Genomic DNA, 204,850 nt, shown 5'->3' with positions numbered 1-204,850 from the left:
TTGCAATTGAATCATTAAGAATTAATATATTCAGGTTAAATTAATGAAAAAAAAGAGAGAAAGGAAATATATATACATAAGTTGTGTATTTATACATAGCATATAATAATTTGGTTTTGATATTTATATTATAAATTTAAATGGTGAAAACACACACAAAACAGAGATTCATAACATTTTACCTATATTTATTATGTTTACAGTTTGATAGTTACAATTTTATATTCCCAGCTTTACATTTTCTCTACATCTACCGATCGCTTCAATGGCAGCTATATGATATAATTGTTCGATTTTCATTATATTTATACCAAAATTCTAAAATAATAACAAAAGCTCATATCTCAAAGTAGAAAGTAGTGAAAATACATTGAAAAACAAGAAAGGAAGCTAACTTCGGCACGCCGAAGTTTGTATACCCTTGCAGATATTATTTCATTGCATTCTACCTATACTTATTATGTTGAGAGTTTGACAGTTACAGTTTACATTCCCAGTTTTACATTTTCCCTACACCTACCGATCGGTTTATATGGCAGCTATATGATATAGTTGTCCGATTTTCATAAAATTTATACCAAAATTCTGAACTAATAAAATAAGCTTATATCTCAGAGTAGATAAAAATAGTTTGAAAAACAACGAAGTTATAATTTTTTTTCTATTAATTTCCTGCTCGTTCCTATGGCAGCTATATGATATAGTCGTCCGATTTTCATAAAATTTTTAACAAAATTCAGAAATAATATAAAATGGTCATATGTAAAAAATAGTGCACATATGTTGGAAAACAGCTAACTTATAATTTTTTTTCTAAAAATGTATCGAACATTTGTATGGCAGCTATATGATATAGTCGTCCGATCCGGCCCGTTCCGACAAATATAGCAGTGAGAGCATATAGAAGACTATATGCAAAGTTTCATTCAGATAGCTTTAAAACTGAGGGACTAGTTTGCGTAGAAACAGACAGACGGACAGACAGACAGACGGACAGACAGACAGACGGACAGACGGACATGGCTAGATCGACTCGGCTGTTGATGCTGATCAAGAATACATATACTTTATAGGGTCGGAAACGTCTCCTTCACTGCGTTGCAAACTTCTGACTGAAATTATAATACCCTGCAAGGGTATAACAACGAAGTAATAATTTTTTTTTATTGATTTCCCGATCGTTCCTATGACAGCTTTAGATATAGTCGTCCCATTTTCATAAAATGTATACCAAAATTCTGAAATATTAAAAAAAAATATATGCGCAGTTTCATTCAAATAGCTTTAAAACTGAGGGACTGGTTTGCGTAGAAAAGGACAGATGGATATGGCTAGATCGACTCGGCTGTTGATGCTGATCAACAATATATATACTTTCTAGGGTTGGAAAAGTCTCCTTCACTGCGTTGCAAACTTCTGACTGAAATTATAATACCCTCTGCAATGGTATAAATATAATCGTGGTAAGCGCTGTTTATTCGCGTCTTAACATGTTGTGTCGAAAATCATTGAAATATTATTAAAAACAGTAAAATTATATTGATAACATTGAAATTTATTGAAATCTTCCGAATTATATAAAAATCAGTTAATATGTATAGTTGGTATAGGCTTCCAAAATCTATAAAATGAGGTAGTGGGAGGCGGTTTATATTAAATAGTAGCAATTGGAGACACTTTGGGGCGAGAATATACAAAAAAAAAAAAAAAAAAAAAACACCAACAACTATTTTGGGCATGTTTGTAGCTATGGCGCAACATTTTAAATTTCAGTTTTTAATTGTTCCTCGCCAACTTTGTTTACATTTTTGTAGTGAATGGTCAAATTTTCACTGTTAAGAAGAAGATATCAGAGTTGCACTGAAAAACTATCGCCAACAAACTGTGGTTTGTTTTAGATTTTAGATGCGTTCTAACGGCGCACAGTAGCGCCTCTCGAACAAAAGCCGTTGCAAAAATCGAAAAAGTCATAATCGCAAAATCGATTTGAACTATAAGAAATCGACAGAGAATTTCCCAAGGATTCCGAATCTGTAACCAAAAAAATTTTCAGAATTTTTTTGAGGAAGATATGAGCATTCAAAGTCGAAATTGTTTTCCGTGTATGCGTCATACAACAAAAAATAGGTAAATTAGTCGACTTTCAGGTAATATTACACAAAAACTACATAACCAATGGTCTTGATTTTTTTTTAAATGATAGGTATATTCATTACCTTTTATTCAAATTAAAAAAAGGTAGTTTTGTGTGGGCTTGTACAGGTAAATCGCTACCTGCCAGGTGTCCATTATTTTCACATTTTTCTAGCTAAAGTAGTCTATAACTTCTGAAGCTGCCAAGAGCCGGCGACTACACTATGACTGCGTGTATCTTTCCTGAATCAGAATCCGTTTAGAAAGTCTGCGTCCAGCTGCGACTCTGGCATTGCGAAGCAAAACACTGAAACAACTCAGGGTAAAATATACCAAAATACTGACACAATTTCATACAAACCAACAAAAAATACTAACTGTATATATGTATATATGTATATATGTATATATGTATATATGTATATATGTATATATGTCTATATGTATGTATGTATATATGTATATATGTATATATGTATATATGTATATATGTATATATGTATATATGTATATATGTATATATGTATATATGTATATATGTATATATGTATATATGTATATATGTATATATGTATATATGTATATATGTATATATGTATATATGTATATATGTATATATGTATATATGTATATATGTATATATGAATATATGTATATATGTATATATGTATATATGTATATATGTATATATGTATATATGTATATATGTATATATGTAGATATGTATATATGTATATATGTATATATGTATATATGTCTATATGTATATATGTATATATGTATATATGTATATATGTATATATGTATATATGTATATATGTATATATGTATATATGTATATATGTATATATGTATATATGTATATATGTATATATGTATCTATGTATATATGTATATATGTATATATGTATATATGTATATATGTATATATGTATATATGTATATATGTATATATGTATATATGTACACTGCGTTTCACTTGAATAGCACATTTTTTTATGCAATTTCAAATCTTGAAATCTTTTAACCAAAAAGAAAACTCTCTGATGTTTAGGTTTCTATTTATAGTGTAATCAATTTTAAATATAAGAAAAGTAACAAAACTTAAATTAAATTAACAATTAATAAATGTTAACAAAAAAACATAAAAACTTAAAAAATTGCACAACAATTTTGTTTCACATGAATAGCACTTTTTTGTTTTAAAGTATATTTAACGAACTTAAATATTAGGAAATGTGTTTTTATTCAATAGTGATTAATAATACATATATATTTGTTAATTTAGTAATGGGTTGAGCCTCCTTTATTCAATATAAACTCGTAGATCCTGTTGGGCATCGAATCATATAGACTTTTAATGTAGTCTAAGGATATTGTAGCCCAGGCCCTCTGAATGGCGTCAATTAGTTCTTCTTTTGTTGAAAATTGTTTGCCAGACTCATAAACCTTTCTGGCCAGCCATCCCCAAACATTTTCAATTATATTCAGATCCGGCGAGTATGGTGGCCAGTTCAGAGTTTCAACATTTTTATCTTTTAAAAAAGGTTTTACAATACCTGCAGTATGTATTGGCGCATTTTCGTGCTGGAATGTCCAAGGCAAATTATTGAAAAAATTTTCCAATGGTGGAAAAGCGTTTTCAAGGACGTTTAGATACGCTTTTGCGTTCATGTTTGAGGATAAGAATTGGAGCTCACAAGTCACATGGTAAGATATGGCTCCCCAAACCATAACTCCGCCTACTCGACTATAAAAACGCTCCAATTGATGCGTCTCTTTCCTCAGATCATGAAAATAATAATTGCAGCCATCTGGCCCCTCCAAATTGAACTTTTTTCATCAGAAAACACTACGCGCTCCCGCTCGTTACACCATGACATATTGACGCGGCAAAAGGTCAACCGTGCTTCCTTTCGTTTGGGGTTAAGCGGTGTTTTTTTTTTAAGTTTCAAACGTTTTAGATGTTTAGCTTTCGAAATAACTCGCCAAACAGTAGTTTTGCTCGCGTCAACACCTGCTTTTCCCTTATTTTGCTCACAGAGTCATAGGAATTTGAGGCTTTCCGCAGAATCGCACGCTTATCTGAGTCGCTAAGAACACAACTTTTGCGACCTTTCATATTTTTTCCATAGTTTTGTTTGTTTTTTATAAAATTATATACGACTTTTCTGCTTCTTCCAATTTTTTTCGCTATATTAGCTACAGAAAGGTCACAATCAATATAGCTTTGTATTTAGATCTGTTCTTTGTGACTTAGTGACGTTCCAAGATCCATAATTGCACAAAATGATTAAACTATGTTTAACATTCATAAATTAATCAAAAAAAGTGTTTGATTCAATCTCCTTGGCTGCTGAAATGACACGTAATCTAAAATGTGCTATTCAAGTGAAACAAAAAGGTGCAAGTTATTGAAGCAATTTGAAAAGAAAATTACGGTACATTTTAACGGTACATTTTCAGACTTCCAATTTTTGCTGGAAGAGAGTATATAATATGACGAAAATAAAACACCAACAATCATTTCATTAGATCAAGCAGTTGCTAAGATATAAACAAGTAATTATGAAAATGTTTTTGTGCTATTCAAGTGAAACGGAGTGTATATATGTATATATGTATATATGTATATATGTATATATGTATATATGTATATATGTATATATGTATATATGTAGATATGTATATATGTATATATGTATATATGTATATATGTATATATGTATATATGTATATATGTATATATGTATATATGTATATATGTATATATGTATATATGTATATATGTATATATGTATATATGTGTCGGAGATTACTTTGAAATGTCAGATGTAATTACTATTTATAAGACTCTAAGTGTATCGAATATAGAAATAAATGAAGAGTAAAATAAGTAACGAGAGAAAAGGAAGAGAACTTATTAAGAAAGAGCGTGGTGGGGATGAAAGAGAGTATTCCCTACCGAGTGTGGCGCAATGACGAGTAGAGAAGGACGAGGAAAGTAGAGAAAGGGAAAAGTGCAAGTCAGTTCCAGCGAGACTGTCAGGGAAAGCGGACGGACTACTCAGTCATTGCGACTCACTGCGCTTAGTACAAATTTAAGGAAACGACCATGGCTGACAATATTGACCCCCCATCCCCGACATCAGAAGTGGGATCACCACCCCTACAAGACAACCCGGATAATGGCTGGCGCACACTTCTGGAAGCGCAAAGCAAAGTGATTGCAGAACTTTTGAAAGCTGCACAGTCCACGTCGACGCCTGGCACACGTGCCGTTTCTGCAGTGCTACCATCTTTCGACCCTGAAGCTGCCGACGCAGACGCAGCAGCATGGTGCAAAACGGCGAACATGATTTTATCTGAACATCCGCAAGAAGGTGCATCCTTGGTAATGGCGCTCAGTAAGTCGCTTCACGGTAGCGCATCGCAGTGGCTGTCGCAAATTTGCTACCCTGGGATGAGCTGGACACAGTTCAAGGAATTGTTCATGGAACGCTACGAAGGCAACGAGACGCCTGCAGCATTGTTGCTAGACATGTTGAAGGGACGCCCAAATCCTGAAGAATGCCTCTCCGTGTACTCCAGCCGGTTGGTTACATCACTCTTGACCAAGTGGAAAGGAATGACGCACGAAGAAATTGCTGTATCGTTCGTCCTGGCTCATACATCCCAAATTGATTCCAGACTGCAGAGATTAGTGTTTACAACAAATCTAAAAACACGTGCGGAGCTGCAACAACAACTGAAAGCTCATACGTTCGCAAAACAATCTGAATACTCTGGAATGGAGCAAGGCCCGGAAAAGAAGAGGTTCAAGACGCAAACGCCGATAAAATGCCATAGTTGTGGAAAACTTGGACACAAAGCAATGGAGTGCCGCAAGAGAAAAGCAGAGGAAAGAAATGAGACGAGAACAGCCCTTAGCAACAGCAGACAAGCCGTGAGATGTTATAGGTGTGGCAACATTGGTCATATTGCATCAGTGTGTACTAAGGGGACAGCAACAGCGAATATAAACATCGAGAAGAGAGTGGACATGTGTGCGGTACTTCAGCCTAAGGGAACTGCAATACAATCTGGTGAGCGGTTTCCATTTTTCTTCGATTCGGGTTCCGAATGCTCGTTGGTGAAAGAAAGCATCAGCGAGAATCTTGCCGGAAAGAGATGCCATAATCTGGTAGTGTTGAGAGGCATAGGTGACAATGTTGTCAAAAGCAATAAGCAAATTCTGTCCACCGTACAAATTTCAGGATTTAAATTTGAATTGTTGTTTCACGTAGTTGATGAAAATTGCCTTAAATATGACATGATAATTGGACAAGATATTTTTTCAACGTGGTTTTGGAGTTATTTTAGAAAGTAGCAAATTCGATATTTATAGAACTCAAACTGTAAATAAATAAAACATAAATGAAACGGTTCAGAGACGATGTATCGCTTTAGTGAGAACGAGAAGCAAATAGTAAGGGAGAAAATTCAGCAAATGTTGGAAGCAAAATTAATAAGTCCTAGTTGTTCTCCTTTCGCTAGCCCAATGTTAATGGTTAAAAAAAAAATAAATAAATAAATGGATGGTAGTGATAGATTGTGCATTGATTATAAAGAACTACACACAAATACAGTATCTGATAGATGTCCCTTGCCATTGATTTCAGATTCGATAGAAAGAACTGTGTTTGTGACCACGGAGGGTCAATATGAATCTTTAGCAGTGCAGCTTGAACTGAAGAATGCGTCTCCTATATTTATGATGAAATTGTTAAAGCTTTTGGGGTTTAGCATAATTGTTTGCGATGGTTTGCATGGATGACGTGTTGGTCATGGCAGACTCGGAAGATTAGGCTTCCCGAGGACTGAAAATTGTATTATATGTTGACTGTACCAGGGTTTTCATTTAACGTTGCCAAATGTGGGTTTCTCGAACCTACTACGCAGTGTCTGGGCTATGAGGTGCGCGGTAGAGAAATCAGACCCAATTCCTAGAAAGTTCTTACGTTAAAAATTCGTCCTTTCAATCGGTGTAATTAGGCGTAAGACCATTTATTGAATTGGCGTCTTATTTTTAAAAATTTGTGTCTCGATTTTCTCAAATTGGGAAACCGATTCTTTAACTTCAAGTACCTTTACGTGAAATTACGATTTTCAGAAATTACAACGAACGTCTTTTAGTGCTATTACAAGTGAGCCTGTAATCGTTATTTAGTTGACAGGTGTAAGCTCTTGTGGATATGTTTCAATACTAATAATTAATTAATTAATGGAGACCCTTATGTTGGTGAAGTATATTGGTAGAACTATGTGTCTTGTGGAGTCCAAGTAGCCTTCATATGAATTGGAAACATTGGTTGGCGTACTATTATTCTAACATTTTTGGCATTATTTGCTCAGATGAGAGTTCGTAGTCTATACTGACTGCAAATGTAATCATTGCGGAAATAATTGAAATTAAGTGCATCATCGGTGGCCATACTTAAAATCATATGATTTTAAAATATAGTATGTGGATTTATTTTTGTGTCCAGAATTCGCGTGACTGATTTCAGGATTTATTGATATAGTTTATAAACAACTAAAGATAATTGAAATTAAATTGAGTTACAAAGAGGGGTTTTAAAAAAAATACAGAGAGGTGTGAGGTAGTGTTGTCTGCCAGTAGTGTCCCTTAAATTTTGTTGGTTGATTATTAATCAAAGTTATAAATTCGTTATGTATTTGGGTTGAAAAAAAATAGACTCAGTAAGATTTATCAATGTTGTTGGAAATGACTAAGTTTAAAGATTGTTGAATGTTGTATAATGTGTAAAGCTCTAAAGTAGTCATCTGGCTGGATACCAGGACATCAGAGGTAATGGCAAGATGCTCTTGGCAGGGTGCAACTTGCGGCGAACTGCACAGTTAGTAGTGCAACCAATGCAAGCCCTTACGAGATGCCAATTGGACCCATCCTCTGGGCTTGATACCACCACTTGACACAGAGAAAAGTATAGACAAAGAAAAGTTTAAAGTTGTGTTATGCTGAGCTGTCGGTAAAATGGTGCAAAAGGAAGAGCACTAAGATTGAAGGCAAGATCAATTTAAAATGGAAGAGTTGTTAAGAATGAGAAAGGAAAGAAAAAAAAGGATAAAGGAATGAAGATGGAAAATTAAGATGAAGAACGGCACCAAACAGAGCTGGATCCGAAGAGGACCCTTTGTCATTATAGAAAAGCTTGATGGTGGCCGATATGTTTTGAGATATTTGTCGAGTAAGCGAAATTTTAAGTAGTTGCCTGCGATGCCTGTTGAGGTTTATGCAGATGAATGCGAGAGATCGCCGACTGAGGCACTCGTAGGTATCATAAAATCAAAGCAAGAGATCTCTATTTTAAGATGGTTGAGGTGGTGCCATACACAGGGACTAAATTTGAATGATTGTGTGAAGCGTCGCTAAGGTGCGGCAAGAGTCCGGTACTGTGGTATGTGTGTGTGGTAGCCAGACGATTGAACTTGAGCAGAAGAGAGCGTGTACTCTAATTGATGTGTTAAGGAATAGCCTGCTAAGTTAATGTCTGATGGATATCCAAACTGTTGGGTTTGTGCAGAAGAGAGCATGTACTCTATGGTCGTGAAAGATTATCCTGCCAAACTAACATTTGAAGACACTGGAAGTGTAAGCGAGAGATCGCCGATTGAGGCACTCGTTGGTGGAATATAAGGCTATGAGGGTCCAGAGAGACCGTGACACAAAAGGTGCGTGTGAGCGTTGCAAAGTGTGCAGCAAGAGCCTGGCAAGAGTTTGGTACAGTGGTAGCCAGACGATTGAACTTGAGCAGAAGAGAGCGCGTACTCTAAACGGTGTGTTAAGGAATATCCTGCTAAGTTAATGTCTGATGGAATGCAAAATTGATATCCAAACTGTTGGGTTTGTGCGGAAGAGAGCGTGTACTCTATGGTCGTGAAAGATTATCCCGCCAAACCAAGGTTTGAAGACACTAGAAGTGTAAGATGATTGGTTTTGAAGAGTTACTTAGAGCAGTTATGACTATTGTAAAGATATAGCAATGAAGTTTGAAGGCCAATTTTATGTAGCACTAAGCAACACGAGGTCGTGTTATAGTCAGGAAGGCCGTGTCGGAGATTACTTTGAAATGTCAGATGTAATTACTATTTATAAGACTCTAAGTGTATCGAATATAGAAATAAATGAAGAGTAAAATAAGTAACGAGAGAAAAGGAAGAGAACTTATTAAGAAAGAGCGTGGTGGGGATGAAAGAGAGTATTCCCTACCGAGTGTGGCGCAATGACGAGTAGAGAAGGACGAGGAAAGTAGAGAAAGGGAAAAGTGCAAGTCAGTTCCAGCGAGACTGTCAGGGAAAGCGGACGGACTACTCAGTCATTGCGACTCACTGCGCTTAGTACAAATTTAAGGAAACGACCATGGCTGACAATATTGACCCCCCATCCCCGACATATGTATATATGTATATATGTATATATGTATATATGTATATATGTATATATGTATATATGTATATATGTATATATGTATATATGTATATATGTATATATGTATATATGTATATATGTATATATGTATATATGTATATATGTATATATGTATATATGTATATATGTATATATGTATATATGTATATATGTATATATGTATATATGTATATATGTATATATGTATATATGTATATATGTATATATGTATATATGTATATATGTATATATGTATATATGTATATATGTATATATGTATATATGTATATATGTATATATGTATATATGTATATATGTATATATGTATATATGTATATATGTATATATGTATATATGTATATATGTATATATGTATATATGTATATATGTATATATGTATATAAGTATATATGTATATATGTATATATGTATATATGTATATATGTATATATGTATATATGTATATATGTATATATGTATATATGTATATATGTATATATGTATATATTAGAGGTTTACGCCGATGGTTAAAGGCATCGGCGGCGGCGTAGAGGTCAAAATGACTCGGCGGCGGCGGCGTAGTAGTCAGAAAGAACCGGCGGCGGCGGCGCGTCAAATAAGGCAAAAAGGCCATTTTAATGAGTTATTTTTTTTTTTTTAAGTTTTATAAAGAACAATGACACTGAAGGCCGCGCTGAAGCTGCGCCGATGCCGCACCAGCGGCGCGCCGCGGCGCGCCGTTATTTTCATAATTTGGCGGCGGCGCGTCAAATAAGGCAAAAATCGGCGGCGGCGGCGGCGTGGCGCGGCGGCGTATATGTCTAGTATATATGTATATATGTATATATGTATATATGTATATATGTATATATGTATATATGTATATATGTATATATGTATATATGTATATATGTATATATGTATATATGTATATATGTATATATGTATATATGTATATATGTATATATGTATATATGTATATATGTATATATGTATATATGTATATATGTATATATGTATATATGTATATATGTATATATGTATATATGTATATATGTATATATGTATATATGTATATATGTATATATGTATATATGTATATATGTATATATGTATATATGTATATATGTATATATGTATATATGTATATATGTATATATGTATATATGTATATATGTATATATGTATATATGTATATATGTATATATGTATATATGTATATATGTATATATGTATATATGTATATATGTATATATGTATATATATATATGTATATAATTTAATTTTATCAGTAGTTTGTATGGAATGTCATCGATGATTCATCAACAACACCGACCCAGCGGTTTCGCTGGGAAGTTAACAGAGACGTAAAAGAGGGAAATACGAATCCGAAGGATATTTCGGAAGTGAAAACTATAACAGGTCAGGGAAATCCAAATCCGAGTAGATCTTGCGGAAGTGTAAACTAAAACAGGTTCGAATAGTTTTTTTTATCTTTTAATATATTAATAAATTGAACAATTATTTAGTGGTTTCATTAAAGCTTTTGCAGCATCATTGGGTTTAAACTCAGTTACCCATAACTACTAATACATACAAGCCATATCACTTCTTGCTCGCCCTATGAATCTGTTAAATCATGAAATCTCTAATTAATGCGGTAGGGTCATAATAATTTAGTGCAGAAAATCGATGGAAAATCGATGGAGTACAAAAAAATACCAGATGCCAATTAGGCGATAGCAAGTACTGTTCTAATGAACAAAATTTGTAATGAAACATGAAAGGAAGCTAACTTCGGCATGCCTTGAACTTGACCGTTGCCTTGATCACTAAAGAACGGTTATCCGAGATTATCGGAAGATGGAACTCGGGGAAACGAGGTGTAGGCAGGTGCGGAATGTTAGTAGGAGAAATAACCACGTGTAGTGGAGTTAGACGGAGTAAAAATGTTGATTTATAGGGTTAGTGAAACTTCCCAGTAAAATAGCCTCCTCTTCCTATAACTTAAGTCTATCGTCAACTTACTTGTGTCTTCTTTCCCGTTTTACCTTGCCAATTTATATTTATACCCTTGCAGGGTATTATAATTTCAGTCAGAAGTTTGCAACGCAGTGAAGGAGAAGTTTCCGACCGTATAAAGTATATATATTCTTGATCAGCATCAACAGCCGAGTCGATATAGCCATGTCCGTCTGTCTGTCTGTCCATCTGTCCGTCTGTCCATCTGTCCGTCTGTCTGTTTCTACGCAAACTAGTCCCCCAGTTTTGAAGCTATCTGAATGAAACATTGCATATAGTCTTCTATATACTCTCACTGCTATATATGTCGGAACGGGCCGGATCGGACGACTATATCATATAGCTCCCATACAAATGTTCGATAAATTTTTAGACAAAAAATTATAACTTTGCTGTGTTTCAACATTTTTGCACCATTTTTTAGATATAGTCATATTATATTATTTCTGAATTTTGGTAAAAATTTTATGAAAATCGGACGACTACATCTTATAGCTGCCATAGGAACGATCAGGATATTAATAGGAGAAAAATTATAACTTTTTCAACGTATTATTATCTACTCTGAGATATAAGCTTTTTTATACCCTTGCAGGGTATTATAATTTCAGTCAGAAGTTTGCAACGCAGTGAAGGAGACGTTTCCGACCCTATAAAGTATATATATTCTTGATCAGCATCAACAGCCGAGTCGATCTAGCCATGTCCGTCTGTCCGTCTGTCTGTCTGTCCGTCTGTCTGTCTGTCCGTCTGTCTGTTTCTACGCAAACTAGTCCCTCAGTTTTAAAGCTATCTGAATGAAACTTTGCATATAGTCTTCTATATGCTCTCACTGCTATATATGTCGGAACGGGCCGGATCGGACGACTATATCATATAGCTGCCATACAAATGTTCGATACATTTTTAGAAAAAAAATTATAAGTTAGCTGTTTTCCAACATATGTGCACTATTTTTTACATATGACCATTTTATATTATTTCTGAATTTTGTTAAAAATTTTATGAAAATCGGACGACTATATCATATAGCAGCCATAGGAACGAGCAGGAAATTAATAGAAAAAAAATTATAACTTCGTTGTTTTTCAAACTATTTTTATCTACTCTGAGATATAAGCTTATTTTATTAGTTCAGAATTTTGGTATAAATTTTATGAAAATCGGACAACTATATCATATAGCTGCCATATAAACCGATCGGTAGGTGTAGGGAAAATGTAAAACTGGGAATGTAAACTGTAACTGTCAAACTCTCAACATAATAAGTATAGGTAGAATGCAATGAAATAATATCTGCAAGGGTATACAAACTTCGGCGTGCCGAAGTTAGCTTCCTTTCTTGTTTATTATTCCAGAATTTTGGTATAAATTTCATAAAATCGGACAACTATATCTTATAGCTGCCATAGAAGCGATAAGTAAATGTATATGTTTACGCCAGGAGGCCCCTGTTCCCCCTCTGCCCACCGAGCGTCTGAGCGTCCAAAAGCTCAAGCGCTCCCAGCGTAGCAACGCTCGCCCGCTCTCGCCCTCTTGATCTCCCGCGCTCGCTCTCCCGCAGCGCTAAGCGCTTTCGCACTCTCGAGCGCGGGCCTCGGGCTTCGTTGCCGAACACTCGGATCGGCCGCTGCCGCTCTCTCGCTCTCGCTTAGCGGAGTAAGCGGGCCGTTTGCTTAAGCTTAGAGTTAGTACCATGTATGCAGCGAAATAAAGCTGATCGACTACGCTGAGATTACCCACGACGCCCCCGCTGTTTTTTTTTCTTCTCCACCGTACGCTTGCGCCGTGGGAAATTTCCATCAACTTCCATCCGCTACACCTCCACTTATCCAGAAGGAAGCGCCGCCCCCAACATTTTGGTCCTTCGAGCCGGATTTGGATTCCGGATTATTTTCAACTCCGCCCCACCAGCAGTCATCGGCGTTTTTTTCCAAAGATAAGTACGAGCATTCCGTCTCCCCCCTCTCTGCCGATCTTCAGCAGTGGTCCGAACATTGAATTTCGTTCACTCTGCTGCAAGATTTTCCGTGTCGACTCCAAGTCCGAGTTTTCCTGACACAACGGCAGTTGAGAAATTTCCATTCCTCCATTCTCGTCGTTTCGTGGAAATTTTCTATCCGCCTCCGCTTTGTGTGTGTCGCCATATTCCTGGCTTTTTTCGATTCTCCGTTCCTCCGTTGCTCCGGTGTACATACACACATACTCGCGCGCCAAATATCGGCAGCTCCGCGAAAATCAAAAGGCAAAGTGAAATTGTGTGGTGAAGAAAAAAAAGGCATAATTAATATTAGGCAGCCGGAAAGTAATTGTTTCGGGAGTTCCCTGTTCGCCGAACAGTTCGCCGCTGCCGCGATATTTTTTTTTGTGTGCAATTTTTTTTCTCCACATAATTTGTGCTATTCCGCCAATCCAAATACAGTCCACTTCTCGAAGCTCCACTGTGAAACACAAGCCTTACACATACACATATATTTCCATATGCATGCATGCCCATACAATATATTTTCCGCCTCCTACACAGGAACGACCAATAAATAAACATTTCAAAATTCAAATAAAATAAATTAAAATAAAATATAAAATATATTAAAATATATATATAAACCGCGACAAAACAACAAACGTTTAGGACAAAATGGCAAATCAATTCACGGGTGCGATTACGACTGTGTTTTTTTTCCGCCTTTTCCAAATTAACCTGTGTTTTTTATTGGGGTTGTTTTTGCCGGCGGCAGAACCCAGTGCCCGTGTTCTTCCAAACAAAAGCCAAGGTTTTAATTCCACCTTTCCGGCTCCGTAATAATTTTCCGAATTATTAATTAGTTATTTGCGGCCAATAATTTTTCGAATTCTTAGTGGAGTTTTTGCGGCCAATAATTTTCCGAATTATTAACTAATTATTTGCGGCCAATAATTTTTTTTTCGAATTATTGGTGGAATAATTCATTTATTGCGGGAAGAAACCAAACATTCGTGGGTCGCTGTTTAGTCCTGTTCTGAGCCGACCAAAGCCGGATACAACTTTCTCATCCGAGACACCTAAATACAGAATTTTTGTTCCTCGACATTCCGGTCGACGTTCGTTGTTTTATTTATTTCTGGTCCAAGTCGGCGCCCGACGCCCTTACTCGAGTGATTTCCGCCTTCCCGAGTTTTCGTCAATTCTTTTCTCGGTGGTGCCCGAGGCTCTCAGAACCTGAGCCCGGCATTTAATTCGTGAATTCACCCGCAGCATCCACTGGCAGTGTGACCGTAAGCGAGCACATTGTCCTCCTCTCCGAGTGCGGAGAATTTTCTGGGATATTTTGTACTGCATAAGTTATACAATTCCGCGGCTTCTGGCAGTTCCTATTGCGCCCCTTTGCCAAAGTGACCCCAAGTCCCATTCCAAAACTTGTTTTCCGTCACGTTTTCGAACCATTGAGTTCGGGACTTTTCCGTTTCCTGCGGCGACCAACTGATTCGCGACCTTTCGACGTCAAGGATGCCCACGGGAGACGAGGAACAGACTCCCCTGATTCCGGCAATTACTCTGGAGGGGTCCCAGTCCGTATCTCCTCGGCCTGATCAAGTAAAGCCAAAGGCGACCACTGCCACTCCAAGGGCAAAAGGTCAAGAGGCACTCGACACTGCCCCCAGTACCTCATCCAGATCCACTCGGTCGGTAGCCAAGATGGCTCAATCCGCACTCGATATCGCCCTCCGCAAGTTCATTTCCACAACGGACCGTGTGAGCCATTTCGAGGCTGACATCAACACTCCGAGCGCCCCTGAGACCGATCGATTTTCCCCCGCCATGTGCAAGGTTCATCGGGATCAGATTCGGGCCCTGTGGGATAAGGTGGAGCAGAGCTATGAAAACTGCTCCGACCTACTTTCCGTGTCCGCTGACAGCGCTGCCACCTCAGATGTGCTTGAATCCAAGTACAGTTACTGCTATTCAGTTTATTCGAGGTGTGTGGTCCTGTTACAAGAAATAATCGAAAAGGCCGCCGCCCAGTCCACTCCGGCTTCCGCCCCTATGCCCACACCCCCGTCCATGGGTTGTCGATTGCCACCAGTGGACACAGAAATTTTCGCTGGCGATTATCTGCGGTGGCCCACCTTCAGAGACCTTTTCACCGCGATATATATTCACAACTCGCGCCTCACACCGGTGGAAAAGTTGTTCCACTTGTTATCCAAAACAAGTGGCGATGCGCACGCCATCGTATCCAAAGCCCCTCTGACAAATGATGGCTTCATCTCCGCGTGGCAAAGCCTCACCGACCGCTTCGAGAATCGGCGGTTACTTGTCAACAGCCAGTTGAAAATCCTTTTCAACATTCAGGCTGTCCCCCAAGAGTCCGGAGCAGCTCTAAAAGAACTGCAAAGCACCGTCCAAAGTTGTCTGACAGCCTTAGAGATGTCCTCCATTCAAATCGAGGCGTGGGATTGTCTCTTAGTGTATATGGTTTCCTTAAAGCTTCCCAAAATCACACTTTCGATGTGGGAGCAATCCATACACAACAAGGCTGAAATTCAGGGCAAATTCCGCCAAGACCGACGGCTGCGAGCGCCCCAGTGCGCAGGCTGAATTCCTACGAGGCCAGAGTGGCTCCGGCCCCAAGAGGGTGCGATCTCTGTTCGAGGGGGAGCCATCCGATTTGCGTGTGCCCACGGTTCCTCGAGATGGACGTAAATAGTCGCTCCGACTATATCAGAAGAAAGCAGTTTTGCCTGAATTGCTTTGCAAGAGGGCACCAGCAGCGGGATTGCACTAGTGCCCATAGCTGCTTTACGTGCCGCAGTCGTCATCACACCCTTCTGCACCGCGATAATCCCTCCGCGACCGCACCAAGTCCGACGGCGCCACCCAGGCCTCGATCGGCGCCTACTCCACAGGGCACGAGCGCCGCTCAAGATCACACTGATGTGCAAGTGTGCTTCGCTTCCGGCTCAAGAGCCGTTCTACTGGGCACAGCCCTCATTAACATTTGCCATTTAGGCCGCGATTTCCAAACGCGAGCCTTAATCGACTCTGGTTCCGAGGCAACCTTCATCACGGAGAGGTTGTTCCGTCAAATTAGCCCACCATTTACGCCAGTTCAGACCAGAGTGTCTGGGCTCAACGAGACAGTTGCCGCCCAATCCACCAAGCTCTGCACTCTCGCCATCCGAGCGCCTTCCAGACCCGGGCTGCAGCTGGAAACTGCAGCTTATGTTCTTCCGCAGTTAGCCGGGAAGCTCCCCTCGTATCCGATTCCACGAGACCTACTGAAGGAACTTCCTGACGTCCCGCTGGCTGATCCAACGTTCTCCGAGAGCTCCGAAATCGACGTCCTGATTGGAGCTGACATTCTTCCGTCCGTGCTTCTAGGCGGCTCCAAGAATAACATTTTCGGCTCTCTCCTGGCGCAAGAGACGATTTTCGGATGGGTGCTCTCAGGCCCAGTGTCTTCAGAGGCCACGAGCGGCGTCTGTGTTCTCGACACGAATTTCCGTCCAGTCAAACCGCTCGGTGGACAAATTCCGTCCCATTCGCAGTGCCGCTGTCTTGGAAAGCAGGCGTACCCAAAGCGCGCAGTCCTACCGTTGCCGAATCTGCAACGGGTTCCACCCGCTCAGGAAATGCCAACAGTTCCTGAAGCTCAGCGCTCATAAGAGGCTCCGTGCGGTTCTCGACAACCGCTATTGTTCAAACTGCTTGGCCCACGAACATTCTGAGGGAACCTGCCGCAGTGATGACCAATGCAAGACGTGCAATCAGCACCACCACACACTCCTGCATAAGCATGACCATCCAGGGCATGCACCCCGTTCGCAGCAGCGGGCACCTTCATATGTCAAATTCGCACACCAACGACCATAGCGAAGGTCGTCCCTTTCCCGATGGAAGCGCCCGTCTGCCCGCAATAACCAGTCGCCTGTCACTCCGATGTTATATGTAACTGTGGTGTTGTAGCTCTATTCCGTGTTCCAAATCGCAAGGGTTCTATTATTAATTCCGATTTTTATCTCCGTCCTATTCCGCCAGTAATAGCCAACCGCATGTCTCCACATCCACGCAGCGCCATAGCGCTGGAGCGCAGATGTACTCGAGGTTCCAGTTCCTACCGATGCCGAGTCTGCAACAAGATCCATCCGCTCAAGATCCGTCGCCGATTTCTCCGACCAGCGAGGTGATTGCTGCACCTATCCGAACAGCCAATGGATCCGCGCCAGTCGCGTCAGGAGGCGCGACGGTCCCGGAGCGCCGGTGCCCGGCCTCGGAAGTCTACTGCTGCTCCTCGGACCTTGTCTCCACGGCAATCTTCAGCCGCTCCTCGGCCCTCGTCCGGCACTCCGCGGCGTTCTGCAGCCGCTCCTCTACCATCGTCCAATCACATACGAGGGCTTCATTTCCATACACCGCGATCGCTCTGGAAGGCAGACGTACCCGAGGTACTTAATCCTACCGTAGCCGAGTCTGCCAACGTTCATCCGCTACGGAAAGTTCAACGTCTTCTAGCGCACAGTGATGCGTCCTGTTCGCGGCACTCGACGCCTCCGCCTTGTTCAGCAAGCTCCTTACGACAAGTTTTCGCCTCTCCATGGCAATCATCCGCCTCTCCTTGGCACTCATCCGTCCTTCATCGCTACTCGTCGCTCCAGCATCAACGATCTACGCAGCGCTCTGACGCCCCTCCATACCATCGTCCTGTACGGGTTTATTGCAACCCGAGTGATTGCAAGGGGGGGAGAATGTTTACGCCAGGAGGCCCCTGTTCCCCCTCTGCCCACCGAGCGTCTGAGCGTCCAAAAGCTCAAGCGCTCCCAGCGTAGCAACGCTCGCCCGCTCTCGCACTCTTGATCTCCCGCGCTCGCTCTCCCGCAGCGCTAAGCGCTTTCGCACTCTCGAGCGCGGGCCTCGGGCTTCGTTGCCGAACACTCGGATCGGCCGCTGCCGCTCTCTCGCTCTCGCTTAGCGGTGTAAGCGGGCCGTTTGCTTAAGCTTAGAGTTAGTACCATGTATGCAGCGAAATAAAGCTGATCGACTACGCTGAGATTACCCACGACGCCCCCGCTGTTTTTTTTCTTCTCCACCGTACGCTTGCGCCGTGGGAAATTTCCATCAACTTCCATCCGCTACACCTCCACTTATCCAGAAGGAAGCGCCGCCCCCAACAGTATAAAATATGTAAAGCTGGGAATGTAAAACTGTAACTGTCAAACTGTAAACATAATCAGGCCTGCTCCGGTAATCGTAAAATTTTTTCGATTTCGTTTTGGGCGAAAACGAACCGTTTTCGTTTTTAGCTGCTCCGGTTTTCGGCAAATTTCTGCTATCGGATGTTTCGTTTTCTCATCGTTTCTCACTGCTCAAGCAGCTAACTTGTGTTGTTGGTAATAAGCAAACAACGTAAAGTACTGCCTATTATATTTACAATTGCCCTTTATCTAAGCCAGAAAAAGGCAAAAAATGGTAGAGTTAAGCAAATCCAGGCACCTAAGATGCTGCCACACTTTTCACAGTTCTAATTCCGGTGGTCTCCAAAAATTATTTGGTTAATCTGGACCATTTAAGTAATCACATTAAATAGTATTATTTATAAACAACCATTTTGGCGGTCCTTTAAAGTTATTAATGTATTCATTTATATTTTATAAGTATTTTTAACTGGATGTTTCGTTCCATCAACAATATAGCAACCTTGGCGATAACTTTTTGCGGTGAACTTATCGACCTATCGCCAAAACGAGAAAACTGGTTAAACACGGCAAAAATTTTGTTGTCAAATCTGACGTAGGGTCAGAAATAAATTTTTTTTAAAATAACTACCTGCCAGAATGATCTTGTGGTGGTGTGGTATAAACATCAATAGACCACTGAGTAAACTATTTTTTTCCTTTTGTAAATAAGATCTGATTTCATATAAAAAAAGCCATTTACTTTTCATTCCGGCCAGAAAAAGGTGCCCGTTTTTCAAATCAAAAAAAATCTTTCGTTTTCGATTACCGGAGCACCAATTTCTCGTTTTCAAAAACGAAAACGAAAAAATCTTGCCGTTTTCGATTACCGAAGCAGGCCTGAATAAGTATAGGTAAAATGTAATGAAACTCTGTTTTTTGAGTGTTTTCAGCATTTAAATCTATATTATAAACATCAAAACCATTCTGCAAGGGTATACAAACTTCGGCGTGCCGAAGTTAGCTTCCTTTCTTGTTTTAACTGAAAACAGCTGTTCCAGTACAAAGTGCTAATAATATTGGCTAACGATCGCAATACTTTGACGATATTTTCAGTAATTCAGTCAATCAGAATACCCTGAATATTTTTTCTCAAAACCTTCCAATCGTTCCTATGGTTTCGATTTATACATATAGTAGTGATATTATGACTATAAATGACTCCTGCAATGCGTTGCAATTTCTGACTAAAATAAGAATGCCCTGCAAGGGTATAAAAATATCTAAGAAAAAAATTGATAAAAATAAAAGCCATAAAATAATGCTAGCTAGTAGCCACAAAAATGGCTAGATAGTAAACTCAAAATGACAGTTCACATCAACTTCTGTGTTTCTCTCGCAATGCAATGCGCATGCTCTGCGCTTGTTGGAATTCTTGGAATTCGGAATTATACAATACAAAATAAGCTATTTTCATTCTTGCTGTATAAAATAATCAAAAAAGAATACTTTCCGAGGTATTCATTTAAATGTTTTCAAATGTTTCCGTTATCTTTATCTTGAGTGAAATTTCCGCGTTAATAAATTGTATTTAACGAATGTGGAAGTCAGAATCAAGTATGTTTAATAATTACATTGTAAAAACTGAAGCTTCAGTATAACTCGAGTTCGGAAATTTTAATAAATAACACAAAGATTAAAAAATTACAAAATTGCAGACCTTTATAAAACTTGAGGCCTAAAAGTATGCTAATAAGTGGACTGTTTTAGAGCTATTTTTCGATATACATATGTATATATGCATATGTACACATACATATGTATATACAAAGGCACATATGGGATGCACGCATATAGAACATACATACTTATAAAAATGTTTTGTTCAGATAAGTGTGTATTGCATAAAATTTACAAAACTAAAAATAAATAATTGTTTAGCAAATTATCAAAATGTTTATTATAGATTAATAAGGTTAAATTTTGAAAAAAGAAAGAAAAAAAATTAGACAAATTAAAAATACACATGTATTTTTGTTCATATGCATAGATGAACATATATAAATTGTATACATATATAAATACTCCAGGTAAAATAATTAAATGTACCGTGCAGTTCCTGTCGTCAGTAATTCATCAACCTACATGTCGTTGTTATTGATGAACCATCGATGACAGTTCATACAAATTACTAATGAAATTGTCATCAGTTGTTTCTTGCATTGTTTTCACACGATAATTAATAATTATTATTATCTGAAGTTTACGCCGCAGTGAAGAACACATTTTCGACCCTCTAACGTACATATGTATGTACATATATCCCTGATTAGCATCAACAGCCGAGTCGATCTAGCCATGTCCGTCTGTCCACTTGTCCGTTTCTACGCAAACTAGTCCCTCAGTTTTGAAGCTATCTGAATGAAACTTAGCATATAGTCTTTTGACTAATCTTACTGCTGTAAGAACGCGGAACGCGCCGGATCGAACGACTATATCATATAGCTGTAGTAAACTATAAGTTCGTTGTTCTTCAACGCATTTTCATCTTCCTTGAAATATGATAGTATTTTGTTATTTCAAATTATTTATTTATTTATTTATTATTAAGAAATGGCAATCATCTCACATTATAAAACTATATCCTTACCTCTGACCGGATAAGGAGTGCTTTTTAATGATATTCTCACATCCGGTGGCCAGAGCCAAGGATAGGCTTCTTAGGATATTGTTTTTATTAAAGTCTAAGGACATTTCGTGAAACATAAAACGTGAAAAGGATCATGTGCCTCAAAATTTGTTTTACAAAAATCCAAAGCTGGCTGAAAGTAACTTGATGGCTTTGAAGGAACTGAGAAACGTATTTGACTCTGAAGCTGACTGGATAAAATATGTCATTTGATTAGTTTATGAAGGAACATCACGCCGTGGCAGGTTCGACGATCCTTAAGAGAGGGCAGGTCCAAAAGATGTAGTCCGGCATAAGAAGGGAGGCGGCGAAATGGGTCCCAGTCTAAACCCCGAAGAACGAACAAATGAAATTATTTCTGTACCGATTAAATAAGGTCTTGATACTATTTATATTGAGGGGACCATAAACACGAACAATATTCGAGAATAGGCCGAACCAGAGATATATAAAGAAGTTTTGTAGTGTATTGATCATCAAATTCCTTAGACCATCTTTTCACAAATGCAAAAACCCCCTAGCTTTACATGCAATTATACCGATGAGATCGGTGAAGCTCTAGTTATGGGTAAATAGAACTCAAAGATCCGTTATAGAATGGATACGTTCTAGAACGTATGTCCCTGTCCCTATGGAACAGTTGGCATGGAAACAACTTCTGCGGTAAAACGACATGTATTTACATTTAGAGTTGTTAAGAAGCAACAAATTAAGAGTGTACCAGGACAACATGTTGTTCAAATCAGCTGGTAAAAGCTTAGGAGAGTCAGGATTCGCAGGAGGTAAACATACTTTAAAATTATCAGCGTACATCATGACGTAAGAGTCGAGAATAACTTGGGGCAGATCATTTATAAAAATGCCAAATAGAAGAGGACTGAGGTGGCTCCCTTGAGGAACACCAGAAGTCTAGATTTGAGAATGAACCCTTGAATGCAACTCTTGGAGTACGGTTCGACAAATAAGTGACAACGTGACCGCAAAAACCAAAAGACAAAATTTCATCAGCAGTAACTGATGATTCACCGAATCGAAGGCTTTGCTGAAATCTGTAAAGATAACATCGGTTTAGGTGTTATTTTTAAACGCGATTCTAATGACAGCAACAAACTCAAGGAGATTTGTAGACGTTGATTTGCGATTTATAAAGCCATGCTGTAAGGGGGACATAATTAAGCTACATTGGTGCTGAAGCTGAGTAGTAATTAAAAATTCGAATAATTTGGGAATCGCACTAAGTTTTGCTATACCTCTATAGTGTTCAATATAAGATTTACTGCCCTTTTTATGAAGCGGAATGATAAAAGATTCTTTTCAAACTTCGAGGAAAAACGAATGCTGAAAAAACGAATAACTGAAAAAGTCTAACAGTGGTCTACATAATGAGCTGAGCACAATTTCTCAGAACACAGCTAGGTCCAAGATCTGGACCAGAGGAGGAAAGTTTGATTGTTCTGAGACTATGAAGAACAACATCTTCGCTGATTACAGGCATAAAAATGCACTTGGAGTGCGGTTTCCACAGAATAATTTCGGTATTAAATTTAGATGTTGAGAAAAATGTAAAGGTTAGGTTAGGCTAGGTTTATCCAGACGACCCTCATGGGGCCACGCATAGGCCAATATGGCAATTAGCTATCCGGGGAAACTCCTGGATGGACCTAGAGACTATTTATGCGGGTTTTGAGATCCGTGAAGATCAAGGTGTTGTTCGCAAAGGCAAGGAGTTCGCCTGGCTTTCTCCTGGAGGCATCTTCTAGCTATGCTAGAACCGGAGAGCCTAGGTATTTCATCCTTGCCTTCGTTAGGACCGGACATTTGTAAATGAGATGCTCCAAGGTTTCGGTTGCCGCGGATTCATCACATTTCCGACATTTGGCGTTGTCGGTAATACCCAGATTGACTGCATGTGCAGCAGACAGGCAGTGACCTGTTAGAAATCCCACTAACATTCTGCAGTCCTTCCGCGGAAGATGCAGCACGTAGTGAGTGAGTTTCTCGTAGTGCTCTTTGCACATGATTTTTGATATTCTGCAGGTTGCGGAATTACTCCTCCACCTGCTTTATGCGCTTGGGTCAGCCCAAGTCTCTAGCTCGCTTTGGAGCGTTCTTAGGGATACAGGAACGCTTTCTGATCTTTTATGCGCCAGTCCGATGCCTTCCTTTGCAAGTTCGTCCGCGGTCTCGTTACCGTCTATGCCTTGGTGTCTGGGAACCCGGTAGATCCTCACTGACTTAGTCGTGCTCAGGCTATCTAGTCACTCCGTGCTTGCCAGTACAGTTTTAAAACTGATCGATCCGATAGGATTGCACATTGGCCCTCTTCTTGGGTGATGGGGTCGCAACCTGCAGAACCTTCCTTCAAACATTCCCTTATGGTGTATTTTTCGGAGGAACCACCCACGTGCGTTTTATGCCTGCCGTGAGGCACGTCCTGCCATGGCTAATGGTTCATATCTTTCGGCTTTTTGGGCAGAAGGAATTGAACCGTAGCCATTGCTAGAGACTGTACGGACGGAGCAACCCGTATCGGGGCTAATACAGTGCCCAGCCTGCGCCCTTGAGGAGGGTTCAGAAGGAGGATTTTTGCCAGCCTGTAAATATAATTAGTATAATTTTTTTTTTTTTTTTTTTAGGCTTTGCTTTTATTTATTGAATCTTCTCATTTATGAGACTAACAATAAGTGTATCAAATCTTACAATACTACCTAACTAGCAGTCATGAGACTGGTACAGAGAAAATGGCCCTGACTAATTATGGCTGGGTTGGATGGTCGTTACGTAGTAGGCGGCTTCTTCTGGAAACTCGTATCAAGTCCCTTGCTAAAGGATTTGGATGGGTGGAGAGTTTTTCCTTGTAGGACGCTTTTTGTTTTTCTATTTCGTTCTTAACTGCAGGAATGCCGAGATCCCTGTGGATGTGTTCGTTGCGAATATACCATGGTGCCCCAGTGATAGTTCTCAGGATTTTTGATTGGGCACGCTGTATGATGTCTAGATTGGTACTGCACGCGTTCCCCCAGAGCTGGGAGCCATATTGGCTTCAGTGTAGAGTTGTAGAGTCAGTGGAGGCTGCTGGCTTTTAGTTTTAGATGAAGTTTCTTGCATTCAATATGTCTTCGCCATGTTAGGCGTCTGTCCAGGTGGACGCCCAGGTACGTTACCACGTTGACTTCGAGGATCAGTGTGCTGTTCAGGTAGAGCGGGGGGCATGTTTGTCTGTTGAGAGTGAACGTTATGTGCTTACACTTTTGTTCATTTATTTTGATACGCCAGTCAGATAGCCACTTCTCGACTACCTTGAGGTGGTTGGCGAGCTGGGCTGTTGCACGGACTGGGCATCTGGAACGGCTGAGGATCGCAGTGTCATCAGCGAAAGTGGATAATGTTAGCTGGTCGCTTGTGGGGATATCCGCTGTGTATAGAACAAATAGGGTAGGCCCGAGTGCGCTTCCTTGTTGGACTCCAGCTTCGATTGAATCGGTGCCGGATGTTGTTGCGTTGCACCTCACTGCGAAGACTCTGTTGTAGAGATACGACTCAAGTAATTTGTGTGTGTATACCGGCAAAGGTGTTTTTATTTTGTGCATAAGGCCGTTGAGCCAGACGCGGTCGAATGCTTGAGAAACGTCGAGAAATATCGCGCTGCAATATTCTCGATGCTCGAAGGCTGTGCGAATTTCTGATGTTATTCTGTTAACTTGCTCGATAGTTCCATGTTTTTCTCTGAAGCCAAATTGATGAGCTGGGATGATGTTGTGAGCTCCCAGATAAGGAATTATGCGCTTTAGTAGGCATTTTTCAAATAACTTGGACAAGCATGATAGTAGACTTATTGGTCGGTAAGATGACGGCATCGTGTGGTCTTTTCCGGGCTTCGGTATCATTATAATTATAGATTTTTTCCATTTTGTTGGGTAATGGCCGAGACTTATGATCCCATTGAAGATTTTACAGATGACCTCAATAGCACAATTCGGAAGTTCAATTATCATTTTTTTAGGTATTAGGTCATCGCCGGGAGCCTTTTTCGGCTTCAGTTCCCTGATGACCTTCGTTATTTCGTTCGGACGAAATGATGCTGGAGTAGATTCCGTTTCAGTGTGGATTTGCGGTAGTTCAAATGGATTTGCAGCAGGGTTGGGCTGGAAAACGCCCTGGAGATGTGAGGCAAAAGTTTCGGCTCTGTCTTTGTCGCTGCGGGCCCAGCAACCAGATGACTTTCTTATCGGGGTTAAGGGGTCAGCCGGTGAGCTTAAATTTGGGTGAGCTCTCCATAAGGAATGCTTTGTGCTGGTTGGCGAGAGTTTTTCAATATATCTTAATTGTGCTTTTTCGGCATTTTGCTTCAGGGCCCGGCTTAGTTTGCGTGTGGCTTCATTTAGACGTTGCTTTGAGCATGGCGATCTATTGGTTTGCCACGCCCGTCGCAGACGCCTCTTTTCTTGGATAAGCTGTTCAATTTGCTGGTTCGTTTTGAATTTGATTTTTTGCACATCCGTCTGTTGTGGTGTTGAGTTTCTGGCTGCAGTCACAAGTACCTTTTCCAGTGCGGAGGTGGAGGAGTCGATGTCGGTTTCAGTATTGAGCTGGGGGGCTAGCTCAATGTGGGAACTCACATACTTTTTGTATTTCATCCAATTGGTTCTGTGCGACGTCAGCCTATCGGGGCGATCCGTAGTTTCTGGGCTTTGAAGGAGGTTTATCAACAGCGGCGAGTGATCTGAAGAAAGGTCTGGAAGGGCCTTGGCGTTTATTAAATTGCGTGGGATGTTTTTTGTCACCGCGAAGTCAATTAGATCGGGTATCTTTCTGGGGTCTGCTGGCCAATATGTGAAGCTACCAGGGGAAACGTAGTCCAGCTTATTTCTCACATTGATGAGAGCGTTATACAGTTGTCTTCCCTTGGGGGTCACGAGGCGGGATCCCCAATGCGTATGCTTGGCGTTGTAATTAGTATAATTAAATGTAATGAAACTGGATAGTACTTTGTTTTTTTTCAGTTTTTATACTTATATTTATAATTCTATCAGGTAATTGTACCTTGCAGGGTATTATAATTTTAGTCAGAAGTTTGCCACGCAGTGAAGGAGACCTTCCGACCCTATAAAGTATATATATTCTTGATCAGCATCAACAGCCAAGTCCATCTAGCCATGTCTGTCTGTCCGTCTGTCCTTTTCTACGCAAAATAGTCCCTCAGTTTTAAAGCTATCTGAATGAAACTTTACATATAGTCTTCAGAATACTATCACTGCTATATATGTCGGAACACGCGGGATCGGACGACTTTATCGTATAGCTGCCATACAAATGTCCATTTTATATTATTTCAGAATTTCGGTTTTAATTTTATGAAAACCGGGCGACTATATCTTATAGCTGCCATAGGTACGATCAGGAAATTAACTGGAAAAAAATATGACTTCGTTGTTTTTCAACGTATTTTCATATACTCTGAGATATGAGCTTTTGTTAATATTTAAGAATTTTGGTATAAATTTCATAAAAATCGGACAACTATATTATATAGCTGCCATAGAAGCGATCGGTAGATGTAGAGAAAATGTAAAGCTGGAAATGTAAATCTGTAACTGCCAAACTTTAAACTTAATAAGTATAGGTAAAATGTAATGAAACTCAGTTTTGTGTGTATTCAGAATATAATTAATTTTGTTTTTTTTTTTTATTATCAAAATTTCACAAGGAAATCATCAATTTTTTTATTAAAGAAAAAATGACAGCTCGAGAGATTTGGTGTGGACACGATTGTCGAAATCTGCGATCTGCTTGCAGCCTCAAAGACTAAAAGAGTCCCTAAAATTTCAGACTAAAAACAAAAAATTGAAGAATGTTGGAAATTTGTAAGAATATTATTAGTTGCAGGTACCTCTGCCCAGCGCTACCATGTCATCGCATCAGTTGAGTCATAGGCGAGAACAATTCGAAGCAATAATTGGTTCCAGATAACAGTGCAAGCAATTAGTTATTCTTTTCACAACAATGACGGTAAGTCAAAAATCACAACAACATAATTTTCGTAAGGAAAACATTTTCGTTTGCTTTTAGCACTACGCAAGACATGATGACTACTTTATGAATAAACATAACGGTGCCTTAACCTCTGACACCGGTCATAGATCTTATGGGAATCCAAATAGTAGCGGTAACATATATTACAGTAATACCACACTCCAACCAGAACCAGAACAAGTATATAATGACACCACACCCACAACGGCTGACACAAATCACAGCAATGAATATTATGAGTGTTATGAAACAAAAACGGAAGATTACCAGCAGGAATTGGATGTACACTCTTCGGTTGAAAATTGGTTTCACAGCGGGGTAGCCAATGAATACTATTATGGTGAAGGGGTGTTTGAGTTCGCAACGGCTCCAAACTATAAGGGTACTTCAGCGAAACTATTGCCAATATTGCCAGTTAAAGAAAATATCAATGGATCTGGATCAGATATGGAGCTAAATAGCAGTTGTCAAGTGTTGCCATCTACAGGTATTGACTACGAATACGAAAATATCCCTGCAACTAATTTCAATAGTTATTATTCAAATAATTTCTCAAATTTCAATCTATCATTATTAGGATTTGGTGCTGAGGATTGGTCTGAAATCAACCCTGTTCAAAATACAGTCGCGCCACGACCGTACACTTCAATGTTGCCATTAGATTACAGTGCGTACCACGAGTGTAACTACCATGCTGACAATCTATCAACATTTAGCGATACACCGCCGATAAGTAATGCCCAACAGAAGCTGCAGAATCAACGAAAAATCTCTTTGATGATGGCAATGACAACGGCTTCTGTAATAGCATCTGGTGAAACCAGAGTGCCTGTTCACTCGATGCATTCAAAGAAACTGATGCCAACTTATTATGATTCTGATAGATATTTGGCGAAAGAATGCAGTGACACTGACACTCTAGTTGCTTTAAGTGCTATGACAACGACGACGGCGACCACGACGATTCCACCAAAAACTAGAAAATTGCCAAAACTTCTACCAACAACACCGCATAACAAATCATCGTTTCATATTTCAAGCATCACAACTGTATCCGATGCGACACTTCCTTCTTCACCGTTATTATATTGCACAGCCGGGAAAACTCATCGGCCTAAGCAACTGCCAAAGTTGCCAACAACAACATTTTCAGTTCAGTCTAAGAATTCGAATTATCCAAAGTCTTCATTACCTTCAGTTGCACTATCATTGGAAAAAACATCTCCGGTTGAAACAAAAGCGTTTAACGAAGATAATCAAGTACATTCATTCCCCGATCAATGCTCACCAGTAAAGCTTCCATTAAATAGTAGCCAGAATGTAGTAGTAGTATCTGATGATAATGAGAAACTCCATTCATCAGATCTAGATATTGACAGCAAAGTTTATTTAGAAATTAAGGAGTCAGCCCAGTCTCCTCCGCCAGAGCCCTCATATATGAAGCCTGAAGCGGAAGCCTTATTTAACTTATCGGATTATCTTCAGCCTTATACATTTTTCGACACAAATGAAAAAAATCCTATTGTTACCAATACGACTGCCAAAACTTCGATCATTAAAGAAACGTGCTCAGATAAAGAAGAGCTGATTAGTAGTATAGGCGATACTACACAATTAAAGGAGTTTACAACATGGAATTACCAAACAGCAGACTTCAAACCAACGAACACAGTTGAAGCTGAATCATCAAGGCTGTCATTTAGTAGTTCCTTCATTAATCCAGACTTTGGTATTTCAACAATAAAAGGTACTCCTCATGATGTTGACACAACTGATTGTAATAGCTCTAACAACACGTTCACACCAGCAATTTCGACAGAGTTGACAACTATCAATAATGAGACAATTTCTGAATCCATAAGTAATCAGACGGAAACAGTTCCACCATCTATGAATAATCAGACGGAGACAGTGTTGTCATCGATAAATAATCAGACAACCATTGTGTTGCCAAGCCGCGATGCCTCCCCTTCACCATCAACGTTGACATTAACATCACCAATTTCATCTATAACAGGACCTCATATCGTCTCTTATACCGATTATATGAAACAATTTGATTTACCAGATTTACCACAGCCATTTGTTGAACTGGAAACATGTGCAAATGATATCGCTAACTCTGTTGCCTTAATCACTGATACCGATAACAAAAGAAACAATGTTTTTAAAAAAGAGTTAGATCAAAATAATGAGATGGTACCAGTGCCTTCGTATTTAGCCGAATTTTCTGCATATGATTTTCCCAGTTTTCCAACGACCATCAATGATATCGCACCAATTGACACCATAGTATGTTCAGTAGAGTCTCCAACAAATCTTACCAAATTTGTTTCAACAACCGAGGAAACTTCAGCTAGCGAACTTCAATCTACAGCATTTGATGATACCTTCTATGACACTTTTAATGTTGATATTAAAGAACTGACTGCCTCTGTTGCGAATATTCAAGAAGAAACAGATATTGTTATTGCAAACGTGGATAATAACAGTTTATCATTGGTAGATCATAGCATTAGTAAGGCAAACATTGACCTGAATCAGAACCTCAGCAGCTCAGGTCTTGGTGGTTATTACAAGCCTTCCTCCCAGACGCAACAAACAGGCAAAGGATTGACCTCAACCAGTGTTCTCGGAGGCTTTTCTAAAGGTCTCAAAGGTGGCTTAGATGGCGTATTCAGCGGTGTCAGTTCAGCAACAGTTGAAGTAAACAGAACTCAACAACAGCACGCCAACAATTCCAAAAAAGGTTTTAGCTTTAATTTGGCATCGAAACTAGTGCCCAGTGTTGGTGGATTGCTTTCAAGTTCGGGTTCCAAAGTAGCCACAAAAGCTGAAACGGAAACCGAATCGAATTTTCTTGCTGAAAATGTTACTTATCTAGGCACCAGCTCTTCTCCTTTAAATCTTGATGAGAATAAAAAACCAGGAAGCTCGTATGGACCGACTCCAGAGGCGTCTTTTTCCAACGATCAAGGATCATCCATTGTGCCAATAAAAATGCAGATCTGTGAAAATTATAATGAAAAGTACGATGATGATATGAATTTAAATAATGAAATGATAATGCATATGGGAATTTACGATCATGAAAGTGACAATGTTTTAAAGGAAGAGCAACCTCCTACTTTAATCGAAGTATCGAACAGAGATAATGGTTATCATACAGTCCAAAGAGATATTACAAATGAAACAAGTTTGGTTTTAGAAACAGCTGTAAACCCGGAATCTACGCAAAAAAGAGGAGGTATCAAATCTGGTGGAATGTTCGGTTCAATTTTGACTAAGGCCGCTGCAGCCGTACAATCAGCAACTCAAGCTGTCAATCAAGGTGCATCCTCTGTTGCATCAGCTGTAACGCAAAAACCGCCGACAACAACAACCACATTGGTTACGCCAATCAACAATTCAACTTGTCTGGCCTTGTCTACCTCCTCTAATCCAAATCCTGAAGGCAAAATTGAAAATTTCGATTACATTTATCAGCAAAACAATCAAGATACAACCCTGTCGAGCTGTCACTATTCAACCACTGGCGATGATTATGAGAATAGTAATGTGAAAATGCAGGAATATGGTTATAATAGTACATTCAGTACAGAACTCAATGAACCGGTCTCAATGTCCTACCATGCCAATGGTAATCAGAGCACAAAAATCCTTCCAACGGTGCCGTTAGCGGGAGCCACTGGCAAAAAACTGCCCACTATCAATGGTAAATCGGGACTTATGCTAATTAAACAAATGCCAACGGAGATCTATGACGATGAGTCCGAGATTGATGATGAACTATTAGATCGGGTTGCAGTTCAATCAATGAATTCGGAACCGAATTATCATATTGATAGTGTGCAGAATGATTACTATATGGATCTTCGGCAGACGACACCGTCTTCGAACCAGAGTCAGCGCACGAACGGATACTATGAGCATGTCAACAATGGTTATGACTATCGTGAGGACTACTTTAATGAAGAGGACGAGTACAAGTACCTCGAACAAGAGGAGCAACAACAAAAGCCAAAGAACAAAAATAATCAAGCACAACAACAGAAGCAATCATCATTAGATTTCATTGACGAAGAACATCAAAGGGACAATGACGACGATGACTTCATTTACGATAACGAAACCTATCATAGCGAAGAAGATAGCGGCAATTATCTAGACGAAAGCTCTAGTGGTAGCGTGGGTCCTATTCAAAACCGGCAACTATTAAAAATGGAAGTTCACCATGACTCTAATGTACAGTCGCCCATGTCTAATTCCACCAGTATCCCTGCTGCCACAAATATATCTCTCCACAAACAAGACAGTATTATTATTGATCATGATCATGATGAGCAAGCAAGCTTAATGAATGACTCTGACCTGATAGGTCGAGATGATGAATTAAATGACCAGTTGACCGATCTCGCTGATCTAAATAAGATAATATCGCAAAAGAAGAAACCTCTACTGCTGCGCGGTGAAACCGAAGAAGTTGTGAGCGGGCACATGCAGATTATTAGGCAATCGGAAATTACAGCGAAGCAACGATGGCACTGGGCTTATAATAAAATAATCATACAACTAAATGTGAGTACAAAATCTTTCTTACTTCTTTCTAACATCTTAGTACATTTCTTCCTTAAAATACGCCCCAAATAATCTATAGATTTATCGGTGTTACAATAATTAACAGGAAAGAATGATTATCTTCTCTGTACCCATCTTGCATTCGAAATCATATTTTTTAAAATATTAAATACTTATAAAATAAAAACGATCATATTGTTAGAAAAGGTTAATATAATGTTTTTATACCCTTGCAGGGTATTATAATTTCAGTCAGAAGTTTGCAACGCAGTGAAGGAGACGTTTCCGACCCTATAAAGTATATATATTCTTGATCAGCATCAACAGCCGAGTCGATCTAGCCATGTCCGTCTGTCCGTCTGTCTGTCTGTCCGTCTGTCCGTCTGTCTGTTTCTACGCAAACTAGTCCCTCAGTTTTAAAGCTATCTAAATGAAACTTTGCATATAGGCTTCTATATACTCTCACTGCTATATATGTCGGAACGGGCCGGATCGGACGACTATATCATATAGCTGCCATATAAATGTTCGATAAATTTTTACAAAAATAATTATAACTTCGCTGTTTTTAAATATTTTTGCATAATTTTTTAGATATGGCCATTTTATATAATTTCAAAATTTTGGTAAAAATTTTATGAAAATCGGACGACTATATGATATAGCTGCCATAGGAACGATCGGGAAATTAATAGAAATAAAATTATAGCTTCGTTGTTTTTCAACGTAATTTTATCTACTCTGAGATATAAGCTTTTTAATTATTCTAGAATTTTGGTATAAATTTCATAAAAATCGGACAACTATATCACATAGCTGCCATAGAAGCGATGTATACAATATATAATACTGGGAATGTAAAACTGTAACTGTCAAACTGTAAACATAATAAGTATAGGTAAAATGTAATAAAATAATATCTGCAAGGGTATACAAACTTCGGCGTGCCGAAGTTAGCTTCCTTTCTTGTTATACATAAAATTGTTTAATTTTGTTCATAAATAGTAAATATAATACCCTTGCAAGGTATTATAATTTCAGTCAGAAGTTTGCAACGTCGTGAAGGAGACCTTTCCGACCCTATAAAGTATATATATTCTTGATCAGCATCAACAGCCGAGTCAATCTAGCCATGTCCGTCTGTCCGCAAACTAGTCCCTCAGTTTTAAAGTTATCTGAATGAAACTTTGCATATAGTCTTCTATATACTCTCACTGCTATATATGTCGGAACAGGCCGGATCGGACGACTATATCATATAGCTCCCATACAAATGATCGATACATTTTTAGAAAAAAAATTATAACCTGGCTGTTTTTCAACATTTTTGCACCATATCTAAATATGGCCATTTTATATTATTTCAGAATTTCGATAAAAATGTCATGAAAATCGGACGACTATATCTTATAGCTGCCATAGGAACGATCGGGAAATTAATAGAAAAAAAATTAAAACTTCGTTGTTTTTCAACGTATTTACATCTACTCTGAGATATGAGCTTTTTTTATTTTTATAGAATTATGGAATAAATTTCATAAAAATCGGACAACTATATCATATAGCTGCCATAGAAGCGATCGGTAGATGTAGAGCAAATGTAAAGGTGTGAATGTAAAACTGTAACTGTCAAACTGTAAACATAATAAGTATAGGTAAAATGTAATGAAATAATATCTGCAAGGGTATACAAACATCGGCGTGCCGAAGTTAGCTTCCTTTCTTGTTTTGTCTCCTGTCTAGTTGAAAGTAGTTACAAATTCAAGTTAAAAACTTCCAATGTTTCTTGAGATCAGTTTTCTTGGAGATTACCTATTATATTATCTAACAATGGTATGTAAATTACCTTCCTGTAGGTCTCTTTAGCATTCGATGCAGGAAAACTTGTCCGAAAATTCGGTTGGTTAGCTAGGCGGGGAATAGAAATGTTGAAATCCAATTTGCTGCCATATTAGTTTAAGGGCATTTTTATACCCTTGCAGGGTATTATAATTTTAGTCAGAAGTTTGCAACGCAGTGAACGAGACGTTTCCGATACGGTGTCAAAAACCAAGTCACCTAAAAACGGAAATTCAAGTTATCGTCAAAAATGCGATAAAGTAAGGGACACCTGAAGAACTGCCGTAGATTTCTAAAGAACTATAAATAAGCTTATTGTTATTCAGTTCATTTTCTGTTAATCGTATGTTTATATATACGGGTACCTACATAAATTAACACAATGTCATTCTCTGTGGTAACCAGCATTAAGTAGTTAAATAACGAGCTCTGAATAATTACTATAAATATGGTAACGAGCACATTTTTATACTTCTTTGATATTGGAATATCATGTTTTAATACCATTTGTTGAAAATGTATAATCAAATACCGGATTTAATTTTTTTTAATTGTAAAATGGTTGTAAAGTTTCTTTAACAAATTCGTAAAATCTATGGCTATTATTATTAGCTAAAAGGGTATTTGAAGTTCGGTCTTACTAAAATAAAAATAAAGGGATTTTTTCCATTTGCGGAAGAGGCCTAATTTTAGTGGTTTCTTGAGCTTCGGTAAACGTACTTGACTTAACCTTTCTGAAACGGCGAATTGTAATGAATTTTCTATGTACAAAATTGACCCATAATACATGGAACTATGTATATACCCAAGATATACCAAATGACGGTCTCATTAATAATTTAGAAAGTGGCAAATCTATCGCTGAACGCACCCGTAAGCTTAGCCTTATTCTCAAATATAACAAACAAAATGTAAGTAAGGTAGTTTGCTAAAAAATTTTTCAATAAATAATTGAAAATAAAAGCTGACTGAACTTGGAGTCTGAAAAACATTGCAAATTCTTATCAGATAAAAGGAATAAGTCACCGTATGTATTTAGCTTTAAGCTTGGCGTCTGACTGTAATATGAAGTTTGCTTTTGCTCTCGCATCGACGCTTAGAATTCCTAACGGGTTTTAGTTCAAATGCAGGGCAAAGTACCAAGAAAATTGGTGATAGTTAGCCGTAGTCTAATGATTTGCATAGAACCAATGAAACGATCGTAACCACAGTTGCTACTTGTCTGTTGAAGTTCATTTTGTTGGTTTATGCTAGTGTCGAACCTCGAAGCCGTCTTGACGTCGAATCTGAAGAACTTTGCATATTCAGGTATAGGTCGCTGCTAAGAAACACTATAATTAATTTTTTAATTTTATTTCCAACTGTAAGGGTATATAAATTTTGGTTCCCACAATGTGTTCTCCCACCCACAGTTGGGTATTCATTTGTTTCTCTACTAGTATTGCTAGCAAAGTTCTGGACATGCGCAGAAGCTTTAAGCTTTTGCACACACTCAAGTTGTTCTCTCAGTAAAAGGTGTTTCTCGTCTGTATTCAGAAAGCTTTTTGTACTAAAAGGAAACTTTAGTTTTTAGTATGTAAACGTTCACAACTAAGGAGCACTCTTATTTTCCGTGTGACTTCATAAAAACCAATCTAGGACGCAGCAACACAGAACTATTACTTATTACTTAGTTTGTAGCGTTTCTCAAAAACCATCTTAGCTAGTATTATTATTTTAGCATACGCAATATATGTAAAATTATTAAGTCAAAATGAAAGGCATTTGAATATAAAGTTTCACATAGTTAACAGTTGTTACAAGTGTCGTTTATGTACATACATATATGTACAAATTCCGTGTACAAATAAAATTGTGATGATTTACATAAAATTTAAAGAACTTTTGTGATTTCGTCTTCGAAAAGTTTGCAACAAAAGACATCTCCCAAGGAACACCAAGCCTTTTTTTTAAAGAACTATTAAAAATTAGTACTGCATTTTAAACGTCTCTTTAAAAATGCATATTCAAGCTAAACTTTTAAAAATGTAATGGATATATGAGTAATTTTTTGTAAAATTAAAAATAAATTTTGAAGCCTTTAGAAATTAATATATTGTATATTTATTATAGAATTTTTATTTGCCAAATATTTCTTCTAAAAAACATCGTTATAGCCTTTGTATTATTTATTAATACAATGAAAGTATTTCTTTATAGGTAAATTTTAGGTACATTTATTATAGGCATGTACAATATTGCAGCTAATTAAACACAGATTTTTTTGGACTTGACCGTATGTATATTCGGCTATAGCTATCAAGCAAGTAATATTTCATTTTCGAACTACCTAATAGGTAAAACTAAAAAAGGAAAAAAAAAAAAACTATGAACGCATCACAGCAGCAGCCAACGCCGTCGCGGCCACTAAATCAATTTTCACATCAAGAAAATAACAAAAATAATCTTGAACATCAACATCAACTAGCATTCGCGGAAAGTGCGCTTAAAAGTCAAATAAAAATAAAGCAACAATTGCGACTACACCAACAGCAAGAACAACAACCAGAATCGACGATGTATAACGCCGCCGAGATGGCGGTATCTTACCTAAAAACCCAAAATTATTCCGCAGATGAGAGGCCCTTACATCAGCTAGAGTATAGAACATCACCTGTTCATCATCATCATATAGCTACATCCTCTCAACCAAAGCAACAACCTCTAGCAAATAAAAAAGCATTAATAAACCTCGATAATACCACGCAAAGCACTTCGATTAACTCTTTGGTTAACACATCGATCAGCCCTTCGATAAACAATACAAATTATTATCCCAAAGGCAGCATGTTATCGATAAGAAGTGAACAACAATCGCAGCAGCACTCGGATTATATTATATCCGATTATATGGATAAAATAGCAACTAGAATAAGTTTGCTTGAAACCGAATTAAAGTTTGCCTGGCGTGCTTTGGACTTGCTCTCCAATGAGTATGGCAAGATTTGGATTCGGTTGGAGAAGTTGGAGAACATATCGCTAGAACAACAATCGGTGGTTAGTAATCTAATGGGACTTATTCAAAATCAGACGCAGAATCAAAGTAATATCGACGCTCTACAGGAATTCCAGGAGACATTTCATAGCTTTGAAGATGAAAATCATCAATTGTTAATGGATGAAGATACACTAGATATTGACATCAAACCGTTACAAACTCAAGAATATAACGATGATCAGGATCTCACCGTAATAAGGGATGCTGATGTTTTTCAGAGTGCTGGCTTAGAATCGTCTAAAATGGTTAATTATCCATATTTGAGTTACGAAACATTGCATGAAAGTAATATTATAAATGGCTTAGATATGGGTGAAACATTACTCAAAGAATCAAGGAAAAAACTCTATTCCGATTCTGATCTAATGTTATATGAACAGCAACAAATTCAAGCAAATAATGCTCGTTGCGAGCTAATGAAGGAATTTATAAATGGGAGACGTGTCTTAAACGAGATAGCGTCAGGAACCCCACAAGCTCAAACTCAAAGTGCCCGAAAATGTACGAATTTCGGACAATCAAAGGAGGACTTGGATAAAATGAGACAGTCTTCCAATAGCGAGTTAGATAATCTAATGGATGATATCAATTTTTTTCGCTTAGCAGCCTCTAAAACGGACGTCGGCTCGGACCAAGTATTGCCCATAGAAGATACTGGAGGAACGACGATCATACAGATTCCTCAAAAATGTAATAATGAAGTTAATGAATCCTTTTACAAGCAACTCAATGAAGCTTGTAGGGACAATGAATTGAGTTCCGAAATATTGAAAGTTGATGCCTTGTTACATAATTCAGCAGGAGATTCCAGTCATGGTCAATGCCAAGCCTCATTTATTTTAAGAAATCAGTCGGAGAAGGGCAATACTTTGCTAGATTCTGCAAAGATATCGACAAAGGAGTCGATAAAGGAGTCCAAGAAGCATCGAAAAAAGAAGCATCATACTAGTGAAATGGATATGATAAATAAATTAAAATCTATACTAGCACAAGCTTCAACTGGTCATAATAACGACGATGGCGAATTCGATAATGAAAGATCGCTTATCGAGATAACGGAGAACCAAAATGCAGTTAACAAGTTTGGCGATGATGCATCGATAATTTTAAACAATATCACAAAGAGTTTAATGGAGGAAATTAACAAAATTCCAGGACTTCAAACATTAAGTGCAACGCAAATAAATAAACTTCGTGAGACCGTTTGGAAAGAATATTCGTTTTTTCAAAAGGTCAGGCAAGTTGATAAGAATTTAACATTGCTTCTGCTTAATCCGATAACAGTAAGTGAAGAATTACGCTCACTCGGAATAACGAATATCGATGAAAAGTTTGTTTTGGTTATAAAGAAGTTTAGTAAAAATATTCTTACACTAAAAAAACTTGTGGGAAGCTCCTTGGACGAAATGAAATCGAGGGACGAGTCATCCCTTCTATTAAACTCACAGTCACAAAGTCAGAGTTCTTGTATTCCAACCTTATTACGCAATAACTCCGATTTGGATGAACAATTAAAAGTTCTCGAAACCCAAGAGATTGAGATAAATCGAAAAAAGAAAATTGAACAAATTGTAAGTGACAAAGAAAACCTGCAGGATCTTAATTTCTTAACCATGTCCTCTAAAAACATTTACAGCGAAGATGAGTATATAAAGTCCTTGAAGAGAAGCTTGGAACGTCACAATAGTATGATGTTTTTGTTGCATTTTCAAAATCCTGAGAAGCTCAAAAATGACATGATCAACGATGATGTTCTTCTAATGGATTCAATTCGAGGCAGTCCTAGTCCTCCGCCACCTGCTCCATTCGATAATCCTTCTCTCTATGTGGAATCAGTAGAAGCTCAAAATTATCAAAAATATACAAAATCCGATTCGGGATTATCTTCAATGAGCGGTTGGTCACCCATTATATCGCCGGTAGTAACAGTTGGTAAACAAAATAGTAATTATTTTATAGAATCAAGAAATAATGAAATATATTCATTGGAATTGTCATTAGATAAGCAAAGATCCAAGTCAACAATCACTAATGATTATATAATAACGGAGGAGAACTTAAACTACATTCATGAGCTTTCAAAAAATTTACCTATATGTTCTGCCTATGAGAACAAGTCAATATTTAATGGAAAAGAACAGTTTTCAACAGTTGATGAAATGCTGGAATGGGATCAGTTAAATCAAAGAGATAAAAATGTTGGTAATTCCGCGGGAATGCCTGATTTATTGACAAATCAAACACCTAAACGCTTCCTGAACGAAGAAGTAGATCAACATGCAAACATATCACTATATAATACTGATTTAAATGAAACTCGGGAACAACTAAGACGACCTTATTTGACCGATAGACTTGTTTATTATCCCTCATCAAACTACATCACCAATTATAATAGCAGCAATAATTTGGATTACTTAGGTCAAGGCAGAATTAGAGAATCCTACAAATCCAAAACTATACCAATTCCTTCTGAGGACCAGCCATCTGTTCATATTATGGAATATTCTGGTGTTGTGGATCTTGCAACATCAAGACGATCAGAGCTCAATTCTGCTGATCATTCCCACCAAAGACTTCCAGCAGATGTACCAACTGCGGGCAAGCCAGTTAAAGTTTGGAACAAGTTAAACACTATTTTATCTGACAATCTTAAGTTAAAGAAAATAGCCAAACTAAATCGATCACTATCATTACCCGCTGAAGTTCAAAGTCAAGGTAAAAATCAGAATCAAAAAAAGAAACAGACACGTGGCCAGGCGGGCTCATTTCCGTTTATTTCACACATTCGCTCTGAAAGCGGAAGTGGTAGTCAAAAGCATTTATCGAAGAGGCTGCAAAAGCTACCAATGCGTATTATAAGAACAGCAACAACAGGAGCCACGTTCATAAGGCGCCTGTCCCATCCCGAAGAATCTATTGGCGCATCAGATATTGATACTGCTGTTGGTAATACCCCTAAAAAATCGCTTAAATCAAAAATGAATCATATAATGCGCAAGGCAAAGACATATAAACGGCATAACTTGCGCCTGAGCCGCGGCTGTAGCATATCGGATACTGAATTAGATAAACCTAATGACGGTTATGACTGTATTTCACTGGATAATGATAATGATGAGGGGTGTTCCTTATATGGAATTGATATTATTGATAGCAATGATGATGAGGCTTGTGGTATAGATGAAAGCCAAGAGGTTAGAGACCTTTTTGCTGTTGTTGGTGACCTCAAAAAAATTGCAAATACTACTGCTGAGGTTCCACCGATTGCTGTAAACGAAATTAATGACATGTGCTATAATGTTGAAAATAAGACTATAAAAATGCCAGAGATTCACTTGGAAGCAACTCCATCATCGCAACATGCGACGTGTGTTCATAGAGTGAGCTCAGTTTATGTTGAGGAGGTTGTCGACGATGACACAAGTCGCGCTCTACAAGAGAACTCTTTTAGTGCTGAAGTAAATGTCATTCCCACATTCAAAATACAAACCACAGAAGGAGGCGGAGAAGGAAACACCCTTATTACCACATTCCCATCACAGCAGCAATGGACTTTAGATCTACCCAACAGTAATATTCGAGAGGATGATGACAATCGCAGTCAGCATTCCACGAGAACTCTGTCATCGTCGCGTCGTCAAAGCACTGAAGATAGTATCGACACGGATGACGAATATTTTCATTATGAGCTTCGTCAGTTGGAACAGGAACAGGAAATGCAACGGTTAGCACAACATTCAGAAAACGTAAATGAACCTATTGCGAATGACAATGAAGTTTTATTTTCGCAAATTGGCCAACTGCTTCAAAATTCCGACGCTTTTCAGCCACCCGAACCTGAAAAGGGATCAAAAGAAAGTTGTGTTAATTATTCTCCCGATGAACAGGTTAAATTGCTTATGGGTGAGGTATTTAGTGAATTGAAAAGAATTGTTCGGTTAGAGGAAGGTATAGTTAAAGATGATACAACAACATCCGCATTCATCGATGCATTTCCGAAAGTAAAACCACATCGTGAGAAAATCTCGACTGTCCTTGATATGCATAGCGCCTGGCAGGATGTCAATGGCTGTGAATTGCCATTTGTAGCATCTGACATGGACTCTCACGAGGAAGAAGTTGAGAGGAAGAACCAAAGACCCAAGATAAAAAAGAAGAGAAAGCGTGATAGCCAAAAATATAGTAATGCCAGTTCAAGTTCATCGTGCCATTCCCAAAATAAAAGTAATCAGCGTTCAACCGAATCCGAATCAGAAAAAATCGATAAATCAATCAATATATCGTCAGGCTCTAGCGAAACATCTGGTCCCGATTCGCCGGCAGAAGAGCTGAGCGATGTTAATGATGAGATGAGTAAAACTGGCATTCCGGGTAAAGAAAAAGAAGATGGTGCAGAAAAAAAAGGAATAACTCCAAATACCGTAGAATTACATGATATAAATAGAACCACAATTACTACTTCGTCGTATCCTGCGCAATGCTTAAGTCCAACAAAATCAGTTCATAATCAGTTGTCAGAGGTAGAAAGTTCCCTTGCGCTAGATAATGGTGGTGCCAGTAAATGGAAACTATTGAAAACATTAAAAGAGCGAAAAATTGAAGAGAAAAATAATCAGGAAAAGGTTAAAGATGATGACAAAGACAAAGAAAAGGTAATCATATGATTAATGGAAACATTTGTATTATATATTATATCTGTAATTTGTTGTCAGCCAATAAGTTAGCACTTTTAGTTCCTGGGATATATGATGTCTAACAGACTAACGACAAGATGGACATTGGCAAAGATGGATCGCATTTTCAAACTATATACACTAAGTCTAATAGATACATATATTACTCCCGCTTTAACAATATTTCATGTTCAGCATTTATAAAGTTTATTAATGTAAACAATATATAATTTTTTCAGAATGGTGTCGGAAGTGGAGATGTGGGTATACGTACCAATGGCCATCCCGGGGATAATCCTTTTTATAGCAACATTGACAGTATGCCAGATATACGGCCTAGACGTAAATCTATACCTCTTGTTTCGGAGCTGGTAAGTCCTTTTAAGCCCCGTTCCTTCCTTCTTAAGGCAATAAATATAAATATAGATAGGTTTTCTGATGATGCCGTCGTTTTTCCCATAAAAAACGTTCGTATTGAATCCAAAATAAATTATCCTTCACTTTACTTTTGCATATATTCTTGTTAAAAATGGTGGACGTTCTCAGGTTCTGAAGGTATAAATATACTCTACAGACATCCGATTCAAAAAGTCTCATTTATTTGTCTTAGTCATTTGTTTTTCTTAAATTTTAAATAGTAATTTTATACTTGCAGTTTAAATTTTCACTTTTACATTTTAAGTCAATGCAAATTTGTGTCTTTTTTTTTAATTTATGTAGTTTTTGCACTGTAGTGGAATCCATGAAAGAAAACTAGGTTCGGCAAGCCGACGTTTATATAAATTTGCAGTTAACAATTTTCCGTTTATTTCTTGACAGCCAGAACTCTTATCAGGCCTGTTCCGATATTTATACTAACAACATAATCATATACCACTACCTGAAAAGTTATATTCACATAGCTCTAAGACTTAGAGACTAGTGTTCGAATTTTATACTCATAAAGAATACATATACATACATACTTTATATGTTTCTTTTACTGCGTTGCAAAATAAGTTAAATATATATAATTTCCCTTGCACAAGTATGCAAACAAATAAAAAGGTAGGTTGGCTGATTATTTTATAGATTGCCCAGAAGTACTTACTAAGTAGCTTTACAAGTCATAAATGATTTTTTGAATAACGTTCACAATATACTAAAAATCTTGTGCGGTGTAAAAAATAAATCAATAAACAGTATTTACGATCGAATAAATAATAATTGTAGTTTTAAAAACAAAACCAAATAATACAAAAATAATAATACTAATAATTAATTAAACCTTTTATTTTTTTTGGAGATACACCGAAATCTTTTGAGAAGTTTAAATACAGCAGAAGTGAAGAAATATAAATTTTGTGTTAGGATTTTAAACTGTACCTTAGCCGTAGGAAAAAAAACGATTTTAATAGTATATTGTAAAAAATACTTCGCTTAAGTTGTATTTTTTCGATTTCGTTTTGGGCGATATCGTACGAATTAGTGTTTAGTTGCTCCGGTTTTCGACAAATTTTTGGTATCGGAATGTTTCGTTTTCTTACTGCTCAACCAGCTGACTGAGGAGGTACAAATAGCTGGAGTTGAGAAAATCTAGGCATCTAGATGCTGCCACATTTTTCACAGTTTTAATTCCGGTGACCTCAATTACTTTTTGGTCAATTTTGACCATTTAAGTAATTAAATTAAATAGCATTTAAAACAACATTTTTGGACCTACTTTAAAGTTATTAATGTATTCTTTTTTATTTGATAAGTATTTTTACCCGGCTGTTTCGTTTCGCCAACAACAAAACAAAATTATCGACCCCTCGTGTTGAACACGCCACAAATTTATTTTGTAAAATCTGAGGTGGGTTCATAAATAAATTGTTAATAATAAAAAAAGTCAAAATGATCTTGTGGTGAAGTATAATAAACATCAATAAACAACTGAATAAATTATTTTTTCGATTAGTAAATAAGATCTGATTTTATATAAAAAAAGCAGGGACCGTAAATAATGATTATTGTCGCTAATTTTAAATGAATAAATCAATCACTTCCAATCAACATAGAACAAGCTTGACTAGCACGTTTTTATCCTTTAAGGATACACTATGAATATCCTTGATGATTTTTAATTTTTAATTGTTATATTTATTCTTCAATAGTTAAACATTATTTTTGATTCAAAAAAATAAAAATCACAAATAATCATTATGCTTGAGCAAAAAAAATAAACTCAAAAATAATGATTATTCGTGATTTTTATTTTTTTGTTCGAAATAAAACTCACCTAATATTAAATAATTGCAACAAACACAGGTTTTGTTTTTGTTGTTGTCAATTGTTGCTCTAGGGTCCCTTTATAAGGACATAGGACAATATTGGCAATATCCTTAAAGGATTAAAAGTTCTTGCTTGGTGAGTTTTATTTTGAACAAAAAAATAAAAATCACGAATAATCATTATTTTTGTGTTTTATTTTTTTGCTCAAGCATAATGATTATTTGTGATTTTTATTTTTTTTGCTCAAAAATAATTATTAGTCTTGATTTAAAAAATTAAAAATCGATAAGTAATCATTACAAAGTAATTTTTAAAATATTACTTATAATGATTACGGTCCCTGAAAAAAAGGCCATTTACTTATTATTCCGGACAGACAAAGATGCCCATTTTACAAATCGAAAAAAATCTTACGATTTCGAAAACCGAAGCACCGATTTTTCGATTAAAAAAAAACAAAAAAATGTTTTGATTACTGGAGCAGGCCTGTTTGAGAAAATCGCAACCCAAGAGAGCAGATTTTTTTTTAATATGGTACGCATAATTGAACATGTTAGTGCGACTATTTTAATCCCCATGGAAATTTATGATTCTCAGGGTGTATACCGAACCAAATTATCGCTCATTGTCTTATTCTTATATCTTATCTTATTCACATACCGATTAAATAAATATTTTGAACTCCCAAAGGGCTAGGTTGATAATTTTTGATTCTTTTAACTAATTTTAAATACGGCTAACAGCCAGAGCAACAACTTGCGGAGGATCGATGTAATCTGTTGCGTTTGCATGAAAATAAACAGTTGACGGTTGGTAGATCAAAAAAAAAAAAGAAAAAAAAGCTTGCCATGCGTATATAAAACAAATCTTAAACTCAAAAGGAAATATCCCATTCGGAAATATTCCTTTCCATAAAATAATATCATCAAAGCTAGTTGTTAGGAAAGGAAACTAAAACAGATTCTTGCACTTTTTGCTTAATTTAATCTACATTTTATATTCTGTTAATAGTTTTTTAATTCGTATTTGCATAATGCTTGTTGAAGTTTTGAAGCATAATACAATTTGATAATAATTGTAATTGCAGTAGAGAGTTGAGATTCTTAATCTTCCATTTGTTTTGAATGTTTTGTTAAGCAAGCGCTTTTCATAGCTCTAAAAATACCAGTATAATAAATAAATTTACAATAAAACTCTTTGAGAGCTCATATTTTTACTGCTTCTTAGACGATGGCAGCTACGAAGCGAAATGCAGGACTCACATCAGCTGTTCCCCGCGCCACGCTCAATGACGAAGAATTGGTAAGCTATTGCATATATTGATACCAAAAATAATAATTTAAGCCTAAGCCAGGGTACAAAATACTTCTCATGCTAATATGACACTTGTGCCCCATGGGACTTTACATTGCATTGCATTGGTAATACATTAGCTGAGAAGAGCTCTAGATCTAGAAAATCTACAAGACGCCAGCTTAGGGCGATAGCTAATATATATATAAAAAGTATATTTATTAGAGGCTAATTAAACTTAAATATAATTAATTTGTTGGGTGTAAATTATAAAAATTGTATGCATTAGTAAGTTTTAAAATAACTATTTAAGAGTTTCCACATACATAAATGCATGAATACTTCAAGAGAGACTCCAGAAATAAGCTATAAATTGCGACTTTGTTATTGTTTATACTAATCCTACTATGATACTGGCGCATTAATCAAGGATTTAATTAAAGATTTGACAGCTTCAAGTGCGAGCAAGACGAGTATATGGCTCTTCTAATGCTTATTGTAACGCTTTGTTGTACTAGATACCAATTTCGACCCATTACAGAATAGTGCTCTAATGAAGCAAAATTTTAATTGAAAAGTATTATTAACAGTCTATTGGAGGTCGGAATTCAAAATGGTCTCCCAATGGGAATTTCTTTTTGTATTCGTATACATTTACCAACGAGAAGTAAGATATTTATGACCGAAATTTTTTAAATATTTATTACAATAGAAAATGCACGTCTACAAAAAGGCATTACAGGCCCTCATTTATCCCATATCCTCGACGACGCCACACAACTTTCTATTATGGACTGCCACGTCGCCAACGTATTGCTACGAGTGCGAAGGTCTATTATGGGGAATAGCACGACAAGGTGTCCGATGCACCGAATGCGGTGTGAAATGTCATGAAAAGTGCAAGGACCTGCTAAATGCCGATTGCCTGCAGCGTGAGTATTACGAACATACTACTGGAGCTCGGAACATGAAACAAGAAACAAGACCTTTGCTATAATACGAGATTTGCTACATATATAGGTATTGAATTCGCTCAAATATAAATTAAATTTTACAGGTGCTGCTGAAAAGAGCTCGAAGCATGGTGCTGAAGACAAGGCCAATTCTATAATTACAGCAATGAAGGATCGCATGAAGCAGCGAGAACGAGAGAAACCCGAGATATTCGAACTGATTAGGTAATATTTAAAAAATTTATTTGATTTTGACCCTTCCATTATTAAATGATGATAAAAATTAGACAAATTCAGTCAATCCCAATATTATTTAAAATCAAAGTCAGTTAGTTAGTTATTATTCAAAGAGGATATCGCTTAAGAGAGTCTATTATATATGGAGGCACAATGTTTTGCTGATCATCGTCATCTAATGAATTTTATTGCTATGTGTATAGTAACATTTTTTACAAACTCTTCAATATATAGGTTTGAAACAAAAATAAAATATCGCAATAAAATATAACGCCCTAAGACTGGGGAAACACGAAAGGGTTAAGTATATATCCTTGCAGTTAAAACATTTAAGGTCGGTTACTGTTATTATAGTTAAAAACAATATAAATGTAAGATTGATGGAATCAATAATAACGAAATGCCACAGTTAGGGATTCTTTTCCGACGCCAATAAGTTTATATATATTTTTGATAAGCATCAACTTGTTCGGCTGTCTTTCCGTTACTAGTCTCTCAGCTTTTTAGCTATTGTAGAAATTCCGTAATTTTGAAAAATAGAACGGCTATATTATATAGCTGACATAGGAACTATTAAAAAATAAAAGTATTGCGAGCTTCGTTATTTTTCAACATATTTGCATACCTGAGATATACTTTATAAAATTGTATAATGTTTTTAATAATAGGATGACTATATTTTGTTGCTGCCTTAGAAACGATCGGTAAATGTATAGGAAAATGTAAGATAAATATAAAGTAAATAATGTATGTATAAATATCTTGATTGATGTGTAACCTAACCACCGAAATGGATGAATATTGAAAACTGCAAGGGTGTACAAGCTTTAGTGTTCCGAAAATAGTTCCCTTTCTTGACATACTTTATGTTTATTTCGGGGATTCGCCCCAAAATTAATTCAATAACATTTAAATTTATAAACGTGTTCCTTACAATGGAAATAAATGAAATACTTGAAATATTTCTTAAATTCAATAAAAAAATGTCCTAAAACTGAGAACATTACTTTTCTAACGTTAAGAAAAAATCTAAACATTTTCTAATTATATGTATGGACGTATGAGTTCAAAACATTCAGGGGGTTGACCTATGTGACGGCCGATTGTGGACCGTTTATTTTGAAAATTTTTCCTAAAGAGCGCTTATGACAGCAATTTAAATTATTTACCTGTTATTTAGAATTAAGTATTGTTTTTAACGTTTTGTTACTTTAAATATTATAAATTTTTGAGATACAAGGTGCCGCTGTACTATACTAGTATCATGATTGATTTTCTGGCGCCCTGGGTGGGCCAATTATAAAAATCTAAATATAATTATGATCTCGCCGGACTCGAAATTAGCATGAACTAGGGTATTTTAAAAATATTTAAAAATACCAATTTGGCGCCACTTAATTGTTATTGTTTGTTCGAAAAACTCCTTTTTTTTGTCTGTGCAGTGTTAAAAAAACTACTTGACCTATCCAAAAGAACCTAGTCCATACGGTGTCCTTATGCATGCTGAACATATTCTAAATATTCCAGCACAATCGATTAAGTCGTTTTCGAGATTTCGTGTTGACCAGTTGAAAAAACGTGGTTTTGAGAGAAGCGCATTGCAGGAGTAACCTGCCTCCATCCAGCTGGAAATCGAGCGACTCCTAGTCTAGGTTCCATCTGAGCTTTAAGTGAAAAGTACATAGTTAGGAAAGCAATTTATGAAACAAAAAATCTATTGTTTGAAACGTTCACATGGGTCAACAGCCTTAAACGAAAACGAATTCATAGTGCCTCCATTTAAATAATATATATTTGAAATTAAGGAAATAGTCCAAATTTTCTATGGCATCATAATATCCATCATCCTCAAATAGAGCCGTATTCAGCGTAGAGGAGAAGAGTCATACCGGTCATATGAAGGCGGTTAAGCAAAGCGTTTTGGATGGCACGAGCAAATGGTCTGCCAAGATAGCAATCACAGGTTTGGAAATAATTAAATAAACACGAAATTAATTTAAATTAAGTAACAAACTAATCGTGGTATTTTTCTGTTGTCGGTTTGAAATAAATGTGAATGTGAATGTATATTTGCAATTTGAATGACGACACACGGCTGTATTACTTATTAATCAATTAGGAATATATGCGTGATTTAATGTGTTTGGATGTTAATTAATTTTATACAAACTGATATAATATGTATGTGCTATGCATGTATGTAACAATGAAATTCACATATATATGAAAACAACAGCTTCTCAGTTTAATAACAGAACGTTACTGTTACAGCATGATAAGTCTTTAGCTTAAACTTGTCGGTTCCAATTTATATGTGAGTTTCATTTATAAATATAAATAATATACAAAAATACGACACAAAATACTTACTAAGCGATAGGGGGTTTTTTTTAATAGAAATTAAATTTTTCTAGAGAAAAAATAGGGTTTTAGATCAAGTTAAAGAACAACAAAATAAACGCCACTGTCGTTGGGTAATCAATCATTTAATTTGATATTTTACAAAATGAACATAAATACGTGTATATATATATATATATACATATATACATATATCAAATTTAATTTAAGGATGACATTCGGTGTGGATCCCGACACACACATAGATTCATTAGAACAGGCTGAGCACGCTACTGTTGAGGGAACATCTAAATGGTCATGCAAACTAACAATCACAGGTACACACAAATACTAAAAGTCCTTGAAATTTACTTTTATTTAAAATTGTCTTTTTTTAATTAACTTTTTTTATTTGGCATACTTAGTTTGCCGAAAATGTAATGCTGAAGTATAAGATCCACCTTAATACTGTTCTTTATATGCAGGATGACTGAATCAGTAGATTTATTAATTTACTATACCTACACCAACTACTGTTACTAGTTATTATAGCTAATATATCTATCGTTTTCTGCAGGTTAAGAAACCTGTATGTTATTTAGAGGCACAACGATTATTGTTCTAAGTGTTTTATATTTTATTTTTTATATTTACCACATATTTTACACTGCAATATATTAACATGTAAATTATAGCTGTGATAAATCGATAGTAGTATTGAATTAATGCTAGCTTTTCGTGTTGTATAAAATTTCTTATTTTTGCCAAAAAGCTTATCTAAGATTATATCTTACTAATGGTTTTCTAAATTAACAAATATTACTATATAAGTTGTAGATTTGATGCGTCCTTTAATAGGTTAGGTTAGGTTAATCCGGACGGCCCTCGAGGGGCCACACATAGGCCAATATGGGCCATAGCTATCCGGGGAAACTCCTGGATGGACCTAGAGACTATTTATGCAGGTTTCGAGATCCTTGAAGATCAAGGTGTTTTTCGCAAAGGCAAGGAGTTCGCCTGTCTTCCTCCTGGAGGCATCTTCTAGCGATGCCAGAACTGAAGAGCCTAGGTATCTCATTCTTGCCCTCGTTAGGGCCTGACATTTGCAAATGAGATGCTCCAAGGTTTCGGTTGCCTCGGATTCATCACATTTCCGACATTTGGCGTTGTCGGTAATACCCAGATTGACTGCATGTGCCGTTTGGGTCAGCCCAACTCACTAGCTCACTTTCGATCGCTCTTAGGCATACAGGAACGCTTTCCGATCTTTTACTCGCCAGTCCGATGCCTTCCTTTGCAAGTTCGTCCGCGGTCTCGTTACCGTCTATGCCTTAGTGGCTGGGAACCCTGTAGATCCTTACTTAGTCGTGCTCTGCCTATCTAGTGACTCCGTGCTAGCCAGTACATTTTTGGAACTGACCTCTGATGATTGCATGGATCTTACCGCCGCTTGACTGTTTACGAACAAATTGACCGCCTCATGTGGACGGTTTATGCTTTGCGCAAACTCTGCTGCCTTCTTGATGGCGAATACTTCCGCCTGGAATATACTGCATTAACTTGGTAGCTTATACGACAGCCTCATTTTAGGGGCTGAACAGTATATGCCCGCTCAAACTCCTCCATCCATCTTGGAGCCGTCGGTGTATATATTGAGGTATTGAGCATGGTTGTGGCCTGACTTTCAGTCATTTGGTCCCATGAATACTGTTGTGTTTACAACCGGGTACGTTCTGAGTATCATGAAGTCAGATGTACTGCTCATGTCTCGACCAATTGAACTGTGCCCGAATCCTTGTAGCGACCAGTTTCCTGATGCAACCAGACGTTGTGCCGCCGTTCCTGCTGTCAGTTGCGCTTGGATATCTAGGGGATATATACCGATTATGGTTTCGAGTGCTTTGGTGGGGGTTGACTTCAGCGCCCATGATATGCAGAGCAGTGCCTGCCGCTGGGTTCTCTCCATAAGCTTATTATATACGTTTTCTTCTCCATGGCTTGCCACCACATTAAGACTCCATACAGAAGGGTCGGACGCACCACCGATATGTAGACCCAATGCATTAAAACGGATGAGAGGCCCCATGTGCTGCTGAGTATCTTCTTTGATGCATTGGCCTTCCACGTCAGCTTGCTGTCAAGTACAATGCCGAGGTATTTGACTTGTGTTTTCGGGGTCAGCTTGGTTTTGTTAATTTTCGGGGGGATCCTTTGTATCTCTTGGTGAAGAGAATGAGGTCCGTCTTATCCGCATTGATATTGAGTCCTACCTCCTCCGCCCACTCACATATCTCCCTGAGTGCTGTTTCCATAATCGAGCTGAGGGTCGATGCCCAGAATCCCGTGATAATAATCCCCCCCAATCTGATTGTACCCGCCGGTAACTTAGAATATTTCTTATCCACAAGTTGATAGCGGGGGACGTGTTGGTCGCTTCCAGGCGATCCATTATAGCGTCCGTGATAATGTTGTTGGAAGCGCCGGATATGTCCATGAACACTCCGAGTGCATATTCCTTATTGTGGAGGGCTCTCTCAATGCTGGCTACTAACGAATGCAGTGCCGTCTCCACTGATTTCCCCTTCATGTAGGCATCTGGTTGGTCGACTGTAGTGTTCCTACATCGTTCCTGATGTATAAGTTCAGCAGCTTTTCCAGCGTTTTAAGTAGAAATGAGGTGAAGCGTATTGGTCTGTAATCCTTGGGGCTCACTTGGCTGCACTTTCCCGCTTTGGGCAGGAAGACAATCCGAGAGGTCCTCCATTGGATAGGGATATAGCCCGTGCTTAAACAAGCTGTATATATTGCATAGAGCCATTGGGTAATCTATTCCTTGGTCACCTGCAGCATGCTTGGGAATATTCCATATAGTCCTGGTGCTTTTGTCCTCGCAAAGGAGTCTATATGGTCCCGATAGTCTTCTTGAACTTTTCCCAGTTAGTATTCCGGGGGTTCCTGAACACTGATTGCTTCGGAGAGTTTTCGAATGCGTATTGAACCGTATGTTATTATGATCTGAGAAGGATGGTATCTCAAGAACTCTCCATTCTGATACCAAAGTACCTTATCCCCTTCAAGTGTAAGATATAGCATGTTTGAGGAGGTGGGACCTACAAAGGTCTGTTCCCCCCCACGTTTCCTATACCTATGTTGGTTGAGAGTATAAAGTCTAAGAGTGCCTCACCTCTATCGTTTATGTCGGGGCTCTCCCATACGCAGTGGTGCCGCGCATGCACCATCTTCCACCGCGCCTGGGCATTTTGCGGCTTCATCGCTTCTGTCAATAAGTGCCACAATCAAATGTCGTTTGGTCACCTCACTGACTTTTGCGGTTTTTTTTTTTGGGCTTTTTCGCCATTTGGGGACGGCCTTCCTCCTTAGGCCGCTTGCTTTCCGGTGTGTCCATACAGGCGCTCTCGGCTGATCGTTGCCTTTTGTTGGCAAGCGTGTCCTCCACCTTCTTGGCGAATCCGCCAGTCGATCTCTTGTTGGAGAGTTTGGCGAAGTGAAGCCTCCCCTCAGCGATCTTCTCCTCAGCCCAGGTAAGCTTTTTCTTCTCCTCTTGGGATAGGGCGCGGGGTTCTGATCGAGGATTTTTGCCGTCCTTTAATAAATTCTAACGAATTATTTTTACAACTTTATTTACTTGTAAGCTATAGCTGTGAAAAATCGAAACAAATAACATTTTAATGAATTTATGCTAGTTTTTCGTGATATCATATTTTCTTATATTATATTATCTTTATAGTATTTTTTTAAATTTACAAATATTTCTAGATAAGTTGTTTATTTTTAAAAATTTTTCACCAAATATGACAGATCTCATAGTATACATATATGTACATATGTACCAGAGATCGGCACTAGTGCCTGTTTTGAGCACTACAAGTTTACTCGCTTAAAAAACATTACTTTAAATATTTGTTACTCAGTATACATTTGTGTATGCGGTGACCGCTTTCGGGACTCATGAATCGTGAGTAAGAATTCTACCAAGCATTAGGTGTTGCTCATATTTGGCATCGCATATAACGTTCGCAGAAAAGTAACAAGTTAAAACACCACTTTCAGACAGGTGTGTTAAAAATACGTTGTATGTATGCGGTATACTTGTAGTTGCGCTGCACTAATGCAGATCTCTGGTAGTTACTTACATATATTATAATACTTTTTGGGCTCACCGATTGTGATTGTTTTTGAATAGGATTTTTGTGTTTATTTTACTAATAATTAAGTAAATAAAATACAGGGCTGAAAAAGTTGTAAAGTTTTCGCTTTAATTTTTAATTTTAATAGATCGATTATTTTTCTAATAGTTTAATTTAATTAAAAATGTATAATTCTTTTACTTAATGTTAAGAATAATTTACATGAACTATTTTTCAGACTAAATAGGCAAGTTTATATGTTACCATATATAAACTATGATTATTAATTTTTTTGTTTTATTTCCCGTCACAAAATAATTGTAAATTATACAGAATTAAATAAGTGTTTATTATTCTTTGTCTAACACTGGGTCCCATGTTCACAAAAACACTTACTGTTGTGTCACACCTGCATCTCTCTTACTAACTGACGCAAATTCATATGTACATATCTGTATATACTTATGTATATATTAAACTGTTATTTGTGTGTATGTATGTGCATACATATATGTACATATGATGTATGATAATGTCAGGCAGCACTGCACTGTTTTTGCGCTGAAACCTGATATTGTGTAAAGATCCAAATACTTAAAAGACATCCGTTTTTTCTCTTCTTCTTTCTCCCTTGAAAATCAATTGTAAACACTGAAAAAATTGAAACAAAATACATAAATAACAATATCAAAAATATTACAACGAGTGTTATTCGTTTCAAACTCCACAAAAACCTATGAATAAAATTAAACAAAAATAAAAACCATAACTGCAAATTTATCTAAACAAAACTTACGGAACATTCATATTAATCGGTTTTGGTTAAACACGTTTAAATTGGTGCTTTTTCGGATGGATTATGGTGTTGGAAACGAAACAAAATTGATCAACTTTTGATGAACTCTATTTGACGTGATTTGAATACAGTGATTTGTGCTCAAGGCCTGATAGCGAAGGATAAAAGCGGTACCAGTGATCCATATGTGACGGTGCAGGTTAGCAAGGTGAAAAAAAGAACGCGAACTATGCCGCAGGAACTTAATCCTGTGTGGAACGAGAAGTTTCACTTGTGAGTACTCGACATGTCCCAAAAAAAAATCTATAAATTCTCCTATTCAGTTTTATAGCCGCCCAAAAACACTCAGTCTAAATATCGTTAATGAATTTTTTGTAATTCTTGTTGTTTAATACACACCTTAAGTATAGAAGAAACGATGATACTTTTCTCTATGTAAATCTATAAACATTTATCTGATTATACATTTTTTTACTTGACCGAAATGGATCGATTTTTCATGATTCTTTTATTCGTATAAGTTGTGAATTTTACATTACTTGCTCATCCGATTCTTTTTCCTTTCTCAAGTAAGAAAATATACTTTACGCGGTTTTTTTTTCATTTTCGGTCCTCAGCCAATCGTTTTGAAAAAACAAACGATCGTTCTCAATGGGCGCAAACCCATTCGTTTCAGCACACATAGTGCATTTAATTATAGAATAATTGCACCAAGACAGAAATATAGATTTACTTAGTTTTGTGAAATCTGATTTAACATTATTTCAATAAAATGTGGGTTACTGGATACACAGCGAATGCCACAACTCTTCCGATCGCATTAAAGTGCGCGTTTGGGACGAAGACAACGATCTAAAATCAAAGCTACGTCAGAAATTAACACGCGAGTCTGATGATTTTTTGGGTCAAACTATAATTGAAGTACGGACATTATCCGGTGAAATGGATGTATGGTATAATCTGGAAAAGCGTACTGATAAGTCTGCAGTATCCGGGGCGATACGACTTCACATATCGGTTGAAATCAAGGGCGAGGAAAAGGTTGCTCCATATCACGTTCAATATACCTGCCTACATGAGAACCTCTTCCATTATCTTTGTGAGGAAAACACGGGAATGGTAAGTTCAGACGTCTAATACAAGAAATATAAACAGTTTTTCAACAACAATGATTTAAGGTTAAGTTGCCGACGCAAAAGGGAGACGAAGCCTGGAAGCTATATTTTGATGAAATTCCCGAAGAAATCGTAGACGAGTTCTCGATGCGCTACGGCATTGAGAATATTTATCAAGCAATGACCCATTTTCATTGTCTGTCTGCGAAATATCTGTGCCCTGGAGTTCCTGCTGTGATGAGCACTTTGTTGGCCAACATTAATGCATATTATGCTCATACGACTGCTTCTTCAGCGGTTTCTGCCAGTGATCGATTTGCAGCTAGCAATTTCGGGGTAATACTTTCTATAGGATTACAGGCGGAAAAACATCTTCGGAAGCGATAGGTTTTCAATTAGGTTTTTAAAACTTGGACCGAAGGTCCAACATAACAAAATAGAAAACAAATTATTTTATTTTTTTATTTATTTAACTTATACCGTTATTATATTTATTATTTATTCCCAGAAGTTTTCATCGCAGTTATTCTCATTAGGTATTATTATTCCTGATCAGCATCACAAGCCGTGTCGATCTAGCCACGTTATTTGCAATTTTACAATAATGATTTTCAACAGTAGATTAATTGGAACGATCAGTTTACATTAGAAAAGACAGCTGGTTTTGTTTTTAATTCGCAGAAATGGGTCGTTAAAAAAATCTAAACTGCATGGTGTACACAGTCTTTGATGTCGCAAAGTATACTTTTTATGCCCTTGCAGGGTATTATAACTTTAGTCAGAATAAAAGTATAAAGTATATATATTCTTGTCCGTCTGTTCGTTTCTAAGCAAACTAGTCCCTCTTCTAGATAATCTCAATGGTATATGAGTCGGAGAAAATAGAACTTTGTTGTTTTTCAATATATTTTCATCTAATTAAAAATGTTTTTATTTCAGAATTCTGGTTTTAGTTTTACGAAAAATATCATATAGCTGCCATAGAAAAAATATGTTGATGTAAAGAAAAATGCAGAGCTGTGAATATTAAATTGTAAACTGTCAGTAAAATAAGTAATAAGTTAGGTAATAGAAGTTAACATTACTTTGTATTTGTTCAGTTTGTTTGTGTATTTGTTTATGATGCGTTTGCGCGACAATGCATTCGAATATTTCAAAATTCGTTTTAAAAATTAGATCAATTTGAATATTTCCTAATGTAACAAAGTTGTGAAAAGAATCTTTCGAAAAGCTCTAATTTCTTGGCCGCGGAAGACCTTTCTGTCGAATTCTCCTTATAAAGTTAACAATATTATCTATATATTTATATGCGATTCATATTGTTATACCCTTGCAGGGTATTATAATTTCAGTCAGAAGTTTGCAACTCAGTGAAGGAGACGTTTCCGACCCTATAAAGTATATATATTCTTGATCAGCATCAATAGCCGAGTCGATCTAGCCATGTCCGTCTGTCCGTCTGTCCGTCTGTCCGTCCGTCTGTCCGTCTGTCCGTCTGTCCGTCCGTCTGTCCGTTTCTACGCAAACTAGTCCCTCAGTTTTAAAGCTATCTGAATGAAACTTTGCATATAGTCTTCTATATGCTCTCACTGCTACATATGTCGGAACGGGCCGGATCGGACGACTATATCATATAGCTGCCATACAAATGTTCGATAAATTTTTGGAAAAAAAATTATAACTTGGCTGTTTTTCGATATTATTCCATCATTTTTGAGATATAGCCATTTTATATTATTCCAGAATTTTGGTAAAAATTTTATGAAAATCGGACCACTATATCTTATAGCTGCCATAGGAACGATCGGGAAATTAATCGAAAAAATTATAACTTCGTTGTTTTTCAACGTATTTTAATCTACTTTGACACATGAGCTTTTGGTATTATTTCAAAATTTTGGTTTAAATTTTATGAAAATCGGACGACTATATCTTATAGCTGCCATAGGAACGATAGGAAAAGTAATAGAAAAAATTATAACTTCGTTGTTTTTCAACGTATTTTTATTTACTCTGAGATATAAGCTTTTTTTTATTATTCTAGAATTTTTGTATAAATTTCATAAAAATCGGACAACTATATCTTATAGCTGCCATAGAAGCGATCGGTAAATGTATAAAATATGTAAAGCTGGTAATGTAAAACTGTAACTGTCAAACTGTAAACATAATAAGTATAGATAAAATGTAATGAAACTTTGTTTTGTGAGTGTTTTCAGCATTTAAATCTATAATATAAACCAATCTGCAAGGGTATACAAACTTCGTGCCGAAGTTAGCTTCCTTTCTTGTTTTTTATATCATATCGGATTTGTCCTTTCATTATACATCCTTTCTTATTTTTACATATTAAACTTACAAAAACAGATGTTTTTCCCCCTTTAATTCGAAATCAGTCAAATTGTTATATTACGAACTTAAAGACCCACATATATTAATCAATATTTTACGGCTTTTTTACAACGCTACTATTTTTTAGAAGGAGAAATTTGTCAAGTTATTGGATCAATTGCACAATTCTCTTCGCATAGACTTATCCATGTACAGAAATAACTTTCCCGCATCGAGTCCTGAGAAATTAATGGACCTGAAGTCTACAGTTGATCTATTAACCAGCATTACATTTTTCCGTATGAAGGTAAATTAATTAATGTGAATAATAGTAAACATTTGCAATATACGTGAACAATATCTTAGGTACAAGAACTATCTAGCCCCCCAAGAGCCAGTACAGTGGTTAAAGACTGCGTTAAAGCCTGCTTAAGATCTACATATCAATTCCTATTTGAGAACTGCTATGAATTATACAACAGAGAGTTTCAGGTAAGACTAGTAGTGTAATACGATTCTACTTCTACATTTAATCACATTCTCGTGTATGCCCCATATTTATTGTCTTCTCTAACCTTTCTCTAATTGTTAAAAGGTTTTGAAATATTTTTTATTTTTTATGTAAATATGAATGAAAATAAGCTCAAAGACAGCATTTCAATGTCGTCAATAAATAATTCAATGCTCCGTGGTATGTGGCATAAAAAAGTATTATTATTAGTGTATTAGTGGAATTATCTAGGGACCAAATAGCCGCTGGGATGTTAAAATCACCAAGAACTACCAAGTGGTTCCTATCCGAAAGTCTTTTGGAGACCAACTGAATAGCGGAAAGATGGTTCCAATAAATAGAAAGTTCCGACAATGGAGGAGTGAAGGAACACGTAACAAAAATGGAACTACCAATAACTAATAGCTTCACGCAAAGGAATTCAACATTGTTGCATTCCTCGAAAGTTCTTAATTCGGACGTGTGAGTGGAGTCGACCGCCTCTCTGATAGGCCGATTTAGCCCGTATACTGTGAACACAGCTGGAAAAACTTCGGAGCTTAGAATCTCCGGCTTTAACCAGGTTTCTGTCAGGGTTTTGGCAAGGCAGGCTGATTATCCGCCTTGCCAAGTTCGGCAGGGAACTGGACTGGGGCTCTGTGAGGACAACTGTTGGGACCCCCAGGGGACAAAATGGATATGGGCAACACCGGAGGGCACGGTCTCACTCGCGACACCTTCAAATACCGAATCTTTTCGATCTCAGGATTCTTTGAATTTGTCTTGAGGTCGAGGGCTGTGTCGAGCGAGGCTGCTGTTGAGAGCCTGCCACGCTGCACTATGGTCCAGTCGACCACTTTATTTGGCCAAAACCCATTTTTTGAAAGTTTACCAAATAAAGTTATTTTGGTCTCTATTAATTAGAAATAGAGTGACCATCAACGTGCCATTCTCGAAATCTTCCCAGGTGGCGCCACTCTCGCACAAGAGTCTTCCAAAGTCAGCTGATTGCACACGAGCGAACGGCAAGACTATAAGTGCGAAAATTAATACAATTCTTAAACTAGGAAAAGTCATGGAAAAAACAATAATTGTTAAATTTTTTAACTTGAATTTGAATCAGTGGGATTTGTACTACATGTTTTATATAGTCAAATGTTTTAAGTCGTTGTGATGTCTTTTTAATTTGGTGTTAAAGTCTATCATCTAAAATATTAAAATTTTATTTTAAATGTAATTTTCAAAAAGGTTTTTTAAAGTGAGTCCAGCCTAGTCCAACCTTGAAACCTATTATGTGTTGTAGAGTAATTAATTCTTGTTTATTTGCATATAGTGAGTAATGCCACATTTGACCACATTTCTTTAAATTTGCAATAAAAGATGCCTATATTTTGTATGAAAATGTCAATTAAAACGCTGAAGTAACGTCTTTATACTCATGCAAACTAATAAATATCCAACAAAATGTATCAAATATAGTTATTCTAATAAAATACAATGTAAAAAAAAAATATAGAATCGTAGAAAGATTTTATAACCCACTTTTCATGCAATTATAAGGAAAAACAGGACTATTTTCCGATTCTTTCTATGTAAAATATAGGAATTCGTCATCCGATTCCTATAAAATTTTTAAAATGTAGTTAAAATGACTTAATCTTGAAGTAACCGAAGTTTTGTGAATTTATCTTAAAAATTTCTAAGTCGTTCCTATGAAAGCTATAGGATATAGTTTCCTGATCCGGATAATTTTGATCCAGTATCATCCTATAAGTATAATTTTACGATTGGTAAAGTTTCAAGTTGATATCTCTTAAATTGACGAAGTTATTAATTTTGGCCAAAAAAAGTGGTCGGCTGGACCATAGTGCGCTGGTTGGGATCCGTCTAGATGCTGCACACCAGTTGATCTTCGTGTGCTCATGCGTTGTCTTAATCGGGCATTTTCCTTTACATTTCGTCTTTCCTCGCTTAAGTTCTGTGAATACCCTTGTTGCTGGCTTGCATGCCTTGTGCGGAGACCGATGTTCAAACGTCGTGCTCTAGGCATTTTTGACTATAGGCAGAGCGGTTAATTTAACCTTAAATCCACATAATTTACACAGTTCAACTTAACCCCTTTTTTTGTTGCAATTTTTCTTGAAAAAAACCGCTGAAATATATGAGGTTAAGTCCGAAGAAGAGGATACTAAGCTTGCCTCAAATGCTACAAATTCCCAAGGCTCAGATGCACCATTTGTTTTACTAAACCATTCGAAAGTGCCCAATATTAAATTAAATAAAATCGGGGATGAAGACAGGCTGGCAATAGCTGAGAATATTCCCATCGCTGCAGCGGTGGTCCCGAATGGATGGTAGTGCACAGTGGTTGCGCCCAAAGGCCAAAAATAAAAAAAATTATTACAACAAAAATGTACGAAAAGTAAAAAAATTGTCTCTTAAATATCCAAACTTCTTTGTAGCATACCAAATTTTTTTTGGAAATCTAACAGGACTTTCTAAAAATTGAATTGAAGATTTGAACACGAGTTCATTTGCAAAGCGTAGCTACGCGCATCGCGAATATTTCACAACCAAACCTAACTTTAAAGTGGTCCGATCGTCTATTACGTGTCCAAATTAATATTTTTTGTAATGGATTTTGAAGTTCAAGGTATTTTCTATAAAATGAGATATAATTTTATATATTTACTAGTAAGCCAGGCGAACTCCGTTACGCCACCTTCGGCAAATTATCCGTTTAATTGAAGTGTTCTTTGGTAAACCACATTTTTTGTGATGTATTGTGGTTAATGGAATTATCTAGGGACCAAATAGCCCCTGGGATGTTAAAATCACCAAGAACTACTAACTAAGTGGTCCCTATCCGAAAGTCTTTTAGAGACCAACTGAATAGCGGAAAGATGGTTTCAATAAATAGGAAGTTCCGACAATGGAGGAAAGATGAAACTGTCTCGTTGGTGGTATTGCCATAAGGGGTTTTTTCAAGGTAAGCTGATTATCCGCCTTACCAATTTCGGTCGGTAGTCCGGGCCTGACACCCTGGTAGGGAACTGGGGCTCTGAGAGGACAACTGTTGGGACCCTCCAGTGGACAAAACGGATATGGGCAACACCGGGGGCACGGTCTCACCCGCGACACCTTCGGATAACGAATATTTTCTAGCACTCTATCTCAGGATTCTTGAAATTTGTCCTGAGGTCGATGGCTATGTCGAGGAAGGCTGCTGTTAGGAGCCTGCCACGCTGGTTGGGATCCGCTTAGATGCTGCACACCAGTTGAAATTCGTGTGCCCACGCGTTGTCTCAATCGGGCATTTTCCCTTACTACATTTCGTCTCTCCTCGCTTAAGTTCTGTGAATACACTTGTTGCTGGATTGCATGCCTTGTGCGGAGACCGATGTTCACACGTCGTGCTATAGGCATTTTCGACTATAGGCAGAGCGGTTAATTTAACCTCTAATCCACATAATTTACACAGTTCAACTTACCACCCTAAATACAAATGCTGGTTTCCAATTGCACTGATATGAAACGAATAACTTATTTTACTCAAAATTGAACACAATTTCGATTAGTCATAAAATAAACTGAGTAGAGAATTATGGCATGCTATGTGTCAGTGTTGGCGCTTTATGCAAAAATGATTTTCCCGCTTTCTGTTGCAATTTTTCCTGAATTTTCTTTACTGCAAAAAATCACAAATTCCGAGACCTTTCCAACGAATGCAAAACCGTGGAAATCGGTTCGTGCGTTCTGGAGTTATTTGATCCCCGCAGAAAACTCGACTTAGTTTTATATAATAGACTAGCAGACCCGACCCGCTTTGCTGGGCCCGTACTAATTATAGTTGACCCGGCAAACACTGTTTTGTCATGCATATTATTTGTAGGAAACAATACGGAAACAATGAGCATATTACAGAGTTGTCAGTAAATAAAATATTAAACCTTCAACAGTAATCTTAATATATAAAAATCTCCTGTCACTATGTTTGTTCGCTATAGACTCCTAAACCGCTTCCTCTGCTTGTTCAATAAAATGATACTGGCATCGGGTCGTTACGCGCTCTTCACAATTGCCCATAAAATAAATTTGAAGAAATTTCGGATTATCATCAGGCATCAATAATCCAATTTTGTGGTACATCTGGCCTTGTATTTTGAATGTAGTTTCAAAATTACGTCCATCGGATGCAAGATCACAAATTTTAGTGGCCCCAAATGACGTCATTTGGAAGCAACTATTAAATTTGCGTATTTTACGCAAAAATAATTTTGAGTCATTTGAATTTCCAGCAAGAAGGGATAATAAAGGTTCTGGCGGAGCAAGTAGAGGTTGCAAAACGACTTTTCCTGCTGCGCAGCACATACCGGCAGTTTCATTCCGAAATTTAAACGCCTGACAATATTGACATACTTTGTCCATTCCACCGATAGCAATTTTTGAATGCGCAAAGTAGTTAATATCTGGTGCATATTCAAAAGCAAGACGAACGAATGATGTACGAACTAATGAGCGACTGTTCCGCTGCCTTTGTCGTACTTGTGCTCGTACTATACATATCTATGTTTCTATCTCGAGCCGCCCTGATTCTCGTAATATTCTGCTGCAGACGTTCGCTACGCTGTTCCTGGGATTCTTGTGCACGACCTTCTGCTGTCCTAATTCTTTGAGCTCTATTTCTTGTATTGACTTGTTCTGGCAACTGATGAGCTCTTTCGAAACGTCTGCGTCGTGCCACTCTGCTGCTTACGTTGTTGAGATTCGATCTTTTCGGTGGCATTTTGCTGAAAATATTATCTTACCTTCTTAATGTATTTCAAATGATAATTTAGAGACTCACCACTTATAAACACAAAACAATAATTATGAATGACAAATGACAATAAAAGAAAAGACATTCTGACGAAATGCGATTTATTGAAATAATATATTACAAAATATGTAATACGTGAAGAACCGCTCAACCAATTTGGTGCAAACTCATCAACAAAATAGCCCGAGCAAAGCATAAAGATTTGGTTAAATAAGCACACTAAATTCCATAAGAATCGGTAAAGCCGTTTCGGAGGAGTGCATAAAAAAAGAAGATTCCTCCTTGTTCTGCCGAAACTGCCATGATGTAAAAGATCTTAGCTATCCTATCTCTCAAGTTGAACCAAACTGCATAAGCACACTAAATTTCATGAGAATCGGTAAAAACGTTTCGGAGGAGTGCATAAAAAAATAAGATTCCTCCTTGTCCTGCCGAAACTGCCATGATGTAAAAGATCTTAGCTATCCTATCTCTCAAGTTGAACCAAACTGCATAAGCACACTAAATTTCATGAGAAACGGTAAAACCGTTTCGGAGGAGTGCATAAAAAAATAAGATTCCTCCTTGTCCTGCCGAAACTGCCATGATGTAAAAAATCTTAGCTATCCTATCTATCAAGTTGAACCAAACTGCATAAGCACACTAAATTTCATGAGAATCGGTAAAGCCGTTTCGAAGGAGTGCATAAAAAAGAAGATTCCTCCTTGTCCTGCCGAAACTGCCATGATTAGCTATCCTAACTCTCAAGTTGAACCAAACTGCATAAGCGCACTAAATTTCATGAGAATTGGTAAAGCCGTTTCGGAGGAGTGCATAAAAAAATAAGATTCCTCCTTGTCCTGCCGAAACTGCCATGATGTTAAAGATCTTAGCTATCCTATCTCTCAAGTTGAACCAAACTGCATAAGCACACTAAATTTCATGAGAATCAGTAAAGCCGTTTCGGAGGAGTGCATAAAAAAGAAGATTCCTCCTTGTCCTGCCGAAACTGCCATGATGTTAAAGATCTTAGCTATCCTATCTCTCAAGTTGAACCAAACTGCATAAGCACACTAAATTTCATGAGAATCAGTAAAGCCGTTTCGGAGGAGTGCATAAAAAAGAAGATTCCTCCTTGTCCTGCCGAAACTGCCATTCTGACTGAAAAGCGACAGACAGGATGGATTGACATATTAGTTGGTTGTCAAATCTAATGTCAAATATTATGATTGCGTTCAGAAATTTAACTTAAGATTTATAATTTAACGTTTGTGACAAAACTTAAGATTTATCTTTCGATTTCTATATAGTCTTATTAAAAACAAAAGACAGATTAACAACTGAAGTTAGCTAAAATTAATTTTCTCGAAGCTATATGAAGCTGTGAGACTATGCAATTTTGTCGCGTTCGCGATTCACTTTCACTTTTGTTGAGTTTCGGAACGCGATATTAGATCCTCCAACGCGCATGCGAATTTGAACTTTATACAGCGGTAATAAATTACAAATTGACTCTCCATTTTATTTAGAAAACGTTTGTATGGGAAATAGAAAAATACTGTTTTGAGGATTTTCCCGGCAATTATTCGAATTTTTCTCACCTTTTAAACCTTCCCTAGACCTCCACGAATAATTCAAGACCAAGATAAGATAAATCCGTTCAGCCATTCTCGAGTTTTAGCGAGACTAATGAACAGCAATTGATTTTTATATATATAGATATAAAGCTGGGAATGTAAAACTGTAATTGTCAAACTGTAAACATAATAAGTATAGGTAAAATGTAATGAAACTCTGTTTTGTGTCTGTTTTCGGCATTATAATTTATAATATAAATCTAAAAACCAATCTGCAAGGGTATACAAACTTCGGCGTGCCGAAGTTAGCTTCCTTTCTTGTTTTTCGTACTTTTTTTTTTTTTTGTTAAATAAAGGTTTAATATCTTAAAAATATTGCGTGAAAGTTTTACATCGATTATTAGAAAATTGACGAAGTTATGGGTAGTTGAACGGAGGTCGTTTGGTGTTCGATGTATGAGTATCACAAAGTTTAAAGCGCTCTCCTGAAAAATGCCATTTTGAAAATCGGTCTACTTGATAACTCAAAAACTACTTAACCAATCGGTTTGAAATTTGGAACATAACTTTTTAATTTAATTGTTCAGGTACTCATGTAGAGCTTTTTTTAATTTTATATTTTATTATATTTTTTTTTAACAAATTAACTTAATTTTTTAATCAACAATCCGGCTTTTGACTTCCAATTTCGATACAAAGTCGGGAAAATAAAAGCATCACCTGAGTACCACGGGGCACTTATTTTTTAACGAATGCAATAAATTTTTTTGATATCGGATGTTTTTTTGGACAGTTAGGATGTACACCGAAAATCAACTTTTTTTTTGTGGGGACTCAGGAGATTCGCAATATCTCGTAGGCCTGTAAATATTTTTTAATACAAAAATTAAAAAAAAATTGAACAAATGTTTTGATAATTTATGGTATTTAATTCATTAAGCTAACTTTAGCCGTTTCGCCAAAATATTTTTTGATAAGTGTGCAGTTTTGCACCAAATTAACCATACCCCCCCTTAAGCTGTGTGCATTTGTTGCTAGACAAATAAAATACACAATATATAAGTTAATAATTCATTGTTACTTTTGGGCACTTATATTTCACCAACATTCTCATTAAGAGATCAAAAATTAATTTTAGGTCTTGAAAAAAAAAAATAATTTTATTAAAATTTTGTATGGGAGCTATATGATGTAGAGATCCGATTTTAACCAAATTTTGTAAGAATGTATAAACCTGTACCGAACATATAATCTGTGAAATTGGTTAAGATATTTTGAAAAACAAAAAAGTTTTCCATACTAAATGTTGATTTTTAACAGATTGCTCCTATGGCAGCTATATGTGGTAGACGTGCTATATGGTCAATTTTTTGTAGATATACTTAATCCTCTAGTGCCCAAATTTTTTTTTTCGAAAAAAAAAATTATTTTTGGATTCAGTATGTATCAAAAGTGAATGTTTGTTTTGGAAAAAATTTTACTTTTGCTCGGATCGAGTTTTATATGACTAAAACCTTGGACCGCATGAAGGCAGTTCTGGGAAGATAGGCCAACAAAAAATTAGGTAAAAAATTTTTTTTGTTTAAATGTTTATTATAAATGTAATTGAGACTGTCAGCAACACAGTACAATTTTTTGTTCTAATTTTTTTCCAATTTTTAAAAAAAGTATTTACATGTTGTATTTCCTACAAAATAATTATTTTGTCCGATTTGCACAAATTTTCAGCTTCAAATGAATACAGCAGCTTGCGCTAGCTCTAGTATGTATTCCAAACGCAACGAACTTAATTTTTGGACTTTCCTGAATTAGAAAAAACGGAAAACCGTGTGAAAAGGAATGAAAATAATAAAATAACGGTGTTTTTAGCATTGCCCGTCTAGAGGCGGTCTTGGGCACTAGAGGGTTAAAACATTTTTTTTGATTTTTGGTGTAAATTTCGTAACGATTAATCAACTAGAAGTATTTTTGGCCGCGTCTCCATACAAGCCCAGCCACTGTGTAGTGTCGGCTGACTTCAGAAATACTTAGATCAAAGTGTGGGTGAACTATCCTGGGAATTCTGGATTGGTCTTGATCAAGGACTACGGGCAGAGTTCAACTTACCACCTTAAACACAAATGCTGGATTCCAATTGAAATGTTAGGAAACGAATAACTTATTTTTTTTTAAATTTTTTTTTACAATTTCACAAAATTTATCACAATTTCGGTTTGTCTAATGAAATGAACTGATCACAGAATAATGGCATGCTATGTATCAGCGATGGCGATAAATGCAAAACTGACTTTCCCGCTTTTCTGTTGCAATTTTTTTGAATTTGAATTTTCTTTGCTGCATATATCACGAAGCCCGAGACCATTCCAACGAATGCAAAACCGTGAAAATTGGTTCGTACGTTCTGGAGTTATAGGATCAGGAAAGAAAACCCGACTTATTTTTATATAATAGATTTTATTCTTAAATCAGTTGATTCATTTTTATGAGAACACGGGATAAACATCGTCCTAGAATCCGAAGAGAAAGCTCTTTATGACTGCTTTAGACGCCGCTGTAATGAAAGTCGTCCACATTAAAATGTAAACCATCCTCATTCCACAGTCGTCTACATTCTATAATATGTAGCAATAACAATGGAATGAAACTATAAAAATATGCACTAGGGGTGGAGCTTCTTATGTCCATCCATATGTCTTTCGCAAGATACTTGTGGATCACTCGAAGCGTCTCTGAACACCATGGTTATGTTCAGCAAAACAACACCGATCCTTGATCACTGAAAGATTTCTTTCGATAGATCTTCTGAACCCTTATGATCACCGATCATATTGCAAGATTTCTTACATCATGATCAACAAACAAGGTGCGTAAAAATAGTATGACGTATTTTGATTGTGTAAATATCGATACAAATAATTCAAAAAACAAGTTACGAAGCTAACTTTGGCACGCCGAAGTTTGTATACCCATGCAGATATTATTTCATTAAATTTTACCTATACTTATTATGTTTAGAGTTTGACAGTTACAGTTTTACATTCCCAGTTTTACATTTTCTCTACAACTACCGATCGATCGGTTTATATGGCAGCTATATGATATAGTTGTCCGATTTTCATAAAATTTATACCAAAACTCTGAACTAATAAGAATAAGCTCATATATTAGAGTAGATAACAAGAAAGGAAGCTAACTTCGGCACGCCGATGTTTGTATACCCTTGCAGATTGGTTTTGATGTTTATTTTATAGATTTAAATGCTGAAAACACTCACAAAACAGAGTTTCATTACATTTTACCTATACTTATTATGTTTACAGTTTGACAGTTACAGTTTTACATTCCCTTATATATATATTTTTACATTTACCGATCGCTTCTATGGCAGCTATAAGATATAGTTGTCCGATTTTTATGAAATTTATACCAAAATTCTAGAATAATAAAAAAAACTTATATCTCAGAGTAAATAAAAATGCGTTGAAAAACAACGAAGCTATAATTTTATTTCTATTAATTTCCCGATCGTTCCTATGGCAGCTATAAGATATAGTCGTCCGATTTTCATAAAATTTTTACCAAAATTCAGAAATAATATAAAATAGCCATATCTAAAATATGGTGCAAAAATATTAAAAAACAGCAAAGTTATAATTTTTTTTCTAAAAATCGATCGAACATTTGTATGGCAGCTATATGATATAGTCGTCCGATCCGGCCCGTTCCGACATATATAGCAGTGAGAGTATATAGAAGACTATATGCAAAGTTTCATTCAGATAGCTTTGAAACTGAGGGACTAGTTTGCGTAGAAACGGACAGGTGGACAGACGGACAGACGGACAGACGGACAGACGGACATGGCTATATCGACTCGGCTGTTGATGCTGATCAAGAATATATATACTTTATAGGGTCGGAAACGTCTCCTTCACTGCGTTGCAAACTTCTGACTGAAATTATAATACCCTGCAAGGGTATAATAAAAATATCTAAAAAATGGTGCAGAAATGTTGATAAACAGGCAAGTTATAATTTTGTTTCTAAAAAATTATCGCACATTTGTATGGCAGCTATATGATATAGTCGTCCGATCCGGCCCGTTTCGACATATATAGTGAGAGTATATAGAAGACTATATGCAAAGTTTCATTCAGATAGCTTTAAAACTGAGGGACTAGTTTGCGTAGAAACAGACAGACGGACAGACGGACAGACGGACAGACAGACAGACGGACAGACGGACATGGCTAGATCGACTCGGCTGTTGATGCTGATCCAGAATATATATACTTATTATTATTTCAGAATATCGGTATACATTTTATGAAAATCGGACAATGTAGAGAGTCGGAAAATGTAGAGAAAATGTGAAGCTAGGAGCTGCCATAGGAACGATCGGAAAATGAATAGGAAAAAAATTATAACTTCGTTGTTTGTCAACATATTCTTATCTACTTTTAGATAGAAGCTTCTTTTATTATTTCAGAATTTTGGTAAAAATTTTATAAAAATCGGACAACTATATCATATAGCTGCCATACCGATCGTTTGGTAAATGTAGAGAAAATGTAAAGCTGGGAATGTAAAACTGTAACTGTCAAACTGTAAACATAATAAGTATAGGTAAAATGTAATGAAACTCTGTTTTGTGAGTGTTTTCAGCATTTAAATTTATAATATAAACATCAAAACCAATCTGCAAGGGTATACAAACTTCGGTGTGCCGAAGTTAGCTTCCTTTCTTGTTAGTTATAATATAGAAAATGTATATGAGGTAAGTCTGTTACTTAACAAAGATGGCTATTAAAAAAAGAAATACATGTTTTTAATAAAATATATGGAGATATACTACCGAAAAATATTGATTTTGATGTTTTTCAAGCTCTACAAAATAGTTAATTTTAAATGATTAGGTTAAATTTATGTTTTATGAATTCCCACCTTTCAACCACCAACAGGTTGATCCCAACGAAGCAAAACGTGCTCCGGATGATCATGAGCCTAAGCTGGATAGCGTTGACTTTTGGCACAAGTTAATAGCTTTGATCGTGTCGGTAATTGACGAAGATAAAAACAGCTATGGCACTGTCTTAAATCAATTTCCACAAGAACTAAATATTGGACAGGTGAGTTTTTGTCTTATTTACATTATGTTTAAATTGTTAAGATATTTGTGTGATTGAATAGGTATATGGGTATTTCCACAGAAACGTCTACCGCTGCCAAAAAAACAAAAGCTCTTTAATACATATGTAGTTTTAAATAGTTACAATAAGATGTTTTACAATTGATCAAATTTAGCAAATTTTAAGACAGATCTTACAAATATTGGAATGCAATGTAGCGCAAACTTCATTTTCCATTATTTTGATGAAAACCATTTTAAATAAGTGCATGTTTTCTTTTGATATTAACTTCTAAAACAGAGCCATTGTGCTTTAAATTTTGCTTTCTAACATCACTAAAAGAATGCAAAGATAAAGGAAATAAAAATATATATTAAATTAATATATATAATAATAGTTCCTCAGACTCGAGGTCTTGTCGGCTTCGATTATTTAAAAATCAAAGGAGCAACTTTAGCTAAACACAACAAAAAGATCTTGTCAATAGACAAGTAGCAGAGCGCAATTTTGGAAATGCCCATATGTATTTATCCGCTTGCTTTTTTATAAAAATAATAATATGGAAACCTAAAGTACTGAACATACATAAGTTTATTGAGTACGCTTCTTATCACCTAATAACAATAGTTATCAGCATCTTCCATGTGGCATCTATTTGCCGTGGACATGAAGTATGCCTTGGAGGAGCACGAACAGCATCGTTTGTGCAAATCATCGGCATATATGAATCTGCATTTTCGGGTTAAATGGCTCTACAGCAACTATGTTAAGGAAGTGCCACCCTATAAGGGGGCTGTACCTGACTATCCCGCCTGGTTTGAGCCATTTGTAATGCAATGGCTTAACGAGAACGACGATGTATCGTTGGAATATCTTCACGGCGCCTTCAAGCGAGACAAAAAAGACGGGGTGAGAGAGCTTACAAAAATATAAGAATACTAGAGTATAGATATTTATAGGAAGTTTTGCAATTCGAATTCCTTATATATTTTCTCTATATTTGCAGTTTCAAAAGAGCAGCGAGCACGCACTTTTTTCAAATTCGGTTGTCGACGTTTTTACACAATTGACGCAATGTTTCGATGTTGTTAGCAAGCTCGAGTGTCCTGATCCAGAAATATGGAAACGTTACATGAGGCGTTTTGCTAAAACAATCGTAAAAGTGCTAATAGCATATGCTGATATTGTTAAAGTCGAATTTCCCGATCATATGAAGGATGAGAGAATCGTAAGTACATTACAATACCTAACTGCTGAAAATTATTATTATATATATACATATAAACGAAAAAATGTGTATTATTATTATAATTATATTATATACGGGCATTTCCAGAAAAGGTCTACTACGATCATAAAATTAAAAGTCTATAAGCATATGTTCATTTAATTTATATTGCTAAATTTGTAATATGGAATATTTTAACCGAATCTCAGAGGTATGCTTTTTGCTCTGTTCGCGACATTGCTTTTTGTTCCTATTTATTACATATTCGTTTTCGTCTTAAGATTTTTGTATCAACAATAAACAATTAAGAAAATAGTAGATGAGATAAAATGTCGATGATTACCTATTTTTTCAGTTTCCTGCACCTATTGTAACGTTATTCTTAAATAAAGTCCATTGTTGTTAAATGCGTTCTATTAAGAAAAAAAAAAAAAACAATAAAAAAAAGATCACGTCGCAATTCTGAAATCATAAATTTCAGTCAGAAGTTTGTAACGCAGTGAAGGAGTCATATTTGACCTTATAAATTATGTATATTCTTGATCAGCATCAACAGCCGAGTCGATCTAGCCATGTCAGTCAGTCCGTCCGTTTGTCCGTTTCTACGCAAACTAGTCCCTCAGTTTTAATGCTAATTGAATTTAACTTTGCATATACGTATTTTCATCTACTTTGAGATATGAGATATTCCAGAATTTTGGTATAAATATTATGAAAATCGGTCAACTATATCATATAGCTGACTTAGAAGCGATCGGTAAATGGAGAGAAAATGTAAAGCTAGAAATGTAAAACTGTAACTGTAAGTATACATATACATATGAAACTATGTTTTGTGTGTGTTTTCAGCATTTTATTTATGCTAATTTAAATATTGTCTTTTAACCAGAGTGGCTCTGCAAGGGTATACAAACTTCGGCGTGCCGAAGTTAGCTTCCTTTCTTGTTAATAATAATTTAATAAATAAGGACGAAATGCAAAAACTGCACTTATAGTTGCGAAAGAGGAAAAATTATACCTTTTACCTTTAGGATCAAATTTTTCAAAACAAAAATAGGCGGTGAATTAATAGTATTCTTGAAATTTGCATATTAATAAAACAATTTTAGTTAAATGAACATATGTTTTTAGACTTTTAATTTTAGCATCGCCGTAGACACTTTTCTAGAAATGCCCATATATATTTTTAATATTTTTACATTAGAATATGTAAATTCTAGTCCTATCTTTTCCATTATTATTGCGTCAGCAACAACAACAACAAAAATTAATTAATTATTTTTCCATATATATTGACCAATTCGCAATTCATAAATATATAAAAAATACATATATAATTTTAAAAGTCAAAATTCCAGAGACCTTTTTTCAACTTTTAAGTTACAATTTTTTGAAAACCTGACAAAAGATCACATCGGAATCCCATAGGTGTAGCTGGGGGAATAGCCGGAAAGTCCTATAGAAAGTCCAAAAGAAATCGCCGAAAAACCCATAATATTAATAAAATTTCAAGAATTTAATTTAATATATGAAAAAAAAAACATCAACAATTCATCGATGAATCATCAACATTTCATAAACATTTCATCATCATTTAATCGATGAATTGTTGATGAAATACTGATGAAATGTTGATGAATTATAGATGAAATGTTGATGAATTCGTCATGGAGATTCATCGATGAATCATCAACAAAACGCTTCGGCTATTGAGAAAACGTTGATGAAATGTTGATGCAGGGTGTGGATGAATTTAACATGGGCTTTCATCAACAACAACAATTTATGTTGAAATGTTCCCTCCATCACCATGTCTCTCTAATTTGCGAATACCAGCCACCGCAGCAGATTGACAACAACAACCATTTTAAAGTTTGAACTACGCGAGACACTCGGGAGTAACCGATCGTACATAGGTAGAATTTTCTTCGGCTATTTTATTTCGGACTTCTCTGAACGAGACCTATGCAAGTTATCCAACCCGATATCCCGGCCGCCTTACCCATTTAATAAACAATTTTGTTTATCAACAATTCTTAGCTGGGAACCTTTCAACCAGCCTTCCCATGAGAACTCATTATCTTCCACACTTCGGTGGACAATTGCACCGCAGTCCTTCTTACATAAACAGAAGCTCACAGAAGCTCTTTTTATTAACAGGCCGCCTTACCCATTTCATATACAATTTTGTTTATAAACAATTCTTAGCTGGGAACCGTTCAACCAGCCTTCCTTCTTGCATAAACAGAAGCTCATAGAAGCTCTTTTTAATTAACGCCGCGCGGTCCTTCCACGATAAACAAAGCTGAGTCCAGCTTATGATAAGGTCCGCCGACCTAAGATATTGAAGATTAATCGGTTTAATTAAATTTCGTAAATCAAGATGACAAATTGCATCACCCAATTGTCCGATTCTCTTGAATCGAACTCTTTAAACAGATCCCTAATTCTCTTAAGCAGAGGTTAGCTTACAGACAAATTACACTGGCTCAGTCAGTCGGTTTTTGGCACAGTATTCGATCGGTTCCAAAAGAAGTTAATCAGTAGAATAAAAATAAAAATTAAGGATTAATGTAACAATTGAAGCTTAAATAAAAATAAAATTATTTTTTTAAATAATTCACAACGAACATATTTAATTGGCGCCCAACGTGGGGCCGCCATAAAGCAGTTCAAATAAAAAGCTTTAAAATAAATAACAAACAGTTTTAAAGTGAAAAAGAACAAGTGCGGTCTAGTAAAAACCCAAAGGAGGAAATTAATAAATGAAATAATCCCCCTATAAGTTACAACAATCCGCTAATTAATTATTTATATAATAAACCTGCTGTTTAACTTAAAAATTTAAACGGAATACCGAATACTATTTGTGCAACTAAAATTAAAACGGAAGTGCCAAATACAATGTGTTAAGCAACAATTAAAACTGTCGTGCTGAATAAAATTGGTTTAACAAAAGTTAAAGCTAAAGTTTCAAAAATATCCTGTTTGATAAAATTTTAACGGGAGTGCCAAATACAACAACAACTATACTACGACAAACATTAATAATAAATGAACTGAGTACAACCCAGTACATTCACAACCATCATAAAATCTGAAGGAAGAGCTGAGGGCATTCCCTCGCTAAATACTATAAAGAAGAACGACATCAAGAAGGACGACAACAAGAAGAACTACATCAAGAAGGACGACAACAAGAAGGAAGATTTCAATAAGGCAATCAGTGAGCTGTTTCTAATATATTTAATAATAATTTTAAACATAAATAAATACAAGGTGGAAGTGGAAGATTTAATAAACGAATTTAATAGAGTTCTCACCATGTCACAACCACCTCCCGCAACGGCTTCTAGCAGCCAAGGTAATATCAAAGTTAGTGATTTAATTACAAAAATTGTAAACAATGAATTAAATCCACTGAAGGATGAGATCGTTAGATTGAAATCCCAATTGAATCATAATGTAAAAAAGGTTGAAGATTATCAGATAGAACCACATGAACCAAGTACTAAATGTGAAACCTCCTTTGAAATTATAAAATCAGTGAGAGAATTCAAGGGTGAAGAAGATAAGTATGTAAGTTGGAGGGAGTCAGCAGAAATAGCCATGGGGCAATATGTTAGGGGAACCGAACGATATTTTTCATCATTATCTATTCTAAGGAATAAAATAACCGGAACAGCAAACGATGCCCTAACTCATAATGGAACAGTTCTAAATTTCGATGCCATAATGGCAAGACTAGACTTTATCTTTAGTGACAAACGTCCAATCCATATTATTGAACAAGACTAAGTACTAAGTCAAGGCAAACTTTCCATAATGGAATATTATGGATTAATAAATAGAAAGTTAACTCTTCTAATCAATAAAACCATTATGACTTATGGCAGGAATAAACCTATAACTGCTGAAATGAACGAAAAACATAGAAAGACGGCATTAAGGGTGGCACATTTCAGATGTAATATTCTCAATTAATCCACTCGATTTACCCAATGCCATGGTTATAGTTCAAGAATTAGAGAGCAATAATTTGAGAGCACAATTCGCAAATAATTACTCAACTTCACAGCGAAAGACTAGTGAGACAAATCTGTTTAGTCATCAAAATCCTAATTATAAACCCAAGCAAAACTATAATAACAATCATAATACAAAATTAAGGAATAATAACAACTTACGATTTTACCAACAAGATATCCCAAATAAAAATAACTATAATCAAAATAAAAATCACAATTGGAATCAGGGTAGACAGAATCATTTCCATAATAATAATCAATATCAATGGAACTCGTATAAACCTCAACAACCTAAACCGGAACCAATGGAGGTTGACGAATCTCTACAGGTCCAAAACAATCCAAGATACCAGGGTTATAATAATTACAACAATAATAATTATTACCATAACAAAAAGGCACCTCAGCCAAAACAACCACAAAATAAAAGGGAACCTACAGGTACGGTTAACCAACCGTCTAATAAAATCATGCTACTAAATAACATTCAAGAGGACCATTTTTTAGGCCAGAAACCGGAGTAGGATTACCCTACTTAATACGGTATGATGCTAAACTAAATAAAGAACTCAAAATATTAATTGACACAGGTGCAACCTCGTGCTATATCAGAACGGGGATTTATAATAACAAAAACGAACTTCCAATCTATAAAAGAGTATCTACGGTTAATGGATATTCAATAATTAAATTTTACCACATGGTAACTATATTTAATACGCGTTACACATTTTATGAAATTGATGGGTTAAATTCTGACTTATTGATAGGCTACAATTTATTGAAATGGGGATAAAGAAGAGAGACTGAATTATGATAAGGACAGTTCAGTTAACCAACTTTCCTTAACTGAGGAAAAACACATTCTTCCACTGAAAGAATTTATTATACAAAAATACTTTGATGAAAAAGCCCAAATCAGAACTGAGTCTGTGGAGGCAAATCAAAGCATAAAAAGTTTGGGATTCAAAACTCCTGAACACGCCGTCGTAGAATTATCCGAGAATCAAGAATTAAACAATTTGAGTGAACCTATTTCAAATCAAAGGAAAGATTTGGAAAACGAGATAATAAATATTATCAATAAAGAGCACTCTAAAATAAACATGCAAATTCCTTTCAGGACAGACATTCGCGGTGAAATAAATACCGAAAACGATAGAGCTATTTATAGCAAGCAGTATCCCTATGCCTTATCGGCTTCAGACTTTGTAAACTCTGAAGTTAATCGCATGTTAAAAGAAGAAATTATAAGACCAAGTAAAAGTCCTTATAATTCACCAGTTTTAGTGGTACCAAAAAAGGGTTTAAATGAAGATGGTACTCCAAAACTCAGATTAGTCATAGACTATAAAAAACTTAATGAAAACACTATTCCGGATAGATACCCAATGCAAGATCCTTCGGTGATCTTGTCAAACCTTGGAAAAGCTAAATACTTTTCCACAATCGACTTGGAATCTGGATTTCACCAGATTCTCATGAAAGAAACTGACATTGAGAAAACTTCATTTTCTATAAATAATGGAAAATATGAATTCCTCAGAATGTCATTTGGGTTAACTAACGCCCCAAGAATATTCCAACGTGCAATGGACGATATTTTGAGAGAACAAGTAAGTAAAACTTGTCATGTTTATATGGATGACATTATTGTATTTTCTAAATCAATTGAACAACATTATAGAGACATAATCGTCGTAATTAAAATATTGCTGAACGCAAACATGAAAATTTCAATTGAAAAATCAAAGTTCTTCAAACTAGAAACCACATTTCTAGGATACGTTGTATCACATAATGTAATAAAAACTGATCCCGAAAAAATATCTATAATTGTAAAATATCCAATCCCTAAAAACATTCGGGAACTTAGGAGCTTCTTAGGCCTTACTGGATATTACAGAAAGTTCGTACAAAACTACGCAAAAATAGCCAAACCCTTAACAAAATATTTGGAAGGTCAAAATGGAAAAGTATCCAAGAACATGTTCCGTAAAACTTTAATACAGTTGGACGATTCAGCTGTAAGAGCTTTTAACGAGCTCAAAGATAATTTAATTGCACAAATTGAATTGATACAACCAGATTACAATAAAAAATTTACTTTAACCACCGATGCGTCAGACTTAGCTATTGGTGCGGTTCTTTCACAGGAAGGGAAACCTATTACCTTCATTTCCAAAACTCTTACAAAAGCCGAGCAAATATATGCTACTAATAAAAAAGAACTCTTAGCAATAGTTTGGGTTTTTAAAAATTTGCGAAATTACTTATACGGTGTTAACAACATCGAAATTTATACGGATCACCAACCACTTTCTTTTTCCATCTCTCAAAAAAATCCAAATCCAATGAAAAGATGGTATTCATTTATTGAAAGTTATTCATCAAAAATAATTTACAAACCAGGTTCTACAAATGTAGTCGCAGACGCGTTATCGAGGATTCAAATTAATAACTTAACAGATAGCAATGATTCGGTCTCAGATCAAAACACTCAGCATTCAGCAGAGACTAGTTTTGAGAATGCTATACAAGAAACCCGAAAACCCTTAAACCAGTCTAAGCAACAACTGTTATTAACAACGGGGAGGTATACAATACATGAGTCGGTCAAAATATTCGAAAACACCAGGCATATTATTGAATTCGATACCACGGAAAATTTGGTATCACTCTTACAAGAATACATTCCTCCAAATGTAACAGTTGGTGTCCACTGTACTTTAGAGGACTTCTATAAAATTCAAAATCCTCTTAAGGAAAAATTCACTAATAAATTCTTGTACACTAAAGTATTCGTTCAAGATGTCGAAAACCCTGAAGACAGAGCCATTATAATTGAGGAAACTCATTGTAGAGCACACAGGGGATTAGACGAAAATTACAAGGAAATCAGCAGATTATACTATTGGCCAAATCTAAATAAAAAACTCCAAGAATATATAAAGAACTGTTCTATTTGCAATAGTAACAAATATAATAGGCACCCTGTTTTAGTTCCTATTGGTCAGGCACCTATCCCAACCAAAGAAGGAAAAAATCTGCATATTGACATTTATTACGCTCAAGGTTTAATATTCATAACTTGTATCGATTCATATTCTAAATACTTAGTTGTAAAAGAAATTCAAAACAAACTCAACCTAGAAACCAAAATTTCGGAAATTCTGCAACAATTTCCACTTGCAAAAACTTTGATGATAGATAATGAACCTAGTTTCACATCATCACAATTTAAATCTTTCGCACAAAGATGCGGTATTAATTTACATTTCGCGGATCCCCGCCATAGTACGTCCAATGGACAAATCGAAAGAGCTCATTCAACTCTTACAGAGATTGCTCGTTGCATTAAGGATAAACTCAATTTGCTTGATTATTCTGAAATCATAATCAGAGCGGCTCAGAAATACAACTTGACTATACATTCAGTCGCTAACCAACGTCCGTTTGATATTTTATATAATAAAATCGAACATGATAAAATTCCGCAGATATTAAAACAGACACAAGAGAAAATGCTAGATTCTCACAATAAAGGCAGAAAGGAGAAAGACTATCTCGTAGGAGAAGTCATTTATGAGAAAAAACACGGGGAAAGGAACACACTTAAAGCAAGATATAAAAAACATGTCGTTAAAGAGAATTTACAAAATAAAGTTATCATAAATAATAGAAATCGTACGATTCACAAAGATAACATCAAATTTTAATTACAGAAAATGCATTCAATAATATACGTATTGTTGATGATATCCGCCACCAATTCCGAAATAATGGACTATAATGACCATGATTTTTTTCTCTACAAGGATACTAAGGATATTCTTATTTATGAATCTTACGCCGATCTTTTTCATATAACTAATTTAAGTTTATATAAGAACATAATTAATCTTGAATCTAAACACTTAAACATAAACAATCGGATTTCACAATGGGAAATTTCCTATGATTTAGATATGATACAAATTTTGCTTTCACAAATTTCACCCAGTAGAGCAAAAAGAGGAATCAATGAATTAGGAACAATTTGGAAATGGACACCCGATCACGATGATTTTATAACAGTCCAAAATAAAATTAATGATTTAATTCAAAATAATAACAATCAATTTGTTATTAATTCAAAATTATTTAAAGAAATAAAAACTCTATCTGAAAATCTTCAAACAGTATTTTCAAACCAAGAATTTCCACTTAGAAGGCATCGACTTCGTTTGCTTACCTACGATCTAACGAATTTAGTGGATACAATTACATAGGCAAAAATAGACGTTTTCAACACTAAAATTTTAAATGCTGAAGATATACAAGAAATTTTTAAACACGAACATAAACCTGTTGTGATCACTGATATATTGGATATATCCGAATTTAAAATTGCACTACACTTAGAGTTAATTATTATATATATTAAATACCCGGTTATAATTAACCGTTGCCAAGTATACAACGCCAGATCCATCACACACGATGACGGAAAACTATTAATTGATAATCGGGTCGCTAAGTGTAACAATAAGTATTATGTAATCTCCAATTTTAAATCAGAACTATTTAATAATTATGGCACTTTAAGTCCACAGAGTACTTGTTTTACAAAACTACTAAATGGAGAAAAATCTCTATGTAATAAAATCAGAGAACATAAAAAAAAATTTTAGATCATCCAAGAAGGAGCCATTTTTATAAATGGTCATAATATTGTAAATGATACTCATTTGTATGGATAATTTTTAATAACGTTTAACAGTACTACTGTAATTATTAATCAGGCCTGCTCTGGTAATCGTAAAATTTTTTCGATTTCGTTTTGGGCGAAAACGAACCGTTTTCGTTTTTAGCTGCTCCGGTTTTCGGCAAATTTCTGCTATCGGATGTTTCGTTTTCTCATCGTTTCTCACTGCTCAAGCAGCTTACTTGTGTTGTTGGTAACAAGCAAACAACGTAAAGTACTGCCTATTATATTTAAAATTGCCCTTTTTCTAAGCCACAAATAGGCAAAAAATGGTAGAATTAAGCAAATTCAGGCACCTAAGATGCTGCCACACTTTTCACAGTTTTAATTCCGGTGGTCTCAAATAATTATTTGGTTAATTTCGACCATTTAAGTAATCACATTAAATAGCATTATTTATAAACAACCATTTTGGCGGTCCTTTAATGTTATTAATGTATTCATTTATATTTTATAAGTATTTTTAACTGGATGTTTCGTTCCACCAACAATATGGCAACCTTGGCGATAACTTTTTGCGGTGAACTTATCGGCCTATCGCCAAAACGAGAAAACTGGTTGAACACGGCAAAAATTTTGTTGTCAAATCTGAGGAGGGGTCAGAAATAAATTTTTTATAAAATAACTACCTGCCAGAATGATCTTGTGGTGGTGTGGAATAAACATCAATAGACCACCGAGTAAACTATTTTTTTCCTTTTGTAAATAAGATCTGATTTCATATAAAAAAAGCCATTTACTTTTCATTCCGGCCAGAAAAAGGTGCCCGTTTTTCAAATCGAGAAAATCTTTCGTTTTCGATTACCGGAGCACCAATTTCTCGGTTTCAAAAACGAAAACGAAAAAATCTTGCCGTTTTCGATTACCGGAGCAGGCCTGAATATATCCTACACTAATCTGGACCGAAAGATACTGGAATATGTAACTGCCAAACAATACAATGATTTTTTAGTATCCGAATATCTTATGTCAAATGATTCGGAACTTAAATTTGATAACATTAATATGATAAACCCTTTGATTCAAATTAAACAAACTCAGATCCCAGTAACCTTAATACTGATCATATTAACTTTGTTATATTTAATTATCTCGCTATTAATTAAATTCAGAAAATATCTAATATGCAAACCACGAAAAGGTCATTTTGAAGTAAACCAAGAAAACAATTTGTCCGACAATACAAATACAATGGAAGATGAAATTATAGTCGAATTGACCAATCATCTTCATTCAACTTATCCATCAGTTCCAACGAATCGGGACGATCCAATTTAGGATGGGGGGAGTTATCCAACCCGATATCCCGGCCGCCTTACCCATTTAATAAACAATTTTGTTTATCAACAATTCTTAGCTGGGAACCTTTCAACCAGCTTTCCCATGAGAACTCATTATCTTCCACACTTCGGTGGACAATTGCACCGCAGTCCTTCTTACATAAACAGAAGCTCACAGAAGCTCTTTTTATTAACAGGCCGCCTTACCCTTTCATATACAATTTTGTTTATAAACAATTCTTAGCTGGGAACCGTTCAACCAGCCTTCCTTCTTGCATAAACAGAAGCTCACAGAAGCTCTTTTTAATTAACGCCGCGCGGTCCTTACACGATAAACAAAGCTGAGTCCAGCTTATGATAACACAAATATCCGCCGAACTAAGATATTGAAGATTAATCGGTTTAATTAAATTTCGTAAATCAAGATGACAAATTGCATCACCCAATTGTCCGATTCTCTTGAATCGAACTCTTTAAACAGATCCCTAATTCTCTTAAGCAGAGGTTAGCTTACAGACAAATTACACTGGCTCAGTCAGTCGGTTTTTGGTTATCATCTTGTTTAATAAAATAAAAGTAGTTTTAGGACTCTAAAAAAATATATAAACGATAAGTAAGCATTTCCAAATATCTTAATTATATGGCCTTCCGTCCACAATGATTTATGTATATAATTAAATATATCTATATTTACCTCGTGACTACCTAGGCCTGCATCCTAATGAACAATATTCAACAACTAAGAGTGCAGTTGGAAAAAATGTTCGAGTCGATGGGTGGAGATAAGCTTGAAGAGGATGCAGCCAACATTCTGAAAGAATTGCAACAGAATCTCAATTCAGCACTGGATGATTTGGCTTCACAATTCGCCATCAGGTAGGTCTAAAAATTTTAATATCAGTATTCCTAAATCGCCAAAAATATTGATGTATGGTTTCTTCCGAGTATTCTCAGTTGAGGTATTCCTTCCATGTTGCGCTTTCCATGTCAATAAAAAAAGAAATCGAAGAGCAGATGCTATTTATACAGCTCAGCTGAGATTCATCCGAAAAAAAATTGAAATATATATCTTAATACATGAACTTTCTAGTTTGGAGCCCCGCATTACGCAATCTGTTCGAGAACTTGGAGATATGTTACTCTCTATCAAGGGAGGCAGTTCTTTGACACCTGGCAATCAAGCGGCTCAACGTAACGCCGTCGCCGTGGAAGCTGATGAGGTGTTAAGGCCGCTTATGGATCTACTGGATGGCTCCCTAACTCTCTATGCACAATCGTGTGAGAAAACCGTACTAAAGCGATTACTCAAGGAGCTCTGGAAGATTGTGATGCGAATTTTGGAGAAGACTATTGTTCTGCCACCGATGACTGATAAAACGGTTACTATTTTATTTTTTTTGATTATTAGTATAATCTTATTATTTTAATCAGAAGCTTGCAACGCATTGAAGAATACATATGCGACCTTATAAAGTATATATGTATGTATAATCTTGGTCAGCATCAACACCCGATTCTAGCCGTGCTGAAATATCCTTATACATTTAACATATTTTAATATACTCTGGGATATGGCCATTTTCAATGATTTTTGGATTTATTTTTTGAATTAGTTAATTTTCCAACAAGGTCCTAAAAAAGATATTTAAAAAAATGGAAACATATATTCTTGATCAGCGTTAAGTCAATTCCGTCTAGCCATGTCCGTACTATGTATGTCGGAACGGAACTGATCGTACCGTTATTTTTAATCATATTTTCATATACTCCGGGTTATAACAATTTTTTTTTTTATTTCTGAATTATGTATTTTCCAACGTGATACTTAATAAGCTAATTATAAATAAGAGAAACGGAAAAATTTTAAACTGATTATTTTCGTTTCTCCTTTAATAATAGTTTCATTGTTATAACTATGAGGGTAAAAAAGTTTAGCTAACTTCCTCGTTTTTATAAAATAATTTCCTCAGATGATGTTTAAGCACCTTACGGACAATGCTAAGAATCTGGCATCTAATGCCAAAATCGAGGACATGGGCCGCTTATTCAAGTCTCATATGGCGGGTAAACAGGATGTTAAAAGTGCGCTTAGCGGTGTTATGGACATATCAAAAGAAGTGGAAAAAAACTTATCGCCAAAACAGTGTGCCGTGCTAGATGTTGCCTTAGATACAATTAAACAATACTTTCACGCCGGTGGCAATGGACTGAAAAAGACATTTCTTGAAAAATCATCCGAACTGCAGAGCCTACGTTACGCACTGAGCTTGTACACGCAGATGACCGATACTTTGATAAAGACCTTTATATCCAGCCAAGTTCATGAAGGTAAGTGAAAGTATACAATTACTGTTGACAATAAGAAAAAAAACGTTATAAATGTGGGATTGGTTTCCTTTTAAAATAAGAACTCCTACTAGTTTTAAGTTTTATTATAGTATTTAATGATATTTTATAGTAGATAGTTTAGTTTAGTATGAAGTGATCGTTTACACGTTTTTTAGAATAGTTTGTAATAGGTTTTAATCGTTTTAACTTCTTTTTCGTCGTCGTCGTAAGCTCGCGCGTATTTCCGTCGTCGTCTCTCGCTGCGAACTCCCCGCTTTTCACCTTCCGTCTTCCCTCTGTCTGCTGTGTGGTGGGTTAGATGCCAGACCCATTCCCACATTAACGTTATTTATTCAATTTTTTTAGATTCCAAAAGTAGACCAATGTCGAAAATACATACAATAAATAAAATTGAAATTTTGTGTAGTTAACTGCATTTTAATTATCCAAAAAATATGAAAGCCATTTATTTAAAACAATCGTGTAATAAGATAATTAAGATGGGAGGCCAAAATTATTTTGACAAAAGACAATTTGTTAGAAAATCAATATAAATAGGTAACATTTTTATACCCTTACAGGGTATTATAATTTCAGTTAGAAGTTTGCAACGCAGTGAAGGAGACGTTTCCGATCCTATAAAGTATATATATTCTTGATCAGCATCAACAGCCGAGTCGATCTAGCCATGTACGTCTGAAAATCGGACGACTATATCTTATAGCTGCCATAGGAACGTTCGGGAATTTAATAGGAAAAAAAATGTTAACATCGTTGTTTTTCAAAGTATTTTCATCTATGAGCTTTTTTTTATTATTTTTGAATTTTGGTATAAATTTCATAAAAATCGGACAACGATATCATATAGCTGTCATAGAAGCGATCGGTAGATAAAGAGAAAATGTAAAGCTGTGAATGTAAAACTGTAACTGTCAAACTTTAAACATAATAAGTATAGGTAAAATATTATGAAACTCTGTTTTGTGTATGTTTTCAGCACTTAAATTTATAATATACATATCAATTTGCAAGGGTATACAAACTTCGGCGTGCCGAAGTTAGCTTCCTTTCTTGTTAAGAATAAAAAAGATATAAATAAAAAAAAATAAATAAATTCTCGTTTTGCATCTATTGCGTTTTGCACACGTGCAGGGACAGATTTTACTAAGTTTAAAAGTTGTCCTTCCACTTCAGCAATTGTCTTCGCATGAGTTCTTGTTGAATTTCTACTCCTCTTGCGTTTTATGTAAGCCCTTACATTCTCTATGAAGCTGAGATCCGGACTGCTGTGGCCAATCTAATGATTTTACTATTGTTTTCTATTATAATCTAAGGACATTTCAAAAGACAACAAAAAGTACAGGTCATCGTAAAGCAAACATAAAACGCGAAAAGGATCATATGCCCCAATATTTGTTTTACAAATATCCAAGACTTATGCCGAAAGAAACGTATTTGACTCAGAAGCTGACCTTAACAAACTTCGTAATCATTATTAGTTCAGAAATTCGAGTTTAAATGTAAAGCTGAGAATGTAAAACTGTATCTGTAATCCTGTAACAAAAATAAATATACAATTATGAATTAATTGAAATCTGCAAGGGTATACAAACTTTGGCATGCCGTAATTAGCTTCCTTTTTTTGTCACTTGATTTTTCTACTAAATAAAATATTGTTATATATTTTACTCTTTGCATACGTAGTCTTGCGTGGTTTTTCTAATTTGGGAGTAAATTGTTTTCCGTGGGACTGTATACAATTTTTTGATGTTTTTAACCGAAATACCTGCGTTTTACTTTGCTACCACATCTTTTTGCTGGATTTGGCTTAAATTAAAAAAAATTGTAATAAAGATGGTAAATAATTTATTATAAGCTGGATTAACAAATGTCAAAGAGCTATATAATGCTTACGCAACAGTTAAGCTCTTAAGGGGGGATATACATGTAAGCGGTCAAAATTTGTCCATTTTTCGTGAATTTTTTATACCCTTGCAGGGTATTATAATTTCAGTCAGAAGTTTGCAACGCAGTGAAGGAGACGTTTCCGACCCTATAAAGTATATATATTCTTGATCAGCATCAACAGCCGAGTCGATCTAGCCATGTCCGTCTGTCCGTCTGTCCGTCTGTCTGTCTGTCCGTCTGTCCGTCTGTCCGTCTGTCTGTCTGTTTCTACGCAAACTAGTCCCTCAGTTTTAAAGCTATCTGAATGAAACTTTGCATATAGTCTTCTATATGCTCTCACTGCTATATATGTCGGAACGGGCCGGATCGGACGACTATATCATATAGCTGCCATACAAATGTTCGATATATTTGACTAAAAAAAATTATAACTTTGCTGTTTTTCAACATTTTTGCACCATTTTTTAGATATGGCCATTTTATATTATTTCAGAATTTTGGTAAAAATTTTATGAAAATCGGACGACTATATGATATAGCTGCCATAGGAACGGTCGAGAAATAAATAGGAAAAAAAATTATAGTTTCGTTGTTTTTCAACGTATGTTTATCTACTCTGAGATATAAGCTTTTTTTATTATTCTAGAATTATGGTATAAATTTCATAAAAATGGGACAACTATATCATATAGCTGCCATATAAACCGATCGGCAGATGTAGAGAAAATGTAAAACTGGGAATGTAAAACTGTAACTGTCAAACTGTAAACATAATAAGTATAGGTAACATGTAATGAAACTCTGTTTTGTGAGTGTTTTCAGCATTTAAATCTATAATATAAACCTCAAAACCAATCTGCAAGGGTATACAAACTTCGGCGTGCCGAAGTTAGCTTCCTTTCTTGTTTTTATAAGAAATAGTCAAGCAATCGTCGCACAGTAGCGCCTCTCGAACAATTAGCGTTGCAAAAATCAAAAAAGTCATGTTCGCAAAAACGATTTTAACCATACTTATTCGACAGGAAATTTAACAAGGATTCAGAATCTGCAATAAAATCAATTTTAAGATTTTTTTTGTAGAAGTTATGAGCATTTAAAGTTGAACTTTGTTTCGTTTTTTGCATCATACAAAAAAAAATGTGTAAATTGGTCGACTTTCAGGTAATATTACAAAAAAACCATAAAACCAATGGTCATGGTTTTTACTTTAAATGATAGATACATTCATAAACTATTAAAGAACTTAAAAAAAACGACACTTTGGTTTGGGCTTCTACAGGTAAATCGCTACCTGCCAGGTGTCAATTTTTTTCACCTTTTTCTGCCTAAAGTAGTCTATATCTTTTGACGCCAATGCCGGCCACTGACTACACTATGACTACAAGTTCCGTGGATCTTTCCTGGATCAGAATTAACTTTCATCGGCTGCGTCGAGCTGCGTCTGCGGAAATGCAACGCAAAAAACCAAAACAACTCAGGGTAAAATATACCAAAATACCGACACAATTTCATACATTTCAAGAAATATACTAACTGTAGCGCGTGGCGGTTACACTTCGAATTAAAAAAAAAAAATTTTTTTTTCAGTTTTCAAATTATTTTTATTTGAGCAAATACATAAAAATAAACATAAAAAATTAAATAAAAATTTTTGTTTAAAAATTGTTTTCATTGAAAAAAAATTATTTTTTCACTTTGATACCCTTTAAAAAGGCGTATTTGTGGGCGTGGTACTTCATGCAGTACATATATATATTTTACAAGAATTACCTGTCCAATGCCGTTTAAATTATTCGATTACCTTATTTGGTTCAAAAGATATGATTTTTGCAACGCTAAATGAGAAAAGGCGCTACTGTGCGTCGTGAAACTTTGGATATAGTTAAAATTAGAATCAGAGATGATAAAAAAAATTAGTTATAAAAAATATTTTATAAAAAGGCGGACTTATGGAACATATGCCGTAGCGCCTCGAGCTTTGAGTTGCCGTGCTATGGACACGATAGAGCTCGTAATTCCTGTCCGAAATCCGTAAACTAAATTTTTTTGTATTCATTACACCTTTATCTTCTATTTGAACCTAAAAAACCAAAAAGAAATCAAGACAAAAAAAATAAATTTTGATTTGAAGGAAAAAATGCCATTTTCAGGTGATCAGTTTTCACTTCCCACCCTCTTAAAAAATAGTAATACTCAGTTTTATAACAACCATGTAGGTTCAAATAGAAGATAATTTCATGCTGATCATAATAATTTTTGATTCACTCCGATATGTTACATAGTTTTTTGTGAATCGTGTCCATAGCATAGGTAGAAATGCAAAAATTAGAAGCTGAGAAAAAGACGTTTAAAGTTTTTGATGCGCCCACGTTAACACTTATTAAAAATATTTTGCCGACGTTGTTTAGTACATGTTTCTGGGTACTTATTAAAATTTTTTCATAAAAAATATTAAATAATTAAAAAGTTATAGCCGAATTTCAAGATCGTCTTTTTTCGATGGTGACTTGCGGTGGACATCATCAGAAATCAAAAACTCAAAAAAATCTCGTAATGCCCATATGATACACTAATGCAGTTTTCATTAATTAGCTACTTCATTAGAACCTTGAAAGAGACCACTATATGTGTAATTTTGTGTAATTTGGCTTGAATTTTGCTTGGATTATTTTGGTAATACGACTACGGTCACATCGTCCGTAAAAGGTAAACAAAAAAAACGGCCGCCATTCGCGGCGTATTATTATGAATTTCTGAATTCCTCGTCGAAGTATTCTTGCATAAATAAATGCAGAATCCTTTAAATTTATGTTTTTAACCTATGATGCTTAAAATTTTTTTAATTATTACCAAAAAAAAATTTTAAATTAAATTTACAGCGCAAGAACCTTGCCACCGCAAAACATATTATTTTTCCTAATTTTCTAATATTTTTTCAGTTAAAAAACCCAGCGAAATTATATAAAAATAAATATCTCATTGTGAGACCGTACTGTCAATGAGCTGGCTAATACATTTTTCAATTACAATTTTCTTCATTAAACCCGTATTTTGTTATCGAGTATCTAGTATATAATATGTAGATCTATCGATTATCGCTCCAATGAAGTAGCTAATGCATTATTCTAATGCATTAGAGCGCCATATAGTCGTCTTGCTCGCACTTGTGTAAAACGCTATAGCGCTGTCAAATCTTTAATGAAGTCTCTAATTAATGCGGCTGTGTCATATCAGCATTAGTATATTGTATTGCTTAGTCCCTGAACGAAGGATTTGTAAAAATTTTCTTTTAAAAAAAAATGGCGACGGTTTTAACAAAAAATTTACTTTTTCAAGGTATAAGATTTTCGATTTTTATGCTCAAAAAAAAAGTAAAAAAAAAAAAATTCTTCGTTAGAGGACTAGCTATTATTATAATAAATAAGTGGTAAAAATTTGGTGTTGATCGGATTAATAGTTTTTTAGTAATCATGTCCACCGCAAAGGTAATTTCGAAAAAACAAGATTCTGAAATAATCGCGTTTAAAGTTTTAAGTTTGTTCCGACCGATGCACTATGGGGCGAACGACCACCTTATCTGGCATAAACCCATTTTTTAAAAGTTGTTAAAATACTATTTTTTTTAACCGGAAAGTATTCTTATAACATTAATTTAACATGTTACATACCCAAAAAATTAGCATTGACGCGCTCTGTGAAGTTATTCGCTGTTAAAGCTAGCTGTTTATGCAACGAGAAGCGAGCGCTGTTAAATCGCGTTTTTATTCTAGAGATTTTAAATGCTAAAAAAATGTAAAAAATCTAAATAAAATTTTTTTGATGCTGTCTCATTCATGGTGCTTCGTAATATATGTTAGCGGAATTTAACTCCAGAAATGTAATATGGTGCTCCCGTAATCTTGTATAATTTGTAACCCTTATAAATTATATAAAATTTAAGTGTAGTCCAATATTAAAATTGAGTTATAAAGTGAGTCCAGCAGAGTCCACATCTAAAATTGGAAATATATTGTAGATTTGGTAATTCTTGTTATATTCTGTGAGTATCAAGGTGCACTTTTGCGCACTTTCTCTGAAATTTAAATTTAAAGGTGATAACCTTACATCTGAAAAATATCGAGTTTTTTATAATCTATATATAAAAAATGTTACTAATGGCATCACAAGAGAACGGCTGGGCCGATTTGGCTCAAAGTTTTTTCAGTTGTTTGTAATTGCCAGAAGAAGGTTATTAAATAAAAAATTTTGGGAAGTCCTTCCGGAAAGGTCGCTAGCGGCTCAACAGGTGGACACACTGTTGTATGTAAAATTCTGAAACACCCTACAAAGATCATAGCTGCGTTGAAATTATGTATCAATGAACTCGGTAAAAAAATATTTTAAAAAAAAATCGAGCTAACGAAGCATTACCAATTGGAAGTAATGACTGCTGTTAGACGATCAAGACTTGGACGGCGTTCACGCAATGCAATAAGTATTCAGAATTCCCGTAATAGTCGGACGCAAGAGGAACGTACAGAAATAAATGCATCGATACGTGCCCAGATGGCAAAGCTTCGCCCTGCACAAAGACCACCTACAAAGATCATACCTGCGTTGTTATTGGTTCATTGTCTGTTGTATGTCAGCATTGCAATGCACCGAAGTTTCGGTTGGAAACTCCCGGCTTATGCTGTGCAGGTGGCAAAATTAAATTGCCCGTTTTGGCTCACCCACCAGGGCCATTGTATTCGCTCTTATATGGAAATTCAGCCCAATCAAACAGTTTCCTAAAGCTTGCACAAAAATATAACGGATGCTTTCCAATTACGTCATTTGGAGTCGAGGTTTTTCATCAATCAGGCTACAATCCAAGTTATAAGGTAATGGCGTCTCTTTATTATTAAAATGAACAACTCACATTTTTTTGAAATTGCATCCCAACATTCAGATTCAAGGGCAAATTCACCAACGAGCGGGCGCTTTGTTACCACCACAAAACAAAGATCATAAATTCCTTCAGTTCTATTTCATTGGTGATTCGGCAGTTGAACTAAATCACCGCTGTGCAATTTTTACTGCAACTAAACGTGAAATTATCGAACAATTGCAAAATCTTCTCCATGACCATGAACTGCATTGAATATAATGCATTATGACGAACACAAAATTATTATCAGCGCTGACAAAAAATACCCACTGGTAGCCATGCAAGACAATTTAATGCTCCCACCATCAATGAAGTCGCAGTGGTGATTTTTGGTGAGAATGTGGAATGACGCGATATTGTTTTGAAGCGTCGGGATAATGGCCAATTGCAGCGAGTTTATGAGACTCATCGGTCATATAATGCTCTTCAATACCCGTTGATGTTCTGTCGTGGAAAAGATGGGTATCACTTCAACATAAAGATGGTCAATCCAACATCAGGTTTGTTTACAAGTCATCAATTCTCTTTGATTCTACAACTAAGTTTGAATTCAAATTCTAGGAGAAGAAACGAATAAGAAGGTCAACTCTATAAATTTTTATGCGTATCGGTTGATGATTTGACTAGATGTTGACAATCATCTGTTAAGATACCGCCGTTTGTTTCAACAGTACTGCGTCGACATGTACGTCAAAGTAGAAACGGAACGTCTCAATTTAATTTGTTTTAATCAGTCTAAGTTGGGGCGAGATAAAGTTCGCCGGGTCCGCTAGTGTTATAATAAATCTGTATACATTCAAGTCATATTACAGAAAACTAGGTTGTTTCATTTAAGTTTTTTTGAATAAGAGGCTGCAGAATCTTAGAGCACTGCATATGCTTGGTCGCCTGCCCAAGCAAAAGAAATATTATACGATTTGACCTAAAAAAAATATTTAGAAGACAATTTTTACATATTTGTTTTATTATGCAATTTTTATTTATTATACATACAAAATAGCAAAAAAAAAATTTTTAGCATTGGAAAAATATTTTTAATCCTTAAAAAAAGGCGAGACCAAGCCCATTTTTAGTAAAATATTTTCCTTTTTTTATATTAAACTTGATTCAAAAAACAGAACTTAAAAATTTTAACTCGTCTTAAAGTTATTAATTAATGCCACAAAAAGTGGTCGTTCGCCCCATAGTGCGATGTGCAGGTAGTGCGCTATAAATAGCTAAAACCTCGGTTCTAATGCTCCGATCGTTATGAATTTTTGTGAGAGTATTCTCAACAGTATATGGGCATTTTCACAGAAATGTCAACCGCGGCAAAAAAAACTAAAACTTCTCTAAAATGTTTTTTTCAATATAGTAACATTAGGAAAACGTCAATTGATTAAATTTGAAGGGCTTTATCATATTCAAACAAGATTTTTCATTATTTTGATGAAAAACATCATAAAAATGGGCCTGTTTTCTTTTGATAATTACATCCAAACCGAGGCATTATGCTTTGACTGTTGTTTACTAACATCACAAGAAGAATGCAAAAAGTCGAAATAAAATGGATATATGCTCTTCTTATTTACTTAAAGAGTAAAAAATTACATGCAAAGTACGATGGTAAAAACTGTCGCGTGCGACACCTTACTAAAATTCAATAAAAAATAAACTACGCTAAATTTCTGATTGTAAATCAAAGCATATGAAAATGACATTATCGCATAACATTTTAAAATTTGTTTCATTAAAATATTCCCAGCCGTTTCGCTTAAATCAGTGTTTAAACAGCTCGCCGCGTAAAGTGACTTCTGTTTTTGTCGCGTGCGAACCCTTCAATTTTTTTTTTAATTTCTTAAATTTGAGCATACTCTCAAAATCAACAATAACACCAATTATAGCCCTAGGCAAGAGCTATAAGTTAATATTTTTAAAAGAAATAAAAATAAAATGTACCATACTTTTTTTTTGCTTTGAATGCGTACGAATGTCGCGTGCGACACCATGGAAATGCCCATATACTTAAAGAATATGTAATAAAAAAAATCGAGTTTTCCATCAATCACAACTGTATATAACCCATTAATGCAATGTCAAAAAGTTTTTCTTCACCCAAAATTGCATGATCTCGCATCTCGTGGCTTAGCATGAAATGAATTGACTTACAAGTGATATTATTTCTCAAGATGTTAAAAAAATCTCTTAAAGGAAAGTATAATCATCCCGTAACATTTACGACTACAGAGAGACACGCGCTAAAATAATTTTCTACCATTTAACGTTGCTAAAATCATATCTTTTGAACCAAATAATATAATCGAATAATTTAAACGGCCTTGGACAAGTAATTTTTGTAAAATGTATATACCATATGTACTGCGCCCACAAATTCGGCTTTTTAAAGGGTATCAAAGTAAAAAAATAATTTATTTTCAATGAAAAAATTGTTTTCATATTTTTTGTTTAGGTTTTGAGCTATATTTCGATGTTTTTGCTCAAATAAAAACAATTTGAAAACTTAAAAACAATTTTTATCCAGTGTGATTTTTGGAATGTATGGAATTGTATTTTCGGTAATTCTGGCTCAGGAAAGACTTATAGACATAGTGTAGTCGGTGGCATTCATCGGCTTCAGAAGTTAAAGACTACTTTAAGCAGAAAAGGGTGAAAAAATCTGGCAGGTAGCGATTTACCAAAGTGCCGTTTTTAGGTTCTTTAAGAGTTTATTAATGTATCTATCATTTAAAGTAAAAACCATGACCATTGGTTTTATGTTTCTTATACCCTTGCAGGGAATTATAATTTCAGTCAGAAGTTTGCAACGCAGTGAAGGAGACGTTTCCGACCCTCTAAAGTATATATATTCTTGATCAGCATAAACAGCCGAGTCGATATAGCCATGTCCGTCTGTCCGTCTGTCCATCTGTCCATCTGTCCGTCTGTCCGTCTGTCTGTTAATCGATTATTAATAGAAATAAAATTATAGCTTCGTTGTTTTTCAACGTATTTTTATCTACTCTGAGATATAATTATTTTTATTATTTATTTATTATTTTATTATTCTAGAATTTTGGTATAAATTTCATGAAAATCGGACAACTATATCATATAGCGGCCATAGGAGCGATCGGTAGATGTAGAGAAAATGTAAAGGTGTGAATGTAAAACTGTAACTGTCAAACTGTAAACATAATAAGTATAGGTGAAATGTAATGAAATAATATACAAACTTCGGCATGCCGAAGTTAGCTTCCTTTCTTGTTTTTGTGTAATATTACCTGAAAGTCGACCAATATACCTTTTTTTTTGTATGATGCAAAAGCGAAAGAAAGTTCAACTTTGAATGCTCATATCAACTACATAAAGAATTTTATTGCAGATTGTGTATCCTTGGGACATTTTTTTTCGAATAAGTATGGTTAAAATCTTTTTTGCGAACATGACTTTTGATTTTTGCAACGCTAATTGTTTCATTGGCGATACCCAAATCATCAAGTATTGACAAGTTCTTTGTATTGTTTTTGGCCAGAGTCTCGTTTTTAATTTTTATAAAGTCGAAGCCGACTAGACCTCGAGTCTGAAGAACTTTGCAGTTCTATACAGCATGGGTCGTTGCTAACCAAACAATATTGTATTTATTTACATCCTTGCTGCTTATTATAATTTAGAACCGAAGTTTGTAACGCACCAAAGGATTAATTTCCGATACCATAGGTGAATATGTATAAGGCTTTGGGTCCCAGTATTTCAATAAAAGCTTAAAGATTTTTACTGCAAGGGTGTACAAGCATCGACGCACAGTAGCGCCTTTTCTCATTTTACGTTGCAAAAATCATAACTTTTGAACAAAACATGATTACTAAATAATTTAAATGCCATTTGACAGGTAATTGTTGTAAAATTAACATATGTATTGGAAAATCTGCCACGCCCACTAATTCGCCTTTTTAAAGGGTATCAAAGTGAAGAAATATTTTTTTCTCAATGAAGACAATTTTTTAAAAATATTTTTTATTTAATTTTTTATCTTTATTTTAATATATTTGCTTAAATAAAAATAATTTGAAAACTGAAAAAAAAAAAAATTTTTTTTGTTCTATGTTTAACCGCCACAGAACCGTGAGCGCTACAGTTAGTATTTTTTGTTGGTTTGTATGAAATTGTGTCGGTATTTTGGTATATTTTACCCTGAGTTGTTTCAGTGTTTTGCTTCGCAATGCCAGAGTCGCAGCTGGACGCAGACTTTCTAAACGGATTCTGATTCAGGAAAGATACACGCAGTGCGTAGTCATAGTGTAGTCGCCGGCTCTGGGCAGCTTCAGAAGTTATAGACTACTTTAGCCAGAAAAAGGTGAAAATAATGGACACCTGGCAGGTAGCGATTTACCTGTACAAGCCCACACAAAACTACCTTTTTTTTAATATGAATAAGAGGTAATGAATATACCTATCATTTAAAAAAAATTCAAGACCATTGGTTATGTAGTTTTTGTGTAATATTACCTGAAAGTCGACTAATTTACCTATTTTTTGTTGTATGACGCATACACGGAAAACAATTTCGACTTTGAATGCTCATATCTTCCTCAAAAAAATTCTGAAAATTTTTTTGGTTACAGATTCGGAATCCTTGGGAAATTCTCTGTCGATTTCTTATAGTTCAAATCGATTTTGCGATTATGACTTTTTCGATTTTTGCAACGGCTTTTGTTCGAGAGGCGCTACTGTGCGACGTTCCGAAGCTATTTTCCTTTCTTGTTTTTTTTATACCCTTGCAGGGTATTATAATTTCAGTCAGAAGTTTGCAACGCAGTGAAGGAGACGTTTCCGACCTTATAAAGTATATATATTCTTGATCATCATCAACAGCCGAGTCGATCTAGCCATGTCCGTCTGTCCGTCTGTCTGTCTGTCTGTCCGTCTGTCCGTCTGTCCGTCTGTCCGTCTGTCCGTCTGTCCGTCTGTCCGTCTGTCTGTCTGTCTGTTTCTACGCAAACTAGTCCCTCAGTTTTAAAGCTATCTGAATGAAACTTTGCATATAGTCTTCTATATGCTCTCACTGCTATATATGTCGGAACGGGCCGGATCGGACGACTATATTAAATAACTGACATACAAATGTTCGATAAATTCGATAAATAGCTGTTTTTCAACATATGTGCACTATTTTTTACATATGACCATTTTATATTATTTGGTAAAAATTTTATGAAAATCGGACGACTATATCATATAGCTGCCATAGGAACGATCTGGAAATTAATAGAAAAAAAATGATAACTTCGTTATTTTTCAAACTATTTTTATCTACTCTGAGATATAAGCTTATTTTATTAGTTCAGAATTTTGGTATAAATTTTATGAAAATCGGACAACTATATCATATAGCTGCCATATAAACCGATCGGTAGGTGTAGGGAAAATGTAAAACTGGGAATGTAAAACTGTAACTGTCAAACTCTCAACATAATAAGTATAGGTAAAATGTAATGAAATAATATCTGCAAGGGTATACAAACTTCGGCGTGCCGAAGTTAGCTTCCTTCCTGCTCCACTAAAACAGACCGATAAAATCACAGATGTCGAAATCCAAAGCTCCTCTGGTTATTTATAGCTTGTAGTTATTTTTATAACAATTTCAGTAAAGAAAGTTTTTCTCACAGTATGTATGTTCTTTTTTACCTAATACAGTTGATCCCGAAAACGCCGAGGAAAGTGTCGGCGAAATTTCCGTTCAAATCGATCTATTCTCGCATCCAGGCACCGGGGAGCACAAAGTAAACGTTAAAGGTCAGTTTAAGGCAAAGCCACAGTTAAAGAAACTTTCATAATATTACTTTTATGTTTTTTATTCAAGTGGTGGCTGCTAACGATCTAAAGTGGCAGATACCGTCGGGCATGTTCAGGCCGTTTGTGGAAATAAATCTCATTGGGCCGCATCTACAGGAGAAAAAGAGGAAATTTGCCACCAAGTCAAAGTCAAATAATTGGTCGCCAAAATACAACGAGTCATTTAGCTTGTAATTATATTTCGTGTTATGATAATATTGTTTTATTATAAGCATTATAATAATAATTATTTGATTTAATACATAGCACCATTGGCAATGAGGAGCAGTTGGATTTCTTTGAATTGCACATATGTGTGAAGGACTATTGCTTTGCTCGTGATGATCGACTTGTGGGCGTTGCTGTTATTCCACTAAAAGATATTTCGGAAAAGGTATGTAAAAATAGGGATTTAACATTAGAAGTCATTCTATATATATATATATTTAACAATGACAGGGTTCGGTTGCTTGCTGGTTGCCCTTAATGCGACGCATTGAAATGGATGAAACAGGCTGGACAATTTTAAGGATATTGTCACAACGCAATAATGACGAAGTGGCCAAAGAATTCGTTAAACTTAAATCGGAAATACGACAAGAGCCAACAATGGGCACATAAATAAGTCTGTCTGAAATGTTTTTTTTTTTCTGTAAACTTCTTATATACATTTTTTCCTAATTCTATTGGACTTTAGTTTTCATTTAATATTCTGATAACAAGTATTAACTTAACTAAAGCCATATGTATCCATACACATATGTATAACCAAAACACACCAAATATATATTCACATCCACAACCTTTTTGGGGCTAGAGCTGGCAAAACATCAATAGCTGTGATGGTTTGGTCCGTTATATTAAAACGGGTAAAAAATCCATTTCATGATTCTCTTGATTTTTCATACATATTCTAATATATTTAAAACATTTTACCTTTAGTGTATAAATCTCAAAATAAAGCTTAGACTAACATAGGATAAATGTGGCGGACGAAAAATGTTGCAGACAAACTAAATGTTCTGAGCATCATAACTAAACAGCTGTAATTTTGCTTTCAAAATAAATGAATTTAATTATTTTTAAATCCAATATGAATGGTAATTAAAAAAAACATTCGCATTGAGCGCTATTTTAGCCGTTAGAAAAGGATTTATTTAATAAATGCCGTAATGACAGGGTCCATTTTATGATATTTAGTTCACAAAGACATTTTAAATGAGGAATGTTTCAGTTATTTGGCGCCGTTTGTGCTTCAAGATGTTATCCTTTAGAAATATAACGCCTAATACATCCATTAATAACATTCCAACATCCCATTCGTTGAAATATATATTTTTTTTTTGCTTTAAAAAGTTCGAATTTGCTAAGTTCTGCTGAATTATTATTATTTTTTTTAATTATTTGACATAAGTGGCAATGTGATCCTTTTTCGCATTTTCTCTATATTATTCGATCAAACTGCTTCCCGATCAAAATATATATCAAATTTCGCTCGGAACTTTTCGAAAGCAAATTTATCTGATGTTAGTACTAAGCTTTGAAAAACAAATTGACCTTACCGCTTCTGCGAAAACATTGGTATCACAGTCAATAGCAAAGATTAATTTATAAATATATATATATATTTATTTTAACGTCAAAATATAAAAAAAAAAATATAGTTAATAGGGACCCAAAAGAATTTATTCCTTTTTCTTGACTTATTTTTTGTCTAAAACTTATTAAGGGTCGACCAAAATGTTATTGCGGATATTAATGTTTTGTATCCTCTAGCAAACTAGTTATAAAAAAATATAGTCAGCGATTGTGGTTGAAATTACAATTTATTTTGCTCACTCATATAGACGCAAAATACAAAAATTAATACAAAACAACATTAAAATATTAATACAAGAGTGATCCATCCGTATAAATTCGTACATATGTACATAACATAACAAAAAAAATAAAACATTTAATTCAAAATAAAAACACTGTTCATCTGTACATTCTAAGCGACACCTCCATTGCACACATTCCTATTCATGTAAATAAAGTACCTGTATAAATAAATAAATAAATATAAATTATATAATTCTTCGTGAACATTTGTTAACGATATTATATCTGGATAATATTGTAAAATGAATGAAATCTTTCTTTTTATTGCAATAATAACATTACAGGCTAAACTTTGGAAAATAAATAATTCGCATAGAAAATCCTGTTCGCTGGCTTTGTTTCTTTTCTTTTCGGGTTTTAACAACGGAGCTTTATAATTTAAGATAAGGTGAGGGTAGGAGCAACCTGATCCCAGGATGTGCTGAGATTAGAATATAGAAAAGCGTTAAAGTTTTTCATGATTAATATACTTGCTTTCATTGTATTTTACTCTGCTGCCTTATCCCAGTTGGCAAATTAGCGGATGGATTCGAAAAAGAGATTAAAACACGATTAAAGAAGCGGACTTTACGTATAACAAATTCTCATGAAACGTTCATAAGTCTCGAAAACTCTACATACAAAAGAATCTAGGTCCGTTGTTACTAACTATCGTGGAATCGCTAAGCCCTCTGCCCTAGCTCTGTCATTGGGTAGTGGGCTGCCTAACCCTTGCCCGTCACACACATACAAATGAACATCGATAATCGACGTTAAACAACCCAAACAATATTTCAACTTTTGCTAACTTGACTGCAGTTTATTAAATAAAAAATATTTATGCGATTATTTACAGCAAACTAGTATGATCCTAACAACCCAGTTCACTAAACTGGAAACTGGAACTTATCCCACCAGCTCAGCCAGAAGAAGTCATTTCCGACTCTACAAAGTCCAGTCGATCTGCTCATGTCCGTCTGTCTATTCCTGCGCAAAATAGTCCCTCATTTTTGTAATAAGTTAGTTAATGAAAGTTAACATTACTTTGAATTTGTTCACCATATATATTTAAAATATCAAACCGCAAAGGTATACAAAATATGGCGCGTCGAAATTAGCTTTCTTTCTTGTTTTAATTAATTTTGTATTTATTTTACTAATTATCTACATAAAATAAAAATTTTATTCAACAAATAAAAAAAAATATTTATATACTTTTGTCTCCCGTTAATTAATTAAAGTAATTGTAGTGGACGCCCCCGGCATTCGGCGTACTGCTCAAATTACTCGGAACATAGGTGGTTCCGGCAGAGCATTTCAAACAATTCCTTTTCTTCGGCCTATGCTTCGACTTTGATCCATGGCAGTGTATTGCGAATCTGAGCTCTTGCGCCATTTCCGAGCACAACGATTGATTTTCCGTATTCAGATTTTTCCTTGAATTCCAACAGAACTCAAAAATGGCCACAACAACTGCCAAGGCAAGGCCACAAAGAAGAACTACGAACACGCCGCCTAAAATATGGAAAAGATTTATGTATTTATATATGTATGTATGGATGTACTGAAACTGAAACTAACCAATATTTTCGACACCAAGTGCGTTTGCTTTCGACTCCTTGCTCTTGTCATCTCGGTTGCAAACATCGCCAGTATTTTTCCACCATTTATCGTATAATATCTGAATTATACCCTTTTCCTGTAACTCCAAAATGGCCAGAGAGATTTTATCTCGCCAAGGGGAGCCTTTTGGTGTGGCAATACCATAACCCTTTGAATCCAGCAAACCCCCGATTTGCGTAAGATTGCAATCCCGTTGTACAGCGTAGTCTAGCATCGTTGATTCCATTAGAAAGGCATAGCTGCCCTCCATCACACGTGTTATGCCGTCTTCGTAGGTTTTAACAAATACAGCTGCCTTTCGATTTTCCATATAACGCCACATCTTTTGGTAAATACCGATTTTGGAGTCCTATAAAATTATATATATGTAGGTATACATACTATGTCAAACAAAAACATCTTCAAATTAGGTTATATAAATGTAACAATATCCCCATTAACTCCAAAAATTGTTAATATAAAATGTTGGGACGATTTTTGACGACTTCCCTAGAAAAACTACGGAAATTAATTTCTTTCCTTACAACCTTTCAAAAATTTCAAAAAATTTAAATCGATCCATAATCTATCTAAGGTATTTATTTTTTTATACCCTTGCAGGGTATTATAATTTCAGTCAGAAGTTTGCAACGCAGTGAAGGAGACGTTTCCGACCCTATAAAGTATAGATATTCTTGATCAGCATCAACAGCCGAGTCGATCTAGCCATGTCTGTCTGTCTGTCTGTCTGTTTCTACGCAAACTAGTCCCTCAGTTTTAAAGCTATCTGAATGAAACTTTGCATATAGTCTTCTATATGCTCTCACTGCTATATATGTCGGAACTGGCCGGATCGGACGACTATATTATATAGCTGCCATACAAATGTTCGATAAATTTTTAGAAAAATAATTATAACTTTGCTGTTTTTAAACATTTATATGTAGCAGTGAGAGTATATAGAAGACTATATGCAAAGTTTCATTCAGATAGCTTTAAAACTGAGGGACTAGTTTGCGTAGAAACAGACAGACGGACAGACGGACAGACGGACAGACGGACAGACGGACAGACGGACAGACGGACGGACAGACAGACAGACAGACAGACAGACAGACAGACAGACAGACAGACAGACAGACAGACAGACAGACAGACAGACAGACAGACAGACAGACAGACAGACAGACAGACAGACAGACAGACAGACAGACAGACAGACAGACAGACAGACAGACAGACAGACAGACAGACAGACAGACAGACAGACAGACAGACAGACAGACAGACAGACAGACAGACAGACAGACAGACAGACAGACAGACAGACAGACAGACAGACAGACAGACAGACAGACAGACAGACAGACAGACAGACAGACAGACAGACAGACAGACAGACAGACAGACAGACAGACAGACAGACAGACAGACAGACAGACAGACAGACAGACAGACAGACAGACAGACAGACAGACAGACAGACAGACAGACAGACAGACAGACAGACAGACAGACAGACAGACAGACAGACAGACAGACAGACAGACAGACAGACAGACAGACAGACAGACAGACAGACAGACAGACAGACAGACAGACAGACAGACAGACAGACAGACAGACAGGCAGACAGACAGACAGACAGACAGACAGACAGACAGACAGACAGACAGACAGACAGACAGACAGACAGACAGACAGACAGACAGACAGACAGACAGGCAGACAGACAGACAGACAGACAGACAGACAGACAGACAGACAGACAGACAGACAGACAGACAGACAGACAGACAGACAGACAGACAGACAGACAGACAGACAGACAGACAGACAGACAGACAGACAGACAGACAGACAGACAGACAGACAGACAGACAGACAGACAGACAGACAGACAGACAGACAGACAGACAGACAGACAGACAGACAGACAGACAGACAGACAGACAGACAGACAGACAGACAGACAGACAGACAGACAGACAGACAGACAGACAGACAGACAGACAGACAGACAGACAGACAGACAGACAGACAGACAGACAGACAGACAGACAGACAGACAGACAGACAGACAGACAGACAGACAGACAGACAGACAGACAGACAGACAGACATGGCTAGATCGACTCGGCTGTTCATGCTGATCAAGAATATATATACTTTATAGGGTCGGAAACGTCTCCTTCACTGCGTTGCAAACTTCTGACCGAAATTATAATACCCTGCAAGGGTATAAAAATGATAACTTCGTTGTTTTTCAAACTATTTTTATCTACTCTGAGATATAAGCTTATTTTATTTGTTCAGAATTTTGGTATAAATTTTATGAAAATCGGACAACTATATCATACAGCTGCCAAATAAACGATAGAAGATAGAAAGAAGATAAGAATATGTTGAAAAACAACGAAGTTATAATTTTTTTCCTATTCATTTTCCGATCTTTCCTTTGGCAGCTATAATATATAGTCGTCCGATTTTTATAAAATTTTTAACCAAAATTCTGGAATAATATAAAATGGCCATATCCCAAAAATGATTGAAAATCAGCCCAGTTTTATTTTTTTTTCTAAAAATTTATCGAACATCTGTATGGCAGCTATATGATATAGTCGTCCGATCCGGCCCGTTCCGACATATATAGCAGTGAGAGTATAAAGAAGACTATATGCAAAGTTTCATTCAGATAGCTTTAAAACTGATGGACTAGTTTGCGTAGAAACAGACAGACGGACAGACGGACAGATGGACAGACGGACAGATGGACAGATGGACAGACGGACAGCCGGACATGACTAGATCGACTCGGCTGTTGATGCTGATCAAGAATATATATACTTTATAGGGTCGGAAACGTCTCCTTCACTGCGTTGCAAACTTCTGACTGAAATTATAATACCCTGCAAGGGTATAAAAAGATCCTTTTATAAGGTCAATCAATCCACCATGTGGATGGTGGATGGTACCCATATACCCAGTGGTTCGTCGTTCGTCGTCAAGGGACTTATTTAAAGTGGTTGAACGTCCGTTTAGGGTAATTGTACCGGTGGTTTGGCGTTCGTTTACTATAGGACCAGTCTAACGCAGGCATGGCCAATCAATACTTTCAGTGATGCAGGGGAAACTAATCACAATACGCGTTTGTAACCTTTTCTGTACACCAAAGACCAAAGCTACAAGAAGCACCTAAAGAAAGCGATAACATAAAAATAAAGTATAAATTTTAAGCAAAATTGGCAACTAACAAAAAAAAACATCATAAAAACAAAAGAACAGAAGAAGACTGTGTCGAAAATTTGACCTCAAAACCAGTAAGGCAGTTGAGTTTATTAATGATAATTTAAAACATTGAAAAATACACCTATACTCGTAATACCCATACAGGAGGATCGGGGTGTAACATATTTAAAAGTATGTTTAAACATCCAAAATTTCATTCACACACAAAAAGTTAAATCAATTTAAATACACCAAAAATAATAAAGCAATCTAATTAATTTTACAGAGACTGAATTAAAGTAAATACCATTATAAATTTTTAAAATCGGACCTACCTAACGAACGCTTGACCGCTTTGAAATGCAATTTTCGTGTGACGAAAAGCAACTAAAACTCCGTGATCTTGCTTTTCAGTCTATTTTTAAAATGTTCGGTATTCAATGGAATGCGTGTGACGGAGATTATCGATGAAGCCTCCATCCTCGACAAAATCGACTTATCTCTCCCGGGAAAATTACAAGCCAGCAAAGTCATTATTGTCTTCGGTTAATATGACCACTACGCACATCTTACGAGAACAATTGTTTCTTAAACAAGCAGAAATGGCTTTGAGGGAATAATTGTACCAAGTTGCTCAGAGTATGCATCACCTGTAGAACTTGTCTCTAAAAAGGATGGATCGAATATATTTGGTTGCAACTACCGAAAACTTAACAAAAAAAATCAAGAAACACAATTTTCCTGAGCCTGATTGACAATATTCTGGAAAGTTTGCAATGGTTGAAAATCTTTACCACTCCCGACATGATGAATGAATTTTTTCATGTGCCAATTCATAAAGACTCAAGAAAATGTACAGCTTTTGTGGGCCATAACGAACACTATGAATTTACACATGTTCTATTTGGTATCTCAAATTCACCGGTTATGTTTTGCCGTTATTTTATAAAAAATTTATTTCTGAACCCATCTCAAATTTGACAAAAAAACAATTTCGGTTTGGCGAGGGGTTGGTAATTCCATCGTAAAAAGTTTCGCCAAGGTTGCCATATTATTGGTGAAACGAAACATCCGGGTAAAATTACTTATCAAATATAAAAGAATACATTAATAACTTTAAAGGAGGGCCAAAAATGTTGTTTATATATATATTTAATTTTATTACTTATATTTATTATTATATTTAATTTTATTACTTAAATGGACAAATTGACCAAAAATGTAATTGGGACCACCGGAATTAAAGCTGTAAAAAATGTAGCAGCATCTTAGACGCCTGGATTTTCTCAACTTCAGATATTTCTGAGAACTATCACTGGGGCAGCATTGTTTTCTCGCAATGAAAGCTTCTACAGGAATCTCGGCATTCTTGCAGTTAAGGGGGTCTTCTTATTCAAAAGCCGTTTTTTGGACCCTTTTTAAAAAAATTCTTATTTGAAAACGCAAAGAATAATTGAAAACTTTTTTTATTTATTGTATTCAAAAATGTTCAAAGTAACTAAAAAAGTTGTTCTTGCCTCGATACGAGGGTTGCTCAAAGAGTAATAAGACTTCAAACTTGGTGGTCGAAAAAAAAGGTGTCGTCCTGGCGGCCACGATTCAGGGTCTCCAGAGCGTCCGAAATGAAAAATAAAAACGGGGTTATAATCAGAATAGATGTCATTTTCGGCTGACGGAACAGATTTTTTTTTTAAATTTTTAAAACAAAATGGCGGCCATTAAAAAAAGAAATTCGATTTCAGGCGTTTTTTTTGTAGTTTAGTGTAAAAAAAAATAGAAAAAATTTTTTTTTTTAAATGGTGACAATTCTGCGTCGATTCCACTTTGTTTCATGAAAATCGGTTCAGTTGAACTGGAGATATCATGGCCGCCAGTTCGAAAACCGTGGTTTCGAGATAAACGCGTTTGAAGTTTGAAAAAAGCTCATTTTGCATAGATCTTGCTTCACAAAAAAGGCTGTATCTTCTAAAGTATTTCGAATTTCTAAAAATCTAAAAAATCGAAAAAAAAAAAGTTGCCCAATGAGAAGACCCCCTTAAGAACGAAATAGAAAAACAAAAAGCGTTTTACAAGGAAAAACTCTCTGCCCATCCAAATCCTCGAGCAAGGGTCTTGATTCGGGTTTCCAGAAGAAGCCGTCTACTACGTAACGACCTTCTAACCCAGCCATAATTAGTCAGGGCCATTTACTATGTACCAGTGTACATGACTGCTAGTTAGGTAGTATTGAAAGATTTGATACACTAATTGTTAGTCTCATACATGAGAAGATTCAATAAATAAAAGCAAAGCATAAAAAAAAGATATTTCTGACTCCTTCTGGCTTTAGAACAATAAAAAAACATCCCGACGCACGTCGCGTAAAACCCCGAACAGTCTACGTGTTCTTATTTCGAGTGCATTTCAAGTTAAAGCCGCCCCCCTCTAAACAATATCAAAGACAGTTCTTCACGTTGTTTGCTTTTTACCAAAACAACAAGTCGAGTGTTTGAGCAGTAAGAAACGTTGAGAAAACGAAACATTCCGATAGCAAAAATTTGTCGAAAACCTGAGCAGTTAAAAAAAATATAATCCGTTTTCCATTTTGACATGATTGAATATTAAAATTAAAATTAAATACATTAGGGAACTGCTTAAACATTTAAAAATGGAACAAGTGAACGAAGCTTTTACCGATTGTGGTACTTGCGACTGCCTATATTTGAAGTTCACACACTGTTTTATAATTCACCATAACCGTCAAGTATTTTATCAGCAAGATTGGTATAGTATTGTTCTCCCGTTCGCAACTCCTAAACCTTCATTTGAAGAGTCCAAGTTAGTCGTTGCAGAAAACTGAACAAGGCCACTCAAGTGTTTACATAGTTTGAAAGTCGAATTTTTCATTGAAATATTACAACTTAAATATCGTGTAAACTTAACCTAAATCAATAAATACTTAATTATTAGTATCCCTACATATATTTACCCTAAAAAATGTCATTGTTGATCCACCCTCCAAAGTTCCATAAGATATTTCCGTTTGTTCTGCCAGATCAGAAGCGCTTTCTATGGGTGATATCATCCGCTCGACGGTTAAAAAAGCAGCCAAATTGGCAGTGTATGAGGATATAATTATTAAACAAAAAAAGAACCAACAGCCACCAACAATTCGCGTTGAAGTTGCCTAAAATGAAAAATAAAGGCCTCAGACAATTTGTCATTTGAAAGAATTACTTAAAGTTTATGATTTACATATTTATATATGTATGTAATCAACCAATGACCTAGCCCAGCTTATTTATACCCTGGTAACTTAAAAATCAAATGTTTGATTACAAAACCAAAGAAATGTGGGAAAAATAAAATTGTGAAAAGTAAAAAAAAGAGGAATATTATAAATTTACCCAGTGGACCAAAAGACAATAGTAAAACGATAGGAGCGAAATAAATACGCGAGTGTTAGCTGCAGTCCCGCTTAATGTTTACAAACGGAATCAGAAACTAATTCTGAGCGATGTTTTTTTTTTTAGTACACGGTACATATGGGTACAGGAATATTATCGCTTAGTGGACTGGCATTACTTCGCTGTTTTCAAACATTGTATACCTAGTAAGTACTAAATTTAATAATAGTCTAAATGATCGATTCTCATTGATATAATTAAAAACTGTTTTTTTTTAGTCGATTAAACTTTTTTTTTTAATTTTATCAAAACCAAATTACTATATGCTATGTATAAATATACAACTTGTATATATTTCCTTATATATTTTTCTATTAAATTGACCAGAATGGATCGTTTCTTAATGAAAGTGCAAGGGTATACAAACGGCGTGCTTCCTTTCTTGTTTTTTCTCGATGTGTACTTAATTTATTTAAAGCACAACGGTTTTGGTACCGGGTCCTTTACAGTGATACTTGGGCTGCATTTTTTACTTAATTTGGTTTGCGATATCGCTTACAATGCTTTGGTCCATTGGGAAATATGCATATTGCTTATAGAATATATAGAGAACATGCATAAAAAGTGATCCAATTATATCTGATCCCAATTTAACAATATTTAATTTTTAGTAAGAATTTTTCGGTATTTTATTCATTTATGCTTGTTAGCCTTTTAGGCGCTTCAATACAGAGCCGCAGCAACCAAGGGGGCAAGGGTGTGGCTGGACACCACGCGTTTTCCTCCGCATCACGCATTTTTCTCATATATGAAATCGATAGGAAGAAAGGAAAAATATTGAAGAACCATTAAATAAAAAGCAATGAAGAGATCTATTTGTATATTTGATACTGCATTCACGTTGACCTTTCTTTTATAATTTTGAAATTATTCCAAAAAAGTTACACCTGCCCCCACGCAAAACAGGATTGCTACGGCTCTGCTTCAATATGGTAAGAAAATATTGTTGATCCTACCCTAGGATATAGGTCAGAACCTTGTTGCATAAGAGCGCCAATTGCAAACCAAAAACTATTTTTTAATGTAAAATTGTTTTGTATTCGAATTAAGTCCACAGTATTATCATCATCCGAAGCATCATATTCATCGACCTTCGCTTCTTGGTGATCATGAAATTTGTTATCTGAATTTAAACATAACTCCGAATTTTCGGACATTTTTCTTGTTCTCTCCGCCATTTCCAACTGTTCATCATCGAAGCAATTGTTTTCTTTTTGAATTTCACGCAGAATATGATCACAAGCCCTGGAACATGGGGGTTTGGCATTAACCCATTCAATGGGTGAAAGTCGAGCTACGATCCAAATGCAGATCGATACAAATATGTATCCAAATGCTATATAAAACCATATGTCAATCGCAAGTGGATTCATGAATGAGAAAAACTTGGTCTGCGCTCGATCTGAAATCTGAAATAATATATTAATAATACAAAATGATATAAAATATATATATTTAGAGTGCCCACTAAAATGCATCTTGCCTTATAAAATGTAAAAATCTTGCAAGTTAAAAAATTACCATTAATAGATACATTTATTTAATTATAGCTTACATATAACAAAAAAGTTCCAGTTTTTGTCGTATACCTTTGGATTAAGGCCCGATCCTTGCCGTAGAAACGTTCCTGTTATAAACCAGAAACTGTTCGATATGGAAAACTGATTCTCCACTATATCCGTTTCCTTGAAGCAGGGATGAGGATTTTTCCATTCGTAAGGCGAAAAACGTGCCATCACAAAGAGAGCGAAGGATACTAATATATAAGCAGCTAGCACATAAAGCCATATCTCGATTGCCAATGGGTTCATAAAGGAGAACAGTCGTGTGGGCTGACTTGTCGGCACCTATATTAAATTTTTATTCTACGATTTACTGAAATTGCAATCATCTATAAATTGTATCTACAGCAAAGGGAGTTTCTATAGAGAGCCCCAATTTAAAGATAATTCTTGATTGTGAGATTTTTCTTTAAGTACTCCTCTTTATAGTGACTCCCTCTGCCTCTAAAACTATTAAATAATTAAATATGTGTATAATTTAGAGCCGAGTTGTGTTTTTCTAGATATATACAGGCCTGCTCCGGTAATCGAAAACGGCAAGAATTTTTCGTTTTCGTTTTTGAAAACGAGAAATTGGTGCTCCGGTAATCGAAATCGAAAGATTTTTTCGATTTGAAAAACGGGCACCTTTTTCTGGCCGGAATGAAAAGTAAATGGCTTTTTCTATATGAAATCAGACCTTATTTACAAAAGGAAAAAAATAGTTTACTCAGTGGTCTATTGATGTTTATTCCACAACACCATAAGATCATTCTGGCAGGTAGTTATTTTATAAAAAATTTATTTCTGACCCCACCTCAGATTTGACAGCAAAATTTTTGCCGTGTTCACCCAGTTTTCTCGTTTTGGCGATAGGTCGATAAGTTCACCGCAAAAAGTTATCGCTAAGGTTGCCATACTGTTGGTGGAACGAAACAGCCAGTTAAAAATACTTATAAAATATAAATAAATTCATTAATAAATTTAAAGGACCGCCAAAATGGTTGTTTATAATTAATGCTATTTAATGTGATTACTTAAATGGTCCAAATTAACCAAATAATTATTAGAGACCACCGGAATTTAAACTGTGAAAAGTGTGGCAGCATCTTAGGTGCCTGGATTGGCTTAACTCTACCATTTTTTGCCTTTTTCTGGCTTAGATAAAGGGCAATTGTAAATATAATAGGCAGTACTTTACGTTTTTTTGCTTATTACCAACAACACAAGTTAGCTGCTTGAGCAGTGAGAAACGATGAGAAAACGAAACATCCGATAGCAGAAATTTGCCGAAAACCGGAGCAGCTAAAAACGAAAACGGTTCGTTTTCGCCCAAAACGAAATCGAAAAAATTTTACGATTACCGGAGCAGGCCTGATAGTAACTAATCGGTTTTACCTTGAACAAAATGCCAATGCCCAAGTTCATAAATGGTTTTGTAAAATCAATAACACTCTCCCGGGCATAGTTGATGGTCATTGATGCCACAGCAAGGTCTGCACGCTGTAAGAAAGAAATATATTTATATACAAATTTACGTTGCTTATGCGGTTATGATACTGTTTAAAAGTTTTCATTAGGTAGAAGTTTTATATTTAATTAATTTAATTAAGTGACTTTGAGTTGGAAGTACTTAGGTAAAGTCCTATATACATACATACTTTCACAAGTATGCCGTAAATCCTTTATTAAAAACTTTTATTAATAAACCAGTTCATAACCGCTGTAGGAATAGAAATGCAAGCACTTGCCCTTTCCATTAACTCTTGGACAATGCCATTCCAGGAATTCGTCTCTGGGATGTAAACCCCATACATATTATCGGGGACCAATTCGATTTTGTATTGAAATCCAACTTGTTGAGCGATCGCTTTTAAGAGATCAATACAAAATCCCTCAAAGCGTATATTTCCCGTTAAATTTGTATCCTCTTTAACCATTACATATGGGCGTTCCTAAAATGGTACACATTTTCATTAATTTAGAATCCCTAATCCAAACACTTAGGTAAATAAATAATTATAAAAATAGATTAATAATGACCCTCAGCTTTCTAACAACTAAACCATGTTGACCTGTGTTTTTATACCCTTAAGGGAATTTTAATTTTAGTCAGCAGTAATTTTAGACCCAATTAGGTATATATATTCTTGATCAGCATCAACAGCCGAGTCGATCTAGCCATATCCGTCTGTCCGTTTATTCGCAAAACAGTGCGACTGCCTTGGAGTTATCTGAATGAACTTTCCAAATAGTCTTCTGAATATTCTGACTAGTATAACATACAATTCGTTAAAATACATTTTCATTTTGTTTTATAAAGTTAGTTTACAAAAAACAGCTGGAAATACGTGTCAGTGTGACTCTTTTCATGCATTTTATTTAATTTCTTTGGTCACACTAGTTTCCGATCGAAAAATATGATACACAAATGGAAATTTTATAGTTATATTGATAAACTAAGAATGACAACCTCATTAAATAAGCATTTTCGTCTACATTTAACAATCGTTTCTATGACAGCTACATATATGATATATTCATCCGATATGCAAACTTAAAAATAAATAAAAACAAGAAAGGAAGCTAACTTCGGCACGCCGAAGTTTGTATACCCTTGCAGATCGGTTTTTAGATTTATATTATAAATTATAATGCCGAAAACAGACACAAAACAGAGTTTCATTACATTTTACCTATACTTATTATGTTTACAATTTGACAATTACAGTTTTACATTCCCAGCTTTATATATTTTATAAATTTACCGATCGCTTCTATGGCAGCTATAAGATATAGTTGTCCGATTCTAATGAAATTTATACCAAAATTCTAGAATAATAACAAAAGCTTATATCTCAGAGTAGATAAAAATACGTTGAAAAACAACGAAGCTAAAATTTTATTCCTATTAATTTCCCGATCGTTCCTATGGCAGCTATATCATATAGTCGTGATAGCAGTGAGAGTATATAGAAGACTATATGCAAAGTTTCATTCAGATAGCTTTAAAACTGAGGGACTAGTTTGCGTAGAAACAGACAGACGGACAGACAGACAGACGGACAGACAGACACACGGACAGACGGACATGGCTAGATCGACTCGGCTGTTGATGCTGATCAAGAATATATATACTTTATAGGGTCGGAAACGTCTCCTTCACTGCGTTGCAAACTTCTGACTGAAATTATAATACCCTGCAAGGGTATAAAAAGTAACAATCTGTCAATTTATTATTATTTTTTTTATTAATTTAATTAAAATTTATTAGTCTGTGAGATATCGACCATTGAAGTTTTTTATGCCTTAATTATGCATGATTAATGCATACGTCGCGGACGAAGAATTTATGAAGAATTTATTTATATTATTTTAAACTACTAGACCTTTCATTTATGGCCTTATGATACAGTAAGGCACTTTTCATTCATAAGCCACTTCGTAAGAGTCTTGAAAGAGACAACTAACTATATATATATATGGTATTTTGCTCAGATTATTTTAGTAGTCCGACTACGGTCATACCGATCGACAAAGGTAAACAATAATAAGACTGCAATTCGTAGCAAATAACTATGAATTTCTGAATTTGCTGCCGAAATAATCACGCAATAATGTATGCGGAAACCTTTAAATCTATGTTTTTATAATTATTATGATTATTAGTCATTCAGTCGAGGAAATTCTCTGAGAATAAAGCCGTGTGATTTTATGTCGAGTTGAGTTTGGCGGACTTATGTAGGTTTCTATGCTGTTTCGTTGTAAAGATGACAATGTATTACGTTAGTTTTATAAGTAGTTAAATACACAAACCTCTCTCGTCATAACCACTAAGGTAATATTCGCAATATTCGAATCATAAAAAGCAGTTGGATCGGAAATGTTTACACCAGTATCGGGTTGCCAATATCCAACCTTTTGGATTCTTTCTTGTTTCAATTTTAAGATGTCAAGTTTAAATTTACTCCGACGACCTTCCAAAAAATTAACATCACCAGTCAAGCCGTCTGTTATACCCTGAAATGTATATATTAATAGTTATTATTCAATTTGTTGGATTATGGCCTTATGATACTCTATAAAGTTTTCATTAATTTCTGAACTGAAAGAGTAAAACAGTTTTGAAGTGTGACCGCTATTTACCCGAAGGGCCTTGATTAGGTACGCGGCCCATTGCTCCACCGCTGCCGGCTGAGCTTTCCGCTCTCGCCTCTCTTGCTCTCCCGCGCTCGCTCTCCCGCAGCGCTGCGCGCTTTCGCACTCTCGAGCGCGGGCCAAACACTTGGATCGAGAGCTGCCGCTCTCTCGCTCTCGCTTAGCGGAGTAAGCGGGCGGGAGCTGGCCGCTTGCTTAAGTTTTAGTTTTTAGTCTTATGTATGCAGCGAAATAAAGCTGATCGACTGCGTGTGAATTTCCTTACGACGCCCCCGTTTTTTTCTTATTTCGACTTCGCACTACTTTGCTTGCGCCGCGGGAAATTTTCATCTTCCACAACTCCCCTTGCCTTGAAGGAAGGAAGCGCTGCCCCAACATTTTGGTCCTTCGAGCCGGATTCTTTTTTGGATTTTCAACTTCGCCCCCAGCAGTTCTCGGCGTTTCTCTCCACCAAGATAAGTACGAACATTCCGTCTCCCCCCCTCTCTGCCGATCTTCAGCAGTGGTCCGAACATAAAATTCGTTCACTCTGCTGCAAGTTTTCCGTGTCGACTCAAAGTCCGAGTTTTTCCTGACACACCGGCAGTTGAGAAATTTCCAGTCCTCTGTTCTCGTCGTTTCGTGGAAATTTTCTATCCGCCTCCGCTTTGTGTGTGTCGCCATATTCCTGGTTTTTTTTCGATTCTCGGTTCCTCCGTTGCTCCGGTACACACACACACACTCGCGCGCCATATATCGGCATCTCCGCAAAAGTCAAAAGGCAAGTGAAATTGTGTGGTGAAGAAAAATAAAGGCATAATTAATATTCGGCATCCGAAAAGTAATTGTTTCGGGAGTTCCCTGTTCGCCGAACAGTTCGCCGCTGCCGCGATATTTTTTGTTGTGTGCAATTTTTTTTCTCCACATAATTTGTGCTATTCCGCCAATCCAAATACAGTCCACTTCTCGAAGCTCCACTGTGAAGCACAAGGCTTACACATACACATATATTTCCATATGCATGCATGCCCATACAATATACATATATTTTCTGCCTCCTACACAGGAACGACCAATAAATAAACTATAAAAAATTCAAATAAAATAAATTAAAATAAAATATATATATAAACCGCGACAAAACAACAAACGTTTAGGACAAAACGGCAAATCAATTCACGGGTGCGATTACGACTGTGTTTTTTTTTCCGCCTTTTCCAAATTAACCGCCAGCGCCTGTGTTTTTATTGGGGTTGTTTTTTGCCGGCGGCAGAACCCAGTGCCCGTGTTCTTCCAAACAAAAGCCAAGGTTTTAATTCCACCTTTTCGGCTCCGTAATAATTTTCCGAATTATTAATTAGTTATTTGCGGCCAATAATTTTTCGAATTCTTAGTGGATTATTTGCGGCCAATAATTTTCCGAATTATTAACTAATTACACAGGTACACAGCCAAAAATTTCCACGAACCATTTCAAGTTTTCCATGATATTTGGGTGCTCCTGAGTAAAAGTCCCATACAAAATTATTTTCCATCACCTACAGGTTCCGCGGTATACCTAAGAATACAAAAAACCTATGTTTGCCGACATTTTGAATTACGTGGCCTATATAATTGGACTTACCTTTATTATTTTTGGTAGAACCCACTCTCAATACATCACGGCACTACTAAAAAATAGTCCCAATCGTGGACCATTGTCCATGTCTTTGGAATTCGACGCCAAAGTTGAAACTCCCAAAATTTTCAACATTTCTGTTATGAAAAAACAATTCTGAGAATTAAATCTTCTATGGGACTAATTTTAAATTTTCATTGAATCTATTGATCATTGTATTCTTTAATTTCGGTTTAAAGCGTTTTCATGAGGACATTTTATTGGATTTATTAAACGAATAAAACCGATTTTTTGGTTTTATTATCTACTACTATTTGCTGACAAATTTCAAATAAGTCAAGGCAACCTATAAAATAGTAGTAGATTTGTTTCTTTTTATATATAATATAAATTTAGTTTTATATTAAATAAAAAGGTCTTCCGAACATAACATTTTTAAGACAGCTTAGTAGCCAGCGATAATCCTTACATATTTAAGTTTAGTCAAAAAGAAAAAATGTATATTATATATAAAAAGAAACAAATCTACTACTAATTTATAGGTTGCCTTGACTTATTTGAAATTTGTCAGCAAATAGTAGTAGATAATAAAACCAAAAAATCGGTTTTATTCGTTTAATAAATCCAATAAAATGTCCTCATGAAAACGCTTTAAACCGAAATTAAAGAATACAATGAGCAATAGATTCAATGAAAATTTAAAATTAGTCCCATGGAAGATTTAATTCTCAGAATTGTTTTTTCATAACAGAAATGTTGAAAATTTTGGGAGTTTCAACTTTGGCGTCGAATTCCAAAGACATGGACAATGGTCCACGATTGGGACTATTTTTTAGTAGTGCCGTGATGTATTGAGAGTAGGTTCTACCAAAAATAATAAAGGTAAGTCCAATTATATAGGCCACGTAATTCAAAATGTCGGCAAACATAGGTTTTTTGTATTCTTAGGTATACCGCGAAACCTGTAGGTGATGGAAAATAATTTTGTATGGGACTTTTACTCAGGAGCACCCAAATATCATGGAAAACTTGTAATGGTTCGTGGAAATTTCACAAAGTTTAATTTTGTGTTCCTGTGTTATTTGCGGCCAATAATTTTTTTTCGAATTATTGGTGGATTAATTCATTTATTGCGGGAAGAAACCAAACATTCGTGGGTCTCTGTTTAGTCCTGTTCTGAGCCGACCAAAGCCGGATACAACCTTCTCATCCGAGACATCTAAATACAGAAATTTTGTTCCTCGACATTCCGGTCGACGTTCGTTGTTTTATTTATTTTTGGTCTAAGTCGGCGCCCGACGCCCTTACTCGAGTGATTTCCTCCTTCACGAGTTTTCGTCAATTCTTTTCTCGGTGGTGCCCGAGGCTCTCAGAACCTGAGCCCGGCATTTAATTCTTGCATTCACCCGCAGCATCCACTAGCAGTGTGACCGTAAGCGAGCACATTGTCCTCCTCTCCGAGTACGGAGTTTTTTTCTGGGATATTTTGTACTGCAGATCCTGCAGTTCCGCGGCTTCTGGCAGTTCCTAGTGCGCCCCGTTGCCAAAGTGATCCTAAGTTCCATTCCAAAACTTGTGTTCCGTCACGGTTTCGAACCATTGATTTCGGGACTTGTACGTGGCCTGAGGCGACCAACTGATTCGCGACCCATTCGACGGCAAGTATGCCCACGGGAGACGAGGAACAGACTCCTCTGATTCCGTCAATTACTCTGGAAAGGTCCCAGTCCGTATCTCCACGGCCTGATAAATTGAAGCCAAAGGCTGCCACTGCCATTCCAAAGGCAAAAAGTCAAGAGGCCGTCGACACTTCCCCCGGTACCTCATCCAGATTTACTCGGTCGGTACCCAAGATGGCTCAATCCGCACTCGATATCGCCCTCCGCAAATTCATTTCCACAACGGACCGTGTGAGCCATTTCGAGGCTGACATCAACACTCCGAGCGCCCCTGAAACCGATAGTTTTTCCCCCGCCATGTGCCAGGTTCATCGGGATCAGATTCGGGCCCTGTGGGATAAGGTGGAGAAGAGCTATGAAAACTGCTCCGACCTACTGTCCGTGTCCGCCGACAGCGCTGCCACCTCAGCTGTGCTTGAATCCAAGTACAGTTATTGCTACTCCGTCTATTCGAGGTGTGTGGTCCTGTTACAAGGAATAATCGACAAGGCCGCCGCCCAGTCCACTCCGGCTTCCGCCCCTATGCCCACACCCCCGTCCATGGGTTGTCGATTGCCACCAGTGGACACAGAAGTTTTCGCTGGCGATTATCTTCGGTGGCCCACCTTCAGGGACCTTTTCACCGCGATATATATTCACAACTCGCGCCTCACACCGGTAGAAAAGTTGTTCCACTTGTTGTCCAAAACAAGTGGCGATGCGCACGCCATCGTATCCAAGGCCCCTCTGACAAATGATGGCTTCGTCTCCGCGTGGCAAAGCCTCACCGACCGCTTCGAGAATCGGCGGTTACTTGTCAACAGCCAGTTGAAAATCCTTTTCAACATTCAGGCTGTCCCCCAAGAGTCCGGAGCAGCTTTAAAAGAACTGCAAAGCACCGTACAAAGTTGTCTGACAGCCTTAGCGATGTCCTCCATTCAAATCGAGGCGTGGGATTGTCTCTTAGTGTATATGGTTTCCTTAAAGCTTCCCAAAATCACACTTTCGATGTGGGAGCAATCCATACACAACAAGGCTGAAATTCCGACCTGGAACGAGTTAGATTCGTTTCTGACAGAGCGGCATCGCACTCTGGAAGCGATCGACGACATCAGGCCTAGCAATTCAGGGCAAATTCCGCAAAGACCGACGGCTGCGAGCGCCCCAGCACGCAGGCTCAACTCCTACGAGGCCAGAGTGGCTCCGGCCCCAAGAGGATGTGATCTTTGTTCCAGGGAGAACCATCCGATTCGCGTGTGTCCACGGTTCCTCGAGATGGACGTAAATAGTCGCTCCGACTATATTAAGAAAAAACAGTTATGCCTTAACTGTTTTGCGCGAGGGCACCAACAGCGGGACTGTAATAGTGCCCATAATTGCTTCACTTGCCACAGTCGCCATCATACCCTCCTGCACCGCGGTAATCCATTCGCGACCGCTCCAAGTCCACCTGCGCCTGGCAGGCCTCGACCCGCGGCCACTCCTGAGGATCATCCTGATGTGCAGGTGTGTTTCGCTTCGGGCTCAAGGGTCGTTTTACTGGGCACAGCCCTCATTGATATTTGCCATTTAGGGTGCAATTTCCAGGCGCGAGCCTTAATCGACTCGGGTTCCGAGGCGACATTCATCACGGAGAGGCTGTTCAACCTCGTCAAACTTCCGTTCACGACTATCCAAGCCCAAGTCTCGGGCCTGAATCACACCGTGGCCGCTCAGTCCACGAAGCTCTGTCAGTTTTCCATGCGATCGCCCTCCAGACCCGGGCTGCAGTTAGAGACTGCAGCGTACGTTCTTCCGCAGCTGGCCGGGAGTCTGCCCTCGCATCCAGTCCCACGAGATCTTCTTAAGGGGCTTCCCGACATCCCACTTGCGGATCCCAAGTTCTTTGAGAGCTCCCAAATCGATGTCCTAATAGGAGCCGACATTCTTCCGTCTATTCTCCTCGGCAACTCCAAGGCTAACATTTGCGGCTCCCTTCTTGGCCAGGAGACCATTTTTGGATGGGTATTGACAGGCCCAGTATCTCCAGCAGCCCCCCGCAGTGTTTCCGCCTTCGCCACCCGAGTTACCTGCGCCCTCGACGACTCCCTGGACCAGCTCCTTACCAAATTCTGGGAGGTGGAGGAAGTGTCCAAACAGATTGTCCCAGAGTCTGATTCCGTCTGTGAGGAAAATTTCGTCCAAACTACACGAAGAGACAACTGCGGCAAGTACGTGGTAACGCTTCCCTTACGCGACCCCGCGCACAAGGGGTCCGAGCTCGCATCTTCGCGATCCTTTGCTCTGGCTCAGTTCCTGCGTAACGAGCAGCGCCTAAAGAGGGATCCTCCCCTCAAGGCCCGGTATGATGCTGTCATCCAAGAGTACCTCGAATTAGGTCACATGGCGGAGGTTCCGTCGACTAGCAGTTCCGCCACCTACTACCTTCCTCATCATGCGGTTCTGAAGCCCGAAAGCACCACCACTAAGGTCCGTGTGGTTTTTAATGCGTCGAGCCCCTCCGCAAACGGAACCAGCCTAAATGACATTCTATATGCGGGCCCGGTCTTACAATCCGACCTCACGATTCAAATCCTAAAGTGGAGGTACTTTAGGTTCGTCTTCAATGCCGACATCGAAAAGATGTATCGCCAAATTTGGGTAGATCCCCAGCATACTCCTTTCCAGCGCATCCTGTTCCGCAATTCCAATGGGGAACTCCGCGACTACGAGCTGAAGACGGTTACCTTCGGAGTCAATTGTGCCCCGTTCTTAGCGATCCGTGTCCTCCAGAAACTCGCCGACGACGAGGAGTCAAGGTATCCTCAGGCGAGTCATATTATCCGTCATTTTATGTACGTCGACGACGTTCTCGCAGGGGCAGACTCCAAAATCGAAGCGAAGGTGGCTATCCGTGAGCTCCAGGGTGCCCTGGGTTCGGCAGGGTTCCCACTGAGGAAATGGACGTCCAATAGCAAGGACATTCTGGCCAACATCCAAAGTGACCATCTCCTGCGCGCTGATTTTCTCGAGATCGACGCAGAGAGCACGGCTAAGACTCTCGGCGTACGCTGGAAGGCGACGTCTGATGAGTTCTTTTTCATTCCGCCCGAATTGACCGCGGGATCATCGTTCACGAAGCGACAGGTCCTATCTCAGATTGCCAAGTTATTTGATCCAGCGGGCTGGCTCGCCCCCTTCATCGTCCAGGCAAAGATGTTCATGCAGGAAATTTGGCTCCAAGATCTAGCGTGGGACGATGACCTCCCTCGAGATTTCTGCCAGAGATGGGTTGACTTCCTGGGACACTACTCTGCTCTCGATCAGATCCGCATTCCCCGATGGGTCGCGTTCCGACCCCATTTGAAGATCGAGCATCATGGGTTCTGCGACGCCTCGCAGAAGGCGTATGGCGCCGCCATTTACGTCCGGGTGGAGGCTGGGGCCACTGTGATGGTGAATCTGCTAACGGCAAAAACGAGGGTTGCCCCAGTCAAAACGGTGTCGCTTCCGCGGCTCGAGTTATGCGGGGCATTGCTACTGTCCGAAATGGCCAGCGCCATTCTTCCAAAGATGCCCGGGCCTGCGTCCGCCCTGTACTGTTGGACTGACTCCATGATTGTGCTCGCTTGGTTGCATAGGCCGGCGTGTCACTGGACAACTTTCGTGGCCAATCGGGTGACCAAGATTACCCAATTCACTCAGGTCGAGAGATGGGCACATGTCCGCTCCGAACATAACCCGGCCGATCTTGCCAGCCGGGGGGTAGGGCTTCAAGACCTCGCAGACAGCCAGCTGTGGTGGCATGGTCCAGCCTGGCTGCAAAGGCCGCGCGGCGAGTGGCCCATCCCAGGCAATGATTCCCCCGTGACAGATCTCGAGAAGCGAGCTGTCAGAGTCCATGTGGCAAAAGCTCCCCCTGAAGACCTTCTTGACCGATTTTCGGCACTCGACAAGGCGTTGCGAGTCTTCGCTTACGTTCATCGGTTTATTCAGCGCGCACGAAAGATCTTGTCTCCGGTTGAGGATCACCTGACAGCTTCAGAAATCGCGGCGGCTGAACGTCTCCTAATTTCCGTCACGCAACGCAGGCACTTCGTCCTTGAAATTGGCTGCTTGAGCCAAAAGCGGCCAGTGCCAGCATCCAGTCCGGTTCAGAACCTGAACCCGTTCCTTGACTCCCAAGGGCTCATGAGAGCATGCGGCCGGGTCACGTCCTCCGATCTGCTCCAATATGACGAACGGCATCCGGTCATCCTTCCGTACGACTGCCATCTGTCTCGACTCCTAGTCCGATTTACGCATCGCATGGGAGACTTACCGCAAGAACTGACAGCTTTTTCGCGCCCCTTCACATTTACTGGTGTGGACTATGCGGGTCCCTTCGACATAAAGAATTACACGGGTCGAGCTTGCCTCATCACAAAGGGGTATGTGTTGGTGTTCGTGTGCTTCTGCACTAAGGCCATTCATCTAGAGCCCACATCCGACCTTACGACTGAGAAGTTTCTCGCCGCTTTTGCCCGTTTTGTGTCCCGAAGAGGATGCCCCCGTCAGGTTCAGTCGGACAACGGGAAGACCTTCGTGGGTGCGGCTACCCTTCTCTCCCGAGACTTCCTACAAGCTGTCAAGGAGGCTGTGACTGGTGCTTACAGTCACCAGCAGCTGCTCTGGCAGTTCATTCCGCCGGGAGCCCCTCATATGGGAGGCTTGTGGGAGGCAGGCGTTAAGAGTTTCAAGACCCTGTTCTACAAGTCTACGGCCACGCGAAAATACACATTCGAAGAGCTGTCCACACTTCTAGCTAGGATCGAGGCGTGCCTGAATTCGCGTCCGCTCGCGCCGATGTCCGAAGACCCCGCGGACCTGTTGGCACTGACTCCTGGGCACTTTCTGGTTGGGGGGCCCCTCCTCGCCGTGGTTGAACCCGAAATAAAGGGGGACGCCACGGCCATCATAAACCGCTGGCAACACCTGAAGGCGCTTAACCAGCAATTTCGTCTACGATGGAAGGAGGAGTACCTGAAGGAACTCCATAAGCGGAATAAGTGGCGAGCTCCGGCAAGGAATCTTCAGGTCGGGGACATGGTGGTTGTCAAGGAGGACAACCTTCCGTCCAATGAGTGGCGGTTAGGCAGGATTGACGCGGTCTTTCCCGGAGCCGATGGCCATGTCCGTGTGGTCGACATCCGCACGGCGCGTGGACTCATTAAGCGTCCTATAGCGAAGCTCGTCCTTCTTCCGACGGAAGCTTCCGCCAGTCCCCAATAGCCACCGGCCTCAATGTTCTATGTCAATGTGCCGTTCCGTAGCTCCTGTTTGTGTCTCGACTTGCGAGTGCCTATTACTTATTTCGATTTTTTATCTCCGTCTCATTCCGCCAGTAATAGCAGCACGATGTCTCCACGTCCACGCAGCGCCATCGCCCTGGAGCGCAGAGGTTCGCGAGGTTCAAATTCCTACCGGTGCCGAGTCTGCAACAAGGTTCATCCGCTGAAGAAGTGTCGCCGTTTTCTGCGGCTGAGTGCCGAGAAGCGACTCCGGGCCGTCCTCGCCAACCGGTACTGCACCAACTGCTTGGCCCACGAGCACTCTGACGGAGGGTGTCAGCGGGGAGATCGCTGTAAGACGTGCGGCCAGGACCACCACACATTGCTGCACCTCTCCGATGAGCCGCGGAGTCCGCGCCAGTCGCGTCAGGAGGCGGTCCCGGTAGCGGGGTTCTCCAGCTCCTAGGCCTTCGTCTACCGCTCTACGGCGTTCGGCAACCGTTCCGCAACCCGCATCCGCCGCTCCACGGCGGTCCTCAGCCGCTCCGCGGCCCTCGTCCGCCGCTCCACGGCGTTCTTCAGCCGCTCCGAGGCCCTCGTCTGCCGCTCCACGGCGGTCTGCAGCCGATCCGCGCCCTTCGTCCGCCGCTCCCCGGCGTTCCTCAGCAGCTCAGCGGTCCTCGTCCGCCGCTCCACGACGTTCTGCACCCGCGCCGCAGCCTTCGTCCTGCGCTCCACGGCAGTCTACAGTGGCTCCTCGGCCCTCGCCTGCCGCTCCGAAGCAAGGTTCCGCCGGCCGCTTTGCGGCTGCGGCGCCGTCGCTGTCGTCGCTCCTGCAGCGGCACAGCGTCAACATCCTGCCGACTGCGCTGGTGCGCATCCAGACCGAGACGCAGACATTCGACACGGCGGCCCTCATTGACCCATGCACGCCTGTGAGCTGTATAGACGCGTCGCTGGCAGCGTGTTTCCGGCTGCCAACTACCAGCGTCGGTGAAGAGCAGATTTGTGCGGCTACCGTGAGGCCCAAGGCCGACAACGAGGTCCAACTCGACGTGGTCTTCAAGGTGGAGCCTCGCGTGCGCATCCGCACTCCCGTCCGGGAGCTGAGTGAGGCGGTGCGCGCCCACTTCCGGGACGTCATGCTAGCCGATGAGCGCTTCTACTTGCCAGCAACGATCTCCGTAGTCCTGGGCGCGGACATGTATCCGCGTGTGATGCAACCGGGGTTCCTCAAGATCCACGAAGGGCTCCCGGTGGCCCAGAGCACCGTCTTCGGCTGGGTCGTCTCCGGCGCGTGTCACCAGCCGTAATGTCCACGGCCCTATTGCAAGCGAAATAAAGCTGATCGACTGCGTGTGAATTTCCCTACGACGCCCCCGTTTTTTTCTTATTTCGACTTCGCACTACTTTGCTTGCGCCGCGGGAAATTTTCATCTTCCACAACTCCCCTTGCCTTGAAGGAAGGAAGCGCTGCCCCAACAGGCCTTTTGGAAGGAAAATGAGGTTGCTTACTTAGTTGTTTACCGCCTATATTTCAGAAAAACGTATCACATATTAATGATTTGTGAGTGACTGCCAAGCGTCCTTGCAGCGGTGGCTGTCTTGGATAGTTATGACAGCTATGAAGGATCTGGATAAGAAACTTGGATGATTTATCGGCGTTTAAAAGAAATTTTTTGAGAACGGATTTGAGTTCAGCGCATTAAAAACTTTCCGAAAAGTATATTCCGATTTGTTCCGTATTGTATTTGAGAACTTGGCAAAATTGTTAATTATGTCCTCTTCTGCAGCTGAATTAATGTACACGCTATCCCTCTGAGTCCGACCATGGCAAATGAAGCTAGTTCTGAAAATATTTGTTTCTTGCAGCATCCACATATTCGGATCGAAAACTTGTGGTATCCGTTGTATATGACCATTTTATTATATGTACGTCCTTATATTGAAACATAATGTCAATGTTTATTGTCATTTAAATGGAAAAATATGGCACGAAGTTGCCAATTTTTTTTTTAAATCTTAACAACGTTAATTTTGTTTGCAAAATTTTTTCACTTTTGCCGATAGTTTAAAATTTATTTCAAATTTGGCTTTTAATAACCGCAACATAAATTGGAAACTAGCGGATAATAAAAATTTAAAAAGATCGCTAAAGAATCGGAATACACTTTCGGTAAAGTTTTGGATGCGCTAAACTCCGGTCTCAGAAAATATTCTATATGTCAGGTATTGCAGATACTCCATTTAAAAGTGAAAAAACGGTTTTCGGGTACTTTTGAGGTGCTCCACATCAATACGTTATATTTTTTAAAACTGTGCTTGACCTTAAGTTAAGTTAGTTATTTTTCCAAAGATATGTCCAATTGGGGACACTCAGAAATATCGTTTAACTATTCTACCGTTATTTTTTGCTGTAATCTAAATGTTTTGGTGGTTTCTAGTCTTTTTTAAAAGCTTATGTTAGCTTTATTCTGCCGTGAAGAATTGGCAAGCCTGAATTTAACAAACACTTTGAAATATATCTCTTTTTTGAGGTATACGAACACTTTTTTATTTTACTTTTTTAAGTAACTTATCAGTGGATTGTTGTCGAAAAGTTCAGATATATCGATAGGTTCCAAGCCTATTACATATACGATGGCGTAATGTATTATGAGCGTTTACTGCTGAACGCAGCCAGTGCTTTAAAACGGTGTTTTACCATCTCCGTACCTTACTTAAATAACAGGTTTCATTAGAACCTTGAAAGTCCTCGTCAAAGTATTTCTGCCACTATGTATATGTAAGCCAGAATATTTTAACTTAATTTCACTTAATGAATTTAACCTAATTTTTAGTCTACATTGATGGATTGAATTTTGCCTTGGATAAACAGAGTGTATACGATTAAACATATGATTATTTTATATTAAAAAAAAAGAACAATACTTACACTATTAATATGATTATATAATGAAACTCCATCATCCCATGTATGATCGGAAGTGCAGGATAGATTTTGTATGCCAAAATTGGAACGGTGATCATCCAAATTTAAGAAATGTAAGCCCGACGCAAAAGCGTACACGGCATCAAACATCAAAGCAGAATCTGTCTAAAAATCGTGGGCGAAATTTGTACAAGAAATAATAATAAATAAAAATAAATACCTTTATATATGGTTTTCCATTAATATTTTCCAAGCCATTATGTTGAATTTTTTGCATTTGATCAATGACTTCAAGATAACGCTTGCTATTTACATCGACCAAACGAAATGCAGTTATATTAACGCTGTTGTACCGAAAATCCTCCAAATCATACGTCTCCAAATCCTATAAAAAATAAACAAATTTTTGTTTAAGCTTCTATTAGGTATATGGTATTAATTTAATTATTAAAGATTTATTTTTTTATCATAAATATATTTATTTATTTGTGCATTGTATACTTAATTCTAAATTAGGGGTAAAGTTATTTAATTAATTAATTAATTAATTCATTTATTTAATATTTTTTTTAAATTTTTTTATTTTGGAGGCTCAATATATTAAGATTATTGTGTCAAAGTTTTACATCGATCATAGCTAAATTGACGAAGTTATGCAGAGTTGAACGATGATGTTCAATGTATGGGATTCAAAAAGTTTAAATCGCTCTCCTTTAATGTGTAATTTTGAAAGTCTGTGTACACGACAACTCAAAAACTACTGGACCAATTGGTTTGCAATTTAGAACATATCTTCGGTGTATATATTGAGTTATTGAGCATGGTCCTGGCCTGACTTCCAGTCATTTGGTCCAATGAATACAGTTGTCTTTACATCCGGGCACGTTCTGGGTATCAGATGTAGTCAGATGTACTGCTCATGTCTCGACCAATTGAACTGTGCCCGAATCCTTGTAGCGACCAGTTTCCTGATGCAACCAGACGTGGTGCCGCCTTTCCGGAGTCAGTTGGGCTTGGATATCTAGGGGATATACCGATTATGGTTTCGAGTGCTTTGGTGGGGGTTGACTTCAGCGCCCCTGATATGCAGAGCAGTGCCTGCCGCTGGGTTCTCTCCATAAGCTTATTATATACGTTTTCTTCTCAATGGCTTGCCACCACACTAATAGTATATTTACACCGACCTGAGTTACCTATCGAAATCGAAATTAACGCAATAACGCAAGACGCTAGTTTATACTACAAAAGTTGCGTTATTGCGTTAGTTTTTGACAGCTTGTTGGAAATTATTTGAAACAAAAAAAATTACGAAAATGAACAACGACGACAGCTTAAAGTTCATGGATTTGGCTGGGATGTCTTCAGCAACCTTCGAGGAGCTTCAAAATTCAGAGATTGCCCTGAACACCTTGGGATCCCCTGCGGAATACCCCACTATAGCGAGGTCCCTTGCCGTATCCAGATCAAAAGTGTGCAATAAGGAAGGGACAACCTGATCAAGAAACTTGTATAGGAAATGCAACCGAAAATGCATAACGCATTACGCAAGCGTTGGGCGTACATTTCCAATAAATAATTTGCATATACATTTTAAATTTATAGATTTTTATTTTAATTGTTTGGTTTTAAGTTTGTTTCTGTCTTCCTGATGAAGAGGAGTCCGCTTTTTTTTTCTAGTAGTTCTTCCAATTGGTCCCGACAATTCTTTCACTGGCCAGTCTCAGGAATGGACGACTGGCTAAGACATTTTCCGTCCAATCCCCTAGAAGTGCCCCCAACGACAGCTCTTCTTCTTCAGACATTGTGTATCACACAAATCTATTTTCGGCCGTTTTTGAAATCAGATTGAATTATTTGAATTATCAATGGTCGGCTGCTTTGTTTTTTTACCGATTTGGTGGTGGAACTTGTTCGATAGTCCAAATATCGAGTAGAAATCTAACAAATTTGTTGTAATCGACACGAATATCGAACAAATCTGTTGTTATCGATATGAACGCAACTTGGACGCAACTTGGACGCAACTTTTTCCCATCACTAAAAACTACTAGTAAAAAAAACTACGTTTACTGAGTTAACGCAATAACGCAATAACGCAGCCTGGTGTAAATAGACTATATATAAGACTCTATACAGCAGAGTCGGTCGCAGCACCTATATGTGGACCCATAGCATTAGAGCGGATGAGAGGCCCCATGTGCTGCTAAGCATCTTCTTGGCTATTTTCACCCTCTCTACTACATTGGCTTCCACGTCAGCTGTCAAGTAAAATGCCGAGGTATTTGACTTGTGTTTTGGGGGTCATACTGGTTTTGTTAATTTTTGGAGGGATCCCTTGTATCTCTTGGTGAAGAGAATGAGGTCCATCTTATCCGCATTGATATTGAGTCCTACCTTCTCCGCCCACTCACATATCTCACTGAGCGTCTATCGAGCTGAGGGTCGATAGACAGACTTCTGTGATAATTATGTTTATGTCATCCGCATAAGCTGTTATCTTTGGTGCTTTCCTCTCGAATCTCTTGATTAGGTCGCCTACCACCAGATTCCATATCCGGATTCTGACGCTGCAGCAGCTTCAGCGCCCGGTCCCCTTGGATTGCGATGTGGAAGAAAAACTTCGCCTTTGAAATGGATGGGATTAGCTCCCTGTCCACTACTACCAGCTTGGTCCCATCCCACAGCGCCTCCAACTGGCAGAGCGCTTGCGTCAGCCACTTTCTCGTCGGGGCATCCATGCACCGCCAAAGGTGGGCATGGGAGCTCCGGGATCTTCCTCCATCCGTGCATACAATGACTTAACGAGGAGAGCATGCCCCATTTTCCGCGCCTCGGTCATCTTGCCGGCTTTATCGCTTCTGTCAATGACGGCCACGATCAAATTTCGTTTGGTCACCTAACTGACTTTTGCGGTCTTGTTGGGCTTTTTTTGCCATTTGGAATAAGCTTGCCTCCTTGGGCCCGCGTTGCCGCTTGCTCCCCGGTGCGTCCTTACAGGCCATCTCGGGCGTTGACTTTTTTTGGCAAGCGTCTCCTCCACCTTGTTGGCGAATCCGCCCGTCGAGTTCATGTGGGGGAGTTTGGCGAAGTGAAGCCTGCCCTCAGCGATCCTCTCCTCGACCCATGTAAACTTTACCTTCTCCTCTGGGGATAGGGCGGCCTTTTTCTGGAGCCGATTCTGAATGCGGAGGGCAGCCTTGTTATACCCTTGCAGGGTATTATAATTTCAGTCAGAAGTTTGCAACGCAGTGAAGGAGACGTTTCCGACCCTATAAAGTATATATATTCTTGATCAGCATCAACAGCCGAGTCGATATAGCCATGTCCGGCTGTCCGTCTGTCCATCTGTCTGTTTCTACGCAAACTAGTCCCTCAGTTTTAAAGCTATCTGAATGAAACTTTGCATATAGTCTTCTATATACTCTCACTGCTATATATGTCGGAACGGGCCGGATCGGACGACTATATCATATAGCTGCCATACAAATGTTCGATAAATTCTTAGAAAAAAAATTATAACTTTGCATTTTTGCACCATTTTTTAGATATGGCCATTTTATATTATTTTTGAATTTTGGCAAAAATTTTATGAAAATCGGACGACTATATCTTATAGCTGCCATAGAAACGATCGGGAAATTAACAGGAAACAAATTATAACTTCGTTGTTTTTCAACGTATTTACATCTACTCTAAGATATACGCTTACTTTATTATTCTAGAATTTTGGTATAAATTTCATGAAAATCGGACAACTATGTCATATAGCTGCCATAGGAGCGATCGGTAGATGTAGAGAAAATGTAAAGGTGTGAATGTAAAACTGTAACTGTCAAACTGTAAACATAAAAAGTATAGGTAAAATGTAATGAAATAATATCTGCAAGGGTATACAAACTTCGGCGTGCCGAAGTTAGCTTCCTTTCTTGTATAATTTATTAATTATGCCCATATGATACACTAATGCAGTTTTCATTAATTAGCTACTTCATTAGAACCTTGAAAGAGACCACTATATGTGTAATTTTGTGTAATTTGGCTTGAATTTTGCTTGGATTATTTTGGTAATACGACTACGGTCACATCGTCCGTAAAAGGTAAACAAAAAAACGGCCGCCATTGGCGGCGTATTACTATGAATTTCTGAATTCCTCGTCGAAGTATTCTTGCATAAATAAATGCAGAATCCTTTAAATTTATGTTTTTAACCTATGATGCTTAACATTTTTTTAATTATTACCAAAAAAAAATTTTAAATTAAATTTACAGCGCAAGAACCTTGCCACCGCAAAACATATTATTTTTCCTAATTTTCTAATATTTTTTCAGTTAAAAAAACAAGCGAAATGATATAAAAATAAAATTCTCATTGTGAGACCATACTGTCAATGAGCTGGCTAATACATTTTTCAATTACAATTTTCTTCATTAAACCCGTATTTTGTTATCGAGTATCTAGTATATAATATGTAGATCTATCGATTATCGCGGCAATGAAGTAGCTAATGCATTATTCTAATTCATTAGAGCGCCATATTGTCGTCTTGCTCGCACTTGTGTAAAACGCTATAGCGCTGTCAAATCTTTAATGAAGTCTCTAATTAATGCGGCAGTGTCATGCCAGTATTAGTCTGATTTTTGTCTGTGAAATTTAAAAAAGTTGTTTGAAAAAACCTGCGCAAATAGATAGGCAATCGCCTAATGATTATTTCGGCTTATGTTTAGTGTTAACAATACTAATAAACTGTTTTGCAACCTTTGAGAACTGAACTTTACAACGAGTCAAATAGTTATTGACACACTGCGCCTTCAGAACGGTAAAGTTTGACCGAGCCGTTAAATAGCCGAAAAGGGTGACTTGAGAACCGGTGAGTTTGAATTTAACATAAAGCCTAGACTTTTTGTTTTGTCGCTTAGTCGACCGATTTTATTAAAATTTACGCCATAATTTTGAAATAATAAAAAAGCTCTTATCTCAGAGTAGATGAAAATACGTCAAAAAGCAACAAAGGTATACTTTTGTTCTATTTATTTACCGATCGTTCCTATGGCACCTATAATATATAGTCGTCTGATTTTCATAAAATTAAAAGCGAAATTCTAAAATAATAAATCATGGCCATATCTCAAAAAAGATGAAAATATGTTGGAAAACAACAAAGTTATAATTTTCTGATCATTTCTATGGCAGCTTATGATATAGTCGTCCGATCCGGCCCGTTCCGACATATATAGCAGGGAGAGTATTCAGAAGACTATTTCCAAAGTTTTATTCAGATAGCTTGAAAGGTGAGGAACTAGTTTGCGAAGAAACGGACAGACATGACTGGATCGACTCGGCTGTTGATGCTGATAAAGAATATATATATACGTTGCAAACTGAAATTATAATACCCTGCAAGGGTATAATTATTCAGCCGTTCAAACTCCGTCTTGCGAAAACAGAGGACTTCTTTGGCTGTACTATCAGATATATTCTGTAAATCAGTCTCAATGTCAAGAGTCACATTGAAAGAAGGATATGGATCTTTGGGTTGCGTGAGCGACACCACCCTAGCTAACTCTCGCCGGATCAAAGGCAGAACTAAGACCAAGTCGCTCTAAGGAATTTAGTACATGGTTGACTTGAGAAAGCGAAATGTCTAACAAGCCAGCAAATAAATTGTAGTAAAAAGTTTATATGATGACCAAATTACACCTGGGATGTTAAAATCACCAAGAACTAGTAATGGTCCCTCTGTGAGGGTCTATTGGAAACCAATTGGATAATAAATAGGAAGTTCAGACATTAAAGTAGGAACATATTATCTTCCATTGAATGATGCTTTCACACAAAGGATTTCAACATAGTCGCGCTCCTCGAAGGTAAGTAATTCAGACATAAGAGGTAACCGCTATGAGGACATCTCTCCCACATCTGATGGGCCGATTTAGCCGATATACTGTAAAAACAGCTTGAAAACTTTGGAGTTTAGAATTTTCGGCTGGCTGGGGAGACTTATTACTACAGAAAAATAAAATAAATACTCAAAGAGTTTTTTGGGGACATTTGGGGATATTTATTGAATGATAAAATATCCTTAATATACTAAAAATTGACTTTTTCCACCTTTTGTTCTTATATTTCGGTGATAACAGTTCTGATGTATGAGCCGAGAAATGAAAGGCTTATTGAAAATTTTCCCATTAGTTAAACACGCAAGGAAAAAGCTTCAATTAAATATTTGCAATTAAATTAATTATATTTCAAGATAATATCTAAGAAGTATTTGTATTGACTGGCTCCATTCTCTTATTAAATTGCGGACCCTTACAAAATTTAGACGTTCTCAAGGGAACGTTATAAAAAGGTTGTGAAGCTTATTCCTTTTATTAGAGGGAATAAAGAAAAACTGATTCCGCATGCGGAGCACATGGTTCTGAGCAGGGCTTGATTTAAAGAGAACTTTTTTTATCCACTTGGATTGAAACTGAGGCCAAGAAGGTTCTTGCAAATTAACTGTTGTCTTAATGATTCCTTCACAAAACCTTTTTTTCTTCTTATTGAATCCAACCAACAACAATGTAGTTCGCTCGGCATAGCGACATAAGTCCGCCGCCACAATTTCGCCCAATGACGCCGAAAAGCGTCATAAGACCGCGCGAAATTATTTCGCTTTAAAATAATTTGTGGCGGACTTATGATGCTGCAAAGCGCCATAAGTTCGCCACAGAAAAAACGACAGGGGTAACGACATAACTCCGCCGCCATAATTTCGCCGTTTTGAAACGACATAATTTCGCGCGATCTCATGACGCTTGAGGACGCCATAAGTTCGCCGCAGGAAAACGACATTATTTCGCCAGCCACTTCACGCGAACTTATGACGCTTTTCTGCGACATAAGATCGCGGCTGGCGAAATTATGTCGTTTTTTCTGTGGCGAACTTATGGCGCTTTGCACACATGCACCCGTGTTCATGAATGCATGAACACGCATACATACAAAGAAGAGTTCAAGCACAGAACAACCTTCTGAAGATGCGCCACTCTGCGACTGAACTCTCACACGAAGCTACGGGGCCTGTCGCTAAGAAATTTTTGGTTCCATTTTTGTTGTATGAAATGACTAGTCTATATGTTGTATGGTTAGTGGTACTAGGCTTATAGGGAATACCCAGTGTGTAAGCTCGAAAATCTTAAAGCCATAAATATGACATAATATATACATGTAATTTTTAAAAAAGTTTTTAAGATTAGATAAATTAAGACATGCTCTATAGATTTAATAAACATTTTAAATAATTCGATGTTCATTAGAGTATGTTCATGTTGCTTATGGAATCAACTGATCTCATCATCTCGGACTTAGTGTAGTGAAGTGACAAGATGTTGCGACTTTAAGAAGCTGTGTAAAAAGACTATTAAAACCTTGAAACCTTTAAATTTATTCTATATCGTAAATATTTATAAAAATAATACTTACAAAGGTTGTAAACATATAGTGGTATCGGTGGTCATTCATTTGAAGTTGCAATATCTGAAAAAAAAATTAATCAACAAAAACTATAAGAAAAGACCATAAACTATGAATAGAAAAGTTACTGAAACTTTAAGAACGGCAGAACCTTAGGAACACCTGGTTATTGTAGGATAAATTAAAATAAAAATACACGAATTTTGTGTTATAACATGTAATATTATAGAGGAAAAGAGAAAAAATAAATTAAAAAAAGATAAATACCAATTAAGAAAATTGGTGGTTTCTCCAAGCGCTCGTTAAGCCAGGCTAGTGTGACCACACTCGGACTTTCCTATCAATGCGCTACATCTCTAGGATGCTGCTGCAATAGACCACACAGCTGTTGTGCAAAAACATAGAATGTTCAACTAGAATGTTGAAAAATATTCCAGAGGTCAACCAAATTTAAAATTGAATGATTCTGAAAGATTTTGGCCCATAAGCGAAACATGTGGCCAACCCCGAGTAGTCCGAGTAGTGAGTATCCGCACTGTTCGGAGGATCGTTAAACGAACTATCGCGAAGATCGTACTGCTTCCGGGGGGAACCTCCGAAAGACCGAAATAGCCGGTCGTCGCGGGACTTCATACTTATAAGTCGTAGTTCTAACTCATACTGATTCTTACTCTTCTGTATCCTCTCCCAAAAACCAGATCAGAAACGATGTCCCCCCGTTTACACAGCGCCATCATAATGAAAAGAAGGGAACACGAGGTGTGAAATCCCACCGTTGCCGAGTCTGCAACGGAGCCCACCCGCTACGAAAATGTCGACGATTCCTCCGGCTGAGTGCGCTAACTGTTTGGTCCACGAGCACTCGGAACTGCCGAGCCTCGACGATGTTCACATCAATTGATGCCTCCTTCTCGTCATACAGCTGACGCTCTTCAGCACTCATCTGCCGCTATGCGGCACTATTTTGCCGCTCCTTGGCACGCTGCGACCGCCACGCAAAGCTCTGACGGAACTCCGACCGCGCTGGTGCGGATTGACACCAGGACGCGTGTCCATTCTGCGCTCCAATCCGGGAGCTGACTGAGACCGTGCGAACCTACTTCCAGGACAGCACTCTGAGCGGTTCTATCTCCCCGCTACGATTTCCGTAGTGTAAGCTTTTTAACTTTGGCCTCTGATAAGTCTGTTAGACTGCATTCCATACAACTGGTTCAAAAACAACAAAAGAACTATTGCCGATTTTCTTTTTGGTTTGCTTTTGCCTTCGCATTGACGCATAGGATTCCCAATGGGTCCTACCTTAGATTGAAGTTTAAGTACCAATATAATTATCAATAGATAGCAAGTGGTCTGATGAATTGGGTAGCGCCAATGAAACGATCGTATATTATAATTATATTATTATAATTATATTATATTATTATAATTATATTATATTATTATATATAATTATAACACTTTAAAAAAAGAGGGGAAACGCCAATGCAAAGCTGACCAGAGTACTAGGAAAACTATTGTTACTAATGGTAAAAAAAACATTGGTGCATCAATGTATTTAACAATAGTAAAAATACAAATTTGAATTGATGTTTTCTTTTAACATTAAAAACATTAATGTTCGCAGACTTATCCACCTTAAAGGTTCTAACGGAATCTTTTCACATTTTCTATATGGTTGCAACAGGATGGCTTACCGATCGAAAAAAAGTTTTTATATGAGTCGGATTTGTATCCACGATTATTTTGTAAATCTCCTTTTGTCGGATTCCTCGTAGGACTTGACGATATGATTCCGGACTGGCTTGCCTTATATACAACTCTGCTTTCGTTTCAATAGTTGAGTGCATCAAATTGAAAAGCCCTAAAAGAAAATGTAAATAAGTTTGTGTGATTAACAGTCCATTTAAAAACCTATAAGCACATTTTTAAAAAGAGATGATGTATCTTACAGTAGGCATAGCGACATATCTGCGCCCGGTACATTTTTCGAGCGAAACAACATATCTTCCGCAAAATACAAACAACATAAACTGCTGGTCGTAGGTTAGCCGCAAGAAGACTTGCATTACAATTTGTTTAATACTTATTATTTTAATGCAATATAAGTTGATATGCAAAAACACTTCGTATTTAATAATACTTATTGGAAATACAATTGGCACCGTATTGATCACCGAACTATCGATAGTCATAAAGTTATCGTATAATGTAAATTTGTCTTTTTCCTAATTTTCTAATATTTTTCAGTTCAAAAACCAGCGAATGATATAGAAATAAAATTCCCATTGTGAGACCATACTGTCAATGAGCTGGCAAATACATTTTTCAATTCTAATTTTCCCGTATTTTGTTATCGAGTATCTAGTATATTTTATGTAGATCTATCGATTATCGCGGCATTAGAGCGCCATATAGTCGTCTTGCTCGCACTTGTGTAAAACGCTATAGCGCTGTCAAATCTTTAATGAAGTCTCTAATACTGGCATGACACTGCCGCATTAATTAGACTTCATTAAAGATTTGACAGCGCTATAGCATTTTACACAAGTGCGAGCAAGACGACAATATGGCGCTCTAATGCATTAGAATAATGCATTATACTGGCATGACACTGCCGCATTAATTAGAGACTTCATTAAAGATTTGACAGCGCTATAGCGTTTTACACAAGTGCGAGCAAGACGACTATATTGCGCTCTAATGCATTAGAATAATGCATTAGCTACTTCATTGACGCGATAATCGATAGATCTACATATTATATACTAGATACTCGATAACAAAATACGGGTTTAATGAAGAAAATTGTAATTGAAAAATGTATTAGCCAGCTCATTGACAGTATGGTCTCACAATGAGAATTTTATTTTTATATCATTTCGCTGGTTTTTTGAACTGAAAAAATATTAGAAAATTAGGAAAAATAATATGTTTTGCGAGGGCAAGGTTCTTACGCTGTAAAACTAATATAAACATTTTTTTGGTAATAATTAAAAAAAATTTAAGCATTATACGTTAAAAACATAAATTTAAAGGATTCTGCATTTATTTATGCAAGAATACTTCGACGAGGAATTCAGAAATTCATAGTAATACGCCTCGAATGGCGGCCGTTTTTTTTTGTTTACCTTTTACGGTCGGTGTGACCGTAGTCGTATTACCAAATAATCCAAGCAAAATTCAAGCCAAATTACACAAAATTACACATATAGTGGTCTCTTTCAAGGTTCTAATGAAGTAGCTAATTAATGAAAACTGCATTAGTGTATCATATGGGCATTAGCTACTTCATTACCGCGATAATCGATAGATCTACATATTATATACTAGATACTCGATAACAAAATACGGGTTTAATGAAGAAAATTGTAATTGAAAAATGTATTAGCCAGCTCATTGACAGTATGGTCTCACAATGAGAATTTTATTTTTATATCATTTCGCTTGTTTTTTGAACTGAAAATATATTAGAAAATTAGCAAAAATAATATGTTTTGCGGTAGCAAGGTTCTTTCGCTGTAAAATTAATTAAAATTATTTTTTTTGTAATAATTTAAAAAATTTTAAGCATTATAGGTTAAAAACATAAATTTAAAGGATTCTGCATTTATTTATGCAATAATACTTCGACGAGGAATTCAGAAATTCATAATAATACGCCGCGAATGGCGGCCGTTTTTTTTGTTTACCTCTTACGGTCGGTGTGACCGTAGTCGTATTACCAAAATAATCCAAGCAAAATAACAATATAGTGGACTCTTTCAAGGTTCTAATGAAGTAGCTAATTAATGAAAACTGCATTACAGTATCATATGGGCATAATTAATGCGCCAATGTCATACGGCTATAACTGATGCACACTAGCGCCTTTTGAACAAATAGCGTTGCAAAAATAGAAAATATCAAATTCTTACATCACAAAACAAAAAATTGGTAAATTTCAGACATTCGAGATAATATTACTCGAAAACCATAACACCAATGGTCATGGTTTTGGGCTTTAAAGTATAGATACATTGATAAACTGTTAACGAAACTAAAAATACGTCAGTGTTGTTTTGGCTTCTACAGTGTTGTTTTGGCTTCTACAGTGTTGTTTTGGATTCCTGCCGATGAAATCCACCGACTATACTATATGTCTATAAGTTACGATGATCTTTCCCGGATCAGAATCAACTTTCATCCGCTGCTTCTGCGGAAATGCGAAGCAAAATAGCAAAACAACTCCTAGATGAAACACTTGAGCAATGGTCGGACCTAGAATAACTCCCTGCTGATTGGAGAAATGTTCGAGATGTGCTGTTCAGGAGTGCACTGCGCTTATAGAATTAGACGGACTGTCTTTATGCAGCAAAGCATTATGCCGTCCCTTGCATGTAAAACAGCTGTGCCTGCTCATGCACTCCCAAAGATGATGTCCCCTAGCGAAACAATTAAGGCATAATTGCTTCTGCTTTAATGCTATGATGCCCTTTACGGTTGAGTCATCTGGAGAAGGCGAGGACAAAGCCGATCTGGATGAGGCTCCTTCCACGTGGTCCGACTTGCGTCCCAAAAGTATTAACCCTTCTTATCTGTGGACTTCTGAGCTATTTTGAATGTTGTGGGTCGGACATCTCCAATTTCTTCGAGAAAAGAGTTCATCTCTTCCCAGGAAGGGATTTTGGACCATAAGGAGAGGGTGAACTTTGGCAACTTGGAGGAACAAAGGCTAATAAAGAGGCAATGCCAATTTTCTGTGCAGATTTCCGAATGTTGAAGTGCTATGAAACACCCCGGAATGGTGCTTTGAAGATCTTTTATTGTCGTGCCCAACTGACAATGCACTATGGGGCATTTGACCGATTTTTTGGAATAAATTAATAACTCGCGAACTATATAACATATTTCAATGAGGTTTTTTTATAGTGTTCTACATACCCTTACACACATGTTGGAAAAGTAAAATTACCCCCCCCCCCACAAAATTAAAAAAAAAAATTTTGTTTTCTTTTTATATAGCAAATTGTTCTATATATATTTTTTATTTTCAATTTCAATGTTGTAGAATATAATAGGATACATATTTGCCTTCCTGCTCTTTGCGTCCTCTCAAATTGCAGATTACTGCTCTTTGGTGAAGCCTTGATCAAGTTTTAAAGCCAAAGTCTCCTCTGTCGAAGAACGTACAGGCTGCTCAATGGGCTTGCATTTGAACATTTTGGTTTGTGCTGGATTTAAGCTAGTAACTTGAATATAACAGGCAGATATGTTTTTTTAATTTTTTCGAGCTTCTATGCCTGCTGCTTAAATCAGATAACCGCTGAGATATAGTTAGCTTCATCAATTTTCCCTCTTGAACATTTTAACCAAAATGATATTTTTAGACATTCAGCGGTTCTTTGCTTAGATTTGCTTGCATTTCCAATCAAATTTAAGCTAAAATTGCCTTCCACCCACTTTGAATATTTTTTGGATAACTTATCCATCTTCCTCTGGCATTTTCGCCATTTTTGTAATAAGTTTACGGAAGAAATTCGGGATTTTTCTTTTAAAAAGCTTTGATTTATCTCAAAAAGAATGAGATCAACTTGCTTGATTTATCTCAACAAGAATGGGATCAACTTGCTTGCTCACTAACGTCTCAAAGACCCTTTTGCTTATGCCACACATCCAGCAACGTTCTGTTTCTGATCAAGAGATTGGTTTAAAAGAAATTAAATTACGCGAAAAGTCGCACGAAGCGCACGATGAGACAAAATGTTCTGAGTTCGCAATTAATGACTCTACTAAATGAATATAGACACTCACTAAACAAAGTTAAACATTTTTTTAAAACTCTACGGAAAGTTGAACTTTCTTTCCAAAACCCAAACGAAAACATCACCTGCTACATTTACAAATTGTTAGTATTGGACGCACACATCAAGCAACATATTAGTATTTACACAAAGTACATACCTGAAGAATTCCTAACCAATTTAAATTAGAATTTTTCACTTAATTTTATTAGAGAAATACTGTTTTCAAAATGAGCTTCAAAGTTCGGCAAAAAGTAAACTAACCCTGTGCGCTTGCACAGGTATTTAAATACTAGACTGTAAAGTTAACATTTGCGGTATGTTAGAAAACAGATTGATGTTTTCTTAATACATTAAAATAAAAAAAATCGAAAATCGGCATACTTTTGAAAATTACATTTATTCCAAAAAAACGGTCAAACGCCCCATAGTGCAATGGCGTGAGCTTCTCCGCTAGTTTTGGCGTTTTAGTGGAAAAGCTTTCCACTGGAGTTAGCCTGGAATTATTCACGTAGATAGCCGTAAATAGGTCACGAAAGGTGGGCCAGCGCAGCTAATCTCCTTTGAAGATTTTTGTATTGCATGGTGGAAAATTGCAGACCCTCGAGAATGTATATGCAGACGTAGTTGTTTTAAATTACTTGAGGGTCCGGCCCCCATGTCTCTTGGACTTGGTTCCCGCCTTTGGTTTCCCTCTCTTGAAGGCGCTAACTGAGCTTCCTTCCTCTTTTGACTCGCGTCTTGAGGAGTTGACTGCTGTCCTTCAGACTTAACTATATTCCTTTGGGACTAGGCAGGAGTGACCAAATAATTAAGTGAGTGAAGCTGCTGGATTGAGCAGAAGAATTCCCAAAAATAAAGGATGGAGAGTAAAAAAAAACTTGTTTGCAAGAATATGCAGTAGGATTGGAATGGTAAAATTAATTTGATCTCAGTACCGTCAACTAAGTTGAAAATTTAGAAATATGAGACGGTAAAATCGATCCGAGTAACTTTTTTTTTTTGTTTTTTTCGCTTAATATTTATTGGTTTTATAAACTTTGCTGATTTAAGCTTTATATCTACTATTCAATCATTGGTTCAATAACATGTAGCAGAGGAAACAATTCAAAAAAAAATTTAACTACGTTATTCGCCGGGTGGACAGCTCTCGGATGATGACTCTCCTAAGTCGTCGTCTTCCTCTTGCAGCTGGCAGTGCTCTCGCCGGCGGGTTGGGGTGTCGAATTAACCTGGTTCGGTGTCGGGCGGCAATGGTGTTTATGGAATCTCCGAGTAACGAAAATGCACGAATATGCCGTAAGATTGGAATGGTAGAATTTATTTAATCTCAGTACCGCAGACCAAAAACACATGGAAAAATCGTATTTGGAGTAGAAGGGACAAGAGTCGAAATTTATCTGATCTCAATACCAGAGACCAAAAATAAATGAATGCAGAACGGAATTGCAGAAGTCTTGTTGTTCACGTATTTAAAAATAAAACAATAAATGCATAAATATGTACATGTAGATTAGGTAATTTGGGCGACTGTGGACATTTATTAAGGTAAAATAATTATTTTTTTTTAATTATAAAGGATTAATTAATCATTAATCTTCTAAGTAGTCGGCGGCGATTGTACATCAGATTGGGTGGGATCCTATCGACCCTCCTATGGAATCTAGTGGTAGACGACCTAATCAAGAGATTCGAGAGGAAAGCACCAAAGATGCGGATGACATAAGAATAATTATCACGGGAGTCTGTCCATCGATCCTCAGCTCGATCATGGCAACAACGCTCAGGGAGATATGTGAGTGGGCGGAGGAGGTAGGACTCAATATCATGCGGATAAGACGGACCTTATTCTCTTTACCAAGAGATACAAGGTACCGCAATGGATGCCCCCAAAAATTAACAAATCCAGGCTAACTCCGAAAACAAATCAAATATAGTGTGATGGCAAACCATAGAGAAGAAAACGTATAAAAAGCTTATGGAGAGAACCCAGCGGCTGCACTGCTCTGCATATCAGAGGCACTGAGGCCAGCCACTAACAAGCTATAATAGGTATATATCCCCTAGATATCAAAGCGAAACTAATTCGTCGAGACATGAGCAGTACATCTGACTACATGATACCCAAAACGTGCCCGGCTGTAAAGACAACTGTATTCATTGGACCAAATGACTGGAAGTCAGGCCAGGACCAGGACTCAATAACTCAATATATACACCGACGGCTCCAAGATGGATGGAGGAGTTGGAGCGGGCATATACTGTTCAGACCCTGAAATGTGATGAATCCGAGGCAACCGAAACCTTGGGGCATCTCATTTGCAAATGTCCGGCCCTAACGAGGGCAAGGATGAGATACCTAGGCTCTCCGGTTTTGGCATCGTTAGAAGATGCTTCTTGGAGGAAGCCAGGCGAACTCCTTGCCTTTGCGAAAAACATAAATAGTCTCTAGGTCTAGCTAAGGACCATATTGGCCTATGCGTGGCCCCACGAGGGCCGTCCGGATTAACCTAACGTAACTAATCATTAATAAAAATATAAATTATAAATATAAAAAATAATTAAATTCTTAATGCTGATGGTTTGACTGGTAGGATTAGAATAACTAACACCTTTGTTTCTAAATTTTATTATGTATTTGCTGAGTTGACACAGCAAAATTAATCTTACAGAGTGTGAACGAAATGAAATGTTCGGACCGCTCTGAAGACCGGCAATGAGAAAAAGTAGGAAGAAACTTGTCGTATTTATTTTGTTTGGAGATGAAAAATTTGGAGCACAAAATCCGGCTCGAAGGACCAAACGTTGAGGCGGGGAGTTGCTTTCTTCTCGAGAGTAGAAAAAATATAGCACCGAAAACCAATATTGAATAAGAAATCCCACGACGCAGTTGAGGGAAACGCCAGTGGTAGAAATAAGAAGGCACGGGGGGTTTGGGGTATATTCACGAGTAGATAATAATTCACGCCTGCTTTATTTCAGTTCATATATGTTACTAATTAGTTTACAGACAAGAGCCGAGCTCTCGCCCACATAACTTCATTAATATAGCGGGAACGGGAGAACGGAGAAAATTGAAGTAAACGAGCGGTCCCGAACTTCGCCTTGCGAGGCAACAAGAGTGGGTGCTGCATAAAATTGGCATAAGGCTTCACATTACACCAACGAGCCCAAGTGCTACATTTGCGCCTCGTCTGTCAAGAAGGAGACGAAACACTTAGCGGCTAGCATAAGGTGGCCGTCCAAGTGTAGCTGCAGTGGTGTAGCATGTAATTAATTCAACTGAACTTGAATCATTGCAGGGCCGCTTGCCTCCGTGCCAGAAGACAAGTCCAGAAATCGGGTAATTCTCCGAACTTGCTGGCCGGCAGCGAGACGTATCGGGCCGCACGAAAGAATCTTAATAAGGCGATACGAGCAAGGAATAGAGAATGCTTTCGTTCTCATTTCATTCCATGCCATCCGACGAAGTAGAGCACCACAAAAAGTGGTGAAGCGAGTGAGCACTGGAAGTACGTTGCCATCGGACCCAGAAGTCCTTGACGACATCGTACGGGCACTCTTCCCAGGCGTGGAGCAGGAGATCCTCGGGGCAGCGAGAACCCTGCAAAACAAAAGGCCGCCTGAACCCGATTCAGTCCCCAACAGGACAACCAAGCTGCTGCTCTCCCTGCACAAATGCCTGTTTGAAGGTACCTTCCCTAAAAGGTAGAAACGCCAGAAGCTGCTTCTCCTTGCGAAGCCGGGCAAGCCAGCGGGAGAACTCTCCTCATACCGACCCATCTGTCTGCTAGACACGACCAGGTATCATGGTGATGGTCTCGAGGCTGGAGGCAGCAATAGAGCGAGCGGGCGGACTCACTCCACACCAATTTGGGTTTCGTTTGGAAAATCGACATTGGACGCCATAGAAAAAATCACCAGCCTGGCCGCAAGTACCATTGCAGACACTAGTAAAGAAACGGCACAAAGGAGTACTGCCTAGTAATTACACTAGACATCCGAAACGCCTTCAATTCGGACGACTGGAGACGGACGCTGGAGGCCTTCAACATCCCTGGCTACCTGATGAGGATCTTTCGTAGCTATTTCAGTAAGAGGATGCTCATGCATACATGGGTTCCAGAACGCACCTGGTCTCAGCCGGAGTCCCGCAGGGCTCTCTTCTAGTCCGCTGCTCTGGAACACAATGTACAATGGAGTACTGAAAAGGAAGCTACCCACCAGCGTGGTCACGTCCCAACTCCTGCGCGGAGTAAAAGCCACTAAGTGCGCTGAGGGTAGCATGTGCCTTTAGGACCGTATCCGATGACGCGGCCCTAGTCATTGCCCTGCTGGTGCCGCTAGGCGAGGTAGTGCAAGAAGCACAAGAAACCCGCCCCCTACGCGAGCCGGGTAACTATACGGCGTGGCACGAGGCCAGGAGTAGCGCTAAAACAGAAATTAGATGTTGTCTTGCAAACTATGTACAAGATGTCGTCAGCCATCTCGACCTTCTATTTTTTCCACAACTCAACTGAATTCGACGGACTACAAGTCGATATGAGAATCGCAAATCGAATTTGATTCAATGGAATCGTTCGAATGTATATCGTTCTCGCGCAAAATCAAGCATACAAAATAGGCAAGCCTCGCGCACAACACACCATCCTAACGAATTTTCACGAAAGTTTCCCAAAACTTTTTAGCAAATTTAAAAGAATTGAAAAAAATGTTTATCTAAATCGGCTCAGCCGTTCTCAACTGATATATTGCGGCGGACGCCTTGCCTACGCTTAAATTAAATAGGAGTATATACCAGAGAACTGTAAGGGTGGCATTTTTTAGCGCTCTATTCACACCCAACTAAATTCGGGTGCCACTCACTACCGAACATCAAAATAAAAGACAAACACCCACACAAAAACGTCTGTGCCTTGCAAGTATTCTGTATGCTATCCACCCGATCATTGCGGTACTTTTCGTCGGTGGGTGCCGATCACAATCGCACTCATCAAAAAGGGCATGATAAAAACAACTATGCAAAAAGGGTTGAAGGAAAAAAAACACATTTATGACCTGGGTGTCTAGCAAACACCCGGATGTGTGTGTCGACACCCGGGTGTTTGTGACATGATCGCCTTCTTTGTTTTGGACACGTGTTAGCGATCGGATTCATTCCAGTTTGGATGTCTGTTGACAGCTTCCTTTTCTGCATTTTTTTTATTTTTGTTATTCTTTTATTTTTAAATTTTTATTTATCTTTTTTTATTACTTTTTTAAATGTAAATTTTAAAAAAAAAAATAAACAAACCACAACCCAAAAAAAAAACAAAATATAGAATAGATATACATTTTTTAAAAATATATATTAGATAGTTATTTGTTTAGACTTAAAAAAAAAGATTGCAGAATCTTACAAATTTTACAAGCAAAATTGAAGCTCCTTTTAATATATAATAAAAAATTTAATATACTTTTTATTTATACTTTATTAGTATTATATAAGTAAGGCCAATAAAAAACAAGAAAGGAAGCTAACTTCGGCACGCCGAAGTTTTTATACCCTTGCATATTGTTTTTGATGTTTGTATTATAGACTTAAATGCTGAAAACACACACAAAACAGAGTTTTATTACATTTTACCTATACTTATGTTTACAGTTGACAGTTAAAGTTTTAAATTCCGAGCTTTACATCTACCGATCGCTTCTATGGCAGCTATATGATATAGTTGTTCGATTTTCATAAAACTTATACTAAAATTCTGAAATAATATCAAAAGCTCATATCTCAAAGTAGATGAAAATACGTTGAAAAACAACGAAGTTATAATTATTTCTATTAATTTCCCGATCGTTCCTATGGCAGCTGTAAGATATAGTCCACCGATTTTCATAAAATTTAAACCAAAATTCTGAATTAATAACAAAAGCTCATATATCAAAGTAGATGAAAATACGTTGAAAAACAACGAAGTTATATTTTTTTCCTATTAATTTCCCGATCGTTCCTATGGCAGCTATATGATATAGTCGTCCGATTTTCATAAAATTTTTACCAAAATTCTGGAATAATATAGAATGGCTATATCTCAAAAATGATGCAAAAATATTAGAAAACAGCCAAGATATAATTTTTTTTCTAAAAATTTATCGAACATTTGTATGGCAGCTATATGATATAGTCGTCCGATCCGGCCCGTTCCGACATATATAGCAGTGAGAGTATATAGAAGACTATATGCAAAGTTTCATTCAGATAGCTTTAAAACTGAGGGACTTGTTTGCGTAGAAACGGACAGACGGACGGACAGACGGACAGACGGACAGACGGACATGGCTAGATCGACTTGGCTGTTGATGCTGATCAAGAATATATATACTTTATAGGGTCAGAAACGTCTCCTTCACTGCGTTGCAAACTTCTGACTGAAATTATAATACCCTGCAAGGGTATAAAAAAAAAAAAAAAAAAAAAACAAACTGTAAAAAAAATACACGCTCACGAAAATCGGGCGGGCGCAGGTCATTCTTTGTATACATACATTTTTTATGGGTGTCCGAAAAACGAAACAAAAATCAATCGGGTGCCAAATATACACGGGTGTTTCTTATTGCAGCAAATACGTACCGTATGGCCGATGCACTTGTAGTTCCGGTGGCTTGCTGCCGCTATGATACCCTAATACAGTTTTCATTAATCAGAGGATTCACTAGAACCTTGAAAGAGACAACTATGGTGTTGTTTTGAAAGAATTTATTTGTATGTTCTGACTACTGTCACACCGATATAAAAACAAACAACAAACAAAGGTCCCGTTTTTTAGCATATACATATCTATGCATTCCGTGATTGCACAAGCGCCCACAACGGTTTCACTTGTCAAACGGTCAGTATCAGACATTGTTGCATTCCAGGCAGTAACTGATAAAAAGTAATTGCTTGGCCCACCACGATTCCGAATTCTATATTATAGCATTTTTATTAATTTTATAAGAATATTTACGCAATCGGCAAGTTATTCTGTTATTGCAATTTCACGCTTTCCATCACCCAATATAATGTTTTATAATTAGAGTGAAATCAATTAATTCATAATCTAATGTAATTTTTTCACTTTTTCATTAAAAATCAAACGTGTTTCCGTGGTACTATTATTTTTTTTCGCAACTTACCATAATCTTCTTCATATATAATAGCCACTTTCGTCCAGTTTAGATAGACCATTACATCCCTATAAGCGAGAGTTAGAAGACTATGTGCAGGATATAAATTGACAGAAAACTCTTTGGAACTATATTCGAGATCAATTCGAACTTCGACATGGGGTATATCATAAGCCTCGCATATAGACTGCACGTGACCGGCAAGTAGGGGATCTGTTGGACCAAATATGGCTTGAACTCCAGCCTCCAATTGTCGGCAGACTTTCTTAGTCGTTCTAAAGGAATCATCGCGTGGCACATACTCAATATCATAAACAAGTTGTGTTTTGGGAAGCAAGGCTTTCTCCTTGTTAATTCGATATATGGCGTATTTGAATGCCGATTCTATACTGCTTTCACGTTCATCTTCGGTAAAAATAGCACCTATCGAACACAATTTATGGATAAAATATACTAAAGTTTTTATTTAATTTATAAGTTCTAAAACTTACCAACACGAATTACGGGTGGCAACGCATTCGCAATTACTAATATTGATGATAAAATTATGCAAAAAAACATAGTCTAAATGCTTTGCAGTCCAATTTCTGAATTTTCTTTTATGGTATCCCGTGTTCGCCGTATCTATAAAGAGAAGACATTACATTACATATTACTAAGTTATATCAGCTTGGAACCATTACATATACCATTGTTTAATGAAAGTACATATTTATTATAATATATACATATTAAAAATATTTCTTAGCCACCACTTCCAATAACACAATATTATATGTAAACAAGTAAAGTGCAAACACCACTAAATCTTAAAAGAGTGCATTTTCAACCCCAAAGCAAGAGAAAGCTTTAAGCTTCTATGAAGCCTAAAAAGTGTATTTTAAGGTTGTGGTGGTGGTTTCCCTTGCTCTAATAACCCTATGTATAACAGAATAGAATGTCTTATAATTTAACATTGTCAAAAGAACTAAGCTTGATAACCAGCCACCAGAACAGATGGTTTTGCCGTTCAGAAAACATCTCTTTGTTTTTCCTCCAAATTTGATAGACTTTTTGCCGATAGTTTGCGATTGTTTTTCAGTGAAAGTCTTCTTATAGGGTCTTCCCACACAGCGTTAAAGCGCATTTAGCATCCGTTGAACAAATGCTCCATAAGGTTTTGCCGTTCCGAATTTTCCCAAATGGCCCGGCGTTAGTTCAGCATTAGATTTTAATGCTGAACTAACGCCGGTTTGTTTGGCGATAGTTAGGCGATAGTTTTTCGGTGCAACTCTGATTCTTCTTCTTAATTTGACCATTCACCACGAAAATGTAAACAAACTTGGCGAGAAACAAATGAGATATGGAATTTAAAACGTGGCGCCAAAGCTACAAGCATGCCCAAAATAGATGTTGGCGTTTTTTCTGTAAATTCTTGCCCCAATATGTCCCCAATTGTTACTATTTAATATAAACCGCCTACCTCTACCTTATTTTAAAGATTTTGGATGCCTATACCACCTATAGACACTCTTCGGGGAATTTGCTCTTTGTTAGAGAAAAATCATTAGAAAAACTAAAATTCCTTGTCATTTAATTCATTTAAATTTATTGCGGATAAATTCTGACGCAATCTGTGCCTTTTGCTGTTCTACAACAGCCAAAATAGTTGGTAAATGCTCCATTTCAAATTTGCAACTGCCAATTCGACAGCCTTTGTTTACGTTTTCATGAGCCACAGCTGATCGATCAGCTGCTCGGATGCTAAATGCGCTTTAATGTTGTGTGGGAACACGAGTTTCACATTTGTGAAAAATCCCAAACGTTCCTCACAAATGCGCTGTGTGGGAAGACAGTATTATCATTACAAAATTTTGACATTACTACAAAAATGACAGGGAACAATTAAAATAAGGCAGGCGCCAAAGCGTCAATGTTTTTCGGTATATCTTTTTCCCAAAATTTTCCAAATGGCTACAATTTAATATAATACTGTCTTCCCCCACAGCGCATTTGTGAGGAACGTTTGGGATTTTTCACAAATGTGAAACTCGTGTTCCCACACAACATTAAAGAGCATTTAGCATCCGAACAGCTGATCGATCAGCTGTGGCTCATGAAAACGTAAACAAGGGCTGTCGAATTGGCAGTTGCAAATTTGAAATGGAGCATTTACCAACTATTTTGGCTGTTGTACAACAGCAAAATGCACAGATTGCGTCAGAATTTATCCGCACTAAATTTAAATGAATAAATGACAAGGAATTTTAGTTTTTCTAATGATTCTTCTCTAACAAAGAGCAAATTCCCCGAAGAGTGTCTATAGGTGGTATAGGCATCCAAAATCTTTAAAATAAGGTAGAGGCAGGCGGTTTATATTAAATAGTAACAATTGGGGACATATTGGGGCAAGAATATACAGAAAAAACGCCAACAACTATTTTGGGCATGCTTGTAGCTTTGGCGCCACATTTTAAATTCCATATCTCATTTGTTTCTCGCCAAGTGTATATACACTTTCGTAGTGATATTCAAATTTGCACTGTTAAGAAGAAGAAATCAGAGTTGCACTGAAAAACTATCGCCTAACTATCGACAACAAACTGTGGTTAGATTTAGATGCGTTCTAACGGCGGTCCAAGTGGGAAATTTCGGAACGGCAAAGCCTTATGGGCAGTGGACGCTCTTGGATGGTGTGTGGGAAGACCCTATAACAGTGCAAATTTGACCAACATGTATACACACTTGGCGAGAAACAATTGAAAAATGAAATTTAAAATGTGGCGCCAAAGCTACAAACATGCCCAAAATAATTGTTGGTGTTTTTCTGTATATTCTTGCCCCAATATGTCCCCAATTGTTACTATTTAATATAAACCGCCTGCCTCTACCTTATTTTAAAGATTTTTTATGCCTATACTACCTATAGAGACTCTTCGGGGCATTTGCTCTTTGTTAGAAAGAAATCATTAGAGAAACTAAAATTCCTTATCAATAATTCATTTAAATTTAGTGCGGATAAAATCTGACGCAATCTGTGCTTTTGCGATTGTACAACAGCCAAAATAGTTGGTAAATGCTCCATTTAAATTTTGCAACCAATTCGACAGCCTTTGTTTACGTTTTCATGAGCCACAGCTGATCGATCAGCTGTTCGGATGGCGGATGCGCTTTAACGCAGCTCTGTGGGAACACGAGTTTCACTTTTTTTTTAAATCCCAACCGTGCCTCACAAATGCTCTGTGTGGGAAGACAGTATTATTGAAAGGGCAACCAAAGGAAGCACGAGATTTTATATGTATGACAGCATTTTAATGAGTTCGTGATGCTTTTACTAAGAAAACTTTTTTTTTAAAACCATAAAACCTTATATAATACAATATATCAAAAAAACATCGATGCCGAATACCATATAATAATATAATAATACCTAAAAAGGTTGCTCAAAAATACGTGTAAATAAATTAATATCGGAGACTTTTGCTAGAGCCGGGTGACTTTTCTATATATACAGATTTTAAATCTCGAGACTGTGAATGTGCAGCCCTGGTTTGTTGGTATTTTTTAGTCAATTTCAACAGTTATTTTTTGTCGAAGACATAAGTATATATATCACACAAATATGTCGGATAAACATTACCAGGATATTGATAAAATCTAAATTTTAAACTTGGTGTTAACCTTACCCTTTTATGCGTTTCACAAGACGCTCTACGAAATATTTGCTGACAAAAATACGTAAGAAAGTGTATTATTGATTTTTCAGTAGTAATTTTGTAAGAGAAATAAAATGAACTTATATTTGTTTATTTTACTGTTGGGAAAAGTGGATTAATATTGATTGAAATTAAGGATAATACCTTTATTAAACCGACAAATTTGTTAATAGTCATCGGTTGCTTTTATTTGTTTAGAAAAACCAGAGCCCGAACGGTAAGAAGAAATCCTCTACAAAATGTGTGTATCTGATGGATACAAACACATATGTACAAACATGCTTAGAGACATACATATACATAAATCCATGTCCAGCTATTTGAATGCATTTATACAAATAGATACATATGTATAAGCGAAGACAAAAAATAGTTTTTGACTTCTGAAGATTAAGTGAGTTTTTAAGTGTACAAATTCGGTAATTTTTTTTTAATGTATATTTATAAACAAATTAATATAGTGTTTTAACTTCCTTAATTTATCTTTAGTTTACTTAAAATTCAATATGACGAGTAATCATTTTGTATTTCCAGATCCAAGCACTATTTATAATCATGACAAGACACAACCACTTGGGTACCATATACCTTGCAGTAATATTATCAGCAACATTCACAGCTGCAGTTGTTACATCCAGTGAAAATGAGGATGAATATTTAACACAAAAAGGTTAGTTATTGTTAGTTATTGAAAACGTGTATGTCCTAAAACCGTTGAATAATTAATTGTTTAATTAAAATTATACGTTTACGTTAAATGATGAGGTGATAGTACTCACCAGTCACCTGAATATTTAAAAATTCGTTGATATATATCATATCTTTACAGAAATCATATTAGAAAAATCGTATCATGGCTTGATTCGGGAAAACGAGACCTTTGTGGAAATAACGCCATTGATCAAAGTTGACGAAGAAAAGATTTGCAACTTTCACATTCTTAAAAAACCATATCATGAGATACCATTTGAAGTAAGTTTACCTCCCGAAATTTTATATCACACTCTCAATAATATTAATTTACAATTCCAATTTTAGATTGAATTGGTTAATAACTTGGGAATTTTGAAGGCACGTCGTACATTAAATTGTGAAAAGCGTAAAAGTTACCATTTTGAAATCGTTGCAATATATTGCGATGGCACGCCATCAAATACGGCGAATGTTCATATCACTGTAATTGATATTAATGAGTATGCTCCGACCTTCCTAGAGCCATCTTACGTAACGGAAGTCGACGAGGGACGTCTGTACAATGAAATCTTGAGGGTCGAGGCAACGGACAAGGATTGCACTCCACTTTTTGGAGATGTTTGCAAATATGAAATACTCAACAACGATGAACCATTCGCGATCGATAACGAAGGATCGATAAAAAACACTGAACCGCTATCTCATCGAGCATCGCATAATCACATATTGTCGGTTGTGGCCTATGATTGTGCGATGAAGGAGTCTGCGGCGATTATGGTCAGCATTAAAGTTCGTCGTGTGTGCGAAGCAAAGTTCTTGGGAATGCCGGAACGCATCGATTATACGGTACATATACATACATACATATATTCATCAACACAAGACAGAAAAAATACTTCTGCAAGCTGAAGTTCATGTGCCCTTAAAGTTAAGCCAAAAACTCTCGGCAACTATTATTAGTGAAAAAAAAAATCAATGTAACATTGATAGGATCCATGTTGACGAACGTTTTGTGGCTTTAATATTTTCTCTGAACCTTTTTAAGGACTTTATCTAAAATTTAAATATATAAAAGATGAAAATACATTGAAAAATAAAAAAAATATATAAATATATATTTGATGACTGCCATAAAAATGATCAGAAAATTATTCTTATATATATATATATATATATATATATATATATATATATATAATATATTTATTTATATATAACATATATGTATACTAGCTGCAATCCAAAGATGACAATCTGCAAATGTTGATTTATACACATAGCTAAAAAATTGAGACAACAGTTTGCATAGTAAGAAGCATACCTAGATCTACTCGGCTGTTCATACTGATCAAAAATCAATAAGATATGTGCTCGCCCCCGATCCCGAACAACTTAAATTTTTAAAATGCACATTTTCGCTCTTTCACTATCATTTCTTCTGATCTAATCCGCTTTTGGAAAATTATATTATGCCGTTTCAATAAGCCTTACGGTACCCTCAAAAAACAACCTCCAGCGTCGGAGTCATGAGCCATTGTCCCCGTGTGCTTCAATCCACAGTGATTCTGTTTTTGTAATATAGAATCTCCGAAATCGCAGTTCGTGTTCTGTAACTGCACTGTAAACCAATCAAAAAAAAAAAAAAAACAATGGCGTACACAATAAATATTTCGTTAGGGAACCAGTGTGATCAAAGAAATAAAAGGAAATGATCAAAAGGTATCACTGCCACGTGTTTCCATCAGAGACCGTAATCATTATAGGTTATATTATAAAAGTAATGATTATATTTAGATTTTGTTTTTTTAAATCACCATTAAAAAAATAAATTTCAAAAATAATGATTATTAATTATTTTTCATTATGTTACTCAAAATAAAACTCAACTGTAAATCACGGGTTCATTTGTTTCATATTATTGTATAATCACCGCATAGCTACCCTCATTTCTAATTTCGTAATAATTACCTTTGATCAAACATTTTTTAATTTTTAGGTTCTAGGTATATTTTAATACGTATTAATTATGTTTAATTATTTTTAAACATACTTCAAATTTAATTGCTTTCTAACAGTAGCTACCCCTTATTAATTATAGTCAGGGAGCACGGAAAGCCTCCAATTATTTCCAAATGCCCGCCTGGACTTGTGTGATGCTGCGTGTAGCAATCAGGACTTGAATATTCGTGCATCGATATCTCTTAAGGTAAGCATTTTATGTTATGTATGCTTATACCATAAAGTAAGAAACCAGAGTGTAAAATAAAATTTAATGTTCGCAAAAAAAATGATTCAGTGTTTTCTAAATAAAAATTTACTTCAAACAAATAAGTAAGCAAATTTAGGACGCCATATAGCTGCCATAGGAGCGATCGGTAGATGTAGAGAAAATGTAAAGGTGTGAATGTAAAACTGTAACTGTCAAACTGTAAACATAATAAGTATAGGTAAAATGTAATGAAATAATATCTGCAAGGGTATACAAACTTCGGCGTGCCGAAGTTAGCTTCCTTTCTTGTTTTTACATGTTTCTGCAATGTCAGAACTTCCAATTTATTTGGAAAACCCTGATTTTAGCACTCTGGGACTAAGTTTATCATTCTCTCCTGTTTGGAAACTCGATTTAACGGGAGTTCAGGTGGATCTTCTTAGATGGATCTCATGTTATCTGAGTGGAAGGACACAAAAGGTCCTGTAAAAATATAACTTGTCTAATGTTCTTCGGATTATCTCTGGCGTGTTGTTCGTTATTGTTTACTTTATTTATTAACGACCTGCCGATAGTTCTCACTAACTCCAGAGTAATTATGTATGCTATGTATGTATGTCAAACTTGACAGTCCGATTTACTGACAGATCTTAATAATTTTCAAAAATGGTGCTGTGTCGTTCTCTAGCTTTCGACCTTTACGCTGAACTGCTGTTGGAAAGAATTACTCTAGTTCATTATTTGGGCATCCGCATAGATACTTAACTTGACTTTGAATGCAGACTAAATTAACCCTCTTATTCAAGTAGACCCCTAATCATTTTATCTTTCCTAGCAAAGTACTTCCTAAACTTGTTAACTTTAATCCTAACCCACTTAGTAGGTGTGCAAGCAGTAAACCAGTAGTTCTACTGACCAAGAAGAAGAATAAATGTAAATCGAGAAAACTTTCGTGTTGATCTCAAGAATGTCTTTTTATTTTCTGGTTGTATTTAAAATGCCTCATTAGCAACTTTAATATATTTCCAGACCAAACACATCTCATTTGGATGCGATCGGGAAATATCAAATTGCACTTCGCAACAGCTAATGAAGGACCTCTTACCCCGCAAAGCTGAATGGACAAAAGTGTTGAATTTCGATGAAGGTGTGGAACCCATATTTCATTTCGATGGCTCCACTGGGGTAGTAATACCCGATACAGTTATCGACCATTATGACTTTTCAACGCATCCGTTCAGTATATTGACAGTGTTTCGACATCACAATATTCAGGGGTCAAGTTCAGAAAATAAACATGTCAAGGAACATATTTTGTGCAGTGCTGACGACCACAAAATGAATAGGCATCATATGGCTTTATTTGTTCGAAATTGTCGATTAATTCTATTATTGCGGAAAAACTTTAATGAAGGCGATCTGAATATCTTCAGTCCAGCGGAGTGGAGATGGAAAATCCCAGAAGTTTGTGATAACGAATGGCATCATTACGTAGTAAATGTCGAAGATTTATCGAAAGTGGAACTCTTCATTGATGGTGTACGATTTGAGAATTCTATTGAGGATCGTCACAGTAATCCGGAGGTAATAGATGACTGGCCACTTCATGCCGCCCATGGTGTGAACACCTCATTGGCCATCGGTGCTTGTTATCAGAGTTTAGAAAATCGCCTAAAACATGGCTTTAATGGTGACATTTCCAAGGTCAAGGTAACTCTCAATGGATTTCTCACACCAGAAGATATTAAATGTGGAACTTTTTGTGCGGAGCATTTACTATCACCGAAAGAAAATAATAAAAATGATATCCAGTCCAACGGACAGATGAACGAAATATCCATTGAGGCCAAAACGAAACATGAAATTGAGCAATTAATGCATAAAATTCAATATATTAATGTAAAAAAAAACCCAACCATAGGACGACGTAATATTGAAGTTCGCACGGAATTGGCTTGTAATAATCAAAGTTATTCGCTTCGTTTGCCGCCAATCGAGACATATATAATGGTCAATAAGCCCACAGCCGCGATCGGTCTAGATATCGATGTTGGCTCCACATCGTTATCGGTAACTAAAAAAGTTTTTTCTCAAAGTAAAATTAAACTTAATTAAAAATGAACTTTATTTTTTTTTTTTTTGAATTCATGCAGCTGGATAGCTCACCTGATCAAGATTTGACTTTAGATTCGTCCAAAATATTAATATCTGGTAAGTGAAACAAATGTTGTTATACACATTTTTCGATCTTTTTATAACAGCTATTAGATCTAATCGTCCGATCCGGACCGTTTCGACATATATACTAGTTTTTGTAGAAACGGATAGACGGGCAGGCAGACAAATGTCCAGACGGACATCGCTAGGTCGACTCTACTTAATAGGGTCAGAAACGATCCATTACTACATTGCAAACTTCTGACTAAAATTCCTTTCAATACCCTTTATGGGTACAAAAAAGCATTGAGCTGAAAATAAAATCGATTCTATAATCGATTAATCGATTGTTTTCAATTATACGATAAATCCATATACATTTTTAGAATCGATTTAGTCGAAAAAGATGTAAACATATGTAAAGAAGTAAAGTACAAATATTAACATTTTTGATTCAGTATTTTTATTATAATTTGTCTATTTTCGGAATCCCGATTTCCGGAATTTGGTATTTTGGATTCTAATGGTCGACCTAGTAAATGTCATATTAACGATGTCATTCAAAAGGTGAAGAACACCAAAAAGCTCACTGTTAAAAACTAAAATGAATAGATAAAATGCAAAGAACCATATAATTATGAATATATGATGGATTTTCAATATAATTAAAATTATATGTTGTTGAGCCGGCTTGAGGTCAGGGAGGGTGGAAGAATTAGAAGAAAAACAGTACAAAACTCCACGTCGAACAGAGCTGACGTGTAAAATAATGTAGGTCAAAAAAGTTATGTTTTTTATTGTAAATTTTATGTAGATTAATTGTTTAACATTGTTATAGTTGCCCTGAAGACGGTTGACGTTAGTTCAACCGAAATATATCGCACCAAACTGAATAAAAAGCTTTTTATTTATGTTGATACTCCACCCCCCTCCCTGACCTCAAGCCGGCTTAACAACATATAAACCAAGGAAAGGTCGCCAAAAACCACAACTATAATTAAAATTGTTATCGTTTTCTATTATACTCGATTTCCTCGTCGAATTTTTTAGAAAAAATCAAATCACAGACAATCACTTCCTAAACTTTTTACCTTTATTCCTAACCCACTTAGTACGGGTGCAAGCACCAATGTTTAATTTTATAAATGTCATATTAACGATTAAAATTCTTTTCGTTTTCGATTAAAATCGATTTCCTCGTCGATTTTTTTTAGAAAAAATCAAATTACAGACCATTGATTTGTTTCCAGCACTAATAAGGCCCAACTATCGATATTTTCAGTTCTAAATACTGTGTGAAACTTTATTTTTATCGATATATTGTTTTTAATACTAAAATAATAAATATATTTCTTTAAAGGAACATCAAATAAATTGGTATCGTATCAGGAAATAAAGCTAGGTGTACACATTTTGGACAAAATCTTCATCGAAACACTGCCCAGAAAGAGAGAAATAACTGAAAATGGACCAAATGTTATTCAAAATCTGGACTCGTGTAGCGTTGTGGTATTTCCCTCCTTAAATCCGGATCATGAAGATATACAAATTGATGGCGATGAGTCGCTTTCCTCAACAATGGATATTAAAACGAACATTAATAAAGATGGCGTTGAAATGCTGGGCAAGGACACCATTCAAAGCTACCTAAACGTCCTACGATCCCTCATATATAGTAATAAAAAGCCGGCTTATTATCTGAATCGAGTATTTAAGCTGTCATGTGCCCAGCTTAGCTCGCAATTTAAACGCGCGGAATATACACTAACACTCACTGTATTGCATCCAAAACAAACTCTGTTTAGGTCAACGACCAGTCTGCAATCATCTTCTTTGCCTTTAACTAACCAGAATACTATTGGTAATAACAATATTGAAAACTCTTACCACCTTAATAATGGTCTGAACAGTGACAGTGACAATAATCAACAGACAGGTGGGTTTCGACTGTGAAAAATGTTACTTTACAGAGCATTTGAAAGATATCGATCTAAAAGTCGTGCCTTTATACAAATACAAAAAAAAATACTTAGGGTTGAATCAACCAATATCACACAATATCAAACTGGTTCTAACATGCCTGACATTAAGTGACTGTTGCAAATCGTACCAATACAATATTATTTTTGTTGTTGTATTACTACAACAGTTCAGAGCATTAAAATCCATCGGAAATATATATTTCAGTTCTTGGTTCTAAAATGTTTTCGGCCAATGTAATTAATAGTAAAATAGTATGTTACTTTATTTTTGTAGGTTTGTGAATTTTAACTGCAGATTGTGGATAAAATCCACTGAAGAATAGTTAAATCACGTAATGTAATAATTATGTATCTTAAACAGTCTGTCAGAGTGAGCTCCAGGATTGGTTGAATTTACCAGCAAGAATTTTTGTTGTGTAGAACATTTTCTAGCTCATTTCATTTTTTTATTTATGTATATTTTTATCTCTTCAGATTCCAAGGTTTACTCATATTCCCTATTACATACGAACGATGTCCAAGAACCGAAGTCTCATGTTCACTCATTCGTACATAGAGGTAAGCTGATGTAGTCTATAAATATAAAACTTTCCAAGGTTTAAATTGTTTTCTTTTAGCTGAAGGCTCTCATCTAACGATGCTCATAATACTTGTTAGTGTCTTTTTGGCTGTACTTTTGTGTGGGGTTTCGATCGCGCGTTTGAAAAATAACCAAAAATACTCTGATCGTCACCAGCCCAGTCCGAAGGTAAGTATTTTACATACATTTTCCTTGCAAGTGAAGATGCAAATTATCCTACTTTCGATGTGACCCTTGCCATTGAGACTGATTTACAGAATTTATCTGACAGTCCAACCAAGAAAATCCCCTGTTTTTTGTAAGGCTTACGTTGAACGGCTACATAATTTTATATCTGAATTTAATTGGTCCAACTATTTTTCATAGTGCCATTAATTTATTTTTTATTCAATGTGTTTCGTCATACTATCCATCAACCCTACATAAAACTCCTTGGTTTCCCAAAGATTTGAGTAGCCTCAAAAATAAACAAGAAAAGAAGCTAACTTCGGCACGCCGAAGTTTTATACCCTTGCAGATTGCTAGATTGCTATTGGATCATTGAGAATCGAACCATTCTGGTTAAATAATTTTAAAAAAATAAAAGAAAATATTTAAAAGTTGTATATTTATACATAGCATAAATAAAATGCTGAAAACTCAACATTGTACCTATACTTATTATTTTTACAGTTTGACAGTTACAGTTTTACATTCCCAGCTTTACATTTTCTTTACATGTATCGATCGTATCTATGGCAGCTATATGATATAGTTGTCCGATTTTTATGAAATTTATACAAAAATTCTGAAATAATAATAAAAGCTCATATCTCAGAGTATATGAAAACACGTTGAAAAACAACGAAGTTATAATTTTTTTTCTATTAATTTCCCGATCGTTCCTGTGGCAGCTATAAGATATAGTCGTCCGATTTTAATTAAATTAAAACCGAAATTTTAAAAATACTACAAAATGGCCATATCTCAAAAATTATTAAAATATGTAGAAAAACAGCCAAGTTATAATTTTTTTTCTTAAAACTGAAATTATAATACCCTGCAAGGTTATAAAAATCTACTTTGTATGTTAAACTGAAGCGCACTGGTTCTCAGTCTGCCCTAGCCAGCTACTTATCGGCCTTACTGTGCTAAACCCGCAGTGTTACAAAAACTATTTTACTCGGTGCAGGGTCTAGCTCTCTCAGTACCGGAATCAGTTTAGTAATTTTATTAAAACTAAAGGCATGACCTTTTCTTAATCGCTTCCTTTGAAAATACAACCGTATATAATGATCAGGCAATGCCTATTTCAAGTCAGAATTTTTTCCTCATGCCCAAATCGAACTAAATGTTTAGTACTAGTTTAAACCAAAGCTCTCTTCTTTTAGATCTTGTTAGCCATTCAATGTCATTACACCATATTTCCAGCACCTTCCAGTTTTTTCTACGTGTCAAGATGGTGTTATTAAACAAAGATCAAAACTAAAACCTTTGGAGTTCACATCTTTCATTATAATTGGCTTTCATTATAACTACATTACATTACATTTTTCTGACTAACTTAAGAGTTCTTATGTACGCGGATGACGTCAAATTTTGCTTGGTGGGCGAAGTCCCTATATATTTTTTTAGTTCGTCCCATCTTAGAATATGAATCTTGCGTTTGGCAGTAAAGGCATCGAATGGGAACTTTTTACTTCTCGCCTTACCGTCGTATTCCACTAGAATCCTACTACTTATGGTAAACATCCTTTGAACTGCGTGGATCCTTTACAGTCCTATGTGCACATTTCAGATCAACACTGATCTCTTATACATTTCTTACTATTATTCTGCTGAACGCATATGACCACTAATCATAATGCATTCTAGTTATTGTTATAAAAAGAATTATGTCCCGAAATGTTTTTCAAAGAGAGAGAGAGAGAGCGAGAAAGAGAGAGAGAGAGAGAGAGAGAAACAGAGAGAGAGCGAGAAAGAGAGAGCGAGAGAATGTCCCGTGATGTTTTTCAGAGAGAGAGAATGTCTTGTGATGTCCTCAGATGTTTTTCATGGGAGAACAAGAAAGGAAGCTAACTTCGGCACGCCGAAGTTTGTATACCCTTGCAGATTGGTTTTGAGGTTTATATTATAGATTTAAATGCTGAAAACACTCACAAAACAGAGTTTCATTACATTTTACCTATACTTATTATGTCTACAGTTTGACAGTTACAGTTTTACATTCCCAGTTTTACATTTTCTCTACATCTACCGATCGGTTTATATGGCAGCTATATGGTATAGTTGTCCGATTTTTATGAAATTTATACCATAATTCTAGAATAATAAAAAAAAGCTTATATCTCAGAGTAGATAAACATACGTTGAAAAACAACGAAACTATAATTTTTTTTCCTATTTATTTCTCGACCGTTCCTATGGCAGCTATATCATATAGTCGTCCGATTTTCATAAAATTTTTACCAAAATTCTTAAACAATATAAAATGGCCATACCTAAAAAATGGTGCAAAAATGTTGAAAAACAGCAAAGTTTTAATATTTTTCTACAAATATATCGTATATATGTATGTACTACATATATATGTACAGCTGTGTTCACGGAAATAGCAGTGCCGCACGACCTGCACGTTTAAGATTGGAAAATACTATTACAAACACTATTTTCATAAATTTTTTTTCATAAAGGCTTAGTGTATTTAATTATTAACAATACCACAATCATTTAATTTAGGTAACATAAACCTAATAGAAGATATATCTAATAACAATAAAAAAGGTCTATATTATGCCGATCATTGAAATAGCAGTGAAAAACTAAAATTCTACATAAATTTAAAAATATCGTATAAGACACCTATTTCTTCTTAAATTCTAATTGACTATGATCTAATATTTTGTTAAATAGCCTTTAGAAGCTATCATAGCCTCATACCTGGGTGGCAAGGAGTCCACCAAGTCTTAGCAACGCTTGAGGGGAATATGGCCTCATTCCTCCTGCACAAATTGCCAAAGCTGCGGCTTAGAAGTCGGAAACTCCTTTAATACGTAGCCCTTGATGTCCCTCATAAGTTTTCGATCGGATTTATATCCGGGGACTGTGCAGGCCATGGCATTGCATCCACTTTTTCATTAAGAACCCACTCCTTGGCCACCTTGCTGGTATGATTAGGGTCACTGTCCTGCAGAAATGTCCAAATTAATGGCATATTTTCATCAGGATACGGCTGCAAGACAGTTTTTAATATTTGGACATAAACATAATGGTCTTTGATCCCACCGATCATATATACGGGACCTACAACGTTGTATGGAAAGTATACCCATACCATGATTTTTAGGCCACCGTGTTTTACTGTCTCCAGCGTATGGTTTGGGGGGTACTATGTATTTGGAGGTCGACGGACATATTGTCTTGTCCTATTTCACCAAATAAAACCAGTTTGGAGTCATTTGTTCAAAGGATCTTACGCCATTTGAATAGTGGCAGTTCAAGTGGCTATTGGCGAACTCCAATCTGGCCTTGACATGCCTTTAACCATGCAGTGGCATTTTCCATGGACTTCGCGAATCTAAAATTTATTCAATAAGTCCCCGGCGAATGGTCCCATGATTGATTCCCATGCCAATTCCCGCTCATATATCCCTAGAGGATGCAAAAGGACGAGCTTTGCTGAAGCGAAGTACGCGTCGAGCCTGTACAATTGTGGTTTTGCGAATCGTACCTCGGTTTTTTTGGGTTCGGTTCATATTTTATGACTTATAAACTATTTTAAAAGAACAATTCGAAAGATTTGAAGACTCTTTACATGTTTTGCCCTTCTTTCTAGGCTAAGTTATCTGATACCTTTCTCTCATGGAGCAGTGAGGTCCTGCGTCCACTAAAATAATTTTTTTTTGCGTTGTAAAGGTGTATTATAGTATAAACTATAATAACGACCGTAATTAAACTCATTTTTTACAAAATTAATAGAAATTTCGGCACTTTTTTCGAAAGAAAATTAAAAACTGCTATTTCAGTGATCGGCCAAAACGAGCTGCATATGTGAAAAATATCAATAAAACTTAAAAATAGAGCAAATCTAACGAAATTTTTTCTCGATTCTTATCTTTATGTTCCATTTTACAAAAACAATGTGCAATAAATCAGCTAGCAAAAAGGAATATGTACAAAAAAACGTTTTGAAGTTGTTCCTCTGTCGCACTGCTATTTCAGTGAACACAGCTGTATGTATGTATATCCCATTATTGGTGTTTAGTCCAAGTGGTTTTCTTGCCGATCTGCGGTATTATGATATTTTTGAAAAGTAAAAAATGTTGCCTCGCATATTATTGAACAAAAATAAAGTGTATTTATGTAGTATTAAAAACTTTACTATTTATTTATAGATTGTCGATGATGGCTTAATTTGGGATGACTCTGCGTTGACTATAACTATAAACCCAATGCAAAACGATGCTGGATCTGAAAATAGTTCAGAGTCAGAAAATTCCGACTCGGAAGATGAAGAAAGTGAGTAGTAAATAATAATTTATTTTTAGTATTTATATATATTAATATATATTTATATTTTAAATTCCTTTTACTTGAAAGTTTTAAAGGATGGCTTTGCTCACATAAATCAGCTTGAATGGGATAATAGCAATATTTTTCAACAGTAAATTGTATCGAAATCTTTTCTCACACACACAAAATGGAACTTTAAAAATAAATGTAAATGTACTTTTAAAAACAAATATTAAAACCAATAATTTTACAAGTTATTCCGCAACAACAATAACAAACAGTTAAATCAGTTATGCATGCAAATACATATATATATAAACTGTAAAGACGCGCATTTATATAGTTATGTATTAATTCTTTCGTTTGCAATTATGTATGGATTGTAAAAACTAAGTCAGTGCGGCAATTGCGCCATATACATACCTACATATGTACACCATAAAATCGTAACAGGGCCTACTAGGATATACAATGTGGCCAGACACAGTGTGTCCTAATTGGCATATATACATGGTCATACTTAGCGCCGCACACACAAAATAATAGCTAAGGTATAGTACAATTACTATTATATATGTATGAATAACCGAAAATCGCTAGAATCATAATAAAAGAATCGTAGAAACAAAATAATATACGTGCATAAGACCTTGATTCGTTTATTCTTTCCTTCTCTCTCACATGCACAAACATGTCTGAACATGTCTGATAAAAAAAACTCACAACAACTGCATTCTACCGCTTTATTGCATAGAAGGAGATTTCTCCGTCCCAATAATTTAAGCTTTATATTTAATTAATAAAACCAATATATTTCAAAAGGGAATCGAAAATAGCCCACTATCAATTAAGAGAAAAGAAAGCTGTAGTTTTTGATTTCTAATTTATAATTTTATAAAAATTAAAAAAAATAGATTAAGACAACATATCGATATAATGTGTAAAAAATTTTTTTTTATTTTGCTTTAAACAGTTAAATACTAATAAATATTTGTTCTAAAAGAAAATAAAAAAAATAATAATTTCAAAAAAAAAGTTATCATATTTGATGTTTATTATTTGTTGACACCTCAATTGGTATATCCTTGTAGTAAAAGAGATGTATGTAAAAACAAAAGTAGGTCAGCGCTTGGAATGACAGCTTAACGGAAATGTTTATAAAGAATGTTCCCATATCGGAACAATCAAGCCAACTAGATTATTCATAAAACGGCGAGGGTATGCAACAATTTAATTTTAAAATGAAGCTATGATTAATTTTTAAATTATTTATCTTGTTTTATTATTAGCCCCCATATTTCATTTCAATGCCCACTTGTACGACTCTAAAGATACTGAGACTAGAGTTCTAATTTTGTAAATTGTTATTGGTTAAATAAAAAATTGATTTTGGTGTTTAAAAAAGGTGCTTTTCCATTCGGGCGATTCTTAAAGAAATACAATAATAAAGGAATATGGTAGAAAATCCTCCAGAGACTGGGCAATGGAAACTGTATTATCCCGGACAAAGGGTAACGGGTCACCCAAAACGTCGGTGGAAGGTGGATAATAATCCTCCCTGCGCGTTATGATGGAAGCAGGTCATAATCGATACAGACTCAGAAGAGGATCTACATTTCGTTGGTGCGTCTGCTGTATGAAATGTGCAACAAGCTTATGAGGAGAATTCAGCGGCAGGCACTGCTTTGTATATCAGGGGCGCTGGGGTCAACCCGTACAAAGGCTCTCGAAACCATAATTGGAGTCGATCCCCTAAACATCCACTGATTTTTTGTCTATTTTGCAGTGTACCAAAAAAATACTACTTGACCTATCCAAAAGATACTTCTTCATGCGATGGCCGCTTGTATGCTGAACATTTTCTATAAACTTCAGGACAGTTTGTAAAGTCGTTTTCGAGAAATCGTTTTGACCAATTGGAAAAATATTGTTTTGGGCACAGTTTAATTGGTAGAGAAATCAGTATTACTTGACACCCAGGATTTGCAGAGATATTCGCCATCAGGAAAGCTGCAGAGCATATACCGTCCACATGAAACGGTCTTCAGTGCAATCGTCAGTTCCATACACGTACTAGCGAGCAGGGAGACACTAGATACCTTCATGAGTCAGTGCAGCCACCATGCAAGCTCGTCCATGTATCGATGGCAACGATACCGCGGACGAACTTGCAAAGGAAGGCGTCAGGCTGGGAAGTGAGAGAATTTAAATCACGCATGATTCCTTAAAAACGCTCAAAATGCGTGTTAGAGAGACGGTTAGACGCCTGAGCAAAAAACATATGGAGAAGAAACTCAACAGCCTGACTCAGCCACTAAGTGTTGCATCTACCACGGAAACAGTGCAAACTGTTAGTGGGAATTAGCTTCATACACAAACATTCGGACAACTAGAGGCCATCTTGGCCCATATGTGGCCTCACGAGGGTAGTCCGGTTCAACCTTACGTTTCCTTTCCCTTTCATAAGATACTAAATTCCACTTACAATACTGATAACACCTATCGATTGCAAAACTCGACCGTCGACATACCCAATTCCTTGAATAACCGCTTCAATTAAATCCAAAACTGCAAGTTCAGAGACGACTCGCATCATTGTCCGAGATGGGCGGTTGTCGTTCTCACACACTGTAAGAACAAATTTTAAACCGATTGATCCAGTAAATTTTAAGTTAAGGGGTTATATACAGTTGTGATAGTCGAAAAAATCGATTTTTTTATTGCATATTCTTAAAGTATGTACTGTTGAGAATACTCTCACAAATTCATAACGATCGGAGATATGCATAAGTAAGGTTAATTCGGTGCAATACGGGCCACTTTTCAAACATTTATTATGGCGAAATGGCTAAAGTTTAGTTAATGAATTAAAAACCATATAATAACACAACATTTGAATAGTTTTTGATAAATTTTGTATTAAAAAATATGTAGAGGTAGAGGAGTTATAGGGAATCTTCCGAGTCGCCTCCAAAAAAAGTTGATTTGCGGTGTACATCCTAACTGTCCACAAAATCATCCGATCTACAAAAATTATGCCTCATTCGGTAAAGGATAAGTGACCCGAGGTATTCATGAAGCGTTTTTATTTTTAAAATTTTTTCCCGATTTTTTATCAAAATTTGAAGTCAAAACCCTGATTTTTGACTCAAAAAATTGGTTAATTTGTTAAATAAAAAATATAAGAAAATTAAAATTAAAAAAAAAAGAAGTTATGTTCCAAATTTCAAACTGATTGGATCAGTAGATTTTGAGTTATCGTGTATACCGATTTTCAAAATGTCATTTTTTAGGAGAGCGCTTTAAACTTTGTGATTCTCATGCATTGAACACCAACCGACCTTCGTTCAACTCTGCATAACTTCGTCAATTTTCCAATGATCGATGTAAAACTTGGACACAATATTCTTAAGATATTAGGCCTTAAAAATAAAAAATAAAAAAAATTTACGAAAAAAAAAAAATAAATACCTTACCCCCCCTTAAAGCAACTGTGTGACAACGATCGTGTTTTATTCGTGTTGTATTCGTGTAATGTAATAAATAAATCACCAAAATATCTGTTTGCTTTAGTCATATTTTTATTAAGATAAAATCTCTAAGTATATATAGATTTGGTTTGTGCTTTCTTAAGTTTCTAAAACGTCACCTAAGCCTATATTTTTGTATTCCTGAATACACGTAGCTCTATTAATACGCATAAAATACCATTTAAATTGTTGTTTCGAAGTCTATTCGAGTATTATTAAACATTACATATTGATATTTTTTATTTATAATTATCTTAAAAACAGTAAATAATTATTATTCTTTTTTATTTTTTATAATTCAAAATTTGATAGTACAAATTAAGCAATATATATATATATATATATATATATATATATATATATATATATATATATATATATATATATATATATATATATATATATATTTATACCCTTGCAGGGTATTATAATTTCAGTCAGAAGTTTGCAACAACAGCCGAGTCGATCTAGCCATGTCCGTCTGTCCGTCTGTCCGTCCGTCTGTCCGTCCGTCTGTCCGTTTCTACGCAAACTAGTCCCTCAGTTTTAAAGCTATCTGAATGAAACTTTGCATATAGTCTTCTATATACTCTCACTGCTATATATGTCGGAACGGGCCGGATCGGACGACTATATCATATAGCTGCCATACAAATGTTCGATATATTTTTAGAAAAAAAATTATAACTTTGCTGTTTTTCAACATTTTTGCACCATTTTTTAGATATGACCATTTTATATTATTTCTGAATTTTGTTAAAAATTTTATGAAAATCAGACGACTATATCATATAGCTGCCATAGGAACGATCGGGAAATTAATAGAAAAAATATTATAGATTCGTTGTTTTTCAACGTATTTTCATCTACTCCGGGATATAAGTTTATTTTATTATTCTAGAATTTTGGTATAAATTTCAAAAAAATCGGACGACTATATCTTATAGCTGCTATAGGAACGATAGGGAAAGTAATAGAAATAATTATAACTTCGTTGTTTTTCAACGTATTTTCATCTACTTTGAGACATGAGCTTTTGGTATTATTTCAGAATTTTGGTAACAATAATTTGAAAATCGGACAACTATATCATATAGCTGCCATAGAAGCGATCCGTAGATGTAGAGAAAATGTAAGGCTGGGAATGTAAAACTGTAACTGTCAAACTGTAAACACAATAAATATAGAAAAAATGTTATGAAACTCTGTTTAGTGTCTGTTTTCGGCATTATAATTTATAATATAAATATCAAAACCAATCTGCAAGGGTATACAAACTTCGGCGTGCCGAAGTTAGCTTCCTTTCTTGTTTTTTTTTTTTTTGCACAGGATTAAGTAATAACTACTGATCACAAAGCATATTCGATTTTTATACCCTTGCAGGGTATTATAATTTCAGTCAGAAGTTTGCAACGCAGTGAAGGAGACGTTTCCGACCCTATAAAGTATATATATTCTTGATCAGCATCAACAGCCGAGTCGATCTAGCCATGTCCGTCTGTCCGTCTGTCCGTCCGTCTGTCCGTCTGTCCGTCTGTCCGTCTGTCCGTCCGTCTGTCCGTTTCTACGCAAACTAGTCCCTCAGTTTTAAAGCTATCTGAATGAAACTTTGCATATAGTCTTCTATATACTCTCACTGCTATATATGTCGGAACGGGCCGGATCGGACGACTATATCATATAGCTGCCATACAAATGTTCAATAAATTTTTAGAAAAATAATTTTAACTTGGCTGTTTTTCAATATTATTCCATCATTTTTGAGATATAGCCTTTTTATATTATTCCAGAATTTTGGTAAAAATTTTATGAAAATCGGACCACTATATCTTATAGCTGCCATAGGAACGATCGGGAAATTAATCAAAAAAATTATAACTTCGTTGTTTTTCAACGTATTTTAATCTACTTTGACACATGAGCTTCTGGTATTATTTCAAAATTTTGGTAAAAATTTTATGACAATCGGACGACTATATCTTATAGCTGCCATAGGAACGATAGGGAAAGTAATAGAAAAAATTATAACTTCGTTGTTTTTCAATGTATTTTCATCTACTCTGAGATATGAGCTTTACTTATTATTATAGAATTTTGGTATACATTTTATGAAAGTCGGACAACTATATCATATAGCAGCCATAGAAGCGATCAGATGTAGAGAAAATGTAAAGCTGGGAATGTATAACTGTAACTGTCAAACTGCAAACATAATAAGTATAGGTAAAATGGTATGTAACTCAGTTTAGTGTCTGTTTTCGGCATTATAATTTATGACATAAATATGAAAACCAATCTTCAAGGGTATACAAACTTCGGCGTGCCGAAGTTAGCTTTCTTTCTTGTTACAATTGCTTTAGTATTTAAAATAATTATAATTTTAAAATATCCTGACACTCTTATTCTAATTTTGTTATTATTTCCTATACAATTTTGGTAAAAATGTATAATTAATTTGAATTGATTAAATTGCAAACCTTTTTTCATACGTTTTCTTGTTTTGACATTTTTTAGGACCTAAAATTATAAATTTAAAACAAAGTTAAAGATAAGTAGTACTTTGTTTTTTACAAACGTTAATATATTTGTATATAAGTTATTAATTTTACTTGTGCGCATTTTCTTTTTAAACTCGCTAAGCATTAATGTAAATATCAAAGCATATGTACAATTTTTACATGTTATCCTTTAATATAAAATATGTTGTGACTTTTTAAATATATGAAAATAATAAATAAATACAGAAAAATAATTAGAAAGTTTTTTAAAAACTTTTTTGTTTTTGGTTTTCATGTTTTCCTAGATTTGATTTTTGGTTTTTTTTGGTATGTTTATTTCTAATGTCTCTTTCGTAAGCATTATTTTCATTCTTATATACTGCCAGCCTTTTTTAACTTTCAGATTTTAACTTAAAATATAACAATAAATGCAAGATTTGTGTATGAAAATGAGTTGGGTCTATTTTCATACAAATGAAGCAATTTTTTAAAGTAAGGAAATTATATATATATAATTTTAACAAATTTGTATAACTTTCGAAAAAAATCAAAATAATTCGAATAAAATGTTATAAGCCAGAACTATATGTATATTCATTTTTAAGGGAACGAGAATTTTACAAAACTGAAAGATCTTATATTATATACCGCTGGCTACCGGACCTTCGGCTGTGTGGACAATGATATTAATAAAATAAAATAAGTCAAATAAATTAAATCATTTGGATTTCTTCGAATTTCAACAAAGAAAATCAATTTACTTTTTTGGATATCCTTAAATTTTAAGCCAGAAATATGTCCGATGACTCGGATTTAGTGCAAGCACTTCCACTTCCAGGCGATGCAGCCGAAGCCAAGGAGTTGGCTCTTGTTGCCGCTAGGGGTGATCGCAGATCCTGACTTATAGACTGGCTTTGACCGGTGCTCTCGTAATAATACGATGAATCTACAAACAAAGGAGGAGTTACTCGTCTATAGAAACCATATATGAAGTATATATATATATATATATAATATAAGAAACCATATATGGTTTCTTATATTTTGTTACTTACTTATTAAACCACCCCCAGCTCCATAACCATAGGACCCATAAGCACCGCCATATTGTGTATAAGCCGGGTTATATGCGTAATCCGAAGTAGGTACAACAGAACTGCAACCTGAAAATAAAAAAATTTTAAATTAATTATTTCTGAAAAAGCAATCTTTGAAATAAATATAAAAAATAAAAAGTTGAATGAAAAAATATTGGAACAGTAATTAGGGTTAGGCCACACCAGAACAAAGGTATTAAAACAAAGAATGAATAGGAAATTAAAAAAAAAATCTAAGGTTATATTTATATAGTAATTGTATATACGCTGCTCGGTTTTTGTTTACTGAACGGATACTTTTTTGAGTCCGTTTCTGAACATATTATTATCGTGGAATTATACGGTTTCGAAGTATATTTACGTACATTTTGCTTTTTGTTCCACTGGGAAAGTTGTGCAGGATAATGTCAAATTGGTTTTAATCTAAATACTTTAATACCAAACACCAATAATATAACAATGCTAAAGTGTGCTATATTGTTCATATTACTTATTTTTATTACCTTTGAAAAGGCGCCAAATACATAATTCTCTAAGACATTTGCTTTATCTTAATCACAATTTACTTGCTTAATTTTAAAGATATCCAAACAAACGGTCGCCATGTTATCTTGCGGGTTGATGAACTGTATCTTAAAACTACACATTTAAACAATCCGACTGAATTTTATTTGTTTTTAGATAGTTAATAATAGTTTTCTTCAGACAGCTCCAGCCATTTGCAAAAGTGGTTCGAAAATCTGTGTCACCCTGTGCAATTTATCAATAGTGCAATAGAATCCCCTTGTGCGATAAAATTTGAGACTTGCCTGCAGAATAATGATTAAAACTTGGCAGCACTGCTGTTGTCGGATATAGGCCTACATTACTACGCGGATTATTGGGCTCAGCATCTAATCGATCGGAGGTTGTGCCTAAACTGGGTTGCAGAAGTATCAGGGATGTGTGCGTTATGGTATTTGGTAATTGACTTTGATTTCCTTTCATCAGCTGATCTTCTGTGACATGAAGGTCCGGAGCATCATTATTACGCTTTTCCGATTCCTTATTCTTTTCTCCCTCGCCGTCTCGATCACAGTTTTTGTTAACGGGTTCCTTAACATTTCCGCAATGATTTGTAGCATTAACCGAGATCTCGGACAAGGATACTATGTTCCCATGTGGTGCCGTTGAAATTGAGCCAGTTTCCATTGGAGCATAGTTGCCGTCGAAGCCTAAAGCTGATGTCAGACAAAATAATAGGGTTTATGGCTTGTCCAAACTAATCACTCAAAACCTTCAAATGGAAGCAAAAGCTTATTATACTCTTGCAAAGGGTATTTTGGTCAAAAGTGTGCAACGCTGTGAATGTGGCAAATGGGTCATGTGCAAGGAACTAGCCATGTTCGCCTGTCAATTCGGCGTTAACGCAAGCTGGTCTCTCAGTCTTAAATCTATCTGAATGAAACAGTTCATTCATCTTTGTATTGCAGGTAGTATATACATACATATGTAGGAACGGGCATTCAGATTATATCCAATATGTTTTCCAACATATTTCAGTCTCCAATTATGCAATTGTTAATAATTCCTAAATTACGGAATTTTCCCACAAGGTCCTCAATTTGGGTTAGCAAAAGACTGATAATGAAAAATGTTCTTCAACATGTATCCCATTAATGTAACAACGATTTTTTTTTAACTCTAATAACTGAATCGAGCTATCATCTTCGCAACGTCCGTCTGTTAATTTTCTTCGCAAGCTAGTCTCTTAATTTTGGAGCTATATAAACGACCTATTTTTGTATTCTCATTAGTATCTAAGTAAGTCGGAAAGAGTCGAACGAGATAGGGAGATTGGACAGCAATATATTTAATAGCAAACATAGAAACGATTGGGAAAACTATAAAAATATATTGTAGCTTCGCCACTTTTTTTTTAAATATATTCATATCTAACGATCTGTAAATGTATACGAATATTTAAAACTGTACATTTATAACTTATGTTTATGTTTAAAATTCCTTTAACCGTTAGGTTAATTTATATTAAATTATGTTAATTTATTTTACATTTATATTTTAATTTTTTTCAACGTCTCAAACTATTATAATGAGCAATCGCGGCATTGCCATTTCTCTTGGTATAAACCATAGGACATATCTCAGAAAATTGGCTTAATTGAAATATTTCTCATCAAATTAGTAGCTATAATTACTATAGCCAATTTTTTACTGATGCTACACATACATACATTGTAAAAAAATACATATACATATATATATATACATAGGCATATGTACAAAACTAGAAGAATTGGGTAACAAAATGAAAATATTTTTATTAAACGTTGCAAAATTGTTGTTTTTCATTTGAATCTCTTATTTGTGATATAAAATAAAAAACCTAAATAACAAAAGTAGCCATGAATAAAATTAATAATTTTCGTAAAAAAAAATTAGTTGTTCGCAGTTTTTGGAGTTTTGTCCCATTATACTACTATGACACTGCCTCATTATTTAAAGATTACGTTAAAGAATTGACATATGGCTCTTCGAATTCAAGTTTTAATGCATGTCAATGCATTGCGAAAATAGATCTTTATAAAATATACATGATAACAGATACTAGATTAGAGGTCGAAAACCAAGTTATACGCAGCGAATTGTGGCGAGGTGACCGTAGTGGGAGGATTACAAAAAATTAAATAAAGAAAAATGTCATATATGTATAGTTGTCCCTTTCAAAGCTCTAATAAAATGGCTCAGCAATGAAAACGCCATTACTGTGTCATATAGCCATTAAGAGGTATTTTTGTTTGGAACTCTTCATATAATTCATGTTTGCCTTCAAATACATATCCATTGTATCCTTTTAAGGTATGCTCTTCTCTTACCTGTGTAAAATGGAGCTATTGCCTGCTGTTCCTGCATTGTATTCGTACTTATCTTCATGTCATGCATATTTATTGGAACTAATGGGGTTAACGAACTGCCGCCTATAAACCAATAAAAAGTTTAACAAAAACAAAAATGTGATACATTTTTTTCTAATAAATTTATATATAAAATAAATCAAAAAGAACAAAAAATGGCAATAAAAATATCGGTACTTACCAAGCGATGGTCCGATAGTTTGTGTATAGAGTGTTCCTTGACTTTGTGAAATGGTTGCAATACTATCGTAAAGCATTGACGTATCACTTCCCGATGGTCCATGCCCAGGGACCGCTCCTGGTAAAGAGGAGACCGCTCCTGGTAAAGAGCCTGAAGAAAATCCATTTGCTGCTTCATAGTAGGGTGCCGTGGCGCAATTTCCAGTTCCGGAACCTGTTGTTAGATTGCCCAACTCTGCTAGAAGCTTATGCTCATCCTTAATACACCATTTTCCAGACCAAATCTTAAAGGTAAAATAATTTCATTGAATTAATTTTAATTAATTAATTTTCTTCCCGCGAGAATGAAGTGGTATTCAAAAATGTAGTTAAGCCGAAGTCCATAATATAGGATTTAGCTCACAAAGCACTTTTTTATCCATTTTTATTAGCAATGCCTTGGTGGCCATTTCCGCTGAGTTACTTTTGTTATTTGCCTTCACCTCCAAAGCGGTGTAATACATCAATAATATTTCAAAATCAAATCCGTATGTTCGTAAGTTACTCTAGTTTTTTATATTATTTATTAAACAATATTTTATTTCAAGGAACCTACATTTGGATAAAGTTGGTCGCCGGTATAACCCATCCGCTGACGTTTCCCTTCATCTTCGGAATTGGTATTTATGTCGCGGTTTTCATCTAAAATGTAAATTTAATAAATATGCTATATTAAGAATATACCATTTATACTAAAACAAGAAAGGGAGCTTATTTTCGGCAAGCCGAAGTTTGTCTAACCTTACCGTTTGCAATAGAATCATGAAAAATCGATCCTCCTTGGTCAATTAAAAAAGGCTTCACAGGATATAAAACATGTATATTTATACATAGCATATATTTAAATGTTTTTATAAAACTTCAAAAATATTATTTTTAATTCGTAAACAAAAACTATAATAAAACATTACATTTACAGTTTTAGAGTTAGACTTTTACAGTTACAGTTTTACAGTTACAGTTTTGGAATTACAGTTACAATTTTACAGTTACAAATTTACGTTACCACCTTTAGATTTTTCTCAACATGTACGGCAGCTAAAATAATATGTCTCAAAGTAGATAATAATATACATTTAAAAACGGAAAAATTATATTTTTTTGTATAAAAAATATTCTATTATTAGTAAGGCAGCTAGCTATATGATATAATCGTCGTGGCATATATAGAACTGAGCTTAGTCAAAAGACTATCTGCAAAGATTCAGTTAGATAAATTCGCTTAGAATCGGACAGAGTGCCAGAATAACAAACGGACATGGTTAGATGGACTCGATTGTTTATGATCAGGACTCTATATACGAATAGGGTCGGAAATGACTCGTTCACTGCTTTGCACATTTCTGACTAAAATTATAACACCCTGCAAGGGTAGAAAAATACTATAACAAGAAGGGAATCTAACATCGGAATTTTTTAGTTTATATACACTTGCAGTTTGCTATTTAACCATTGGAAATTAACCTGTTTTGGTAAAATAAAAAATATTTCAACGGAAAAATTAAAAACGATTTGAATGTCCAAAAGCACCTTGATTCTCATATAAGTTGAATGCTATATTGTAATAAATATATACGGCTAGATCGTATTGCCACATTTGTGCTAATCACGAAAAAATATTTAAATATTATTATAGGGCGGAAACGACTCCTTCAATGCGTTGTAAACTATAAAACCGTAAAGGGTATATTAAGTATACTTTTGGTATTACTTAAGTTATTCATTTTCATAATGTGATGTCACGTTTTTGTCACGTGCCACTTAAGTGCATTTGTAAGTAAATAGCCAGCGGTGGTGAAAAAATAAATAATTTCAAGAAAGAAAGCTTTCCAAACCAGTAAGAAAAAAACATTATTTTATTATTTCAACAATAATAATTATAACGGAATAAAAACATAATAAATCAGTTTGCTTTTTGGGGGTTCCTAAATTTTGAATTTAATCATTTCGATGATAATGATCCACTTTCACTTTTTGATTTAGCCCATATGGGCATTCTCGGATACATTTGGCAAACAACCCTTGTATCTGCATTAATACTCTTTTCTTTTCAAGACAGCTTGTTTTTCATTTGAACAAATTGTCACAAAAACTGAACAGAAGTTAATTTCCAATGGGAATTTAGAGAAATTTCGATAAAAAGATGGCTTAAAGATGAGTACATTTTATACTACATAATATACAATCTATATATGTTTGGACATTTGTATATACCATATATAATCAAACAAAAACACATCACCACAGATTTGATTTATATATTTTTTTTAAATGACATTTTTAAAACCTCTTTAAAGTCACAGTTTAAGTTTTTTTATGATACATCTACAAATCGACTTAGTGACCTTAAACCTGGAATTCCCAAAAACCCTGACGTGTATTTGTATTCAGCGCGCCAAAATCTACTAAATCAATTCCGAGTTGTGTTGGAAGGCTGCTTTGATTATCCCAACCACTTATAATAGTTGTATAAGTCCTTTTATCCATTAAAATCAGGATTTATGTTATTCACATTCCGATAATCGATTTGCTTTTTGAAACATTAATATGGTCGTTATAATAGTTTGGTCAGATATGTAAATAGCTGTTACAGTCTCAAGTAGTATTCACAGTATATTGACAATAACAGACCAGTAAGAGACAACGAGAATTAAAAACTAACAATTCGAAAAATTACTTACCATGTGCCTCGATTCTTTTGCGTTTACAATTTGGATCTGGTGTTGCATTGTTATTGTTATTGTTGACACTGTTGTTGTTGTTGTTGTTGTGCGAATGATGAGCATGATGTTGAATCCCTAAAATTCCATTTATACTATATCCCGTGGTGGTGCGTTGTTCAGTCGTTGTCCCGTTTGCGCTATCATTAGGTATCGGTATTGAGATAATGGGAACTGGGACAGAGGAATCAGGAACGGAAATGGGAATGGGTATTGTAGAATTGGAGTTAGCACTACTATTACTAGTCCCGCAATTTGGATTAGCACTGTGATTATTAGGTGCCTGTGGAATTGGATCTCCACCATTTGTACCAGTGCTACTATCGAGACTCTCTGTGGTAATATTATGACTGAGATTCTGTGGCACATGATGCTGATTTTGGTGATGATGATGCACATGCTTGGCCTTTTCCGCTGCCTTATTGCGAACGATTCTATAAAAGTAAAATTTGTCATTTTAAATATAGAATATAAATATACAATTTAAAAAAAAATCGATTTTATATCATTCCAAAATTTTAACAGATTCGAGTGTGGGCTCTTGCACATGATTTTTCAATAGGCTGAACTCGGAAAGTCGCCTACTTAACTTAAAACTTAACGTTTACTAATATCCTCGATTTTTTTTAGCCAAACAATTTAATTGTACTTCAATATAAGCTTTAAAAAATTGTGAAAGTCTTTATTTATTTTATTTCTAGCCCAAATTAAAAAACAAACCCAAAAATTACTTAATTGAAGTCGGTCGATTATGTTACTTGAGTTACAACAATTGAATACTTAAATACACAAACTTCGGCTTCCTGATTTTAAGTTTTGGCCTTGTTTAATGTTGTTTGGTCTACCGGGTTTTTCTTAGTATCTCTTAACTGTAACCTGTTGACTTGTTTAAATCTACCCGAATGCTCGCACTGTTTTACCTCGTAAATATCTGAATTCTTAAATTTCAGCCTAGAATAACTCAAATGGGAATTAACATTTTTGAATGTTCAACCGCACCCAACACCGACGGCACCCGACACGTGCTGCCATTCAAAATCAATTCGATTCGTATTACCCTTACCACTCAGGAACTACAACCCTGCAAAGTTGACATGTGACCGATGATGATAGCGTAAGTCGTATAAGCCGCGGGGGTAATTCCCTAGTATAATACAGTCAAAACAAAAAAAAATCATAATAATGCGAAAATGTGCGCAATGTGTGATGTGATGGCACTTGGGTAATGATTAAGGCGATGAGCGGTGATTCAATCGAATCAAAATTTTGTGTGCAGAACTCTGATCTGCCCCGACCCCATTTGCCGCATTTTGGTATGTTATATGCAGGACAGGAGAAGCTCGAGAGATTCATGAGAGATTCAGAATAGAGTTTCCCCAGGAGACAAACACTTAATAAAGTGACTTTCACATAGCACTCAACCAATTTTAGTTTTATTATCCAGCCCCTTTTGTGCCTTCCAAATGTACATCTGTGCAGCGACGGCTTCTCCGCATATTCCAAACATATGTCTCGATTGTGTGCACTGTCCCTGTTCCACTATATGTATATATTTGTAGATCCCATTGCCAGAAAAGCTAAGCTAGTTAGCAGTTAGAATTGACAGCATTCGGTAGTATCGAGAGCGAAAACCTGTCAAATGTACTTACATCTCATCTACTCTACCTTTATCGTTCAATATACATATTGAAGCAAAGAAACTTGTTTTATTTCGGTACATCAAATTATACAAAGTTGTAAAATATTGCTTAAGCTGTCTTATTAGTTTCCCTTGTATTTTTCTTTATAATTATTTTCCCAAAAATTTTGTCTAGCTCGTTCACTAGTTTCTTCTAGCTTAAAATGCTTATGGAAAGATTATTTTTCCGCGGTAGCCATGAACAAAAATATCGAAATATCGATTCTGTACTCGGTATTTTACAAGTTATACAAAATATATAAACCGACACTTCATATTTGTATATATATGTACATATACTTTTTTTTGTAATATATCGAACTGTGCCAAATAAAAGGCTAAATTGAGCTCTAACTATCATTATAAGAAAAGGTAAAATTGGCTATTAAAAAATGTATTCTTAGTTTTCAGGTTGCCATATAATTTTCTCGGTTGTATTTATGTCGATTTCGAAATATAATTAAAAGTTTATAAATATGTTGATATATTAACATTAAAATTGAAAGAATATTAGTAATTAACGTCATATTTTTGTTTTTGTTTAGAAATATTTGATCCGAAAATTAAAGGTATGATTTTTTCTCTGTTTGCAACCATAAGGGCTGGCTTTGCTTTTCGTTGTTACTTATTTTTATTTTTATTTTTTTTTTTGGTTTAAGATTATTGTATCAACAATAAACGAATTAAAAAATAGAGAGAAGATAAGCAAGTCGTTGATTAACAATAATTTTTTTAGATTCTTGCACTTACTACTTCTCTGTACCGTTCGGTTGTCTTTTTGTCATTACTTGAATTGTAGTCGGTATAAACGTTTGGAAGTTTATTTTTAATATACAGGCCTGATCCGGTAATCGTAACATTTTTTGGATTATGTTTTGGGCGAAATCGTTTGATTTCGTTTTTAGCTGCTCCGGTTTTCGACAAACTGTTGCTATCGGAATGTTTCGTTTTCTCGTCGTTTCTTACTGCTCAAACACTTGATTTGTTTGAAGAACTGCTTTTTATATTTACAAATGCTTTTTTTCGAAGCCAGGAAAAAGCAAAAAATGCTGAAGTTAAGCAAATCTAGGCATCTAAGATCCTGCCACATTTTTCTGGTGGTCTCAATGAATTATTTGGTCAATTTTGGCCACTTAAGTAATTACATTAAATAGCATTATTTATAAACAACATTTTTGGTCCCACTTTAATTTATTAATGTATTCTTTTTTATTTTTTTAATTTTTAAAACTGTCTTTTCACACAGCGCATTTGTGAGGAACGGTTGGGATTGTTAAAAAAAGTGAAACTCGTGTTCCCACAGAGCTGCGTTAAAACGCATCCGCCATCCGAACAGCTGATCGATCAGTTGTGGCTCATGAAAACGTAAACAAAGACTGTCGAATTGGCAGTTGCAAATTTGAAATGGAGCATTTACCAACTATTTTGGCTGTTGTACAACAGCAAAATGCACAGATTGCGTCAGAATTTATCCGCACTAAATTTAAATGAATAAATGACAAGGAATTTTAGTTTTTCTAATGATTCTTCTCTAACAAAGAGCAAATTCCCCGAAGAGTGTCTATAGGTGGTATAGGCATCCAAAATCTTTAAAATAAGGTAGAGGCAGGCGGTTTATATTAAATAGTAACAATTGGGGACATATTGGGGCAAGAATATACAGAAAAAACGCCAACAACTATTTTGGGCATGCTTGTAGCTTTGGCGCCACATTTTAAATTCCATATCTCATTTGTTTCTCGCCAAGTGTATATACACTTTCGTAGTGATATTCAAATTTGCACTGTTAAGAAGAAGAAATCAGAGTTGCACTGAAGAACTTTCGCCTAACTATCGCCTAACAAACAAATAAGAAAAATCTTCTTGAACACGGTAAAAATTTGTTGGTTTTATAAATTTTTTATAAAATAACTGCATACCAGAATGATTTGGTGGTTGCGTGGAATAAACATCAATAGACCACTGAGTACTCTTTTTTTTCCTTTAGTAAATAAGATCTGATTTCATATTAAAAAAAGCCTTTTATTTTAATTCCGGCCAGACACAGGTGCACGTTCTTCAAATCGAAAAAATCTTTCGATTTCGAAAACCGTAGCACCCATTTCTGGTGTTCAAGAACGAAAACGACATTTTTTTCGTTTCACTGCGTTGCAAAACTCCTGACTGAAATTATAATACCCTGCAAGGGTAGAAATATAAAAAGATCCATCAAAGTAGCAGAATACAAAAGTACAAATAATACTAATACGAAAATGGAAACAGTACAATGTACAATGTTGCTTGCGATGAAAATTTTATTATCAAAGTTTTAAAAAAGCTTATTTAAAAAAAAATGGTTTTCTTCATTATTTTTATTAAAACTACAATTATAAGTATTGAAGTAATATTTAAAAAAAAGACCAAATATAAAAAAAAAACCCTATGGAAAACTTGAACCGTTCGCGAGATACCGTTGGAAATCAAAAATAAAATTGAAAAATAAATAAAATTATTAAATATAACTTCTATTAATGAAAAACTACATTATTGTGTATTGTGTTTTTGTTTTTTTAATCTAGTTTTAGTCATATTTTTTTACACGCGAACGGTACGCCATAACGTTAGAAAGCAAAACTAAAATCATAATTTTAGATGTTATTCTCAAAACAAAAAATAATTAAAATCTAAGAAAAACTAAATAATTTCTACATTGGGAATGGAACATCCCTTTTAGAATAGGAAAGAATCAGTTTCCATTGCTATTTCCAAATTTAATATTATAAGTTTTTTGGGAGCATCCTCTCGCCAGTTAAAGGTTCCCCAAAAATATTGGTCTAAAAGCGGAAATACATACATATAAATAACAGGCGGCAATGTGGGGCAGTGACAGTGTCGACAATGTCGACGGAACACACTGGTCACGTGGCTAGTGGGATTCTGATATTCAAACGATGTCGGTAATAAAGCCACTCTCCATGGTCCGGAAACTCGGAGTGGTCGTCGTTGTGGTCGTGTGTCAAGCATTGTGCCACAATTATGAACGCTAAAAACTACTTACGATATTTTTATTAGCTGAAAGGTTTCGCGTATTTCGGTAGAAATATGTACTTATGTACATACATATGTACATACATATAAAGACATGACAGTACGACGATGTTCTTCGTACGGAAGCGAAAGCCAAACTTAGCAGGATGACAATGACAGACACGAACGGACATGCGTACATCCGTCGAAATCTCTGTTTTATTGTACGTCGTAATTTCGATTTCTCTTTCCATAATTTTTTTTTAAAGTTCCTTAATTACGTCCCATTTTACTCTCCCCTATGTTAAATTATTATATTATCCTGCTACACGTTCTTTCTTATATAAAGCCACAACATTTTTCTTACCGATTTATTGAGGAAACACTGGGCACATTATCCTGAGAGCATATTGCCTCGGCCAATAACCGATCCCGAATTTCCCAAGCAAACATTGTTGGATTCTCGCGTTTATAATTCGCAATAGCATCCACAACGGGCGGTGTGGCAACTTTTGGCTTAGAACCGCCAATAACGCCGGCCTTAAAGCTACCAGTCTCATAATATCTGAAAAATATATTTATTAATAATGAAATTTAAGTGGGGTTTAAAGCGTTAAAAGCTCCCATTTTCATAATATCTGAAACAAGACATGAATCTCGTTTCGGCACGCCGAAGTTTTAATACCCTTGCAGTTTTCAATTAGATCATATTTTTTTTTTTACAGGTATACAGTTGCAGTTTTACGTTCACAGCTTTACATTTTTCTCTACTTCTGTTGATCATTCCTATGCAAACTACATATGTACATATATATGATAAAGTTGTCCGATGTTCATAAAATTTAAAACCGAAATACTGAAATAAAACAAAATGAAAAACAGCAATGTTATATTTATTTTTTTAACTTCCTGATCGTTCCTGTAGCAGCTACATACATACATATGTATATTCTGTAGTCTTCCAATTTTAAATCAGCTTTAAAACAGAGGAACTACATAGTTTGCATAGAAACAGACAGACGAACGGACGGACATAGCTTGATCGACTCGGCTAATGATGCTGATCAATTTGTTGAAGTAATGGCTTAAATACTTGTACTTACATACTATCTCATCGCACTTGTTTATGATGAGAATCATTTTTGTTATATTAATTTCTTTCAATGGCAGCTTTGTGATGTACTCATCCGATTTTCATAAAATGAAAAGGGATATTCTAAAATAATGAAAACTTTCTAAGACTCGAGGTGGATGACAACATGTTAAACAACGGCTAAGATATACTTTTTTCCGAATGTTCCTATGGCAGCTATGTCATATAGCTAGTTTCGACTTTAATCTGACTAAAATAATAATACGCCAGGATATAAAAAGCTGGTTGTATACAAAAAAAAAAAGAAAAAAAAATGTATCTTATGATGTGTACATGTATGTATATACATATACCTTATGTGTCAAATATATCTTATATATACAACTGCAAAAATAATACTAATAGAATGACAGAATTTTTTATTATCTAAAATCTATTATTTAAAGTCTACATGAAAACAACTTTGAATTAAATTAAAGATACATAAGTGATTGAATTGAGCTTTTTTTCTTCTTTATTATACTAAATTACCTCGATAGTATCTTGGACACACAGCCATGGCTCACACGTAACTGTCGTGATATGTCACAGGGACGGACACCGTTGTGAGCCAACTCCACAATTCTCTGCCGTACGACGTCGGGCAAGGGGCGACCGTTAACAAATACGCCACCCAATTGATTAACACCGCCGTGACCTGTTGATAAATAAATTAATACTTTATAAAACTCATTTTAAACAGTTTTACAATTATAAATTATTTGTACATAATTAAAAGAAAATAAAAACGTCTCATAGTCTAACTAAATTAAAAAAAAAAAACAACTCCGAACTCAACTTAGAAAATGTGCTAATATTCATTTTTTTCGTAATTTAAGGTTTAATATAATGATGAACACCTAACATATTTAATTGTGACAAATTTGTACATCGACCGGAGCCAAATTAAAAATAATAATAATCCTTCTTTTTAAAAGTGTCTCTCTGAAGGTCGTTTTACAAAATAAAACAATAGATTTATTTTTTTTATACATACAAGTATATTAATTAAAAACAAGAAAGGAAGCTAACTTCGGCACGCCGAAGTTTGTATACCCTTGCAGATATTATTTCATTACATTTTACCTATACTTATTATGTTGAGAGTTTGACAGTTACAGTTTTACATTCCCAGTTTTACATTTTCCCTACACCTACCGATCGGTTTATATGGCAGCTATATGATATAGTTGTCCGATTTTCATAAAATTTATACCAAAATTCTGAACTAATAAAATAAGCTTATATCTCAGAGTAGATAAAAATAGTTTGAAAAACAACGAAGTTATAATTTTTTTTCTATTAATTTCCTGCTCGTTCCTATGGCAGCTATATGATATAGTCGTCTGATTTTCATAAAATTTTTAACAAAATTCAGAAATAATATAAAATGGTCATATGTAAAAAATAGAGCACATATGTTGGAAAACAGCTAACTTATAATTTTTTTTCTAAAAATGTATCGAACATTTGTATGGCAGCTATATGATATAGTCGTCCGATCCGGCCCGTTCCGACAAATATAGCAGTGAGAGCATATAGAAGACTATATGCAAAGTTTCATTCAGATAGCTTTAAAACTGAGGGACTAGTTTGCGTAGAAACAGACAAACGGACAGACAGACAGACGGACAGACAGACAGACGGACAGACGGACAGACGGACATGGCTAGATCGACTCGGCTGTTGATGCTGATCAAGAATACATATACTTTATAGGGTCGGAAACGTCTCCTTCACTGTGTTGCAAACTTCTGACTGAAATTATAATACCCTGCAAGGGTATAACAACGAAGTAATAATTTTTTTTTATTGATTTCCCGATCGTTCCTATGACAGCTTTAGATATAGTCGTCCGATTTTCATAAAATGTATACCAAAATTCTGAAATATTAAAAAAAAATATATGCGCAGTTTCATTCAAATAGCTTTAAAACTGAGGGACTGGTTTGCGTAGAAAAGGACAGATGGATATGGCTAGATCGACTCGGCTGTTGATGCTGATCAACAATATATATACTTTCTAGGGTCGGAAAAGTCTCCTTCACTGCGTTGCAAACTTCTGACTGAAATTATAATACCCTGCAAGGGTATAAAAATGTTTTATAATAATCGGGGAAAACCCCGCACGAGGATTGATCTATTTTTATATTATTAGGATTTTATTTTGACAAATAACTACTATGCTTCTATAATTTGATCAGATTCATTCATATCTTGATATAATGATATTGTAGAGGTCTTCAAAACAGCGTAGGAGCTAGATAGTTACATTATCTGAAATAACATGATATCGTCACAGGAGCCTCGTTAATAAGTTTTTTGTTTAATGTAAAATATAGTAGTACCTTAGCCCTACTCACTCCCTTTCTGTACCAATTATAACTATATGCATAGCTGTCATAGAAACACTGGATTGAAACTTCTGACCAATAAGCCAAGCTAACTTCCTTTTTATTTATTTATTATATATATATTTTTTTTAGGTTGTGAGTTTACATTTAAAAATTTCTATATATCTTTCCATTTTTCTCAAGCCAATCCCATAATTAACGCACACAGACTTCTTAGCACCGCAAAGGCAAATTAATGAAATAATTGAGAATCCCACGGAGAAGTGACAGAATGTAAATGGGGTGGAAACACAAGTGCCTTTTGCCTTTGCCTTTTTCTCCGTCCTCTGCATCACTTCACACAGTATGTTTTTCATTTGGTATTTTAGTTTTTAAAACGCGGTGTATCTTTTTGTTTTAACTCGATTTTGGCGTTTGATGGTGGTGTATGAAAAAATCACAACAAAAATAATATGAAGTGTACCCCTTACTGCTTATACCCTTGCGGAATATTATATTTTCAGTGAGAACTTTGTTGTAAAGTATAAATAATCTTGATCAGCATCAACAGCAGAGTCGAGTTATCCGTTTCTCCGTAAGTTTGTTTCTCAGTTTTGCAGTGAAATTTTAGTTGCGCTGCTTTTACATTTCGATATTATTAAAATAATGTCAAGAATATATTGCAACATTAAAACACCTATCTATATATATACCTATATATATATACTTTCAAAATGTACACACTCTGAAAAGTTCAAGTCAACCGACGGCCATTTTTGAGGCGTTCCGACCATTTGTAAGTAGCTTTAGAACCTTGTTTTCCTAAAAATGTTTGTGAGTTCAGAAAATATTCTACAAGCTATTCGAAGTCTTCTGACCTAAATTGGCTACAACTTAATGGAATTTTTAATAAAGATTAAGCCAAACTAATAAAAAATTGTTATGTAAAGAATTACTATAAATTTTATTATTTACATATTATTATTTTTTTTCTTTTGTATCCGCAATTTGTAAAGACATTTTTTTGTCTATTTCTCTCTTTCACTTCAAAGGTACCATATTAGGTATATCAATGCTTATAACAATACATTTAAACGTTTTTACAGAGCCATAGTTTATATATTATTATATTTATACTTTAGGTCTCCTAATTTGATTCAGATATAAACCCTTAAGAAATACTTTTCAAAATAAATGTCTGGCTTTCCCCTGATGTTTTTATTTATTCCTGATAACTATTCCACATTCGCGACTCGGACAGAGTGTTACGTCTATTTACTGGCCTGATTTTAAATGACAACAAACAGCTGAATAGTTGGAACACACTTCCAAAAACTACTACAACCTCGAATTGTCCTACGCTCAGCAGGATATCAACTGCTGTATTGTAAAATTATGAACAAAAGACTATTGTTTGGTTTGGCATGCAAGGAATACAAGGGATAATGATATAGAAAACTCGACTGTCAATTTAATAAAGTATCCATTGACTTTTAATAATATAGATACAACTACAACGAGATGCTATGTGTATAGGTGTTGTCTTTGTTGTTCATTTAACATAACAAGGAAACTAGAGACGAAAAATAAATCAAAGAGAAGTTCAACAGGAAAGGAAGTTAACTTCGGCATGCCCTCTTGCAACTTCCAATGGGGTTATTGAAAATCGATCAATATTGACCAAAAGGAAAAAAATTGTATATATGTGAAATTTTTGAACAATTTACATATCGCTTTTATTATTCAATTTAAAGTTTATATGTATATTTAGCGATTGATCAAAAAAGCTATCTTCGACCAGCTAAAGTTGAAATTGGATCGTTATATAATATAATACATAATTATACATACATATATCTGTAAATTTACCGATTGTTCCTGTCATAGCTATATGATCCCAAATGTCGGTTCTGATTTAAATACTAATGCGAATAGAGAGAAGACTGCAAGTCTTGTATTCAGATATGTAGCTTAAAACTTAAGAAACTAATTTGCTTAGAGGCAGATAGACGGACCTTGCTAGATCAGCTATTGATTCTGATCAAGAATATATGTATGTATATACTTGGACTATGTATTTTATAAATAATTCAGTTATACAAATGCCAAAAAAGGGCGAAATGCAAACGGACAATTTCGTCACTACGTTTACAATATTTTGGTTACTTTTAATCAAATTTTTTGGTTACACGTGCACGTGTAACAAGGTAACAAGCCTAAGCAAAAAATATTGATATCTACTGGCGTCTTTTCTAGGGTCTTTACAAAATTTCGATTTGTGTGAAAGTGACTTAAATAATTATAGATTTTGGCTGTTAAGATGTGCTCAAAATATCAAGTGAAAACATTAAAAAGTGTTTGAGACCTATGTATGCATGTATGTACATACATACATGTCGAAAAGCGCAAGAGCAGGGAATATACATACATATAATGACTAACCCGATGCAAGTAAAATATTTAGGGATTTAAACATTTTATAAGTATACACTACTCTTAGATATAAAAATATTTAAAAAAAAAACTAAAAAATCGACCGTTTTGTAATCCTTTAAAAAGATGTATGGGTGTATGTATGTTATTTTTTTTATATTATTATTACATGTATAATATTCCATCATATTTTGGTTGTATCGATAGGCCGTAGATAAGTCCATTTTTTGAATCGTTTTAATATAAATTTACACTTTTATTTAAATGTAATAATTTTTTTAAATTTACTATCACAAAATCCAGAAATCTTGAGTTCACGCACACATCACTATATCTTTTTGGTTTTCATTTTGAGCACCGTTATTATTTAATTTATTTTATTTGAACATAATTTTTGTTGTATTTTTGTCGATCTCGGGTGTAAGCGTTAAATTGTAAGCGTGACCGCAAACCGCAAACCGTAACCGCAACCGATGATGTTGAGCCCGAACCTGTAATCGATGCCGAGATACGAGATACAAGCCGAAAGAAATCCTCTTGCAAACGTACGTTCTGATTGACGGCACGGCGATGTCCTAAAAAGCGCGAAGGGTTTTGATTTTCCGTTTCTGTCACAAACTTCTTTGCATAAAAGTAAACCGAGCCCCGAGCCTTATCGTTTCTATAACCTATTCTTGGCTTTTCATTTTTCTATTATTTTTTTCTTATTACAAAAATGAGTTTTCTCTTTCATTTTTCGTTCGTTCTGTTTGCCGTAAAATATTGCTAACCATTTTTTCCACACAGTTTGCTGTTTAGCCGCAAGAGATTCTGCGCATCGCCTTTACTTATTCTTATCTATGTTTTGGAGTACACGCGCGGGCGTTTCGTGGTCCTTGGTTTATTTTACGCTTCCCAACAACCAACACCAACCAGCGATCCGTAACGTCTCAAACCCCGTAACGCTTATGCCTATCATCTTACTAAGGAAACTCTGTGAATCGACCAATGAAGACAGAGACCCAAAAATTTCAGAGCGAAAAAAAGAGAGAGTCGATAACGGAGAATGTTAACTCTCTCCTTCTTCAGTGGATGCTTGTCTGGGTAACCAATCCATAGGCTCATGGATGCAACAGTGATGCCAAAGCCGATTCGTTTACTTTTTGTCTACACCAAGAAAATAAAGTTGAGAACTATGAAAATAGCTGCTTTATTTTCAGTGTACGTTTATTTTAATTTTTTATCAGCAATGAACGCATATAGTTCATAATTAATACATGAATATAAAATCAGTGACTCAAAACAAATTTTAATAATTTTGAAGCTAACCGAATTCCTAAATATATTTACATTCTTAAAAACAAAGCATCTCCAACTAAGAATCATATGAAGAAGCAAAAAAATAGTTCAAGAGAGTAAGTGAGAGAGAAATCTAAAAGGGGCGTTCACTTCGAGAATCCCGCCAATAGAAGACAAGAAATGCGGTCAGGCCGTTATATCTGCAACTCTGTAGCCAATCACAGCGCACGCACAGCACACACCTTTCCCTTTCTGTCTGCCACTTAAGTTCGCACATTCTTCGGCTCTTTCGGCATCCCTTTCCCACACACACACCCTGGAACTGGGAGTGTGAATTGATTGCTTACGTTATCTGCCTCGCACTTATCACGCGTCAATGTCTATCACTTACTTCACGCACTTTTTTTTAAATCCACACAGATAAAAATTTGTCGTTGGCGGAGTCTAAAGCCCTTATCCAGTAAATCTGAAGCACCTTATCCTGTAACTTACTGTAAAATTGTGGTGCGTGCGTATGGACAGTTAAAACTTTACCACAATAAATACAGCTGCGGTCAAAACAATGACACTAATGATATGTCTTTTTAACCAAATTAGAAATATCTAGTTCCGAGTGTACCTTTGTGCGCGATATCGCAGATTATGCAGCATAAAATAAATATTTCTTACATAAAAATTAAAAAAAAAATATTTTTCCTTGGACTTCATTCTGAGGGAATATTTTTAAGAAATTAAAACTTGCTGCCACTCTTTATTCTGGATTTATGGTATTTTCATACCCTTGCAGGGTATTATAATTTCAGTCAGAAGTTTGCAACGCAGTGAAGGAGACGTTTCCGATCCTATAAAGTATATATATTCTTGATCAGCATCAACAGCCGAGTCGATCTAGCCATGTCCGTCTGTCCATCCGTCCGTTTCTACGCAAACTAACTAGTCCCTCAGTTTTTAAGCTATCTGAATGACACTTTGCATATAGTGTTCTATATACTCTCACTGCTATATATGGCGGAACGGGTCGGATCATATAGCTGCCATACAAATGTTCGATAAATTTTTAGAAAAAAAATTATAACTTGGCTGTTTTTCAACGTATTTTCATCTACTTTGTGAAATGAGCTTTTTTTATTATTTTAGAATTTTGGTATAAATTTCATAAGAAACGGACAACTACGGAAGCGATCCGTAGATGTAGAGAAAATGTAAAGCTAGCAATGTAAAACTGTAACTGTCAAACTGTAAACATAATAAGTATGGGTAAAATGTTGTGAAACTCTGTTTAATGTCTGTTTTTATTTAGAATTCAACAACCAAGGAATAAAGTTAACAAGAAAGGAAGGTAACTTCGGCACGTCGAAGTTTGTATACCCTTGCAGATTGGTTTTGATATTTATATTATAAATTCTAATGCTGAAGACACACACAAAACAGAGTTTCATTATATTTGACCTATACTTATTATGACAGTTTGCCAGTTACCGTTTCATATTCCCAGCATTACATTTTCTCTACATTTACCGATCGTACCTATGGCAGCTATATGATATAGTCGTCCGATATTCATAAAATTTTTACCAAAATTCTGAAATAATATAAAATGGCCATATCCCATAAATGATGCAAAAATTTTGAAAAACAGTCAAGTTATAATTTTTTTTTCTAAAAATTTATCGAACATTTGTATGGCAGCTATATGATATAGTCGTCCGATCCGGCCCGTTCCGACATATATAGCAGTGAGAGTATATAAAGGACCATATGCAAAGTTTCATTCAGATAGCTTTAAAACTGAGGGACTAGTTTGCGTAGAAACGGACAGACGGACGGAAAGACGGACGGACAGACGGACGGACAGACAGACGGACGGACGGACGGACGTACAGACGGACATGGCTAGATCGACTCGGCTGTTGATGCTGATCAAGAATATATATACTTTATAGGGTCGGAAAGGTCTCCTTCACTGCGTTGCAAACTTCTGACTGAAATTATAATACCCAGCAAGGGTATACAAATGTATAAATACAAGAACGAAGGAAACTTCGACACATATACCGCTCAGTTTGCAATTGGGTCATTATGAATATATTTGTATTTATACATATGAAAATTTGGTTTTAATACAATTTTTAAAACATTATTTTTAAACCATATACTATACTAACCAATAACTATATCTTCTAATAGCAACTATATCGTTCCAATAGCAGCTATATATCGTCAGATTAAAAAAAAATTTTGTAATCGAAAGTATATCAAAACATAACAGGAATGGAAGCTAACTTCCGCACGACGAAAGTTTGTATACGCTTGCAGTTTTAAGATGGATCGTTCACAATCGATTCAAAACTAACAGGAGATACACTAGTGGGCGTAAAAAGAAGCTCCATGCCTGCTAAATTGTATGCTGTTTACCTTTAGAATTTACTTTCTGCTAATAGAAATGCATGCAATCATGGAAATTTGGAGTGGCATAAGTATTTTTACAAACCTATTGCAGAAATGTTCTGAAGCGGTTAAGCGCGTGCAATACAACAACGCATAAATTATATAATTAAAATATTTAATATTAATAAAAATAATAAGATATGTTTAGATTTTTTATAATTATGTATGTGTTAAATAGTAAAAATTTTAAAACAGAATTTCTCTACGGGAATTAAAGAAAAATATTTTTCTACAGCCTAATTCGGCTGAAAATCAGTGGAATCATCCTAAAAGTAAGCGAAAAACAGGAGGCCAGAGTCCGTCGACGCATAAGGAAACAGGACCTTTAGACACTAATGCCGCGCGCACACTGGCGGGCGAAAGCGGAGCTGACAGCTGATTTGATAAGCGAGCTGATAATTTCAGTGAAAATTTCTTAGCTCAGCTCCGCTTTCAGTGTGCGCGCTCTCATACAAGTACTGTGTTTGTTTCAGAGAGCGATAAGCCGTCAGCTCCGCTTTCCGCCGCTAGTGTGTTCGCGGCCTAAGAGCTATATGCCAAATATTGCAAAGGCAATTAAGCTTACAATGTTGGACAAGCCGAATTAGTTCTGGAGAGTTGTTTTATGACCATTGAAGTGTCTCTTATATATGTAAATCTCATCAAATAACAAATTTTTTATATTATTATACCCTTGCAGGGTATTATCAGGCCTGTTCTAGTTTCCACTTCCGCAAAATTTATTCGGATTCGGATTTCCTTGACCTGTTCTAGTGTTCACTTCCGAACAATTTTTACGGATTCGTATTTCCCTCTTTTAAGTCTCTGTTAATTGCAGACGAAACGCACGGAAACTTTCCGTGTGCCATTTGGCCGGCGGATTCAAATCCGCAAAATCAGAAATTAATTATTTTAAAATACAATGCGATTATGTATATGACAAATGTTAATTGTAATTTAATCCTAGAGGTTTTGGGAACATTATTGCATAATTGAATTAGCTAATACTAAAGTACTTGATTTATAAATAATTAATTTGTGGGTGCACCTTAAAATCGGTTCGATTCTAACCTTCAACATTATTGCAAATCCGCTGCCGCTGTGTCGTATTAGAGAGGGACCATTTAAGGGTTGTCAGCGTTTCAAAAAAAACGGCATATATTTAAGATTAATTTCAAACAATTACTTTTTATGTTGTTTTACAATTAAAATATCTGCTATTAGGTAAAGTATATGAAAAAGTGTTTTTTTTTAAAATACCAGCCAATTCAATCCACAAACTGAACTAAATTGTATGCGAATGGAATTTTTTCTAAACCCTCGGCAACTCTACTTTCGAGCATTTTGCCACCAGAACAGCTGATTGCAATTACAAATATTTCGAAATGTTTATTTCCAGCCGTAAATGCTTATTTCTTCGATTTTATTATTTAAATTAGTGCTTCATTACTATCTATGAGTTGGAGACTACAGCGGGCCAAAATTTGATCAGCCCCTTTTAGCAAATCTTAGACAAGGGAATCTCTTTTGTTGAAAGCGACCAGCTGATTTTGTTTGGGAATTTAAGGGAAATTTAAAAAAATTTCCTTAAATCACCAAGGGAAATTCGCTTATGTTAAAGGGAAATCCGCAAATGTTATCAAATTCACTTCCGAGTGGAAACTAGAACAGGCCTGTATAATTTCAGTCAGAAGTTTGATCAAATCGCAAACTTTCTTGTTTTTAAAATACAAAGGTCAAAAAGGGAGACATGGAGGAGGCTTGTCACCCTGTGGTTATATGTCGCATATAGTGGGCCTCTAGCCCACTGCACTATGGGGTTTTTGAGCACTTTTTGTGGCATTTAATCATTTTTTAAAAGTGCTTTAATTTAAAAAAAAATAGTGGTATTGTATTAACAAAACATCGAACTGTTATGCCTCATACTCAAAATGTTAATACTTAACAGCATATGTTAGCAACAGAGCTGTAAAGTCAGCTGTTGCATCCGAAAGCACGTCTGCTAAGTTTGCCATTTTTAGGAAGTGATCTTTGAAATTAAACTATTCGTGAAAGAAATAATTTGCAAAGGAAAAAACTAATGGACACTGATTTCACAGGTTTTAACTACATGTTATATGTATTAATTATTTAAATTGTGCGTGTTTATACTGACATTTTGTCATTTTATAAATGCAATTTAAGCTAAATTTTGCGAAACAAATTTCAAATTTGGGAAGAGTTTTGAAATAGGAGTTCGCATTAGTTTTCAATGCGTCCAATTGTATGTTGGTGCGTTGTCAATTCTAAGCCAAAATCAGTTAGTCTTATTGTGCACTTTTCCGCACTATTGGTGCAATTTGAATTTTTCTTATGTAACCTCACTGTTTTCAACGCCAATACTTATTATGTTTACAGTTTGACAGTTACAGTCTTACATTCCTAGCTTTACATTTTCTCTACATTTACCGATCGCTTCGATGGCAGCTATATGATATAGTTGTCCGATTTTCATTAAATTTATATAAAAATTCTGAAATAATTAAATAGGCTTATCTCATAGTAGATGAAAATACGTTAAAAAACAACGAAGTAATAGTTTTTTTCTATTAAATTCCCGATCGTTCCTATGGCAGCTATAAGATATAGTCGTCCGATTTTCATAAAATTAAAACCGAAATAATATAAAATGGCCATATCTCTAAAATGATGCAAAAATTATTTCGGGTGTTCAAAGTGGGAAACAAATAGAAAAAGCATCCGGGTCCGGAAAAATGGGTTCCCATTACAACAGTCTCAAGTTGTAGCAAAATTAAAGGCTGAAATTGTGGGTCGCACAGTGATTGAGCAAAACTGTTAAAAAATACGAAAAAAGAAATGGAAGTGACAAATGTACTACAAAAAACTCTTCCTAAAATCTTTGATGCCCAGAGAGAGAGAATCAAACTTTGGCTGCCCGCGCTTAATATAAATTTGTTTTCCGCAAGCAGTTCCAAGGTTTGCGTAATGGAGGATGAGACATATGTAAATATTTCAGAATGGAGGATCATGAATGGACTCCAAAATATCACTTTAAGCTCCCCAATACTCAACCACCGGAATTGGCCACTCAAAATATAAAAACAAAATTTCCTAAACCCTCCAAATGTTCCTCAGTTAAAATCAATTAAAGTTTTGGGCAAATTTAAAAATATTACAAATCAAAGAAAGCTTGTTAAAATTAATACAAAAGAATTTTAGGAAGCAAGGCAAAACTCCTCGCAATAGTATTAATTTTTTTATGAAATGGCTTAATGTCTAATAAAAAACATATATAAAAAACAAATAAACATATATAAAATAAATTTACCACCTTACTTTATGGAGCATGTATGCCTGTACACAAAACTCTTATTATTATATATTTGTGCACTTATGGTAGTACAAAGAAAATGTTAAAAAAAATTTGTATTACAGTTCACCAAATACTTATTTCTGCAGTCAAATAAATAAAGCAAAACCATAATTAAGGAATTCCCGAAAGAGATCTGAATATTCGTGAAAACATAAGTTTAGGGCCATTATACCAATAAGGGTTGATTTACTCGTATCAAAATGGCACTTCTATAGAATGAAAAAATGTTGAATAGACAACTGGGAATTAAACTGAGACACAATCTCGTTAATAAAAGCAACAGCTGTTGTGTTAGCCTTTGTGGTTCACTTAAAATGATGTACATTTTTGTTGATGGCGTTAAATTTTACCAAACAAAAGCATATCTTATCGAGGTGGGATAAAAGTGGCAATGGCAACTACAGCTCAAATAATTTCAGTTTTTAACTTCTGTGAATATTAAGAGTTACATAAACAAAAAATAAACTACAAATTATTTTCCTAGTTTCTAGTTTGCCACGGTGGTGGAAGTTATTAGTCACAAGGCTTGATATTTTGCTGGTTTGCAACGAAAACTTGTGCTGTTTAGAAGTTATGGGCGCGGGAAATCCAGCTGTCCAAACTGGGTCCAGGCATAAAAAAGCATCCTTTTTAATATACAGTTGGAAAAGACCGACCAAGTCTTGATAATTGATTGCGATATTAAAAAGGACATAAGACCAGGCACCGTAATCATTATAAGTTATATTATAAAAATTAAATGGTAATAATTATGTTTAAAATTTTTATTTTATTTTTAAAGATAATCATTAGATTTGAGTAAAAAAATAAAATTGTTTCAATAAAAATTTTGTTTGATCAAAGAAATAAATTTCAAAAATAATGATTATTGATGAAAGACACTTTTCGAGATCTAAAACACAACCTCGCTAGAACTTGAGATTTGTATGCACCGAAAACAGCCGGAAATTAATATAACTTGTGGTTTGTTATTTTTGTATAGGATTCTCCTCCAGTGACTTTATCTCTTCCATTGACCAGAGCAAATAAATAAAGGCTATGAAAAAAATCCAGGAAGCAGGTCTTGTGGTCGAATGCAAGTTTTTTTCAATTAGCGGGGATACTTGAGACTATTCCAACCGAAAGCCACAGCACACACAGAATCAGGTGGCATTCGCACTGGCGGTCAGTTTGGTATTGTGAGAACAATTGTAACAGAAGGAATAACAGAAAGAAATCAGGTGTCATGTAACGAACGTGGGAGATATGTATTTGTTACCAATATATCTTTACTACTCGGTCACACGGTACTCGTTACAATAAAACCAGAAAAAGTATATTTATTAACATATATATTTATACCCTTGCGGGGTATTATAATTTCATTCATTTGTTTGCCATAACAGAAGGAGACGGTTCCGACTCTATAAACTATATATATTATATATAGTATATATGTATATATATATATTGATCAGCATCAACAGCCGAGTCAATCTAGCCATGTCCGTCTGTCCTTTTGAACGTATGTCCATCTGTCTATCTGCCCGGCTCTACTCAAACAAGTCCCTCAGTTTTAAAGCTATCTGAATGAAATTTTGCAGATAGCAGGGAACTTAACAATTATAATTATTCAACTTTGATAAAAAGTTTAAGAATCATTTTTTTTTTTAATTTTATTATAAAAGTTGAATTATAACTGTTTTTATTAAATTAATAATTAAAATAATAATATATTGTGCTTATTGCATATGCATAAACAAATTTGTATACCCTATAAAGTATATATATTCTTGATCAGCATCAACAGCCGAGTCTATCTAGCTATGTCCGACTGTTTGTCTGTCCATCTGTCCGTTTCTACGCAAGCTAGTCCCTCAGTTTTAAAGCTATATGAATGAAACTTTGCATAAAGTCTTCAGAATACTCTTACTGCTGACGGACGACTAAATAATATAGCTGATATACAAATGATTGACAAATTAAAAAAAAAAAGTTGTCTTGGCTGTTTTTCAAGATATTTTTATCATTGTTGAGATATGGCGGGTTTTTATTACTCTAAAAATTTGTGTTTTCATTTTATGAAAATCTGACGACTATATTAAATAGCTACCATAGAAACGAACAGTGGATATACAGAAAAAACCTTGTTTTGTGTGTATTTTTCTAGCATTAATATTTATAAGGTTAATTATATTAGATATTTAAATCTAAAATATAGATTTTTTATACGATTAAATTTATTATATGCTTTTATATATTTCATTTTATTTTGTTCTATTAATTTGACCTGAACCCGGATAGCTATGAACCATATAGGCCTATGTGTGGCCCCTCGAGGGCCGTCCGGACTAACCTAACCTAATTTGACCAGAATGGATCGATTCCTTATGATCCAATGGCAAACTGCAAGGGTATACAAACTTCGGCGTGCCACAATTAACTTCCTTTCTTGTTTACGTTCCACATTAAGGGTCCATTCTGGTTAGTTGAAAAAAATATCTAATTTTTTTTTTGCCTTTTTTGATAGCTAGAATAGAATATCATACTAAAAGATCAAATATAAATAAATACGTAATAGTTTAAAAGTTATTAGCCTCCGAACCGGCCGACTCAAAGCAGCTACAGAGCAAACATAAAACTTTAAACGCATTTTCTGGAAAACTACATTTTTCGGGCTGGCGACCATAATATCTTAGTCAATTTTTAACGAATCTTAATGATTTTTTTTTAAATACGCGTAATGAACGTGTCCATGGAATAGGCTACAATTATATTGATAGCTTAAACATTGGATTTTTTATCAACAAAAAAGTGAAGAAAATTTTCACAAAAACGAAAAAAAAAATTTTAACTGCCGCCATTTTGTTATTTTTTATTGAACTTTGATAAAAGTAGCCTATTCCATAACCACATTCATACTAAATAACGTTTTTGAATTTTTTGTTTCTGTCGATTTTTACGTCCTGCAGGACGGTCGCCAGAGGGGTTACTTTTTTGGGCATGGGCTTACGTCGCCCTGTGTCCTGCTTTCACTGCGTGTTACAGTATGAATATATTCGGGGTTTTTGTTTAGTCCGTGGCAATTTTGTGAACAACCTAACAATCATTTTTCATAAATATTAATATTTCTGTAGTATGTGGAGTATCATATACATATAGTAAATAAAATTTGTGGTTATATTCGATGCAAACATTTAAGGGTACTAATATTTATTGAAACTTACCATCTCCCGAAATGCTGCCTTGCGAACTATGGGAATCTTCTAAAATAATAAATTGAGAAACATTATTAGGGACATAAAAGTAACATATTATTTATTAATATTTGTACTTTATATTTGTTTAAACGTGTAAATACCTGCCCCATTTTGTACATCATTCATTGCTGCTATCCATCCATCAACTCCCTGAGTATTTGTCATGAAATTGTTGTTTGCAATTGGCGGCGTTGTACTCAAAATCCGGTTTGAATATTCATCAAACTTGTTGGTCACTGTTGAGTCAAAGGAGTAGAAAAATTAAAATTAAAAGATTTGCAAATATACTTACATACAGATATACGTATGAATTGAAAAAATAAAAGTCGTGGACATGTGACACACACACACCAATTCCGTGACTTGAAAGGCTCTTCTATTTGTTCTTTTTTATTTCGATTTAAAGAAAATTGAACATGAATCGAAAAGAATCGCGAAGAAGAATCATTTTTTTCTTTGGGAGGGGAAGAAAATGTATATTGCTTATGTTAGCCTCATAGCCCCAACTCTTCTGTAAGGATAGCTATTGTTCTTGGATTTTAGCATTCTCTCTTTTAATCTAAAAACTAAAAATAATGTTAATCAAATGAAAATGTAATCCTTTTGTTCAACTGAAAGGCCTTTGTGGTCGGCCCGTTTTGACTAATACATACATATGTATACTACCTGCAATAGAATAAAGACTATTGAGACAGATCGTCCACAATCCAGATAGCGTTAAAACTGATAGACTAAACAGTATAAAAAATGTAAAAAAAAAATTTCTTTTTTATCAAAGGAAAAGTCAAACAGAAATTACTCCATATGCTATTACAGAAGATATATGAGGGAAATGCATCTATCTGCAAAGTTATGATGTTATTTATAAATAAATATTCCAATCCAATATCAAACTTTAAGGGTATACAAACTTCGGCATGCCGGAGTTTACTTCCTTGCGTTGCACGTGCACACTATTTAAAGTTTAAAGCTGTACTTACTCTTTCCCTTTTCATCTATTTGCGGTGAGTCATAGACGTTACTTCCGATATGCTGTTGGAGATCATGAGCAAGGCTCACACTATCATTGGGAATGCTCTGCAAAGTGTGTAAGGTAGGCGTATCGACCTGAGACTGGTGCTGTGACAACTGATGTTGTTGATGCTGCTGCAAATGCTGATTATGATTGTGCTCAGAATTTAGTGTCTGTTCTTGTGCACTGTGTATACTCGAAGGCTGATGTTGTATTATACGGTGTTGAATCTGATGCGAGAGTACCGACCCGGAAAGCCCATGGCCATGATGGCGGGGTGATGACGTTTGCATATCCATTATAAACATCAGAAACTGAAAAAGCAACAAAAAACCAAAGCAAAAATATTTATTTAAAAGGATAACCAATCGTTTTGAAAAAAAAAAAAATTGTGTGAGTACCTCCAAATAAAGTTAGCTTCAAAAAAACAAAACCTTAGCATATATATGTAGGTAAATTATTTGAGATTCTTTAATAATTACAATATTTACAAAATAAATGAAAAACAAATATATATATTTGAATCCTTTCATACCCTTTAACGCGCTGCAACCGTATCATTGCATTTCCCGCTCATTTGTCGGAAAAATACATCTGTATGTACAATATGTGCATTCGTTTAGGTCACGGCACCAGCTCTTCTCAGTTCCTTAGCAAGGTGCGCTCCTCCATGAATCCCGCGCAAACTCATTCACCTGTTCTTAATTGACCTTTTTGGGGTATCACACGCTTCACCACTAAGGGTCATCCCTTACCATAGAAAGGATCAAAGGAGCAAATAAGAAAATAAGGTACAATGTCTAGGAGCCATCTGTTTTCTTTTTAATGAAATGTATTTTTCCCCAATAAATAGATAGACATTGGTAAGACACATTTTAAAACTACATGTTTATTAAAATAAATAATATGTTAACAAAGTTTTTAATGTTACTAATTAGACGTTTACACTTAACTCGTTTGGGGTTTAGCATTATTCAACGATTTAAAATAAACTTATTCTAAAAATTTGACCTTACTTTTTTAAATAAATTCTACATCTCGGTAATATTGTCCCAACATTTTTATCTGAGAAAGACTTTTTGAGCTACAGTTTAATAAAGTTGCACAGTATCAAGGGCGAATAGAGACTTCTTATTAGGGGGGAGGGGCGGTCAGAGACAATCTTAAGATGTATATCATTGGGGAGGCGGACGATCGGATTAAAGTTCTTAATCAATGATCGCTTACCCTGCATACGCCACTGTCGGTTATCAAGATACAAAATACTCTACCGATCTTTATACAATTTTAGACACCCCTGTCGTGATACAACGATCCACACTTAATCATTTGTATATATTATATACATATATATACAGTATAAGATCGGTGGTGTAGTTTGTATCTTGATAACCGACAGTGGCGTATACATGATCATTGATTATTGATTGATTAAATCGCTAAGTAAGTTAGTATGGTGTCAAGGAGTTGTGTACTACATTGTTAAGGGTTCAAGGCATATCACAACACAAAAGTTCACGGTCGTTCAGACTTAAAGTAAGGTTAGGTAGATGTATATCTTAAATACTATTACGCATACTATTACTAACGCCACATTCAATTCGGGAAAAATAAAAGTGGGAAAAAGAATCGCATTTTCACACACTTCCCACCAAATAATAATGGCGTCAGACCAGACAACAGTCTACAAAAAAAAGTTGGAAAATAAGAAACTCAAGGTCAGGAGCGTGGGTACGAAAGATATTTATTCGAGTCAAGTAATGCGCCCCATCACATTCCTCTTTTTTAAGCTCATACAAAAAGGTTTAGCTTAAAAGTACGAAAAAAAAAATTTACCAAAAATGTAAGTAATCATAATGTGAAGAATATATTTCGCCTAAAACAAAAACATATATATGGAATAAAAAAAAATAATTTACAAATCAACAGGTAATTTTAATTAAAAGTCTTAAAAATTACTTACCCGTTATTTTATCTAGATTTCATATTCTACATGTTTTTAAGTCAATAATTCATTTTAGTGGAATATTTTAAGTACTGAAAACTGTTGTAATGAATAGTTGTGTGTTTAAATAATTCTATTATGTTTTTTTTTTTTTTTTATAAATAATAATAATATTTTTTTATTTATGCATATATGTGTTTGTATAAGTTATGTTTTTTTATTGCACAAGTCACTTGAAATGCGAATTTTTCAGTTGTCCAATAAAGGTCAATACTTTGGCAGGCTTAAAAAGAACGGCGCAGCGCGTTCCACCTGTTGCAGTTCAACGCGGGTTTTTACACAGGTGGGCCGAGGATCGTTTGAACTGTACGCCAAGAGATCTCGAGCGAAACTAAATTGTTGAATGGTTAATGTGGACGGCGGAAGCCGTATGTATATGTGTGTTTTTGTCTTTGAGTCCCGCTCAAAACTTGGCCAAGACACGGCTCTTTACGGTTGGTCGGTTTTTGGTTCGCACTCAAAACTGACTGCCCACAGATCGGTGTACATATGTATATACATATGTATGTCTCTTCGTTGGTTTAAAGAGTCAAAGCTAGGCTTGCTAGTGATGCCCGTTTCTTCGGACAAAAAAAATTGTCTTTTACCCAATTTTTTTGAGAATAAAAACGTTCTACATTTTAATAAATACCCTAAATATTAAGACACAGTCATAATTTTTTCGACTTCAAGACTGCACCTTCTCGAAAAGTTCGTACGATAAAGCGCGATAAATCTATTTTCTTTTTAAAATGTATGTATACTGTGCCAAAGAACTTTCTAAGCTTAGTTTAAGCTATCATTGTAGGAAAAATTAATTACCTTAAAATGTACTATTGAAGATATGATGAATATCAATTTAATAAATTTTTTCGATATTTTTCGATATCGAAAATATCGATATTATTATGTTTAAAAATAATTTTTCAATTTGAAGCGCTAATTTCTCTTATTATATCATATTGAAAATCTCTCTTATTTCAATATATATTCATATGTATATACATATCAGTATATGTACATATATAAAACAATATAAATGGGGAAAAACATATACATACATATCTAAAAAACGTCCAAATTGGCAGCACCGTTTGGCCGCACGTACGATCACCGTATTAAAATATTGAGCGAGTGAGAGATGCAAAAAGGGAAGGAGAGTAAGGGAGAGGACGAATGGAAGATAGAGCAGAGGGAGAAATAAGAGAAATTACATACATACATACATATTCCCGTTTTTACTATGTATGTATGTACGTGTGATTCATGTAGTTGTTGTTTAGTAATTTACGCTTTAGCCATAAAAAATGCATATGTTGACTCTTATGTACATATATGTATGAGCATACATATGTATGTACATACGTCTATAATTTGAATACTTGAGTCGAAAATTATATATATATATATATATATTTTTTTAAGTAAGCTCATATACATACATACATACATATGTACATATGTATATGTATATACAATAAAGGCAGCTGAATAACCTTTCTTTAAACATACAGACACATTTTCAAGCTTTGGTGTATAAAAAATATTTTGCAGCTTAGGTGTATGCTTTAGATTTGGAAATAAATCGGATTTCAGTGAATCTATTAAAAAAAAAAAAAGAATTAACAAGTCAATCGATAGTACTATTATGATACTGGCGCATTACTTATTGCCGTATAACACTGGCGCATTAATTAAAAACTTCATTAATGATTTGACAGCGCTATAGCGTTTTACACAAGTGCGAACAAGACGACTATATGGCGCTATAATGCATTAGAATAATGCATTAGCTACTTCATTGGCGCGAAAATCGATAGATCTACATAAAATATACTAAATACTAGATTTGGACCAATAACAAAATACAGTTTTTTATGAAGAAAATTATAATTTAAAAGTATATTAGCCAGTTCAATAGAGGTCGAAACTGAAAGTGGTCTTGACATGAGAATTTTATTTTTATTTCATTTTGCTGGTTTCTTCTCTGGAAAAAATTATTAGAAAATAATATGTTAATAATAATATATACTTCGACGAAGAGTACCAGGGAATTGTCTCTTTCCAGGTCCTAATGAAGTAGCTGATTATTGAAAACTGTATTAGAGTATCATAAGACCATAAGAACATTTTATTTATCGATACTTGTATTTAAATATAAGCTTTTTTTTTTTTTTTATTCCATTTATTAACAACATTAAATCTTAGTATATTACTTAGTATATTTACTGTATATTACAAATAAGAACAAAAAAGAACGAAGACTGCGAATTGTTGGTTTGAAGGCTGCTTTGTTTTACAGTGTAGAGGGCCTTGGTCGCGCGGTACCGCCGCTAGGCATTGCTTCGCGCGAGGTACGGGCCACCTACTCCGCACGCATCCTTCTCTCCGTCTCCAGGGTCCTCAGCGTTTTCATGACGCTTGCCACAAAAGTGGCAGTCGCGTCCCAGGCCTTCTGGCTGCCAAGCATAGTGGGGACCAGGTTGTCAGCTCCGATGGCAGCGCCCACGACTTCCTCCAGTGCTAGCCGCTCGTGGTGAAAGCGATGGCATTCGAAAAGAACGTGGTGCGCGTTCTCTTCGACTCCGGTCCCGCATTCCGGGCAGTGGTCCTCTGAGTCGTGGCCGAAACGTTTGAGGTAGCTCCGAAAACAACCGTGCCCACTGAGTGCCTGTGTCAGGTAGAAGTCTACCTCGCCGTGCTTTCGGTTGATCCAGCTTTGGATATCAGGAAGCAAGCGGTGAGTCCAACGGCCCTTTGTGGAACTGTCCCACCTGGACTGCCACCGGGCGATGCTCCTGCGTCTGGCGCTGCTCCTAACCTCGCGCCTCGCCGAAGAGTTTCCCGGCTCGCGTGAGAGGCGGGCTTCCTGAGCTTCTCGAACCAGCTCGCATATCGGCACCTGCCCCGCTATGACTAGGGCCGCGTTGTCGGAGACAGTCCTGAAGGCGCACGCTACTCTTAGAGCGCATAGGCGGTAGGTTCCTTCTACACCCCTCACATAGCTCCTGACTTTCACAGCCTCCGCCCATGCTGGGGCTGCATAGAGGAGTTGCGACGTGACGACGCTCATAAGCAGCTTCCTCTTGCACTGCTTGGGCCCCCTGGTGTTCAGCAGGATCCTGGAGAGGGACCTTGCGGTTTCGCTGGCCTTCTTGTGAACATACTCTAGGTGTTCTCTGTAGCAGAGGCGTGTGTCCGGATGTCTAGAGTAACTACCAGACAGTATTCCTTGGCGCCTTTTTTCCATCTTGCGCCAGCTTTTTGTGTGTGTGTGTGTTTTTTTTTTTGTAAAAAATAATGAAGTTTTTATTAGACTAGTACACCGTTACCTAAATATTTGACAACTTCTAACTTACTAATTCGAAGTAAATTCTATGTTTATAATGCTGAGTTATGGAGAAGTATAAAGTATAGTTATTTTAATATAATATGAAATGTTTTTCATGTTTTGTCTGATATGTTATGGCAAGACCCGGTCAGGGAGGTCTTGAGAGTGGTGACGTTTGCGTCTTCTTCTAACTCGTGTTCTATGTTCAGAGGTGGCTAAGCTTCTTGCCAGACTATTAGGGTGATTGTTTAGTCACTAGGCCGCATGTACCAAGGAGCCCCAGATATCCTTCTTAACGTTTTTGCTTAAGGGGGGACATCTGAGTAAGTGGCAAAAAAAAGCCAATTTTCTAGAATTTTTTTTGGCCAAATGAAAAAGCCAATCGAAAAATTTTAAAATAGGTTTGATAATGTTAGATGTGAATAAATTTTTTTTTTTAATAAATCGAAAACAAAATGGCGGCTGTGCAGCATGTCTTTGTAGGCCCCATTTTTTTGAAAGGGGTCCATGGCCGAAAACCTAACGTCCTTAATTTTTGATCTAAAACAAAAAATCAAATTTTGTTAGTTTCTGTATCTTAACCGCTATCGACACACATAGGATTTTTTCGATATTTTGATTTTTAGCAAAATGGTGAGTGATTAAATAAAATGTTCAATTTTCATTAAAATAAAACGTCACAAAATTGTTGATAAAAAAAAGTAAGCAAAAAAAAAAAAAAAAATCCTACGTGTGTCGATAGCCATTGGTATTTTGGATATACTGTCAAAATTTCAGATCGATTGGTTAAGATTTGTTCGAGTTATGTTTTCGGCCAACTCAAAAAATGTGGTTTTGAGAAAAACGCGTTTAAAGTTTTAAAATCGTATATGATTACATGTGAGGCATCGCCGCAGAATGGAAAATTTTGACACTTAGAAACTTTTGCCGGACTCTATCTTTTGATATGTTATTTTTACGACCCTAAAGTATTTTTTAAGCAAAAAAAAAATGTTCGATTTTTAAAAAAAGTTACTCAGATGCCCCCCCTTAAAGAATCCGAATCTTGTTCAAATGACAATCTTGCAGCAATTCCATAAACTTGAAGGCCATAAAACAGGGAGGGGGCACGAATTGACTTGTATATCATGACCTTGGAGAAAGCTTTTTGTGTTATAATCTTTAATATGACATCAGAAACATGACATTTTTAAAATTAAGTAATGAAAAATAAAATGGCTTTCAGATCTGAACGCATTATTAAGGGAAAATAATTATTTACTCAGTGGTCTATTGATCGTTATTTCACACCACCAAAGGATCATTATGGCCCGTAGCTATTTTAAATAAAATTTATTTTTGACACCTCCTCAGATTTGGGAAAAAAAATTCTGCCGACTTCAACAAGAAAGTTATTGCCATATTGTTGATGGTTATTTCACACCACCAAAGGATCATTATGGCCCGTAGCTATTTTAAACAAAATTTATTTTTGACACCTCCTTAGATTTGGAAAAAAAAAATCTGCCGACTTCAACAAGAAAGTTATTGCCATATTGTTTGTGAAACGGTTGACCTAAATGGTCAAAATTTACCCAAAAAAAGTAATTGAGAGCACCGGAAATAAAACTGTGAAAAATCGAACAGCATGTTAGATGCCTAGATTTTCTTAACTCCAGCCAATTCTACCTCCTCCTGGCTTCGACACAAGCAATTGAAAATATAAAAGGCAGAAAGCCCAAATCAAAAACGAAAAAAAAACAAGAAAGGAAGCTGCTTTCGGCACGCCGAAGTTTGTATACCCTTGCAGTTTGCAATTGGATCAACTAACCAGAATGGACCCTTAAAGAATCCAGCCATTCTAGTTATATAAATAGACAAAAAAATAAAATGAAATATATAAAAGTTATAAATATACGACTATATATTATTAATATATAATCAGGCCTGCTCCGGTAATCGTAAAATTTTTTCGATTTCGTTTTGGGCTAAAACGAACCGTTTTCGTTTTAGCTGCTCCGGTTTTCGGCAAATTTCTGCTATAGGAATGTTTCGTTTTCTCATCGTTTCTCACTGCTCAAGCAGCTAACTTGTGTTGTTGGTAATAAGCAAACAACGTAAAGTACTGCCTATTATATTTACAATTGCCCTTTTTCTAAGCCAGAAAAAGTCAAAAAATTGTCGAGTTAAGCAAATCTAGGCACCTAAGATGCTGCCACACTTTTCACAGTTTTAATTCCGGTGGTCTTAAATAATTATTTGGTTAATTTGGACTATTTAAGTAGTACAATTAAATAGCATTATTTATAAACAACCATTTTGGCGGTCCTTTAAAGTTATTAATGTATTCATTTATATTTTATAAGTATTTTTAACTGGATGTTTCGTTCTACCAACAATATGGCAACCTTGGCGATAACTTTTTGCGGTGAACTTATCGACCTATCGCCAAACCGAGAAAACTGGTTGAACACGGCAAAAATTTTGTTGTCAAATCTGAGGTGGGGTCAGAAATAAATTTTTTATAAAATAACTACCTGCCAGAATGATCTTATGGTGTTGTGGAATAAACATCAATAGACCACTGAGTAAACTATTTTTTTTCCTTTTGTAAATAAGATCTGATTTCATATAAAAAAAACCCATTTACTTTTCATTCCGGCCAGAAAAAGGTGCCCGTTTTTCAAATCGAAAAGATCTTTCGATTTCGATTACCGGAGCACAAATTTCTCGTTTTCAAAAACGAAAAATTCTTGCCGTTTTCGATTACCGGAGCAGGCCTGAATAATTCAGTTTTGATATTTATATTATACATTTAAATGCTGAAAACACACGCAAAGAGAGTTTCATTATATTTAACCCATAGTAGAATTACACAATTCTACTATGATTTAACCTATACCTTTTAGGTTCACAGTTTGGCAGTTACAGATTTACATTCCCAGCTTTACATTTTGTCTACATCTACCGATCTTTTTTATGGCAGCTATATGATATACATAGTTGTCCGATTTTCATAAAATTTATACCAAAATTGTGAAGTAATAAAAATAAGCTCATAGCTCAGGTGAGCTTAGGTTAGGTTGTACCGGACGGCCCTCATGCGGCCACGCATAGGCCAATATGGCCCTTAGTTGTCCGGGATCATAACTCAGAGTAGAAGTTATAATTTTTTTCCTCTAATTTCCCGATTGTTCCTATGGAACGATATATAAAATATAAGATATTTTCGTCAGATTTTCATAAAATTAAAATTGAAATTCTGAAGTAATACAAAATGGCTATGGCCGAAAATGATGAAAATATGTTTAGAAACAACTAAATTATAATTTTTTCCAAAAATTTGTCGATCATTTGTATATAGTCGTCCGATCCGGCTCGTTCCGACATATACAGCAGTAAGAGTATTTAGACAACTATATGCAAAGTTTCATTCAGATAACTTTAAAACTGTGGGACTAGTTTGCGTAGAAACGGAGAGACGGACATGGCTCAGTTTTAAAGTTATCTGAATGAAACTTTGCATATAGTCTTTAAATATAGAGGGACACGGAATGTGTCAACTTATCCCCCTTTAACATTTAATATGTCTCGCATTCTACAGGTTACCAAAAAAGCACATATAAAATGTGATATATGTACATACATACATATGTATGTATGTGAGTATGTAGATGTTACATATATGTATATACAAATAGAAATGCTTACATCATATGCGTTAATGTATTGCATACATTTATGTTTACTTGAGCTAGAACATATCTTCATACATACATATATACATGTGTGGAAAATAATGTTTTTTAACTTTACTGAAAGCAGTACATTGGTACATTGATCAATATAAATGTAAAACGTATGCCCATTATACATATCAATACGTATGTACAATGTGTAGACTAATATGGTTTAAATTTATTATTAATTAAGTTTATATAATCCGGGAGATCATTGAACTTATCGCGAATGTGTAAGTATGTGCATATGTATGTAGATATAAATGTAAGTATCGTTACATTCAGGAAAACAAGGAATGAAATAAAATAGGAACTCGAACAGGGGTAGTTTTTTATAATCAACAGCCGCCACCGTTTTCTGCAGTCTAACAGGTGTTCCATATATGTATGCATATACATATACATATGTACATATAAAGCGAGGGAATTTTCCCGGTTTTCAGTAAAAGATAAGGGATGAGTAACTGAAATAGGTAGCTCACATACCCACACATACATATGTACATACATGTGTAAATATTAATGTAAGCTAGTGTAAAAATTAAAACAGCTGTACTTTCTAAATATTTTCTATTAACTGGTTTATGTCCTAAGGAATTGATAATTTTGAACAGTGTATACATACATTTATATGTCACTAGTTTGCTACGCCTGCCCGTCTGTTTCTATGCAAACTAATCTCTAGTTTTCAAGCAAGAAGTATTTAATCAATCTAAATTACATTTAGCCGGTTCCAATAGGGCACATGTTTATTATAGTGACAATAGGAAATATACATATGTACATAGATATGTATACAACCGGAAGCATATCCGACCCCATAAAGTATTATATGTACATACATATGTATGTATTTATGTAAATATATCTTTGTATATACATACATACACATATATGTATATTCTTGATAATTCCGTCTGTCAGTTTGTTTGAAACAGATGATTTCAAAGACTATAAAACTTCTAAATGCGTTGACATTTATATACATATGTATATACACATATGTACATTCATGTATGTATGTACATACAGTATGTACCTGTTGCACGCAGATCAAGGTTTTTTAATGTGGCTACACCCATTCCCGACCTAACAAATCATGAAAAACTGTAACCGCTACTTACATACATACATATGTACATATGTATAATAGTGAATTTTGGTTTTAGTTAAAAATATATGGGCATTTCCATGGTGTCGCACGCGACATTCGTACGCATTCAAAGCAAAAAAAATTTTGGTACATTTTATTTTTATTTCCTTTAAAAATATTAACTTATAGTTCTTGCCTAGGGCTATAATTTAAGCAATTAAAAAAAATTGAAGGGTTCGCACGCGACAAAAACAGAAGTCACTTTACGCGGCGAGCTGTTTAAACACTGATTTTAGCGAAACGGCTGGGAATATTTTAATGAAACAAATTTTAAAATGTTATGCAATAATGTCATTTTCATATGCTTTTATTTACAATCAGAAATTTTGCGTAGTTTATTTTTTATTTAATTTTAATAAGGTGTCGCACGCGACAGGTGGCACGCAACAGTTTTTATCATCATACTTTGCATGAAATTTTTCACTATTTAAGTAAATTAGAAGAGCATATATCCATTTTATTTCGACTTTTTGCATTCTTCTAGTGATGTTAGTAAACAACAGTCAAAGCATAATGCCTCGGTTTGGATGTAATTATCAAAAGAAAACAGGCCCATTTTTATGATGTTTTTCATCAAAATAATGAAAAATCGTGTTTGCGCGAATATGCATTCGAATATTTCAAAATTTGTTTTAGAATATGATAAAGCCCTTCAAATTTAATCAATTGACCTTTTCCTAATGTTACTATGTTGGAAAGAAACATTTTAGAGAATTTTTAGTTTTTTGGCCGCGGTTGACATTTCTGTGCAATGCCCATATGTAATTACCCCGATATAGCCAACTTATAGAACGTTTTTTAGACATATGGACATGTTTAACATTTTTAAAATTTCATATATGTATATACATACATACATATTTATATTACATCCATACAAAGTACATAGCTGACAAATGAATGAATCGATATAGAACAAGAAAGGAAGCTAACTTCGGCACGCCGATGTTTGTATACCCTTGCAGATATTATTTCATT

At 36.0% G+C, this 204,850-nt stretch overlaps 6 protein-coding genes, 1 long non-coding RNA gene and 1 pseudogene across 22 annotated transcripts; 5 read left to right on the top strand and 3 right to left on the bottom strand.

Annotated features, from left to right (window-relative positions):
- The first annotated feature begins 15,113 nt into the window (after nucleotides 1–15,113).
- On the top strand, nucleotides 15,114–17,272 carry LOC138929044 (uncharacterized). The gene is made up of 3 exons (XM_070287643.1): nucleotides 15,114–16,057; nucleotides 16,155–16,306; nucleotides 16,368–17,272. The coding sequence occupies exons 1-3, from the start codon at nucleotides 15,114–15,116 to the stop codon at nucleotides 17,270–17,272; spliced, it is 2,001 nt and encodes a 666-aa protein (XP_070143744.1).
- Nucleotides 17,273–20,194: 2,922 nt separating this feature from the next.
- On the top strand, nucleotides 20,195–97,210 carry unc-13. 8 transcript variants are annotated; one of them, XM_041776607.2, is made up of 24 exons: nucleotides 20,195–20,395; nucleotides 27,348–27,476; nucleotides 27,537–27,987; nucleotides 28,078–32,078; nucleotides 41,870–42,001; nucleotides 45,111–45,185; nucleotides 45,889–46,108; nucleotides 46,234–46,354; nucleotides 48,938–49,044; nucleotides 53,782–53,923; nucleotides 54,445–54,769; nucleotides 54,829–55,101; nucleotides 57,245–57,403; nucleotides 57,463–57,588; nucleotides 68,923–69,090; nucleotides 69,718–69,999; nucleotides 70,097–70,318; nucleotides 81,083–81,249; nucleotides 81,464–81,752; nucleotides 82,344–82,701; nucleotides 95,192–95,290; nucleotides 95,358–95,520; nucleotides 95,597–95,723; nucleotides 95,789–97,210. In XM_041776607.2, exons 2-24 carry the CDS (start codon nucleotides 27,471–27,473, stop codon nucleotides 95,948–95,950), a joined length of 8,175 nt encoding a protein of 2,724 aa, XP_041632541.1. In that variant the 5' UTR covers nucleotides 20,195–20,395; nucleotides 27,348–27,470; the 3' UTR covers nucleotides 95,951–97,210. The 8 variants fall into 8 exon arrangements, 7 of the variants coding, with proteins under 7 accessions (XP_041632541.1, XP_041632542.1, XP_070143779.1 ...); XM_041776608.2 differs by lacking the exon at nucleotides 48,938–49,044 and adding an exon at nucleotides 48,223–48,329 and having other exon boundaries at nucleotides 20,196–20,395; XM_070287678.1 differs by lacking the exons at nucleotides 20,195–20,395; nucleotides 27,348–27,476; nucleotides 27,537–27,987; nucleotides 28,078–32,078 and adding exons at nucleotides 35,517–35,589; nucleotides 36,117–36,192; nucleotides 36,254–41,609.
- Nucleotides 60,767–61,291, bottom strand: LOC138929053 (uncharacterized). The gene is made up of 2 exons (XR_011445473.1): nucleotides 61,078–61,291; nucleotides 60,767–61,018 (listed from the first exon to the last, which is right to left on the bottom strand). It is a non-coding gene; the product is annotated as an uncharacterized lncRNA (long non-coding RNA).
- Nucleotides 97,211–97,307: 97 nt separating the features above from the next.
- Nucleotides 97,308–147,570, bottom strand: LOC108071560 (glutamate receptor ionotropic, kainate 2). Of its 9 annotated transcripts, none has more exons than XM_070287682.1 (15): nucleotides 147,463–147,570; nucleotides 143,480–143,612; nucleotides 142,998–143,411; nucleotides 131,754–131,920; nucleotides 130,069–130,122; nucleotides 122,824–122,988; nucleotides 122,607–122,768; nucleotides 110,826–111,029; nucleotides 108,761–108,964; nucleotides 108,408–108,512; nucleotides 107,058–107,315; nucleotides 106,425–106,877; nucleotides 104,991–105,188; nucleotides 98,774–99,164; nucleotides 98,131–98,707 (listed from the first exon to the last, which is right to left on the bottom strand). In XM_070287682.1, exons 2-15 carry the CDS (start codon nucleotides 143,547–143,549, stop codon nucleotides 98,424–98,426), a joined length of 3,129 nt encoding a protein of 1,042 aa, XP_070143783.1. In that variant the 5' UTR covers nucleotides 143,550–143,612; nucleotides 147,463–147,570; the 3' UTR covers nucleotides 98,131–98,423. The 9 variants fall into 9 exon arrangements, with proteins under 9 accessions (XP_070143786.1, XP_070143784.1, XP_070143785.1 ...); XM_041776612.2 differs by lacking the exon at nucleotides 147,463–147,570 and adding an exon at nucleotides 146,828–146,845; XM_041776611.2 differs by lacking the exon at nucleotides 147,463–147,570 and adding an exon at nucleotides 143,678–143,816.
- Nucleotides 111,568–120,149, top strand: LOC138929052 (uncharacterized). The gene is made up of 2 exons (XM_070287688.1): nucleotides 111,568–111,626; nucleotides 119,786–120,149. The coding sequence occupies exon 2, from the start codon at nucleotides 119,799–119,801 to the stop codon at nucleotides 120,135–120,137; it is 339 nt and encodes a 112-aa protein (XP_070143789.1). The 5' UTR covers nucleotides 111,568–111,626; nucleotides 119,786–119,798; the 3' UTR covers nucleotides 120,138–120,149.
- LOC121502832 (uncharacterized) lies at nucleotides 114,256–119,544 on the top strand (annotated as a pseudogene).
- Nucleotides 146,546–160,192, top strand: Cals (calsyntenin 1). The gene is made up of 12 exons (XM_041776617.2): nucleotides 146,546–146,705; nucleotides 147,218–147,353; nucleotides 147,513–147,655; nucleotides 147,722–148,222; nucleotides 149,475–149,582; nucleotides 150,615–151,655; nucleotides 151,739–151,796; nucleotides 153,103–153,678; nucleotides 154,199–154,282; nucleotides 154,342–154,472; nucleotides 158,678–158,801; nucleotides 158,883–160,192. The coding sequence occupies exons 2-12, from the start codon at nucleotides 147,239–147,241 to the stop codon at nucleotides 158,948–158,950; spliced, it is 2,949 nt and encodes a 982-aa protein (XP_041632551.1). The 5' UTR covers nucleotides 146,546–146,705; nucleotides 147,218–147,238; the 3' UTR covers nucleotides 158,951–160,192.
- A 5,156-nt stretch (nucleotides 160,193–165,348) lies between these two features.
- On the bottom strand, nucleotides 165,349–195,699 carry sv (paired box protein shaven). Its single transcript, XM_041776649.2, has 12 exons — nucleotides 195,649–195,699; nucleotides 193,654–193,999; nucleotides 192,775–192,909; nucleotides 192,641–192,679; nucleotides 178,083–178,248; nucleotides 176,826–177,023; nucleotides 171,736–172,208; nucleotides 169,611–169,696; nucleotides 169,017–169,299; nucleotides 168,797–168,898; nucleotides 165,879–165,986; nucleotides 165,349–165,769 (listed from the first exon to the last, which is right to left on the bottom strand). The coding sequence occupies exons 2-12, from the start codon at nucleotides 193,991–193,993 to the stop codon at nucleotides 165,606–165,608; spliced, it is 2,094 nt and encodes a 697-aa protein (XP_041632583.1). The 5' UTR covers nucleotides 193,994–193,999; nucleotides 195,649–195,699; the 3' UTR covers nucleotides 165,349–165,605.
- Nucleotides 195,700–204,850: the final 9,151 nt, after the last annotated feature.

This window comes from Drosophila kikkawai, chromosome 4, assembly GCF_030179895.1.
Source record: "Drosophila kikkawai strain 14028-0561.14 chromosome 4, DkikHiC1v2, whole genome shotgun sequence".
Taxonomy (NCBI): domain Eukaryota; kingdom Metazoa; phylum Arthropoda; class Insecta; order Diptera; family Drosophilidae; genus Drosophila; species Drosophila kikkawai.
The sequence above is the reverse complement of the archived record's forward strand: the minus strand, read 5'-3'. Positions and strand labels throughout refer to the sequence as shown.

Coding starts and splice junctions, on each gene's coding strand:
- LOC138929052 (XM_070287688.1), top strand. CDS start 119,799: ATGTCTCCACGTCCACGCAGCGCCATCGCCCTGGAGCGCAGAGGTTCG.
- Cals (XM_041776617.2), top strand. CDS start 147,239: ATGACAAGACACAACCACTTGGGTACCATATACCTTGCAGTAATATTA. Junction 151,797..153,102: donor GTCCAAAATATTAATATCTG/GTAAGTGAAACA, acceptor ATTTCTTTAAAG/GAACATCAAATAAATTGGTA. Junction 154,473..158,677: donor GTCACCAGCCCAGTCCGAAG/GTAAGTATTTTA, acceptor ATTTATTTATAG/ATTGTCGATGATGGCTTAAT.
- LOC138929044 (XM_070287643.1), top strand. CDS start 15,114: ATGCCCACGGGAGACGAGGAACAGACTCCCCTGATTCCGGCAATTACT. Junction 16,058..16,154: donor TCCTCCATTCAAATCGAGGC/GTGGGATTGTCT, acceptor GCTGAAATTCAG/GGCAAATTCCGCCAAGACCG. Junction 16,307..16,367: donor CACGGTTCCTCGAGATGGAC/GTAAATAGTCGC, acceptor GCTTTGCAAGAG/GGCACCAGCAGCGGGATTGC.
- unc-13 (XM_070287678.1), top strand. CDS start 36,285: ATGAACGCATCACAGCAGCAGCCAACGCCGTCGCGGCCACTAAATCAA. Junction 53,924..54,444: donor TGGAACGAGAAGTTTCACTT/GTGAGTACTCGA, acceptor CTGGATACACAG/CGAATGCCACAACTCTTCCG. Junction 57,589..68,922: donor TATACAACAGAGAGTTTCAG/GTAAGACTAGTA, acceptor AACCACCAACAG/GTTGATCCCAACGAAGCAAA.
- sv (XM_041776649.2), bottom strand. CDS start 193,993: ATGTTTATAATGGATATGCAAACGTCATCACCCCGCCATCATGGCCAT. Junction 172,209..176,825: donor AGTGTTTCCTCAATAAATCG/GTAAGAAAAATG, acceptor TTACTTTTATAG/AATCGTTCGCAATAAGGCAG. Junction 165,770..165,878: donor AGCTGGGGGTGGTTTAATAA/GTAAGTAACAAA, acceptor CTTTGTTTGTAG/ATTCATCGTATTATTACGAG.
- LOC108071560 (XM_070287682.1), bottom strand. CDS start 143,549: ATGTTTTTTTGCATAATTTTATCATCAATATTAGTAATTGCGAATGCG. Junction 107,316..108,407: donor GCATTGGCATTTTGTTCAAG/GTAAAACCGATT, acceptor AATTTAATATAG/GTGCCGACAAGTCAGCCCAC. Junction 98,708..98,773: donor ACTTGGTGTCGAAAATATTG/GTTAGTTTCAGT, acceptor TCCATATTTTAG/GCGGCGTGTTCGTAGTTCTT.